This window comes from Rana temporaria, chromosome 4 (genome assembly GCF_905171775.1).
Source record: "Rana temporaria chromosome 4, aRanTem1.1, whole genome shotgun sequence".
Taxonomy (NCBI): domain Eukaryota; kingdom Metazoa; phylum Chordata; class Amphibia; order Anura; family Ranidae; genus Rana; species Rana temporaria.
The window spans coordinates 255032645-255321002 of NC_053492.1; the positions used below are offsets into that span (position 1 = coordinate 255032645).

The 288358-nt window shown below is 42.5% G+C and overlaps 1 long non-coding RNA gene across 3 annotated transcripts; it reads left to right on the forward strand.

The window, feature by feature from the left end:
- The first annotated feature begins 286904 nt into the window (after positions 1–286904).
- On the forward strand, positions 286905–287963 carry LOC120935376. Of its 3 annotated transcripts, none has more exons than XR_005748442.1 (3): positions 287309–287510; positions 287654–287793; positions 287883–287909. It is a non-coding gene; the product is annotated as an uncharacterized LOC120935376 (long non-coding RNA). The 3 variants fall into 3 exon arrangements; XR_005748440.1 differs by lacking the exon at positions 287883–287909 and adding an exon at positions 287924–287963 and having other exon boundaries at positions 287311–287510; XR_005748441.1 differs by lacking the exon at positions 287883–287909 and having other exon boundaries at positions 286905–287510; positions 287654–287668.
- Positions 287964–288358: the final 395 nt, after the last annotated feature.

The following is a 288358-nucleotide window of genomic DNA, read 5'->3' on the forward strand; positions in this document are numbered from 1 at the left end:
CTACACCATAAGGATGATCATGGCGGCTGTTCCACCTCTTGATAGTTCTTACGGGAGGCGAAAGGGGACATCCCCCCTCCCGTCGCCCTCCGGTGCTTCTTCCGACTCACAGCTACGATCAAAGCCAGGATCGTTTTTTTTATTATTTCAGGCTTCCCAGCCTAGAGGTGAGATGTGGGGTCTTATTGACCCCATGTCTCACTGTGAAGAGGACCTGTCATGCTATATTCCTATTACAAGGGATGTTTACATTCCTTATGCCCCGTACACACCATCACTTTATGTGATGAAAAAAAACGACGTTTTTAAAAACGTCACTTTAATTGACCGTGTGTGGGGGAAAACGTTGTTTTATGTCTTGTAAAAAACGACCAAAAAAAAATTGAAGCATGCTTCAATTTTATGTGTCGTTTTTCAAAACGTCGTTTTTTACTTCACAGAAATTGACCGTGTGTAGCAAAAAACGTCGTTTAAAAAGACGTTTTTACACCCGCGCATGCCCAGAAGCGAGCTTCAATGGAAAAAGTGGTGAGAACGTAACCTCGCTTTGCTAGAACATTGTGAGAAAAACGATGGTGTGTAGGCAACTTCGTCTTTGAAAATTGAAGTTTCAAAAACGTTGTTTTTTACTTCACAGAAAATGTCGTTTTTTTTCATCGCATAAAGTGATGGTGTGTATGCGGCATTAGAATAGGAATAAAAGTGATCAAAAGTGATTTTTGGGGAAAAACATGTCAAACTAAAATAAATAAAGTAAAATTAACAATAAAAAAATAAAATAAAATTTAAAGCGCCCATGTTCCCGTGTGCTCGTATACAGAAGTGAACGCACACGTAAGTCCCGCCCACATATGAAAACGGTGTTCAACCACACATGTGAGGTATCGCTGCGAACGTTAAAGCGAGAGCAATAATTTTCGTCCTAGACCTCTTCTCCAACTAAAAAGATGTAACCAGTAAAAATATTTAAAGCGTCACCTATGGGGATTTTTAAGTAGCGAAGTTTGGCGCCATTCCACAAGCGTGTGCAATTTTGAAGGGTAACATGTTGGGTATCTATTTATTCGGCGTAACTTCTTCTTTCATATTATGCAAAAACATTAGGCTAACTTTAATGGTTTTTTTTTTTAAAAGCACAAAACAGTTTTATTTCCCCAAAAAAAAAAACGCGTTTGAAAAATTGCTGTGCAAATACCGTGCAAAATAAAAAGTTGCAACGACCACCATTGTATTCTTTAGGGTCTTTGCTAAAAAAGCATATATAATTTTTTGGGGTTCTATGTAATTTTCTAGCAAATAAATGATGATTTTTACATGTAGGCGAGGAATGTCAGAATTGATCTGGGTGCTGCAGAACGCCTGAAGGTGCTCCCTGCATGTTGGGTCTCTGTATGTGGCCAGGCTGTGTAAAAGTCTCACACATGTGGTATTGCCATACTCGGGAGGAATATCAGAATGTGTTTTGGGGTGTATTTTGTGGTATGCATATGCTGTGTGTGAGAAATAACCTGGTAATATGAAAATGTTGTGAAAAAAAAAAAAAAAAAAATCTTGATATTGCAAAGAATTGTGGGAAAAAATGACAACTTCAAAAAACTCACCATGCCTATTTCTAAATACCTTTAAATGTCTTCTTTCCAAAAAGGGGTAATTTGGGGGGTATTTGTACTTTTCTGGCATGTTAGGGTCTCAAGAAATGAGAGAGGCCGTCAGTACTTCAGGTGTGATCAATTTTCAGATATTGGCACCATAGCTTGTGGACGCTATAACTTTCACAAAGACCAAATAATATCTACCAATTTGTACTTATTTTTACCAAAGATATGTAGCAGTATAAATTTTGGCCAAAATGTATGAAGAAAAATTACAAATTTGCTAAATTTTATAACAGAAAGAAAGAAAAATTCATTTTTTTTACAGAATTTTCAGTCTTTTTTCTTTTATAGCGCAAACAATTAAAAACCCAACGGTGATCAAATACCACCAAAAGAAAGCTCCATTTGTGGTAAAAAAAGGCCAAAAATGTCATTTGGTTACAGTGTTGTATGACAGTAATTGTCATTCAAAATGTGAGAGCATCGAAAGCTGAAAATTGGTCTGGTTATTAAGGGGGTTTAAGTGCCCAGTGGTCAAGTGGTTAAAGGGGTTGTAAAGCAGAAGGTTTTTTTTATCTTAATGCATTTATGCATTAAGATAAAAAGCCTTGCCATTGAATAGAAGAATAGATTACACAGCTGGAGATGACGTGGTGCACGTGAAGCACGCACGTCGGAGGGAGGAGCTGCAAGCGCCACGGATCTGACCCAGGAAAGGCTGCGAGGGATGGAGGGACCTAGACCCGGAGGTGTGCCAGCGACGGTGGATGCGTCGCAGGGAAGGTGGACACCGAGCGGCTAGTCCGTCCACCCCGTAGACCGCTCCAACTCCCTCCGCTCTCCGGGAATCTTTCATCCTCCGGCCCCCCCACGTCCCCCCCCCCCGGCAGCAGGTGAAGCATAACATGAGGGAATAGCTGGGAGGCTTCCCTCCGGGGCACGTTGCTTGTCCGCCCGCCCCCCCCCTCTTTGCGTGGAGCAATCCCGGGAAATTTCTGAATATTTCTGTACCAGGTGAAAAAAGAAGGGGGAAAATCAAATTATCTTTGGCAAGAAGATCAACGAATGAGGTAACATTAACCCTTTTTTATTGGTAAAAGATCCTATGAATGCAGTATGTGGATTTGGAGTCCTAGTCTAAGCAGCTGAGACAGGGTAAGAAAGTGGAGCTTATCCATTCATCTTTTTTTTGTACTTTAAACGTTATAAAGGTGCCTTGCAAAAACGTGGCTTTTCCTTATCTTTCCTCAATATATCTCTTCAATTTATCCACTAAGAGTTTAAACATTGATGGTCTGAAGGTCTACAATCACAGCTCTGTTCGATATGGACTTTAATATGGACACTTAGTGTATAAATATCAGATTCCCTGGAGTCACGGTACCTACCTCTAAGGTGGAAGAGAGGAGGGGAAGGGGAAAGAAGAGAAAAAAGGGAAAGAAAGGGAATATATAGGTGGATTAAGGAGAGGGGCTCTGTATTGGAAACAGCTGGCAAATATCAGAGGCATACACTAAATATATTAAAGACGCATCACTCTGTAGATTAAGATTGGCTGTTTATACAAAACAACAGATTAAGGCAAAGAAAACTTGCCTTACTCAAGAAGGATAAGCATGTATGGCCTATAGGTTTTTATGCTACACGCCCTGTAGGAATCACCACTAAGGTACAGCTGGCAAGTACCTGTCACCTAAGAGTCATTTTACTTGCCTCAGCAGAGTTAGTGGAATTGCTGGGGGCCTTGACCGGAATATTAGATACAACGTCAGAGAAGTTTTACCCCCCTACCGGGCCTGGCCCGGAGTATTGGAGGGACGTGTTATAAAGCCTTTGGGACATTTAGAAACCCAGGAGCAGAGGTAAACAACAGGGCGCAACAGCCCAATTGGTTTCGAGGCTGCCGGCCATCACAGAGGGGGAAGGGGCTGGTTTAAACGGGGGTGGTTTTGCCTTTGAGGTAGAGCGTGCGCTACCCTTCTCCCATGAGCTCACCCTAACGTATGGGGTAATGTATGGATATATACAACTCTTAAAGTGGTTCCGAAATACCCGGCACAAAACATCCTTTTTTTTTTTTTTTTTTTTTTTTTTTTTTTTTTTTTTTTTTTTTTTTTTTTCCAAACTGGGGAAGCGCATCAGACAGACCAAAAAATATAATATGAACAGGTCAACTAGGGGGGCGGCCCCGAAAATCCCTAAAGAGACTTCCTCTACAAGCACGATCAGACACTATATGACCCCGGACGGGAGTACCAAGAGCCCAGGTCAGATAAAAAAAGTAGAAAAAACGGGGACAACGAAAAAGGGGGCGGGGGAGGCGGGCACCCCAATTGCTGACATTTCAATTGTATCCGAAACCGCAGCCAGTCAAATACACGACATTAGCCGGGAGTCCCATGTTCCCACCATGGGAGAAATGGAGGCCATGTTAAAGAGGTTGGAGAATGTAATAAAAGAGGAAATCGGCACATTAAGAATGGATTTACATCATGTGTTTGAACGAGTAGAGGAAGTCGAGAAAAAGATTGAAAAGCAGGACCTTGACCTTATTGAAATAAAAAACCAACATCTGTCGCTGAAACAAAACCAGAGGTGGTTGCAATATCGAATAGAAGATCAAGAGAACCGTAACAGAAGGCAGAACTTAAGAATACGCTCTATTAGGGAGGAGAAGGGCGAAGACCTGAGAAAAATTCTCAATGACCTGCTCCTCCCCCTCCTCGATAAAGCCTCGGAGGGTCCCCTCAAAATAGAACGGGTCCATAGGGTGGGAAAGATCAGAGAGGGAGGAGGCAACTGGCATAGGGATATTATTGTTAGGTTCAGACATTTTGAACATAAAGAGGAGATTTGGCGAAAATTGCGAAATAAACCGCCGTTATCCTATGCTGGGACTGAGATTCAGATCTTCTCGGACCTGGCCGGGGAAACCCTGGCCAGAAGAAGACACCAAAAACCCTTATTGGAACAGATGCGCTTACTTAATATTAATTACCAGTGGGGTTTCCCGGCCTGCTTGATAGGCCACAAGGAAGGGGTGTCAGCAAAATTAATATTCCCAGAGGACCTGGTGGGATTTTGCCGCAAATTCGATATGCCTGTGGTGGATTTGCCCGGATGGGAGGAATAGCTTGTTGAAAGATGCTGGACCCCCAGGGTAGTCCTGGGGGATAGGCCCCGGGGGATACTATCCGGTATTGGGGGGAAGGGGTGGGGGAGGGGGGGGGATGAGCGGAGGGAGGAGGGGGGAGGGCAGATCTGTTACCCCACCCACTAAAGATCAAGTCCCCGGAATTTCGGGAGGAAAAGAGGGTGGGAGGGGCGTAGAGGAGCTCCACCTCAGCCATAAGAGCCGATGGGTAGGGGGTACCAAGGATCCCTACGGTTCAGAGGCGAGGTAGTGGCCCGGGTAGGGGGGGAGGGAGAGGGGGAGAGGAGGGTGGGGGATGGGGAAGGGAAAAGGGAACTTGGCTCCCATGGAATCTCATGGACAGTTCATTAAGAAATGATCCAGCTATAGAATAATGACTGAAGTAAAATTTCTATCGTACAATGTTAAGGGTTTGAATTCAGCCGTTAAAAGACTCAAGGTCCTCGCAGAGATCGAACAACTTAAAGCGGATGTCGTGTTTATTCAGGAATCTCACTTAACCATAGAGGCGAATATTAAGCTTTTTTCACCCGCTTATCCCATTTGGTTTTACGGGGATTCTATCTCGAAACGCGCTAGGGGCGTGGCAATTGGGTTCTCAAGGGGGTTTGGATTTACCCTAGAGGCAAGGAAGACAGACCCTGAAGGGAGATTTATTTTCCTTAGGGTAAGGATTGACAACATTGTCTATACCTTAGCAAATATCTACGCCCCAAATGTTCATCAAACCCAATATTTAGGGAAAATTCTGGGAAAGTTAAAAGACTTCGCCGAGGGCTATACGATCCTGATGGGGGACTTTAATTTTGTCCTGGACCCGAAAGAGGATAGTACGTTCCGTGGGAGGGTGACAAAAAATGGGCTTCTACAAAGAATTAAACAAAAGATTCATGACCACCAACTAGTCGATGCCTGGCGGATTTTTCATCCTAAGGAACATGACTACACGTTTTACTCCCCCCCCCACGGAACGTACTCCAGAATCGACTACATCTTGGCGGACCACAGGCTTCTGGACTCTATAACGGAAACGGACATAGGAATAATGACGGTGTCAGATCACGCTCCAATCTCTATGAAAATTAAACTGTCCATACAAAAGAGACAGAGGCCGGTGTGGCGCCTGGATGATAGCCTGATACGCGATGAAGAGGGGGCAAGCAGGGTGGAGGAGGAATTAAAACAATTCTTCCTCATCAACGATACAGAAGGGATAACCAGCGCAACCCTTTGGGAGACACACAAAGCCTACATCAGAGGAATTTTAATTGCGGAGGGCGTAAAAAAAAAAAAAGAGTTGAAAAGTAAAGCAAACACCCTGAATAAAGAGATAGAGACCTTAGAACGCGAACATAAAGCGCAGGGATCAAAAGAAACATACCTTAACCTAACAATAAAGAGAGACGCCCTCAAGGAGACCATGGAACAGGAAGCGAGAAATAAACTTAACTGTATCTCTAAAGAGAGATACGTATGGGGTAACAAACCAAGCAAGCAACTAGCTAAAATGGCTCAAAAAAAGAAAGCTAGAAACTATATCGATAAAATAAAAAGGAAAGACGGGAACATGGTTTACGCAAATAGAGAAATAGCGGATACTTTTAAAAACTACTACGAGGAACTTTATACTCTAAAAAATCCAGGGTGGCAGGCAGGGGAAAGGGAGGGGAAGACCCGAGAATTTCTAGACAGGGCAGGACTTCCTAGTTTAGAGGAGATGGAAAGTTTAAATATGGACCGCCCCATAACTGAAGAAGAAATAAAAGAAGCTCTAAATTCCACCGCGGGGGGTAAAAGCCCGGGGCCAGATGGGTTTACCCCCCAGTACTATAAGAGATTCAGCAACATTTTGATCCCAAAGATGTGCAAATACTTCAACGGGCTAGGGTCTGAATTTGAAATCAGCAGGGAAGCTACTGCGGCCACGGTTGCAATAATTTTAAAGGAAGGGAAAGATAGCTCTCTCTGTTCGGCGTACAGACCTATCTCTCTGTTAAATACAGACACTAAGCTCTTTGCCAAGATTCTGGCGGGGCGATTAAAAGGGGCTATGCACGTTTTGATTCACCCCGACCAGGTAGGATTTGTGCCCAACAGAGAGGGCAAAGACAATAGTCTCAGGGCTATCCTCCTGCTTCAGACCATAAGGCAGAATGGGCCCCCAGGTCTATTCCTGTCAGTTGATGCTGAAAAAGCTTTTGACAGGGTAGACTGGGGGCTCATGATGGAGACTCTCAATGCCATGGGAATAGGAAAAAGGATGTCTAGCTGGATTAAAACACTCTACCATCACCCTTCAGCAAAAATAAAAATCAATGGGACACTATCGGACCCCTTCGAGATGAAAAATGGGACAAGGCAGGGATGCCCCCTGTCCCCCCTTCTTTTTATTCTTTCTTTAGAGCCTCTGTTGTCTACCATTCGTAACGACCCCGACATTAATGGAGTCAGAGTAGAAGGGGAGGAACATAAATTATCGGCGTTTGCCGATGATATTTTGTTCTATCTAACCAATCCGGCCAAATCTATCCCAAAGCTCTCCAAAGTGTTGCAACAATATGGGGCCATTTCTAATTTTAAAATTAACGAAACTAAATCTGAAATTCTGAACATTAGTTTAAACAAAAAGGAGGTAGGTCGGGTCAAGGAGATCTGTGTGTTCCCCTGGACCAAAGAATTAAAGTATCTAGGAGTCAAACTGGCCAATACAATCCAGAAGATGTATAAAATAAATTATATTCCCCTACTAAATGAGATCAAGAGCGAATTAAAAAGAACGGTTAATAAACCCATTTCATGGATCGGACGCATTAATATGCTAAAGATGGTTGTAGTCCCAAAAATTCTTTATAAATTTTTATTACTCCCAATAGCACTTCCTCAGCAATTTTTGAGAATTCTTAATTCCTTGTTACTAAACTATGTTTGGAAAAATAAGAAGCATAGAATATCCCTCTCTATCCTAAAACAGGGTAAGCCATTCGGCGGTCTGGCAGTTCCGGATATTAAAAGTTACTATAAGGCGGCGGTATTAGCACGTGCGGTAGAATGGGCACGGGATAGGAAGGACAAAAGGTGGGTGCAAATTGAGAAAGCACTAACTAGTAAACATTTGAATAATATTATTTGGATTCCTGCACAACACAGAGTACTAGACCACAAAACACATGATTTAACACGGGATACTTTAAGAATGTGGGACAAGACCCTGACACAAATAGAGGGTAAATTTAATTCCCCATTAATGAACCTTAAAGAAAATCCTTATTTTGCACCAGGGGAAAATAAAATTGGAGGGAATTGGATTAAGGTAGACACGGTATATTTAGGGGATATTATTAAAGAGGGAGAGATAATGACCTATGAAGATTTGAGATCCAAAACGGATTTTTGGAACTTGGATAGGTGGCATTACTCCCAATTGCATCACTTTGTGAGGCACCTCCCCCGTCCATTACGGACGGAGGCGGAGCTAACTCCACTCGAGAAGATTTGTAAATCTAAGAATACAAAGGGCACTATCACTAAATTATATGGATTATTGGTAAAGATAGGTTCACGGAGCGAAGCACCCTTCATAGGTAAATGGGAAAGAGAATTAGGAACCACAAGAGGGACAAACAGTTATAAGAGGATTATGCATCTTACCCATTCATCCGCAATTGACGTACGAACCGCCGAAACAAACTATAAGTGTATCTCAGGGTGGTATATTACACCAGACAAAGCAAATAAATATAAAGCAGATCAGACCGCAGAGTGTTGGCGGGGCTGCTCTGAAAGAGGCACGATGGCCCACCTTTGGTGGTTATGCCCAAAAATACAAACTTACTGGGACATAATTTTGAGTCAAATTAAAGTTATTACGGGCAAAGACTTAAAGAAAGACCCCTGGGTCGTGCTCTTTCATTGTAGCCAAGAGGGGAAAAAAAAATATAAGCAGTCTTTAATTCCTCATCTCCTAAATGCCGCAAAGAAACTTATACCCAAAAAGTGGCAGGAGACGGAAAGTCCACACGTTTGGAACTGGATAGACGAAGTGGAGGAAACGTACAGGCTGGAAGAGTTAAAGGATAGGCACCTGGAGACGAGCGGCGGACATGGGGAAAAATGGGAAAAATGGCGGGAGTATAAAAAAACATGGAGTTATGCAGAAAGAGTTAGGGTATGCTACTAACAAGCCACATGTCGGCAACATGGAAATTATAACATTCCCCAGGCTAGGGTCCTTCCCTAGAGCGAGTCACATATTATTCATGATCAATGAACGTTAAAGATTGTTTTAGCTTGCGAAGGAAAACTTAGGAGATTCCGGGGAGCCAAGAGGGGGGGCGGGGGGGTGTTAATCAATATAGAGCCACAATGGTAAGCTATTGTTACAATCTATTACCATCATTATTATAGTGTTGGCCTATATTTATTAAAAAAAAAAAAAGGAAAAAAAAAAAAAAAAAAAAAAAAAAAAAAAAAAAATAAACATAAGGAGCATAGTAAATATACCACACATGATGCAAACCACAAAACGAGACGTAAGACGCATCAAACCATGAGCCGGTCTCAAGGATTTGGTAAAAGCTGAGGTGGTAAAAAAAAAAGAAAAATAATAAAAAAAAAAAAAAAAAAAAAAAAAAAAAAGATAAAAAGCCTTCTGTGTGCAGCAGCCCCCCTAACACTTACCTTAGGTCCCTCTCTGTCCTGCGATATGTCTCCGAGATTCTCCCTCCTGATTGGCTGAGACACAGCAGAGGCACCATTGGCTGTCGCTGCTGTCAATCAAAGTCAGCTAGCCAATCAGGGAAGAGAGGTGGAGGGGCCAGGTTGGGGCTCTGTGTCTGAATGGACACAGGGATCTGTGACTTGGCTTGGGTGCCCCATAGCAAGCTGCTTGCTGTGGGGGTCACTGAACAGGAGGGAGGGGCCGGGATCACAGAAGTGGAACCCAAGAAGAGGAGGACCAGGGCTGCTCTGTGCAAATCCACTGCAACAAAGCAGGTAAGTATAACATGTTTTCCATTTTTATGGGAATTTTTTTTACTTTACAATCACTTTAATAATGCAATATAATATACACCATGTTTGAGGAAAAAATACACATGTTATGTCTAGTAATACACATTTAACTGTGCTTAAAAAATACAACAAGCTTATTATAATAATATTATACCTTACACCAGTTCTGAGAGAATATTTTCATTTAAAACAAAGTTTTATAGACACTTTTAAGACTGCAGAAACACAGTACATATTAGTTATGGTGACAGCTTACAATGATATACCTGAAGTTAGGATGACAACTAAAATGAGGAAAATCAAAAGAGATAAACAAGCTGACAAAGTTAGTCTGAAAGGCTGGTGGAAATAACTTAGCCAAATCAGCTGTCTATAGCTTTGACAACAATACAACATTTAATTCCTGATATTATCCCTGTGATATGATTACTTTTTGAAAACGATGACATTGGAATTTTTTTTTTTTTAACACATTCAAAAATGTATAGGCTAAGTTGTAATGACCATTATAATGTTAGAGAGATGGAAAGTTTGAAGCTAGAAGTATAAGTGGAAATAAAATCAAGTAATTGTTAGGCATTATCTCCTCGCTGTAATCAAAAGTACATTATCTATACACAGACAATTTATCTTTCTCTTTATTTAAAACAAAATCAAGAGTTGTAGTGGTTGGTGACTCAATCCAAGTTTCTGAAGTCTCCTGGCCCGTTGTCAGGCTTTTAGTAATTACCATAAAATTGTCCATGAGATTGGAATCAATTCCCATGGCTTATTGGCTATGACTAAAGTTTTAAACAAAAACAAACACAATAGAATTGCTACTAAAACTGTCCTTTTAAAATGTCACCAATAAAAACATAATACAAATACTGTACATAATAGGAAAAGTGAACAGACAGTTTTATGGCATTTTTATTAATATTTTTGTTTTACTAGTAATGGCGGCATTTAGCGATTTTTATCGGTACTGCGACCTTATGGCGGACACTTCGGACACTTTTGACACATTTTTGGGACCATTGGCATTTTTATAGCGATCAGTGCTATAAAAATGCATTGATTGCTATAAAAATGCCACTGGCAGGGAAGGGGTTAACACTAGGGGGCGAGGAAGGGGTTAATTATGTTCCCTGTGTGTGTTCTAACTGAAGGGGGGGTGGGACTGACTAGGGGAAATGACAGATCGCTGTTCATACATTGTATGAACAGCCCCCAGTTCTCGCTCTGTAACGAGCGATCGCGGGTGCCCGGTGGTGATCGCACCCGCCGGGCACGCGCGTCGGGACCAGGGGCGCGCGCGCCTACGGGGGTGCGTGCGCACCCCTCCGGCGGTGCGTGCGCACCCCTCCGGCGGTGCGCATGCACCCCTATTGGCTGATTCGCGAGATGACATAGATCTATGTGATCTCGCGCAGGGAAGCCGACCTGCCGCCGTATAACTGCGGCGGCTGGTCGGCAAGTAGTTAACAAATCTACCCTTACCCGCAGTGAAGATGCAAAAGTGTAAGAGAACAATAGACCGATTGGACCAGATGGCTCCCGCTTAAAGCGAATGTAAATTAATTATTTTTAAAGTAAAACTATAGCAAACTTTTTTTTCATTTTGGTTAGTGCAAGGGAGGGTTATAACAGCTGTCAATTCTTGTCCCATAGCCAAACAGGAAGTGGGAGGCAAATTTCTGCAAATTAAGGGAATTCCTTGGGGACCCCCAGGTCACCAGAACTAGTGTCCCCATTGTAAGGTTCCCCCTCTATTATTTTTCTAGGGAGAAACAACCCAAAAGTTGAGTTTTTTTTTTTACTTTAATATTCAATAATACTAATAATGGTAAACAGGACAAATAGAAAGGGGGAATCACCTTACATGGGACACGGACAGCAATAAAAACTAATAAACATTATAATCCTTCTCCACTCTTTTCAAACCTTAAACAAAAGTTTTGCCTTTTGATATATTTTAACAATCAGTAAAAAATAATTTAAACAAACCCTATATGACAAAGGTAGCTGCAGAGGGACTGAAGTCTTTCTCTAAGCTAGCTCAATCTACTTTTATTCCAATGGTGACTTGGCATCCTTAGGCCTTGTACACACGACCGAACATGTCCGCTGAAACTGGTCCGTCGGACCAGTTTCCGCGGACATGTTCGGTCGTGTGTAGGGCCGACCAGACAGTTTCCTGGCCTAGCGGACAGGTTTCCAGCGGACAAAAGTTTCTTAGCATGCTAAGAAACTTGTCCGCTGGAAGCCCGTCCGTCGGACATATCCGATGGTCAGTACGACTCATCGGACATGTCCACTGGCCCGAAATCCCACGCATGCGTTGAAGTGATTCGACGCATGCGTGGAAGCATTGAACTTCCTGGTGTGCGCACGTTTGCGGCGTCATCATCACCGCCACGTCGCTGCATATTCTGTCCGCGGGGAATTTGGTCTGATGGTGTGTACACAAATGATCCCAGTGGACATGTCCGATGAAAACGGTCCGCGGACCGTTTTCATCGAACATGTCTGGTCGTGTGTACGCGGCCTTACAGTCTTCTAATATATAATGTAAACATAGGGCAAGTGCACTGGTAGAAGGAGCAGAGAAAGCTGAGCTGGTCAGGATGCTGACTTTAGTGCTTCCTCTGTGAACCGTGAAAGCTTTTTTTTAAGTCTCTTTTAGCCCAGGTTCAAATTAGTACAGAAACCACTTTTTGAAATTTGTGCAGTGCCGCAGATGCGGCGTTGCACCGATTAGAACGGTGCCATTGCCGGCAATTGCCGGAAAATGCTGCCGATTTGACATGTGATTTGACATGGGATAAAGTTGTGGAGAAGTTTAAGGCAGGGTTAAGTTATAAAAAAATATCCCAAGCTTTGAACATCTCAGGGAGCACTGTTCAAACCATCACCTGAAAATGGAAAGAGTATGGCACAACTGCAAACCTACTAATACATGGCTGTCCACCTAAACTGACATGCTGAGCAAGGAGAGCATTAATCAGAGAAGCAGCATGGTAACTCTGGAGACTCTACAGAGATCAAGAGCTTGGGTGGGAGAATCTGTCCACAGGGCAACTATTAGTCGTGCACTTCACAAATCTGGCCTTTATGGAAGAGTGGTAAGAAAAAAGCCATTGTTGAAAGAAATCCATAAGAAGTCCCATTTCAGTTTGTGAGAAGCTATGTGGAGGACACAGCAAACATATGGAAGAAGGTGCTCTGGCCAGATGAGACCAAAAAGTTACTTTTTGACCTAAAAGCAAAATGCTATGTGTGGCAGAATGCTAACAACGCACATCACCCTGAACACACCATCCCCACCGTGAAACATATTGGTGGCAGCATCATGTTGTGGGGATGCTTTTCTTCAGAAAGGACAGGGAAGCTGGTCAGAGTTGATGGGAAGATAGATTGATCCAAATATAAGATAATCTTAGAAGAAAACCTGTTAAAGCCTGCAAAAGACTTGTGATTGGGGCGGAGGTTCGGCTTCCAGCAGGAAAATTACCCTCAACATACAGCTAGATCTATAATGGAATGATTTATATCAAAGAATATTTTTGTGTTAGAATGGCCCAGTCAAAGTCCAGACCTAAATCCAATTGAGACTGTGGCAAGACTTGAAAATTGCTGTTCACAGATGCTCTTCATCCAATCTGACAGAGCTTGAGCTATTTTGCAAAGAAGAATGGGCAAACATTTCACTCTCTAGATGTGCAAAGCTGGTAGAGACATACCCAAAAAGACTTGACTTGACTCAGGGGGGCTGAATACAAATGCGCACCACAATTTTTTAGATATTTATTTGTTGTTTCTCAACTCCAGTCCTCAAGGCGCCCCAGCAGGTCATGTTTTCAGGATTTCCCTTAGCATTAGGCACTGAAACTGATCAAATCACCTATGCAAAATAATGGAAGGCCTGAAGACATGACCTGTTGGTGTATCTTGAGGACTGGAGTTGAGAAACACTGGTCTATCACAAAAAAATTGCAAAAAATTACCTTCATGTTTTTGGATGTGACATGACAAAATGTAGAACATTTCAAGGGGTATAAATACTTTTTCAAGGCGCTGATTGAGTGTGGATTGGAGCAATTCTGAGCCCATGCCATTCCCTATCTCTATCACTGTCAACTGAAACTTACTGTGATGTCAAATATATGGGAAATACATTTTTTTTGTGTAATTTCCACACAAATGGCCTCAAAAGTAGTATTTACAACTCACTACAAGATGTCTCCCGGTTTAGCCAAACTGTAATGCCACAAAGGCCTTTACCTTCAGCTTCTCCCATGCAAAGTACAGACATTGTTTGTTATGACTTCCTGTAGGATTATCCATGAAGTGAGGAGACACTCTCTGACACCACATATAAAAAGTATTAATAATCCAAACCTTTATGAACACAGTAAGAAAAATGGCTATACACAGTTTATTTTTTTCCCTAATAATTCTATATGTGTGGCTGTTAAAGTCTTAGTGATTCCATGAACAATCTTTATTTAATATAGAGATGTAGTATTTCAATAATGGCTTGAGATTATGTTTTCTGTTATGTATAAATGTAAATATCGCTTAGGGATGGTAATATTTGATGCCTACACAAGTAACAACAGCCATGTTGCATAATAAAAAAAGAAAAGGTTAGCAGAATCCTAGCTTCCCTTAGGCCCCATGCACACGAGACGCTGGTAAACGCGTGTTTAGAGGCATTTGGACAGCTTTTTCAACTGCCCCTGAACACATTCAATGTTATCCTATGTGTCCATGCACACAGTCAAGTTTTTCTAAGTTTTTCGGCAGTTGCGTTTATGCTCTTTTTTTCAGAAGCCAAAAAATGGGTTCAGATGCAAAAGTTTTCGCATTTCAGACGCAAAACGCGGTAAAACGCCGCTAAATGCAGCAAAACGCGGTACCGGCATTTTGACACGATTTAGTTTATAGGCGCTTTTAAAGGTGACCTATTTTTTAACATTAGAAATCTCAAAAATGATGGCAAATGATGAAAAACCATTAAAAAAACATAAAAAATGTAATTGCTTGCATTGCATTGTGGACAATCCACAACTTGTGGCAGGTGATGTGGCCAGGTGACGTGGCAAGTGGACAATCCACAACTTGTGGTAGGTGACATGGCCAGGTGATGTGGCAGGTGACTTGGCCAGGTCACGTGGCCAATCCACAACTTGTGGTAGGTGACATGGCCAGGTGACGTGGCCAGGTCATGTGGCAAGTGGACAATCCACAACTTGTGGCAGGTGATGTGGCCTGGTGACGTGGCAAGTGGACAATTCACAACTTGTGGCAGGTGACATGGCAAGTAACGTGGCCAGGTGATGTGGCAAGTGAACAATCCACAGCTTGTGGCAGGTGACGTGGCCAGGTGACATGGCCAGGTGATGTGGCCAGTGGACAATCCACAACTTGTAGCAGGTGACATGGCCAGGTGACATAGCAGGTGATGTGGCAAGTGGACAATCCACAGCTTGTGGCAGGTGAAGTGGTAGGTGATGTGGCCAGGTGACATGGCCTGGTGATGTGGCAAGTGGACAATCCACAACTTGTGGCAGGTGATGTGGCAAGTGATGTGCCAGGTGATGTGGCAAGTGAAAAATCCACAACTTGTGGCAGGTGATGTTCCAGGTGATGTGGCAGGTGACGTGGCCAGGTGACATGGCCAGGTGATGTGGCAAGTGGACAATCCGCAACTTGTGGCAGGTGATGTGGCAAGTGGACAATCCACAACTTGTGGCAGGTGACGTGGCCAGGTGATTTGGTGTGTGGATAATCCACAACTTGTGGCAGGTGACGTGGCCAGGTGACATGGCCAGGTGATGTGGCAAGTGGACAATCCACAACTTGTAGCAGGTGATGTGGCCAGGTGATGTGGCAAGTGGAGAATCCACAGCTTGTGGCAGGTGAAGTGGTAGGTGATGTGGCCAGGTGACATGGCCTGGTGATGTGGCAAGTGGACAATCCACAACTTGTGGCAGGTGATGTGGCAAGTGATGTGCCAGGTGATGTGGCAAGTGAACAATCCACAACTTGTGGCAGGTGATGTTACAGGTGATGTGAACAGGTGATGTGGCAGGTGACGTGGCAAGGTGACATGGCCAGCTGATGTGGCAAGTGGACAATCTGCAACTTGTGGCAAGTGACGTGGCAAGTGGACAATCCACAACTTGTGGCAGGTGACGTGGCCAGGCGATTTGGTGTGTGGATAATCCACAACTTGTGGCAGGTGACGTGGCCAGGTGACATGGCCAGGTGATGTGGCAAGTGGACAATCCACAGCTTGTGGCAGGTGTCGTGGCAGGTGACGCGACCAGTTGACGTGGCAGGTGACGTGGCCAGTGGACAATCCACAACTTGTGGCAGGTAACGTGGCCAGTTGACGTGGCAGGTGATGTGGCCAGTGGACAATCCACAACTTGTGACAGGTGATGTGGCCAGGTGATGTGGCAGGTGACGTGGCCAGGTGACGTGGCAGGTGACGTGGCAAGTGGACAATCCACAACTTGTGGCAGGTGACGTGGCCAGGTGACATGGCAGGTGACGTGGCCAGGTGATGTCGCCAGTGGACAATCCACAACTTGTGGCAGGTGTCGTGGCCAGGTGACGTGGCAGATGACGTGGCAAGTGGACAATTCACAACTTGTGGCAGGTGATGTGGCAAGTGGACAATCCGCAGCTTGTGGCAGATGATGTGCCAAGTAACACACTAAATACAAGTACACTGCTGCTCTCTCAGCTGCTACTCACTCTGGTCTCACAAAATGGCTAAAATGGTTAAATAATACTGTTTTTTGAGCTTAGGGGGGGGTCATATGATGTTTCTTAACTAAACGCTTATAAACGCAAATGCGGTAAAACGCAGCGAAATTCGCGGCAAAACAGGTGTTTTAAACGCAGGTTTTTGCGTCTGAAAACGTGTGTTTAGATGAGTTTGCATCTGCGTCTCGTGTGCATGGGGCCTTACCTTTCTCTACAACAAAAACAGCTACAGTATGAGTTAAAATGTAATGTGATTTACACCTAAAATCACAAATTAAAAGAAGTTCTCCACTAAAATGCCGTATGTAATATTTTAACAAGAAATGCATTATATTTATTAGTGACAAAGTCAAGCACGGTCTAGTTTTGAGGGTAGGATATGAGATGCTTTTACGTGATAATTTGACATTTGCTATGGAAGGTTTACTCATTTCAGTCTTCTTTCTCTTTCTGCCTATTTGAAGTAAAGTCTGTCTATAACAATGTTTCTTTATGTAATAGAACCAGCATGAGCAGCTTATTTTTAAAACCTAGTTTTTCTTTTTCAATATAATGAAACACAGCGACAACAAATGTTTTTCTACACTGGCAAACATTAAACATACCCGTGGCGTTTCATATAAAGTACCTTACAGAGATGTTCTGCTTTAGCAATTCTGAATTCTGAGTTATGTTATGTTGATCCTCACAATAATTTGAAAGATGTATTTGTGATACACCAGGGTGAAATGTTCTAGGGGCAATACAGACTTATAGTTATTGTTTAAACAGCCTCTGGGCAGCAAGGATGTGCAATCCCTCACTGACTGTGACATAAATTCACTACACTGCAGAGCTCCTATCTGAACAATATTTCTGTTGTAAATAGCAACCATGTTGCAGATAAAACCCTCTGAACTCTTCTCTTACAGCAAAATCTTATTTGACCTAGCAGAACCCATGAGCAAAACTTAGCATGAATGAGCCTTTTGTGACCTAATCAATACTTTGCAGTTTTTAAGGGTATTTGTGAACATGAAATGTAGGGAATTGCTTATTCAAGCCATGCAGTGCATTTCATTTTATACTTAACCACTTTATCTCCTGTACCTGAATATCCCAATTGTACCAGAGAAATGTTTATTTTTCAACCATGAGACTATTGTTTTGCCAATATGTTAGCCATTACTTAGGATATCAAAGTGATACATATATTGTTATATTACATTATGTTATTTTTCAATACATTTTAAAGGTAAAACTAAGTAAAAAACAAATAAACTAATATATATATATATATATACACTGTATCTATATATATATATCTATATACCGTATCTATATATATATAGATATATCTATATATATGTATATACTGTATTTCCTGAAAGACTCCATGGCAGTATATGTTTGGGTAGCCTCGCCCTTGCTCCTACCCCATAGGACCCCACTCTCATAAATGTTTTAGGCTAAGGCAAAAGCTGTGTTCCTTTTTTGTCCTCCTTACTCATTTCATATGAAGTTTCCTATCTTTTGGAATGGTGTTAGGTCACCTTTACAGATTTTCTGTAAAGGTGAGCTAACACTTTAAGGGTCATTTATACACTGAAAATCCACAAAGAAGACATGTGAAAAACACTAGTTATGTTAATATTGGCAACATTTTAAATCCCAATATAATTAAAAACAAACTATATAATGTTTTTATAGAGTTCCCATACGTTTAGGGATACAGTACAGAATACAGCACCTGTGATGTGCAGACTGCATTCTGTCTGCAGAACAGATTGCCTGATGATGTAGACGTTTGTAGGGATCCAAATAGCTTAGCAGAGCCTCTTAGACCTGATGGATAGGGAGAGGTGCTTGGCATATCTCCAAAACCATATCCACAAGAACAGAAACATCCACTTAAAATGTACATAGGAGTTAATCAAACCCCTAAATAGTGGGATGCAGAACAATCAACTACACCCTTTTATTAGAGTAAATGTTTTTTCATTTCTGTAAGATTATAATCTTATTTCAATACCAATAATATGGGGAAATCAGTGTTATTTGAACACTATTTGATATTTGATATATCCTCATCTAAGCCACAATGATGAATATAGACAGATTAAAGCTGAACTCCCGGCAAATATTAAACAAAGCACTAATTAAAGCAAGTATGCATTCATTAAACAAATCTTTATATGTACTTTAAATTCAACTAGCACAAGTACTTAAATATGATTTGTTATCAGCTTCCTATAACCCTCTGCACAGAAGAACTCAAGGAGAAGGAGGGTTTCACGTACCTTGGTTGGAGGCCAAGTTGACGAGAGGACTTCCCTTGCGGTTTAGGTCCGATCACCCCTGAATGTGGTGAAAGAGGTACAAGGCTCAAAGAAGCATGGGTGCTGGTAGCTTGATAGCAGGTAAATGCCATGGTCAAGGACATAGTCAAGGTGGGCTAGGGTCAGCGTGGTCAGGAAGCAGGCTGGGGTTGGTGCCAGGGAAGCAGGCAGAGCAAGGTCCAATAGCAAGCCAAAGTCAGCACCAGAAGATAAGGCAGAGAACAGTTAGTGGCAAGCCAAGGTCATAATCCAGAGAGCAAGGTTAGGAACGAGCCGAGTCAGTAATGGAAGATCAGTCAGCATAAGCAGGAACACAGGAACATGGATCACAGGGGGCTGAAAAACATCCAGTGATTAGCACACAACAGGATCTCCTTTAAATAGGCACCTGGGCACCAATGCTTGAGGAGCACATGCGTGCCAATGGGTGCTGGCAAATGTGCCTACATGTCAGTGCAAAATGGATATTAGCCAGAGGTTGTCTGTGTGTTGGTACATGTGCACGAGCATTAGCTGCAGTGGAATAAGAATTAGCCGCACAAACATTATGATTTTTTAAGATGCCTTGCTTCAAAGACTCGATTCTGGTCACTACATAGAATTTCAATTTGGGCATTACTTTAAGTGCACTAAAGTTTCTCTTCTCCTTCCTTTCACCTACTTTTACCAGAAAGCTAAAGTATGGTAAACCCCTATGCCTCTGTCATTTACGATTTCTGGTCTGATGGCTGGTAAAGTTGCACTGACCCCATCCCTTATGGCCTCATACATGGAGTTATAGCAACGAAGGAATTACTAGCATCCATATAAATGTTAATGAGCCCAGCCCCCAATCTCCAGGAAAAAATAAATTACCAAACACATCCAAAGGTTTACCAGAATTGCTGTTATACAAACAATGGAAATGCATGCTGTCTGCCTTCCTTCACCATCTTCCTAATATTTTCTTTTGAATAACTGTACAGATGATAGCAAGATCTGTTTAGAAAGAGGAGTTTTACAGTATATAAATTATTACTTTAGGCTGCATGCTTCTGGGAATGACACAACTAGGTATTAAGAGTTGAAGACATTGCATAACAATACATTTTTATTTTCTATTTTGCATTATTGGACATATTTGTTTTTTATATTTATTATGTATTATTTAATCTTCACTCACTAAAGTGATGGTAATACATGATTAAATTATGGCAAGATTGGGATTTAAGAAAATACATTCTCAAAGCAATAATAATTTAATTCACCTAGAATATTACAAAGTTACTGCAATAGCAATTAATTTGTCTCAACAAGATAATATGGATTGAAATGATTTCAAGTCAAGTAAAAAAGTTATGTGTAATGGATAAAATGCACATTAGTTGGGTTATTATGTTGCATTTCACATATATTGTATGATTTTGAGATATCATTTATATAAGTACTTGAAATTTCGAATGGATATTAATAAAAACATTATAATGCCCCATTTTCTGCACTTGAAAGTTGTGAATAAATGCATATTACATGCATTAGGCACTTTTTCCTAAGACTCTTTAATACCATTAAAATATTCTTACAAAAGAAATTGCATTTTTTAATATATGCTGCTACCATTTTCAAATTGGTATACTTCAGGCAAGTAGAGAAAAGCCTTTTTGAATTATTTATGAATGACCTTGTAAATAACCACCTTGACTGATTGAAAGACTATCAGCAAATGTCTAAGGCCTCGTACACACGACCGAGTTTCTCGGCAAAAACCAGCAAGAACCTTGCTGGGAGATATTTTTTGGCCGAGGAAACCGGTCGTGTGTACATTTTCGTCAAGGAAACTGTCGAGAAACTCGACGAGCCAAAAAGAAAGCATGTTCTCTATTTCCTTGACGGGAATGGAGAAAATTGGCTTGTCGAGTTTCTTGACGGCTTCACAAGGAACTCGACGAGCAAAACGATGTGTTTCGCCCGTCGAGTTTCTCGGTCGTGTGTACAAGGCTTAAGAACAGCTTAAAATAAAGAAAAAAGTATTCCAACATATAGTGCATCTTATATGTAGTCAATAAGGAAGCACATACAAGCATTTTTTTTGTCTTATTCTGTATATGTTTTGGTATTATTTTCTGCTTGTAGTATATTATGTTTTATTAGGTACAACATTGTTGTGAAGAGTTTTGAATATTACCTGTCGTTTGTATATCATAGGCACCACATCCCTTAATTGGTAGAAAAATATAAGGAAATGGGAATGGGACTTTTAAGGTGCATAAACAACACAGAAAATATCAGCAAATTGATTTTATTTATACATAATTAAATAAATAGATAGAATTTAAAATCCATCATACAGTAAAATGTGATTCAGATATGCATATATAGACAAATTTCTCATAAAATCCATCATACAGTAAATTTTGATTTCTGATATACATATAGACACATTTCTCTACATGTTTCGCCATTCGGTTTGGCTTCTTCATGAGTTTTTTTGTCAAGCACTACTGGAACAAGAAATTAACAGAAACAGAAAATACAAGCAATGAATACAAAAAAATTATATAAATGAGAAACACAATTTCACACAGAAAGAAATCAAATGACTGGGCAAAAGTTTTTACCATATTTAAAAGGCTCAGAAGGATATAACATTATAGTAATTTAATAAGATCTGAAGAATTTCATAAAAATATAATATAAAGGCAGCATAAGGAGAAACACCTCAAAGATAGAGTCATGTGGTGTACAATAGAGGGGAGGATACATTTAACAAGCGAAAATACAAAAAAATGCGCATTCTGGGAATGCTGGCAACAGGCATAGGACCGTCTGGAGAGGAAAACAATAAAAATGGAAAATGTTATATAAATCAACAGACAAGTTGGAATTGGTTTTATATAAAGATAAGCAGGTTTTGTTTTATATTTTTGTATGATATATTTGCTTTTATTACTTGCTTAAAAATTAGGATCCCCAAGGCACTACAGCTATTAGATGTGTTCCTTTTTCCCTTCATTAAACATCAATAACACCTTCTAGACTATTTTTTGCTTTAGTTCCCATCCAACAAGACAACTTTCAAGGTCTAAATGCTCTTTATTGAACAATTTTATGAAAATGTTTATAAATGTACTGTAAGTGCATAGTTTACCAACAAGAAATCACCTATATGTGAGAAGCAAATCAAGGTAATGAAAAACATGAAAAATCCCATAGGGATTGATTTACTAAAGGCAAATAGTGCAGTTGTTCAAGGTGCAGTTGCTCCAGGTCTTATTAAATGAGGGAGAACTCTGCTGACTTCCATTCTCCAATCATGTGCAAGCAAAAATGCATTTTTTTTTTATTTTCCTTGCATGTGATTGGGTGTTCTTTGTAAAGTGAATCTTTACCTTATTTACTAAAACTCTGGAGCAACTGCACTTGTAGAGTGCCATTGCACTCTCAAAAGTGCACAGTGTGTTTTTTCCTTTAGTAAATCAACCCCATAGGCATCCACAGCCACCCTAATAAGGGAACAACTTTGCCCTTGAAAGTGCAGAACAGGGTCTGTAGCAATGTATAGGCAAATACAAAATATAACAGTACTGAATCAAGTTTCTAAGATCAAAGAGTTTAAAAAGCAACTTAGGCCTCGTACACACGACCGAGTTTCTCGACAAAAACCAGCAAGAAACTTGCTGGGAGATATTTTTTTGCCGAGGAAACCGGTTGTGTGTACATTTTCGTCGAGGAAACTGTCGAGAAACTCGACAAGCCAAAAAGAGAGCAAGTTCTCTATTTCCTCGACGGGAATGTAGAAACTTGCCTTGTCGAGTTCCTCGACAGCCTAACAAGGAACTCGACGAGGAAAACGATGTGTTTCGCCCGTCGAGTTCCTCGGTCGTGTGTACGAGGCTTCAAAGAGAGTTTTTGCTCTGCCATATTGTGACTTCTACCTAAAGAATGCTCTTTTGTATGGCCAAGATGGTGTAAATACACGACATTGTTTGATTGAGAATATTAGTGAACAACAAAAAACAGCTTACGATAAAAGAAACAAAAGTTCTCCAATATATATCTTATACCTGGTCAATAAGGAAAACATATCTTTTTTACTGTTGTTTCCTAAAAAATACTCTTCCATGCTGTATGGCCAAGGTGATGTAAATAACCACATGGTTGATTAAAAGCATATCAACAAACATTGAAAAACAGCTTTAAATTAGCAAAAAAGTACCAAACATTTATTTAAAATCTAGCCAATAAGGAAGAAAATAAATTTGTACTGTTTTGTATGTTTTTGTTGTATTGTGTTTAGCTTACATGATATTATTGGTTTGAAAATACATTACCCCCCTTTGCTAGCTACACAGTTGTTACCTAAAGAATGTTCTTCTGTGCTGTATTGTCACCCCCTATAGTTCTCTACATAAAGCCAGAGATGATACTGTATGTGCGAGAAACCTGATACAGTTACTGTATACGATTTACAAGGTTGATTAATTTGTTTTGTATCATGTTTTGGGCAATTTGGGTAATGCATTTTGGCCAAATTTGGGTATTTGTATTGTAAGGTTGTTGACTGATGACTTAAATGATTTCCACTATCCAGTTTGTTAAATATTTGATAGTCCTTCTTTTGCTTTTGGGGTGCAGGCCTATGGTGTGGTTACTTGTGCATGGTTGTTCAGATATTAAAATTGACCCATTATGTAGGCTTGCCAGTTTTCAAAATGATACCTATGTATCCTATCCTGTCAAACTCATTTACAATCCAGTGCAATGGTGACTTTGAGGAGCATGCACAGTTACCTAAGGGTTAACAATTCAAATGAATAAAGTTAACAATTCACATTGATTTTGCCTTCTCTAGCATATATTCCTAATCCAGGAGAGACATCCTTGTATTTACTAAGAATACCAGACATAAGGGTATCGGATGACTGTGTAATTTAAAAACTCTCTGATAATATAAACTAGATCATTTATATTTCAAGACAAGCTCTGAGCCCTATTGGGTGAGTTATGGGGTATTTTATGTTAAATATTTTTGTTACTTTCTTTGTAAGTATCCAAGAGTGTCCAAGAGCTCACGTGTTTTACATCCATTTGTTTTCTGTTGTATGCCTAAAGCTTGTGTTTGGCAGAAAGGACTGGCTCCTAAAGCCTCTCTGTTCAAATATGTGGAATTCTTTCACATTCAGTTGCTCAGCCCTGTTGGGTTTTAGCTTGTTTATTGCATCAGTAGGCCCCATAAAAGTATACATGTTCATTTGCTGTTTACATTTAATTGCTCTATACTATATCCATCAAGCCTGTAACTGTCAGGGCTGTCTCTAAAATCTTTTTTTAAGATATAACATTCAATCAGCATCTGTGTTGAGTTGACATTTTTTTTCTTGCAGTTTTTCTTGTAATTTCATTTAAATTTGTTTACGCTGATCTTTCTTGATTATATTTACAAAGCCAGATTATTAGTGGTAGTAAACATTTCAACTGATAACTCACTTGAATCAAAATTAGATGCTGCATCTATATCCTGACTCCTGCACATCTTTGAGCAACACATTTTAACATAGTGAATGATACACTATAGTACCAAATGTATTGGGACACATGCCTTTACACACACATGAACTTTAATGGCATCCCAGTCTTAGTCTGTAGGGTTCAATATCGAGCTGACCTACCCTTTGCGGCTATAACAGCTTCAACTCTTCTGGGAAGGCTATTCACAAGGTTAAAGAGTGTGTGGGAATGTTTGAGAAATCCTCACTTCCTGTCCTTCTGTCTGTAACTACACGCAGTAATGTGAGTCTTTCTCCCCATGGCTGTCTTAATGAGAGGGCAAACCTGGGCACTGCCCAGGGGCCCCAGCTACATGTGGGACCCCTGCACTTTCCCCAAAGCAGCTGGTCCTTGAGCCCACGTTCCCCCAAAAATAGCATACTAGCTCATTATGAATTACTTACCTCGAAGCCCCTGCAGCCGTCCTAGTACACCACTTTGGCGGCCAACATCTCTCCCGGGGGTTACTTCCGGGGTTTCATGGCTCCGGCGCTGTGATTGGCCGGAGCCAGGATGATGTCACTCCCGCGCATTGGCGCGTGGGAGTCGCCGGTAACCGCACACAGACTAAAGCAATGGCACACACGTGCCATTGCTTTAGTTTGCCCCAGTGCGCATGTGCCGATGACATCAGCACATGTAGAATAAAGTGGTCTGTAAAGGTTTACAACCACTTTATAATGTGGAGCGCCAGCCAAAAGGGGAAGCTCCTTTTGTCTGCCTCCTACCTACTTGATATCTGTTTACCTGCACTGTCTTCATTGTAGGGGCCCCAGAGCATTACTTTGCCCAGGGGCCCATGATGCCATTAAGATGGCCCTGTTTCTCCCTGCTGTGGAGAAAGCCTCTTGAGGGGGGAGGGGGTGAGCAGGAGTGTCAGGACGCCTACTAACACACAGCTCCTTTCTCTATCTGCAAAGTAGAGAGCGTCCTGACCCTCCTGCTCACGCCCTCCCCCTCAAGAGGCTTTCTCCACACCAGACAGAAGAACAGGAAGTGAGGATTTCTCATAAGAAATAAGGACATTTAAAAGCAAAATCGAAGGATGAGGTAAGTGAAGGAGGACTGCACTAAGGTAAAGTAAGCTATTTAGGGAATTTATTTTTTACCTTTACAACCCTTTTAAAGAAAAATTTGTATTTCACCATGTCAGTTCAGTGCGTTGTTGTCATCACATTCCAATATATAAAGAAGAAAATAAAGGAGAAAAAAAGAAACCTCCTTGGTTGGGACATTAAATGCAACAATCCACACATAAATTGATAGATAAAATATTCATTATGAGTATATAAAATCACTTGATCATTCAAACATGAAATGATCGCTAAAAAGGCGTATCACAAACAATTTCATTTATCAAAAATAACGGCAAAAAAAAAACAAGACAAAGAAAACATGACAGGTTACATAATTTAGTATGACATAGTATAAAAAATACTCTCCGGTATTCTAATAATATCTCTGGTAGCCGACACATTTCTGGTTCAGACACCTTTGTCAGGGGTATTGATAAGAGTATGTGTAGTTATAGGTTTGTCTTACACATAGAATGTCCTAGTGTGCAACCTTAGAGGGTAAGCTACTGCCAATAGTAATGCCGACAGGTGCCCAACAATAGCACCCAATTTCCAGTGATATACTTCACAGACAGGAAGCAGTGCTGAATAGGAAGTACACTACACAGAGGACCCTTCTTTGAATGAAAGCATTCTTTCATAATGGACTGTGAGAACACTTTACATGGATAAGAAGTCATACTGAGGCTTCAGGTCGCTCTACTCATCAGTCTGGAGACATTGTTTACTACTACTCCTTCACCACTCCTGATATCCTGGGGATCACTTAGCTAATAGAAAAGTGAAATAATTACCACGACAAAATAGCTTGCTGTATGTGAAGTATATCGCTGGAAATTGGGTGCTATTGGTGGGCACCTGTTGGTATTACTATTGGCAGTAGCTTACCCTCTAAGGTTGCACACTAGAACATTCTATGTCTAAGACAAACCTATGACTACACATACTCTTATCAATACCCCTGACGGAGGTGTCTGAACCAGAAACGCGCCGGGTTCTGGAGATAGTATAAAAATACTCTCCGGTATTCTAATAATATGTCATACTAATTATGTAACCTGTCATGTTTTCTTTGTCTTGTTTTTTTGTCATTATTTATTAATTATTACTATTTTTGATACATGTAAAGCCCCGTACACACGATCGGAATTTCCGATGGAAAAAGTCAGACAGACTTTTTCCATAGGAAATTCCAACCGTGTGTATGCCCCATCGGAGAAATCCCATCGGAAATTCTGAAGGAATTCCATCAGAGTTTAAATATAGAACATGTTCTATTTTACTCCAATGGAATTCCGTTGGAATTCCGATGTGCTTTTGGCCAGGCAAAAGCCTGATTAGCAATCATTTCATATTTGAATGATCAAGTGATTTTATATACTCATAATAAATAGTTTGTCTATCTATTTTTGTGTGGATTGTTGCCTTTGAAGTCCCAACCAATGGGGGTTTCTTTTTTTCTTTTTTCACCCAAAAGTAGAGCTGAAATTAAAAAAGAAATAAATAATTGGTTTATGGATGTAGAGTTTGTGTCTCTTCTCACAAAAAAACTCCCTTCGCTTTCTTCTAGTAATCTTTTCTTTGTGTGTACATTGCCTGTGGAGCATGTGTACACTCTCAGTATTTGTAAGATGCTCAAGACCAAAGTTCTGCTCTAAAATGAACTTTAAAAATAAAAACAGCATGTTGTTACACCTTTTCTATTTCCCTGAATGACTCACAATATGATTGATTTACTGAAGGAGAAGAGGCTGTTCACCTAGAGTAGTGTGTGCTCAAATGATAAAGTTATTGCTAATGAATACATGAAGCTGTGCTCATTTTGTATACCCAATCATCTGCTAGCAAAAATACAATTTTGTAATGTCCCTAGCACATTAATTAGTACTGAAGGTGAACACAAATTCCCCTTTATTCACTAACATTTACTTTTCGGTGTTAACATACACTTTCCTAGACGGACAGTCAATGTTCCTTTAATAAATCAACACTTCTGTCTCAGTTCATGTTGCTTGAAGACATAATTGCTCTATTAAACTGCATATTCAGTTTTAAAAAGAACCAGAAGAAATTTATCCAGCCACCCCCTTAGCAAATATATCCAAAAAAACATTGCCCACATGCAATGTCATGACCCAGTGTTTGCCACAGTATTCTACTGAGATTATTAAAAATATTCAGAAAACCAGATTGTTATTCTGTTTTCTGGAAAACTGAAATAAGTTCCATGTGTTTGATTTCAGTAACTCTTTAGGGCCAGTTCACACCAGACACAGTTCTGTACAGTTTTGTCTGCAGTTTTTCTGCACTAAAAATGCATGCACAGTGTTTTCCATGTATTCCAATGGCTCTAGTTGGCTCTAGTTCACACCATGCAGTCAGTTTCCGGTGCAGAAACTGACCAGAAACTGACTGCATGGTGTGAACCAGAGCCAACTAGAGCCATTGGAATATATGGAAAACATTGTGCATGCATTTTGTGCAGAAAAAATGCACACGGAACTGCGTTTGGTGTGAACTGGCCCTTAGTGTTTTGGATACTACATTCTAGTTCTGAGGACACCTTGGTGATCAACAAAGGTAAAAAAGTAGGGGCTGCTATATACTGCCATATATTGTAGTCAAAGCCATGTTTTATTGAAATGTTCTGTAACATTACTCAATGCAAAAAAACATCAATAAGGAAAACCTGTGTGTGTTACCAACACCCCTATATATAATAGGAAAAAGAGGAATCCCCCAGGGTGGGGCTTTAGCGGTAACAGCTCATTGATTCAAAAAGCGTAATTATTAACAATAAAAGTTTATTTATATAATAAATACAAAAATATAAATATTAAAAACAAAGGGCCAAATCTTCAAAGGAGATACGCAGGCGGAACTGCTGTTCAGCCTGCGTATCCCTGTGCCTATCTTTGGAACTGATCCTCAGAAGGATTTTTCCAAAGATAGGTATAAGATCCGACATCTGTAATAGACTTACACTGTCGGATCTTAGGATGCAGTACCGCATCCGCCGCTGGGGGCATTTCGAGTCCAAATGCCGCTTTGCGTATGCAAATGAGTACTTAGGCAGATCCACAAAGCTTTTTAGCTTTGTGTTTTCTGCGTAAGTTACGTTTTGCATGCGTAAAATTAGGGAAGCTTTTACAAGGCCTAAACTGTTTAGACCTTGTAAAAACAAACCTTTTTTTTTTACCCGACGCAACTTTACTGTCCCGTCGCGATCCACAAAGCCCGGCGTAAAGTACGTTCGCGCGATGCACGTCGGGAAAAATGACGTCACACGCATGCGCCGAACTTCCGGCGCGGGAGCGCGCCTCATTTAAATAGGAGTCACAAAATATTCCAACTGCACACCTTCCAGGAAAATGGCCAATAAGTAAAAGGGTGCTGAAACGATCACCAGCTGGGAACCGGAAAGCAAATCATGTACACATATTCGCCAGCACACCAAGGATCATTGAAAAAACGTCCAAAAATTTAATGCATAATAGCGATCCAAAAAGCAACGTTTCAAGGTCACGCAGGACCTCTTCGTCAGGCAAAAGATCTTTTGCCTGACGAAGAGGTCCTGCGTGACCTCGAAACGTTGCTTTTTGGATCGCTATTATGCATTAAATTTTTGGACGTTTTTTCAATGATCCTTGGTGTGCTGGCGAATATGTGTACATCATTTAAATAGGAATCGCCCCTCGATCAGACGACCGCCTTGCGACGGAGGCACTTAGGTTACACGGCGTGTAATTTCTAGGTAAGTGCTTTGTGGATCGGGCACTTAGGTAGAAATTTAACGCCTGTGTAACTTAACTGCTGAAAGTTAAGTTAGGCAGGTTTTTTGAGAATTTGGCCCAAAGTTCATAAGTCGGTGTCTGACTAGTCCACAGGGGTTCATTCAGGCCCTACGCGTTTCAAGACCTTGTCCCTTCATTAGGGGCCAGTGTCCATGTGGGGTCACACTGTATATGACATAAATTAACATGTTTCAAAATATTGCAGGAATTGTCTTTGTACATAGCAAGAGAACACTGAAAATACATAATACATATATCACACCCGTCACCATGTGTATGAACTTATGACAAAGCCGGCAGACGTCAAAACAGTAGCACCAAGGGCAGAAGACCTCCCTCTCTTCCAAGCAGACCCGAGGTAGTCACCAGGAGCGCAAAAGGGTATATATTGCCCCTGCATAGGCAAAACAATATATGTATAAATAGACGTACTTTATATAAAAAACTAAAAAAACTCAGGAACATTAATAATGTGAATTGTCTACAATAGGATACCAAAAAGTCCCGCCAGCGTAACTATATGTGTTATATGATGAAAAATGTATTTCAATTTTTGAATTTGAATTCGCACAAGTTAATGCCCAGGCAGACGCCGGTGACACTAGCTTTTTATAGCTACATCCTTTAAAAAGGTATTTAACACCACCACTCCTTGCTTAGAAGTTGGTGGTTTATTGACTGGCTTGTCTTTCTTTTTAGGGGGGCTCTGTGAGGCTTATAACTTGATGCCTTCAGTAATTTGTATACATTTGATTCTCACACAGCTCATCCAGGTGCTCATTCCTGACACCTCTGGCCGTAATTCAGTACTACACCTTCCTTTCATAGGCATGCACCTTGATTCTTTTTAAATAGTTTATTCAAAAATGTAAAAACATTTTTCATCATATAACACATATAGTTACACTGGTGGGACTTTTTGGTATCCTATTGTAGACAATTCACATTATTAATGTTCCTGAGTTTTTTGAGTTTTTCATATAAAGTACGTCTATTTATACATCTATTGTTTTGCCTATGCAGGGGCAATATATACCCTTTTGCGCTCCTGGTGACTACCTTGGGTCTGCTTGGAAGAGAGGGAGGTCTTCTGCCCGACTGTGCGCCCCTATTTTCCTTCTTAAGGGGCCCTTGGTGCTACTGTTTTGATGTCTGCCGGCTTTGTCATAAATTCATACACATGGTGACGGATATGATATATGTATTATGTATTTTCAATGTTCTCTTGCTATGTACAAAGACAATTCCTGCAATATTTTTAAACATGTTAATTTATGTCATATACAGTGTGACCCCACATGGACACTGGCCCCTGATGAAGGGACAAGGTCTTGAAACGCGTAGGGCCTGAATGAACACCTGTGGACTAGTCAGACACCAACTTATGAACTTTGTTTTTAACATTTATATTTTTGTATTTATTGTATAAATAAACGTTTATTGTTAATAATTACGCTTTTTGAATCAATGAGCTGTTACCGCTAAAGCCCCACCCTGGGGGATTCCTCTTTTTCGTAACATTACTCAAAATATTATTTTTTTTAATCTTCTTTTTTAATTTCTTATAAATGTCTATTATTTAAAAACAATAATCAAGTATTTATATCTTATTGATAAACTATGCAGGTTAATTAAATTAAATAGTGAAAATGTAGTAACCCATAATGAAATGATAGACAAGGAACAGTGCAAAAGCTGGGGATTTATTAAAAAGTAAAAAATAATTAGGCATGCAGCCTCAATTTTTGTTTATATAGTGGCTTCCCTAACGCAAGATATTAGTGTTTGTATTTGTTATAGTGTGCTTTTTTTGTTGTTGTTAAAATGTCCTTTGTGTAGAACTGCCTTGAATTTTCCCTTCTATTTGTTTGAATTAGGCCTCGTACACACGACCGAGGAACTCGTAAATGAAACATCGTTTTCCTCGACGCGTTCCTTGTTAGGCTTGTGGAGAAACTTGACAAGCTTTCTTTGCGTACACACTGTCAAGACCAAATCTCGTTGTTCTCAAACGCGGTGACGTACAACACATACGACGACAGGGGAATTTCGATTCCAGTGGCACAACCCTTGGGGCTGCTTTTGCTAATCTCATGTTACTGCGTGTTAAGTAAAAGTTTGGTAGGAGACGATTTGCACTTTTCAGTCTGTTACAGCGTGACAAATGTGCTCCATTACAAACGCTACTTTTTCCGAAGGTGCGCTCCCGTCTCATACTTTATTCTGAGCATGCGCAGGTTTCTTAGCATACACGCGATCGTGTTTCTCATCGTAAACCAGCCCGACGAGAAACACGACGAGGAAATTGAACTTGTTCTCTTTTTTTCTCGTCGAGTTCCACAACAGTTTTCTCGATGAAAAACATACACACGGCCGTTTTCCTCGGCAAAAAAGCTCTGCCACCAAGTTTCTTAATGGATTCTGTCGAGGAAAACGGTTGTGTGTGTGTGGGGGTGGGTACTTTGGGGCAGGGCGCCCCCCTGCCCCAAAGTACCCACCCCCCATGTTGAGGGCATGCGGCCTGGTACGGTTCAGGAGGGGGGCCGCTCGCTCGCCCCCCCTTTCCTGACCTGCCGAGCTGCGTGCTCGGACAAGGGTCTGGTATGGATTTTGGGGGGACCCCCACGTCGTTTTTTTGGTGTAGGGGTTCCCGTTAAAATCCACACCAGGCCTAAGGGCCTGGTATGCTCCTGGAGGGGAATCAATGCCGTTTTTTTATTTAAAATTTGGCGTGGAGTTCCCCCTCATGATCCCTGTTCAGAACGAAACACATGTGCGAATCAGATGCGTGCCCATAGATAATGGGTCTGAATTCGCACCTGAGCCGCACCGCAATGCCTAGAAAATGCACACGTTTTTTGGGCAATGCGCAGTGCGAATGCATCACACATATGTGAACCAGCCTCATTAAAATCAATGTATTTTATAATGTTATGTGAAGTGGATGCAGTTTAAGACACAACCAATTCGCATATTTGTGAACACGGCCTCAAAGACAAAAATAAAAACACTTCAAGGATTGTTAAAAGGTATTCCCTATCCTTTTTCCCTTTCCCTCAGCAGCTATTTAAAGCTCATTGCACCCTTAAACATCACCTTGAATTTGATATGCCCATTAACTCCAATTCATTTCACTGTAATTGTATGATAATTGCCCAGATGTTTTTCAATTATACTCATCCTTATGTCTGGGCCTATGATGACGTTTCACAGGGCAACAAGCTGCCTTTATTTTAGTATATAATTAAAGTATACCATAATTAAAGTGTTTGTTAAGGCATTTATATAAGACCAGCCCTCTATTAGAGGCTGGCATAGCACACTATGTAAATCATTTTGAAAAACTAGTGTTTTAAATACCTATTTTGAGCTGTCTTCAGGCAGGTCAACTGACTCACAGCTGCTTTACAGCTCCGATGGATGGTTTCTGCGGGAGGGGCCATGATCTCCCTCTGACGTCAGCCGGGGAGATTACGTGACCGTTTGTTTCCTTCCGCAGAAGCCATTCATCGGAGCTGTAAAGCGGCCGGGAGTCCCGTGACCAGCCTAAAGACAGCTCAAAATATGTATTTAGAACACTCGTTTTTCAAAATGACTTACATAGTGTGCTATGCCAGCCTCTAATAGAGGTCCCGGGCCGGAGACAGACACAGAGGGGGAGATAACAGGCAGGAAGGAGGGGGTGAGGGGGGAGAGAGGAGATATGAGAGCAGGGCAGCGTATGACGGAGGGACGCACTCTGACCATGATGGTCAGGGCTCAGTAACCCTAATTTTGTGGCCAGTGTAAAGAGGGCAGGTTCAGGGAGGTTTTTCACAGTTTAGAGGAGGGCAGATTACACGGCACAAGCACTGTGCTGTGTAATCTGCTTTAAGGGACCAGGATCTATATTTTTTTAGTTAAGAAATGCTTTAAGCATGCAACAACATATTAGAAATTACAGTTTGAATGATGAAGCAAAATCAGCACACAGATGATGTCTTTACGGGCAAAATATTAACCAGCTGAAATAATCCTTTATGATTAAGCCCATCGGGTGATACATGTCAGAGGAGTGGTCCTGGGGCTGGAACATGTGCAAGTTTGTCAGCTGAGTAAAGAGTATGTGGAGTATTGACTCCAAGCCAGCACCTGATGTCAGTATATGAGGGAAGCGCTTGGAGGGTTGGAATGGTGCACCTTTTTTTTTACTCTACATGTAGATTAAATGCATGGAGTTTTAAAGCCACACATATATATGTTAATGAGCATATCACAGTAAACACTGCCTAGGAGGAAAATTATTCAAATCCTATCCTGTTAAAGGAGTTGTAAATAAAAAAAAATGTTTTTGCTGAAATGACTGTTTACAGGGTATAGAGACATAATAGTTAACTGATTCCTTTTAAAAACGATTAAAAATAGATACAAATCAATCATATAATGTACCTGTAGTTTCTAGTTTCGTTTTTGCATGTTGTTTCCTGCCTCTGTGCTGTACAGAGTCACAGAGCCAAAACAGGGCAGTGATGGTTTGGAAAACGAAACTGATTGGTGCTGTGGGGTTTTAGACACACAGTAATCACACCTCCTTGATTAGTGACCACAGAGAGAAAGCTCCCAGTACTTTGGTTATCAGGAAACAGACAACCAGGAAGTGTGGAGATCAGAGAAGAATTACAGCAACTTGAGAGCAAAAACTAACAATGAGGACATGAAAATAGCACTGCATTAAGGTAAAGGAAGCTATTAAGATAAAAAAAACAATTCCTTTACAAACCCTTTAATGACAATCACATGTCTGGAAATCTAGGCAAACAGCTAAATATACAGTTCCAATATATACAATACTTGCCAGACAGGACAATGTTTCTTCTATTTACTAATTTAGCACTGCTTATTGGATTATCAAACCTGTCCTGTGGTATAGCCCCTCTGTGAATTTAACAGAAGTGGTGATGCTAGAGCAGGTACAATATGCAGAGGTGGAAAGATGACACTGACTGTTATATTGTTCAACTAGGAAATACGTGTGTCACCTGTAATATATATATATATATATATATATATATATATATATATATATATATATATATATATATATATATATATATACACACACCCACAGTATCTCACAAAAATGAGTACACCCCTCAAAATTTTGTAAATATTTTATTATATCTTTTCATGTGACAACACTGAAGAAATTACACTTTGCTACAATGTAAAGTAGTGAGTGTACAGCTTGTATAACAGGGTACATTTGCTGTCCTCTTAAAATAACTCAACACACAGCCATTAATGTCTAAACTGCTGGCAACAAAAGTGAGTACACCCCTAAGTGAAAATGTCCAAATTGATCCAAAAGTGTCAATATTTTGTGTGGCCACCATTATTTTCCAGTACCGCCTTAACCCTGTTGGGCATGGAATTCACTAGAGCTTCACAGGTTGCCACTGGAGTTCTCTTCCACTCCTCCATGATGACATCACAGAGCTGGTGGATGTTAGAGACCTGGCGCTCCTCCACCTTCCATTTGAGGATGCCCCACAGATGCTCAATAGGGTTTAGGGCTGGAGACATGCTTGCCCAGTCCATCATCTTTACCCTCAGCTTCTTTAGCAAGGCAGTGGTCATCTTGGAGGTGTGTTTGGAGTCATTATCATGTTAAAATACTGCCCTGCGGCCCAGTCTCTGAAGGAAGGGGATCATGCTCTGCTTCAGTATTTCACAGTACATGTTGGCATTCATGGTTCCCTCAATGAACTGTAGCTCCCCAGTGCCAGAAGCACTCATGACACTCTCACCACCACCTTGATTGTAGGCAATACACACTTGTCTTTGTACTCCTCACTTGGTTTCTACCACACATGCTTGACGAAATCTGAACCAAATACGTTTATTTTGGTCTCATCAGACCACAGCATATGGTTCCAGTAATCCAGGTCCTTAGTCTGCATGTCTTCAGCAAACTGTTTACGGTCTTTCTTGTGCATCATCTTTAGAAGAGGCTTCCTTCTGGGACAACAGTCGTGCAGACCAATTTGATGCAGTGTGCAGCGTATGGTCTGAGCACTGACAGGTTGATCCCCCTGTTCAACCTCTCCAGCAATGCTGGAAGCACTCATACGTCTATTTCCCAAAGACAACCTCTGGATATGATGCTGAGCTTGTGCACTTAACTTCTGTTTTCGACCATGGCGAGGCCTGTTCTGAGTGGAACCTGTCCTGTTAAACCGCTGAACTTCCAGTAACCAGTATGAGAGAATGAAAGCGATAACACCAGATTTAATACACTTGCTCCTCTTTTGCACTTGAGACCTTGTAAAACTATTGAGTCGCATGACACCCAGGAGAGAAAATGGCTTATTGGGCTCAGTTTGGACATTTTCACTTAGGGGTGTACTTAATTTTTGTTGCCAGCAGTTTAGACATTGATGGTTGTGTGTAGAGTTATTTTGAAGGGACAGCAAATTTACACGGTTATACAAGCTGTACACTCACTACTTTACATTGTAGCAAAGTGTAATTTCTTCAGTGTTGTTACATGAAAATATATAATAAAATATTTACAAAAATGTGAGGGGTGTATTCACTTTTGAGAGATACTGTGTGTGTGTATTCACCCCCTTTGTTATGAAGTCCATAAAAAGGTCTGGTGCAGCCAATCACCTTTAGAAGTCACATAATTAGTGAAATGTTCACCTGTGTGAAATCTAAGTGTCACATGATCTGTCATTACATATACACACTGGGCCAGATTCTCAAAGGGCTTACGATGGCGCAATGCCATTTGCGCCGTCGTGAGTCCTAATCTGGCCCGGCGTATCTATGCGACTGATTCTTAGAATCAGTTACGCATAGATATCCATTAGATCTGACAGGCGTAAGGCTCTTACGCTGTCAGATCTTAGATGCATTTTTTTTCCCGCCGCTAGGTGTCGCCGACGTCGTTTTCCCCGTCGTCTATGCAAATGAGCTATTTACACGAGATTCCAGAACGTACGCACGGTCGACGCAGAGAATTTACGATGTTTCCGTAGCTTTTGCGACGCGTAAAGTTGCCCCTGCTATATGAGGGGCAACCAATGTTAAGTATGGCTGTCGTTCCCGCGTCGAAATTAAAAAAAGTACGTTGTTTGCGTAAGTCGTCCGTGAATGGCGCTGGACACCATTTACGTTAACGTCGAAACCAATGACGTCCTTGCGACGTCATTTAGCGCAATGCACGTCGGGAAATTTTAGGGACGGCGCACGCGCCTAATTTAAATGATCCACGCCCCCTACCTGGATCATTTGAATTAGGCAGGCTTGCGCCGGAGAATTTACGCTACGCCGCAGCAACTTTACAGGCAAGTGCTTTGTGAATTAAACACTTGCCCGTATAACTTGCGGTCGCGTAACGTAAATGAGATACATTACGCCGCCGCTGTTTTACGCCAGTCTACGAGAATATGGCCCACTTTTTTTAATGGCCCCAGTAGCTGCAACAACTAAGCAAGAGACACCACTAACCAAACACTGCAACAAAGACAAAGGAACCCTCCAAACAAGTAAGGGACAATGTTGTTGAGAAGTACAAGTCAGGGTTAGATTATAAAAAATATCCAAATCTTTAATGATCCCTAGGAGCACCATCAAATCTATCATAACCAAATGGAAAGAACATGGCACAACAGAAAACCTGCCAAGAGAAGGCCGCAACCCAAAATTCACGTAACAGGCAAGGAGGGCATTAATCAGAGAGGCAGAGACATAAGGTAACCCTGGAGGAGCTGCACAGTTCCACAGCAGAGACTGGAGTACCTGTACATAGGACGACAATAATCCGTACGCTCCATAGAGTTGGGTTTTATGGCAGAGTGGCCAGAAGAAAGCCATTACATTAATCAAAAAAACAAAATGGCATGTTTTGAAGTTTTCAAAAATGCATGTGGGAGAAGGTGCTCTGGTCTGATGCAACTAAAATGTAACTTTTTTGCCATCAAAGAAAACGCTATGTCTGGCGCAAAACCAGCACATCACATCACCCAAAGAACACCATCTCGACAATGAAACATGGTGGTGGCAGCATCATGCTGTGGGGATGTTTTTCAGCAGTCGGGACTGGAAAACTGGACAGAGTTGAGGGAAAGATGGATGGTGCTAAATACAGGGATATTCTTGAGCAAAACCTGTACCAATCTATGTTTGATTTGAGGCTAGGATGGAGGTTCACCTTCCAGCAGGACAATGTCCCCAGACACACTGCTAAAGCAACACTTGAGTGGTTTAAGGGGAAACATGTAAATGTGTTGGAATGGCCTAGTCAAAGCCCAGACTTCAATCCAATAGAAAATCTGTGGTCAGACTTAAAGATTGCTGTTCACAAGCGCAAACCATTCAACTTGAAGGAGCTGAAGCAGTTTTGCAAGGAGAAATGAGCAAAAATCCCAGTGGTAAGATGTGGCAAGCTCATAGAGACAAAAGGTGGATCTACAAAGTATTGACTTTAGGTGGTGAATAGTTATGCTCATTGACTTTTTCTGTTATTTTGTCCTATTTGTTGTGGGCATGTTCTGTAAATTAAATGATGCAAATCCTCAAACAATCCATGTTAAAGGGTTTGTAAAGGTTTGTTTTTTATTTTCGAAATAGGTTCCTTTAAGCTAGTGCATTGTTGGTTCACTACATTCCTGTGGGGAGAAGCTGTGAACATAGCGTCGCCCCACAGGGATGTAATCCCAAGGTAGGGGGTGAGCATGCTGACTAACCCCCAGCCAGAGCGGCTCGGATGATGGGGGCAATCTAAATGAGGAGAAACAGGAAGTGAGAAATCTAGACAAAGAAAAAAAAATTAGAAGGGAAATCGAAGGAAAAGGTAAGTGAACCAATAATGCACTAGCTTAACCACTTAAGACCCGGACCATTATGCAGGTTAAGGACCTTTCCCCTTTTTGCGATTCGGCACTGCGTTGCTTTAACTGACAATTGTGCGGTCGAGCGACGTGGGTCCCAAACAAAATTGGCGTCCTTTTTTTCCCACAAATATAGCTTTCTTTTAGTGGTATTTGATCACCTCCTGTGGTTTTTATTTTTTGCGCTATAAACAAAAATAGAGCGACAATTTTGAAAAAAAATGCAATATTTTTTACTTTTTGCTATAATAAATATACCCAAAAAAGATATACATTTTTTTTTCCTTTTTTTTTCCTCAGTTCAGGCCGATACGTATTCTTCTACCTATTTTTGTTAAAAAAAAACGCAATAAGGGTTTATTGATTGGTTTGCGCAAAATTTATAGCGTTTACAAAACAGGGGATAGTTTTATGGCATTTTTATTACAATTTTATTTTTTTACTACTAATGGCAGCCATCTGCCTTTTTTTTTTTGTGACTGCGACATTATGGCAGACACATCGGACACTTTTGACACATTTTTGGGACCAATGTAATTTTCACAGTGAAAAGTGCTATAAAAATGCACTGATTACTGTGAAAATGACAATGGCAGTGAAGTGGTTAACCACTAGGTGGCGCTAAGGGGTTATGTGTGCCCTAAGGGAGTGATTCTTACTGTAGGCGGGTGTGGCTGTAGGTGTGACGTCACTAATCGGCATTCCCTATATCAGGGAACAGACGATCAGTGTCACTGTCACAGTGAAGGAAGGTGTGTTCTTCAGCTCCTGTGACCGATCGCGGGACACCGGCGGCGATCGGGTCCGCGGGTCCCACGGGTGTGGTCACGGAACTTTGGACCGGGTCGCGCGTGGCCTGTGCCCAGCCGTGACATTCTGCCGACGTAAATGTGCAGGAGGAGGTCCTTAAATGGTTAAAGGAACCTATTTAGAACATAAAAAACCTTTCCAACCCCTTTAATTCCAGTTTGTGAGGCAACAAAAACATGAAAAATGCCAAGGGGGGTGAATACCTTTGCAAGGCACTGTGTGTGTATGTATGTATATAAGTAAAGCAGTCCTCACATCTAAGAACTGTTAAGAACCTGCATGTTACAATTTTGTTCTTTGGTTAAATATGTTTTGACTTGCTACAGTTTGCCAAGTTGTGTCATGGTCTTACCTCTCTGCAGGCTTCTTTCATCTGACATGTGCTGGCGGCCATATTGGTTCCTGGGCTTCTTATAACTTACCACACCCTGCGGCTCCTCCTTCCCACTGGGAGGAGCTGGATGCCTTGCATATTTATATGAGGTCTGTTGCTTCATTTCCCTGCTGGGTCCTCTTGTATACACATGCTCCTGAGATTGTGCTGCTGCTTTTGGTTACCGACCCGGCTTCCACGGACTATCCTTCTGGCTCCCGATCCCTGGCTTCGTTCGGACTACCCTTCTGGCTCCTGATCCCTGGCTTTGTTCGGTCTATCCTTCTGGCTCCTGATCCCTGGCTCCGGTGGAAGACTCTGCTGACTGTTTGATCATCTGTTTGGACTTTAACCTTGCTGTTTGGTTTTTAATAAAGCTTTCCTATTTCATTTATCTGTTGTTGTACGTCTGATTCATGCTTCCGTGACAAGTTGTCACTGTATTAAGGCATCCTCCTCAATTAATTTTATGTAGAGGATAATTTTGTGCCTTATATCCCTTATACAATTATTAATATTACTTTGTTTAACTGTCTTTTGTACACTATTTTTGAAAACACATAAACATGAGATAGGTAGGTAAATTACAATGGCAATGTAGGATAAAACAACCATCAATCGTACATTCAGATAAAGTGTTCAATCATCTGTGAACACATAAAAAAATACTATAAAGCCACAATGATAAAAAAAAACACCACGTTAACAGCCACATATAATCAAGCATAATCTGTCATAAAAAGGTATTATTATTATTATTATTATTATTAATAAATAAACGTTTATTTCCAAACATATTGAAGAGGAAATTCAATTACAGTGATTGTAAAGTCAATTTTTTTCCCATAAAAATAACAAACATGTTATACTTACCTGCCATGTGCAGTGGATTTGCACAGAGCAGCCCAGATCCTCCTCTTCTCGGGTGTCTCTTGAGAGCTCCTAGCCCCTCACTCCTGTTGAGTGCCCCACAGCAAGCTGCTTGTTATGGGAGAACCTGAGCCAAGTCACAGCTCCCCGCCCTGCCCCCCCTCTTTATCCTGATTGGCTGACTGACTTTGATTGACAGCCAATGGCACTACTGCTGTGTCTCAGCCAATCAGGAGCGAGAACTCGGATGGGCGAGGCATTCATGGACATCGCTGGACAGAGATGGGGCTCAGGAAAGTATTACTGGGTGCTGGGGAGGTTGCTGCATACAGAAGGTGTTTATCTTAATGCATAGAATGCATTAAGATAAACACCTTCTGCCTTTAAAACCCCTTTAAGATTGATACATTAAAGCCACCTACATTCAGAACTTATCAATGCGATTCCGAATAATCCAGATATTGGAGACTTCTACATGCTGCCCAAGATTCACAAGCCAGGAAATCCAGGCAGACCCATTATAACAGGTATAAATACACTTACCGAACATATCTCAGGCCTTGTGGAAAACATGTTAAAACCGTTAGTCACGAACACTACCTGCAAGACACCACTGATTTTCTGAACAAGCTTAACAATGTACAACAATTACCACCTAATACACTTCTAGTCACTATGGATGTAGAATCTCTGTACAGTAACATCCCTCACAAGGATGGGTTGGCAGCATGTCACAGATTCTTATTTCTCTCACCAAACCACAAATACACTGCTGAGGATGTTACACAGCTCATCAAATTCATTCTTACACACACTACTTCACTTTCAATAATGACATCTATCTCCAATGTATCGGTATTGCAATGGGAAGCAAAATGGCACCCCAATATGCAAACTTATTTATGGCTGACCTGGAGGACAAATTCCTGAACAGCATACAACAAAAGCCATACAGATATTATCGCTATATTGATGATATATTTATGATATGGACTGAAGGTGAAGAAAATATAAACCAATTCTTCTCATTGATCAACACTTTTCACCCATCTATCGAACTAAAAATGGATTATTCGAACACACATGTTAACTTCCTAGACACTACAGTATACATCAGGGATGACAAGCTTCACACTTCGATATACAGAAAACCGTCTGACCGATGCAGCTATATTCATAGTTCCAGTCTTCACCACCAACACACTAAACGAGCCATCATACACAGCCAGGCCATCAGATACCATCGAATTTGTTCAGACCCAGAAGACAGAGATAAACATCTCAGAACCCCGGCAGGCTCTTTCCATAAGAAAGGTTACAAAGACAAAACCATCAACAACAGCATAAACACAGCCTTGATAACCCATAGAGAAAATCTCCTCCAATACACAGAGAAAAAAACAAATAACCGAGTGCCTCTGGTCACCACATACAACCCAACACTAGAAGGGATAAAAAAGATAATCAAAGATTTACAACCCATTATAACAGAGGATGAAACTCTGAAAGGAATATTCCAACAACCCCCATTATTGGCTTTCAGACAACCACCCAACCTCAGACACAAACTAATCAGCAGGAAACTTCACTCTGCTTATGAAGTCACTAATAATGGAAGCAAACCCTGCAATAAAAAACACTGCTAACTATACAACTAGATCAATGCATCCAAAAGTGTCACACACACAAATGGGACCTTCAATATCATGGGATCATACAACTGTACCTCAAGTAATGTTGTGTACCTCATCCAATGCATGTCAGGTCACCTGTGGTCAGGTGACAAGTGCACCCTGTTGGGGTCAGGGATGCACCACAGGATAGTGAACCCTATGGCCGACTTCTGCGATTAGAGAGGAAGCGTGAACCCAAGATCGCCCAGGGCGCGGAGTCTAAGACCCAGCTTTGTGTTCACCAGAGCCTCTAGTGGTGAGGATGACCTTCACCGCAGCTGGATCCAGGTCGCGACCCCTGGGATCCCCTAGGTCACGCTCCGCAGGGAGAGAGGGGAAGCAGCAAGCAGGACAAGCGGTAGTGATGGGTAAGCCAAGGTCAGGGCAACAGGCAGACAAGGGTAACCGATGGACTGGCAAAAGTTCCGGATCACAGGCAAACAGGAGAACTCAAGAACTAAAGCTAACAACACGGTTGAACAGCAAAGCAGACTAGCAGTGCAGTGGTAAATATCCTGGGATGGCCTAGGGTGGAGCAATACAGGGAGGAAGGTGATAAAAGACAGTCAGAAGGAGGGTCAGGCCTCTAATGAACACATGGAGATCAGGTAAGCTGCCAGACTTCATTGCATAGCCATGACAATGCAAAAGGTGTGGCAAAGGATCTTATGTTGGTGAAACAGGACAGAAGTTGCAAGCGAGGATGAATTTACACAGGCATACCATCAAGGAACATAAGGAAGACAGTTTATGCACACCTGTGGGACATCATTTCTCACAACCGGACCACACTATAGAAGACCTTAATGTTTTAGTTCTTAAAGGGAATTTCAGAACTATCCAGGAAAGGAAAACGTTTGAACTAAGAATGATAATTCTTTTTGACACAAAAACGAATGGCCTAAATTTAGATATTGGTTTCCTCACCCATTACACTACAGTTTTATGACCCCCTATGTGACTAGCATTCCCCCTCAAGTCTATAGCTCTCCCTCTGTCTTATGTCACTAACTCTGCTGCTATCTTTATTACGATTGATTTGTACGTGTTTGTTTTTCTCTTTTTTTTTTCTTTCCCTCTGAGGTTTTTTTCTTTCTTGTTTTGTTTTAACATTCTGCCAAAAAAATTGTGAATCAGTACTGCTTGGACCTTGAAGAAGGGGAAACACCCCGAAAGCTTGTCCTGAAAAATTGTATGTTAGTGCAAATAAAAAAAGTATCACGGACAATACTTAATTTTCTCATACATTAAAGAGAAAATACATGCAGCATGTAAAGATGACAATTATCTGATTTACCCATTTCATTTTGCAAAAACTGCCTTTTTTCAATACCAAAAAAGCCTGCAACTGCACTCACTATGCAATGTCACTGCTGCCATTTTAATTGAGGGCATCTGAAACCAGCAACCTTTCTCTTCTTAGTACTCCAACCCCTTTTCTACCCCACATTGCTAATTCTCATGCATTGCCAGTATGGACGTTCATGCTAGGCATGCACGGTATCGCTGTGAGCGTCACATTTGCACACTAAAGGCACAGTGGTTGAAGACCACTCCCATCTCCGCCCATCTCTGCCCATCTCCATGCTCACCTGGCGCTCTTCCAGAACACCTCCACTAGCACTCATGAGAGGACAAAAAACAAAACAATGACACCTGGGATTCATGACTATGATATGCCAGGAGTTAAGGAGACTAGACCTGGTTATGTCTTTTGCCTAGATGAATGACATGGATGTAAACCGGATCTACAAGAAATAAGGGAGTTGGATGAATTACATTTTTTTAACCAACGATTTTAAAGGAGGGGGAGACAAGCCAAATAGAATAAACTATATAAACAGACTGAAGGTCTGCTTTAAATAAATATTTTAGCTTTGTTTAGCAGTAACACTCACAAGGCTTACAGTTGAGTTCAAAATTATTCAACCCCCCAATGCTGTAAAGGGTTTTAGGGAATTTAGTGTACATTTGTAATTGTATTCAGAATGAAATCCTACAAGGACTTCTTAAAGAACCATATGCAACTAAAATGACATCAATTGGTGTTGTAATACAGTAGTAAATGTTTCTTTTGTTAATTCTTCATTTACACAATTATTCAACCCCTTAAAGACTACCACTCTGAAGAACAGAGGTTCATTGAAGTGTTTTCAATCAGGTATTGAAAACACCTGTGGATGTCAGGGAGCAGCAATAAAGCCTAATAAGCACCAATCAGGCAGCTTTAAAATGACTGTGATACTCAGCTCCTTCTAGACATTTACTGGTGTGGTTACAAACATGGTGAAGTCAAGAGAATGGTCCGGGAAGACAAGAGAAGAGGTGATTACTCTTCACAGGAAGGGCAATGGCTATAAGAAGATTGCAAAGATGTTAAACATACCAAGAGACACCATAGGAAGCATCATTCTCAAATTCAAGCCAAAGGGCACTGTTGAAACGCTACCTGGTCGTGGCAGAAAGAAGATGCTGACTTCGACTGCTGAGCGCTACCTGAAGCGTAGAGTGGAGAAAAGTCCCCTTGTGACTGCTGAGGAACTGACAAAAGATTTGTCAGATGTGGGTACTGAAATTTCTGCTCAGACAATACGGCGCACACTGCGTAATGAAGGCCTCCATGCCAGAACTCCCAGGCGCACCCCCTTGCTGTCTCCAAAGAATAAGAAGAGTCGACTGCAGTATGCAAAAATCATGTGGACAAACCACAGAAGTTTTGGGATTGTGTTCTCTGGACTGATGAAACAAAATTAGAAGTGTTTGGGCCCATGGATCAACGCTATGTTTGGAGGAGGAAGAACAAGGCCTATGATGAAAAGAACACCTTGCCTACTGTGAAGCATGGCGGGGGGTCAATCATGCTTTGGGGCTGTTTTGCTTCGGCAGGTACAGGGAAGCTTCAGCGTGTGCAAGGTACCATGAATTCTCTTTAGTACCAGGAGATAGTGGATAACAATGTGATGCAGTCCTTCACAAACGATGAGGCTTGGGAGACGTTGGACCTTTCAACAGGACAATGATCCCAAGTATACCTCCAAGTCCACTAGAGCATGGTTGCAGATTAAAGGCTGAAACATTTTGGAGTGGCCATCGCAGTCACCAGACTTAAATCCGATTGAGAACCTCTGGTGGGAATTAAAGAAAGCAGTTGCAGTGCGCAAGCCTAAGAATGTGACTGAACTGGAGGCTTTTGCCCATGACAAATGGGCGAAGATACCCGTAGATCGCTGCAAGACACTTGTGTCAAGCTATGCTTCAAGTTTAAAAGCTGTTATAACTGTAAAAGGATGTTGTACTAAGTACTAAGATTGAATGTCAATTGGGGGTTGAATAAAACTGATAATGATGTGAGCACAGAAAAGACATTTGTGGTTATTTCATTATAAATGTTCATTATAAATGTTATGTTATATTTGTCTGACCTGCACGTGCCTCTTTGATTTAATTGTAAGCAGGATGACAGGATGATCAAAATCAATGTCAAACTGGGCAAAACAATCAATCAGTGGGGGTTGAATAATTTTGAATACAACTGTATATCCTGAACAAGGCATTGATGGTATATCATCATGAAACTGAGATAAATTAGGAAAGGACAAAGAATGGACTTTAAAATAAAGTAGAATTAAAATGTCTCACTGAGGGAAGAAAAAGAAAACTGTCTTCAGCAAATTGGCCTGGGCCCAGACTGAGGAGAAAAAAAGGAGAGAGAGAGAGGGAGAGAGGGAGAGAGGGAGAGGGAGAGAGAGAGAGAGAGAGAGAGAGAGAGAGAGAGAGAGAGAGAGAGAGAGGGAGGGAGAGAGAGAGAGAGAGAGAGAGAGAGAGAGACTGGTGTGTGATACCAGTGGAACAAATCCTAAAAAAAATCATTATCATTTATTTTATGTATACATAGAACTTTTAAGAAAGGAATATTGGGAGAAACATTAGTACTCTGTATTTTTCTGAAAACGAGATTGCACAATAGGCCATGCCTGTCAGTTTCTTCAAAGGGTGTCAAATCAGCAATGCTATGGTACTTGTTGAGTAATAAGGCACAGTTCTCATATGTAGAAACCTGCAGAGGGTCTTTCATGGTATACTGTATACAGTATATAGTGTTCTAGTCCATCTATCATAACCATGTTTGAATAGAACTTGGAGCTTCCAAGGATGTGAGATGGATAAATTTGGGTTTACCTGTATTCTCTCATTTACTGCATCCACTTTTCTATCAATGACATGGACAGATACCATACCTCCCAGCTTTAAAAGGGTTCAAAACAAACTCACAAGTTCAATAGCAGAAATGCTCTAAGAAGAAAAATGTTACTGCGCTGATCTAATTATCCAGAGGTATTTAATCTCTGGGAATATGGACATAAGTGAAATATCAGGGCCACAATGTACCCAATCTTAAGTGTGAATAACCTGAATACAAACAATAAAAAATATAAGAAATATATGAGACATACAAATGTGACACAGTGATTTCAAACTTAAATCATATATCTAGATCAGTGTGTCAGCATACAATCCATATGCCACAGTGCTTCTATGAGAAAAATGGCTGTTGCTGCTACTGACCAACCAAATAGTGAAAACAATACGAAAGATATTACAAAAAAATATATTATATATATATATATATATGTGTGTGTAAAAACCCAATATGCGGTACGCCAACTGCACCGTGAGTTGTCCAATAACCAATATTGGAACAAAATAAAATAAATATCAATAAAAATGAAATAATTATCAAACAACCATACAAATGTGCAATGTGCTGGCTGCACTTAAAAATAGTCCAAATGGCAGGCAATCTTGCTCTTATACAATAGGTTCCAGCAAACACAAGGTTCAATGTTGGTAATGCTGTATACAGGAAAGTGCCGCTATCTCTTCCACCCGACAAAGATGTGCCACCATCACCAATGGTTAAAATCAACACTCACCAGACCCCAGATATTATTAGGCTCCAAAGTGGTGTCTTTTCTTTGTCGGTCAGTGGGTGTTGCCTCCTTTTCCCTTTTACAAGGTGTCATCAATTCCTCAAAAACAAGGGGCTCATCATGGTGTAGTATATTAAAATATGTATTTATTTAAAAAAGGTAAAAAAATATAACACTTACAATATAAAGTGCCTCTGACCGGCACTGAGTGTCTTTGGCAGTGTCAACCGTTAAAAGCCGCTGACCAGCATTTAAGTGGCGTCCTAAGAGGTGTGCTTGCCCCGCTGTGCTCCGCATGTATTGCTACAAGGGGTCCGTGCGCGCTGGTGTGCTGCACCCTCAATGTGTGTGTCCAAACAGCCTCCAACACCCTGGAGGCTGTTTGGACACACACATTGAGGGTGCAGCACACCAGCGCGCACGGACCCCTTGTAGCAATACATGCGGAGCACAGCGGGGCAAGCACACCTCTTAGGACGCCACTTAAATGCTGGTCAGCGGCTTTTAACGGTTGACACTGCCAAAGACACTCAGTGCCGGTCAGAGGCACTTTATATTGTAAGTGTTATATTTTTTTACCTTTTTTAAATAAATACATATTTTAATATACTACACCATGATGAGCCCCTTGTTTTTGAGGAATTGATGACACCTTGTAAAAGGGAAAAGGAGGCAACACCCACTGACCGACAAAGAAAAGACACCACTTTGGAGCCTAATAATATCTGGGGTCTGGTGAGTGTTGATTTTAACCATTGGTGATGGTGGCACATCTTTGTCGGGTGGAAGAGATAGCGGCACTTTCCTGTATACAGCATTACCAACATTGAACCTTGTGTTTGCTGGAACCTATTGTATAAGAGCAAGATTGCCTGCCATTTGGACTATTTTTAAGTGCAGCCAGCACATTGCACATTTGTATGGTTGTTTGATAATTATTTCATTTTTATTGATATTTATTTTATTTTGTTCCAATATTGGTTATTGGACAACTCACGGTGCAGTTGGCGTACCGCATATTGGGTTTTTACACACACATATATATATATATATATAATATATTTTTTTGTAATATCTTTCGTATTGTTTTCACTATTTGGTTGGTCAGTAGCAGCAACAGCCATTTTTCTCATAGAAGCACTGTGGCATATGGATTGTATGCTGACACACTGATCTAGATATATGATTTAAGTTTGAAATCACTGTGTCACATTTGTATGTCTCATATATTTCTTATATTTTTTATTGTTTGTATTCAGGTTATTCACACTTAAGATTGGGTACATTGTGGCCCTGATATTTCACTTATGTCCATATTCCCAGAGATTAAATACCTCTGGATAATTAGATCAGCGCAGTAACATTTTTCTTCTTAGAGCACTATTGACCCCCACTAAGGGCACACAGTACTGCAGCAGATCACAGTTCACATTTATTTATTTATTTTCTTTTGCGCCGGTGACACTCACAACCAATAGCAGAAATGGGCTTGTAATTTTATAATATTGAAGATTTACCTTTAAGTGACAAATAGTATTCTAAAAAAATATACATACGCATCTTACATCTATTGCAGGCATGTCAAATTGAAGTCTATGCCTCGTACACATGACCGTTTTTCCCCACGGGAAAACCGGCCATGTGTATGTTCCCTAGCAGTTTTCCCAGCAGAAAAACTGTGGGGAAAAAAATTAGAACATGTTCTATTTTTTCCTGTTGCGAATCGTCGCGTTTTTTTCCTGTCGGGAAAACTGGCCGTGTGTACATGGGGAAAAGTGACCGAGCCGGTTCTCGGTTTTCCCCTCAGGTTTTCCGGTGGTCTTTTGACCGCCAAAAAACCTGATCATGTGTACAAGGCATTAGGATGAGCCACAAAGAAAGGTAATGATGTGGGCTGCATTATAGTTACATAAAAGTTGCTTTTTTGAAATATTACATTAAATATAACAAGGTAGGAGAGCCTCTGTCCACAGGGTTTGTGGAATCCTAAATGAAGTCCAAAAAATTAGAACCTAAATCTGAGCTCCATTGAAGTCTATGGGGTTGGGAGTATGCACAGCCAGGCAGCATGCATTCTCAGCTTGCATCCAGACACAGGACGTCAGTTCCAAGGCTAGTTTTAACTACTTGCCGACCAGCCGTCGTTGTTATATAGTGGCAGGTTGGCTCCCCTGCGCGTATTGCCGTAGCCATGTGAGTGACCCTGGAGCCGATTCACGTAGTTGGCGGCCGCCATGTCCGCCGGCCACCCGCGGTCACTCCTCAGAGCCAGAATAGGGATCTGTTAATGTAAATAGACAGATCTCCTTTCTGACAGTGAAGTAGAGAGAGATCTGTTGTTCCTAGTGATCAGGAACAGCGATCTCTCTTTATTCCCGCTTAGTACACTTAGTACACTCCCCCCACAGTTAAAAACACCTCCCTAGGGAACACTTAACCCCTTGATCGCCCCCTAGTAAACCCCTTCCCTGCCAGTGACATTAATACATTAATCAGTGGCTATTTTTAGCTCTGATCACTGTATAAATGTCAATGGTCCCAAAAAAGTGTGAAAAGTGTCCGATCTGTCCGCCACAATGCTAAAAATCGCTGATCACTGCCATTACCAGTGAAAACATTTTTTATAATAAAAATGCCATAAATATATCCCTATTTTGTAGACGCTTAAACAAAGCAATCAATATACACTTATTGTGATTTTTTTACCAAAAATATGTAGAAGAATTCATATTGGCCTAAACTGATGAAGACATTTGTTTTTTTTGTTTTGTTTTTTTAGATATTTATTATAGCAAAACGTCAAAAATATTGTTTTTTTTTTGTCAAAATTGTCGCTCTTTTTTGAGCATTATATATGTATATATATATATATATATATATATATATATATATATATATATATATATATATATATATATATATATGTAGCTATTTCCAGAGTGAGACATAACTATGGGTCCCATATTTATGGTTAACTCCAAAAGGGGAAGTTGAAAAGGCATTTAAAGAATAGTCTATTGATAATTTGGGGCATTGTACCGGTAATTTTTTTGCCTATATGTTGGCAAATGTGAATTGAGGCTTGATTTATTTGGTATCTATTTACACAACCTCATATTTTATTTTGTATTAAAAAAATATGGGGATTATATTGTGTCTGTGTAAATCATAATTATTTTAGCATATGTAATTTTTACTGAAAATATTGATTTAATAAAAGAGTTGTGTAAATATTACACAACATAAAATATTAGGATTATTTTTTTTTTACAGGGCCTCTGCTTTCATAAAATGTTAAATATATGCTAAGAGTTTAAGTAATTTTCCAGCAAAAAATATAGATGTTAACATGAAAACATCTCCAGTAGTGAAATGATTGAAATTTTTTTATTACATTTAATTTTAGAGACCATTTCAGATAAACTTGTTTAGACATCATAAAGTTTACCAGAATTATTTCACGTATTGTAATAGAATTTGTTTTCAAGCTGTGTAATTTTATAATATTGAAGATTTACTTTTAAGTGACAAATAGTATTCTAAAAAAATATACATGAGCATCTTACATCTATTGCAGGCATGTCAAATTGAAGTCTATGCCTCGTACACATGACCGGTTTTCCCGACGGGAAAACTGTCATGTTTTCTTTTGGTCGGGAAAACCGGCCATGTGTATGTTCCCTAGCAGTTTTCCCAGCAGAAAAACTGTGGGAAAAAAAATTAGAACATGTTCTATTTTTTCCTGTTGCGAATCGTCGCGTTTTTTTCCTGTCGGGAAAACTGGCCGTGTGTACATGGGGAAAAGTGACCGAGCCGGTTCTCGGTTTTCCCCTCGGGTTTTCCGGTGGTCTTTTGACCGCCAAAAAACCTGATCGTGTGTACAAGGCATTAGGATGAGCCACAAAGAAAGGTAATGATGTGGACTGCATTATAGTTACATAAAAGTTGCTTTTTTGAAATATTACATTTAATATAACAAGGTAGGAGAGCCTCTGTCCACAGGGTTTGTGGAATCCTAAATGAAGTCCAAAAAATTAGAACCTAAATCTGAGCTCCATTGAAGTCTATGGGGTTGGGAGTATGCACAGCCAGGCAGCATGCATTCTCAGCTTGCATCCAGACACAGGACGTCAGTTCCAAGGCTAGTTTTAACTACTTGCCGACCAGCCGTCGTTGTTATATAGTGGCAGGTTGGCTCCCCTGCGCGTATTGCCGTAGCCGTGTGAGTGACCCTGGAGCCGATGCACGTAGTTGGCGGCCGCCATGTCCGCCGGCCACCCGCGGTCACTCCTCAGAGCCAGAATAGGGATCTGTTAATGTAAATAGACAGATCTCCTTTCTGATAGTGAAGTAGAGAGAGATCTGTTGTTCCTAGTGATCAGGAACAGCGATCTCTCTTTATTCCCGCTTAGTACACTCCCCCCACAGTTAAAAACACCTCCCTAGGGAACATTTAACCCCTTGATCGCCCCCTAGTAAACCCCTTCCCTGCCAGTGACATTAATACATTAATCAGTGGCTATTTTTAGCTCTGATCACTGTATAAATGTCAACGGTCCCAAAAAAGTGTGAAAAGTGTCCGATCTGTCCGCCACAATGCTAAAAATCACTGATCACTGCCATTACCAGTGAAAACATTTTTTATAATAAAAATGCCATAAATATATCCCTATTTTGTAGACGCTTAAACAAAGCAATCAATATACACTTATTGTGATTTTTTTACCAACAATATGTAGAAGAATTCATATTGGCCTAAACTGATGAAGACATTTGTTTTTTTTGTTTTGTTTTTTTAGATATTTATTATGGCAAAAAGTCAAAAATATTGTTTTTTTGTCAAAATTGTCGCTCTTTTTTTGTTTATAGTGCAAAAAATAAAAACTGCAGAGGTGAGCATATACCACCAAAAGAAAGCTCTATTTGTGGGAAAAAAAAGGACATTGATTTTGTTTGGGTACATTGTCGCACGCATGCACAATTTTAAGTTAAAGCGACAAAGTGCCGTAACGCATAAAGTGGCCTGGTCATTATGAGAGCAAATCTTCTGGTTCCTAAGTGGTTAAGAAATGGAGCTATTCTCATACTTATTTACTACAGAAGGAATTAGGCAAAATGTCTGCTGGGCATGACGTGGGTGTATTATACTACAGTTCCTGTCAGTAATGGATGCCAATTGAAAGCAACAGTAAGATAAGTAAATATATACTTTATGGTGATCAGAACACTTGTAAAGCCTGGCAAGTCTAGCAATAGCTTAGCAAGTCATTTTCAAACTTGCAGCTCAATCACTTGCTATCTGGGTATTAAGTCTTCGTATACATTAGTGCATTTGCCTGTTTGTGTACAGTGTAAAACTGGGCAAATTTTGGCACCCAGAATGCACAGGTGGTACATACATCCTGCTGCCAGCAACTTTTCAACATTGGTTAGAGGCTGAAATACGCTTTGACTATATGTGGCTGTATGTACATTCAAGTGGTATTTGTGTACATGTACTTATGCATACAGGCACATATGCCCCAATATAGAAATTGCATTTGGGTTATACAACCCTGTATTTTAAGGGGATTGCTTAGATATGTATCCCCACAGGGTGACACTGTGGATACACAGATGAAAATGTGCCAATGTCCGATAATGTAAATGGACACTGGTTACGCTAAGAAATTGGACTTTAAACGGCACATGGATACTTTATGTAAAAATCTAGAGGTTTTTATTGTAAAAATATATAAAAACAATAGTACATTTAAGACTGTTTGTATTATTATCAGTACATGGCCCACAATAATGCTCTCATATCACTTCCAACGACTACAGTTATTTTGGTAAACTCAAATGAGTAAGGTACATATCCAAAAACAGTAACAGTTGAACAATACAAATGTGAAGTGAATAGCCTTAAAGTGGGTCCATTTGCAGAAGAATTTTCTTGCTCTACATGTTACGTGTTTCATTACGCTTCTTCAGGAGCATGATGGTATGAGGCCGTATTGAATATTATAACACGAGCCTAGGTACCGGAGCACTGGCAGTGTATCTAACATAGATAGCCAGTCAGGATTCTATAATCACAATCGTAAATAATGAGGTAAAAACAAGGCACAGTCTGCTGGTAAGCAAACTGCGGTTCATTCATATTTCACCCAGACTCTAATAGCCCGATTCACATAGATGGCACATCTTTTGGCCGGCGTAGCGCATCTCATATGCACTATGCCGACTTAACATAGAGAGGCAAGGCCAGTATTCACAAAGCACTTGCTCCGTAAGTTACCGCTGCGTAGCGTAAATGGGCCGGCGTAAGCCCGCCTAATTCAAAGTAGGCAGGTAGTGGGCGTGTTGTATTAAAATGAATCGTGACCCCATGTAAGTGAAGCGCCGAGCGAATGGCGCATGCGCGCGCATGCTTAGAATCACTTTGAATTTACTCCCTAAGATACGCCAGCTCAATGCCTACGACGTGAACGTAACCTACGCCCAGCCCCATTCACGTACAACTTATGTAAACAACGTAAAATCCGACGGCAGTTCCGACGTCCATACCCTAACATGACTTATTTGGTGATTTAACTTTACGCCGGACATACACCTTACGTAAACGGCATAGCTTACTGCGACGGGCGCAAGTACATTCATGAATCGGCGTATCTCGGTCATTTACATATTCGACGCGTAAATCAATGGAAGCACCCCTAGCGGCCAGCGGAAATATGCGCCCAAGATACGACAGCGTAGGAGACTTACGTCGGTCGGATGGAGACGAAATTCAGGCGTGTCTCCTTTGCAGAATCAAGCGCATAGATACGACGGCGCATCTGTGGACTTACGCGGCGTATCATTAGATACGTCGGCGTAAGTCTTTGTGAATCCGGGCCTAGGGGTCTGGGTGTGTTACCATCTCTGGGCACTATCTTGGACAGATTGTCCTTGCCCAGATTGCGCATTGGTTTTACCACCTTTTTGTGCATATTTTGGTGGACCGACTGAACTATACTGGAAAAAATCCCTTCTTTGCTTACCAGCCGACTGTGCCTTGTTTTTACCTCGTTATTTACGATTGTGATTATACAATCCTGACTGGCTATCTATCTTTGATACACTGCCAGTGCTCCGGGACCTAGGCTCATGTTATATTATTCAATACGGCCTCCTACCATCATGCTCCTGAAGAGGCGTAATGATACGCGTAACATGTAGAGCAAGAAAATTCTTCTGCAAATGGACCCACTTTAAGGCTATTCACTTCACATTTGTATTGTTCAACTGTTACTGTTTTTTGGATATGTACCTTACTCATTTGAGTTTACCAAAATAACTGTAGTTGTTGGAAGTGATATGAGAGCATTATTGTGGGCCATGTACTGATAATAATACAAACAGTCTTAAATGTACTATTGTTTTTATATATTTCTACAATAAAAACCTCTAGATTTTTACATAAAGTATCCATGTGCCGTTTAAAGTCCAATTTCTTAGCGTAACCAGTGTCCATATACAACCCTGTACACATATGACCCTGTACGCAAATGGCCCTGTGTGCCATCTCTGTAAAGCTGAAATATGCCTGAGTTTATTGCTGCATGGGCAAATGTGCCTGTGGGCATGAGGCCTTACTCATTTTATTGGAGAAAGTCACAGTACAATATTATCAGGTGTAATGTGAGATAGATTACTACATTTTGTACATCATTTCTGTTCTTGATGTATGCTTGTTTAAGATGCCTAAAGGAAGGAAAGAGGTGTTTTTATTTACTGTCATCAAACAACACGCTCGTTTTACAACCAACAAATAAAGCTAAAGCTATGAGAATGTAAAAACCATTGGCTCAGCATAATATTATTTTCCTAGGCTGCTTTTTAGGATGTAGTAGTAAACATTAACAGTTATATGTTCTGTACAGCACTAGACTAGATTTATGTTTAACCTACATAGAATATATGATGTACTTCTGGAAGATGATGAACTATTTAATTGCGCAATAATACAAAAAGAAAAAGAAAAAAAATTAAAAAACCCACATTAATAAGGTTCTCAAGGGAGGGTATTATTTAGAAACCTCTTCATCAAATATGATATGCTAGAGTCCCTGCCATGCAAAAATGTACTCTTTGATAAACTATTGCATAAAAAGCAACATATTTCCAATTTGTTTCTCTTGTCATATGTGCTACACTAATGAGAAGACCAATATAATTTCTACTAGATCATTCAAATGTCTTCCTCCAGCAGGGCTCCGCTTTTGGCATTGTGTACTTAGAAGAGCAGTAACAACAGAACACATGAAATGCAGCCTGAATCTAAGCCACCAAAAGGCCTTCTATTTACTGGACTACATCAATAAGCACACAGTGAATGCGAGTTTCACATCCTGCCTTGGGTACATATATAATATATACAATACATAACAATAACTACTTAGTTTACTTAAAGTGGAGCTAATATTAACATTCACAATTCACTCATTATAGTATTAGATTGGTCAAAAGTAATTAAAGCAGTATCAAACCCAAAACCTACAATGTATTATATTGCGGATTACTGATCATTAAATGCGGTGGCTGCATAAGTTTTCTTATTTTTTCCCCCTATTTTTCACCTGGTGATCTGGCTGGTAACATACCTCCTGTACTAGAGCGCCCCCACTCTGGATGAATGAGAAGAGGGGGCACCCTGGGGCTGCAGCATTGTCAGTCTGGTGGAGGGGAGTGTTAGATGTACTAGCAGATTTAGAGACATCAACACATTAAAGCCAAACTCCAGCTAACACTTCATATTCATAAGCAGGTCCAGAAAACATATTTTTTTTTTCTTTTGGGGTAAAGGTTCTACATAAATAAATAAAATCTGATCATTGTAAACACCCCTATCAGTGGTTAATGGTCTGTCTCATCCCTATAATGAAAACATCTGCAGATGAGCTTGTTTGTTTGAAAAACAGCCAAATCACTAGGTGAAAATAAAAGAAAGAAAGCCTAAAAAAGAAGACTAATGCAACCATCACATCTATTGGTAAGCTGCAATGTAATAAATGTTTGCTTGATTGACCCACGCTGTAGCCATCTTTTGGCTATAGCATGGGCGGCAAGTATTTAAAGCATATCAGAGTGGCCTATAGGGCACTGCATATGCACATTGTAATAATGAGGTTTGGATTTGCTGCATGGTGGATTGTGGCAAATCTGGGGGGGGGGGGGGGGGTGGGGTCACATTTTGCAGTTCTAGAAAAATTATGTTACAATTCACTAAACTAATTTCAAATCAATTCCTGACCTTTCACTTTTGGTCAGCAGTAAGAATGGGCAATATTGAGGGCCTTGTCCCCTCACCAGGGATTTTTTTCAGGGGGAACTTGGGGGAACTCAGTTCCACCATCTCTGGCTCAGACCCTTTGGTGCCTGCTCACCACAATCACTTGTAAACACAGAAGTCTGGTTTCTGTGTGTACAAGTCACAGCTCTGCACTCTGTGTGTAACCCCCTGAACTCTACACTCTGTATGTAATGCAATCCTGGTATTTAATGCTCCTTTAAGACCCTCCTACTGTTTGTGAAATCTGAACGGGGTCGTGGTTGAGTTCCTGCACCTATTTTCTGAGAAAAAAAGCTCTGCCCCTCACTATAAAAGGGTGGGTTCCTAGCAGCCATTTGTCAGTCTCCAACATACACTGCACACTGACAAATGGCTCCTGCCCCCTTTATTTTATCATATTTCACATAGTATCCATACTTTTTATGCATTGCTAGTTTAAAAAAAATGAGTTGGGATTTAGTTTATTTTGGAGAGGAGTTAAATTTTTTATATTTTGTGACAAGGGTGTTTTTTCTTTTGCTTTGAGGTCCACAGCATACACTTGTTACTGACAGACAATCTATTTTGAAACACCACTCAGGAACTCATCACAAACAACAAAATGCAAGTGCTTTCATTCATCATTCTTTACCTATATGTAAGTGTTGGAATACTTGTACTCAAAGGCGCTTTTCTGTTTCTTCCTAGGAACTCATCTAAGGGTGTACTAACATCCCAAATATACACAGAAGAAAATCACAAAGGAAAACCAGTACAAATAAAATGAAAATTTGTACATGGTTAAAAAAAGTCATTTTTTTTTAGAAATAAGTATAAACTATATACAGTATACAGTAAACAAGGGTTATTTGTGACATCACTTGAGGTTTATTTTTGTGCTGTCCTAACATTTTTATTGTATGTATTTGCTATGTTTTATATGAGAAAGTAGGAGAAACTGTTTTTATAAATTACAGTGGAACCTTGGTTTAAGAGTAACTTGGTTTGAAAGCGTTTTTGATTTGCGAGCAACTTTTTTTTTAAATTCTGACTCTGTTTGCGAGTGTTGACTCGCAAGACAAGCATAATTCAGGATAAATAGGCCTGCAGTACCTGATTTGGCCTGAGGTACGGGGGCGCAGGAGCCGAGAAAAGCCGAACATTGGCCTGCAGTACCTAATTTGGCCTGAGGTACGGGGGCGCAGGAAATGAGCAGAAGTGTCCTTGGGCCTTTTCGTCCATTTTCAGCACTCTCTGGCGCCCCTCCACCTTTGGCCGCATTCGGTATTGCATCCCATTGCCAAGTCAACACAGAAACAAATTATTTTTGTTTCCATTGACTTCACTTTGATATGCTAGTACTTTGGATTACAAGCATAACCCTGGAACGGATTATGCCCGTAATCCGAGATTTAACTATTTGATTTTGAGACTACTTGTCTCAAAATAATACTACATTCATTTGGATACAGTGTTGCATGCATGCCTGGGCGTAAGACAAGAGGAGAAAAGCTAGAACCAGGGAGAGAACAAGAGAGAACTAGAGGCAAGGGGAGTGGGTAAGTATAAACAGCAGCCCTTAAAGTACCAATTATTTCTAGCTAGCTAGGCTAGCATCAAAGTTGTCTGGTCCAGGTTGGTAAGATTTTTAGCAGACCAAGGTATCCAAACTCCTACAAAATGTGTGTGTCTGCAAAAAATACAAAGGGTTTATCCCACTTTCTTTGCTTGAGCTCTTCAGATGGAATCGTTTTTTTTTTTCCAGTGATGAGCAATGGATTTCCTGGCTGCCAATAAGATGAAGTCTGCCAATTTGTGCTGGAATTTGTCCAAGCAATTAAAGTTAACATGCAACAATGCATGTCAGGAGTCACTGTATGTGAAGTATGTGTGTAACAGTGTGAAGAATAATATATTTTTTTCTTTCAAAATCTGATTACAAATGAACAGGATTACTATGTATTCATGACATCTCCATCTGTGCTACAGCCTCTGAAGCAGGTATTAGAATAGGTAGGGCTAAGGGAAGCCTGGTAGGGACTAGGTATACAAATAATAGGACATTTGAATACTCCGAAGAGTCCTGGATATAAATAGAAATGCTTCTCAATGGGTTTTGTGAACCAATAGCATCATGCCACAATACACACATATGTTTCTAATCTATGCACTACAAAGTCTGTAAATATAAATATCAGCAATTCATCTAATTCATCCAAGACATATCAAACACGTTGTATTTGCATGCCTGTGTGTTGCACAGTGTCTGACCAGTGGACCATGAGGGAACCAAGGGGAAGCCACTTGAATTCATCAATAAAAGATGAACACATGGAATCACCATTCTTTTTAAATTACTTATTATTGTGCCGCCCAATGGGCATAGATTTGTTATATAATACAGTTTCTCTTAACTATTTTCTATGGATGTTATGTTTTGTTTACATGCTGCCATCTAGTGATATTTTGTGGTAATGCACAGTTTTCTGTATTTCCTTTGTCTGATCTATGACACACTTCCTCTCTGTGTAATGCTCCACCTTTCTTCCTGAGTTTGTATTTCCTGTTTCAGTATAACAGGCCTCATGTAACATGGCCACATGTATTCTGTATAAGTAAGCTACAGGCAGTATCATCTTTTGACCGCACAATACTACAACCTGTTCATCTTCTGTAACCTGTCATCTGATGTATTCTGATGTTTTGGATTAAAGCAACTTCTGTGAATAGAATCAGTATTGGTGAGTTCAAGCTATCTGATAAGGATTGTCCTCGGTGATTATATCTGCTTATACAGGCCAGGCATAGAGGTCTCACAAGGGATAAATCGCTTTACAACAATCAGTCAGAAAAATTATCAATATATCATTTTCAAATACTCACCCAGATTTCCCTACCTAAAACAATGTATAGAAAAATATCCCATTATCTGGATCAAACCCTAAGCAACAAAATGCATTCTACACCATCTTCTTACAACAGCATAAGTGATTATTTGGCACCAATGGTGCTCACAATGTGCATCTACAATGGCAAATTGGAAAGTTGAGCTTGATCATAAAATGAAAACTGTCTTTTCATTGTGCTTTTAGTAAGTACTGTATGGTAAGGTAGGTGGCCAAGTAAAGCAGTAGTTTGTGTGGAGCTGGAAAAAGAGTCGGGGATTGAGGGTTATATAGTATTTATGGCTTTAGATTTGGCTTTGTTGATTTCATGGTGTTTTAACCAGTTTGTGCCCAACCTATAGCAATCTGGGCTTTCGTTATTTTGGGAGGGCGTCATATGACATCCTCCTGAAATGAGCCTTGCATACGGTCTCGCGGCCTTGCTGCGGAAGCAATCTGTCACTGTCTGTGTCCACCGGACACAGCCAATGACTGATCAGTATACCGGCCTGTTTCTGGTACCATGTGATTGCTGTGACTAATCACAACAGATCACATGACAGTTGTAAAAAATGAATAGCTTCCTTTCATGCCACTCATTGTTACAATTGTGTTGTTAGTTGTGATTGGTCACAGTGATCACATGGTACAGACAGGGCCAATCACAGCCTATTTTTACCATGTGATTAGCTGTGTCCAATCGCATCTAATCAAAACAAAAAAAACGGAATGAATATATTTCATTCATTAAAATACTTGCTTATATCAATGAAATCCACCAAAAGAAAGCTTTATTTGTGTGAACAAAATGATAAAAATTGAGTTTGGATACAGTGTTGCATGACTGCGCAATTATCATTCAAAATTTGACAGTGTTGAAAGCTGAAATTGGCCTGGGCAGGAAGGGGGTAAAAGTACTCGGTATTGAAGTGGTTAAAGCAAGTTTGGATATTGCAGATATTGCTTTTTTATTCTTGTTTATTTTGGTACATTTTAGGATATAACATATGGATGGTTTCAAGATAGTTTCATAATATGATAACATTATTGTCCATTTGTATATAAAGCTATACAAATATGACAAATGTGTAACACATTGGGGTGTTTTTTTTTTATTATTTTAATGCAAAGAATGCATATACACATTCTTATCAATCTGACATTAAATATTTGTTTATGCAACTCAAAAGAGATGAGTGCACATTTATGTCAAAGCACTTGTCAGAATGGGGTTTATTAAAGTGGTTTTAAACGCAAATGTTTTTTTTAATGCATTCTTTGCATTAAAATAAATAAAATACCCCAATATGTGTTCTACACTTCACCATCCCTAAACACTTACCTGGCTTCTTTCACTGCTCCAGGGCTGTCTCAGCTGCAGCACTGCTCCTCTCACTTTCTGTTCTCACAGGAGACACTGAGGGCAGAGGCAGGCATAGGCTCCTGCTGCTGTCAGTCAAAACCCCGTCATGAGGGAGTGGGCGCATTGCTTGGTGGCGCAATGTGTGCCAATGGATACACACAGCCTGGCACATGTGCATGGATGCCTCCTTAGCACTAGGCTTGCTAATTAAGCACCCAGAAGAGGGAGGAGTGTACAGCACCGGTGTAGGAGGAATATAAGAGGAGATAAGGGACCTTTCTCTGCAATATTGTTGCATAGTGCAGGTACGCACAGTCTAACATCTTTGTTACTTCAACAACAACAAAAGCCTTTAGTATCACTTTACTTTCCCTATATTCATTTTAGTTTTTAAAAAGGCAATCCCAGTAGATAATATTCTGGTTCAAGTGCAATAATACCCTTAAAAATGTATTATAGTTTTTTCCAAAAACAGATAATTTTGAAGGAATTTCATAACCACATCTCCAACATTTATTGAATGCTGTTGGTTGGTTTTAAATTTTCATATTTTGCGAAATACCCGTACTTTAGGATTTTATTAATTACTGTATATTGAAAAATACAGTATATATGTATAAGTCTTAAGGCATAGGTAAAACTAATTACTAAGCAAAATGTTTTTTTTATAAATGAGGCTTATACTAAGACGAGACTAAACACTTGTGACAAATATACTGATAAGTCATAAGGTGTGTATTATGTGTTTGGATTTTCTATTCCAAAGTATTGCATGCATCTGGCAGAATATAAAATTGATATAAGTATACACAATAGCTGATGGTCTTATTTCTGTTTATCTTCAGTGCTTCTACTTGTCACTGCATCAATGTACTGTGATAAAAAGTGCTGAATATCCTTTCTTAGTTTTCGTAGTGCTGCTATAAGGACTCTTAGCTATAATTGAAATGTTCCTGTGTATGCTGTCACTTTCCTTTCCTGTAATACTTGTATGCCTATCAATCCACCTGACCTTCTCCATCTGCTCATCCTGACTGTTACACCAACTTTATTTCAACATATTTACTGTCTCAGTCAATGTATTATCTGAGAGGACTTCTGAATTGACAGTCCTTTTACCTTCAGTAATTGACTGCATGGGAGTCTTTTTAAGTCTCTAAGGAAATATTGCTGAATGTGTGCTGATCATGTGGCCAGCTTACCACATGTTATTTTTTTTGTTACTTTTCTGTCTGAATCTGAAATGCTTTCCATTACATTGTGCTGGGTAGTTGGAGCAGACATTCAGTTAAAAACCTACCAAAAAAATAATCAAATACAGACATAAGGGATGTGAGATGTTTAAAGTATCAACAGACATTTTTCAAGAAAGCCAACTATATGTACTTTTAGATAATTTACAATGCATCTCCGAATAAATCTAAAGGGTAACTCCACTCTTGTGGGAAAAATAGCATATAAAGAATAAATAATATAGCGTATACAATTGCAACACAAGTCATATTGTAATTGAATGTTATTAAAAATGACCTTTCCTTTTCAATCTGCAGCTCTGTCATTTTCTGTAAAATGCAATGCAATATAGCCACCTGGAGGTGTTCTGTAAACAGAATGTGTTCCTGCTTGTGTGATTGGCTCATTGATTTTCCTAGAAGTCTGCACTAAGTCAGATTTTTGGCCTCCCAATAGGAAATCATGTCTAAAGGAATGCAGGCCCAGCAGCTTTCCCCATTAGTGCACTGCAGGTGCTGCAGCTGGTTGATAACTATGAAACAACTTCCATTATAATTTCTTTCCCACATGGACACAGACAAACATATCGTGATTTCTTCAGAAGAACAAAAGATAGGAATTTGCAACAAAGTTTGTTAAAATCCTTGTAAAATACATAGATCACCCAGAGGGGAATGTTTTTTTTTTTCATCAAAAGTGAGTTACTCTTTAAGGATTACATTTACAGGTTAAAGGCTTAGATTACATTTAAGGATGTAAATCCTTTGTCAATCACACCGCCCACCGCAGCAAAAAACAACAACAACAAAAAAACTCTCTCTTGCCGACATGAAGGCTTGCTGCCTACTGCGGACTAAGCGGTTTGACATTCCTTATATAGGTAATGGGTGGGACCACCTGGTTATGTCACATGGTGGCATCACCCCCTTCATATGTCACGGACCAGTGCATGCTGGGTCAGTGACATCAGAAGGGGCGGTGCTTACCTATATAAGAAATGTCAAACAACGGAACCTGCAGTAGGCAGCAAGCTTTCAAGTCGGCGAGAGCATTTTTAAGTATTTTTGGGTGCAGCATAATTGACGATGGGTTTACATCGGGGGACACTGTTTTTTTTTCTTTAATAAAGAAATTGTAAAAATATGTCTGTGTATTTTTATTACTTTTTGACACTTTTTTGGTGAATGAGTAGGGGTACTATTTACCTTATACTCATTGACATGGGGGGGGGGAGCTGGGGGCCCCCTTGTTAAAGGGTGCATCCAGATTTTCATTAGCCCCCTGTCCACAGACCCCCACAACCACCTGCTACGGTTGGGGGGATAAGGCTCTTGTCCCCATCAACATGGGGACAGGGTGCTTTGGGGTGGGGGGCTCTGCATGGAGCATGCATGGGCATGGAGCTTGGCAGGTCAGGAAAGGGCGGAATGAGCAAGCGCACCCCCTCCTGAACTATGCCAGGCCACATGTTCTCTCTGTTGAGAACATGTGGCCTGGCATAGTTCAGGAGGGGGTGCGCTTGCTCATTCCGCCCTTTCCTGACCTGCCAAGCTCCATGCCCGGATAAGAGCCTGGTATAGATCTTTGGGGGACCCCCCTCCCCGCCGTTTTTTAAAAATGTTGTCATGAGGTTCCCCTCAAAATCTGTTTATGCTGATTTTTATATTCACTGGGAGCTTGACTGTAATTTTCTTTCCTGAAGAAGTGGGCAGTGACCCGTGAAACACAACTGCAAAGGAAGTCACAGCAAGCTATTCATCACCTGATTTCAATAAGGTTGATAATTCAGTTTTATACTGTGAAGTACAGATACAATCTATATGTGGAGTTGTGTTTTGTTATGTCTTGAATATTATTATTATTATACAGGATTTATATAGTGCAAACAGTTTGCGCAGCACTTTACAACTTCAGGGAAGACAGTACAATTACAATACAATACAGGAGGAATCAGAGGGCCCTGATCGTTAGAGCTTACAATCTAGAAGGGAGGGTCAAGTAAAACAAAGGGTACTAGCTGTGGGGGATGATCAGATGGACAAGATGAAAATACAGTTGTTAGGTGTGGGTAGGATAGGCTTCTCTAAAGAGAAGGGTTTTCAGGGATTGATTAAAAGCTAATAGAGTAGGAGATAAGCAGACAGATTGGGGTAAGGCGTTCCATAGGCTTGAAGAGGCACTGGAAAAGTCCTGGAGACAAGCATGGGAGAAGGGGATGGGAGATCTAGAGAGCAAGAGGTCTTGCGAAGAACGAAGAGAACAATTAGGTTGGTATTTTGAGACTAAGTCAGTGATGTAGCTAGGAGCAGAGTTGTGGATGACTTTGGAGGTAGTCGTTAGTATTACCCCTGTGTCGGATTTTGCATCATTGCACCCCATACTGCTTGTATTATCCTTTTTTTCATGTGATCACTTTTATCATTATTTTGTGTAATTTATTGTATAAACTTTTTAGTCTAATAAACCTTGATCAGTTTTCTATGACCTGCACCATTTGGAGCATTTTTTTCTTGTTTTGCTCTTATTTTTGGAGCCACACAGTTTTGGAGCCACACCTATCTGCCAGAGGACGAACCACTTTCTCTCCACTCCAGCATTTGGGACCTGCCTCATAGTAGCCATCCAGACCGTTTGGGTAACCTGCAAGACCTTGCCACATTGATCTAGGTCTTTGAGACCATAAAGCCTGTTTGACCCACTGTTACATAACAGATGAGTCCATCTCACATGGTAAGAGTACCTCACCCTTTTTTCCTGTATGAAGTAACCTTGATCTCTCCAGTCAACTGGCTATTCAGCATCCAGTGTTGTGGCCTGGAAGGAATTTTTCTACACTATGTGGACTTTCACATTATTATATTTAATTGTGTGTTTCACGTTTCATTAATATTTTTTATTGGTTGCATCCAATATTTTGTGGTTGTTCTAACTAGTTTACCACCTATGACTATTTAGCGCTGCACTATTTATCCTTTAATTTATTACATTTGTTAACAAGTATAAAAGAACAATATTACAATCTATGTAGCTAAATTCTAGCTTAAAAAATAAATAATAAATGAGAGAAAACAGTACAAAGTAAAATGCAACAAGAAATGCAAGGGAGCAATCAGGATGGCTAAATTATAGTATCAGAAACACATTTCTACAGCAATAAAATAAAAAAATCCCCACATTTTATTTGAAATATATAAATAATAAAAAGGTTATGAAACAATGGCACCATGTTGGAAAATCTGCCCAGAGAAGGTAGTGGCTTCAGGTTGCAAAGCCTTTAGCCACTCAACTCAGCCCATGCTCCAATGTAGATTAGGGCAATAGGGCAGAATCCTGCTATGGGGGCAATCTTACCAAGTGGCCAGTGGCACCAGCGTCAAATCACCCACAAAGGAGAACCCTCAAGGGGGAATGACGATGACGCCCTGGGTGTCCATGTAGTCACCTATCTCCAAACAATGAACCTCTTAAAAAATAACAAACCACTATCTAGTGGCCAAACATGGGAGATACAACCCCAGCATATAAAACACATTTATTATTGCCATATAAGCCAGATATCTAAGGATCAATTTCCTAGACAGAGGACAGAATATATTAAAGGCAGATATATCCGAAAGGCTTTGCAATTCCACGCATAAATGAGTTACAATTTTTTTTTTTACTTTAGCTACACATCATGCGCCTAAGTGTGATTTAAAAAAAAAAACGTCTTTATGTGTGTATTTAAGGCTGCTTTTCTTCTGACAGGAGAAAGGGTGTTCAGAAGAGCTGGACAAATACCCAGTGGGCATGAGACCTAAAGGATTAATCTATAAAATAATGGATTTTTGACTTGATGAAATTGTATGTACATGGGTGCCAAAAATACAAATGCAAAGTGTATATGGTGCTTTTTAGGGCATTTTTTCTCAGAGAAAAGGTGTAGGAACTAACCCCCCTCCCCTAGGCCATGCCTGTCTCTGCCCCCTACCCACTCCATAGACTGCCCATTGTCCCCACCCCCACAAACCTCCTAGCACCACCCCCCTTTGTGAACAGGTAACCAAGTATAATTTAGGGGGCTATACAAGTAATTTGTATGGAATTATTTAATAAAAAGCCATGTAGTAAAATGCACAAAACATTAGAAATATCCAGCACGTACCAAAGTAAGCTCAGAGGCACTTCCAGACGATTTCAACTGGCCCATATCCTGCAAAGAGACACCCCCATATTCCTCAAAAATGGAACTCACATATCCAGCAAAGAGAACCCCATATCCAGCAAGAGACAACCCCATACACAGCAGAGACAGGCCCATATCAAGCAAGAGACATCCCCATATCCAGCAAGAAGACAGGCCCATATCTCGCATAGAGACATGCCCATATCCAGCAAAGAGATGAGCCCATATGCAGACAAGAGGCATGTATCCAGCAAGAGACATCCCCATATCTAACAAAGAGACAGGCTCATATCCAGCTCAGTCCAGCAAAGAGTCCAGCCCAGTCAAGCAGAAATACATCGCCATCCAGCAAACAGCCTTGTCCAGCAAGCAAAGACAGTCCCATCTTCAAAGAGACAGCCCAGTCCAACAAAGAAACAGCCTAGTCCAGCAAAGAGACAGCCCAGTCCAGTAAATACAGACCAGTCCAGCAAAGGGAACCCAGTCCAGTAAAGAGGCAGCCCAGTCCAGCAAAAAGACAGTTCAGTCCAGTCAAGCAAATAGACAGCACAGTCCAGAAAAAAAAACAGTTCAGTCCAGTCGAGCATAGAGACAGCCCAGTCCAGCAAAGAGACAGAAAAGAGAACCCAGTGCATCAAAGAGACAGGCCAGTGCATCAAAGAGACAGCCCAGTCCAGCAAAGAGACAGCCCAGTCCAGCAAAGAGAGCCCAGTGCATCAAAGAGACAGCCCAGTCCAGCAAAAAGACAGTTCTCTCCAGTCCAGCAAAGAAACAACCCAGTCCAGCAAAGAGACAATTCATTCCTGTCCAGCAAAGAGATAGCCGAGACCAGCAAATAGTGCTCCCCCTTATTTATTTATCGAAAGTGTGACTTCTAGTATAGATGGTTGGCAGGCTTGCGACATATGTGTACCTGATATGGTAAAACTATAATGTAAAGGCACCAGAAAGGGCAAGAGATTGTGCAGCTTGATTATAAGTACAGTATATTATTAGACTGAAGTTCACATGGTTTGAATGACCCCTTTATAGAGGAGTGAGCTTACATTACTAACAAACTACGTAGTTTATAGGAATAAGAATGATAAAGAATGATGGCAGAAAACCTGCTTGTATGGGGTTAGAGCGTAGGCTACTTTTACTTTGCCCTTTCTCTGTATGGCAAATCTGACAGTGTGAGAACAAAAGAGTAAAACTAATGCATTCTGGGGACCTAGTTTTAAGAGGTTCAAAATAAAGGGACACTGAATTATATAAGAATTGAAACCCATGTGTTTCGGCCATATCTTACATTTCATTGGATTATAGCCTTGTTACCTTCATGGCGGACAGTAAGGATGCGCTCCGGTGTGTTCGCACAGTCCATGTGCAGAGCCCGCCAGGAAGTCGGCACCACGCTGCGCTAATCACAGGCAGGGAGACATTTCCCCATCTCTGCAGCCGAGCATCGGGAAATGTCTCCCTGCCTGTGATTAGCGCAGCGCCGCGCCGACTTCATGTAAATTTATATAGCTTAGATGAGAAGACCAAAGCATAGAGCTGCATGCCAAAGACATCAAACGGTACCGAAAATAGTTTTTCAGAAGCAATATCATGTGGTATCTGACTGAAGTCAAAGTCCTTTTTATATTGACTGGATGTAATCCAGAGTCAAGAAACCGTTGACAAGCACTAAAGCTTCTAATGATTTATTTGTTATTATGAGGCAATTGTAAACATCCACGAGCATAATAACAATTACATGTGCCTCTAGATCTCACTTAGTGAGGCTCCATCTGATCTGTAGAACAGGCAATTTACTACTCTTACAACAACTCACATTTTATGATTAGTTTCTAAATAGCCAGTCTTAGAAAATAAAAATACTGTATAATATAGTTGACAGCATTTAACAATAATTTCCAGAAACAATGGTTCACTGAGTATGTAAATCCAAACTTATTAATCCCAATACTCTTGTGGATGATTGTAAACCAAATCATTCACATTACAGCATATTTACGGAACTAGATTGTAAAATAGATTTCTTGAACTTTAATAAAAATTGACTTGAAAGTCCAAGATAATATGAATAAACGGCATGAATTGTTCAGAAGAATTTGCATTTTTTGGGCCAGCAAGACCTGCAATAAATTAATAAAACATTTGAATGCCTAATGAAACCAGGGACATTTGGCACTGACCCAATTTGATTGCTCAACGCAACTGGGAACATTCACATCATCCAGATTTAGTGTTTCAATTGCAGAGCAGTCGCAGACAATTCTCTCATATAATTTAGGTAATGGACTATCTTAGTACCCAATGATTACAAATTAAAGGTAAAACATAATTTTTTATTGATACAAAGATATATATAAGATAGACAGGGGGATGTAGTGGCGCTTGCAAATACTAAAAACCGACAATAATTTAAAACAATAAAATATTCTAAACAATGATTCCTAAAGTATGAGAGTGAGTCCGTCCTCTACTGGGGTAAAAATGTGTAACACTCGAGGTCTATGCCCAAAGAATACCATCCAACATCAATAATTAGATGTGGAAGGAACTGCGAGTGAATAAATAATGAAATCCAATGGATAAAAGTGCCTGACTGGCCGCACAGTGTACATGGGATAATAATCCTTTTTTTTAAAAATATGTGTCATAAATCCTTAAAGTGCTTGATGAAAAACAAGTGCAAAGTGCTAATAATTAAAACAATAATAGCAGTGAATGAAAGCTCCAGCTCTCCTGGAAAGTGGTTAATTACTAATTAGCAAACACATGCAGGAAAAAGCAACAACTGAAAAGAAGTCCAAAAATGCAAGTGTCCTAAAAACCTAAACGGTTCAATCATAAAACTGTTGTTTTTCTGTGCAATGAAAAAGATATAATAATATAATAATAAAATAAAAAATAAAATAAAAAAATAAAAAAATCATAAATAATAGTCCAAAAACAGATAGTACAATATCACTGCAGGATTAGTGATAGTGAATAAAACTATATCCAGTGCACAATCAAGTGATAATGAAAATATTAAAAATATTTTCATTATCACTTGATTGTGCACTGGATATAGTTTTATTCACTATCACTAATCCTGCAGTGATATTGTACTATCTGTTTTTGGACTATTATTTATGATTTTTTTATTTTTTTATTTTATATTTTATTTTTTATTTTATTATTATATTATTATATCTTTTTCATTGCACAGAAAAACAACAGTTTTATGATTGAACCGTTTAGGTTTTTAGGACACTTGCATTTTTGGACTTCTTTTCAGTTGTTGCTTTTTCCTGCATGTGTTTGCTAATTAGTAATTAACCACTTTCCAGGAGAGCTGGAGCTTTCATTCACTGCTATTATTGTTTTAATTATTAGCACTTTGCACTTGTTTTTCATCAAGCACTTTAAGGATTTATGACACATATTTTTAAAAAAAAGGATTATTATCCCATGTACACTGTGCGGCCAGTCAGGCACTTTTATCCATTGGATTTCATTATTTATTCACTCGCAGTTCCTTCCACATCTAATTATTGATGTTGGATGGTATTCTTTGGGCATAGACCTCGAGTGTTACACATTTTTACCCCAGTAGAGGACGGACTCACTCTCATACTTTAGGAATCATTGTTTAGAATATTTTATTGTTTTAAATTATTGTCGGTTTTTAGTATTTGCAAGCGCCACTACATCCCCCTGTCTATCATATGCTGTCAGTGCGTGAGCACTATTAGTTGTGGCTGCTGCTTGATTGTAACTTTTAATTTATTTGTACCACTATATATATTTTTTCCCGGGTTAGGCTGGTTTGCGCATTAGTTCCCCCCTTGTTTTATAAAGATATATATAAAAGACAGGTATTCAGATACAAATGTATTTGTGGACCGGGTATTGTGAAACAAACACATATTACACTGATGCTTGGTACCCTCCAAGACTGAAGGTGGAAGGATGGGTAATCCGATTCCTCAGTGAGAAAAATCTTCTACATGTTTCACAGATATTGTCGCTTCTTCAGGAGGAATGATATGCACAATAACACTGTTGCCTACCAGTGAAGGCTATCACTCAGGGACAACAAGGGGTACCAAGCATCTGCATAATACGTGTTTGTTTGTTTCACATTACCTAAATTATATGGGGATATATGGTAGAGCTGTCTCTGGCTGCTCTTCAATTGTTATCCTAAGGATGATGGTACCCCTATATGTTTCAATTCAAAAATCTCATTAGAGGCTATTTCTTTTTTTTTTTTTTTTTAGAGGCTATTACTTCAGCTTTAGTGCTCAGTGAAATCTGGAATAAGTATGAAGGTTGGATGTTCTGACTTCACTAGCTGTGAAAAGAGGAGCTAAAGTGGGGTTTAATTTGTGTGAATTATTCTGGACACATTGTAAATCCTGGGAAACAACTGACTCTCATCAGAGAGGGCTGGATTAGGGCTGCAACAATTAGTATGTGGACCCTCACATACTTCAGGGCATACGCTCGATCTTATTTTCAGACAAGATCTGGAAATAAACAATCTGAAAAATGAGCCATTACCATGGACTGACCACCATGTAATTCAATTTATAATTACCAAAAACGCCCCCTTAATAAAAAGGCTAAAACCGGTGACAACACACTGGACCAGATCTTTGAAGAAGCTCCAATCAGAGCTCTTCAAAACTACATTAGGGAATAAAATAAAAATAATCCAACCACACCAAACAACCACAGAAACCCTGGATGCCATCAACACAGCTCTACTACAGTCAGCCGACTTAGTAGCGCCAAAATGCAAAACCTGCATCCGAAAAAATAACTCCAGCTGGTTCAACGATCAGCTGTCCTTGCTGAAGCAAGAGCGCAGAAGAGCGGAAGCCGCCTGGAAAAGAAGCTCTTCAGAGGTTAACGATACCATCTACAAGGCAATAACAAAAAAATATCACCAAGAAATCTTCAAAGCCAAAAAAAAGCATTTTTCCAATGCTATCACCAATGCCCTAAACCGCCCTCGGGAACTCTTCAAGCTGGTCACCCAGACCATGAATCCAGTCTGCCTTGAAGCCCCCAATTCTGATACCCAAGAATTTTGCAATGAGTTATCGGATTACTTTGTTAACAAAATTGAAGAAATCCGTGAAATCATTCAGCAAAACAGTACCCCTTTTAACCCTGCCCTCAATCACTCACCCAAAACCCACATAAACTCACCACAATCAATAAAGTTCACTCTTAAACCCATCCCCATTGAGGCCACTAAAAATATCATCGGTACTCTGCGAAACAGCACAGCGCCTAATGATATCATCCCCACTAAACTGCTGAAGAAATGTGTCGATATCCTGGCACCACCTATCACGCAGCTTATAAACCAGTCCTTCAAGGAAGGCATAGTGCCCTCCCCATTGAAGCAGGGCATAATCAAACCCATCTTAAAGAAACCCACCCTCGACCCCAAAGACCCAAAACACCGTCGTCCCATAACAGGCCTAAACGTCCTCTCCAAGGTAATGGAGAAAGTTGTGGTACAACAGCTGCAACAGCATCTGGATACCCATAATTTGCTCGATCCTTTTCAATCAGGTTTCCGTCCCGGTCACGGGACGGAAACAGCACTGCTTAAAATATGGGACGATGTTCTCGAGGCTGCAGACGAAGGAGAATCTTCTCTTCTGGTACTGTTGGACCTAAGTGCAGCTTTTGACACGGTAGACCACAAACTATTACTGACTAGGCTAGCTGAAGTAGCCAGAGTCGCGGAATGTGATCTATCCTGGTTCTCCTCCTTTTTGGAAAACCGATCACAAATAGTGAAATTGGGTCCTTTCACCTCTGAAAAACGCACGGTGTCATGCGGAGTCCCCCAGGGATCCCCTCTATCGCCTGTGCTGTTCAATATTTATCTCCGCCCTCTCTTTGAAATCATCAGTAGCCGAAAGCTACTTTACCACTCTTATGCAGATGATACACAACTGTACTTTCGCATCTGCAACAAAAAGGATCATCATCTCGGTCTAGAGAAATCCCTCTCTTTGATTGAAAATTGGATGACAAAGAGTTATCTTAAACTCAACGGATCAAAAACAGAACTTCTTCTGTTTCACGCCAATCGAAAGAATCAACTCGGAACGACATGGACACCCCCGCCCATTCTGGGCCAAATCATCACCCCTAGCACCAAAGTCAAAAGTCTTGGGGTCATCTTCGACACCTACATGACAATGGACGCACAAATAGGGTCAGTAGTCAGCGGATCTCACCATCTGCTGCGCCTACTACGCAGACTTATTCCATTTATTCCCAAAGAGGACATAGCAGTCGTGGTGGGAACAATTGTTAATTCCAGACTGGACTATGCAAACGCCCTCTACCTCGAACTCCCAAAGTACCAGATCACTCGTCTGCAAGTCGTTCAAAATACGGCTGCTAGACTGGTGACTGGGAAAAAACTTTGGGAATCGATCTCACCTTCACTGAGATCCCTTCATTGGTTACCTGTAAAAGACAGAATCACTTTTAAAGCACTCTGTCTGACGCATAAGTGCATTCGGGGAAATGCCCCCCAATATCTATGCGAAAAAATAAAAGCCCACAACTCCAATCGCGTTCTGCGATCCACCGATCAAAATCTACTCCAAATACCCAAAGCCAGATACAAGTCTAAGGGGGAACGAAGATTTGCGCTCCAGGGCCCCAGACTATGGAACGCTTTACCAACCAGCATTCGGTTGGAGGAAAATCACTTGACCTTTAGGAGAAAGATCAAAACCCATCTCTTTTGAGTTCAAAGGAGAAATGGACAACAAGCGCCCAGAGGCGATTTAGTTTGCATGTGCAGCGCTATATAAGTTTTTCACTCACTCACTCACTCACTCACTCACTCACTCACTCACTCACTCACTCACTCAGAGAGTTCTAAAGCTGATTATAGGTGGGTTGTTTCTTTCTTTTTTTTTTTGATCAGGCAGTGGGTTGAACAAAAAATAAATAAATACTGGATTCCTCCAGCCACACAAACAAAGTGGATGAAGGAATCCCCCCACTGAGATATTGGATTCTGTGGCTTGATAAGAGATATGTATATACAGTATATATATATATATATATATATATATATATATATATATATATATATATATATATATATATATATATATATATATATATATATCCACTGCTCAAAAAAAATTAAAGGAACACTTTGAAAACATATCAGATCTCAATGGGCAAAAATCTCATGCTGGATATCTATACTGATATGGACTGAGTAATGTGTTAGGAATGAAAGGATGGCACATCATTTGATGGAAATGAAATTGATCCACCTACAGAGGGCTGAATTCAAAGACATCCCGAAAATCAAAGTGAAAAAATTATGCAGCAAGCTTGTCCATTTTGCTGAAATTTCATTGCAACAACTCAAAATGGTCCTCAGTAGTTTGTATGGCCCTCAAGTACTTGTATGCATGCCTGACAACATCAGGGCATGCTCCTAATAAGACAATGGATAGTGTCCTGGGGTATTTCCTTCCAGATCTGGACCAGAGCATCACTGAGCTCCTGAACAGATTGAGGTGCAACCTGGTGGCACCGGATGGACCAAAACATAATGTTCCAGAAGTGTTCTTTTGGATTTAGGTCAGGTGAGCATGCGGGCCATTCAATGGTATCAATGTCTTCATCCTCCAGGAACTGGCTGCATGCTCTCGCCACATGCAGCCGGGCATTTTCGTTCACCAGGAGGAACCCAGGACCCACTGCACCAGCGTAGGGTCTGACAATGGGTCCTAAGATTTCATCCCGATACCTAATGGCAGTCAGGGTGCCATTGTGTAGCCTGCAGAGGTCTGTGCATCCCTCGGAAGATATGCCTCCCCAGACCATCACTAACCCACAACCAAACCGGTCATGCTGAACGATGTTACAGGCAGCATAAAGTTCTCCGCGGCTTCTCCAGACCCTTTCATGTCTGCCACATATGCTCAGGGTGAACCTGCTCTCATCTGTGAAAAGCATGGGGCACCAGTGGCGGACCTGCCAATTCTGGTGTTCAATGGAAAATGCCAATCGAGCTCCAAAGTGTACGGTAGTGAGCACAGAGCACACTAGAGGACGTTGGGTCCTCAGGCCACCCCCATGAAGTCCGTTTCTGATTGATTGGTCAGAGACATTCACAACAGTGGCCTGCTGGAAGTCATTTTGTAGGGCTCTGGCAGTGCTCATCCTGTTCCTCCTTGCACAAAGGAGCAGATACCGGTCCTGCTGATGGGTTAAGGACCTTCTACAGCTCTGTCCAGCTCTCCTAGAGTAATTGCCTGTCTCCTGGAATCTCCTCCATGCTCTTGAGACTGTGCTGGGAGACACAAAAAGCCTTCTGGCAATGACAGGTATTGATGTGCCATCCTGGAGGAGTTGGACTGCCTGTGCAACCTTTATAGGGCCCAAGTATCGCCTTGTGTTACCAGTAGTGACACTGACCCTAGCCTAATCTAAAACTAGTGATAAACAGTCAGAAAAGATGAGTAGAGAAAAAAATGTCTGACACTTCCACCTGATAAACCATTCCTGTTTTGGAGGTTGTCTCATTGTTGCCCATCTAGTGCACCTGTTGTTAATTTCAATTAACAGCAAAGCAGCTGAAACTGAATAACAACACTCTGTAAACACCCCCCCGCTACTTAACTGACCAGATCAATATCCCAGAAGTTCTGATTCAAAAGTGTTCCTTTAATTTTTTGGAGCAGTGTATTTACACACACAGTTTGCCCTTAATCATTTGGGTATAAAGCTCCAAAATGTTAAAGTACATATATGGAATGTTCAGATCTTTTTCACACTTACAGATCATTTTCTGAGCCTCACATAATTACGAGCTGTGTACATATTTTGGGTCAGTGAGTGACTAAGTATTGAATTCAGAGGATAGGGCTTGCAACTTTTTCACTGAACAATAAAACTACCTTGTATATCAGGTTCCCTTTAACCTGTGACTGGGATGCTACATGAGCAAGTTCTTTCTTTACAGCAAGCACTGTTAAGTCATTGCTCAGGGAAGCTCTAAGCCCTTGGTATTTTTTTATAAGCACTGTAGGTTATACAGAAGAATTCCTATATATAAGAAAGATAATGTCAACCTTGCATAAATTACTTAATGACATACTTTTAATGTAGTGAATGGAATGCCATGCAATGTGTTAGGGTTTTTGTGTCTGTTCACATCTTGTTCTCTATTATATTTGTTCTAAAATTTGTACAGCTTTTATCACACATTAATAAAAGCAAGCTTCTTCTTTTTTTATGAGAATACACAGGCTACACTATATATTAAATTAGATCTACATTAAAATCTTGAGATGAACTCCACATGCTTAAAGTCATTTTGCTTTCTTTTTTTCTTTTCTACTTGGAAGGGTTTAGAAATTAGAATTGCAACACCATTCTTTTTATATCAACAGACGTGAAAAGCGGAATCACCAAGTGTTTACTTTTAAGATTACATTTTCTGGATTTCGGAAAATGAATCTGCGACGAAACGTACACATCTATTTGAAGATTATTGAAGTTGTGAAATAATTGCCTCCTTTTAACTGGAGAGTTAAGCCTCTTGACATTTCACATTATGAATTTGCACTTAGACTTAGTCATTTCTATCATTATTCTATTCCTATAGTTTTAGTTTAAATCCCAAAGGTATAAATGCGTCACTGTAAATTTTGTCACTCAAAGCAACAGCAAGATAACCCCTTACACAGCTGTCAGTGAATGGAATTTCAAGGAAACATTCAAGTAGCCTGCAAAAAACTGCTGACTTTGCCTTATATATTACATAGCAACATCACAAGTCGTTTTTTCACGTACATCAAAATTTTGACAGGCCTTATTGTTTTCCTGTCTTTTCCTTCCTATTATAAATATGACCAGACACAAAACGTAATATTTATTATACACAGGAAATTCAGTTTTTACCAACTGTTCACATAATCATAGTGAAAATACTTCACCAAATACCAAGCTTAAAGGGGTTGTAAAGGTTAGTTTTTTATTTTCTAAATAGGTTACTTTAAGCTAGTGCATTGTTGTTTCACTTACCTTTTCATTCGATTTCTCTTCTAAATGTTTTTTTCTTTGTTTACTTCGTCTGAATTTCTCACTTCCTGTTCCTCCTCAGTAAGGTGTTCAGTAAGCTGTTCTAAATTACTTTCCACCGCTCGGATGATGGTGGAAAGCTTACTAAGGAGAAACAGGAAGTGAGAAATTCAAGCAAAGAAAAAAACATTTAGAAGGGAAATCGAAGGAAAAGGTAAGTGAACCAACAATGCACTAGCTTAGAGGAACCAATTTAGAAAATAAAAGACAAACCTTTACAACCCCTTTAAGGCCTGCAAACCCTTCACGCTTTCAACGTGTCTAATGACTTTACATACCAATACCTAAAAAGAACCAATGCTAATAGACTACAATGGACAGCTTCTGTATAGCACTCAAGCACTAAATATTCTGTATTTACTCAACTCAAACCAAACAAAACAAAGACACCGCCAAGCCATGTCCCCTCAAAGGCCATTTATTGTACAAAATATAAAATCCCCATTATATCACTTCACTGCAACTTGAAAGCCAACCCTGTAACCATGTATGGACTATTGCATAAACTATAGTGCTTCTTTGGGTGCACAGCAATCCAATGTTCAGTACTTAGTTTTGCACCAGTTTAGGAAATTACATATACAAACTTAGGGCCAAATCCACAAAGATCGTGCCTAACGTAAATTTTTCCATTTAAGTTACACTGCCTTAAAATTTCTACCTAAGTGCCCGATCCACAAAGCACTTACCTAGAAATTTTGGGCTGTGTAACTTAAATTCCGCCATCGCAAGGTGTTCCTCTTCAAATGGGGGCGATTCCCATTTAAATGAGGCACGCTCCCGCGCCGGCCGTACTGCGCATGCTCGTGACGTCATTTTCCTGAAGTGCATAGCGCAAAATTACGTCACGCCAAGCTTTGGGGATTGCGACAGGTCAATAAAGTTGCGTCGGGAAAAAAAAAAATATGGCGGGAATTTTTTTTTTAAAAATTTTAAAAAAATCGCGTCGCTGGACAGAAAGGTCTGCTTTTACATGGTGTACTAACTTTACACCTTGTAAAAGCAGCCCTAATTTTGCTTATGCAAACTAAAACTTAAGGAGAAAAAACGAAGCTGAAAAGCTTTGTGGATCTCCGTAAGTGCTAATTTGCATACCCGAGGCGGCATTTCGACACAAAATGCCCCCAGTGGCGGATGCGGTACTGCATCCTAAGATCCGGCAGTGTAAGTCCCTTACACATGCCGGATCTTCTCCCTAACTATGGAAAACTGATTCTGTGGATCAGTTCCATAGTTAGGAACAGGGATACGACGGAGTAACAGCAGTTACGCCGTTGTATCCCTTTTGTGGATTTGGCCTCATTTACATCTAAACATTTTGTAGCGCAAAGCTCGAAGCTGCAAAACACTCAACATCCAAAATCTTATGGCATACCTTGGTGACTTTATATTTTGTATAATGATCTTTGAAAGAACATGCCCTGCAGAGTTTTTTGTTCGGTTTTTGTTGATTACATACTGAATATTGCTCAAACAATAAATATTATGTATCTGTCTGTTGTAGTCTGTTGCTTTTTGGTACTGACATTTAAATTTTATGTACAAATGTGCACTATATGTTATTGTACACTTGGAAGCTGTGTGAAAATATATTTCAGGTGGTGTTAGCCAAGTCATTGATGAGAATGAGGGTAAAGTCCATTTACACTGGCTTAAAAATCAGTTTTGTGTTTTGCCTGCAGAAGCAGCTCAGGGTTATCCTATGTGTCTATGCACATTAGGATGTTTAAAGACATAGTTTAGTTCCTTACCGAGTCATTGTAAAATTACATTGGCAGGAACCTTCCCTCCCTCTGGGTGGACGTCATATGACGTCCTGGGTTTCCCGGCCGTCTAGGGGGCGCGCACGCACCTGCCGCATCGCTCGGGACCCGGTGCGTATGTTTGGCGACCACGATGTCCGCCGGGCACCGTCGAATTGCCCACGATTGCAGCAGGACCATGGATCTGTGTGTGTAAACACACAGATCCATGTCCTATCAGAGGAGAGGAGACCGATGTGTGTTCCCAGTACAGAGGAACACAGATCGGTCTCCTCCTCTTGTGAGTCCCCTCCCCCCTACAGTTAGAATCACTCCTTAGGGAACATATTAACCCCTTGATCGCCCCCTAATGTTAACCCCTTCCCTGCCAGTCACATTTACACAATAATCAGTGCATTTTTATAGCACTAATCGCTGTATAAATGTGAATGGTCCCAAAAACGTGTCAAAAGTGTCCAATATGTCCGTCGCAATCTCACGGTCACAATAAAAATTGCAGAACGTCGCCATTACTAGTAAAAAAATTAAAATAAATAAAAATGCCATAAATCTATCCCCTATTTTGTAGACGCTATAACTTTTGCACAAACCAATCAATATATACGCTTATTGCGATTTTTTTTACCAAAAATATGTAGAATACATATCGGCCTATATAAGTTTTTTTAGAAATAGTTGATATTTATTAAATCAAAAAGTAAAAAAGGTGATCAAATACCACCAAACGAATGCTCTATTTGTGGGGGAAAAAAAACATTAAGATTTAATTTGGGTACAGTGTTGCATGACCGCGCAATTGTCATTCAAAGTGCGACTGCCAATGGAACTGACATTTTTTTAAAGCCCAGTGTGCTTTCTGCACTGTTAAGTTTCAGTCCACAGTGTTGGCACCCTGGCAATTGTGCCTTTCTCTGGTTCTTGCAGATGCTGTCTGAACTGGGACCTGTAAAAGAGCCTACACTCATCATCTCAGGCTCCGATACAGGTATGTGACCATAGTAGTAGCTTTACTAGATCAAAATACATATATAATATATAAAAAAAAATTGCAGTGAATTTCTTTCTGTGTTTCCCCTTCGTCCTGTAAGTGGAGATTGGGTGTGTTCAGAGAACTGGAGGAATAATACCTGCAATTTTGAATATATTATATCCATGGCCTGTAGAGCTTGGTGGATCCAGAGAAGTGGAGGAATTCAATTTATGTGATTAAGCCCATTACATTTATGTTCTGGTGAGTTTAAGCTGTCCAAAGGGGTGTGCTGAGGATCATGCCCTGTACACACGTTCGGTTCATCCGATTAAAACTGATTTTTTCATCAGATATCCGATGAAGCTGACTTTCATCAGTCTTGCCTACACACCATCAGTTAAAAATCCGATCGTGTCCAACGCGGTGACGTAAAACACAACGACGTGCAGAGAAAAATGAAGTTCAATGCTTCCGAGCATGCGTCGACTTGATTCTGAGAATGCGTGGATTTTTGACCGATGGATTTCCCCACAGACGATTGTTATTTTCTATCGTTTTTTTAACCATACGGAAAATTTAAAACAGGTTCTATTTTTTTTCACCGATGGGGAAAAAACTGATGGGGCCCACACACGATCGGTTCGTCCGATGAAAGCGGTCCATAGGTCCGTTTCCATCAGACAAACTAATCGTGTGTACAGGGCATAAGTCTCACTTTTCTGTTTGGTGCACCATAGATTTAGTCATTTGAAGTGGAGAACCGTGTGGTTTATTTAATTTTTTAGGTACATCAATGAGACTTTCTAATTAAACTTTCTATGGATGGTGAAATGGACACTGTGTTTATTTGATTTTATGAGTTGATTTCTGATGTCATTTATAGATTTACTCACTTGAAGTTACACTATGTTTTTTTTTTACTAAAGGCAAATCCACTTTGTACTACAAGTGCAAAGTGCACTTGAAATTGCACTGAAAGTGCACCTGGAAGTGCAGTCACTGTAGATCCGAGGGGGACGTGCAAAGAAAATAAAAAACAGCATTTTAGCTTGCACATGATTAGATGATAAAATCAGCAGAGCTTCCCCTCATTTCAGATCTACCCTTCATATTTACAGCGACAGCACTTCCAAGTGCACTTGTAGTGCAATGTTACGCCGAGTAAATTCATACCCAACATGCCACGCTTCAAAATTGTGTCCGCTTGTGGAATGCAGACAAACTTTTTTACCCTTTAAAATCTTCATAGGCGACGTTTAAAAAAATCTACAGGTTGCATGTTTTAAGTTACAGAGGAGCTAGAATTATTGCTCTCACTCTACCAATCGCGGCGATACCTCACATGTGTGGTTTGAACACCGTTTACATATGCGGGCGCTGCTCACGTATGTGTTCGCTTCTGCGCGCAAGCTCGTCGGGACGGGGTGCGTTTTCTGGCTTCTAACTTTTTTAGCTGGCTCCTAGATTCCAAGCAAATTTGTCAAACCCTGACTTGCACCAGTGCTGGTGGTAATAATGCGCTCGCTGACACCAGTGCTGGGGGTTAATAATGTGTTCGCTGACACCAGTACTGTTGTTTTTGAAGTTTGAAAGTTTGCATGCGGCCCCCCATGGCATATGAAAACTTGTCTTGTGGCCCTCAGGTAATTTGAGTTTGAGACCCCTGTTCTAAATGAATAGCCCCTCAATGTATTAAACAGACTGCCTTGTGTTACTGTTGCTGTAAAATGCACATTTCTGCAATATACAGGTCTAAAGAAGAGCTTAAAGGTCAATATATATTTTCATAAACCTTATTGATAATGACTTTCTTCTCAATGCTAGCAACCCAACCCCCCTTAACTTACTTTAGATTAGTGGGTCCATGCTGTCCTGGAGCCATATCTGACGATGCTCACTCTGAGAAGCCTCAGGCCCCATACACACGAGAGGATTTATCCGCAGATACGGTCCAGCGGACCGTATCCGTGGATAAATCCTCTCGAGGATTTCAGAAGATTTCTATGCGATGGCGTGTACACACCATCGCATTGAAATCCCCGCTGAAATCCTCTGCCGATGACGTGTCGCGCCGTCACCGCTATTATGACGCGGCGGCGGGCGCGACGCTGTCATATAAGGAATTCCACGCATGCGTCAAATCATTACGACGCGTGCGGGGAACCCCTTTAGACGGATGGATCCGGTAAGTCTGTACAGACGAGCGGATCCATCCGTTGGAATGGATTCCAGCAGATGGATTTGTTGAGCATGTCAGCAAATATCCATCTGCTGGAAATCCATCCCAGGGGAGATTTATCTGCGGATAAATATCCGTTGGCGTGTACACACCATAGGATCTATCCGCAGAAACCCATTTGATGGGATTTATCTGCGGATAGATTCTATGGTGTGTATGGGGCCTCACAGCAGGCTTAGGAGTAAACAGCTTATTTATAACTATACATTTTTATTGATTTTTTTTTTTAATTAGGCACCGCAGATACAAAGTGTGACTTAATACAAAACAGAAAATACACTTTACAAGAATAAAACAGATTCCATTTTCATAATATGGTCCCATGTTTTCCATAGGTATGCTCAACCATAATTAGCATTGAATGACATGAGATTTTATGTTTGGAAAATACACGGAGTAGGGTAGAGAAGGGAAGGGAAGGGAGGAAGGGGAAAGTAGGATAGGGAGGGTGGGGGAAGAGTGAAGAGAGGGAATCAAAAAGAGAAGGGCAAAAAAAGTCACTTTTAGGTGGGATTTAAAAAAGAAAAATGTGCACAATTGTTTCTTACTTCTATGGATCCAAACACGTTATCAAAAACAATTGGCTAGATTCATGTACCTGCGCTTCTTCTTACGGCGGCGCAGCGTATCGTATTTACGCTACGCCGCCGTAACTTACAGGAGCAAGTGCAGTATCCACAAAGCACTTGCTCCGTAAGTTGCGGCGGCGTAGCGTAAATGGGGCTGGCGTAAGTCCGCGTAATTCAAATGTGGAAGGGGGAGCGTGTTTTATGCTAATGTGTGATGACCTGACCTGATTGATGTGTTTTACGAATGGCGCATGCGCCGTCCGTGTACATATCCCAGTGTGCATTGCTCCCAAGTACACCGCAACAACGTATTGGTTTCGACGTGAACGTAAATTACGTCCAGCCCTATTCGCGAACAACTTACGCAAACAACGTAAAAAATTCTAATTTCGAAGCGGGAACGACGTCCATCCTTAACATTGGCTGCGCCTCCTAATAGCAGGAGCAACCTTACGCCAAAAAAGCCTAACGTAAACGACGTAAATAAATTGCACCGGCCGTACGTACGTTTGTGAATCGGCATATCTAGGTAATTTGCATATTCTACGTCAAAAACAACGGAAGCGCCCCTAGCGGCCAACGTAATATTGCACACAATTCTACGCCGCCGCATTCAAGTTACGTCGGCGGAGGAAGCCAATTTTTTTAGCGTATCTGCCTTTGAGAATCGGCGTAATGATATGCTGGCGCAGATTTGAAATTACGGCGGCGTATCTGGAGATACGCCACCGTAAAAGCTACCTGAATCTACCCCCAATAGCTTTAGTGGGAGATTTGTCCATTTGTGCTGTTAACACAGGCTGAATAAAAAATAATCTAGCTTCAGTCCACTTGAGATTCAATTATCCCTGGTATATTCTACCTAAAGTGGTGTGCAGACCTTTATTGCTATTTCTAAAGGGCAGAGGGAAGCCAAACAACGAACCTATGATAAAAGAAACAACAAAAAAGAAGCAGGCGCCACTAGGTGAACTGTACAGCTTTTATTCAATGTTTGAAATAAAAGTACTCACATGAAGTTATGGAATTCAGGCATGTAGTTGTTGTCCTGCGATTCGTCCGGGTCCAACCGATAGATGTGAGTATCCTTGGGTCTCTATCACAGCGCTGGTGTTGTGCTGTGTTTGTAGATGTAACCTTGCTGGGTCCATGCGCTTGGTTGTAGGGATTGTAGGTGCACAGATGTGCCGATGGAGATGGCGGAGCGCACGTTGAAGCGCACGCTTGTGGATGCTATGGTTGCGGGGGGAAAGATGACGTAATCGCCTGGGGACAGCAATGTGCGACGCGTTTCCGTGCATGTGCTGTGGTTCGATTGGGAGACGTAAACACAGCGCGCACCTTTGTCAAACAACGAACCTAGACTGCATCTCAATTACAATGTAATCCTTACAATGTGGCAGCCATTTTGTAGACATTCAACTACAAATATATTCTTTATTTATTTTACTTTCAAGGTAAGTGTTTTATTTAAAAATACAAACACCACTATGTATTACTTCTTTCTCTATATCAGGCTAAAACCAAGGGGAAACTAAACTCTCTTTTACTTTCTGTATACATTTGTCTTAATAAGTATAGAATTAAGGAGTAATCAACCAGAAAAGCAGGAAAAGCTAATTTGGTGTGAACACCCAAAACTCCTAAATAGATAGGAATAGAGCTGGGAATTATGAGATGGAGCTTGCACTGTTAAATTATCCAAGACATTCTTGGACTGAGCCCATAAGATGTACTACTGTAATTCCCATAGTATATATTTTTGGACTGCCTTTTTGAAATGCATAATAGATGGGTTTATCTATACACTATTTTTACTTAGACGTATTTTGAAAGATGTAATGCAAAAGCTTAATCAGTGATTAATAAAGACCAGATTAATTTGTTATAGTTAGCAATAAATAAATACATAACTAAAAAGTGATATCTGTCAAAAAGTGAAATCAACCACAAATTGGTTATATTATGCAGAAAAGACCATAGCTGTTGTGAAGACAGATAATATACTCAAATGGTCTCAACCTGAATAATATGTGGAGCATATCCCCCTAAGGAGCCACAGTTGTTTTTTGGTCCCCTATACAGTAGTCTGCACAGCCATGCAACACACATTTTCCAACTTGCCTCCAACGTCAGTAACCAGTCCATGGGTTTGTTTCTGTTGTTTTATTTGGGGTACACAACTTGAATAGGTTATAGGGGTATATGGGTTGCCCAACTTGACTTGAAACAAAACTTGGAGGGCAAAACTTCCTATTCCTGTAGAAAAATACACAAAGATGGATCCTGAACTTAATGCTGCCTTCGGAGTGGCCTCTGTCTCTTAATGGATCAGTAACACAGTCTCTGTAAGGAACACATGGTAATCTTTTAATTAACCTCTTCAGACCCCAGCAAGAAACTACCAGCCCACCTGGCTGCCTTGAAGAGTATCCCAGAGCAAGAGACTCCAGAACAGACATGAAGCTTTGTCCCAGGGAGAGCTGGTTGAGTAGGGCACCTAACAGCCCTCTCCCTTGTAGGCCCTGGGGGCGTAGAGGTACTCACACTGTCCTTGTCCTGCAGCTGTAGGTGAAACTGCTTTCAAGCCTTTCGCTGGGCTAGTTTAATTTTTGACTAACAGGTTTTCCCTGCCTGGTGGATTGCAGGGCAGAGGAGATTCCTCTTAAGCCTCCTTCCATCTTCCAGCCTTCATCCTGGAGACAGACCCCCTTCCACTGGGGCCCCTCCCAGGCCACCTACAGAAGCACTTCAGTACTCCATCATCAACCTGATCCCCTGCTGGCCAGACTCCTTAATATTTTTGGGCTGGCTCAGGCCTCCTGCCTGGGGTTTGGCCAGGTTCCCATAAATATTCAGATCCTGTCTCTATATCTGCATTCACTAGCTTCTAGCAGTTTCCATTAAACCACCAGAACCAGGGGGAGGCAATAGAGGACTGGTCTGCAGAGCCTTCCAGCCTGACCTGAATCTGAACTCTGGCCCATTTAACAGACTCATACAACTACCATTAGTCAAGTAAATTTTCCTACACCCATTTCAGCACTGGAGGGGTCTACATATGTAATGCAATGTAAACATATTCCAGAGAGCACCTTACACAAAGAATCTGTTCTCTCTCTCTCTCTCTCTCTCTCTCTCTCTCTCTCTCTCTCTCTCTCTCTCTCCCTCTCTCTCTCTCTCTCTCTCTGTATGATTCACTAATACAGTTTACTAAGGCAGGTTTAAATTTGGTTGGTGGCTATGGGGAAGCAACTGCACTGTATGTTGTACTGATTCTTTGTTATACAGTATCAGCTTTTTTTTTATGTGGCACAAGGATCCCATGTGTTTGGGAATACCTCTCTTGCATTATGATAAGGTAAACACCAGGGGTTTCTTAATCATGTGATTACAATTAAAAGAGAGATGATATGCCTGGTGTACTACAGCTATTTCTACACAAAAAATCTGAAGCCTTGAGCAGTTAGAGATAGATCTCATGATTTTTTTTTATTTATGACCAATGTACACATTTTTATTTTTTTTGCTTACTCAAATTACTTAATTTCAAATGAATAATTACTCAAAATAGTTTATTCTATATAACATTCCAATAAAGTTGCAGCCAATATAGTCAGGGGAGTCTAGCCACTGTATAGAATTTTTGCTGTGAAAAGTGTTTTCTTTCATGGTCATGGTTATGCTCTCCGTACTTGGACAATATGAATTGAAAATATGTCACAGTGTCTTTGATCTTAATTTGTGAAACTAACATTTGTTACTTCTTTATGCAGTTTCTTTCTATTTTCGTTGTTATGTGTTGTTAATATGTATTTAAATCAATTTCATACCTGCATTTTATTTCCAAAAATAGGCTTAGCTTAGACTTACTTTCTGTTTGAAGATTTTTGATGTGCTTGTATTATTTTAATTACCTCTGCAGTAGTTTTCTTTTATGTATTGCTGTTTTTGCTGACCTCTTCTTAGGAAAAAATGTGTATTGGATTACAGGAAAATTATAATAATTATTAAATGTATTGATGCTGTGATTTATTTACATACTTGTTAAGCATCTCCTTTATTTAAGGAAACACATGTATGCCAAATTAAAGAGAAATATACAGTATTTGAAAATGTGTTGTGGTTGGTAATGTCAGACTTAAAGGAACACTAAAGGTTCGTTTTTTATTAGATCAATTGATTGCTGTAAGCTAGAGCATATAAATATCACTTACCTTGTTTTTCCTTTTGACCTCCAAAATACAGTAATCCAGGTTTGAAAATGCCATTTCCTGTCTCTCCTCTTCTTGCTTTCCGTTTTGCATGGTGGAAAGCAGAATGTGCTCACCCCCTCCCTATGACTACAGCCCTGCGTGAAGATGCGCTCTTATCCCTCACAGGCATGGAGGCTAAGCCTAATGGGAACTGTAGTTCCCATTAGGCCGTGATGTAGCAAGAATGAATGCGCACCGCAAACCAGGAAGTCAGTGAAAATAATAATTCAGGAGTGCTGGAGGTGAATAAAACAGCTCGATTTCAACAGGTATCAAACTAGTTATAATGCAAAACATTACTTTTTACTTTATCAGCCACTGTCAGACTTTAATCTAAGAGGAAAATATTTTTGTCTTTACAACCCCTTTAAATAGTTTGGTTAAACCATTGTTTGATATTTAATATCTTATACTGGAAGAGTCTTGGCATTCTTTTTAATTATTTTCCCAAATCAATTTATCTTTTTTGTTCTGCCTCTTTAGCTTGTCAAATCTAAAGTCAAATAAGTGCATTTATTCATTTGTGTCTCATGGAACTGTCAGATTGGAGATCAGATGTGCAATACCAAACTTTTGACTGATGGGCAGACATGTGTGTGCACATGTCTATACTTAATAGTACAGAATTTCTCAAAGTGTGGAAAATGTACCACTGGTGGACCACATCTTCACTCTGATTTACACCAGGAGAAATTCAGTACAGTACAAAATTTAGGGCTATTGCCAGTGCAGCCCAAATGCATATACAAGGCAAAATGAATTGCTTCTTATGCAGTCAGTTCATACCACAGCTGTGTGCAATCAGTGTGCCAGCTATGTATTAAAAATACATAAAACACATAAAATTATTATTATTATTTACATTAATACACAGTTCTCAGTTTTTGAAACAGCACTTAGAGCTTTGGGGAGAGATAAGTAAACACTACAGATACTGTATTTGTGCCCAGGTCAGATTTCATGAAGGCGAGAGGGTAAATATTAGGGGGTGCTTTAATGTTAATGAAATTATTTCAATAAAAATAAACATTGCAAAGAAACAAGACAAATATACACAGAAAGGTATAACATTGTTAGAAAATGTAAAAAGATTGCTGGATGATTGTGACATACATCCATGCAGCTCCAACAAAACTTGCCGTGTTCTGTGTAGTATAATAATTTTGAAAAACTAAAAAAGCCACAAAGATTTCATCCAACTCTCCATTTAAAGGCATACCTCATCCCAAATGAACATGAACCAAACATTTAAGAGAATAAATGGGACTTGTAAGGTATAGAAGTAGTCTAGATCTTTGGAAAAATGTCTTAAAAAAATCGATTTAAATTAAATATAAAAAATAAACAGTTTTAAAAAGGTAACAAGCATCTATAAAAAGACCCAATATAGGGCTTGTAATAACATCTCCTATAGTTGGAAGGACATTGTTATGCTTGCAAAATAAATACACATTTACAGCATGTCATAAGTTGAAGTTTTCAATCAAAAGCTTTAAGCCTTGTGTCTGCACTCCCAGTGATTGCTGCTTATTCTATGCCTTGATTGCATCTTTACTGAGAGAAATGTGAGATCTGATGACATCTTTAGCAATGAAAAAATAACCACTATTCATGTGGCTACAAGATGTCAGCGCTTACCAGAGCTATAGTCACTATAACGCGTTGTGTACATGCACATTACCCTCTGAAGAGCAATCTGCATTCAGATTGCTTTTCAGGGGCAAATGGCAGGCAATGTGGAGGTGTTATATCTCCTCACCGTATGTTTTAACCTCTAATGCCAGCGGACTGCATTGCATATGGTTGGGTGTCAGTTGCAGGGTGCCCCATTCAGTTGAATGAGGACACCTGCAAAGGCATAGGGAATAATGTTTCATGGCTGTGAAATATGTAATCCCCCTTTGGTGACAGCCTGAGATCGGTTCGCATATCAGAATACAAATTGACAAATGGTGCAGGAATCAGATTGCATGGGTGTGAACACCCACGCGATCTGATTCCAGTGTGGACCAAAAAATGGTCCTGGTGAATGCAAATTCAGTCATACAATCCATATGACTGAATTTGCATCGCACAGACATCGCATGTGATCTGCACGGCAGTGCAGTGCGAATCACACGTGATGTCTTACATCACACAAGCGTTAACCCAGCCCCGAAAGTCCCATTTTTTCTCAATAGTCTGGGTTTATATACACTATATTACCAAAAGTTTTGGGACACATGCCTTTACATGTACATCCCAATCTTAGTCCGTAGGGTTCAATATTGAGTTGGCCCACCCTTTGCAGCTATAACAGCTTTAACTCTTCTGGGAAGGCTGTTAACAAGGATTAGGACTGTGTCTATGGAAATGTTGGACCATTCCTCCAGAAGTGCATTGGTGAGGTCAGGTACTGATGTGGACGAGAAGACCTGGCTCGCAGCCCCTGCTCTAATTCATCCCAAAGGTTCTAAGTGCACAAAGCAAGGTCTATAAAGACATGGATGAGCGAGTTTGGGGTGGTTGAATGTGACTGGCATGCACAGCGTCCTGAACTTTACTCAACCTGATAGAAAACCTTTTGGATGAATTAGAGCGCAGACTGCGAGCCAGGCCTTCTCGTCCAACATCAGTGCCTGATCTCATAAATGCACTTCTGAAAGAATGGCCATACATTCCCATAGACACACTCCTAATCCTTGTGGACAGTCTTCCCTAAAGATTTGAAGCTGTTATAGCTTGCAAAGGGTGGGTCAACTCAACATTTGAACCTTATGGACTAAGACTGGGATGTCATTAAAGTTCATGTGCATGTAAAGACAGGCATCCCAACACTTTTGGAAATATAGTGTAATTATTACCTATGATTGTAATGGCCATCTAGTAGCCATAAAGCAGCATTTGTTTTGAAATACCTCAATCAATGCATTTTTGACAATAGCAAAATTCCTATTCATGGACCTCTATATATTGTGCATAAACTTTATATAACTAAGGGAAGTTGAGATGGTTTTATTACTTGACCGGATTTTGTAATTTGAACATTACTGTTTTCTGCTTCCTCTACACTGGAATTTGTCAAATTGTTCTGGTAAAAGCATCCTTGTAGATTTGGTATTCTAAGGCTACAGTACCTATCTATTCCATATAAAGCAGTGATGTGTTTGCCTTGAACAGCTATGTTATGTTAATTCTTCACACGTCAACATCCTCATATTTCTCCCGGTAAAATATTGGAGCTTGTAGTTTTGAAGCTAAATAACTAAACTAAACCATGATCAGGCAATGACCAGCAAACATGCATAGATTAGAATAATAAAAACCACAACACCAGAATTTAAATTGTTATTATTTAATTATAACATCAAATTTCATTTTCATCAAATCAATTTTCTCAACCAAAAATACTTAGCAATAAACCATACTCAGCCCAAGACTCAAGCAGACTCAGCATTTATCATTAACATTTTTCATAAATCTTCTCTTTTTCTGATTTTCATATGAAAGGGAACCACCACATAAACTGGCCGCAATGGCGGGGTGGGGGGTGGGATAGGGAGGGGAGCTCCTTGAGCTGTATCTTCTCTGGCGACTGGCAAACACCCTGTTGAAACAGCTCCTTAAATGGCCAAAAAGGCCTTCTATAATGTTCTGCACTGTCACCTGACCCCAACTGGCCAATCCCTGCCTAATCTACTGACCTTCCAGGAACCTTCTATGTCACATGAACCTAACTGGCCAATCAAACTAAGCCCCATTAAAAAACACTATGAAGTGTTCCTAAAATGCAGATGCCGCAATCCCATGAGGTAAAGGGGGATCGCAGGCATCGGGCAATGACCAGCAAACATGCATAGATTAGAATAATAAAAACCAAAACATCGGAATTTGGAATAAAATTGGCCACGGCCTGGTTTATTTATTGGTTTAAATAAAAGTATTTAATTATAACATCAAATAGTATTTTTATCAAATCATTTTTCTCAACCAAGACTCAAGCTGACTCAGCATTTATCATTAAACATTTTCTTAAATCTCCCAACCGACAGAAGGGTTGTCAACAGCAATCCTTCTGTCAACACCCCCCCAAACCTCGGCCGACTCTATGCATGTTTGCTTATCTAATTTTAAAATATCCAAGCCTACATCTAATAAATGTATGCCATCACTCCTGCACCTTGCACTTCCCCTTTCAAGCTCATAATGACGAAACAAAATTCCTAAACTTGGAACAAGATATTTCTCCAGTGCTCTATTTACCCTCTTACATACTTTCTCAAGTGGTTTGAATACAACTCTAAACATCTTTAACACGGTACAATTTCTGAATCTAAACGTATCCTTCATACTAGAAATGAACTAAAAAGTTTTCATTTTCCCAATATCATTTTCCTCAAAGTGAACTATAAGGATATCAGGTGCAGGAAAAATGGCAACTAAATCCTCCCAAGAAAAATGGAAAGATCCCCCAATGGGGTTTTTAGGCAGCAGAGTAGAAAAGTATATAAAACAAGGTATATAAAAAATTATTTTATTGTATAAAAAAAGGCAGAGATTCATTGAACAGTTGGAATAAGAGCTCTGGTGTATAACATCTTGAACAATGTACACATACAGCACTGCAAGCAAAAAGATTATCATACAAATGAACATATATAATGTACAAGAATGCAGCAAAAACTGACGCGTTTCAACCCCATCATGGGATCTTCTTCAGAGGTTTTTTGATGCTGTAACAAAATGCATAAATAAATAAAGTTTTAATTTTCCCAATATCATTTTCCCCAAAGTGAACTATAAGGATATCAGGTGCAGGAAAAATGGCAACTTAATCTTCCCATACCATACCCCTATGTTCATGTCAATGAATGTGGAAAGAAGAAGGATCCAGGCCCAAATTCTCTGAATAAATCCGGCCGCTCTTTTCTGGGCCCACAAAATATAGGAATGACCCAAAATCCATACTGTACGATGTTTACCTGCAACATAACAATAATATTTATTAAGGACGAATACATAATTCATACTAATTCAAACTCCCTCTCCCTATTTTATTGGTTCTCTCTTCTAAACCAATCCGAGCAGCTTCTGTAGCTGCTCCGATTCGAAAAGAATGAGTTGTTATCTTTAAATGACTCAACTTTAGATGTGCCAGACATTTTTTAAATGCTACTGAAAATTGATAAACAGTCAGTGACAAATGGTCCCTGTGAATAAATAATAGATGTTAAATTTCAGGCCTTATGCAAATATAAGAATAGAAAGAATGCAAAGCTTTAACTGGGCAAATGGTCCCATCCTGGCACTCCTTTAAAATTTAACCTAGAATCCGAAACACCAAGCATCAGTTTTACTAAATTGTAAAAAAATTCTTAAGCCATCTAACATTTGGCAACAAAATATCCGATTTACTAGCCCTTGAAGTAGGTAAAATTTCTGAAATTCCAAATGCAGCAAAAAATGCCATTGAATAAAGAGAATTAAAAAGGATGGATTTATAACTAGAAGAGCAAACCCAACAGGTAGCAACACAAAGCCTTGCCAAAATATCAGGCGTAATAGGGAACCTGGTATCTTTCATCAAAGTAACATTTCTATACACCTTTAAAGCCTGTTGCACTGAGAAAAAACTGTGACACGTAGGCAGATTATAAAGGCTTAAGAAAAAGGAAACACCTAATAAAATGTTGCTGTTATGAGACCAAGAATATTTATTTTTCATTAACCACTTAAGGACCGCTGCACGACGATATACCGTATTTATCGGCGTATAACGCGCACTTTTTTACCCCTAAAATCAGGGGGAAATCGTGGGTGCGCGTTATACGCCGATATCGTTTAAAAACGGCATTGTACATACCGCATATAGTGCCTTGGGAGCTGCAATCTCAGGCGACAAGCAGGCATCAGAGACAGGGGGGTCCCTGTACAATCAGATCCAGCAGACACCCAGACCCGGCGGCAGACACCCCCCCGCCGCCCCCACACATAAGCCAGTCCAACCTCCGCAGCCCTCGTAGCGTAGCCACGGTAACGCTCTGCACTGCTCGCGAGAGCCAGACTGGCCCACGTGCAGAGAACAGCAGGAGAACGCCCGCCACCGGACCCGACAGAGCATATACAGGTACAAATCATTAAAGGCAGAATTATGCTCAGGAATGTGTGAAACTAGAAGAAATGTCTGCAACGAATAGAGCCTTCAGCCTGGGAAGCTAAATCCAGCAGCCAAGGCATTAACTGTTTGTCTCACTCCACACCATTCCAGAATGGACTGGCGCTATGTTATCAAGTACTCATCTGTACAGGTACAAATCATTTACCGTACATGAAAAGCTAACTAAAAAATAAACAAAAAGGGCTAAGGCTGTTGGTCGTAAGAGAGCGATAAATTATAATGCCAGCGAGGGGGGAAGCAATGAATGACACTGCCTGACAGGGGGGAGGGGGAGCTAAAAGAAACACACATCACACACTGGCTGACAGCCCCCCTCCTTGCAAATAGTTTGTGTCTCTTTGCCCTGCCTTGTCAGGCATCAGTGTTCACTGGTCTTAACCACTTCAGTCCCAGAAGGATTTACCCACTTCCTGAGCTACCCTTATTTTGCTTAAAAGTTCAGTATTTAAAATTTTTTTTTCCTGAAACTTCCTTCTTAAAATTAGGGTGCGCGTTATACACCGGTGCGCATTATACGCCGATAAATACGGTACATCGACAGAATGGCACGGCTGGGCACAAAGGCGTACATGCACGTTCCCTTTAACTACTTGCCGACCAGCCGCCGCAGTTATACGGCAGCAGGTTGGCTTGGCTGCACAAGATCACGTAGCTATATGTCATCTCGCGTTTCAGTCAATAGGGGCGTGCGTGCCCCGCTGGACACATGCGCGCCCCCGCTTGCCCCTGGTGCCGACACACGTGCCCGGTGGGTGCGATCACCGCCGGGCACCCGCGATCGCTCGTTACAGAGCGAGAACCGGGAGATGTGTGTGTAAACAGCTCCCGGTCCTGTCAGGGGAGAAATGACAGATCGTCTGTTCATACAATGTTATTTCCCCTAGTCAGTCCCACCCCCTCTTCAGTTAGAACACACACAGGGAACATAATTAACCCCTTCCTCGCCCCCTAGTGTTAACCCCTTCCCTGCCAGTGGCATTTTTATAGTAATCAATGCATTTTTATAGCACTGATCGCTATAAAAATGCCAATGGTCCCAAAAATGTGTCAAAAGTGTCCGAAGTGTCCGCTAAAAGGTCGCAGTACTGATACAAATCGCTGATCGCCACCATTAGTAGTAAAAAAAAAATATTAATAAAAATGCCATAAAACTATCCCCTATTTTGTAAACGCTATAACTTTTGCGCAAACCAATCAATAAACGCTTACGAAAAATATGTAGAACAATACGTATCGGCCTAAACTGAGGAAATTTTTTTTTTATATATATTTTAGGGGATATTTATTATAGCAAAAAGTAAAAAATATTCATTTTTTTTCAAAATTGTCGCTATATTTTTGTTTATAGCGCAAAAAATAAAAACAGCAGAGGTGATCAAATACCACCAAAATAAAGCTCTATTTGTGGCAAAAAAAAGGATGCCAATTTTGTCTGGGAGCCACGTCGCAGGAACGGGCAATTGTCAGTTAAGCAACGCAGTGCCGAATTGAAAAAAGGGGCCCGGTCATTGACCAGCAGTATGGTCTGGGAAGTGGTTAAGAACCCAGCCGCGGGCCGCCGGTGTCCCGCAATCGGGTCACAGGAGCTGAAGGACAGGGAGAGGTGAGTGTAAACAAATTTTCCCCATTCTTCTTTGTGGCTTGTCACTGATTGTCTGTTCCCTGTCATAGGGAACGACGATCAGTGACGTCACACGTCCAGCCACGCCTCCCTACAGTAAGAAACACACAATAGGACACACTTAACCCCTTTAGAGCCCCTTAGTGGTTAACCCCTTCACGGGAATGCAGGTCTGCACACAGGACCGAGAGAGCAGACACAGAGGCGCTCTGCTACGGGAATCCCTGCTAGAGCTATCCGCACCAGCCGCAGCCACCTCCACCTTCACCTTCACTTCCATCTCACAGAAAGTACAGCTGCCAGGAATGAGTGAACAAGCTACATCTAAAGCAGGAACTTATACTGCTATGCAGGAACTAAGCAGCGGAGATGCACAGCATATTACATCAGTGGTGAATGCCCAGGTAGGAAAAACTGTTACACATGACATGCGGGAACAGGGGGCAGAACATGATATTAGATGGCTATTTCAGCTTATACAGGCTCTGCCTACCAAGGATTATATGCAGACGCTGATGCTCAGTGTAACAGGGGCTTTAAATGGGGAGATAGATGAGCTATGCACAAAAGGGGTCAAGCTGGATGGTAGAGTGGGGAGCTGGGAGACCAGGCAAAGTACAATAGACACGCGGGTGGAGGTGCTGGAGGAAAAAGTTCACATACAAAACCGACAATTAACTATGTTACAGTTACAATCTGAGGAAACTGAGAACAGGAGTAGGAGGAATAATAGTAGGATCAAAGGGATCCCAGAAAATATGGAGGGCCAGGCATTAAGAGACTCTGTGGTTAAAATTTTAAACTGCCTATTAAAAAATCCTCCAGAAACTATGATCAAATTAGATCGAGTACACAAGGTACCTATCACAGTGAACCATAATCAGACTAGCCCAAGAGATGTACTCTGTAGGATCCATTTTTATAGGATTAAAGAGGACATTCTTAGAGCAGCATGGCAGGTGGGAACTCTGGAACATGAAGGAGTGGAAATACAAATATTTCCAGATCTATGCAGACAAACAAAAATCAGGAGGCGCATGCTAAAACCTCTCCTGGACCATATATTAGCTAATGGGGTACATAAAGATGGGGGTACCCATTGGCAGTACTTGTGAAAAAGGGGGGAGGAGCTTCAACTTGCGAGACCCAGATCAACTCCTGGACCTGTTTAAATTTCTGGGGGGACAGGCTATCGAGATTCCTAACTGGTTAGGATTACCAGCCTGGATGGACTCCACAATACAAGTATAAATATGAAACAATGAATAATGAAGATAGTAGATAAGGATTAAGGATATAATAGGCAATCAAGCATGAGTGACTGGTATACCCTAAGGACTATTTTCCATGGACATGGAGTAGTTTAAGAAGAAGGAGAAGGGGAAGAAAGAGGGGAAGAAAAGAATATATAAGTAAATAATAATATAAATAAATATATTTTTTTTGGGGGGGGGGTGATAGAGGGATTGTTTGTAAGATTTTTTATTGTATTTTGGGAGGGGGGAGGAGGGGGGATAAAGGAAAAGGGAGAAAAAAAGAAAATGGAGAATGATGATGATGGTTTAATATATATATATATATATATATATATATATATATATATATATATATATATATATATATATATATATAAAAATATAGGAAAGGGCACTTAAGCAAATATAACCTTTAAAGAATAGGGGACGGATAGGGACTGCGGGGTGGGGTGGTGAGGAGGTATAAGAGAAGAATGGGTCTGGACGCTCAGGCCTGGTACACACGATAGGATTGATCCGCGGATATGGTCCGCCGGACCGTATCCGCGGATAAATCCTCTGCGGATTTTAATCCGATGGAGTGTACACACCATCGGATTGAAATCCACGCCAAATTCCCATTGCGGTGACGTGTCGCGCCGTCGCCGCGATGATGACGCGGCGACGTGCGCGACGCTGTCATATAAGGATATCCACGCATGCGTCGAATCATTACGACGCATGCGAGGGATGGGTTCGGACGGATCGATCCGGTGAGTCTGTACAGACCACCGGATCGATCCGCTGGTGCCGATTCCAGCTAATATATTTGTAAGCATGTCTACAAATTTGTATCTGTTGGAATTCGGAAATATCCGCGCATAAATATCCGCTGGAACGTACACACCAGGGGATCTATCCGCTGAAACCGATCCGCTGAGATTTTTCAGCGGATGGATCCTCTCGTGTGTATGGGGCCTCAGAAATAAACAGAATCATGGAGGGTAGAGGGGGGGGGGGTAATGTATAAATACACAAGCATAATATATACACTTTTAGCACAGATCAAGCACAGGTGGAGTGTTTTTTTTATTTAAGGTTTATAAACTACTTTAAAAGTGGGATTATTATTTTTTTGTTCTCATTTTAATTTATTTATTTTAATTGCTGCTCTTGGCAGCTTATGCACATGCAGCACACACACCTATCCTTTACTTATGAGTGGGGAATCAACACAGGGGGAATACACCGGGGGGGGGGGGGGGTAAATACATGACATTACATTTATTTTGTTTATGCAATACATTATGGAGGTAGAGGGAGTGGTAAACAAGGGGGTCATTACTAGCTACAAGGGAAAGCTGAGTAGGGAACGAAATAATATATTAATCAGTCGCATGAAAGCGAGAGAGGAATATAACATTGGATTAATGGTAGAATATTAATTTCTTTTTGGAGAATTGTTCAGAACTGGATGTTAATGGAGGGCTCCCTCATGCCTGCAGTGCCTGTCAGGGCTCATTATAGCGTCTCTCTGTGTTTTTTTTTTTTTTTTTGCTATGTTGGTCTTGTGTATTCCTGCAAAATTTGGGAATATTGTAAGTGGAATACTGTGGATATGAATAATATAATACATAGGTATACATATGTATCTATTATAGAGGGTGGACTCTAAAGAGATGTATATTATACTATATTATATTAAAATAGGGTAAATATGGTAAATTACCCTAGATATGCCTCTCCTCCAGAGGGAGGAAAGTCGGAGGTGTTTTTTCTTTTCATTTATTCTACCACACGCAGGGTGGGCATACACACCAAGGATGGGAAGCCCTTTTGCGTCTGGGTTTTTTTTTCTCTTGGGGTCACAGGGATTTACCGGACTCTAAGATACAAGTGCTTTAATCTTTATTTTTTATTTAATTTTTTCCCTTTTCTACTTTTTTTTCTTTTTTCTCTCTTTCTTATTCTTCTTTTCTTCTCCTCTGTCTCTTTTTCTCCCCCTCACCTACCTCCTATAATTTTGGGGGTGTATGGTGGGCAGATAGGGTGGATCTCGAAGAAGTGGGGTCCAGTTATAGAACGTACAAAGAGACTGATTTTATACATTTAAAAGGTAAACAATCAAGATGACTAGGATAACTTTTACATCCTATAATGTGAAGGGATTGAACTCTCCGGAGAAACGCAACATGTTATTGGTGGAACTGTGGAGACTGAAATCTCACATTACTTTTCTCCAGGAGACACATTTAAAAAAAAAATCCCAAGACTGGCCAATTATCGATTCCCGACGGTATATCACAGTGCACCACAGACATCAAACGCAAAGGGGGTATCGATTATACTATCAAAACAGATACCGTGGAAATAAACAAAGTTAATTACAGATGAGGAAGGACGGCTCCTTATTGTAAAAGGGCTCATATACGATCAAAAAGTAACACTGGTGAATCTTTATTTACCTAATGAGGGCCAAGTGGAAACATATTTGACACTAGTACGTCAAAATAAAGAGTGGATTTTGCTGATGGGAGCAGACCTAAACATGACATTAGACCCGACTTTGGACATGTCAAAGGGCACCTCCCACTTATTATATGTGAAACTACGAAAAACAAAAAGATTACTTCAGGAACTGCAAATTAGGGATAGCTGGAGAACACTCCACGTACACGACAGGGATTACACTTTTTTTTGGCAAAACATAAAACGTACTCTAGGATAGATTATCTGTTTATATCTCAAAATGCCCTGCAGTGCATAGTCGAGACCTCCATTGGTACACACACGCTATCAGACCATGCACCAACTAACTGCACAGTAGAATGGGGAGAAACAACAGCTCGAGAATGGCAATGAAAGTTAAATGAGACTCTACTGAAAGAGATATAATGTGAGACACAGATTGCACAGGAATTGGAAACCTTTTTTGTATTAAACGAGTCGGGAGAAGTGACCCCCAACATGTTTATGGGAAACACATAAATGCTACGTCAGAGGCATTTTGATATCATTAGGGGCACGGAGAAAATGACAAATGGGTGCTAGGTTAGAGTCCCTGCTTGGGGAGATCCGTATCCTGGAAATGGCACATAAGAAAATGCAAGCAAGCCAGACTGAGGAAAAGATAACCCGTCTGCGCAAATAATTGAATATATTATTAATGGATAAAGTCAAAGCCACAATGACCCGATGCAGATGGGCTTTCTATGAGTACGATAACAAACCAAGCAGGATTCTGGCAAATGCACTCAGAGAAACGAGGACACAAAATTATATTGAACAAATTAAAACACAGGGAGATATCCTAGTCAACTCATCCCAGGCAGTCGCAAAGGCGTTCAGAGACTACTATGTAAGCCTATATCAGTTAGGGGACCAACAACGGACCCCAAGGAGACTCAGTGGAGCAGAAGCTAAGGAATACATAGAGGACTCAGGAATGCCTAGACTGCCGGATGAAGGGGCTGAAGACAAAGATGGCCCAATCACCATGAAAGATTTCACAGATGCACTTAAAACATTAAAGCTGGGGAAAGCCCCGGGCCCGGACTGGTTCACTTAACTATTACAAAACTTTTGTCGATAAACTGGCACCCAGATTCTTGGAGGCTTTCAACTCGATACGAGAAGGGCAAATGATGCCAGAGGAAACATTGATGGCGCATATAACTGTAATACCCAAGGAAGGGAAAGACCCGTCCCAATGTTCGAGTTATCGGACAATTTCTCTTCTAAATGTAGATTTAAAGATTTTAACAAAAATACTTTCAAACAGACTATTGCCATTTATTCCAGCATTAATACACCCGGATCAAGTTGGGTTCACACCTAAAAGAGAAGGAAGGGAAAACACGCAGCGGGTCATAAGTGCAATACAATGGGCACAATACCACCAAAAAAAAGCCCATTTTTTGGGCTATAAACAAAAAAAGAGCGTCAATTTTGAAAAAAAAAACACAATACTTTTTACTATAATAAATATCCAATTTTTTAAAAAATATATGTATTTTTTTCTCAGTTTAGGCCGATACATATTCTTCTACATATTTTTGGTAAATTAAAAAAATCACAATAACCTGGTTTGCACAAAAGTTATAGGGGTAGATCCACGTACATCGGCGCATATATAGACCGGCGTAGCGCATCTCATTTACGTTATGCCAGCTCAACTTAGAGAGGCAAGTGCTGTATCCTCAGAGTATTTGCGCCCAACAATGCGCCGGCGCAACGTAAATTACGAGGCGTAAGCCGGCGTAATTAAAAGTAGGAAGGAAGTGGGCGTGTTCCATTGAAATGAGCCGTGACCCCATGCAAATGAAGGGCCGGCCGGATGGCGCATGCGCAATGACGCTGACTATGTTCAGCGCCTCTCTGCGCATGCTCAGAACTCAGCCCGGCGTAATCAGTGAGATACGAACTAGGCCCGGCGTAATCAGTGAGATACGAACTAGGCCCAGTGTAATTAGTGAGATACGCCCAGGGCATAAATACGCCCGTCCAGTGCAAAAGTACATCCGTTTGTTCCCCCCCCCCTGAAGCAAGGTGCTTTTGTCCTTTTTTGTGCAGGTTTTTGTGCAGGTTATTCTGTTGGAGCCATGTCTGCTCCAGCAGCAGAAAGGAAGCGCAAGCACAATTACAACCGACAGGAGAAGGCCATCATTGTCAGGGCCATGGCCCTGAATGATCGTTATCTCCATGGGCCTGAGAGTGTCAACACCACCGCGGCCAGGAGGAGGGAGATCCTGGCACAGATCGCAGATGATGTGAATGCATTGGAGAGGGAGACCAGGACCCCCAATGAGATCTTGAAAAAGATCAATGATCTGCGGCGCGTGGTGGGAGGTAAGATGGCGAGGATGGCCACTCATGCCAGGGGCACTGGAGGGGGACCAGCCACTAGGGAGACGCTCAGTGCTGAGGAGCGGGTGGTTGCCCAGTGCCTCCACAGGCATCAAGTGGAGGGTGTTCCTGGATTTGACTCCATTGAGGAGGTCTTGAGGACAGGTAAGTGTGTTTTATCTCCTATCTGGTGTGTAGCATGTGTGGGGGTGGAAGGGAACATGTGACAAGTTTGTGGATCCTCCAACCTGTGAATGTTTTGTGTCATCCACAGATGTGCAGGAGGGTGCTGGGCCATCTGGCCAGTCCACAACCTCCCCCGGACATCAGGCTGCCTCTGACCACCTGGCAAGCCCGGAGTCCTCAGTGGAGGGGAGTGACCACACTTCTCCTAAGAAGGAGGTTGAGGAGGAGGAGGTATTGTCTGGCAATGAAGTGAGGCTCCATTTGGAGGAGTCTACCCCTGGTGCTGGCACTAGTCAGGCCTCCATCAGGGGTAGCCCCTCCCATTCCTCCCCCAACAGGGCTATCCCCCCAAGGGTCTCCCCTTCTTCTAGGCCCCAAGCCTCATCAAGACCCAGGAAGGCGACCCGGAAGAAAAGGGGGGTGGCAGACGTTCTGCCCAAAAACATTCGGAGGGACCAGGCCCGCCAGACCCACCATCTGGGTGAGGTGGTGAGGAGAATGGACCTACATGGCAGACAGCATAGCCTCCATAAAGGAAGCTGCGCAGGATGTGGCATGCAACTCCTCAGTTCTGGTCACCTGCATGGCTGATATGCAGACCACCACAGCAGGTGTGGGTGAAGATGTCCGCGCCCTCACAGAGGCTGTCAGGGCCAACACGGCAGCCATCCAGGCGTGGGTGAGGCTGCATGAGGACACCAATGTGGTCCTCACCCGCATCGCCCTGGCGTTGGAGGGCAGGCCGCCAGGTGGGCTTAGACCAGGGGATGCTTCTCCTGATGTCCCCCCCAATGAGTCTCCCCTGAGGGGCCGGGGCCGGGGCCGTGGCCGCGTCAGGCGTGGGGCACGGCAGCGCCGGTAAATTTTTTTTTGACTCAGGTTATGAGTTGTTTATGTATATTTTTCTATTTTGACTCAGGTTATGAGTATTTTTATTTTTTTGTAGCCCAGGCAGGCTACAGTGTGACTGATGTATGAATGTGGGGGTGACATTCCTGCCGGAAAAGGGGTGTCACCCTCGGTTGTGGGGGAGAAGGGATCCCCAGGACCAGGGAGAAGTGATCCCCAGGTCAGTGTGAATGGTGTATGAATGTCCAGTAACATAATTGGAGCCTTGGCGTGGCGTTGCTGCTCCCAAGTCCTGAATGGTGGACTTGGGCTAATCCAATTTGATGAGGATGTGGGGTGTGTGTGTTAGGGACCACAGTGGTGTGCATGCGTGCATTCTCCTTGTGCCATGATGAATGTGTGGGTTTAACGTGCAAAGATGCCTACTGTGAGGCATCTCCTGACTGCTCTTCCCTCAGAAGACGGGGTAGCCTTGGTCAGGGGGGGATTGTCTGGTTCGGGGGTCAGGTCATCACGTATATGTTAATCTCCAGGCCCCTTCTCACGGCAAAGTTGTGCAGCATGCAACATGCAGCGATGATCTGGCACACAAAGTTTGGGGAATACAACAGGGTACCCCCAGACTTATCCAGGCATCGGAAACGGGACTTCAAGAGGCCAAATGTGCATTCCACCACTCCACGGGTACGTGCGTGTGCATCATCCCTGGGGGGGGAACCCATGTCGGTTTTTTATTTAAAATTTGGCGTGGAGTTCTCCCTCTCAGGATTCATACCAAACGCCAGCTAGAATTGGTGGGAATCCAAGTCGGATCTCCCGTCGCTTCTATGACGCGCTCGCTGGAATGTGCTTTGTCTATTCCAGCGAGTGCTAGATGTCGGCACCCTGTCGCCGACAATCAGCGCGATGCTGTCGTGCTGGAATCACATTCTCTGCAACAGGTACTGTACAGATTGTTGTCCTGCAAGTGTGGGTGCTCAGCTCGTCCCTAACGGTGCTGCTGAAGCTGACCTGCACACGTCTGGTGCAAAGTTAAAGCTGATTTTATGAGGGGTAACTTTAGACCGGACGTACAGCTTACGCCCACAGCGCATAGCCTGCGCCGGACAAACGTACTTTTGTGGATCGCCGTATCTCCCTCATTTGCATATTTGCATAGCAAAACAATGGTGCGTCCAGCGTATTTTTGCACCCACGATGTGCCGGTGTAGAAAAATTACGTTGGTCGGAAAAACCTATTTTTCAGGCGTATCTTGTTTTGGGGATACGGTGCATAGATACGACGGCGCATATTTACACTTATGCCGCGCATCTGCCCCATATTGCCTACAAAATAGGGGACATAATGTTTTTTTTTTCTTTTACTAGGAATGGCGGCGATCTGCGTTTTTTTCGGGACTGCGACATTGTAGCGGACACATCGGACACTTTTGACACATTTTTGGGACCATTCACATTTAAACAGTGAACAGTGCTATAAATATGCATTGATTACTTCATAAATGTGACTGTCAGGAAAGGGGTTAACCACTAGGGGGTGAGGAAGTGGTTAAATGTGTATCCTGGGTGTGTTCTAACCGTAGGGGGAGGGGGGTGACTGGGGGAGGTGACCGATCTGTGTCCCTATGTACAAGGGACACAGATCGGTCTCCTCTCTCCCTGACAGGACGTGGAGCTCCACGTCCCTGCTCAGTTACTGGGCAATTGTGGGTGCCCCGCGGCCATTGCGGCTTTAAATGACAGGATGTCATATGACGTCCTGTCGGAACAATAGAGCATTTCGCCCGCCGTCATTTGACGGTGGGCGGGTGTTAAGTGGTTAAGGTCAATTATAATAAATCAGAAGCAATGGGAGTTGAAATAAATAATACATTGAAACAGCAGCTAGCTACTTTTTTCTCCCGTTTAAATGGACAGACTCCCATATAGGATATCTGGGAACGAAAATACCAAAGAGATTAAATAGAATACTGGAACTTAATTTCATCCCCCTTGTACGACAGATAAAATTGGATTTAAACCGTTGGGATAAGGAAGTATTCACATGGTTTGGCAGAATCAATATTATAAAAATGAACATAATGCCGAGACTATTATATCTTTTACAGACCCTACCCATCAGGATCCCTATAGGTTTCCTGAGGTATTTGAGATCAAAGTTCAGGAGCTTTATCGGGGCCGGGAAATCAGCCAGAATCCGGAGAGATATCTTGACCCTACCTAAGGAACAAGGAGGGGTGGGGTTTCCCGACCCAGTGGGTTACTACGAGGTGATACATCTAACAAGAGTACATCCCAAAAAAAATACATGGGTGCAGATGGAGCAGGCAATTACTGAGATACCCCAGGAGGGTCTTGCAATGGCTTATGGAGCACAAGTATACCGAAGGCAGTAAGGCAACATCCAACATTGGGGACAACGCTTAGTTCGGTAAAAAAGACATTTAAAAAAAATACAATGGCTATGCCTTGGAGTCCGTTGACCCCAGTTGTGGGTAACCCAGGATTCGAGCCGGGGGTAAAAGATAAAAAGTTTATGCACCTAAAACTACAGGGCAAAAGTAGACTAATACATTTTTCAAAAAATAATCAAGTGATGTCTAGAGAGGAGATTGACCGGGAATTTTCAGAGGAATTAGATCCATTTAGGGGAATGCAGCTTAATGCATTCCTTCGAGCAATTTCTATACAAGTGAGAGAAATATCCATTCCCTCCAAGTTTGAGAAGCTATGTCTGAAGGGGGAAGTAGTGAAACATGCGCTATCGGTGCTATATGCGATGGTGAACGAGTTGAAGGCCCCACAAGAATTGGGTTTTATACAGGCCTGGGAAACAGACTTGGGGGTCACCTTTTCGGAGACACAGAAAAACAAGATATTCAGATATACACATAAGTCCTCATTAGCAACGAGATATCAAGAAGGGGGATATAAGATTCTGAGCAGGTGGTACAGAACCCCAGCAGTGCTGCATTGCATCTATCCACAGGTATCAAACCTGTGTTGGAGATGTCAAGGCGCGAATGGTACCCTGATGCACATCTTCTGGGACTGCCTGGGAATAAAAGATTTCTGGAAGATGGTTACTGAAACCATAAAATAAATTACTAATGTGTCTTTTGGAGAAAAAACAGCTACTTTCCTTTTGTTTGACATTCCGCTTTCAACAGAAAAGTATAAAAAATCATTGATGAGACATCTACTTGTAACAGCGAAAGCATTTATTCCAGCTCTTTGGAAAAGCACAGCTTCTCCAACTAGAGCACAATGGATCACGAAAATAGCGGAGGTCCAGCAAATGGAGAGTCTTACTATGAGTTTGAGGGAGCAGGAGGATAAATATCGAGAAATTTGGGCCCCATATATCACCTTTAGGGAGCGGGAGGGGTAGGGGGAGATTTTTTTTATTTTTCTGCTCCTCTGTGTCTTTTTTTTTCTCTTTCTGTTTTACTACATAACTGAACTGTTCTAAACTAAATTCCGGGTGATAGTGCCTTGGGTACAAGGGGAGGGAGGGATCTAGGGAGGCTTGGGGGGGGGGGGGAATAACAGAGAGTTACGGCTGTCCAATGCAGATAATGATAGAATAGGATGAAGGAGATGGAAATTAAAAAGAGAGAGAATCTAGAGAATTTTTTTTTTTTTTCGTGTTATATTGGAAAATATGATTTATGACAATATAAGGTAGATGAGATAGAAATATTTATTAGGATCGTTATATAAAATGTACTGCATTGAAGGTTGTATCTCTGTACATGTGAAAGAAAGACCAAAATAAAGAATTTATTAAAAAAAAACCTATCCCCCTATTTTGTAAACGCTATACCTTTTGCGCAAACCAATCAATAAACGCTTATTGCGATTTTTTAACCAAAAATATGTAGAAGAATACATATCGACCTAAACTGAGGAAAAAAAAAATTCCTGACTGACTCCATGGCAGCCTACGTGTGGGTTAATCCCGCCTCCTCTCCAATGTGATAGGACCCCATACCCATAAAAGTTAACTCACCGTCAGTACCAGTGTTCCTTTTTTTTCCTCCTCCATGGATCAAGGAAGTAATCTTCTGAAGCAAGGAATGGAAAAGGGCACACTTTAAGCGGTGCAGCTCGGATCCCAGCCATGGGCGGGTGGAGAGCTTTCCCAGCAAACTTCGGTATTGCTGTGGCGTGTGCTGAAGACGTCCGGATCTCGGCTGGCAAGGTCTATCTATATGTATATATATATCTATATGTTCGTTTTTTTGTGTCTCATGCCTGTATGGCGGCTGGAGCGCTTCTGCGTTCCAGCGCGCCTGTTGCTTCCTGGTCACCAGCGCCAGAGCCCCCCCGCATGCGCTGTGCCCACTCTCAGAGTTAGGCTTGGTCGCGCATGCGCAGTCTGTCGGTCCCCGCGGCGGCCGCGCAGGCGCCGTGGGATCGTTTTCCACTGCGCAGGCGCGTACGTGGATGACAGGTGACGTCACCGGCGGGTGATTTAAAAACAGCTGCTCGCCTGTGTGTATTGGGTTTCCCTACAGGCGAGCAGCTGACTGAATCTCTGTGATACTTCAGGTTGCCAGGTCAGTAGCAGAGGGTTTTCCTTCTGGCTTTATTGATTTTACCTATAATATTGCTCTCTGATCATGCTTATTATTCATTATCTATTCAATAATTATTTGATACTGGTGGTCAAATTAATTAATTATTTATTTATTTCATTAAATTATTTATTTATTTATTTTAATTATTTAAAAAAAAAAAAAAGGATTTTTAAAGGGGCAGTATGTTTATATTTTTTCTGTTGTTCGGCACCATAGGTTCCTCACAGGTTTTCGGAACTAGTGTCGTCTGTTATACGCAGGTCCAGGAGTTATGGACCAGTCACTGTCTACAGGCGGCCAGCCCTCACGTACAAGGTATGTGCGGGAGAGGGATGGGGCTAGGGGTTGGAAGTCGCAATCAATGTGTGTTGTTTGACAGTTTTCCTCCCTAAATGTCTTTTCTCTAGCCCTTCCAATCCAGAGCCGAACGCCGAAGACCTTGCCAGACCGCAACGTACTTCTTCTTCTTCCAAATCAAAATCCAAGCGAAGATCTCCATCTACATCTTCCCACTGGAGGAGAAGTTCACATTCCTCCTCACGACACCGCTCCCACCGCCATGATAGCCGCTCTGATCGCAGAGCCTGCTGGGGATGTGACACTCGTGTCCCGGAGGGCAAGTCATTATGCGACCGATGCGACGCCCATGCGGTCGGGGAAAAAGAGACTGAAGGTCATCGTATCGAGTCTCTGGTGGAACGTGTGGTACAACGAACTCTAAGAGAGAATATTTCCCACACACAAAGCCAGACCAATACCATCAGGTCTGTTTCTCCGACCATCGTGGTCCATGAGGATCCAGGTCCTTCCCAGCCTCAAGCCGCTGCACCGGCCTTCCTAGGAGGTGATCTAGAAAGTGACGAGGAAGGCTTGGAGTTTGATTTTGCGCAAGTGACACCGCTCATCAAAGCAGTCAAAGAGGCTCTCTTATGGGAAGAACAATCCACTTCCCCGGCCAAGCAGAGAAAATACTTCAAACGCTTGGGGAAAGAACGCCCTACGTTCCCATTTCTTACTGAACTAAAGGGTATCTTTGAAGAGGAGTGGAGCAAGGTAGACAAGAAGTCATCCATGACCAACAAGGCTTCTAGATTATATCCCTTCAAGGTGGATGATGTTAAGCATCTGGAGAATGTTCCTTTGGTAGATGCAGCAGTAACGAGGCTGGCTAAGCATGTCACACTACTAGTGTTGAGCGGAATACGCCATATTCGATTTCGCGATATATCACGAATATATAGCCGAATATTCGTGAAATATTCGATAAAATCGAATATTCGTGATATTTTATCAAAAAAATTTTTTTGCAAAATTTCGCTAAAGCGAATGCGAAACTGATTGCGAAATTTTGCTAATGCGAATGCGAAATTGATTGTGAAATTTTGAAACATTGAATTTCACCTGCCCTTTGGAAAAAGTGTGGTTTTACGTAATGGACCCTGCAACTAACAAGGTATTAATAAAATAAATACATTATTATATAGATTTGAGGGTTTACTTTGACCAATTTGTATATTGATTAGTTTAATAAATATTGAATAACCATAGATTTGGAAAATACAAGTAAACCGTTTACGTTGACATCTCTTAAATGTCTTTATGTTAAACAGTTATTATTCTCATTAAAGAGGTGAAATGCAAATGATGATGACACGGGACAAAAGATGGAAAATTCTTTGAAGATGTGATACACTGGAAAAACGCACAGAAACACTCCACTCTCTCCTATGACAACTGTGGTAGGAGAACTCTGATTGGCTCTGATGCAAAAGAAGGGCGGAGAAAGTATTCGCGAATATTCGGAAATCGAATATTCGCGATTGCGAATATTCGGCAACATAAAAGGATCGCCTCAGCTTAGCTACTCGGCCCAGGGTCTCTAATCATACCAGCAATGCTTTTAGACGTCGATGGAGATCACTAGGATGTGATCTGTTTTAAAAATAAAATTGAAAAAATACGAATATTCGGAATAGCGAATATTGGCCGCGAAATTCGAGTTATTCGCGAATATTCGAATATGCCATATTCGTAACGAATATTCGCAATGCGAATATTCGTGAGCAACACTACACACTACCACTTGCTGACTCAGTGTCTTTCAAAGACGGTCTTAATAGGAGAATGGACCAAGACCGTAAAAGAATCTATGGCCTGGCAGGCACAGCATGCAAACCGGCACTAGCCTTAGCGGCTTTATCGAAAGCTATGGAGGCCTGGACGGAAAATGTAGACTCCTTCCTTAAGGGGGTCTCCGAAGACCTGGCCAAGAGCTCAGCAACTGCAGAGCTGAAGCTGGCAGTCGCATTTCTGGAAGAGGCATCCGTTGACTTAATCCGCCTATTGGCAAGGATTATGCTATCATCTGTTACAGCAAAACGGGCCCTCTGGCTACGCCCCTGGGTTGCTGACCCATCGTCCAAACAGAACTGGTGTAAAATTCCCTTTAAGGGGTCAACCCTGTTCGGCAACAAGTTGGACGACGCCATTTCTAAAGCTACTGGTGGTAAATCAAGTTTTCTCCCCCAGGACAGGTGCCAGACCGGGAAAAAGAAACCTCAATTTCGTAGACACAGCCCGGACCGCGCTAGGGAAGCTCGTGCTTACAGACCTGGCGGGAACTTCAGAAGGAACTGGAGTAGAGGTAGAGTTTCTTATCGCAAACCCACATCAACTACCCAGGCGTCAAGCGGACGTGATCAGGCGAAGTCTTTTTGAAATTACGCCCGCCCAAGCGGATCATGTGGGAGCTCGCCTACTCCTCTTTCGGCACGTCTGGGCGGCCTCAATCACGGACTTTTGGGTCATCAAGACTGTGACTTCAGGACAGGCATGGTCCTTTTCCAGCATTCCTCTTCCCAAGTTCATTTCCACCCTTCTTCCAGGGTCAGCGGAACAGAGACAAGTTCTCCTAAACTATGTGGATCTTCTGAAGACCCAAGGAGCAGTAGTACACGTCCCAAAGGATGAACAGTTTCTTGGGGTATACTCCCCTCTCTTCTTGGTAAAGAAGAAAAATGGTGCCTGGCGTCCAGTCATAGATCTGACATACTTGAACAAATTCATATTTGCTGGCCACAGGGGATTTTTTGCCCTGTGTACAGTCCATGGTGCATGTCTCCCGAACTGAGTCAGACCATTCTATGTTGCAGGTAGATTTGAAGTTGGGCCATAGACCGCTATTCCGGACCTGGCGAATCTGTGCTCTCTGGATTTCTACACCAGAGATATCTGAGGCAATCCCGACTGACATGGCGGTTTACTGGTCTCTCAACGGGGGTGCCTTTGGCTCTGTGTGGGATGCCTTTAAGGCGGTTGTTAGGGGGTCCTATATCTCCCGTATTCAGAACTACAGACGCACTAAGCGAGAGGCTGGGGACACTCTTCAGAGGGCTCTTGAGGAGGCTCGCACCCGTCACGTGGGTGCTCCCACCTCCGAATCCCGGGGTATGCTGACGGATGCCCACAGGGCGCTGCAGCTCCACATGATAGATCTCACTAAAAAACAGCAACTGTACCTTTCTGCTCGTATCCTTGAGCATGGGGAGAAGAATGGTAGGCTTCTGGTTTATCTTGCTCATACGGAATTTCAGGACTCCTCAATAGCCGCAATCCAACTCCCTGATGGCTCATCCACTACGGATGCATTGACCATTAACCAGGCCTTTGCGGATTTCTAAAGTAGCCTCTACAAGGGTGGGGTGATCCCGGTGGAATCTGAATTTATGTTTTTTTTTTAACTCTTAGTTTCCCTAGCTTGAGTGAATCCGAAAGAACTGTGCTAGATAGGCCTATTACACTGAAGGAGGTGGTCGAGGCCATTCGCCTCTTACCCTCAAATAAGACTCTGGGCATGGACGGTCTCCCCTCGAAGTGGTATCGGGCACATATAGAGGAATTGGCCCCTAAACTACTCAAAGTTTATCAGTAGTCTCTTGCGATGGGGAAGCTACCGGATACTATGAATGAGGCCCTTATTGTGGTTCTACCTAAACCTGTTAAGGATAGGATGCTATGTGGGTCCTACCGGCCCATATCGCTTCTGAACAATGATTCCAAAATTCTAGCAAAAATACTTGCCCTCAGGCTTCAGGCGGTCATCCTATCCCTTATACCACCCGATCAGTTGGGTTTCATGCCTGGCAGGAGTACATACGACAACATTCGTAGATTATTTTTACACATCCACAGAGCGGCACGCATGAAATGTAGTGGTTTGGTCCTCTCTTTGGACATATTAAAAGCTTTTTATACTGTTTGCTGGCCATTCCTCTGGGAAACTATGGCTCGAATGGGGATAGGCCAGGGTTTTATTAAATAGGCCCAGTTGTTGTACGCAGCTCCGAGGGCTAGGGTCCGCACGAACAAGGATATCTCTCATCCGTTTTCTCTTGGAAGGGGCACCAGGCAGGGGTGCCCTCTCTCTCCACTCCTGTTCGTACTAGCCATTGAGCCATTGGCCTTGGCGGTGCGGCAGGCTTCTGAGATTGGGGGCATCAGATCTGGTCTGTTGGAGGAGAGGATTTCTCTCTATGCAGATGATGCCCTGATCTATCTTGATCTCATACAGTTGGTCGCGGAGTTTGGTGCAGTCTCTGGGCTCCAGGTGGGCTGGGAGAAATCCCAGGCCTTTGCGATCGGCCCTCCGGTCCCACTTGATTATCTACAGGGGTCGCGCATTCTTCTGTCACAGTCCTTTAAATATTTGGGCATTCAGATACATGGTGACCTTTCTAGGTATGAAGAACTTAATATTAGCCCTATATTTCAACAAATGGTGGATAAATTCCGTACCTGGACGTCACTACCCCTTAATCTAATTGGACGTATAACTATTTTTAAAATTATTTTTTTACCCAAATTTCTTTATTGTTTTCATGCCTCCCCGATTTTCCTTACCAAAAAATGTTTTGGGAAATTAGATTCGGCTCTTTTTGGCTTCATCTGGAACGGTTGCCACCCTTGTATCAATAGATCTTCCCTTCAGGCGGCCAAGGCCGTGGGTGGCCTGGCTTGCCCGAACCTGCGGAACTATTTTCTAGCCTCCCAGCTCACCTATGTCCATGATTGGCTGCACTCTGACCCCCAGACTCCGGCCACTGCTCTCTTACTGTCTCTGTTCGACCCCCCTACTTCCTTGAGGGATGAATTACTTAGGTTTCGGAGGTCTGGGTGCTCCAGACTCTCTCCTGTCGAGGTCTGTTTTCTGGCCTGGGAGGAGAGTGGGAGGCTGCTGTCGCACGCCGCATCTGGCGTGTCGCCGCAGACTCCTCTATGGCGGAACCACAATCTCCAGGAGCTTTATGGTCACCCGGATTCGATTTGGTGGACCCGTTGCAGAATAACGCACCTCTCTCAAATCATAGTAGAGAATACACTACTACCAGTTGAGACGCTCAGGTTGAATTTTGGGCTAGAAAATAATTTTTTCTTCAATTATCTGTAATTGAGAAACGCCCCTTGGACACAGTTTGGGTCCCTGAACGTTGAGCTCTCGGAGACTTCCATTGAAGGTCTACTGTCCTTTGCCGACATTGCCAAGTTGGTAACGACCTTTTATGGCCGCCTCCAAGGGGCGGGGCCCGATACATTTCAGGACTCTCATGCCAAATGGCTAATGTTCATGCCTAAGCTTTCTGAGGATTGGGAGGAAGGTGTGCTTTCAGGATATCATTAGCACTGCTGATATGTTAGTGCAATTTAAATTTATACATCATCTTCACTATACTCCTGCTCGATTGGTTAGGATGGGTCTGGGACGAGACGCTGCCTGTTGCAGATGTGGAGTGGTGGCTGCTGACTGGTTTCATATGTTTTGGACGTGCCCGGGGCTCTCGGCATTCTGGAAGGATATATTTGTTTTTTTTGCTGACAAGTTGCATTTAGAGGTACCTCATACCCCGGAAGTTGGACTTTTGGGGGTGCTGAATAATCACATTCACCGATCTCACCCCAGGACTTTGTTAGGTATTTTGCTGTATTATGTAAGGAAAACCATACTACTTCACTGGAAGGATGTGGACCCCTCTCGATTAATGTCTTTTTTTAATATTGTTCATAGTCTCCTTCCTAAATTTAAATTGGTGTATATAAGTAGGGCATGCCCCAAGAAATTCTATAAAGTGTGGCAGCCATGGCTGGATGTTTCAAATGGCTTCTGGGGGGAGGTTCTCTCCTCCCAGCCCTCCCACTGATATGGTAATGTTGAGAAATTACAGATCCTAATGCACCGTATTTCCTTAGTTTGGTGTCTCAGGTATGCTACTGTTCTGTGGTCGCTGTCGCTGTAAGTTTGGTTGTGTGTGTGTGCGTTTGAGTGTGGTGGTGTGTTTCTGTGTATGGATGTTTGGGGGTTTTCTTTCTTTCTTTATGGTCGGACTACTGTTGGTCCTGCTGTTTATTGTTTTCGGATATAGCTGTTTTGCTGTTATGTTATAATGGCTGCCTCTGCCGCCTTTTGATTGTTTTGTAAATTTTTATGAAAAATCAAAAATAAACACCTAAAAAAAAAAAGCTCTATTTGTGGTAAAAAAAGATGCCAATTTTGTTTGGGAGCCACATCGCACGACCACGCAATTGTCAGTTAAAGCAAAAAGAGGCCAGGTCCTTTACCTGCATAATGGTCTGGGTCTTAAGCGGTTAAAGAATGAATAAATAAAAGCACCAATTTCTCTGAATTTGCAAAATCAGTAGCTTGTAATGAAGACAAAAAAGTTGACCACAATAGTCATGCAGGAGTATAATTATTCCAAGTAGAAATAGCCACAGAACTCTTAATATTCTGAAAAATAAGATCAGATTCCACAAATGTGCCCCAATTTGCTCTGCCTCTGGCATTAAAGAGCAAAAATGATCCATCTGCCTGTGAGAGAGAGAATCAGCTATTATGTTAGTCTTACCTGGTATATACTTAGGGGCAGATATACAAAGCACTTAGGCCGGCGTATCTCGAGATGCGCGGCGTAAGTGTATATATACGTCAGTGTAACTATGCGCCGTATCCTCAAAACGAGATACGCCTGAAAATAGGCTTTTTCCGACCGACGTAATTTTTCTGCGCCGGCGCATCGTGGGCGCAAATATACGCTGGACGCACCATTGTTTTGCTATTCAAATATGCAAATGAGGGAGATACAGTGATCCACGAACGTACGTGCGCCCGATGTGGGCTACGCGCTCCGTGCATAAGTCATACGTCGAAAGCACTGGCATTCCATCAACGTACAGGTGATAGCCGATGCCCAATGCCTCATATGGCACGTCCGTGCCAAACACCCAGGGGCCAGCCACGACAGCTACATATACCATCAAAGCCCCATCTCAACAGAATTTGAACAGAACGTGTATGGGGACAGCTGGCTGGTTGGTGAGTGACATGGGTATCAGGCATGAGTGTCCTACCCCATGATGCAGACATCACGAGGGGCACATGCATGACTAACATCCTCCTGCCTTTTCCCTTCCAGGTGACTCTGCATATGCACTTGGACCCCATCTCAAGACTCCATTCCGGAATCCGGAAACCCCAGGAGAGCAAAGATACAACGATGCACACACACGTACCCGTGCAGTGGTGGAACGCACCTTTGGCCTCCTGAAGTCCCGTTTCCGATGCCTGGATAAGTCCGGGGGGACCCTGTTGTATTCCCCAAACTTTGTGTGCCAGATCATCGGTGCATGTTGCATGCTGCACAACTTCGCCGTGAGAAAGGGCCTGGAGATTGACATATGTGATGACCTGACCCCCGAACCATACATTCCCCCCCCTGCCGGAGGCTACCCCGTCTTCTGAGGGAAGAGCAGTCAGGAGATGCCTCGTGGAACGCATTTTTTGCACGTTAAACACACACATTCATCATGGCACAAGGAGAATGCACGCATGCACACCACTGTGGTCCCTAGCACACACACCCCACATCCTCATCACATTGGATTAGCCCAAGTCCACCAAGCAGGACTTGGGAGCAGCAACACCACGGCAAGGCTCCAATTATGTTGCTGTCCATTCATACACCATTCACACGGACCTGGGGATCACTTCTACCCGACGACCAAGGGTGACACCCCTTTTCTGGCAGGAATGTCACCCCCACATTCAAACACCAGTCACACTGTAGCCTGCACTACTAACCGTGTGCTTGGGCTACAAAAACAAAAAAAACCTCATAACTCGTATATTCCAAAAATAAACATAAAACACTGAGTCGAACAGAAAAAAATCCAAAAAAAATTAACGGCGCTGCCGTGCCCCACGTCTTCCGTGGCCCCGGCCCCGGCTCCTCATGGGAGACTCATGGGGGGGGGATCAGGGGGAGGAGCATCCCCTGGTCTCTCCATGCCTGGCGGCCTGCCCTCCAATGCCAGGGCGATGTGGGTGAGGACCACATTGGTGTCCGCCTGCAGCCTCACCCCCGCCTGGATGGCTGTTGTGTTGTCCCTGACAGCCTCTGTCAGGGTGGCGGACTTCATGACCCAGGCCTGCTGTGGTGGCCTGCAGATCAGCCAGGCAGGTGACCACAGCTGATGAATTGCAGCCTACATCCTGCACAGCTTCCTTCATGGAGGCCATGCTTTGTGCCAGGTGGTCCATCCTCATGGCAACCTCACCCAGGTCTGGCGGGCCTGGTCCCTCCTGAGGTGTTCAGGGAGAACATCTGACACCCCCCTTGTCTTCCTGGACACCTTCCTGGGTCCTGAAGTGGCTTGGGGCCTTGGAGAAGGGGAGACCCCTGATGGAGAGCTGACTGGTGCCAGCCACAGGGGAAGACTCCTCCAAATGGAGCCTCACCTCATTCCCACTCATCACCTCCTCAACCACCTTCTGAGGAGAGGTGTGGCCACTCCCTTCCACAGAGGACTCCTGGCTTGCCAGGTGGTCTGCCTCAGACGCATGTCCGGGGGATGGTGTGGACTGGCCAGATGGCCCAGCACCCTCCTGCACATCTGTGGATGACACAAAACATTCACATGTTGGAGGATCCACACACTTGTCACATGTTCCCTTCCACCCCCACACATACTACACACCAGATAGGAAATAAAACACACTTACCTGTCCTCAAGGCATCCTCAACAGAGTCAAAGCCCTCCACTCCTTGATGCCTGTGGAGGCACTGGGCAACCACCTGCTCCTCAGCAGTGAGCGTCTCGGTAGTTGCTGGTCCCCCTCCAGTGCCCCTGGCATGAGTGCTCATCCTGGCCAGCTTACCTTTGACAAGCGCCGCAGGTCATTTATTTTTTTTAAAATGTCATTGGGGGATCTGACCTCACTCCCCAAAGCATTGACATCTGCCGCAATCTGTGCCAGGATCTCCTTCCTCCTGGCCTGGGTGGTATTGGCACTCTCTGCCCCATGAAGATAGGTATCATACTGGGCCATGGCCCTGATAATGACCGTTGTCTCCTGTGGGGAAAAATTTAGCTTTCTCTTCTTCGGAGCTGCTGGAGCAGACATGGCTCAAAAACAAACAGCTGCAAAGGAAACAGCAAAAGTACCTTGCTTCAGGGGGGGAAACAAGCGGATGTACTTTTGCACTGGACAGGCGCATTTCTGGGCGTATTTATGCCCTGGGCGTATCTCACTAATTACGCCGGGCCTAGTTCGTATCTCACTGATTACGCCAGGCCTAGTTCTGAGCATGCGCAGAGAGGCGCTGAACATAGTCAGCGTCACTGCGCATGCGCCGTCCGTTCGGCCCTTCATTTGCACGGCTCATTTCAATGGAACACGCCCACTTCCTTCCTACTTTCAATTACGTCGGCTTACGCCTAGGAATTTACGTTGCGCCGGCGCAACGTCGGGCGCAAATACTCTGAGGATACGGTACTTGCCTCTCTAAGTTGAGCCGGCGTAGCGTAAATGAGATGCGCTACGCCGGCCTATATATGCGCCGATGTACGTGGATCTGCCCCTTAGCCTTTATCCAGATGTTCCACTTCATGCAAAAAACAAAATAATGTAAATAAGAAACCACTTGAGGTGACTTGGAGGAAAGACAATTAACAGCAAATGCCACATATTTATTATCAGTGGTAACTAATAACCTCCTTTTAGCAAAAGAAGAACCCCATATTTCTATTGAAACAATATTAGGGAATAATTCTAAAAGCCCTATTTTCTTTTTCAAAAACCATTAGCAATACACCAATATGGCCAGGTAGCTGTGCACCAATGGTTTTTCAAAATTGCTCCAAAACCAACTGAGCCAGCTGCATCAGTTGCTAGGCAAAATTCGCTATCAGTAATAAATTCCTGCTGCCACAACCCTTTTCCATTAAAATGCTCTACAAAATTTAACCAAACCAGCAAAACCTTCTTTATGTCTGATATAAGTCTGATATGTACCGATGGGTTCTTTAGACCAAAAATCAACATATATAACCTCCTGGAAAAAAACTTTTTCCATTGGAAGCACTCTGGATGCAAAAGCTAATTGACCTGAGAGATTTCATTTCTTTTAAGGTCACCTTTCTCTTTCTGATAAATGATGACAACAACTGCATAAGCCTATACATTTTTTCACTAGGCAACCTAAATTCCATAGAGAAAAAAAATGTATTCCGCCAAAGGAATTACAAAATAATTGTATACTAAAATGAATGAACGTTCTGCAATTCAAGAAAATCGCTTGACCCATCTAAACCCATTAATAAAAAATCATCCAAATAATGAATAGAAAATTGGGAATTAGCTACTTTACTTACTACACATTCTATAAAGATTGAGAGAGCTTCAAAATAAAAGAAAGAAACAGAGCAGCCAATTGGCAGGCATTTATCAAAATAGAACTTATCCTCAAAAAATATACCTAAAGAATTTAAAAAAATTGGATTCAATAGAAGAGGTCTGAAGGCTGACTTAATATCCGCTTTTGCCATTAGCAAATTTTTTCCTAACATACGCAGCTGTTCAACAGCTGACTCAAAAGTTGCATAAGTCACTGATGCTAAATAAGGGTCTGTCTGATGGGCAGCGCTATCTGTTTTAGCATTGCTATTCGCCTGCTAACAGGGCGTTTATAAACCCCCCCTAGCGGCTGAATAAATGGTTAATAGCGCCCTCAAACTACCGCTGTCAAGCCATTTGCAGGCACTTCGGAAGTGGTGCCCAGTGATTCCAATGGCGTAGGTGGTGGAGAAGCAGTGTATTTACCGCTCCCACACTGCTCGAAAGATGCTGCTTACAGGACTTTTTCAAACTTCCTGAAAACGCACCGCCCCAGTGTGAAAGCACTCGGGGTCTCACACTGGGGCTGCAGGGGAGGCGTTTTTCAGGTGCTTTGCAGGTGCTATTTTTAGCCCTTTAGCGCCTGAAAAATGCATTGGTGTGAAAGGGGTCTTAAAGAATTGCCAAAAGGTAATGAAAGGTGATGGATGAGATGGAATTTGTTTGGTTCTTTTTTGAGGACTAAGCCCAACGGGGAAACCAAAAAATTTGCTAAAGGAGGAGAATAAAACAGGCATTTCATCCACCCAGCCGACACTTCCTTAAGAATTTTTTCTTACCACCCGCTGGAATTTCTTAACTGAATTTAAGTTATTAACCAGTGTACAACCGGAACCCTCAAAAATTGAAAACCTACCGTGAAACCCTCAGCTAGAAGAGAAGCCATCTGCTGGTTTGGATAAATTTGCAACCATGGAAGCATTCTTTGAAATTTCATTGGTGTTGTTCTTTTTGAAAAACTGTCTTATTGCTTGCAGCTTACGAAAACATTTAAAAATCGGGTGAACTCCGAAACAAATTACACATTTATGCCTATATTTGCATGCGTTCAACCGTTTACACTAGCTATCATTGAATGCAAAAAAGGGATGAACCTAACAACCCCCCAGTCCGGTTCGCATCAGAACATGCGAACAGGCAATAAATTAGTTCGAACATTCAAACACCGTTAAAGTCTATGGGACTCGATCATGAAAAATATAAAGTGCTAATTTTAAAGGCTTATATGCAAGTTATTGTCATAAAAAGTGTTTGGGGACCCAGATCCTGCCCCAGGGGACATGTATGAATGCAAACAAAGTTTTATAAATTGCATTTTTTTTCGGGAGCAGTGATTTTAATAATGCTTAAATTGAAACAATAAAAGTGAAATTTTCCTTTAAATTTCGTACCTAGGGGGTGTGTATAGTATGCCTGTAAAATAGCGCTTGTTTCCTATGCTTAGAACTGTCCCTGCACAAAGTGTAATTTCTGAAGGAAAAAAAGTCATTTAAAATCACTCGCGGCTATAATGAATTGTCGGCTTCTGGCAATACAGAGAAAAGGCATTGAAAGTCATTGATAAAAAAAAATGCGTGGGGGTCCCCCCAAATTCAATCACCAGGCCCTTCAGGTCTGGTATGGATATTAAGAGGAACTCCACCCCAAATCTAAAAAAAAAATGACATGGAGTTCCCCCCCAAAATCCATACCAGACCCTTTATCCGAGCACACAACCTGGCAGGCCGCAGGAAAAGAGGGGGGGACGAGAGAGCGCACCCCTCCTGAACCGTGCCAGGCCATATGCCCTCAACATAGGGAGGATGCTTTGGGGGTCTGTAACCCCTCAAAGCACCATGTTCCCATGCTGATGGGGACAAGGGCCTCATCCCCACAACCCTTGCCCGGTGGTTGTCTGGTATGCTTATCGGAATCTGGAAGACCCCTTTAAAAAAAGGGAACGCCCAGGTCCCGGCCCCCCTATGTGAATTGGTAATGGGGTACATTGTACCCCTATCATTTCACAAAGAAAGTGTAACAAATTGTTAACAAAACACTTTTAACAACACACACACAGTTGAAAGAAGTCCTTTATTAAAAATAAAAAAATAAAAATAAAAAAAAGATTCCAGTGGTGGTAATCCACTCTCGGTCTCCACTCCAACGCTGTGGGTATCATGTGATGAATGCTCTCCTCTTCGAGGTCCAGTGATGATATGATCTCCTATTCATCCAGATCCAGGATCCAGCGATGAGATGTCCACCGGAGACACCCCGGGAATGATGCGGCGGGAGCCAGTGACAGCTCTTATGTAGCTGAGGGTGGGGCCACCCATCACGTGACCCTGTCCCCCTCTGACACAAGGGGAAACCCAAGCTTTCCCAGTGATGTGCGTGTGACCCTGCCCCCTTCTGATGCAATGGGAAATCTGCTCCCGTTTTTAAAACTTTTTTTGCATTGATACATGTCCCCTGGGGCAGGACCCAGGTCCCCAAACACATTTTATGACAATAACTTGCATATAAGCCTTTAAAATTAGCACTTTAGATTTCTCCCATAGACTTTTACAGGGTGTTCCGCGGCTTTTCGAATTTGACGCAAACACCCCAAATTGTTCGGTGAACAGGCGACCAGGCAATGTTCGAGTCGAAATCGAAGCTCATCCCTAACGCAAAACACAATCCTTTTTTTAAATCCTGGAAGCATGTCCATTAGCAGTATTAGCTGGACGCACAAAAGGCTGTTTTTGTGGCAACATTTTTTTTAACCACTGTCATCCTGCAGTGAACGTTGGACCACCATTTTTTGTCGAAAAGTTCCATCATAAGCTAACCACAAGAAACCACTAAAGCTCCTATATGCTTCCAGGACTATATCAATATGCTATGCTATGCTTTCACACAATACGCTTGCATAGATGCAAAATGCTTGCAACCCGCTATAAAATGATTTTAGCACTGTCTTCCATTTGTCATCATCTGCTTTCTCATCTTTTTTCTCATATTTGTTAATAAAATCCCTTGAAGGAGAAAGTACCATGCTCAAATCTATATAATCTTCATTCCAGATTTTTTCTTTCAAAGCTGCATTTAAATGAAAACTCAGAGGTGAAATAAAACATGGCATGCATTCCTTAACACCCTTATCCTGTACATTTCTACCTGGAATGGGTTCTGAAGCCTGAGATCTAACAGCAGAGATCTGAGATACAGAACTTTAGTCTGCCAAAACAGCTGACCAAACCCCTGCTGTGCCACTATCAATCCCTCCAGAAACTCTAGCTTGTGCAACAGACAGTTCACGAATAAAGGGGTTGTAAAGGTAAACCTTTTTTTACCTTAATGTATCCTATGCATTAAGGTAATAAAACACCTGACAGCACCGCCCCCCTCCGGAGCCCCCATTTTACTTACCACACCCCTCGAAAGTTCCGAGCGCGTTCTCGTCATCCTGTTCGGTTCCCAGCCTGGCCGTTGATTGGCTAGGCTGGGCGGATTGATAGCAGCACAGCCATTGGCTGGCGCTGCTGTCAATCACAGCGGATGACGCGGCACGCCGGGGGCCAGGCCCGAGTAATACAGTCGGCGCTGTATCACGGGAGCGCGCTCACAAAAGCTTTCCACCAGGCGAGGGAGCTCGCATGAACGTGGAAAGCTTTTGCAAGGAGGAGCAGAGATAGCCGCCGAGGGACCCCAGAAGACACGGATCAGGCCACTCTGTGCAAAACGAACTGCACAGCGGAGGTAAGTATAATATGTTTGTTATTTTTAAACAAAAAAAAAAAACTTGCCTTTAGTGTCCCTTTAAGGATTGAATTTGTTTGAACTGCGTGGCTGGAAGTGACTACCTATTATATGCTGTTCATGATCCCCTGCCATAAGGGATCATGGCAATCTAGTAAGAAGCCAATTCATTGTTTGGTGGAGGATACATCACTCTTTCTTTGGACATGTTTTCGACATATTCTGGAATTTGGCACAGAGCATGGGTGTTTAGCATTTCATGTGTTAAACATTTATGAACTTTATTTTTGCTATATTATTTTATAACTTTTACATTTTAATTTTTGCTTCATTTTAAGTAGATTAATTTGAACGCATAATTTTATTTAATTTGATTTTTACTATTAATGTCATCACTAACTCACTGTTATTGAGGGGTATGAGAGTGCTCTATAGTGGCAATCAACCTCTCCTTTTTTGGTATATTAGTGATTTACATATACCATCATGCACTATTTATGTTAATTCTTTGGATATTTTTAATGTTTTGTGATCTAAAACACTTTTTCACATGTTTTAGAGGTAGCGCGATTTATATTTTTCCCATATTTTGTTTTTGTATCTATTGTTTACATGGTAATCGCAGCTCTCAGATTGAACAGGCTATGACTGTGTTGCAGCTGTTTTTCCTTTTCCAGTATTATAGCGCAGTTTCTTTCCAATTTTCTAAATTCCAATCCTGGTTCATTATCTGCTCTCACTCTTCTTTCCCGGGGGCATTCCACATTGCCTAGGTAACACTTCCACACTTGCTGATGTCATATGCATGCTCCTGCCACCTCTTCTTTCATTTGCTGATGCCCTGCCTGCGTGCTGACTTCATGTTGATGAGGCTGACCTCTCTCTCCCTCTGATGCCGATTGTAGGCAGAGTCTGGCTGAAGCTCCTCCTCTGCTGGAGGTTCCTTTTGCTCGCTCTCCGCCCCTCTTCTTCTTCCCGGATGATGCCTTCCTGTCTCTCATCCCCCAGAACTTCCTTTGCTGGAAATGCCTCCTCTTCCATAGCCTGGTATGGCTGCTGCTGTGCTCCACCATCTCCACTCAATCCTGGTGCCGACTCCGATCTTCCCACCGCAATCTCTGCGTCTTGACCTGCAGGTAAGGCAAGGCATTTTCGGATCCAATCTTCTTGTCCTGCCCCCTCTGCTTGCTCCAGAAGTTGCCTCACCAGGGTCTTCATGCCGCCAGAGAGAACTACAAAGACCTGCAGTATTATAGCTCTTTTGCCTGAGCTCCTTGTGCTGTATCTTCTCTGGTCACTGGCAAAAAAACTGTTGAATCAGCTCCTTAAATAGGCCAAAAAGGCCTTCTAGAATGTTCTGCAAGGTCATTGGACCCTAATTGGCCAATCCCTGCCTAATCTACTGACCTTCCAGAACCCTCAATGTCACATAACCCTAACCGGCCAATCAAATTCAGCCCCATTCAAAAATGTAACTAAAATGCTGATGCTGCAATCCCATGAGGTAAAGGGGGGCCTAAAAAGGCTTCCCCCTTTTCCCCCCCATTCCTTTAGGATTTTACAATATGACCTGAGGGGAATTCCCCTCTTAGCCAGTTGTAAGTGACTGAAATAGTAAGGCTAGGTTCACATCTGTGTGGTTGTGGTTAATGCGGTTGATGCGGTTTCCGGGTGAAAGGGAAGGGATGAGCAAGCGCCAACCCCCGAACTATATCAGGTCACATGCCGTCAACATGGGGGGATGACTTTTTTGTGGGGGTGAAAGGGAAGGGATGAGCAAGCGCCAAGCCCCGAACGATATCAGGTCACATGCCGTCAACATGGGGGGGTGACTTTTTTGTGGGGGCTCTGCTTCTCCCCCCAAAGCACCTTGTCCCCATGTTGATGAATGTTGAAAGAATGCTCCATAGTAGCTGTTGTGCCTTATTGTCAGCGTGGCCTAATCCAGGGGGGAGCTGGGTGGGCTAAGACCCCCATATTTTAGCTAAGCCACTCCAGGTAACCCATTGACTTTGTCCAACAAGAGAAGCTGTCTGCAGCAGCTCAAACAGACAGGAGAGGAGAGGACAGAGAGAGATTGATGTGCACCACCTCTCTCCTCCTGCTTGCAACCAGCAAATACATAGTGGTGTTATGAATGATTTCATTGCCTGAGCTATCATAGACTGAGCTCTCTGACAACTTAAGATTCAATGGCTGGGCTCATTAGGGATCAAACAGTTAATATTTGGCAATGATACTGAACAGATATTGCATGATTGAGGCATACCTTGCACTTGGTGTTTGATAACTAAAAGTAGCACACGCTTAAGTACGGCAATTGGATAAGCAGTAAGTAGAGTGTTAAATGCTTACACAGTAAAACTTGCTTTTACATTACCACATTGTTGTCTGCTTAAAGTTCAGAGGAATCATCCAAGCTTGTAGGTTCTAGGTAGCATCTCATGCATACTCCTTTAAATAGGGATATGTCCAGCTTGTCTTTGAGTTTTTCCCTTGAAGTCTGTGTAGATCCCGTAGTGTCCCCAAAGAGAGGGGGTGGGCTGAATATCCCTGGTTAGCAGTTCAGCCGGCCTGTTTAACTTGTGTGCTTCTCGTCCGAGAAGAAGCTACGCCAATGAGCTAGGCGAAACGCGTTGACGTCATCACCCGGCGCGGTCACATGACGTAGTGTGCGTGTGGGAAGGACGGACGTGGAGGATGGCGGAGATTTTTCAAGTGCTAACCACATATGTTTGAGCTGGAGCTCCTGAAGCACACGAGCTAAACAGGCCGGCTGAACTGCTAACCAGGGAGATTCAGCCCACCCCCCCTCTCTTCGGGGACACTACGGGATCTACACAGACTTCAAGGGAAAAACTCAAAGACAAGCTGGACATATCCCTATTTAAAGGATTATGCATGAGATGCTACCTAGAACCTACAAGCTTGGATGATTCCTCTGAACTTTAAGCAGACAACAATGTGGTAATGTAAAAGCAAGTTTTACTGTGAAAGCATTTAACACTCTACTTACTGCTTATCCAATTGCTGTACTTAAAGGTGTGCTACTTTTAGTTATCAAACACCAAGTGCAAGGTATGCCTCAATCATGCAATATCTGTTTAGTATCATTGCAAAATATTAACTGTTTGATCCCTAATGAGCCCAGCCATTGAATCTTAAGTTGTCTAGCAATTAGAAACTAACAACTAACAATGGACTTTCTCTATGCTATCCAACCAAACTAACACAACTAATTCACTTTGCCATGTGATTGCCTCTGAACTATTCCAAGCATCTGCTAACCAGGATTATTGCCAAATTGTGTCTGGGACATATCAAAAATATTACTACTATTATCAAAGAAATAATTTTTTGATAAATTATGGGAATTTTTTTCTCCCTTCTTCCCATTCACCTTTTTTCTTGTTCTACAAATACTGAACAAGAATACTAACCAGTGGTTCTCAGAGTAGGCTTACCATTTCCTGCTCTATCTCCCGCATCCCTCCAATCCTGTACCCTTCCCCCTTTACCCGCACGGTGTCCAGCCAGTTCACAAGTCAGCATATTTTGGCATTTGCAGAGGGGAGCACCTGGACAAGGATTTTTTTCCCAGGTGCCGTCATACTCCATACCTGCTACCATTAATTAATTTAATTTATGCTGACTGAACTACTGGCTGAACACATACCCGCTTGGACTGTGCTGTAATTTCTTGTTTGTGTGTCTTTTTTGTCAGTCCCGTTTGTCATTATGTATATGGTAATCAATTGTTACTCATGATTACCCTAGTCTGAATATAATTTATTTACAGCTGTATACTTTTTTAAATTCTACCTTTGATACTACTAATAAAATAATTTTGTTCCATGGTAACTTTCGATCATTAACTGTTGCTTAAAGTAACTTCTTTAGGTCCCCCTGTTGACCGTCTCCCTGATCCCCTTTCCTCTCATTTTTGACTATTAGCAGGGCTCAAAATTTGTGCTCGCCTCCTCGCCAATCGCGAGGAGATTTATGTACTGTGCGAGTGACGCTCAGACACACAGTAATTCAGCTAAGCTGCTGCGCCGTGCTGTCCCTTCACAGGCTAGCACAGGCTAGCAGCAGATTGGACAGCGCGCCGTCCGGGACCGCCCCTATCCTCCTCCCATAGGCTAGCTAGTATGTCCCACAACCTTTCCATGCTGCCCGGGACCGCGCCTCTTCACCGCCTTCTGTCCAATAGAACAGATCTGGAACTGCCGCCCGGATCCGCCCCTCTCCGCCTCTCACACTAGTCTCCCCATGCCACTACCAGGAGCGGACAGACGATTCGGTCATTCGGGCGGTGCCCGAGGGCCCCGGTGGTGGGAGGGCCCGGGCCGGCTCAGTCCGCCCCTGGAGGTGCCCGCAGCAGCATCAGTATCTAGCCAGTAAAAAAACTGAGTCCGACCGTACTCTGTAGCTGGGTGATGTGGCTATTGACTAAGAGGCTCGCTCGGGAGCCGTTATGAGCTGTCCCGGATGGTGGATCAGGCTTAGAGCCGTACGGGGATGTACAGTGCAGTCACTGCAGTGATTATGACAGGCGTTCCGGCCACCTCTCCCTCTGTGGAATAGAATAGATGAGGGGGCGGGGCCATAAGTCACTGCCGCGGAGCCTGAGGACTGTCTGAAGGAGCTGCTGGACTTGGAGGCAGGCAGAGCAGACATAATTGCAGCACAGTCAGACACAGTATTCGGAACGAACAGCATCTACACTGACCTCCTGCCTTGTGTGAAGAAGCAGGTCAGTCAGAGTCAGACAGTGTCATAAATAATGAAATCATTGTGGCTGCAGTAACTGTGACAGTCTAATCTGTGTGTAATGTTAAAAGAGCCATGCTGATGTTTCTTTACCTTCTTGCCCTGTGCTGTACAGTTCCCGCCCATCTCCACCCCCTTCACCTCCTGGGAACGTGTGGACTACAAGAGACTCACTGATAACCTCCGGAAATACTTCGTCACCCCCCTCCGAGGTACCGACACTGAGCATGCGCACTGCTACCCACCGCACCACACACACCTCACCTCTGTATACAAGACCCTATATACTCCTCTGTATACTATCTATATACTTCGCCACCCCCCTCCGGGGTACCGAGCATACACACTGCTACCCACCGCCAGTGGCGGCTGGTGCTCAAAATTTTTGGGGGGCGCAAACAAAAATAAATAAAAAATTGCAGCCTCCCTGTGCCCATCAAACGCAGCCACTGTGCCATCAATTGTCACCACTCTGCCATGCCATCAAACGCAGCCACTGTGCCATCAATTGTCACCACTGTGCCATGCCATCAAACGCAGCCACTGTGCCATACTGAATAAAACATTTAACAGTGTTATTTCATGAGATCATTTACAAGAATGTGTTTAAGGGGCGGGGCAAGGTAGAATTTGGGTGGGGCAAAAGGTGGCGAGTAACTCTTAAGGCCTGGCTAGTAGCTCAGGACTTGAAATTTTGAGGCCTGACATAGTGTATCCCTGAACTCATCACTATGTGCATAATGCTTCCCTAAAACTGCACTCTGTACCTCTCCCACCGGCTGCTGTGGGAGATCTATCCAGATGGAGCACGGGGAGCGGATTGGTAAATGTGTTATTTGCTAGCCCATTCCTTGTCTTAATGAATCTGTACCGATCACTGACTGTTCATTCATAACTGAGGCATAGTAAACTGTTTATGAAGGAACGGGAAGCTCTGTACAGAGCTATTCCTGTCTATTTACTCTGTACAGCTGAGGCTGCAGAGATCGGTTGTGTCCTTAATCTCCCTTCTTTGTCTCCTAGGTGAAACATCAGAGGTCTGTTTAGCCCCCAAATAATACAAAAATACAATTGTAATAAATACATAAATAAAAAATTTAATGGTCAGAAATAATAATTGAAAAAAATACTGACGTTCCACCACCATGGGGGTCCCCAGCTGGGGATCAGGGGGGCCATTTATGTTTTTTTTCACCGGGACCCTGAAGGGGTTAGTTACGCCTGTGACACTGGGCATTCACATGAGTGAATGAGATGTTTATTAGGGTATTCCGGTACACAGAAAAGGCAGCAGCTCAACCACTTGCCACCCGCCCACCGTCAAATGACGGTGGGGTGGTGCGGCTCTCGTTCTGGGTGGATGTCATATGACGGCACCCAGAACGGCTGCTCTGTGTTGTTAGGATACCACGCGACCCCGATCTCTGTAAAAAGCGTCTCTTAAACCATGTGATCGGCTGTGTCCAATCACAGCCAGTCACATGTAAACACGGAGATGCCAGTAATCGGCGCTCCTCGCCTCACACTGACACTGATTACAATAAAGTGCCCACAGTACCAGCAGTGAGTGCCCACCAGTGAGTGCCCACCAGTGCCAACAAACAGTGCCCACAAGGGCCAGCAATCAGTAACCATTAGTGATGCCAATCACTGCAGCCCATCACTGCTGCCCATCAATGTCCATCAGTACCCATCAGTTCCCATCAGTGCTTCCTATCAGTCGCTTATCTGTGCCCATCAGTGCCACCCACCAGTGCCCACCAGTACCACCCATCAGTGCTCACCAGTGCCACCTATCAGTGCTCACCAGTGCCACCTATCAGTGCTCATCGGTGCCACATATCAGTGCCCATAAGTGCGGCATATTCGTGCCTCCTCATCAGTGCCACCTAAATGGAGCCCATAAGTGTCGCCTCATCAGTGCCCATCAGTGCAGCCAATCAGCGCCCATCAGTGCCGCCTCATCCGCGCCCATCAGTGAAGGAGAAAAATTACTCATTTACAAAATTTACTGACAGAAATTAAGAAAAACTTTTTTTTTTCTAAATTTTCAGTATTTTTTTTAGGAAAAGATAAAAAACCCAGAAGTGATTAAATACCACCAAAATATCTATTTGTGTGAAGAAAATTATAAAAATGTCACATGGTTACAGTGTAGCAGTGTGTCATTCAAAGTGTGACAGCGCTGAAAGCTGAAAAATGGCCTGGGCAGGAAGGGGATGTAAGTGCCCTGTAGTAGTTAAAAGAGAGTTCCAATCCCCCAAAACACTTGTTTTTTAAAGACTGCTCTGTAATTGTCCAAACATGTACATTAACATTTGAAATATGTCATATGTGTTGCACTTTTACTTTACTAAATAGTTTTTTACTTACAGATCTCAGAAGCAGGCAGGTTCCCTTTTTAGCTGTGGGCATCTGAAGCCCTCCTGTCTTCATTTGCAGGATGTCTGTGCAGCTGGCTACCCAGTATGCACCTCCCAATCTTGCACATGCTCAGTAATGCTGCTGCTCGACTCTCCTTCTTCCTGACAGGTTGCCAATGCAAGATTTCATCAGTAGGCAATTTGCAAGGGCTCCTGGGATACATGATGTCGCTATCTCAGAAACCCTTGTGAATCGCGTAGTGACATAATCGTCTAGGCAGGGACAGCAGGAAGTACAGAAGAAATCACACTATTAAAGGTATTTTTAATTATAAAAAATAAATAAAAAAAAAGCATTGGGAAAAGGATGAGCCAAATGCATACCATAGAGATAATACAGAAAAGGGGTGAAACTCCACTTTAAGAGTGGGGTACAGCCAGGGAGACTCGGTAGGATCATGAAGGGCAAACTAGATGCAGCAACAAGGGTAAAGTCCAGAAGCAACAATGAAGGCCGCAAATAAATCCAAAACACCCAGCAGGGTCACAAGTGACAACGTCTCACATCAAAGGATAGGCCAGAGTGGCAATACAGTACAGCAAATATGGAGTACTGGGCACAAACTGGCACTACAGAACAGCAAAGACAATTTATACATCACAGGGCAGCAATCTGGGCACAACAAGAACAAACAGCAGGATCACAGACAGCAATATGGCATAGCAAAGGATAAGTCCAGATTCACTGGGACAGAGCTCTGGGCACAGCAAGGTACTGAAAGTATAGTTCAGGGTCACAGGCAGCAATTCAGACGCAGACAGGTCAAATTACAGTACATTGAATGGGAAGCAATAAGGTGCAGCAAAGGATAGAACACATAAATTCAAGGACTCATCAGACATTAAACCATCTTGAGTAGCTGACGGGGGTTGTCTCGATAGAGGGGGTGAAAGCCGGATGATCAGCAGAGTAAGGGACTGCAAAATGGAAAACAGGGTCTGGAGAAAGCTGTGGGCCCTAAGAGAGGTGGGGGTCTGCAGTGTATAGTACACCAGACAACACACAGTAAAGTTAGGAAGGGGGTGAGCAGAGTGGCACTGGGAGGAGGCTCCCAAGTCAAGATGGGCAGAGGAAAAGATCCTGGAGGCCAAGCTGCAGTTATGGGTTCCTACAGATGCAGACGGCAAGAGACTCCCACAAGAAGTAATTTCACATCTCCATGATGCAATCTTGCAGCCAGACAGCCTGATGTTTAGCATTAGGTTGACATAGTGACAGATTATGCCCATTTTCATCCTGGCAACATAAGGAACTGAGGGCAAGCCTTTTGCCTCTGGTGGGCAAGGTCATAGCTTGGGAAGAAGAGTGAGCTGTGTCTGCTGAGAATCTGTGACACTAAAATGTGTCACTGATACAGGTAGGGCAGAAGGTTGGACAGCCTAGTGTCTCACACACAGATGGTGTGTATGAGGTTCTGGGGGATGGAATGGTGGCTCTGGCTGACATGTCTCCCTACATGTAAGTGGTGTGGGGTGGTGGGAGACATACAGACGGATAGGTTGCTAATGAAAGCCAGGAACTGCATTATTGGCAGCTGGTTGTTATGGTGGAGAACTACTAAATTAGTTTACCATGTTTGCAAACTGCAAACAGGTTAGGTTTATTGAGAACTCATGCTTGACCCAAACCTCCATATTTTAAACATCTTTGTTTTCATTAAGAATATCAGGCATCAAGTGTGAATACTGAAAATTCTTACAGAGAGTTTATTTCCTCAGTTCAGTCACATTTAAAAGAAAAAAAAAAACGGATGAAATTTACATCAGTTTTTTATCAGTTTACACCAATTTATTACTAGTTTTTCATCAGTTTCCCATCAGCATGTTAATCACTTTTTACATCAGTTCTTTTGCATCCACTACTAATGCAAAAATGGATGCAAAAATGTACCGTTTATCTGTTTACATCCATTCCGTTTTTTTTACAGGACAAAAATAGGGCTTTAATCCGTTTCAAAAAAACAAATGCTGATGAATGCGGATGTAAACTGATGTAAATGGATGATCATCCTTTTACATTCGTTTTTCCATAGAGATGCATTAATGTCCATTTTCCATCTGTGAATGGATGGATGAAAAACGAACAAACGGTCCCGCACGTGTGAAAGGGGCCTAACTCTGTCAAGGTCTGTACCCTACTGGGCTAGCCACAATATTTACAATATAACATCTACATTTTTATTTATTGTATTCGTAGATACTAATCCATAAACAAGTACATTTGTTGCTTTTTACCGTATCAATAAAGCTTGTATTTGGTAGGAAAAATTCTCTTTGAAAACCTTTTCTGTTTAAATACACTCAAAGGAAACACATAGATTTGTGGACCTGTGTTCAGTTTGAACTTAAAGGGTTTGTAAAGGAAATATTTTTTTTTTATCTTAATAGCTTCCTTTACCTTAATGCAGTGCTGTTTTCATGTCCTCATTGTTCGTTTTTGCTCTCAAGTTGCTGTAATTCTTCTCTAATCTCCACACTTCCTGGTTGTCCGTTTCCTGATAACCACAGTACTGGGAGCTTTCTCTCTGTGGTCACTAATTATGGAGGTGTGATTACTGTGTGTCTAAAACCCCACAGCGCCAATCAGTTTCGTTTTCCAAACCATCACTGCCCTGTATTGGCTCTGTGGCTCTGTACATCACAGAAGCAGGAAACAACATGCAAAAACAAAACTAGAAACTGCAGGTACATTATATGATTGATTTTTATCTATTTTTAATCGTTTTTAAAAGGAATCCGTTAACTATTATGTCTCTATACCCTGTAAACAGTCATTTCAGCAAAAAAAATAATAATTCCTTTACAACTCATTTAATTGCTTTGCTTTTTACCTACAGCAAATTTAGGTAACTTTTGTGGGGTGCTTTTTTAATGCATTTACGTGTTTAAAGTAATTTTAGAGCTTCCCCCAACATAATAGGTAGTGAAGCCAACTAAAAGGTACTGACTAGGTGGCACCTGGTACCAGCCAGGGTAGCCAATTATGTGCAGAACTATCCGCCACAATGTTTTCGAGGGTGTACAGATTCGGGCACATATCTTCATATTTGGTGGTCATGTCCTAAAGCACAAACATTTTGGAAAGGTATATTTAAAATTGTAACCAAATTACTAGGGAAAACAATCCTTCCTGATCCTGCAATAGCACTACTCAACTTAAAACCAGACTCTATGTCACATACTCAATTCAAATTGCTGGTGCAACTCTTCACAGCAGCCAAACAGACACTTGAAAAATCTTGGAAATCACCTAAATTGGTCTTACATGAAGCTATAGCTAATATGAATTATACCATGACCCAAGCCAAGATGGCTGCTATTGAATTGGACATGATCCCCAAGTTTGAGAGGATGTGGCAGCCCTTGATTGCATATATTATGCCAACCTTGGACAATAGAGTACTACTGCCATGGTAGCTGAATCAGTGTGTTATATATGCCATTGTTCAACATCTCTTGGATTGGAGCGGTGGCTCTTGGCTCGACCACGCAGACCCCCTTATGGTTCCAGTACTCTTTTTTTCTCCATGTTATGTTCTTATAGTTATCGTTATTAATTTATTTTTTATTTTTTCTCTGTTATTTGCTATTTTACTATTATGATTTTGAAGCTCCCTTTGTATTGTTAATAACTCTTTGCTTCACAGAGGACAATATATATGTCAGTAGTTACTAATAACTAGGGATGAGCTTCGAGTTCGAGTCGAACTCATGTTCGACTCGAACATTGCCTGTTCGCCTGTTCGGCGAACAACGAACAATTTGGGGTGTTCGTGGCAAATTTGAAAAGCCGCGGAACACCCTGTTAAAGTCTATGGGAGAAATATAAAGTGTTAATTTTAAAGGCTAATATGCAAGTTGTTGTCCTAAAAAGTGTTTGGGGACCTGGGTCCTGCCCCAGGGGACATGTATCAATGCAAAAAAAAGTTTTAAAAACGGACGTTTTTTCAGGAGCAGTGAATTTAATAATTCTTAAAGTGAAACAATAGGAAATAAGTAATTTAAAACTGCTTGCGGCTTTAATAAATTACTGGGTCCCGCAATACAGATAAAAGTCATTGAAAAAAACGGCATGGGTTCCCCCCCAGTCCAAGTGAACTAATAAAAGTGAAATATTCCTTTAAATTTCGTACCCAGGGGGGTGTAAAGTTAGCATGGGAAATATCGCATGTTTCCCATACTAATGCCCCGTACACACCATCACTTTATGTGATGAAAAAAAACGACATTTTCTGTTAAGTAAAAAATGACCTTTTTGAAACTTCAATTTTCAAAGACGAAGTTGCCTACACACCATCGTTTTTCTCACAATGTTCTAGCAAAGCGAGGTTACGTTCACCACGTTTTTCCATTGAAGCTTGCTTCATAAGTAGCTTCTGGGCATGCGCGGGTGTAAAAACGTCTTTTTAAACAACGTTTTTTGCTACACACGGTCAATTTCTGTGAAGTAAAAAACAACGTTTTGAAAAACGACACATAAAATTGAAGCATGCTTCAATTTTTTTGGGTCGTTTTTTAGAAGACATTAAACAACGTTTTCCCCCCACACACGGTCAAGTAAAGTGACGTTTTTAAAAACGTCATTTTTTTTCTTCACATAAAGTGATGGTGTGTACGGGGCATTAGAACTGTCCCTGCAAAAAGATGTAGATGTAGATTTTAGATATTAGAATCTACATCATTATTCTAAACATTTTGAAATGACACATCTTAGGATACCAATTGCTCTTTTTTCATTTTTGACATGTGATCTTTTGCGGGATTGGCATGTGATCTCCCACATATGCCATATATATTTAAACTGTTTTCAGTTTTGTTGTCATTTTCTTTCTTTGCATTGTTGCGCCTGTCAATACATTGATGTAATAATTTGTCCTGTATTTTGGGAAGTTTTTCCCAATTTCTGTCACAAATTGTTTCAGTAGCCTTAGTGTCACAGACTTCATTTATTTACTACGCGTACTGTTCTATGCAATTTATATCTTTTAACAATTGCATTTTCTTTAACAGTCACATAAACTTTTCTAGTAAGCACTGTAATATTTTATATCTACTGACTTTGTCCCTTTGCCATAACCTTGTTCCTTATGGTCCTGAAACGTTGGTGGATGCCATGTGCTTTTTTATTTTTTATGAATATGAAAACAAGGAGATTGGGACATTGAATGAGGTTGAGGACAGGGTGGGAGTATGTAAAAGGGAAACATGTTTATTGACATGAAAATAATGTGTGATACACTCTCTGAATCAATGGGGCTGTGCATAGAAACATGACTATAATGGACATTAGAAATACATATTAATCAACTTATCAACTTGGGAACTCATGGCATATGGCTTCACATATGAAACATGGACATCAAGGATATACAATGCCATCAATAAATAATACAAAACAGTATGAAAAACAATGAACAGCTTCCCATGAGTACAAGATAGGACACACATACTTCCTTAAAGTGGCACAGTGCAATTGAAATGACATGAGGTAGAAAATTGTAGATCATGATTGCTAGTGGATTAGATATGGAATGGGTTGGCATCCTTAATTTTTCCCAACGTGTTTCGTGCTTATACACTCATCAGGGGCTGATGCTTCCAAATCTGGAGTATTAGATTGTATTTTAGTCTGCAGTAACATTAAGCATAAAATGAGGAGCATGTATGACAGTTCTAAGCTTACATACCAAGTACATGGTGTAGATGGTGGGAGTGAGTGAATGCTGAACCATAGCCAAAAAGAGGGTGTCAGTCCCAGAAATATAAAGTGTTAATTTTAAAGGCTAATATGCAAGTTGTTGTCCTAAAAAGTGTTTGGGGACCTGGGTCCTGCCCCAGGGGACATGTATCAATGCAAAAAAAAGTTTTAAAAACGGACGTTTTTTCAGGAGCAGTGAATTTAATAATTCTTAAAGTGAAACAATAGGAAATAAGTAATTTAAAACTGCTTGCGGCTTTAATAAATTACTGGGTCCCGCAATACAGATAAAAGTCATTGAAAAAAACGGCATGGGTTCCCCCCCAGTCCAAGTGAACTAATAAAAGTGAAATATTCCTTTAAATTTCGTACCCAGGGGGGTGTAAAGTTAGCATGGGAAATATCGCATGTTTCCCATACTAATGCCCCGTACACACCATCACTTTATGTGATGAAAAAAAAACGACATTTTCTGTTAAGTAAAAAATGACCTTTTTGAAACTTCAATTTTCAAAGACGAAGTTGCCTACACACCATCGTTTTTCTCACAATGTTCTAGCAAAGCGAGGTTACGTTCACCACGTTTTTCCATTGAAGCTTGCTTCATAAGTAGCTTCTGGGCATGCGCGGGTGTAAAAACGTCTTTTTAAACAACGTTTTTTGCTACACACGGTCAATTTCTGTGAAGTAAAAAACAACGTTTTGAAAAACGACACATAAAATTGAAGCATGCTTCAATTTTTTTGGGTCGTTTTTTAGAAGACATTAAACAACGTTTTCCCCCCACACACGGTCAAGTAAAGTGACGTTTTTAAAAACGTCATTTTTTTTCTTCACATAAAGTGATGGTGTGTACGGGGCATTAGAACTGTCCCTGCAAAAAGATGTAGATGTAGATTTTAGATATTAGAATCTACATCATTATTCTAAACATTTTGAAATGACACATCTTAGGATACCAATTGCTCTTTTTTCATTTTTGACATGTGATCTTTTGCGGGATTGGCATGTGATCTCCCACATATGCCATATATATTTAAACTGTTTTCAGTTTTGTTGTCATTTTCTTTCTTTGCATTGTTGCGCCTGTCAATACATTGATGTAATAATTTGTCCTGTATTTTGGGAAGTTTTTCCCAATTTCTGTCACAAATTGTTTCAGTAGCCTTAGTGTCACAGACTTCATTTATTTACTACGCGTACTGTTCTATGCAATTTATATCTTTTAACAATTGCATTTTCTTTAACAGTCACATAAACTTTTTTAGTAAGCACTGTAATATTTTATATCTACTGACTTTGTCCCTTTGCCATAACCTTGTTCCTTATGGTCCTGAAACGTTGGTGGATGCCATGTGCTTTTTTATTTTTTATGAATATGAAAACAAGGAGATTGGGACATTGAATGAGGTTGAGGACAGGGTGGGAGTATGTAAAAGGGAAACATGTTTATTGACATGAAAATAATGTGTGATACACTCTCTGAATCAATGGGGCTGTGCATAGAAACATGACTATAATGGACATTAGAAATACATATTAATCAACTTATCAACTTGGGAACTCATGGCATATGGCTTCACATATGAAACATGGACATCAAGGATATACAATGCCATCAATAAATAATACAAAACAGTATGAAAAACAATGAACAGCTTCCCATGAGTACAAGATAGGACACACATACTTCCTTAAAGTGGCACAGTGCAATTGAAATGACATGAGGTAGAAAATTGTAGATCATGATTGCTAGTGGATTAGATATGGAATGGGTTGGCATCCTTAATTTTTCCCAACGTGTTTCGTGCTTATACACTCATCAGGGGCTGATGCTTCCAAATCTGGAGTATTAGATTGTATTTTAGTCTGCAGTAACATTAAGCATAAAATGAGGAGCATGTATGACAGTTCTAAGCTTACATACCAAGTACATGGTGTAGATGGTGGGAGTGAGTGAATGCTGAACCATAGCCAAAAAGAGGGTGTCAGTCCCAGAAACTGAGGTGACTGCCCCATGTGCAACTGAAGCGCAGGGCTGAAATACCTCATAAGGGTACTCCCACTCTATCCTGAACCTCATTCAAAGTCCCAATCTCCTTGTTTCATATTTGTACTAGGGATGGAAGCGCAGACATGTGCTTCATTTAAAGTCCCACCTATGATTATGCATAGTCCCCCCAATCCTTTGTTGTACTTCAATAGGGATGGAGGTTCTTGACTTAGCTGGCAGTTCTCCCCTGCCATCTATGTGGGTAGTTTCAGTTCCCCCTTTGTGGCCATTTACCATTATTGGGGACCTGCTCCCATTCGAGACAAGCTCATCCTGTTCATGAGACTCATAGCACTGGTGCGTTTTTTCAGTCTGATGGGGTTTGTTGTTATGTTGTCACTCCCACCATCTACACCATGTACTTGGTATGTAAGCTTAGGACTGTCATACATGCTCCTCATTTTATGCTTAATGTTACTGTAGACTAAAATACAATCTAATCCTCCAGATTTGGAAGCATCAGTCCCTGATGGGGGGGGCGAGCACCACCGATCAGAGGGGAAGAGAGGAGAGCCGCCAGCTGGATGATCAGAGCAGGGAACATCACAGCTTTCATTTCAATAGCTGTGTGTTTCCCACGCCGTGCGCCGTCACATAAGCCCCTCCTCTTTTTCCGGGACTTTAATAGACAGAGCACCGTCCAATCCTAGGACAGGTGACATGTGTCAAAGTTCCCTGTACAAGAGGAGGGGCTTATGTGACGGCACGCCACAGGGGAACACACAGCTATTGAAATGAAAGCTGTGATGTTACCTGCTCTGATCATCCAGCCGACGGCTCTCTTCTCTTCCCATCCACAGGTAGGCTGCATGTGACACAGGCTGCATTATAGGACACAGACTGCATGGTGGGCACAGGCTGCATGGTGGGCATGGGTTGCATGGGACACACACAGGCTGCATGGGACACAGGCTGCATTGGACACAGGCTGCATGGTGGGCACAGGCTGCGTGGGCACGGGCTGCATGGTGGGCACGGGCTGCATGGTGGGCACGGGCTGCATGGGACACAGGCTGCAATAGGGTGCATGGTGGGCACAGGCTGCATGGGACACAGGCTGCATGGTGGGCACAGGCTGCATGGTGGGCACAGGCTGCATGGTTGGCACTGGCTACATGGGACACAGGCTGCATGGCAGACACATGCTGCATTGGACACAGGCAGCATTGGGCACAGGCTGCATGGTGGGACATGGGCTGCATGGTGGGACACGGGCTGCATGGTGGGCACAGGCTGCATGCATGGTTGGCATGGGCTGCATGGTGGGCACAGGCTGCATGCATGGTGGGCACGGGCTGCATGGTGGACACAGGCTGCATTGCTGGGCATAGGCTGCATGAGGCACAGGCTGCATGGTGGGCACAGGCTGCATAATGGGCACAGGCTGCATGGGACACAGGCTGCATGGTGGGCACAGGCTGCATGGTGGGCACGGGCTGCATGGTGGGCACAGGATGCATGGTAGAAACAGGCTGCATTGCTGGGCACAGGCTGCATTGGCGGATACAGGCTGCGTTGGCGAGCACAGGCAGGCCGAATTGATGGGCGCGGATAAAGTTGTTAATGGTTTTATAACTTAATTCTGCATAAAACAGAATTAAGTTATTCAAAACAAAACATAAAAGTAGTGTCATTTCATGAGATAATTTATGAGGGCGGGTTTAGGGATGGGATTAGGGGCGGGGCATGGTAGGGGTAGGCGGCGCAACTGGTGGCGAGTAACCCTTGAGGCCTGGCTAGTAGCTCAGGACATGAAATTTTGAGCCCTGGTATATATATATATATATATATATATATATATATTGTGCTGAGGTCAGGGCCGATCCGCCCTATATGCTCACGATGCAAGCCGCTTAGGGCCCTGAAAAGCTGCGGAGGGCCCCCCAAATGACTAGAGGCCCCACCAGGTGAGAAGTAATTTTCGGTCCCTCACCCCACTTCTCAACTCACTGGCTGCATGGGAGAAGAGTCAGCACCCCCTGCTTCTTTAATCTTCTTTAATCTTCTCTAATCTTTAATGTGACATGTCACTGTTGGCAGCGTCCCCCCCGTGCTTCTCAACTTTAATGTGACATGTCATTTTGCTTAGGGCCCCAGGGAGGTCAGGATCAGCACTGGCTGAGGTTTATACATGTCCTTGAGAATTTTGCTTGTGGCACAGCAGTTAACCATATATTTAACCATGCCCTTTAAGCTCCTCCAACTGTTAATGCAATTTAGCCACACCCACTGTTCACTGTGGCATGCTGCATTACTACTCTACTTAGGATACCCAAAGGTATTTTACAATACCACGTGTTTTACAATCTCAGCTATGCCCCTGTCTTATGCCTCGTACACACGATCGGTTAAACAGATGAGAATGGTCTGATAGACCGTTTTTATTGGTCAAAACTGATCGTGTGTGGGCGCCATCGGTTATTTAACCATTGGTTAAAAAAAAGCCAACTTGTTTTAAATTTAACCGATGGATTCCTAACCAATGGGAAAAAAAACGATCGTTAGTAGGCACAACCATCGGTTAAAAATCCATGCATGCTCAGAATCAAATCGACGCATGCTTGGAAGCATTGAACTTCGTTTTTTTCAGCACGTCGTTGTGTTTTACATCACCGCGTTCTGACACGATCGGTTTTTTAACCGATGGTGTGTAGGCGCGACGGACCATCAGTCAGCTTCATTGGTTAACCGATGAAAACGGTCCATCCTCATCGGATGGACTGATCGTGTGTACGCGGCATTAGATTTTACACACAAGTATGGTTGTAAGGCTGACTGTGTGCCGGCATTGCTTTGGATACCTTATAAACATGATAGATTTATATTTTATTAAATCTGCTGAATACTACATACACTCTGCATTTTATCTTGGGATATGTTGTAATTACAATTTGCTATACCCGATTGTGCAATAGAGGCATTCAAAACTTTATTAAATTATTATTTTGTTAGAAAGCGGGTCTTTGAAAAGTGAGCAAAAGGATATTCTTTACATGTGGGTATAATTTCTTTTTAACTGCAGACATTTTGACATTTGCTGTAAAAGCACCTGGTAAAACTGAAAGATGATTTATGATAACCTTTCTTTGAAGAACAAGTAATTAAAGATAAATCTTACCATTCTACCATCTTGATGGAGTGTTAACACCTGGGCATCACATGATGATTTCTGAGAGCATGAGAGGTATTGCCAGCACTTATTAAGCAATACTTTAACAACACTAATTATATATACAGTATATGAACTCCAGTATGCACACTTTTTTATTTCTCATGTGATTCTGAGCTATTATTTAACCACTTCAGCCCTGGACCATTTTGCTGGTCAATGACCAGGCCCCTTTTTGCGATTCGGCACTGCGTCGCTTTAACTGACAATTGTGCGGTCGTGCGACATAGCTCCCAAACAAAATTGGCGTCCTTTTTTTCCCCACAAATAGAGATTTCTTTTGGTGGTATTTTTTTTTTTTTTTTTTTTATTTATATACAGGGAAAAAAGGGGGGTCCATGGGAACCCCCGCGGCATTACAGTCATCTGCAAGATAGGTAGGGTAAAACAAGACATCAAAAGGCAGAACACAACATTAAAGACGGGGCAGTGTATACATTACATAGTAACCTTATCTTTCATAACAACGAGATCATTTATCCAACCATCTATCTAGGGACATAATTGCTTGCCTCACGGCGTCATGGTCACCCCTTCCATTTTTTCCCTTCGTCTGCGTGTGGTGCTCGACACGCACCTCCGATGTCTTACCAACTGCCAGGGTCCCATGGTCCCTTCTCCCATACTTTTCATATTTGCGTATAGAATAGGGGTAAAAAGAGAAAGATGGAAACAAAGATAGAGAGCGAGCACTCCCTGAGTTTATAGATAGAGAGAGAGAGGAGGAAAAGAGAAGTAAAGGTATACGGGGTAGGGGGTGGGGGGCTAGGTATTGTGGGGGGGGGGTCGTGAACATGGACAGCGCATCTCATTCACCGTCATCAGGGCCATCATTAATGAGCCTCCGCCTAAGGCTCCTGTGGAGAAACTGTTACAGACAAGATCAATGGAGTTCAGGTCAGGGCGTTCTCACTTCTTAGGGCAATACCTTCCTCGGAGTAGGAGAAGATATTCCAGATACGCCAGGTGTTTGTGTAGGCTTCTTGTCTATCCTGACTCGTCAGGATAAGATCCTCCATCTTATTGATCTAGTCTATTTTCCTCAACCACATGGCTATAGTCGGCGCGAGAGGCGATTTCCAGCGAACTGGAATGCAGGCCTTGGCGGCGTCTAATAGATGACGAACAATTGATTTCTTGTACACCCGCGTTGGGGCGTCAGTCGCATGGAGAAGGAAGAATGCTGGATCATTCGGGATCGTACGGTCCGAGAACTGCTGCGTGATCCGTCGCACCTCGCTCCAGAAATGTTGGAGGCGTGGGCAGGACCAAAAGACGTGCAACAGTGTGCCCTTTTCTTCCATGCAACGCCAACATCTGTCCGATGTCGCAGGGAAGATCTTGTGTAGCAGGTCTGGGGTTCTATACCACCCGGTTAAGATCTTGTAATTAGTCTCATGTACTTTGGTGCATATAGAAGACTTATGTGTATGGGACAGAATTTTTTCTCTTTTCTTTTCCGAGAACGTACATTTAAGCGCACGTTCCCAATCTGCAAAGCATGGGAGGCGGTAATCGTCTTTCGGTAAAATCACCTGTTCGTGTGCAAGGGACAGTGTGTGTGGCAGGATCCCCGTTTCAGTGCACCACTCCTCTAGAATCGTGAGAGGTTGATCCGTCGCGGGATGGGGGGGGCGTCAGGGTCCCCAAGAAGTGGCACAGCTGCTCAGCCCGAAGAAAGTCCAGGCAGTAAATTCCCCCCGGGTCCATTAACTCTGCCCTCGTTTTCCATCTACCCGCCTCACTGAAATGGGATGCTTGGTAAGCACCCTGTACCTTTAGTGCCTTAAATTTCCCGTCCCTTATCCCCGGCTCGAACAACGGGTTCCCCAGGATCGGGCGTAGTGGCGATGTCCGAGAGCTCAGGTTTGTCCTTGTCAGAAGTCTTGCACATACCGCAATGGTGTTTCCAATGAGCGGATGTCGCTTAATGTCCCCTCGCATGGCGTTGTAACACCAGGGGGCTCGTTGTAGTGGAATATCGCATTGGGCTTGCTCCAGTTTCGGCCACAACTTAACTTTCCCGTGTCGGCACCAATCAACTAGTCGGCACAGTTGCGCCGCGTGATAATAAGCCCTGACATCAGGCATCGCAATGCCCCCCAGTCGTTTAGGTAGGGATATAATATTCCTACGTATCCTGGGGTGTTTCCCCGCCCAAAGGAAAGTTTTAAAAGTCGTATACACTTGCTTAAAGTAGTCTGCCGGGATGGTTATCAGGAGGGCTTGTAGTAGATATAGAAATTTGGGTAAAATTGTCATCTTCAGTATGCTACATCTCCCAAACCACGAGTGTAGCCCTTTGGTCCATGTCGTCAGTAGTCCCTGAATGGTCTTAAGAAGTGGAGGGAAGTTCAGTTTGTAGACTTGGGACAGTTTGGATGGTATGCGAGTTCCCAGATAGGTCAGTGCTTCGGCCGTCCATTTTAGGCGGAACGTACTCTGAAGGTGGGAGAGTTGCTGTTGCGGTATACCCATGCCCATCGCCACCGACTTGCTCAAGTTAATTTTGAGGTTCGATAGTTCCCCGTACCGCTCAAATTCTGTCATCAAATTGGGCAGAGAAACCGTTGGGTCCGTTAGTGAAAATAGTAAGTCGTCCGCGTATGCCGAAATTTTATATTGCACTTTATCCACTTCCACCCCCCGAATCCCCGCATTCAGCCGAATATGGTTCAAAAAGGGCTCAAGCGACAGCGCAAATAACAGGGGCGATAGGGGACAGCCCTGTCTGGTTCCATTTGTGATGGCAAATGTCTCCGACAGGTCACCATTTACCCTCACCTTCGCCGTCGGGTTGGAATACACCGCCTCAATCCAGCACCTCATTTTCTCGCCTAGACCTACATGTTTCAGAGTAGAGAACATAAACTGCCAGTCTACTCGGTCGAATGCCTTTTCGGCATCTGTGCTCACAAATACGCAAGACGTCTTTGTGGTGTTGGCAACCTGTAGCAGGTTGAGGACTTTAATTGTGTTGTCCCTAGCCTCTCTCGTCGGGACGAATCCCACTTGGTCTAAGTGGACCAAACCCGGGAGGTGTTGTTGCAGTCGCGTGGCAATGATTTTTGTAAAAAGCTTTAGGTCGACGTTTAGCAAGGAGATCGGTCGGTAACTCGCGCACTGTCCCGGGTCTTTCCCGTCTTTAGGGATCACCGCTATGTGTGCCTGAAGTGTAGAGTCATGGAACTTTTTACCCGTGCCCAGGTTGTTAAAAAGGGAGACCATGCGTTCACCAAGAGCCGTGAAAAGGGTCCTGTAGTACGGTGCAGTGAGACCGTCTGGGCCCGGAGCTTTCCCCGCCTTGGCTGTTTTCAGCGCCAGCTGAAGCTCCGACAAGGTAATCGGATCCTCCAACAGAGTCCGCGCTTCTGTCGGCAGAGTTGGCATAAGAGAGGATGCTATGTAGTCTACTGTCCGGTTTGGGTCTTCAGGTCTGGGGGGTATGTTATACAACTTCTCATAGAAGGATCTAAACTCCTGGGATATCTGATGGGGTAGTGTCTTTTTGTGTCCTCCGGTAGAGGTAACATGTGGTATGTATGACGCTAGGGTTTGTGTGCGGAGAGCTCGGGCCAACATCTTCCCGCATTTATTCCCTGATTCATATATTCTCTGTCTGCAGACCTGCAGAGCCGCCTTAGCCTTATGGTGTAGCAGATCCGTGACCTGCCTCCGCACTACGTCAAGCTCCGAGCCCGAATTTCCCATGGGGGCTTGTTTGTGTCCTAACTCTAGTTTCTGTAGTTTCTGAAGCAGGGTCGTCAGTTGTTCCGTCCTCTGCTTTTTCAGTCTAGCCCCATGTTTAATTAGTATCCCACGAACTACCGCTTTATGCGCCTCCCAGACTATGGCAGGATCGCTTTCCTCTGTGCTATTTGTTTGAAAGTAATGTCCAATTTCTCTACCAACGTCCGTCAAAACGTCTGCATCATGCAATAGACTTTCGTTCAGTCTCCAAGGGCGCGTCTGCGCTCCGTGGGCTTCCGAAAGGGCGTACGTCAACAGAATTGGGGCGTGGTCAGACCAGGTTATTGACTCAATGGTGGTATGTTTGACTGCATGCAAATGCTTATGGGGGATTAAAAAATAGTCGATTCTCGAGTATGATTTGTGGGGCCTGGAGAAAAACGTATAGTCTCTCTCCCCTGGGTGCATGAGTCTCCATACGTCTATGAGCTGTGAGGAGTGTATTGCCGAGGAGACGCAGCGTTGTGCCTCCCTCGAAAGTGAGGACACCCCTGTGGAGGTGTCTTCTGCGGGTGTCAGTGCTATGTTCAGATCTCCTCCCACAATTAGCTGGCCAGTTCTAAAGTGTGTGAGTTTGTCTAGCGTATGTTTCAGCCATCTGTCCTGGTGGTCATTCGGGGCGTACAGGCTCGACAATGTGACCCGTTCCGTCCCGATCAACCCCCGCAGGAAAAGACGACGGCCCTCTTCATCGGTCTCGATTTCCGCGGCTGACCAGGGAACACTCTTCAGAAATTAAAATGGAGACCCCTCGAGACTTCGCCCTGGTATACGTAGAGTGGTAGACCACAGGGTAGAATCTATTCTTCAGTATGGGCACACTGTTGTCTCTAAAATGCGTTTCTTGGAGCAGGACGATGTCTGCCTTCAGACGTTTCATATCATGAAGCAGCATCCTTTGCTTCTCGGGAGTATTCAGTCCCTTTGCGTTCAACGAGACAATAGTAAGCGTGTCCATGTTCACGGGTGTCGGGGAGGGGGGGGGGAGGGGGAGGGGGGGAAGGGTTGGGTAGAAGAGAGTCAGAGAGTTTGGGTAAGCGAACCCGGTATAGTTAGAGTGAAATTAGGAGGCCTGCACTAGTGTGTGCGGCAGAGATAGAACACTAATTGAGCTAAACTTAGCTGCAACGCTCACCAGTAAGACACTGGTACACAAGCGCAGTCCTATGTGGGTGATGGGATGTACAGAGCCGGGAAGCGAGACTCCCGGTCTTCCCACCCCCCACCGGCTATTATAGACAGGTAAGAAAACAAACGGCATTACAATGCAAATGGTCTGACTACAGAAATAAGGGGCCTAAGCAATTACAGAAACATGTAATTAAACCTTCAATCAGTGCAAACAGTGCGAACAGTGCAAGAAATGTTAGCCACCATCCTACAGTCATTGTGTGCCTTTCAGCGTCACTTGGCCGGTCATCTGTGGAGGAAGAGTGACATATACAGCATGCATGCAATCATCTCCTACTCCCGGATGCATCCCCTCCTCCCTCATAAGCATTGGTAGGCATGTGAGTAAATGGCATTACAATGAGCCCTCTCCCTCCTCCCCCATCCAACATCCAACAGCAACAAGAGCACAACATCGTTCCAGCTAGTTTGTGGTACCTCTCAGGTCTCATATTGTTACTTCAGGAAAGTCACTGGCATTGGCGATTCCTGAGATAATAGTAAAAGCATAATCCTTGATCCCTCCGAGGCTTAAGCCCGTCATCTCCCGCTCTGTCCCACCCCCTCCCCGGGTAACTCCACCGGCACTCCAAAAACAACAAATATTCTGGGGGTACTTCAGAGGCTGCAATGACGTCAGGTATCTAGGCCATTTCCTATCGACCCCTCCGTACTCCTGCGAAAAGCAATGTAGGAGAAGCGGGGGGGGGGGGTGTCCCCTACCTCTGCAGGGTGGCTGGCCCGCTCCCAGGGGGATGCAGACCTCTCTCACTAATCTCTGTCAGGGATCACCCCTATCAGCCGGGTCCGAGCAGGGAACATAGAACAAAGTGTTCTGGGCCACCGGGTGGTCCCACCTGGGCACGGGAAGAGGGCGGGGGTCGCGGGATGACAGTCTAAGGGCTTCAGTCCCATTACCTCCACAGTAGGGACCCTCGGTGATCAGCCCGATAGCTGCCGTCAGGGGGCGGACAGGAGGGCCGGGACAGGACCCCCCCCAGAGGTACTACTGTTTCCAGCTGGACAGCAACATGGCAACAGAAGGTATGTGGCAGCAAGGGGACGGGAGGAGCATAGTTTAAAACAGTGTGGCCCAAGGCCTACTCACGGTGGCCTCCTCCTGATGGGGCTCTGAGCCTCCTCCTGCCTCTCTGTTGACGGGGCTGAGCCGGTACGCGGTATTGAGAGGGACCCGATCTGCCCGTCTGCCGCGGGAGCAGCTGTAGCCAATCCGGGACTGGAAACTGATCTTCTTCCAAGAAGCGGAACAGCGCCGGTAGGTCTGCTCTGGTCTGGAGTGTGAATGCTTTGCCGTCTTTCCTGAACGTTACCGCCAGGGGGTACCTCCATCGATACGTGTAGCCGTTTCTCCTCGCCAGCTCCAGGACCGGTCTCAGCATCGCCCGCCTCCTGAGGGTCGCTCCGGATAGATCAGGCAGGATTTTAATTCTGGCGTCTTCCAGGGGCACTTCACCCTGGTCCCAGGCCCTACGGAGAATGTCCTCTTTCTGCGTGTAGCGCAATAGTCTGCAGACTATGTCTCTGGGCCTGTCTGGATCCTCCGACCTGGGGCCCAGCGTTCTGTGCGCCCTGTCGACCTCCACGACTACCGACGGATCCTCCAGCACCGTCCGGAACAGGGTCTGCACTGCTTGGTCCAGTTCCTCCACACCCACCGCCTCTGGGATCCCCCGGAGCCGCAGATTGTTGTGGCGGCTCCTGTCCTCGACCTCCTCCAGGTGCAGTTGGAGCGAGATGGCCGCGTCCCGTTGTTGCCCTCCGGCTCTCTCCAGGTCCGCTACTCTGGCCTCCAGCGCTGTGAAGGAGGATTCCCCCGTAGTTACCCTGTCAGTCAAGGCAGAGACATCCGCCCTCACCTCCTGGATGTCTCTGCGGTGTGTCTCCTCCAGGCGAAGGATGAGGGCCTCAATGTCCGACCTCGTGGGGAGCGCCTGCAGGAGGGTCCAGATGTCAGGATCCATCTGGGCGCCGTCATTGCGCTGAGCGGGAGAAGCACTGCAGACCTTTTAGCTCTGAGGAAAGGGGTTCTCCCCTGAAACGTGTCAGCCCTAGCCACGGTCACGGATCGAAACAATATCGTGCTATGCCGATGGTGTTGGTTCTTTGCTGCATTGTGATTCAAGGCCTGTTTTTAACACTCCTTTTGTGAGTATTATGATTTGTTTTTATTAATTTAATAAAATCCACCAAACAGTATCACACTAGGTCGGTGCGCCCTCCGTTTCTCCATTTTTTGTTTCGCTGAGCGGGAGAGGCCATCTCCGTGGAAGGTAAGCCAGACAGTGCAGGTACCCAGCACGTATCTGTCGGGGCCGCCAATTCCGAGATCCACTCACTGTAGTCCGGGGACTCCTCGGGGTCTCCACGTGGTGAGCTGCGCGGGGCTGTCGCCTGGGCCCCGGGGGAAGTCCGGTGACTCGGCCTGAAATATTGTTGAATTTCGCCCGTAGCTGCACCCGATCGGGTCACTCTGGTACCTGCTTTCCCCTTTCGTCTTTTGGCCGATTGCATGCCGATTTTTATCAGTTTAGAGCCGGTAAAGGGTGGTCTGGGCCGGGAGCTCTCAAAAGCTGCGACTTCACACGGCCATGTCCAGGCCACGCCCCCTTTTGGTGGTATTTGATCACCTCTGCGGTTTTTATTTTTTGCACTATAAACAAAAATAGAGCGACAATTTTGAAAAAAAATGAATATTTTTTACTTTTTGTTGTAATAAATATCCCCAAAAATATATATAACATTTTTTTCCCTTAGTTTAGGCCGATACGTATTCTTCTATATATTTTTTGTAAAAAAAAATCACAATAAGCGTTTATTGATTGGTTTGCGCAAAAGTTATAGCGTCTACAAAATAGGGGATAGTTTTATGGCATTTTTATTATTATTTTTTTACTAGTAATGGCGGCGATCAGCGATTTTTATCGGTACTGCGACTTAATGGCGGACACATCGGACACTTTTGACACATTTTTGGGCCATTGGCATTTTTATAGCGATCAGACAAACATTACTGCATATCCATGACATTCATTTTTAAAGGCAACTTTAAAATACTAAGAAAAAATAATTCTTTGAACTATGAATGATAATTCTGTTTGACAGAAGAGATAACAAACTGAATGTGGTTCTTAGCTTTTTTAATCACTATCAAAAAGTTGTATGACCATACTCCCCTTCATTGACTCCAACCCCCCCCCCCCCCCCCCCCATTCCATAGCCCAGTTCATTCTATGTGTGTGTATTTGTATGTGTTTTTTTTTACCAGAGATTGTTGTTTTTTGTGCATCAATACACCACGAAAGTTAGTGCAAATAACAAAGAATTCACAGCTAGTTCTTTAAGCCTAAACTTAGTAAAAATAAATCAGCACAAAGGACATTACATACTATCAAATGATGTGTCCCTTGCACTACTGGCTCCTATACTAGTTAAAAACATCCTCCCCCACCTCCATAATCTTCTGGCATGGCAGGGGTTAATAGAGCGGTGGGATATGCCATATACACTTATCAAGAGTGCCATTTATGTCCACTCTTTCTAACCCAGCACCTTTGGTTGTACTATAACTGTGAACAATAGAGAATAGAGGATGTGGACCTTTCATTGACCTGCCCATCCTCTGTTTATAGATAGTTTTTCATTTATAAAAGCTATAGTAGTACAGCTTCTATGAATGGGGAAGGTTTGTGGTAGATGTCAACCAATGCAGGAGCCAGCAGCACAAGGGACACATTAGACTGATAGTAAGTAATGTCCCTTGTGCTAATTGTTTTTTGTTTACCAAACTTAAAGGGGTTGTAAAGGTTTGTTTTTTATTTTCTAAATAGGTTACTTTAAGCTAGTGCATTGTTGGTTCACTTATCTTTTCCTTCAATTTCCCTTGTTTTTTTTCTTTGTTTTCTTTGTCTGAATTTCTCACTTCCTGTTCCTCCTCAGTATAGTAAGCTGTTCTAAATGACTTTCCACCGCTCGGATGATGGTGGAAAGCTTACTGAGGAGAAACAGGAAGTGAGAAATTCAGACAAAGAAAAAAACCATTTAGAAGGGAAATCGAAGGAAAAGGTAAGTGAACCAACAATGCACTAACTTAAAGGAACCAATTTAGAAAATAAAAGATGAACCTTTACAACCCCTTTAACCTTGTTGTTGGAAGTGCAAGATATGGCTAGAAACCATGGGTTTTGTTATCAAGTAACTATAGACCAATAAGCCTACCTTTTGGTGCATGTAAAACAGCTAATACTCCATTAATGTAGTATTTGTTTCAGCAAAAATCGACCACCGCTAAAATATGAGGCCTACTTTTGGGCACCACATTGTAAAAAGGACATCAACGTTTTAAAGAGAAATCAAAGGCAACTAAGCGTTTAATCTTACTTACAATGAAAGATCAGAAAAATAGGTTTGGAAAAAAAACATCTTTGATGTCTTAATTAACTAATTTAAATATAACTTATGCTGGCCATACACTAGACGAAAAATCGTCCGAAAATCGCTCATGGAGACCATTCGTTCGTTTTTCAGCAAGTTAATGGGCACAAATCGTTAATCGTTTTGTGACGTTTTCGTGGAAAAAAAATGATTGGCTAGTTTGGAAAAATTTTGACAGCCGAACGACAAATCGTAAGGTTAATGCGTTATTCGTCCGAAATAAAATGAATGCTTGCTACTGCGCATGTATGAAAACACTATAACCGGAAGGTAAATATTCGTATCAAAGAACGTTCACGTCAAAAGATCATGATACACTTCACCAACTACCTGCAATCTCTTCAAATGTGATATACCTTTATGTTTAGGTAAAGAATTCACTACGTACACAAAATATGCCATTTTAAAACTTAATTTCAAAATTTATTATTTAGAAACAAAAATATAAACTAGACTGGATGTAAAAGATAACTTCCTACTCACCTTCCCCTCCCCTCCTTCCCTTGATACCACTTTATGTTAATTTTGATTTTATAATATAAGATAATGAACCATAATCCCTTGTTTACAGCATGATCCCGTTGGGGTAAACAGGGATTGCTAGTTACTTGTTTAAGCATCTGACCACTATCCAACTGGACTAAGGCCCTATATGGTTACTGTTTAGTAAAATAATAATTTGAAGCCTACCCAGGCACATTTTCAGGGTACTAGAAGAAGGGGCTCGCATTCATCCCCCTTCAGATTACCTAATCAAGGTAGGGGAGGACCCTCGCAGTCATATTCACAACCTCCCCCACCTAGAAATTCCAAACCATCTCATGGTTCAGGGAGGGGTGGTAACCGGGGTAATTTTTACCCCAATCAGGGACGCCTACCGTCAGCCTATCCTCAAGGATATCCACAATATACTAGTGGTCCACCACCCCCCCCCTTCTTCCCTCCCTCCCAGGGTTTTCCCTATTTCCAACCTCCCAATTTTGCTCAACCAACTGGTTTAAATCAATACAACCCACTTGGTACCCAGGACAAGGATTTTTCTTACCAAATTGATACACAAAATCGCTTCTACCCCCTCCGTGACAAAGAGGGACCTAGTGATTATTTTGGAAGGAATAATGTCAATTATCCCCCACAAGGGAGCTTGACTGAGGTTGTGAACATAGCTTACCCTCTAAACAGTACGGGCTCCTCTGGCCCTACCCCACAACAGTGGGGTTTTCACAGGCCCAGTCAGGGCGTGAAACGTGCAGGCGACCCAGGAGAGGAGTCAGAGGAGGGCGAAGGGTACGAGTCAAAAAGGCAAAAGTTTTAGCAGGAACAGGAATTTATAATTTGAGTACCATTGCCTTAAATCAGTCTGAAAGGCTTATCCTAGATAAAGGCCTTAAATATGCCTTACCCCGTAAATTAAATAAATTTGAGACCTACATTGATATACACAAGTTCATACGCAAAGTGCATATCAAGAGGTACATGATTTCCAATCCCATTTCCAATACCCAAAATCAAGTGGGAGGTTTTGTGCATACTGATCTATCTAATGCATCCTTATATAACCCTTCAACCACTATGGCTCCTGCCATTAGGGTATTTAGGGATGCTCTTCTTAAAGATTTAGAATCACTTCCAGTCAAATCCAGTAGAGTTGACCAGGACCTTTTGGCTGGCCTTAATTCTCTATGTGAGAACAAAGATATCGTCATTCGGCCTGCCGACAAAGGCGGCGGTATTGTTGTCCTTAACCGTTCAGATTATTTATTGGAAATGAACAGAATTTTGGAGGACCGTGATACTTATACCCCCTTGAAATCTGATCCTAAAAACAATTATTTGGAACAACTTGATCGTATTGTTAAAAATGGTTTCAGGGAAGGTATCATCACTAAAAAGGAGAGAGCCTACTTGGTTCCTCTGGCCCCTAGAACGCCAATAATATATTATCTCCCCAAGATTCATAAAAGTCAAACCTGCCCCCCGGGACGCCCCATAGTGAGTGGGATAGATTCCCTCACTTCCCGGGTGGGCAGGTACATAGACTTTTTTCTTCAGCCTTTAGTGGCAGCGATGCCATCTCTCCTTAAAGATTCAAGGCATACCATCAACATTTTGTCCAGTCTTAAACCATCTCCCAATGTTTGGCTCGTAACTGCGGACGTTACATCATTATATACTATCATTCCGCATGACCTAGGTTTATTCGCAGTAGAGTATTACCTCAGGCGCGATTCGGGTTTATTTGATGAACAAATTTGTTTTATTTTGGACTTGCTCCATTTCGCAGCCTCTCGTAATTATTTCTGGTTTCAACACCAGTTTTATCGCCAGGATAGAGGTGTGGCGATGGGGGCTAAGTTTGCCCCCAGTTTGGCCAACCTCTTCATGGCATTATGGGAGGAGGATGTCGTCTATGTTAGCCAGACACCACAGCTAAAGTTGTGGAAAAGGTACATTGACGACATCCTCCTCCTATGGGAGGGAACCTATGAGGACCTACAGGCCTTCATGGAGCTCCTAAATAAGAACTCTAGGGGTATTCATTTGGACTTTGAGGCCAGCCAATCCAGCATCAGTTTTCTGGATTTGAAGATTTCCATCATAGATAATCATTTTGTAACATCAACCCATTTTAAAAAAACGGACCGTAATTCATATATTCCAGTTGACAGTTGTCATCATAAGTCCTGGTTACAGTCCGTGCCCAAGAGTCAATATCTACGAATTAGGCGTAATTGTACCAACCAACAGGAGTTCCTCAATCAGAGTGGACTTTTGACTGAAAGATTTTTAGAAAAAGGTTACTCATTGGGCCCCCTTTTGGCTACTCTAGAGGAGGTTAAGAAAATTGATAGAGAAACCCTTCTTATCACAAAACCTCCGAAAGTAAAAAACCTATCCATGGTTCCATTTTTGACTACTTTTTCCACCCAACATCAAAATATAAAAAAATTAGTCAGAAAACATTGGCACATTTTATTAAATGATTCCATACTCGGTCCTGCTTTACCCTCTGTTCCACAAGTCATCTTCAGAGGTGTTTCAGCTTTAAGACACAGGCTGGCCCCCAATGTTATAGAACCACCTCCTCCAAGGATGACGTTTTTGGATTCCTACACGGGATTTTACCACTGCAGGAATTGTCGGGTGTGCTCCCTTAATGGGTGCACACAGAGACGTACTCATGTTTTTACTTCTACATCCACCTCAGAGGAGCATAAGATCAAACCATTCATAACTTGTTCCACTGTAGGAGTGGTTTACTTACTCCAATGCCCATGTGGGCTGCAATACATTGGCAGGACCAAAAGACCCCTTTCGGTCAGGCTCAATGAGCATATTACAAACATCTTAAATGGTTTTACCAACCATTCAGTGTCTAAACACTATTTATTGTCGCATAGCAAAGACCCTTCTAAAACAGTCTTTTTAGGCATTGACAAGTATACCCCACATTGGCGAGGGGGATCTTTGGTTAGGAGTATTTCCAGACTCGAAATGGGGTGGATACATAAGGTCAAATGTTATACCCCACATGGATTAAATGTGGAAGTAGATGTTAATGCATTCATCAATAATGCTTGATTAATATTTTAACATATTATTATATATATATATTTATTTTCAAATGTTTTTTATTATTTTTGTTTGTTGTGTGCCAACTTCAGTCAAGCCCAACACAGGCTGTATGATTGTGGGCCTCTAATGGGGCGAGCCTCATTGTCATATACATACATTCTTTTTGATGATATTTTGACAATTTTTTCTCCCTTTCTTCCCTTTTCTTATTTCCCCTCCCCCTTTCCTCCCTTCCCTTCCCTTTCCCCTCCCCCTTCCTTACTTTCCCCCTCTCTCCCTATCCTCCTTGCCATCCCTTCTTCTCCCTATTTATTAATTTTGTTTCATGGCAATACATACCCTTCATGGGGTCATTTTGGCTTTATGGAGGATGCCTTATAAGAATTAGGATATTTAATAGTAAGGCCATCTTTTAATCTTATATTTATACACCATTGCAATTATTAATTATTTTTGCAAACGACTCTTGTTAGAGTCCTAATATAACAGTCGTAATTTACTGATTTTTTTAGAGCTTATATTTTTTAGGAGCTTGTATAGGTATTCTTGAGCCTTAGTGGTTGGCTTGACTCGAGAATGCACATTATTTTAATGTTCATAATACCCTTGTCATTATTTTAAGTGCTGCTGTGGTACTGCATTGATTATTCAGCGGTGTCTATCGCAGCATTCGCCTTGCTTTAGTTTGCGGTCCTATGATTGGGTAATTCTCGTCACGTGATGGTCGGGACTGCATCCACATCGAGGCTTGGTTTTTATTATTATGTATTTAAACGCGACACGTCATTGCGTCGCCCGTTCCCCAGACGACGTCACATACTGACGAAACGTACGTCGGGAGGAGGAGACGCTCTGACGTGCTGCGTCTAGGTCCCGAAGGACGGGCGCTCGTAGAAGCCGGCCGGCTCGCAAATTTTTAACGCTGACATTATTCCTTTCTATGTAAGTGCATCTACTTTTTATTAAACCTATCTCTGCGATACTTTACTATGTGGATTTCATCTTTCTTTATGGCGACATATTCCATTATGGGTGTCTGAGAAAGCCGTGTGCTTTGGCTGGCGTGTTTGGAGATTACCTAAAGGCCCTGGCTGGGTTTGGCCACAAGCACTCTATTTAGCATATCTGGTAAGAGTCCCCCTTATTTGGTGATCCTATTTGGTGGTGGCTTTTCCTGGTGTGCTCATTATCCTGTGTTATCTGCGGTACATCACTATATGCTGTATATATATCTCTTTCATGTTTTTCGGATTCCATATCCATCTACATCATTTGAGGAATATTATTTGGATCATCAGCAGCAGTTTCCATTAAGACCCTTGCTGGGGGTATTCCAGCTGCAAGCCCTAAATGCTTGCCCTTCTGGTAAGCGCATAGCTTTTTTATCCTTTCACTGGTGGAGGAGTTCTGTTTGCTAATCACGGTTAAAACTTCACTCAACAATAACCTGAACTTTCAATATATTTTCATTGTTCATTGGACACTTATGGACACTTAAAAATTTTTCATTTATTTTTCACATTCACATATGTTTAGCGCAACTTATTCGTTTTGTTTTTTACCCAGGCACACTGTTGAACACAAAGTATGACTAAGAAACTGTTGTATTGTTATGACTCTTATTTGTGCTTTATTGAGTATCTTTGAAAAATACAATAAAAAAACATTTGAAAAGAAACAAAAATAAAGTAATCCTGTTCAATATTTATTTTCCTTATTCTTTTAGTTTTTTCGTATACAAGACATTATATACTGTAATTAAACATTAATCCAGATTTTTTTTTTTTACACAATAGACCATAATTTTTTTATTACACAGGGGAGCATAATTTTTATTACACAGGGGAGCATAATTTTGTTTATTACACAGGGGAGCATAATTTTGTTTATAACAGGGGAGCATAATTTTTTTTTACACAGGGGAGCATAATTTTGTTTATTACACAGGAGAGCATAATTTTTTTATTACACAGGGGAGCATAATTTGTTTTTTTTTACACAGGGGAGCATAATTTGGTTTATTACACAGGAGAGCATATTTTTTTTATTACACAGGAGAGCATAATTTTTATTTATTACCAAGGAGAGCATAATTATTTTGGTTTAATTTTTTTTTAAATTAGCTCTCATGCTTTTGAAAGTTCAAGTTTTTGGTATCAAAATGATCTGTAGTTTTTGACCCGCAGAATAAACATGGTTTGAGAATGTACTTGAGGTTTGTGATGTCAGTCACCCATACTGTATTTGCTGGCGTATAAGACTACCTTTTACACTTAAAAAAACTGGCCAAAAAGCAGGGGTCGTCTTATACATCGGGTCAGCTGCTCGGATGCCTGCTGGTTGTGCGGTAATACTGTATGTAGCTTTGGCTACATACAGTATATACTGCTTAGCCAATCCCGATGAGCGATGTATTCAAATGAATACAGAGCCGGCTCGGATTGGAGTAACAACTTCTGCCAATCCAAGCAGGCTTTGTATCCATTAATAGAATACATCGCTCATCGTGATTGGCTCCAGCTCCTTCAAGAATGAAGAAGAATATGGCTCCAGAAGGAAGAAATATGAAGCGTCGGAAGCCTTGGAAGGGGGGTCTTCTTATACAGTGAGTACAGGCAAAAAATCTTAAAGAAACTGTAAAATTAGGGGGTCGTCTTATACACCGGCAAATACGGTACTATAATGTATGTCAACAGATGGAAAAGTGACTGTCCTATAGTAAAAGTGACTGCCAGCCCAAATCTCAGTGACAGCTTTGCTCTAATGTTTTTCCATGCCAGGCTTGACTTTTAAATGTGCAAAGGACTCACAATCCAAAAAAAAGTGCTTGTTATCAAAAAGTAAAATAGTAGAACTTTTGTGCAAACTTCAGCAAACAATTAACTAAACCAAAAAACAAAAATAACATAGACATGGACCAAAAAGACACCTCCTAAATTTTAGTCAGTGTGTCAAGAACAACCAGGAATTGCTTCTGGACAGAGGTTAAGTGATCTTTTTTCTAATTCTGATGAGCATTTCTCCAACTCTAATGCCGCGTACACACAGTCATTTTTTGTGATGAAATAAAACGACGTTTTTAAAAACGTCATTTAAAATGATCGTGTGTGGGCTTCACATCATTTTTTGTCTTCTAAAAAACGACCAAAAAAAATTTCGAACATGCTTCAATTTTTTATGTCGTTTTTCAAAATGTAGTTTTTTGTGTCATAAAAAATGATCGTGTGTGGGCTAAAATTATGTTTTAAACCCGCGCATGCTCAGAAGCAAGTTATGAGACGGGAGCTTGAATGGAACAGAGTGCCGTCGTCCGTATTGTAGGTAACCGTGCTTTGCTAGAGCATTTTCAGAAAACGATGGTGTGTGGGCAACGTCGTTTTTTATGATGAAGTTAGAAAAATTTTTGTTTTTTTTCATGATGAAAAACGTAGTTTTATTTCATCACAAAAAACGACCGTGTGTATGCGGCATGAGGAGCACTTCAACAGATCAGATAACAATCTTTGGCCAGTGTCGGTATTTAATTCCTGTTCCACAGGCAGATAATGTGCTGTTGAAGATAGAAAAATTAAAAAAAGTCAGGGGAATGTGTTTCCAATTTAGTTCAAGTTACAGTGTATGTATACTGGCTAACCTGTGGTGCTTGTGATGCTTTTACAGGAATGCTGTGCCTGGTCTGCTTCAACATCTATAATACTTTGGCCTGGTTCTGCACCATCCTCATCAGGTCCTTTTTCAGTGACTGGAGATGTGTCATCAACCATAATAATATTCAGTTCTGTTGACACAGTGCTGTTCTTAAATGCTTATTTGGGTTTTTCTGTGTTTAAAAGAAAACAAATTAAAAAGCCCAAAATTAGTATGCATGCTAAAAATCCAAATTTCCATACATGAACACATTGCAGGCAGACTACATGGATTGCATACCTAGTTAAGAGAACAACAATGACATAACTTCTTTTTAATTACCTTTTTTGATCAATTTGTGAATTTTACACAACTGTGATTCTTCTCTATGTTTTAAGTCGGACCATCTCTTCCGCAGCTGGTCTTTTGATCTGTCCACACCATACTTCTTCCCAAGCACATGGATAACCTTCTCCATGATGTCTTCTGTTCTTCTATTAGGCCTAGGGTAGTTTTTGTGTCTCCCATCATAATCATTTTTCTCTAAAATCTTCACCATAGTTGTCATTTCTTCCAGGGACATAGGTATTGCCTTTTTTTTAACGTTTTCCAGTCTGATTCTTTTATAAAGGGTATGCTCCTTCTCTTCAGACATCGTTGTGATGGTTAAGATTGCCCTGAAAGAAGAAGGGCGGAGCATGTAAACTCCCATAATATCTCCCATACTGCAATGCGGTGCACTCTGACCCGACACACAGAACGTTGGCAAAATTATTCTGCAGAGAAGAACTCGCAAACGAACGATCACACGGACCAAAATTCGGAAAATTCTTTACATTTGAAGGTAAAGCAGACCAGTAAAATATTATATGTAGAGTTAAGCGAACCCGAACTGTAAAGTTCGGGTTCGGTACAGACTTTAGGTTTTTCCCGAACCCGGACCCGAACCCGAATAATTGGAAAAAGTTTGGGTCCGGGATCGGAGTTCGGGAAAAAAAATGCGCGGAGGTCCCAGCAAATTCAATAACCAGACCCTTTAGGTCTGGTATGGATATTAAGGGGAACCCCGCCGTCAATTAAAAAAAAAATGACATGCGGTTCCCCCTAAATATCCATAACCAGACCCTTCAGGTCTTGTATGGATATTAAGGGGAACCCCGCCGTCAATTAAAAAAAAAATGACGTGCGGTTCCCCCTAAATATCCATAACCAGACCCGTTATCCGAGCACATTAACCTGGCCGGCCGCAGAAAAGAGGGGGGGACAGAGTGCGCCCCCCCTCTCCTGAACCGCACCAGGCCACATGCCCTCAACATGGGGAGGATGTCCCCATGTTGATGGGGACAAGGGTCTCATCCCCACAACCCTTGCCCGGTGGTTGTGGGGGTATGCGGGCGGGAGGCTTATCAGAATCTGGAAGACCCCTTTAACAAAGGGGACCCCCACATCCTAACCCCCCCTGTGTGAAATGGTAATGGGGTACACTGTACCCCTACCATTTCACAAAGGAAGTGTAAAGTCTTGTAAAAAAAACACACACACACCGTAGAATAAAGTCCTTAATAAGTATAAGTATTAATAAAAAAAAAAAAAAAAAAAAACTCCAGCGGTGATAATCCACTCGTTCCCGGCTTCCTGCTTCAACGTTGTCCTGATCCAGCGACGGCTGCGGGTGATCTCCAGCGATGAGAAGATCCAGCGACGGGTGATCTCCGCTCCAGCAATGAGAAGATCCATCCGTCCGGAGCGCAGCATCGCCGACCTCCTCTCACCGCTGGACACAGCCCAGCGAATGACGCGCTGCAGCTGTGACATTACTTATACAGAGGAGGCAGGGCCACCCGTCACGTGACCCCGCACCCTCTGACGTACCCTCTGCTACGTCACTGGGGAAGCCCAGGGAGAGGGAAGACGGGGCTTACCCAGTGACGTAGCAGAGGGTACGTCAGAGGGTGCAGGGTCACGTGACGGGTGGCCCTGCCTCCCCTATATAAGTAATGTCACAGCTGCAGTGCGTCATTCGCTGGGCTGTGTCCAGCGGTGAGAGGAGGTCGGCGATGCTGCACTCTGGACGGATGGATCTTCTCATCGCTGGAGCGGAGATCACCCATTGCTGGATCTTCTCATCGCTGGAGATCACCCGCATTCATCGCTGGATCAGGACAACGTTGAAGCAGGAAGCCGGGAACGAGTGGATTATCACCGCTGGAGTTTTTTTCTATTAATAAAGGACTTTATTCTACGGTGTGTGTGTGTTTTTTTTACAAGACTTTACACTTCCTTCGTGAAATGGTAGGGGTACAGTGTATCCCATTACCATTTCACACAGGGGGGGTCAGGATGTGGGGGTCCCCTTTGTTAAAGGGGTCTTCCAGATTCTGATAAGCCTCCCGCCCGCATACCCCCACAACCACCGGGCAAGGGTTGTGGGGATGAGACCCTTGTCCCCATCAACATGGGGACATCCTCCCCAAGTTGAGGGCATGTGGCCTGGTGCGGTTCAGGAGAGGGGGGGGGCCACACTCTGTCCCCCCTCTTTTCTGCAGCCGGCCAGGTCAACGTGCTCGGATAACGGGTCTGGTTATGGATATTTAGGGGGAACCGCATGTCATTTTTTTTTAAATTGACGGCTTTTGACGGCTTTTTTTTAAAGTTCGGGTTCGGACCCGAACCCGAACATCCAGGTGTCCGCTCATTTCTAATTATATGTCATTTATAAGATTTAAGTGTAGAATGTTTATTAAACCATGATGTATCGTGTTTTATTACAGAAGCAATGGTGGACAAATTTACATCCCCACATTTCCTCCCCCAATTCATAGATATGTACAGGGAACTGTCTTGTCTGTGGAAAGTGCACTCTAAAGAGTACTCTGACAGGCAGAAGCGCAATGAAGCGTACAGTAAATTGGCTGAACTGTGCACTGTGGTGTATTCAAAAGCAGATGTGGCCTATGTGAAACAAAAAATATCAAACTTGCGGACCATTTTTAAGAAGGAATTGAATAAAATCCAAGATTCCAAGAAATCTGGTGCTGGTGCAGACCAATTTTACGTGCCACGCCTGTGGTATTTTGAGAGCTTGAGTTTCCTGACGGAACAAGAGGAACCCAGAGCCTCGGTATCTAGTCTGGACAGTAGTGTGAGTGCTACTAATTCTGGAGATGAGGAAGATGGGACAATTGAAGAAATTGATAACAATCAGGTAATTTAAGCAAAACTTATTTTATTATGCACATTGCTATAAACATAAAAAAAATCTTTATTCAATAATAATACTGAACACAATCACACCACAAATGTTTTTATGGACAAATGCTATTATCTCTACTTTTAATAGACAAAAAAAAACATATTTACTGAAAAAGCAATATATCAATCCAGCCACTGACATTATTTTTGGACATTTAGAGATTGTATTGCCAATCTACTGCACCAGGACCAAGAAAATATTGCATATAGTCCAGCCGATTCTGACGGGCTATTTTACTAGCGAGACGTGGCGGGGCACGGCCTAGGTCTGAAAGTCCTTCAGAATCGTTACGCCACTCACCAGGCATGACATCCCCAGACAGAGTATCTTCCCGGTCCATCATGGTTTGTGAGATGTAGGTGGAGCTAGTACGTCTCAGAAAATTATGTAGCACACAATAATTTGACAAACACAATTTTATCCAAATAACTATATAAAGGACAAGGATATATCAATTGCATATAGAAGACAGAAAGTTTTACCATTGGTCTATGAAGAGGTTCCTTATAGTAGAAGTGCTTATGCTGTAAAATGCTGTGTTGCAGTAATGTCAAAATGTAAGAACTGGATGATTGCTACTGAAAATATCACAATGTACAAAGTTATATTTCCCAAAGTTTTCCCACATTTCTCTTAGTAACTACAGGGATACAAATCAAACTGGGTTTTTACCAGCATGGCCATCCTTGCACAGCTATATTTCTTTGTCTGGGATGTTGTAGCAGCTCCACTGAATTCTCTACCTTCATAAAAAGGTTTCCATAGAATCTTTTCAATTGCCAAGTTTCTTCATTTAAACATATTCTCCTTTATATCATAGCCTTGCTAACATTATGTAATAAATATTGTTTAAGAATGAGCTCTCCTTGGTTCTGTACAAAAGATCTAGCCAAGGTGACATGCTTTGAAGGTTTCTACGCTATATTCAAGAGTTTTTCAGAATGTCTCAGAAAAAGAACAGACCTTTACAGAGACATTCATGATGTTATTCTAAAGAGGCATTTGTGTACCAATGCTGTCCAAGGATTCTAAACTTATTTGTTCATACAAAAATAGATGGGCATTTACAATAAGCATAATTAGGTTAAAAATTGAATATTATATGTTTAGAAAAAAAAAAACTAAAAGACATTCAATAACAAGTGAGTTCATAAATCAAATGTCTATAATGTGCCTTCAATTCTACTTGGACTGTAAAGTGCAAATCTTATTTCACAGGTGATGAAGCAAGTTTCATATACTGTTACAAGGGAAACATAGTTATTAATATTTTTGAGTGTTAAACATAGTTTCTTGTATAGTATTACTGAGAGTTAAAGTAAAATTTGGTGAAGCTAATATACCCTTTAAGAGAGTTCCATTATACGTACATTACATTTCTAGCTAGCACAGTTTTGTCACTATGCATAACCAAAATGGTATAATGTATTTAATTGTAACATGGCCATTTTGTGACATTACCTCTTTTCTTATTATATGTTACATATGGATTAATATGTGCTTACAGTAGGCTAAGAGAGCATGCCTAATGTAAGCACATATCAATTCCCATGCAACTTATAATAAGAAAAGAGGTAATGTCACAAAATGGCCATGTTACAATTAAATACATTATACCATGTAATAATAGAAACAAGGAAATTGGACATTGGGATTATAACGGTGCTCAACTAAGTATGTAAATACAATTTATTAAAAAATATAATATTTTATTCAAGTAGAAAACAATTACGCTACAAGGACACATTTGCATTAAAAAATGTCGGAGCTTATAACAGCTGGTACTGGCCAAAGTATCTTTGCTCCTGTAGTGGTAACTGGCAGCAGGTCCCTACAGGTTTTGCCAAACATTTCCTTCTTCAGGGGAGGGTGTAGTTACCAGTGTTAAAGCAATGGCTCTGGGAGAGTCCCTGCGATCGGGGCGCGCGCTGCAGCGGCCCCAAAAAGGGCAGAGCTCTGTAAACAAGGGATACGAGTACAGGGGCGCCCAGTGAATCCAAATTTTGAGAAGAAAGACAGAGGATCTTAACGCGACCAACTGGTCCTCTATAGCAGTGGTCATCAACCCTGTCCTCAGGGCCCACTAACAGGCCAGGTTTTATGTATTACCTTGGGGAGAAGCAAACTAGAATGCTGCAATCACTGAGCAGCAAATGATCTCACCTGTGATGTATTTCAGTTATCTTGCAAACCTGGCCTGTTAGTGGGCCCTGAGGACAGGGTTGGTGACCACTGCTCTATAGTATCAGGTGTATAATTAAATACACCAATAAGGGTTTAGTTTAAAAAAGAGGATCAATTGCTGGTCTCACATAAGATGCAATGTATTAGTCATTGAGTATTAAGAAACCACAAATCGAAACCTGAGGTTGAAAAAAGTGCAGCAAAGGCGCCCCTGGATTCCAATTGATCCTCATTTTTTAAACTAAAACCTTATTGGGGTATTTAATTATGCACCTGATACTATAGAGGACCCATTGGTGATGTTAAAAACCTCTGTCTTTCTTCTCAAAATGTGGATTTTCTTGGTGCCCCTGTACCCGTATCCCTTCTTTACAGAGCTCCACCTGGTCCCCTTATTCCCCCTGCAGCCACTTGAATAAGGTGCCCTTTTTGTGGCCGCTGGGCCACTGCAGCATGCGCCCTGATCGTACAGACTCTCCCAGAGCCATTGCCTTTACACTGGTAACTACACCCTCCCCTGAAAGAAGCAAATGTTTGGCAAAACATGTAGGGACCTGCTACCAGTTACCACTACAGGCGCAAGATACTTTGGCCAGTACCAGCTGTTATAAGCTGTTTTCTACTTGAATAAAATGTTATATTTTTTAATAAATTGTATTTACATACTTTGTTGGGCACCGTTATAAGCGTGCCCCTTCACCGCGTGCACAAAATCCTGTATAGGTATGTGATTTTGCTCAGCCACAGTATAAGTATGGTGGGCAGTCCGGAAGCGGTTACAGTGCAGTAAGGCACTGCAAAACTACTGTGGGAAATGTGCAATAACTGCAGTAAATGGTAAACCTACAATAATGCACTGCAATATACTGTGGTAAATGTGAAGTAACATTGTATTGTGAAGAATAGATAAAGTGTCATCTTCCAACAGTTATAGAGCAAACATCTTACTCACCAAATGAATATGATACCCATTACAGGTAGTCAAATTAGGCGTGAATATCACAAAGATGAATCCTCCAATGGGGCCCCATTGGAGGTCAACCTGATGACGTCAGACATTGCTGATGAAACGCATTGGATCGTTGGTGCGTGACACGTCACTTACACTTTCTCTTTTGGAAAGTGATCGGCATGCCTGCCTGTGTCTATGGAGTGTTTGGTGTTTACTTAACTGTAAGTGTGTACCTTTTCATGGAAAATAAATAGGTACACACTACACTATGAGGAGTTCTCTCTTCTCTCTTTGATTTATGAACCATTACTTCATTATCCACCGATTGGGGTCATTCCATTGGAGGATTCATCTTTGTGATATTCAGGCTGATTTGACTACCTGTAATGGGTGTCATATTAATTTGGTGAGTAGGATGTTTGTTCATTTATCGGTGGAAGACAGCACTTTATCTATTCTTCACAATACAAGAACCATTTCACGTCTCTTGATTGGAGACATCTAGTGGTGGTTTATGGACTTTATTATTACAATATTTATATATGGTATGTGTTCTTAGGAACACGGTATGGAAATATAATGTGTGTACAGTATTTCTTATTTCAAATGTGCAGTAATGCACTAAAATATACTGCAGGAAACCTGTCCTGACAAAAATAAATTACACTAACAATAGAATCACTATAGTACACTATAGCTCACTAACTTGCTAATAGCACTGAACAGAGCCCTGTTCTAACTCTCTCCATGCCAATATCACAATGCAAATTGCTGCTATGGGAAGAATATTTTTATAGTGTGGGGTGGGATTAGGAGCAATGAACAAGGATTGGATAGAGTCATCATCACAGTGTCCAATCATGGGTCTGAAAGTGCTATGTGCCCTGATTTGGCAAAACTTTAATTGCTTCAGCCAATCAGGTTCCAAGGCACTGTGTGTGCGGTGCAGTGCATTGTGGTAGTTCTGCGGGCCGAAGAAATGGTCTAATACCCCGATAATTTAGGTGTTGGTTGAACGGGCAAACAGCCAATGTTCGGCCTGAAGTCATGCTCAGGCCAAACTGTTCATTTAACTCTACGGCCCTGTACACACGAGGAGACATGTCCGATAAAAAACGGTCCGCGGATCGTTTTCATCGGACATGTCTCCTGGGAGCTTTTGGTCTGATGTGTGTACACACCATCAGATCAAAATCCCAGCGGACAGAGAACGCGGTGACGTAGAAGACACCAAAGTTCTCAAACACGGAAGTTCAATGCTTCCACGCATGCCTCGAATGAATTCGACGCATGCGCGGGATTTCGGTCCGCTGGTTAGACGTACTAACCAGCGGACATGTCCGACAGACAGGTTTCCAGCAGACAAGTTTCTAAGCATGCTAAGAAACTTTTGTCTGCTGGAAACCTGTCCGCTAGGTCAGGAAACCTGTCCGCTAGGCCGTACACACGACCGAACATGTCCGATGAAACTGGTCTGCGGACCAGTTTCATCGGACATGTTCGGTCGTGTGTACGGGGCCTACCTCTGAACTATTTGGACTACTCCAAATCCTAAAACTCCTCTATACTTATTTTGGTATACAAAAAGATACCCTGCTCTATTCTGAATATGAAAATTGGTGTTTATAAAATAATGAACAGAGAGGAGGGATCTCAATGTTGTACACTTGCTTGACTTCATACAGTATGCTAAATAGCTTTCTTACATAACTACCTAGTAAGTGGTCTAGGGAAAACTATTAATTGTGATCTTTGGCCCAGATGGCCTTGTCGTATATTTAGGGGCATTATAAATGTTTCTTTGACGTTAATTTAAATGTTTTTTTTTTTGGGTGGTACATAGTTCAAACAATAATGTAAAAAATAAAAAAATAAAAGTAGACGCTGTCACTTAAAAGTGCTTGCACTCCACTTGAACTGGTTTAAAATAACAAAAACATTGCTGCGCTACTGAACAAACAAATGTATAAACCAATATTATTAAAATAAGCCATATATGCAAACCACATTTTTTATATATATAAATACCGTAAAGTCCAAAAAATATATAAAAATGTATGAAAGGGAAGCAAAGTTCATCAAAATTAACAAGTGACTGATTGAAGTGGATGCAAGATTATCAATTCACCCATAGTGCAAGGATTAAAAAAAAAGTGCTTGTGCTCTCCTCCGCCAGTATCACAGGCTGCCCACCTCACATTAGACATGTGCACTTCGTAAATATTAGTTCATTTTTGTATTTTTTCGTTTTTCAGGTTATGATCAAAATGTGTTATTTCTAATAAAATCTAAACTTCTGAAGAATTTGAATTTGATGTATTCCATTCGTTTAGATGCGGTATTTGTAAATTCGAAAATTCGTAAATTCTAGAATTTGTAAGTCTGGAAATAAAAAAAAATCTAAAATGTGAAAATCCGAAAATTCTAAAATCTGAAATAGTAACTAACTAATAATAACTAACTATTAAATTATAGGTATTGGAATTTTTTTAAATTTGGCTGTTAATGAACGTAACAAATACGAATTTATCCGAAGTTACGAATTAACCCGAATTATAAATGAATAGAACTTAACAAATTAATAATGATAAATAATAATAAAGAGTTTATATTATTATTATTTATTATTATTAATGTGTTATATTCCATTCATTTAGATGCGGCATTCGTTATTTCAGATAATTTGTAACTTCAGATAAATTCGTATTCATTACATTCACTAACAGACAAATTTAAAGGGAAATCCCAATACCTATTATTTAATAGTTATTAAAAGTTATTATTATTAAATATTTATTATTTAAGATTTTCAAATTTTGGGGTTTTCAAATTTTCTGATTTTTATTCAAATTTTTTGATTTTTGAATTATCGAATGTTCAAATTTTCAATTTTTTTGATTTTCGATTTTTCGATTTGATGAATTTGCAGAAATTTTCAAATTTATGAATTAGCAATTTTTCGATATTACACATTTTTGGAAAAAATTGTTAAAGTGGTTTTCGTTAATTTTAATATTTCCAAATTAATGAATTTGTAAACTTTGGCAAAAAACGAATACGGACTGGAACGAATTGCATATGTCTACCTCACAAACGGGTCAAAATCAGCAGTGTTTCCCTTTGGGGATAATGAAGATTACTGGTGTGGTGTCGACACTCTTACTCCTTCATCTAAGACATTTGCTTCTTTGGGTTCCAGAGAACCCCAATCATCTTAACAGATAGGATAAGTATGCAAAAAAGAAGGCAAAATCTAGTGCTCTCTAGGCATGTGCACACTGAAATATTTTGTTTCGGAATTTCGTTTTCGTCCGAAAAATTCATTAATTTAGTTACTCCCGAAATTTGTTTTTCATTATTTTGTTTCGTTAAAAAATCCATTCGTCTGAAAATCCGAATTAATTAAGGTTGAATCTGTCATTGAAGGCTTATGGTGTCTGTCGAATGTTCGACGGAGCAGCTAATCTGTATGACGCCGCATATGTACATTTCCGGTCGAATGTTCCGCCTACAAGCTATAGAAGAATTCTAATGTTGTATGACACTATTAATAATTTTATTTATAATCTATTATAACTAGTTAACCAACATTCAAATTATTCTATAGCCTATGGGCCGAGCATTTGACAGGAAATGTATGATTGCAGCGTCATACAGTTTTTAACTGCTTGTCTAATCTTTGTCATTCATGTCCAATGGTCTACCCCAACACTGTCTCTATAATGTCAAATCTTTTCTCTCTATGTTGAATCTTTTCTCTCTATGTAGAATAATCTTGGACTAATAGAGTTAAGGTTAGTCTCATTCACTTCTGTTGGGATTGTGCTTATAGAGCGGAAGTGCCGGACAATGGCTGTTCCAGCAATGACACAGAAACAAGTCATGATGATTAAGGTGAGCTGACAGCACTTGGGATGGGTGCATATAATAGAATATTATTGGTTTTGACTAGTGGTGCAATGGATCACTGTTGATCTGTTATCCGAACTGGTCACCCCCTTCGGATCGGCACACTATGTGATCCGGGGATTGCCGCCGCGGCCATAGCATTAGGAAAGGCCTAGCTCTGGAGCCGTGGAAATCTTGATACACCCGGTGGCGGGTCTCATCTCTGTTTACACCCACAGAGGAGGAGGAGCCCGCGCTTGAGGGACACACACACCACTGTCTGAGTGTCTGAGGTCTGTAAGGGGGACTGGGAGTCATACTGATGAGGGGTCTGCACTGAGGGGTTACTGTCTGTACTACTGGGGGGTGTCTGCACTGAGGTTGGGTTACTGTCTTTACTACTGGGGGGTGTCTGCACTACTGGGGGGTGTCTGTACTGAGGGGGGTGTATTACTGGGGGGTCTGTAACTGAGGGGGGTCTGTACTGCTGGGGAGGGTCTGCACTGAGGTGGGGGTGTCTGTACCGATGGGGGTGTCTGCACTGAGGGGGCGTCTGTACTGAGGGAGGGGGTCTGTACTGAGGGGGGACTATAGTTGGTGGGGGGGGTGACACCATTTTTTTTGCACCGGGTGACACCAACCCTAGTGACGCCACTGCAGTGGGGAAGATGTGGATATTAGTGGGGATGTGGATATTACAGTGGGGGGGAGATGTTGATATTACATGGTGGGGATGTGGATATTACAGTGCGGGGGGAGATGTGGATATTACAGTGGGGGAGAGAGATGTGGATATTACAGTGGGGGGGGGGGGGAGATGTGGATATTACAGTAGGGGGGGAGAGATGGGGATATTACAGTGAGGGGGAGAGATGTGGATATTACAGTGGGGGGGGGAGAGATGTGGATATTACAGTGTTGGGGGGAGATGTGGATATTACAGTGGGGGGGGGGGGGGAGATGTGGATATTACAGTGGGGGAGAGATGTGGATATTTTTTGCTGATCTGACAAATGATCCAATCCGAGGAACTATCCGAACCCGTGAGTTTTTTGATCCATTGCACCCCTAGTTTTGACACTGCATATGGCTTTACATGCTATGGATGGACGAGGCTAATGATGTCACATCCTGTGATGTACTTTTACCATCAGGTTGACTCTATGTGGAGGGTATGTATGCGTGGATAGTTAGAAGTAAGACACTGCAAGGGTTAGTACTATGGGCTGTTAAGGTATATTGTAGTGTACGTATGGGGTGAGTGTCTGAGAGAGAGAACCACTTGGGGATGGGCCACCGTGTGTATCTGTGGGATGTCTGTGTGTGTGGGGTGTTAGTATTAGTGTGTGGTTTTATATAATATACGTTATACAGATTATTTATGTTTTAAATATTTCAGATCTACATATGAAACCCGCCTCATTCTGTGATTCAATGTCTGCCAGACTTGGCCAGTGGATCTGACACCACTGACCAAATATTGGGTTTTGTCATTTTCACAATAAAGAATGCAATTTAAATGCATTTTTTGCTGTGAAAATGACAATGGTCCCAAAAATGTGTCAAAATTGTCCGAAGTGTCCGCCATAATGTCGCAGTCACAAAAAAAATCGCTGATCGCCGCCATTAGTAGTAAAAAAAATAAAAAAAATAAAAATGCAATAAAACTATCCCCTATTTTGTAAACGCTATACATTTTGGGCAAATCAACCGATAAACGATTATTGCGATTTTTTTTTACCAAAAATAGGTAGAAGAATACGTATCGGCCTAAACTGAGGAAAAAAAATTATATATGTTTTTGGGGGATATTTATTATAGCAAAAAGTAAAAAATATTGAATTTTTTTCAAAATTGGCGCTCTATTTTTGTTTATAGCGCAAAAACTAAAAACCGCAGATGTGATCAAATACCACCAAAAGAAAGCTCTATTTGTGGGGAAAAAAGGACGCCAATTTTGTTTGGGAGCCACGTCGCAGGACCGCGCAATTGTCTGTTGAAGCGACGCAGTCCCGAACTGTAAAAACACCTTGGGTCTTTAGCCAGCATATTGGTCCAGGGCTTAAGTGGTTAAGGATGTGGATGTTAATTGCTGTCCCTAGAACTGGTTTCAAAACTTTAATTTTGAATTATTATTCTAAAATCATATAAACTTATGCGTATACAATTTACTTTGTATATTACTTTGTATATATACTTTGTATATGGTGACTGCAGGATAAATAGGGGCCGTGGTTAGTTGTTAAACCTTCTCCATAGACAACAAATGTCAAGTTTTTGGCCCCACCTGGGAAATTTTTCTGGATTTTATCCAGAAGACATGTACTCCGCACCTTAAAATTGAGGTTGGGCTTGATGTTCACTTCCTTAACTTGAAAAAATTGATGGAAAGTAAATCTAATCTTGGATGGCATGTACGCAGATCTTTCCCTCATTTGAGGTGCCAGACAATGCTTTTCATGACTCATGGGAAAGGCATTTGACTCAATGCTCTACTAGGATGATGGAGATGTTGAAAGATAAATATAAAAGAGATCTAGCAGACCTAGATGATCCAATGCTAGAACTCAAAAAGGAAAAGGTGGAAGAGGGCGAACACGCGGTAATGGTGGTGGGGATGGCTCACAAGGGAATAGTCACAAAAAACGTATGGTGTCACCTTAGAAATTCCTATTGGATACTGATAACAAAATGTTACCTGGGAATATCTTTGATATAAATTGGATTTTGACTCATAAAAATTTGCCAGCATTGTAAATGAAAAAATTAACTCGATATAACTTTTTTAGATTCAATTCCTAAATTTCTCTCTTTGTATTATTCTTCTGCAAAGACACTCTATATATGTCTATATTCAGAAGATATAGTAATATAAGATGCACTCCTTTATATATTACATCAATAATTACTATTGAAATGGTCAGTATCACCAGTTTTGAATATTGCCAATAGTTCCAAACTCTTTGTAATTTACAACCTTTATTGTAAAAATGTATTAATAATCTTACATTTATAAAAATAAAAATCTATTGAAAGCAGAAGGTACCACAAACCATAAAGTAATTTTGTTACTGTCCAGGCAACCAAAATATCACCCCTTTGCAGTCTCTCTAATTTAAAAGACGTCCAAATAAGGTTACAATATGTGTTTGTAAGTTCAGGCTGGTTTTACATTGCTCTGTGTTACATTGCTGCAGTGTGCATGGTAACATATGTTGTGAGTGTGCCCTAGAATTTCCCTTTGTCATCGCACTAAACTGAAGTGCATATTTGGGAACCATGCAAATAGGAAAGATTGGGATTGCTACTTGACATGAAATGTCATGCAGCAAATTTGCTGTATCAAAATAAACAAGTGTGAATATACCTGTCACGTACCTTACCAGAGGCCGAAGTGCTGAGAGGGCTTCCCTTACGACCAAGTGCAGAACGCCGCCTGGAGGTGACACAGGGGGTGTTCGGCCCAGAGGTGCAAGGGTTGCCAGCTGCGACTTGGTGAGTGATGTTGGAGATCAGATGTATGCCAGGATACGTAGTCAGGCAGGGGTACCTCAGAAGTACCAGATGAGGTAGACTGGCAGGAAGACCCAGGGGCGGAGTCAGGAGCCAAGCCGGTAGTCATGCACATGAAGCAGGAAGAGACGGGAACAGGTCAGGAGGCGAGCCAGGGTCATACACAGGAACCAGCAGACAGTAGCAGGACAAAGGATAAGCCGAGAGACAAGCCAGGGGTCATGCACGGAGAAGCCTGGTCAGGCAAGGCGGGTCGTCAACAGGAACTCAAGGAACAAGAACACAAGGTACAGGAACTCGGGATAACATCCAGGGCTGAAGATCATGCAGCAGTTGGTCACTGCTGCAGCAAGCTTTAAATAGGGCACTGACGCCAGGAGTCCTGCCCGCATTGCGTCCACAGTGTTGTTGCTCGTATGCGCGCCTCTGCGCGCACTTGCGCGTGTCTGCGAGCGTGTGCGCAATGCGCGCGTCTGAGCGTGCATGCGCATTGTGCTTGTTGGGCCGTGCAAGACAGGTCTGCCAGGTCTCAGTTCATAGTTGGTTCTCTGACAATACCCTTAATGAAGTAAATCACAGGTACAGGTTAGAAGTAATGCCGGACTTTCCAACGGGAAAAACTCAGTCCAAATTTCAGACTGAAAAATAGAGAACCTGCTCTCTATCTAAGTCCATCGGAAATTCCGACAGAAAAAGTCAGATGGGGCATATACACGGTCGGACTATCCGATAAAAAGCTCCCATCTGACTTTTTCTGCCAGAAATTCTGACCGTGTGTACACGGCATAAGTGCTTATTTGTAATCTATACCTGTGATTTACTTTACCTCAAATTAGTTGATTTCATAGATAAAGTAGACAATGTACCATGGTGTAAGACTAGCAGAAGCTAAACATTGTACACCAAGCTACATTAAATAATAGTGAACATTTGAAACCTAGTTCTGAATGTAATGTGTGCATTATCTGATCGTTGTTTGCCAGCTGCCCTGTGTGCCAAGCTGGCTGGTACCCAAAATGATACATGCAGTGCAGTTTCCTATCTACTGGATGGCACGCAACATCTATTCAACCAAATTAGGAGACATAATCCCAGTGCAGTATTTATGTTTAGAAACTTGGCTTATTCTAATATTCCAAAGCACCTTGTACTTCAGTAAAATTCCAATTTTTCATATGATTAACTATTTGCAGCTGGTATTTCTAACCAATAGTTAATAGTTTTGTATTCCCTATAGTGAAAGTCAATTACTGTACTATACAGGAGGCTTATGGTTCATCATTTTTCTTTGTAATTAATTATGACTAAATTCATCACACTCTTATCAAAGCAAATGTAATTCTGAAATGTGGGTACCAGAAATAAATTGCTGTGTATTTTAATTATTTAAGACAAGTATGCAATTATGGACCAACAATGTTTTCTATTAATCTTAAAACTGATGCATTATTCTTTTATAACTTCATTGAACACTTTGAAATGAATGTAAATTGTACAGCATAAGAACTTTTCTTTTAGTATAATAATATTCTCGTATGATATAGATGCATTTTTTTAAAGTTATAACTGTGCATGGCAAGATACTGGGTATTTATGTTAAGATAGCTGCAGGCAAAACATATTTTTTCACTTAATGATGCTTTACTCCACTCACTTTAAATCTTTCTCAAGGAGTGATTTGGAAAGGAAACCAAATTTAGAATGCAAACATAACATACTGTTTCACAATGTTTCACACTATAGCAGCAAGTGTATTTTTACCTTTGCCTTTTTAAACTTCCCATCTGTTGTTATCATCTGTTTGTATCAATGTAAATGTCCACCTTATTGTTTCTACCATACAGCATTAAAGAAAGTATTGCTTTTTTCTCTTAGGTCAAGACATTAAGAACATGTCTGAATATCATTTAGCCTCTACATACTAAACATAAGCTTGCACAGAAGGACAATAACACACTATGCTGCTTTATTGCCCGCAAAAGCACAATGGTGTAGCAATTACTTCACAAGACAATTTGTTTGATGCCACAAAAATTATTTTAAATTAGTTATGGCCATGGGAAAGAGACTTCATTTTTTTTTATGTTTTAGGAAATTCATAATCATGTGACAGCACAAAGGACTCAAAGTTAACAAAATAAAGAGACATAACACAATTTATTTTATGTTGGCTATAATGGCCACAGCGTTTATTAAGGGGTAACCCAAAATTGATCAATAATCATCAATAACAGCAATATATTTAATCTTAAAATTACATAACCATAAATCATTTATTTATTAATACTATCGCCTAGTCCATCCAGAACTGAACTGGATGACAAACCCACATTAACAAATGCCATGACAGAATATTTATATATATAAGGGAGGGAGGGTGGAAGCAGCATGGGGCTCTGTCTTCAGCTGGGTCTCCTCAGGCAGTGAACAGAGCAGCAAAGCCACTGGCTTTTATGAACTATGCCCAGCTAAATCCGGCCCGATTCAACCAATTGGAACCCGTTGCTATGCCGCTCTACAGTCTGCCATCACCCAGAGCAACCTAAAATGAGAAGAGGGGAGGGGAGGAGAGAACTGGGGAAGGGAGGCAGCCCTCTGTACTGTCCCATGGAGCTCTGCATAAGCGCTAGCGGTTCAGTCATGGGACACCCAAAGGACACAAAGATAACAATATAAAGAGACATAACACAATTTATTTCATGTTGGCTATATGGCCATGGCGTTTATTAAGGGGTAACCCAAAATTGAACAATAATCATCCATAACAGCAATATATTTAATCTAAAAATTACATAACCATAAATTATTTATTAATACTATCACCTAGTCCATCCAGAACTGAACTGACTGAAAGCCACTCAGAAACTGAGTGGCTGAAGACCCCCAAATGCTGTGGCCTGCTCAATCATGTTTTGTAAGCCTAAAACATAAATGTCTAACCCAACATCCGACAGTTGTACAAAATCAACTCTGTACAGACCAGGTAGGAAAAGGGTCTATGTGGCAGTAAGAAAGACCACCTTGAGAAATTACTAAATTGCTGATAGTATTATCTATGCATTTTCTAATACTATCTAAATAATGAAGGTTACTTGAATCTGAACAAAGGAGTTGTGGTACCATTCCCGAAAATACTATGACTGCAAAAGGAAATAACAACTTAAAGGAAGATAAATCCCTCTTCATCTCGCAAATCAGGTAAAAGGCAAAATGTAGATTTTATGTTGGCTTTTGCCATTAAAGATGATTTGTCAAATTGCTTTAACAGACACAAAGCTTTGTTAAAGGAAGCATACTATACAGATGACTGCCATGACCTATTTTTTGGGCAGTAGGGGGAGCTGGGCGACTGCCATTCTCCATGTCTTCAAAGGGAACAAGCTGAGCATGCTCCATATCAGCAGAAGCATACAGGACTGCCTCTTCTTCCAGACACCTCCTCAGCCACTCCGCCCCTCCGCAGGCTTTGAGAATAGGATGGCGCAGAAGCTCTTCCATGGCACAGGTAATGCTGCCTAAAGCAGCACAGGGCTCCATCTTCAGTGGGGTCTCCTCAGGCAGTGAACAGAGCAGGAAAGTCACTGGCTTTTATAACCTATGCCTGGCTCAATCCCGCCCAATACAACCAATCGGGACCCGTTCCTATGTCGCATTACATTCTGCTATCACCCGGAGCAACCTAAAAAGAGAAGAGGGGAGGAGAGAATTGGGGATGGAATGCAGCCCTCTGTACCATGATAAAAAATAAAATCAAATGACTTCCGGACCACCCGCCGTCGTTTTACATCGCTACTTTGAAGAGGAATACTGTCCTTATGGCAGTAGCTAGCTGCCATAACCCCGTTATCCTTTTCAAGAGCGGGTGATCCGCTTTCAGACAAAAGATCACTTTTATTGGCGGCGGGAGAGGGCACCCCTCCTGCCTCTCTCGGGTACCCTCCGCCACTTACCAGAGCTGTCGGTAGCGGAGGAAGTGATCGGATCCATTCACGTCAGTGGCGAGTGAGGGGAAGATGGCCCCCACCTATCTCTATACCATTGCAGGGTGGATCAACATCAAAACATCACTTCCACCCAATGCTCTTAAAGAGACATTTTATTTTATTTATTTTTTAAATAACATAAAAAATATGTTTTATTGCATTTTAGTGTAAATATGAGATCTGAGGTATTTTTGTTTACATCCCTTGTAATAGGAATAAAAGTGACACTTATTTTAAAAGAACAGTTTAAAAAATAAAAATAAAAGGTAAAATAAATAAGAAAAAAAAATTAAAACGCGCCCATCCGGCCGAGCTCGCATGCAGAAGCGAACACATATGTGAACAGTGCCTGCATATGAAAACGGTATTCAAACCACACATGTGAGGTATTGCCGCAATCGTTAGAGTGAGAGTAATAGCACTAGCCCTAGACCTCATCTGAAACTCAAAACATGCAACCTGTAGAATTTTTTAAACGTCACCTATGGAGATTTTTATAGTTAAATGTTTGTCAACATTCCATGAGCGGGTGCAATTTTAAAGTGTGACATGTTGGGTATCAATTTATTCGGTGTAACATTATCTTTCACAATATAAAAAAAATTGGGCTAACTTTACTGTTGTCCTATTTTTTTATTAAAGTGTATTTTTTCCCAAAAAAGTGCGCTTGTGCGCGAATACAGTGTGAAAGAAAGTATTGTAACTTGTAAACACCAAATCTCGGAGAGAGGCTCGGCCCTTAAGTGGTTAAAGAAACTGAGTTATTTTAAAGGGTAAATCTGCATAAAAATATAATGGCCTGGATTCAAGAAGCAATTGCGCCTGTGTAACCATTAGTTACACAGCGCAACCGGCGTAACGAATGCTCCTGATTCAGGAACCTCGTTACGCCGACTGCAGCCTAAGATATGCGCGGCATAAGGCTCTTATGCCCGCATATCTTAGGCTGCATTCTTGCGATGGCCGCTAGGTGGCGTTCCCGTTGTGCTCAGCGTATAGTATGCAAATTGCATACTAACGCCGATTCACAACGTTGCGCGAGCCCTGCTTACGCAATTTACGTCGTTTACGTACGGCGGTTTTCGCGTAAGGCTGCCCCTGCTATTAGCAGGGGCAGCCAATGTTACGTATACCCGTCGTTCCCGCGTCGCGAAATTTGAAATTTACGTAGTTTGCGTAAGTGCTGGATGCCATTCACGTTCACTTTGAAGCAAATGACGTCCTTGCGACGTCATTTGCCGCAATGCACGCCGGGAAAGTTTCCCGACGGAGCATGCGCTCTACGCTCAGCGCGGGAACGCGCCTAATTTAAATGATTCCCGCCCCCTACGGGATCATTTAAATTGCGCGCGCTTACGCCGGGCATTTTGCTGGCACGCCCACGCAATTTACGGAGCTACTGCTCCGTGAATCAAGGGCAGCGCAGTAAATTTGCCCTGCGCCTCCGCAAAAAAAGCGCAAATCTACTTGAATCCAGCCCATTATTTTTAAGGTGAGTGCAGTTGGGTTGAAGCAAACATATTTTTGCTGTACATTTTAGGACTCTAGAGGGTGACATGTTGGAATCTCAGCTTCCAGCTCTATCCATCTGCCATGACTTATATTGGGAAGGCTCATTCTTACTGCTGTACTTTTTATTCATTTTCCTTAGCATTCACAGAATACAACAGGAGGATTGAGACCTCATGTTATTTTGAAAAAATGTAGATAGAATGGTCAGAGTTAGAACCTCTGTAAGGTTCCTTAATGATTTCCCTAACCCTATTGTGGAGATTGTTACTGGAATAAAGAATGACAAAATCCACTTTTTTTGCAGTGTAAAAAAAGGATAGAACCTTTGTCAGCTTTTTCTAGCTTTCTATGTTCTCTCTTCAGTTTCCTCCTAACTTCATGTTCCGTTGACAGCATTGTTAACATTTTTCCCAATAGGGTCAAAGACAACAATAAAAAACCTTCAAATGCTTCAGCTATTTACAAAACCATATTGTTTAATAACATTTTTATAGACTCATTACCCATTTCTCATTGCTGACGTCTGAGCAATTAGGTGTGCTTTTCTGGATTCTATACTTCAACCATTTTTATTTCCTTTACTAAGTAATTAAACATAGACAAGGTTCTACTTTCCTCATGCTATTTAAAACTAAAACTGTAGTTTTTGCTTTAACATTTTAAGTCTAAGACAGAGCAAACAGCTCATTGTCACAGTCTACTTTTCAAATTATGAAACAATAAAGTTACAATTTATTAACCACTTAAGGACCGCCTCCTGCACATTTACGTTGGCAGAATGGCATGGCTGGGCACATGCACGTACAGGTACGTCCTGTGCTAGTACCCAGCCGTGGGTCGCAGGCGCGCGCCCGCGACCCGGTCCGAAGCTCCGGGACCGCGGGACCCGTGGACCCGATCGCCGTTGGAGTCCCGTGATCGGTCCCCGGAGCTGAAGAACGGGGAGAGCTGTATGTAAACACAGCTTCCCCGTTCTTCACTGTGGCGGCGGCATCGATCGTGTGATCCCTTTTATAGGGATTCACAATCGATGACATCACACCTACAGCCACACCCCCTACAGTTGTAAACACACATGAGGTCACACATAACCCCTTCAGCGCCCCCTTGTGGTTAACTCCCAAACTGCAACTGTAATTTTCACAGTAAACAATGCATTTTAAATGCATTTTTTGCTGTGAAAATGACAATGGTCCCAAAAATGTGTCAAAATTGTCCGAAGTGTCTTCCATAATGTCGCAGTCACGAAAAAAATCGCTAATAGCTGCCATTAGTAGTAAAAAAAATATTTTTTTATAAAAATGCAATAAAACTATCCCCTATTTTGTAAACGCTATAAATTTTGCGCAAACCAACCGATAAACGCTTATTGCGATTTTTTTCACCAAAAATAGGTAGAAAAATACGTATCGGCCTAAACTGAGGAAATTTTTTTTTTTATATATTTTTTGGGGATATTTATTATAGCAAAAAGTAAAAGATATTGATTTTTTTTCAAAATTGTCGCTCTATTTTTGTTTATAGAGCAAAAAATAAAAACCGCAGAGGTGATCAAATACCACCAAAAGAAAGCTCTATTTGTGGGAAAAAAAGAATGCCAATTTTGTTTGGGAGCCACGTCGCACGACCGCGCAATTGTCTGTTAAAGCGACGCAGTGCCGAATCGCAAAACCTGGCCGGGTCCTTTAGCTACATTTTGGTCCGGGTCTTAAGTGGTTAAGAAGATAAATATGTATACAGTAAAACCTTGGATTGCGAGCATAATTCATTCCAGAAACATGATTGTACTTGTACTTGTATATCAAAGCATTTTTTTACAGGGTATAAAAGAGAAGAGAGGCACCTCTAAGGCCCCATACACACGGGAGGATTTATACGGTCTCCAGGGGAGATATATCCGCGGAAACAGATCCGCTGGAGTGTACACACCATAGGATCTATCCGCTGAAACCCATTTGCTGGGATTTATCTGCGGATGGATTCTATAGTGTGTACGGGGCCTTAGTGTAGCAATAAGTTGCTAAATGTTGTACCTTCATTAAATGTAACCATATTACTACACTTAGATGCTCCTCTTTTCTCTTTTATACTCAGTTGTGACATGACACTACTCTTATATCAAGACATCACTTGTATATCAAGGAAAAATGTATTAAAACATTTTGCTCATCTTTCAAAACGCTCTCAAACCAAGGTTTTACTGTGTATGTGTGTGTATATATATATATATATATATATATATATATATGTATATATATATATATATATATATATATACAGTATATTACTGTGCAAAAGCTTTAGGCAGGTGTAAAGAAATGCTGTAAAGTAAACATATTTGGTGTGACTACCCTTTGGTTTCAATCCAGAACCAATTCTTCTAGTTACACTTGCACATAATTAAACATTTCGGAGAACTAGCCACAGATCTTTTGTGGATGTAGGCTGCTTCTCACCATTCCGTGTCTTTGTGAAATCCCAGGCAGACTTAAAGATGTTTAGATCAGGGCTCTGTGGGAGCCAATCTATCATTTCTGGGACTCTTTGTCTTTCTTTATGCTAAAGATAGTTCTCTCCTGCAGCTTTTCCTTGTTCAGAGGTGCAGATTGCCTGACCCCCCCCCCCCCCCCCCCCCCGGACAGCTAATCGGGAATGGCAGAAGGGTGGAGCCAGAGGTTGACAGCCAAAGGAGTCCTGGACCCTCCCTCTGCCAGGTGAGACATCCAGAGGGGCGATCCCACATAGATGTAACCTCATCAGTGACAGGTAAGCTGTTTGTGGGTGTACAGGTGAGGTGTGCTGGGACTTGTAGTTCACCTCCTCAGCTGTCTGCCTGATATGCCACAAGGGGCACTCCACTCACTCAGCATCTGGTAACAGGCAACATGGCAGGTGGCTTGGCAAGTGACATTCCACATCTGGTGACAGGTGACGTTCCACATCTGGTGACAGGCAATATGGCAGGTGGCAATCCACATCTTGTGGCAGGCAGTGTGGCAGGTGTGATGTGGCAAGTGACTATCCACATCTGGTGACAGGCAGCGTGGCAAGTGACTATCCACATCTGGTGACAGGCAGCATGGCAAGTGACTATCCACATGCGGTGACATGCAGCGTGGCAAGTGACTATCCACATCTGGTAGCAGGTGACAGTGACAAGTGACACGCTCAGGGCTCCCACTGATTCTATATTATGGTTAACTATTTAATATTTTACTACAATGTAATAATAGAAATAATGCGCTTCAATCACCCTGACACCATATTAAGCATGGTGCGGTGATGAGTGAAGCGCTAACACCAGCCACGCAGCCGATCCCCGGTGCCAAAAAGGTTGGGGACCACTGCCTTAGGGGACATGTATCAATGCAAAAAAATGGTTTTAAAACTAGAACTTTTTCAGGAGCAGTGATTTTAATAATGCTTAAAGTGAAACAATAAAAGATCAATATTCCTTTAAATATTATGCCTGGGGGTCCTCTTAGTCTGCCTGTAAAGTGATGCATCTGTGTGGTGTGTAGAACAGTGCCTCAGCAATAATGACATGTCTAAAGCAAAAAATGTCATTCAATATAGATGAAAAAATCTATGGAAAAAAACGCTAACATTTAAAATAAAAATGGTGTGGGGTCCCCCTAAAATCCGTACTAGACCCTTATCTGAGCATTCAGCCTGGAGGTCAGGATGGGGGATGAGCGAGCACTCCCCCGAGCCATACCAGGCCAAAGGCCTTCAACATGGGGTGGATGCTTTGGGGCAGGGGATTGGGGACAAGGGCCTCTTCTCGGCAACCCTGGCCGGTGGTTGTCGAGGTCTACGGGTGGGGGGCTTATCGGAATCTGGAAGCCCCTTTACTTTCTTTTAGCTTTGACAGCTCTTATATAGGCAAGGGCAGAGCCACCCGCTGATGTAACCGGAGGACCCAAGCCCCCTCTGACATCACATGACATCACATGAAGGGGCAGAGTCATTCAGTTACATCACCGGGTGGCCCTGCACTTGCCTATATAACAGCTGTTAAAGCCAAAAGACAGCAGTTGCTGGGAGGCCTCCAACAGAGATGGAGCTTTTTACATTTTTTCAATTTTTTGGGTCCATCATTCGGTGTGATTGATGATGGATGGACATCGCAGAACACTTTTTGAATAAAAGAATTGTCAAAAAATGTCTGTTGTGGTTTTTACTTTTGACGCTTTTTTTTGTAAATGTAAACGATACCCATTCATATAGGGGGAGGGGCGGCATCTGGGGGGCCCCTTGTCAAAGAGGGCTTCCAGATTTATCATAAGCCCCCCTCGCAGACCCAACAAACACCGGACAGGGTTGTCGGGAAGAGGCCCTTGTCCCCATCAACATGGCGGGCACTTAAATGGTCACTAAAGGAATTTTTTTTAGCTAAATAGCTTTCTTTACCTTACTGCAGTCCTGGTTTCATGTCCTCATTGTTTGTTTTTGCTTTGAAGTAGCTGTAATCCTTCTCTGATCTCCACACTTTCTGCTTGTCTGGCTCCTTATGAAAAAACTCATGCTAGCTTTTCACTGTGGTCCATGATCAAGAATGTGTGATTACTGTGTGTCTAAAACTCCTCAGAACCAATCAGATTCATTTTAAAAACAAACACTGCCCTGTGTTTGTTTGTTTTTGTTCTGTGTGTCTCTGTACTTCACAGAAACATGAAACTAGTTTAAAAATGAAACTAAACTGCAGGCACATTATATGATTGATTTTTATCTATTTTTAATAATTTTTAAAAGGAATCAGTTAACTATTATGTCTCTATACCCTGTCATTTTAGCAAAAACATTTTTTTATTTTACTGCTCCTTTAATTAACCACTTAAAGTCCCGCGTATTGTAAATGTACGTCCTCTTTTTAAATATGGATATCTCAGTAACGGCAGCAGCCGCTGCCACAACTGAGGTATCCGTTAGAAAAAAAATATATATAATGTTTGGGGGTTTTAAGTAATTTTCTAGCAGAAAAAACTGTTTTAGTCTTGTAAACACCGAATCTGAAAAACACCTAAGGTCTTTAAGTGGTTAAAAGCACCCTCCCCATGTTGAGGGGAAATCAGACTGGTATGGTTCAGGAGGGGGGGGGGCTCGCTCCCCTCCCTTTCCTGGCCTGCCAGGCTGCATGCTTGGACAAGGGTCTGGTATGGGTTTAGGGGGGACCGCACATCATTGTCAGGTGTGAACTTAGCCCCTGAGCCATGATTGGCCAAAGACACCCTGCCTTTATTCAATCATGGCTCTCACAGCACATCATGGTTCAATAATGACTCTGTGCATTGTGATTGGCCAAAGCCTGTATTGGTCAGGTGCATGCTTTGACCAATCAGCAGCTATCGATGCACTGCGATCTCTGGGTTATGGCTAATATATTAAGCTATAATCCCAGTAAACCATTTGCAGACAGTAAGATATATTTACATGAAATAGCAATAGTCCTGCGAGCCACCACTCCTATAGGCTTAAATGTAATCAATATAAATAAAGCTGCTAGCGTGAAACACCTCTCATAAATTTGTGCCAAATTAAAAGAATAAACAAAACGCAGCACTGAGAAACTTAGTAGTGAACACACCACTACAAAAAACTGGTGAGTGTCCATACAAAATGATAAAAATACCATAAAATTAAATGTACAGTGCAAATCGCATAATCATGCGACACAGTGCAAATCGCATAATCGTGCAACACAGTGCAAAATCATGCATAAATATAACAAAATGGTGATAAACAATAAATCCTAAAGAATGAATATATATATTGACACACAAGTCCTTGTATAAATACTCCAAAGTGCTTTAGTGCATGTGATATTCAAATAGCAGCATTCCTGGAATGATAGGTATTACAGTTCATAAAACCACACAGCCCAGTGAGTGATCCAAAAAGCAGTATCAGAGTGCTGTCACACAGGTGCTTCCCCAAGGTAATGGCCGCTCACCTCAGAGCATGCGACCTTGCAGCCTAGCTTGGTCTATGCATGCTTATGAACCACACCTGGGTTCTATTGGGCAATCCTGGGATCCAGGTCTCCTTAGTATATGTTCCAGATCATAGAAGATAAAAAAAAACTTGCATGGTGCAAGTAACGTTTTTAAAGGTTTATTAAATAAAGAAATCCCCTCCTGGGGTACTCGCACAGCGTGAGTGCGGAAGTGCACCACTCTAAAACAGGCCCGTAATTATGTACAGAGATCAGGATATGGTAAAGTCCTCCTTAGCCTCACACAGACTCTCCCGCCATCCTGTCCCCTCCCCACTTACTGGACACTCACCAGTTTTTTGTAGTGGTGTGTTCACTACTAAGTTTCTCAGCTCTGCATTTTGTTTATTCAAGGTATATATACATTAAGGCCAAGATTCTCAAAGAAGTTACACTGGCGTATCTCGAGATGCGTGGCGCAAGTGTAAATATGCACCGTTGTATCTATGCGCCGTACCCACAGAACCAGATACGCCTGAAAATAGGCTTCTTCCGATCAGCGTAACTTTTCTACGACGGCGTAGCGTAGGCGCATATTTACGCCGGGAGCATCTTGTGCTCCCATTGATTTCCTATTCAAATATGCAAATGAGGGAGATGCGCCGATTCCCGAACGTACGACCGCCCGACGCAGGCTACGCGCGGTGCGCATAAGCTGTACGTCCGGCCTAAACTTGCCCCTCATAAAGCAGAGGCAACTTTGCACCAGACGTGTGGAGGAGGGCACGGGAGAGGATATACCGCATGCGCATAAACATCTTTGGCATGGGGGATTCTGAGGTGTATCGCATATTCAGATTCAACACTGATGCCATCCAGGAAATAGCCACAGCCCTGCATGATGACATCACCAGCCAGACACACCGATCACATGCAGTGCAGCCACTGGTCAAGGTACTGGCAACACTGCATTTCCTCGCCAGTGGATCTTTTCAGCGTACAAGTGGAGTTGTGGCTGGGATGTCACAAACCAGCATGAGCAGATGTGTGCACCAGGTTGTCCCCGCAATCCTCAGACGCATGTCCCACCACATCATCAGACCCACCCAGGAGCATCTGCGGAATAAGGCAACGGGCGGATTTTGTCAGAATTGCAGGATTCCCACACACTGTGGGGGCCATTGATTGCATACATGTGGCACTACAGCCCCCCCGTGAGACAGAGCACATATACCGCAATCGGAAGCACTGACATTCCATCAACGTACAGGTGATAGTCGATGCCCAAGGCCTCATATGGCACGTCCGTGCCAAACACCCAGGATCCAGCCACGACAGCTACATATACCATCAAAGCACCATCCCAACAGAATTTGAACAGAACGTGTATGGGGACAGCTGGCTGGTTGGTGAGTGACATGGGTGTCAGGCATGACTGTCTGACCCCATGATGGGGACATCACGAGGGGCACATGCACGACTAACATCCTCCTGTCTTTTCCCTTCCAGGTGACTCTGCATATGCACTTGGACACCATCTCATGACTCCATCCAGAATCCCCAAACCCCAGGAGAGGAAAACTACAATGCTGCACACATACGTACCCGTGGAGTGGTGGAAAGCACATTTGGCATCCTAAAGTCCCGTTTCCGATGCCTGGATAAGTCCGGGGGGACCCTGTTGTATTCCCCAAACTTCGTGTGCCAGATCATCAGGGCATGTTGCATTCTGCACAACTTTGCCGAGAGAAAGGGCCTGGAGATTGACCTACGTGATGACCTGACCCCCGAACCAGACAATCCCCCTCTAACCGAGGATACCCCGTCTGCTGAGGGAGCAGCAGTCAGGAGATGCCTCGTGGAACGTATCTTTACACGTTAAACACACACATTCATCATGGCACAAGGAGAATGCACGCATGCACACCACTGTGATCCCTAGCTCACACACACACCACATCCTCATCACTTTGGATTAGCCCAAGTACACCGCACGGGACTTGGGAGCAGCAACGCCATGCCAAGGCTCCAATTATGTTGCTGAACATTCATACCACATTCACACGGCCGAAGGTGACACCCCTTTGCCGGCAGGAGTGTCACCCCCCCCCCCACATTCACACACCAGTCACACTAATCTCCACGCCTCACCGTGTGCATTATTAACAAAATAAAATAAAACACTCTTCATCAGAGCAACAAAATAAAATAAAACACTCTTCATCAGAGCAACAAAATAAAATAAAACACTCTTCATCAGAGCAACAAAATAAAATAAAACACTCTTCATCAGAGCAACAAAATAATAAATAAACCAAACTAGTTGCCCTGACTGCTGCCACACCCACGGCTCCGCAACTGCCTGGTTGACGGTGGGGGGGGGACATCAGGTGGAGGAGCATCCACCATGGCTGGAGGCCTGCCCTCTAATGCCACGGCAATACGCCTCAGAAGGCTGTTTGTCTCGGTCTGCACCTGAACAATGGCAGCAGCTGTGTGGCCCTGGACGGTCTCATTCAGGGTCCGCACCTCTGCCGCAAGGGTAGCTGTGGTGGTCTGGAGATCCCCAAGCAGGATATGATAGCTGTTGTATTGGCTGCCACGTCCTGCAGACCATCTGTGATGTGTCCCCTGTCGCCCAGGCTGTCGGCCACTTTCTGCATGTCCTGGGCCATCTCACCCATACGGCAGGTCTGCGTGTCCTGGGCAGTGGTCAGGGTCACTGGCAGGAATTAGGGGGAGGGACTTGAGGGAGTGGGTGGGTTGGGGATGGAGCCAGAGGGACTCGAGGGAGTGGGTGTGTTGGTGATGGAGCCAGAGGGACTCGAGGATTGGAGGCTTGACCAGCTGTGATGGACGACTCCTCCAGGTATAGGGACACCTCCTCCCCCAAATGCTCAGCATCCTCCTGAATCACCTCCGCACTTCAGGTTTAGCCACCACTCCCCTCCACCAATGCCTCTTGGGTTCCCAGGGGGTCAGGGGCAGAATCATCAGGGGATGGTGTGGGGCGGGCAGGGGCACCAGATGGCCCAGCTCCCTCCTGGACATCTGCGGATGACACAAAACATTCACATGTTGGTGGACCCACACACTTGTCACATATTCCCTTCCCCCCTCACATGCTACACACCAGATAGTAGAAAAAACACACTTATCTGTCCTCAAGGGCGGCTCAACTGAGTCGTAGCCAGGCATTCCCTCCACCTGCTCCCTGGTAAGGCAGCGGGCAACAACCTCCTCCTCAGGTGTCAGACGGACCCTAGAGGGTGGTCCACCACCAGTGCCCCTGGCATGACTCGCCAAAAGGGTCATCTTTTCCTTCACCCTCCGGCAAAGATCGTTGATCTTCTTAGCAATATGTTTGGGCCTCCTCGCCTCATTGCCCACGGCATTGACCTGGTCCATGATCCTCTGAAGGATCTCGTCCCTTCTGCCCCTGCTCGTGTTCTTGCTACGGGTCCCATGGAGGCGATCATAGTACCTCTCCATGGCAGCAAGAATTATGCCTTTCTCCCCTGGAGAGAATTTTTTTTTCGGGTCCCAGAACGCTGGGCAGACATGTCTACAATCAGAGTGCAAAAGTATAGCCACCAATCCACCAAACCAAAACAAACAGGTGTACTTTTGCACTCAACGGGCGCATGTCTGGGCGTATTTATGCCCTGGGCGTAAACAGTGGGCCAGCGTAACTCAGGAATAACGCCAGGCGTAGTAGTGAGCATGTGCAGAGGGGTGCGGGACATGCGATCATGTGACGGTGCATGCGCCGTTCGTTCGGCCCTTCATTTGCATGGGGTCACGGTTCATTTAAATGGATCATGCCCACTTCCTTCCTACTTTGAACTACTCCATCTTACGCCGACGAATTTACGATGCGCCGGCGCAAAAATTAACGCTTCTGATTAGAGAATACGGAGCTTGCCTCTCTAAGTTACGTTGGCGTAACGCATCTGAGATGTGCTACGCCGGCATAAAGATGCGCCGATCTACGAGAATCTGGGCCATTGTGTTTGGCAAGTGCCTAGAGTCTCATCTCTCCATTAATCTGCTCTTTCCCACTATCAATATATCTTCGTTAGCACATGGGATCTGCAGCACTACCGATTGGCTCCTTGTATTGTTTCTTCTTCTTTCTGTCTGTGCTCTGCTATACAGGGGATTGTAAGGGGCTTTTACCAGGTCAAATTCAGGTACACTGCTTGTGTTAATAGAATAATGATGCATTAGTACAAAATGATCTGTATTAATTTGTGTATTTAATACCTGTCTGTCATTCAGTTTTAATTGACCTGACAAATACTGTATATTCCAATAATATGCTACAAGAAGATGCTTTTGTTAAAGCATTTTTGGAAGCTTAGAGCAAAAAAGAAGTTTCCCATAGAAACCCACTCAGTTACATCCTCTCAAATGTAATTTTTATAAAGTATAAATTGACAGGATTACTGATGCATCAGAATTCCAGCTGACTCTTACAATATTGTGGTTTCATTCATTATTACAGTTTGTCATTTACTGGTGTAACCTTTAGCTGGGAATCTTGTATATCCTGCTAATTCCCAGCTTTTAGCATTCAGCATTAAAGATACCACCATGTGTTTGTTTATCAGCTAGTCTTCAAGTCATTTTTAATCACTTCCACTGAAAACACTGGCACAGATATTCTGTTTCTCCTCCTTTGAGCCTGCCGGCTGTCAATACACTTTTGACATGTGTATATATTTTCCTATTCTATACTGAATGCTGTATCGTTTCAAAGAGATATCTCATTAAAGTTTCATCATATGAGAAGAGTTTGAATCCCCATGTGATGTGTGATTGAAACAAGGAGGCAAAATGAGAACACCATTCTTACAATTTTCAAGGCTATTTGTAAATAGCATCTAATTAAAGTAACTCAGCTCATAGTGCTATCTATAGGGCGATCAGCCCCTGGTAAATTTTCAAAGGAAATTAAAAATTTGTATCTATTATTGCTTCGAGCTTTATAGATAGACTAATTCAGCACGAAAACATTAAGACTATGACAAACATGAATTATCGTAACAGAATTATATGATTTTTAATTGTCACAAATTGGATCTAAAGCGAAAAACAGAATGTGTTTGGCTCATAAACATCTTGTAAGATTTATTTTAATAATCTTTATTACACTGATGCTTTCGTCAGGTGTTTTCCTCTACAATACACATGGGCCATTGTTTTAAACAAATATATTCTTTGTTATATGTCACATAATGTTCTCACTGTGCCATACGGTCTTTTTTACAATCATGAGACACATAAATAGTTTTTTATAGGTAATTAATTCTTTATGGTATGTGTGATGACAAATAAAATTACTTTCTTCTCTCTTATGCCGCGTACACACAATCGGAATTTCCAACAATAAAACTGTGTATTTTTTTCCAACAAAATTTTGGCTCAAGCGCAGAACGCGGTCAAGAACACGGTCACGTACAATACTACAACGAGCCGAGAAAAATTAAGTTCAATGATTCTGAGCATGCGTCAAACTGATTCCGACCATGCGTAGGATTTTTGTGCGTCGGAATTGCATACAGATGATCAGAATTTTTGTTGTCGGAAAAATTGAAAACCAGCTCTCAAACATTTGTTGTCGAAAATTCTGACAGCAAATGTCCGATGGAGCCTACACACGGTCAGAATATTTGACTAAAAGCTCACATCGAACATTTGTTGTCGGAAATTCCAATCGTGTGTACGCGGCATTAGTGTTTAAAGTCAAAGGATATTACATTGAAAATGTATAAACTGTGGTGTTAAACATTGTAATGTTCTAAAGACATAGAACATCTGGGCTGAATAATTGTCATGTTACATCACATTCCTTAAATGGTAACATAATAAACAATAATGAATGTTAAAACTTTTAAGGTGCATGCCTCAATAATTTCCCAGTTTCATCTAAATAATGTAAAAGACTGTTTAGCATTTTTGATTATCTATACAAAATATTAAAAACAATAAAGTGGTTATAAACCTCAGGCATGACAAATGAACAAAGAATATCCTTCTATAGTGTGTACTTGTCTCAATCCAAAGAACTAAAGCCTAGTACACACAATGAGATTATCAGATGAATGATCGTCCATTTATTTTGCATGCTAGTCTCCATATCAAAAACAAATAGGTTAGGGGTGTGGTGCAGCATGAGAGTGGAGTTCTGACATCCAGGGACATTCAGTGGCACACAGCATACATCCAGGGGACTTTTCAAATACCCCACCTCGGCGACTTACCCTGCAGCAACCATGTTGAGGAAGCACAAGGAAAAAAGGAAACCAAAGAAGCTGACTGCATTCTTCACTCAGCAGCTGCATGGAGGTAGGCTAGATGGTGTCGGCTCATCCTCTACCCCTGCACATAACATCCATCCCCAGCCCTCAAAGTCTACTCCTAACAGCAGAAATAGTGGCTCCCCTAAAATCCCACAATCCTACCCTACTACATCACAATCTGTCAGTCCTGCCAAGGCAAAATTAAGGATGGATGGCTCTGGAAGCAGCCCAGCAGCTAGCCCTGTCACTGATTCTGGAGAGGACACAAGGGAATTGCCTGACTCTATTGAAAAATTTCCTACCATGAATCAGTCTGTAATGGGCACTGCACTAAAAGACATGCTGTTATCTTTGCGGAGCTTACTCCAGACTGATATGATGTCTTGTATGCAAGAATTCAATAAAGAAATTCAAATGGTGGAATCTAGAATAGATCCCATTAAAACTAAAATGGGGGATTTCGCATCCACTATTAATGACCTTGTAGATACCCATGAAGGGAAAAAGGATGAAATGGAATGGCTTAGAGCAAAAAGGGCAGACATGGAGGACATATCCAGAAGGAATAATATGAAAATTAAATCTTTCCAATAAATGATCTGTGTGTATAGGCTGTCAATCTGTTTAAAGAGATCCTACCTGAACTCACTGAGCTGGCTGTTACCATAGAGAATTCATTGCTTACGAACATATCTCCCTGATAAGATACCAAGAGATGCGATACTGCGCCTGCATTTTTACCATGCCAAAGACAAACTAATAGCAGCAATGCGTGATAAAGAGCACATTCCTTCACAGTATCAGAATCTCCAGCTCTTAGGAACCACAGAATTGGCTACAAATGGGGTTACCCAACAAAACTTGAGGCTTCCACATACACAATGAATTCACTGGAAAAATACCTATTCCTACTAAGGGAGTGGAAGATAATCCCGGAACCTGACAACCACCTCATCTCCCCTAGGAGTGTCCCACCAGTAGAACCTGAATGGAAGATGGTTATTGCTAAAAATTCCAAGAAACACACCTGAACCTGGAAAATAGATAAAGTATGAAAATTCTCGTACAACAAAATAACAATTTGGAAGTGATGTATTGTACTTGTATTGTATTTTGGGATAAAACCGGTACTGGTTAAATGAAAATTGTATGTTCTGGTATCGTAAGGAATTTTTTTTTGTTTGTACTTGTAGCGCCTGTGTTTGGGCAGGCAGGCCTCGATCGCAGCCTCGGGAAGCCTGCGCGGGGCCCACTTTGGCAATGGCACGCCATACGGAGAACACATTGGTAGCTTGTGCAGAACTTCGGGAGGGTTTTTGATCAGTTAGAAAGGATAAGGTCTTGCCGGTTTCTTCACAGCACCAGGAAAAAAGAAAGAAAAAACGGAGAAGATGCCATTTTCTACACCTCCCTTTTTGCTGCTGATTGTTCTAAAGTGAACAGTGGGCTGCCTTTGTAGTACCAGCGCACTGACCACTAGGGGCAGTGTTCTGCAGTTTTTTTCCCTACTACCGCAGAAAGATTTAAATGTATATAGTTGTTTTTCCTTAGGCCTTGCAACTTAGGAAAATTCTCAGCACTTACTGATATCTCTTTGGGAGGAAGGGAAATTTTGTCCTCTGGCGAGAGGGTGCAGTTTCGACTCCAACCTTAGTGATCTTGAATGTATAAAGAAATATATGGGTATGTGTCTTTGTGTGTGTGTTCTTCTATTTTGTTTTGCAGGTTGTTGACCTTCTATCAACGCTGTCGGAGAATGGGGCAGAATAGATAGTTAGGATTGTGTGATTGTCATGGTGTGTTACTGTGTATATTTATACAGAATAATGTTTTATATCTCAAAGTTTTATATCTTTTCTCTCTTTACTGTTTTGCAGATTCAGGTCAGGCATTCAGGCTTGAATGCCTTTGTTTGGACACTGGGGACAGTGTCTGTTTAAGTGGGGAGAGTGTGTAGCGCCTGTGTACATTTAGTACAGGTGCTATTCTAAATTTAAGGGGGATGAGAGAGTTAGTTAGCTCTCATCCAAGTGATTTGTACAAATTAGGCCTCTATTTCAGCTGGGCTGTACTGTCGGTTCATTCTGTGTTCCTGAGGTGCTTTTCCCCCCCGGGGTGGCAGGTGGCAGCAGTGGAGTCCCATCTGAGGTGCCTCTTGCCAGCAGCCAATCAGGAGGGGTTTTCCCTCGCGGAGCATGTTGGGAGAGGATACTTCTGGAGCAGACGCCATTGGGCGGGGGTCTTTTTGTTCCGGGTGTGGCACCCACCTTCAGGGTGACCACACATCACGGCCCCCGGCGATGCGGCCTACCAAGCCAGGGTGCGCGTGCCACGTGGTGTTACTGGTTCCGGGACCATGTTGGCCCGGAACATCTGAAGCTGTGGCGGGGGCCCCAGTGGTTCGACTGGGTCCCCAATTCTGAGGAGATCCCAAGCGAGATAGCTGTTCGGTGGGGAGTCCGTCTGAGGAGCGCCAATGAGAGGCTGGTGGTCCAACAGGGCCTAGACAATCCACCAGGGATCGAGGTATCCGGACACTGAGGGGTGGAAGTTAGCCACCTATCAGTTGGTAACCTAATTGAAACTACCTAGGCAAGAAGAAGTTTACTGAGGAGAACAGTCTCCATATCCTACGTTCTGAGGCCAGGTCTGTGGCAGAGACCTGTCCCTCTCAAAAGTGCCGAGTGATACCCTGGCTGCCAGGTCAGTGTGAGAGGCCTGTCCAGGTACACTATACCCACTCCGGCTGGAGTGGCGACGAAAGTGCAGTGTCGTTGGAGGCAGGACAGCTTCTGTTCTGTTAGGCCTGAATCTGTTAATCCTTCTCCTCACCCATCTTTGATCTATCTACCTCAAGTTTTACTGTTTGCCATGTTGAGCAGAAATAAAAGCACAAGAAAGACACCTGCTGTTTGGACATTCCATCATTGCTGCTCTCATCATCATCATCTACCCCTAGACGCTCACAGAGGTAACACGCCATCCCTATTCTATCCAGCGGCTCCTTCGGGGGTGAGCTCTACATACCTTTGAAAATTTTCAGACGAAAGCTGTGTACTAACGTTCAGATTATCATATGATCACTTCGAAAGCAATATTTTTTGTATGATATGCTGATTGTGTGTACACAGCTTAGGTCTCATTTCTCTCTGTGGCCTCATTCCCCTGCTTTATGTATGAGTCACTTCTGACAACAAGAGGTAAAAGAGGTAAAAGAGATAATGAGGGAGGGGGCAAGGGTCACTTCACTAGGTGTATGTGAAGGTTCACAACCAGTTTAAGCAGACATAAAACTTATGCCACATATGTAACATTACAGGTTATCCCTTTCATGCCTAAGCCTATTTATGACATTTGGTGTATACAAGTTAAAATCCGTAATTTTTGCTAGAAAATTCTTAGAACCCCCAAACATTATATATTTTTTTTAGCAGAGAATCTAGAGAATAAAATGGCGATTGTTGCAATATTTTATGTCACACGGTATTTGTGCGGCAGTGTTTTAATCGCAACTTTTTGGGAAAAATAAATTTCATGAATTTAAAAAAAATGAAAAAGTAAAGTTTGCCCAATTTTTTTGCATAATGTGAAAGATGATGTTGCGCCAAGTAAATAGATACCAAGCATGTCACGCTTTATAATTGCACACACTCGTGGAATGGCGACAAACTATGGTACCTAAAAATCTCCATAGGTGACGCTTTAAACTTTTTCTACGGTTACCAGGTTAGAGTTACAGAGGAGGTCTAGTGCTAGCATTATTGCTCTCGCTCTGACGATCGCGGCGATACCTCACATGTGTGATTTGAAAAACTGTGTTTTTCTTTTTTTTTTTACATTTTGATCACTTTTATTGCTGTCACAAGGAATGTAAACAACCCTTGTGACATTAACAGGTGGTGACAGGTACTCTTTATGGAGGGATCCCTCCTTTGCACTTCAAAGTATTCAGATCGCCGAAAACTGTGATTCTAAATACTGTGTACTTTTTTAAATCCGGCGCCATTGGCAGCCGAGAAACCCGGAAGTGACGTCATGACGTTGCTTCCGTGTTTACATTGCGGAGACTGAATTAAAGCCTTTTACGGCTTAGTTTCAGTCTGCGCCTGGACACTGGAGGCACCGGATCGAGGATCGGGTCTCCCGGTGGGACGGGAGGCCCTGTCAGAGCGGCGAGAGGCGGCGGGAGGTCCCCTCCCGCTCCTCCAGCATAACAACCGAGCAGCTTTTAGCCGCATCGGTTGTTATGTCTGGATAGCCAATCGCCGGCTCTAAACAATGGTACTGGGATGATGCCTGCAGCTGCAGGCATCATCCCAGTATAACCCCCGAAAGCTGAGGACGCATATATATGTAAGCTCGGCGTGAAAGGGTTAAACATTAAAGATATAAACTATGCTTATGTATACCAACTTTTACATACTACATATATTTCAAGGCTTTTTTTATATGGTTCAGCCATCTTGTATTTAAATATTTTTGATTGAGAGTGGACCATTTAAACTGTCACATACCTTGTGGCAGGAAAAATTCTAAAAACGCAAGAAAACACAAAACCACAAAAAACTTGCATATATCTGCTTATACACTTATAAAATAGTGCTCATATAAAGCATATGTGCCCCTATGCCAGATACAAAGGATCACTGCCTCAAAAACAAACAAGTATTATAATAGAAATATATATATGAAAAAAATGAAAAAATATAGTGGGAAAAAAAAATATATGTGACAGTTAGATGAGAGGATTTCTAAATTGGTCCTCTGCTCATTAAAGTCCCAATATACTAATCAGATGCTTATATGAATGCTTCTCCCGTGAGGTGTTATAACACAACGAAATGTCACCACTTCAGTGATATTCCCGTCACTGCTAGAAATGGCCACTCACCTGATCTCATTCAATAAATGCCTTCGGTTCATTCCCAGGATAACCACTCCTCTTACACGTATTTTTACCAACTGCCAGATGCCTTGGATGTACTAGTGGGGTCTCTTTCCCTTCTACAATGGCTCATAAAAAAGAGGAGTGCCCCTTAGGACGCAATATACTTTGCTGATACCTACGGAACCACGCGCTGATCGCGAGATAGGCGCAAGGAGAACTCGAGAGGAATGGCTTTTACCTTTCAACTGTTTTGCATACACGGCTGGAGAAGCTTGGTGCTGGCATACAGGCACAACCAAATGTGAGTGCAATACTTATCTGTTTTTAAGCAACCAACTTTTTTTTTACGAAATACACCATGAGAGAACCTCCACCCCAGTCTCAAATCTTTTACGGACTCTAACAGGTTTTCTTTTAAGATTGCCCTGTATTTTGCTCCATCCATTTTCTAGTTTTGAGGTCAAGGGGGACCCTATGCAAAAATAGCTCTGTGCTGTGGCCATTTCTACTGAACGCATTACTGGGAGTGACGTCATCATTGCTTGGCTATTCAAGCGGCCACAGCCTGCAAACCCGGAAGGAAGACCTGGTGAAGATGGAAGCCTGTGCAGCAGTGACAGCACACCGCTGGTGGGCTTTGTTTCAAGGAATGTTTTTCATAATGTGCTAGTATATGTGATGCATACTAGTACATTTTGCCTTTACCTTGCAGGGAAAGTTTTTTTGTGGTTATTCAAATGTACTACTGGTTTAAGCAGTTACAGCAACAGATTTGTTTCTTTTGGTGTAAAGGTTTTACATAAATAAATAAAAAATAACCATTGTAAGCACTATTGTCAATGTTAAAAGTTTTGTCCTAATGGTTTTGATGAAAATAAAAGAGAGAAAACGAACACTGCTATCACATCTATATAGATTGCCTGTTCCATTTCTTGTGAAATCCTGACAGGGCCCTCCTTTAAATCTATTATGTTCAAGATGCCTAACTGCAGAAATCTTTAAACTTTCCTCAGAGAAACCAGGTGACTGTAATAAGTACAGTTTTTAAATATAAAATTAATTACAATTATGCATTTTACTACCCTCCATGGGCATACGCTTTAGTACGTCCCATGTGAAGACAGCCATAGTAATAACTTAGCAGGACATTGTAAGCTATGTTGTGCTAAAGGAACACTAAAGGCAAGATTTTTTTTTTTTAAATAACAAACATGTCATACTTACCTCCACTCTGCAGATCGTTTTGCACGGAGTGGCCCCGATCCATGTCTTCTGGGGTCCCTCGGCGGCTGTCTCTGCTCCTCCTCGCAAAAGCTTTCCACCTTCATGCGAGCTCCCTCGCATGGTGGAAAGCTTTTGCGAGCGTGCTCCCGTGATACATCGGCAGCCATAGCCGCCGACTGTATCACTCGGCCCCGCCCCCCGGCGCACCACGTCATCCGCTGTGATTGACAGCAGCGCCAGCCAATGGCTGCGCTGCTATTAATCCATCCAACCTAGCCAATCAACGGCCAGGCTGGAAACCGAACAGGGTGACGGGAACGCGCCCGGGACTTTCGAGGGGTGAGGTAAGTAAAACAGGGGTTCGGGGGGGGGGGGGGCGGTGCTGTCAGATGTTTTTTTACCTTAATGCATTAAGGTAAAAAAACTTTAACCTTTACAACCCCTTTAATGTGTGCAAAAAAGGATTTTAATGTTTTTTTTTTTGTGAAAATAGCAATTTGATAAACATTTGTGCAACTATTGTGCTGCCTAAAAGCCAGTAGCATTGTGTCCCCCCGGTTCTATGCTTTCAGAAAATGTATGGCTTAGGGGGTATTTTGTATACTCTGATAGATGTAAAAATAAAACTTCCAGAATATTTAGAGAAAGTTGGTTATTTACAATTTTGTGTACCTTCCACATTTATCATTTTGCAAAAAGGGGCAATTTAAAATGTATACATATTTGTTGTTTATTAACTCAATAGGAGGTAGTAGTTTAGCAGGAGTTATGTAAAATGTGCTGTGTTTGTATCTGCAAACATTTATTTTTAGTTATTTGATAAACATTTATGCAAATATCCTGGGGTCTTAAAAATCAGAAGCACCTTCTTTTTACTCCACTGATCTTGTGCTTTCAGAAAATATATGGTTTGGGGGTCTTTTACAAACTCGCAAAGCTGTAAGGGAAAAAGAAAAAAGCAATGGAACATTTGCAAAAATGGTCTGGCCACATGAGTTTATGAGAGAAAGGGTTAGACTAGAAAAGATGATGCTGAATGTCAGGAATATTTATATTTACTTGATGCATCTCTACGAATTCATTAATCATTAATGTTGCTCAAAGAATTTAGGGCAAATGTCTATCAAATTGAATATTGTTAATACATTCCAAAGTGTGAGAGATACCTTTGTCTAACTAATATTATTACCACACAAAATTTGCCTTTAGTTCTTTAATGATAATCAACAAGAAATTACTTATTTTATGTTACATTGTTCAACACTTATTAAAAGAGTTGATAGTGTTGCTTCACTTGTTGCTTTGTTCAATGGCACTCTCACAGCAAAAATGCACACCGTTCCCTTGGGTACAATTTAGTCTTACTAAATTGGATTTGGAAAGCTCCTCATACAACATATAACTTGGACTGGAAAAAAGTGGGAAGCAGCCAGCAGAAGAGAGAGAGAGAGAGAGAGAGAAATATTTTCATTATTTTCCTTCAAATGTTGATGTAAAAATATCCTACTGAAAAGATAGGATAAATTTATTATGCACAAAGAAAAAAGGCAACACATTTTAACATGATTTTGTATTTGCATGTGTTTTATTACGTAATAACTGAAAACTAAACAGCTTCTACTGCCTCAAATTAAAGAGTAAGATATATTACATACGTACAGAACATAACAGATTTTAAAGCCTTTTTGATTTTTTTTCCCCTTGGGGACTGAATGGGCTCACTTGAGGACACTGACATCCCAGCTATTAAAAAGGTGTTAAGGATTAGAAAATAACTATCTTTCAATGGATTCTATATAATGTGAGTAAACAGAATGTGAATTGCAACTTAAAGTGTGAACCAAGTCAAATAAATTTCTACTCTAAATGCTAAGTACCAGGACTTAAGGGATGAAATGACAGTACTGGGAATGTATGGAGGTGCAGAAAAATGTGTGCTTCATTTTGTACACAACAGTCTGGTGCTTATTTAGAAAATGGATCAATCAACAGAAACATGGATGGCTTCATTGCCCAAATGACTAGGGCCAGCAATAAGTCCTGTCAGTATTTACAACAACGTATCTCTTTCTTTATGTCCAACACCCTAAGCTTTGCAATGCACCAGCAAAATGTTTGTTTTTTCCCAATACCTGCAGAAAATAGAAGTTAGTTAAAGCCATTGTCTGCTTAAAAAATGAATGAAATGACTTATGACCTTTTTTGCATTCAACATTTTACTTTAAGTCTTCTGCACAAACTGCTTTTACAGATTTTTGTTAAGCTCCTTGGTGTGGTGTCGAACCCCTGTGAACAAAAACATTGAACCGTGAAATCAAAGCACACGAAAAAAGAGCACAGAGAGTACAGAATGGCCAAACACAAGGCTCCTGACAGAGGCGGTCCACCCAGGCCGAAACCAGGTGGACCCTACTCCTTAGGGACCTAGTACAGATGAAACACCAGTGATTGTGTCCCATCACTGGGACCTCCTTACAGATGTAGAGCATTATAGGTTGCAGTTTGTCTATATATCATTTTTAAGTTGATATTTTATTAAAAGAAAATGTACACTTGGAAAGGTAATGGTTTGCTTTGTAAATAAACTGAAAATATTAAAATCATTGATTTTTCTTAACCACTTAATCCTGATGAAGCTCAGTTACAAAACAGGTATCTTAGTCCATGAAAAAACATACAGATGGAAAACGAAACTGTAAAAAGAGGCATAAAGAAGAGGGAGAAGTCTAGCAATGGAACTGTAGCGTGTAGCGGGAAGTTTAAACTCCCATCCCCGCACCATAGCAAATGCTGAGACAACCGTGTCTGCTCCGACTGCCTGACTGGCTTATCTCCCCCCCCACCTCCCTACAGCTTCGTACCTTTACAGTTTCATAGCCCGTTTAAATGGTACCGCTGGTGCCGATGGTCCCGCTGATTTTGTAGATTGTGAAACCGCGGACCTACAAGGTTTACTGATCTTCGAGGGGGTCTCTCTTATTGGATGCTGGCGGTCTTGTGGGGGACAAGCTACCGGACACTTGCGGTAGCCGCAGAAGCAGAGGACAGAGGTCAGAGGGGCCGGGACGGAGATTTCCTCCCCTGTAGATGACAGGAGGAGGGAGGAAAGTGTGAGTGTGAGCGGGATAGAGGAAGTGGCAGCCTCTCACCGCAGCCTGCTGTCCGCAGAGTATATAGCGCCCACAGCAGCCGTAGCGACCTCCGAGTGCCATTCACCTGCCATAGTGCCATCCATCCACCTACTATATTCTATTGCATCCACCTTCCGACCCGTGCTGTAGCAGTTGTTGCATCTGAATGCTGAGCTGTCCCCATCTCCAGCTGTATCCATCCATCCATCTCAGACTGTAGTTTCGTGGCGGCTGTTGTAGTCGTCAAACACTTTGAATGCTGAGTCGTCCTGGTCTTGCATCTTGCCCTGTATGGGACTCTCTATAGACTGACTCCCTATAGACAGATCGGCTAGGGAGAAATTGAGGTCCTGGGGAGAGCCCCCCCTGCATATTCCCTGCTTCCTCTTCGCTGTTGCAAGGACTGTTCTTCTTTGTTTTTTTTCACTCTTCTCTGTCTCCTGGGGCATAAGCTTCTGAACAAGCTGAGCGATTTGGAGGTAGTGAGTACAGAAGAAACTGCTGCTTTTTGTCATAATTGCTGGGTAAAATATAAAAACAGTCTGTGTAATTACTCTGCTATAATTATATGGGAGTGAAGAGGCATTAAAAACATAGAGAAATACCCATAAGAAGTCCTGGAGGGATAATGATACCTGAGTAATCTGGATGGACCACTGTACACTGAACACTAAACTTTAATGAATGTTAATGAACTTTAATGATACAGAGCCAGCTGAGGTAGCAGAGGGGGGAATGTGACTTAGCTGTGGAATCACCCCAAAAAATCCAAGGAAACAGCAAAGAAGGTGTATACCTGAAAAGACCCTAAACACACACACCCTTAATTACAAAATTACAAAAAAAATAAAAAAATACTCACCACCCCACTACCCCATTGGAGAACACATAAGAGATATGAAAAATATCAAGGAGATGATGAGGGGCAGGTCGGGAAGAGGAGGAGCAACCCCAAAGTCACCCCGTTTAAGTCTCCCAACGAATACAAGTCCAGGTCCAATGAATAAATATGTAACTCAAACCAGTCAGGTGGAGAGCAAGGAGATAAAAAAAGGCTCAGAATTAGAGTACAGAGACGGATACAGTATTAGAATCTAGAATTGAAAAATACCCGGAAGGAGGTCATGAACAGAGGAGAGCAGAAGAATCCCTAAATTTAGAACCACCTCCAACTAAAACGGAGATGCAAGTAATGTTAGCAGCTTTGGAAAAATCGCTAAAAACCGATATGACAATAATAGTAGAGGAAGTGGAAAAAGCAAAGTATCTTAACCACTTAAGGACCGCCTCCTGCACATTTACGTAGCCAGAATAGCACGGCTGGGCACATGCACGTACGGGTACGTCCTGTGCTAGTACCCAGCCGTAGGTCGCGGGTCTGACCCGGTCCGAAGCTCAGTGACCATGACCGCGGGACCCACAGACCCGATCGCCGCTGGAGTCCCGCGATCGGTCCCCGGAGCTAAAGAACGGGGAGAGCTGTATGTAAACACAGCTTTCCCGTTCTTCACTGTGGCGGCAGCATCGATCGTGTAATCCCTTTTAAAGGGATTCACAATCGATGATGTCACACCTACAGCCACACCCCCCTACAGTTGTAAACACACATGAGGTCACACAAAACCCCTTCAGCGCCCCCTTGTGGTTAACTCCCAAACTGCAACTGCCATTTTCACAGTAAACAATGCATTTTAAATGCAGTTTTTGCAGTGAAAATGACAATGGTCCCAAAAATGTGTCAATTGTCCGAAGTGTCCGCCATAATGTCGCAGTCATGAAAAAAATCGCTAATCACCGCCATTAGTAGTAAAAAAATTTAAATATTTTGTAAACGCTATAAATTTTGCGCAAACCAACCGATAAACCCTTATTGCGATTTTTTTTTACCAAAAATAGGTAGAAGAATACGTATCGGCCTAAACTGAGGAAAAAAAACGTTTTTTTATATATTTTTTGGGGATATTTATTATAGCAAAAAGTAAAACATTTAGAATTTTTTTCAAAATTGTTGCTCTATTTTTGTTTATAGCGCAAAAAATAAAAACCGCAGAGGTGATCAAATACCACCAAAAGAAAGCTCTATTTGTGGGAAAAAAAGGATGCCAATTTTTTTGGGGAGCCACGTCGCACGACCGTGCAATTGTCTGTTAAAGCGACGCAGTGCCGAATCGCAAAACCTGGCCGGGTCCTTTAGCTGCATTTTGGTCCGGGTCTTAAGTGGTTAATCTAGTAAAGATAAAAAAATTAGAAGGCGAAATTAAAAATATAAAAAGAGACCATCGGGAATAGGCATATAAAATAGAAGATCAAGAGAACAGGGACAGAAAAAAAAACCTAAGAATCCGTGGGATACCTGAGGCACTCCAAAATGAAGATCTAATAGAATTAGCAAAGAGTATATTTAATCCAGTAATGGATAGAGAAATTACAAATCCAATTAAAATTGAGAGGATACACAGATTAAGAAGGCCACGAGAAATACCACAGGAAAAACCAAGAGACATTATAGTGCGATTTGAAAGTTGGGAGGAAAAGAGCCAAATTTGGAGGAAGTTAAGAGAAAAGTTGCCAATAAAATTTGAAGAAAATAATATACAAATCTTTCAAGACCTCTCTCAGGAAACCTTAAAAAGGAGAAGAACATTAAAACCGCTTTTAGGGATTTTGCAGGAACATTGAGTACAGTATACCTGGGGTTTTCCTGCATGTCTGATTGGCAGGAAAAATGGGATTTCGGCTAGACTGCGATTTGTTGAAGAAACTACAGAATTTTGTGAAAAATTGGAGATCCCAATTCTAGGGAATGGCCTGGATAGGAGGCTTATGCCCTGTACACACGATCGGTCCATCCGATGAAAACAGTCTGATCGACCGTTTTCATTGGTTAACCGATGAAGCTGACTGATGGTCAGTCGTGCCTACACACCATCGGTTAAAAAAACGATCATGTCAGAATGTGGTCACGTAAACCACGTACGACGGCACTATAAAGGGGAAGTTCAAATCCAATGGCGCCACCCTTGGGGCTGCTTTTGCTGTTTCTGTGTTACCTCATGTTAGTAAAAGTTTGGTTAGAGCCGATTCGCGCTTTTCAGTCTCCGTGCTTTGCAGAACGTTTTCTCGGGTTCAGTTTGTGCTTGTGGGTTCCTATCTGTCTTTCAGTGCTTGCAGTCAGGTCGTATCTGTTTTGCAGTGCGTTCCTGTCCGCTCGTTTTCTGTTTTTCAGGTTGTTCTTTACAGGCCTTGCTGTACTTGGTTGCTTTCTGTTTTAAGTGCGTTCTGACCAGCCGACCGGTTTGAAGCCATGTTGGAAGCGCGTTCTCATTCTTGAGTTCGAGCTGCGTAAGGGCTGTCTTCTGCAGTTCATATTCTTTCTAGATCTCTGGCTGTGAAGAGGGCGAGGAAGAGTTCATGGGCCAAGAATTGGTTGTGCCAGCATGACCAATTCTCTCATATACCTCTGCTTAGGGAAATCCAGGAGAATAACCCTGATGTTTTTTGGAACATTCCCCGTATGATGAACCCCGTTTTCCACCGTCTTTTGGATATTCTGTCCCCCTATATAACGAGGCAGGACACTGTGATGCGCCAAGCCATCACGGCCGAGCAGAGGTTCATTGCCACGTTGAGGTACCTGACGACTGGGAGAAGCCTTCACGACCTCAAGTTCTCCACAGGCATCTCCCCCCAGGCGCTTTGGATCATCTTCCCAGAGACGTGTTATGTCATCATACAAGTGATGCAGAAGGACTATATTAAGGTAAGTTTTCTTCTTTCACATCACAATCTATGTCTTTAATGTATGCTAATGTTTTGTATTTCTTGCATCATTCCCTAATTACCATGATTGCAATATTCTGTGAATGTCCCCTTTGTCCCCATGCATGTTGTAAGCTTTGAATGCTCCTTTTTTGGCCTACATGCATATTTCCCTTCACTAACCTCTCCAACATGCTATCCTAGGCCCAAACACACCTAGCCTAGTCTTTTTCAAACTTGTTTTTTGTCTGCTCCATTGTAGTTCTGCCCCCCCCCCCCTTAAAATGTGTCCCAATGTCTTGTTTTTCATTCCATTTTGGCAGAGTGCTAGAGGGATTTTTTTTCTGGGCCCAAACTCAGCTAGAACCCACTCTTAAAATGTTTAATGGCTCATCAGAGGGGTGAGGAGTCTGATAAGTGGGCCTATTTTTTTTTAAAATACTCACTCCAACAATAAATGTTATACTGATGTTGGACAAGGATGTATTTTGTATTGTGATTGCAATGTTTATGTGGCAAAGTACAAATTTTTTTTTTTGGTTTAACTCCACAGTTTCCTTTCACGCCACAGGAATGGCAGACTGTGGCTTCCCAATTGGCCCAGCGGTGGGACTTCCCAAACTGCGGAGGGGCAATAGATGGGAAACACGTCTGCATAGTCCTGCCACCCCGTTCGGGGTCATACTATTTTAACTACAAAGGTTTTCATAGTATTGTGTTGATGGCGGGTGTGTTTGCACAGTATACGTTTTTGTATGTGGACGTGGGGAAGAATGGCCGGATGTCCCACGGCGGAGTATTCGCGCAGATGGAGTTTGCCCAATGTCTCAAGACTAGTGGCCTGGCACTGCCACGGGATGAAGACAATGTGGAGGGACTCCCTTTCCTATTGGTCGAAGCTTTCGGCCTTGGACCACACCTCATGAGGCCGTTTCCCCAGAGGACCCTCACCCTGGAGAGGAGGGTTTTTAATTTCCGGCTGGCCAGGGCCTGAAGGGTTGTCGAGAATGCCTTCGGGATAATGTCCAGCTGGTTCCACATGTTCCTGACAGCCATACACATGGCGGAATACAAACTAAACACTGTCATTTTTTCCTGCTGCATTCTTCATCATTTTTAGTGCAGGCATTCTGAGACCTACCTTTCTAACATTGGGCCTGAGGCCAGACAATCATCAGAGAACCTTACTGGCCTGGACACTGGCCATACTGGCTTTGGCCCCCCTTAACCCTGTTGAGGGCTACAGCTCCTACCTTGATGACCAGCTGCAAAATATGGAGGAGCGACATCGGGGCCTGGCAGAGGATCTTTTTTTATCTGTGATTCAGAGGGGAAGAAGGGGCCTGCTGACTGAGACCACACAACTCAGTGACCCGGTCCAGTCTCCTCCTCCTCCTCCTGCTGCCACATTCTCACCACCTGCAAGGGGCCATGGAGGGAGCCGTGGAGGGAAGGCTGCAAGGAAGACCAGAAAGTGATTCCCTGGCTTCAAGCTGATCTGCCAGAAAACCGAGGTTGTTGTAGTACCACAGCTTGGGGTCATGTATGACATCTGCTGCTGCTTCTGATTTCTGGAATTTGGGGACCACATTAGAGGGACTCCTCGTGTTATTGATTTTGTTGTTTATCATGGTGGAATGTGCCTTTGGGGTCCAAAGTCTGCATATATTTGGCTGATTGCTCAATTGTTGCCCTTCATGTTTAATTTTTTGGTCCAGAATAAATGGAGATTTAATTTAAGTAAAATACTTGTCTATTGTGTTTTTCTGGTGAATAGCCATAAAACATTTCATAAATACAATGTGTAATTAACAAAGGACACAACCTCCTTGAGGGGGGGAAACAAAAAAAATACATTTTGGTGATAACTTGATAAAAACAAAAACCTGAAATTGCAAAAAAAAAAATAGAGATGTGCAGTACAACAATTTAGTCTGGAGATCTGGCTTTTTTTAAAAAAAAAAAAGGATTATTCATGAGATCACAAGCAAACAATAAAAGAAGTCGGTATGGGAGAACTCTCTTTATTCTAGCACTAGAACGAAGAAAAAAATGTGCTGCAATAAAAAAGGCACTAATTTTAAAAATGTAGAATGTGCCATCTCCATAACGAACGCTAGTTTTACCAGAACGAGCGCTCCCGTCCCCTAATTTAGTCTGAGCATGTGTGGACTTATAACCGATGGACGTGCCTACAAACGATATTTTTTTTTTCTATCGGTTAGGTATCCATTGGTTAAATTTACAACAAGATTGCTTTTTTTTTTAACCTATGGATAAATAACCGATGGGGCCTACACACCATCGGTTTGGTCCGATGAAAACGGTCCATCAGATCGTTCTCATCGGTTTGACCGATCGTGTATACACGGCATAAGAGTAGAAGAAACTACAGCAGAAGGATAGATTAAGTAATACAAAATAGGATTAAGGACCCTATAAGTAGAAAGGGGAACTGAAGAAGGAACGAAGAACCTGTGTTTTTTTTTCTTCAGATCTTCCAATGGACTGGGATGAGGCGGAGGGGGGGCGAGTTGGAGGGGGGAGTGGGTAAGGGTTTTTTAAGATGAAGGATGGAAAGTGCGGGGGAGCAAGATTCTTATTCCCGGCAGCTTGGGAACCGTCTCTCAATAAGTAGGGGAGGCGTAACCATAAGTGCCATACAGAATTCCACCTCAGGCCAGGGTGAGCAGGGGAGACACCAGTGCCCCTATGGAAAGGACCATCGCTGCTCTAGACCGAGAGGTCGGGAGGGGGGAGAAGGGGGGTAGGCAGGGGGGTTGGAAAGATCTGTATATAGACCAAGAGGTCCAGGGGAGGAGGGGGGAGGTGGGAGAGGGGGAGGGAGGGTGGTGGGAAAGATCGGTATATTTTCGCAGATTGGCATAATCCAGGGTATTAAAATAGCTGTCGGTTTAAAAAATCAGGAGATCCTTATAAAGCAAAACAGGAATCTGTTAGTTGATATAAATAAGCAAAAAAACCAACCTAGATGACCTAGATGACCAAGGTTAAGTTTATGACATAAAACGTAAGAGGATTGAACGCCCCCAAAAAAAGACACATGGTGCTGAGGGAGTTGGAAAGGTACAGTGCTAAGATAATTTTTCTACAGGAAACGCATCTTTCCCTTGATCTAAATATAAGATTGTACTCACGAGCCATCCCAGTATGGTATTATGGGGATTCCCCAAATAAAAGGGCGAAAGGAGTTGCTATTGGTATAGGGAAAAATATTCGTTTCAGTTTAGAAGATAGAAAAGTGTACCCAGAAGGCCGTTTCTTGTTTCTGAAAGGGACTCTACAGGGAATTAGGTATACATTAGCCAATATATATTGCCCAAATAAAGATCCCCAGAAATATTTAAAGGGGATCTTAGAAGCCTTAGTGGACTTTAAACAGGGACACTTGATTGTAGCAGGTGACTTTAATTTTTCTATGGATCATGGTCTCGACGAGAGGAGCTAAAGAATTAAAACTGATTAAAAAAAATGTACACGCATCAGTTGGTAGACATAAGGCGAATAACCCACCCAAGAAAAAGGAATTATACATTCCACTCGTCGGTGCACGACACGTATACGAGACTGGACTATATTTTGGTTGACCATGCAATTTTGGAGTATGTGGGAGAAACTGTAATAGAAACAACAACAATCTCAGACCATGCCCCTGTAACAGTGAAAATTTGATTTCAAGATAGGGATAAAATGAAAGGGACATGGAAGCTTAATGAAGATGATGAAGATGTTGGCAAGAAATTAATAGTGGAAACAGAACAATTTTTTTATATCAATGATACTCCAGACGTCACAAGGGCTACAATCTGGGAAGCGCACAAGGTGTATATGAGAGGAAAATTAATATCAATAGGAGCGGGAAAAAAAAAGGAAAGGGAAATAACACGGAAACAGGTAATAAGGGAACTACACGATTTGGAACAGTTACATAAAACTCACTTAGATAGGGGAATATATCAGAGTTTGGTGATAAAGAGAAATCAACTAAGGGAATTAATGGAGGCAGAAACTAGACAAGTATTTAAAAATGTGGTTAGAGAAAGATATAGGTGGGGAAATAAGTCCGGAAAGTACCTAGCAAAAATTGCAAGGGAAAAGAAAAACGTAAACTATATAGAAAAGATAAAAAATTAAAAAGGTGAAATGAAATACAACACAACGGAAATTGCAAAAATCTTCAAGGAATATTATAGTGCATTATATTCAATTAGAAATAAAGAAACAAGGCAGGTGGAAAAGAATAGGAAACTTAAAATACAACAATACTTACTAGAAGTAAACCTTCCAAAGATAACAGTAGACAACATAGAGTCCCTAGAGAGGCCAATAACACAAAAAGAAGTAAACAATGCACTAAAAAATATACCGGGCGGGCAAAAGTCCAGGACCGGATGGCTTTACAACAAAATATTATAAAAGATTTTAGGAGCAATTAGTACCAGCATTATGCACTTATTTGAATAAAATAGGAGACAAGAATCACTCTTAGCAGATATTACAATCATACCAAAAGTAGGGAAAGATAAATCCATTTGCTCTAGCTATCGGCCTATTGTTTTATTAAACGCTGATGTAAAACTGTACGCAAAAATATTGGCGGCAAGATTAAAAAGCTTGATGCCTGAATTAATCAATGTAGATCAAGTAGGTTTCAACCCAGGTAGGGAGGGTAGGGATAATAGTATAAGAACAATGCTACTCATGCGTAGGGATCAAAAGAAAAAAACCCTAGTCTTGCTCATGTCAATTGATGCTGAGAAAGCATTTGACAGAGTAGACTGGGGGTTTATGATGGATACGTTACGAAGTATAGGGTTGGGTCCAAGATTCATGAGATGGATCGACAATTTATTCAAACATCCCACGGCAAGGGTTAAAGTGAATGGAAGTATGTCGTCCGCTTTTGAAATGTTCAATGGAACAAGACAAGGGTGTCCACTTTCACCTATATGTAATTGCATTAGAACCACTGTTGGAATTTTTTTTGGAAAAATGCGGATATAGGAGGAGTAAGAATTGGAGAAGAAGAACATAGGGTTGCTCCCCTCGCGGCCGACATACTTCTATACATAACTAAGCCAAGGGTATCATTACCTAATGAAATAAAAGAATTGAAGGATTATGGTGAGCTTACAAACTTTAAGATAAACCCCACAAAAACAACAATATTAAACTTAGGAATAGAAAGGAAAGAGGAAATAGCATTACAACAGGAATTCCCATTCTCCTGGGAGCAAGAAGCACTAACATATCTGAGAATTAAACTAACTCCTACTATAGGAAAAATATATTCAGCCAATTATGTTTCATTATTAAATGAAGTAAAATAAGACTTTAAAAACCTATCGAGGAGACCTATATCGTGGGTGGGAAGAATACATTTATTAAAAATGGTGATCCTTAGATATGTGCATTCCCGTTCGTACGAATGTTATTTTCGTACGAAAATGTTCATTTTCGTACCCGCAGAATAATGTGTACATACGAAAAAATTTAAGCACCAAAATGCGAAAACTACGGGATTACGGATGAGTCGCATAACGAACAACCGCAAATACGAACGAACGATCCGACGAAAATACGACAAAACGAAAACGGCAAAAGAACGAATATGAGATCTATAACAAAAGACTTGCATTCTTTATTTTGTTTGAATCCTTGTTCTGTTCGTATTTTGATTTTCAGTCGTATGTTCATATGACATCTATAACAAAAGATTTGTATTCTGTATTCTGAATTCCTTTTTTCTGTTCGTAATTTGGTTTCAAAATACAGAATGCAAATCTTTTGTTATAAGATGTCATTTTCGTTTTTTTGAATGGACAGTGAGTGTAGTTAGTTAGTGAAGCAGCTTCTCTTTTGTGCTGAGTAGTATAGTAAAGCCAAATAAACTTTTCTGTGGATTTTCGTCTGAAGGGAGAGATCAGTTGGCCAGACTTTTGAACCTGGAACCCAAAAATGGTTTTCTGATGGAGTTTAAAAACGAACGAACGTTCGGTAAAACGATCGTTTTTATGTTTGTTGTTAAAAAAGTCTGACCAAGTGTATGGGGCTTAACAATAGTTAATATGGATGAGCCGCGTGTTGAAAGTGCCGCGAATCCCGCGATATATTTACGAAAGTACAAAATGACGAAAATTCACGAAAATTGTCTAAAAGTAACGAACATGAATTAAACAGAATAACGAACCATCCCGCATGTACGAAAATAAAACGGTAACCAAAATACGAAACGATCGGAATGCGAAAAAATCGCGTCGTACGAAAAACGATCGGGAACGAACAGGAAAACGGGCGTCTTACGAAAAACAAACGGGAACGAACCTACGGAACGATACGAAACAGAACAAAAAAAAACGAAAACAATTTCTGTGCACATGTCTAGTGATCCTACCAAAAATTGTTATACAAATTCCAAATGCTCCCGATAGAGATACCTCAATTTTTTTTTTAAACTATGAAAACAATCATTTTGAAATATATCTGGCAGAATAAAAAAAACAAGAGTAAGTGGCGGACTCCTTTCTAGGAAAAAAAAGAAAGGAGGTTTGGCAGTGCTGGATATTAAAAGATACTATACAGCAGTAATAATTGCAAGATTAGTGGAATGGGCAAACACAAACAAAAATAAGAGATGGGTGAAAATGTAAAAGATGATGCACAAGACACAGTTAGGGAAAAATATTTGGATACCACCTAAAAATAGAACACTTAATTCTGACATGCACAAGCTAACTAAAATAGTTTTTAAAGTATGGGATAGACTATATCGACGGGAAAAGTGGGAGTACAATTCCCCACTAATTCCATTGTCGGGAACAAGTTTTTTCACCCCAGGTAATGGGACACGGGTGGGAAGATAAATTGGACAGGCACAACTGAAAGATATAATGACACAAGGGAAAATCAGGACAAGATTAGATGTAATAACAATGCACGGGTGGCAGCAGGTAAGCGAGTGGGAGTACCTGCAACTTGAGCACAATCACTCAACCAATTAGAGAGGAGAAAACTTGAATCCAATTGAAAAACTTTGCAATGTTAAAATGCCTATGAAACATTGAATCTCTCAAATGTATGAAATATTAACACATTTAGAAGGAAGTGGCACCTGACCCCGGAAGGAATCAATAAAATCCAGCCAAGTAGATTTCCCCAATGTTGGAGGGACTGCAAACAAACGGGAACAACAATACATATTTGGTGGGAGTGCCCAAAAATAAAAGAGTACTGGTATAGTATTTTAGGGTACATTGAAGTGATAACCAGGGAAAAGATCCCTCAAAATCCCTGGAATGTGTTATTTCATGGGAACAATAAAACTAAGAAACAATACCAAGAACCTTTGGTCCCTCCCCTGCTCAATGCTGCAAAGGCCCTGATCCCAAAAAAATGGCTGCAACTGGAGAAACCATCTATAAAGGAATGGATACAGAGGGTAGATTATATATTTGAGATGGAGTACCTTTGCAGCAGAGACCAGGGAACGGAGGAAAGACATCAATGAATTTGGAAGAAATGGCATAAGTTTAATCTAACAGAGAACTACACAGCAGCCATGATAGCAACGGAAGTGACCAAAATAAGTTTTAATGGCGAAAATACCGGTTCTTAAGGGGGGTGGTGGTAAATAGGATATTTTGTTAGAATCTTGTTTTTATGTATTTTGTATTGTATGGGAAAACATCTCTAAAATAAAGTAATAAAAAAAAAAGAGGCATAAAGAAATCAGTTTTGATTATAAATATATTTGCTCTTTCTGTAAACGACATGAGTGAGTGAGTGAGTGAGTGATAAACTTGTAAAGCGCAACACATGCGAACTGAATCGCCTCTGGGCACTGTATCCATTTCATGGGTAAGGAACCCCTTGACCTCAGAAGAGATGGGTTTTAATATTTCTCCTGAAGGCCAAGTGGTCCGACTCCAGTCACATGGTGGTTGGTAGTGCATTCCACAGGCGAGGTCCCTGGACTGCAAATCTTCGATCTTCTTTGGACTTGTATCTGGCTTTGGGTATCTGGAGTAGGTTTTGATTCGTGGATCGCAGAATGCGATTTGGGTTATGGGCTTTTATTTTTTCGCATAGATATTGGGGGGCATTGCCTTGAATGCACTTATGTATTAGGCAGAGTGCCTTGAAAGTGATTCTGTCTTTTACTGGCAACCAATGAAGGGATCTCAGTGAAGGTGAGATTGATTCCCATGTTTTTGTTCCGGTCACTAGTCGAGCGGCCGTATTTTGAATGACTTGCAGACAAGTGATTTGGTATTTGGGGAGTCCTAGATAGAGGGCATTTGTGTAGTCGAGTCTGGAATTGATGATTGTTCCCACCACGACTGCAATGTCCTCTTTCGGGATAAAGGGTGTGAGTCTGCGTAGTAGGCGCAGCAGATGGTGGGATCCGCTGACTACTGACCCTATTTGTGCATCCATTGTCATGTAGGTATCGAAAATGACTCAGAGACTTTTGACTGTGGTGCTAGGGGTGATAGTTTTACCCAGAATGGCTGGGGGAGTCCATGTTGACATGGGGTGATTTTTCCGGTTAGCGTGAAACAGGAGAAGTTCTGTTTTCGAACCGTTGAGTTTAAGATAACTGTTTGTCATCCAGTTATCTATTAGAGTAAGGCATTTCTCTAGTCCAAGAGAATGATCCTTTTTGTTGCAGATGCGGAAATACAGTTGTGTGTCGTCTGCATAGGAGTGGTAAAGTAACTTCTGGCTACTGCTGATTTCAAAGAGAGGGCGAAGATAGATATTAAACAATATGGGCGACAAGGGAGATCCCTGCGGGACTCCGCATGATACCGTACGTTTTTCATAAGTGAAAGACCCCAGTTTTACTATTTGTGATCGGTTTTCCAAGAAGGAGGAGAACCAGGATAAAACACCTTCAGCGACTCCGGCTACTTCAGCTAGCCTAGCCAGTAGTAGTCCGTGGTCTACAGTGTCAAAAGCCGCGCTTAGGTCCAGCAGTATCAGGAGACAAGATTCTCCTTCGTCTGCGGCCTCTAGAGCGTCATCCCATATTTTGAGCAGCGCCCTTTCTGTTCCGTGACCCAGACGGAAGCCTGATTGAAATGGGTCGAGTAATTTATGGGTGTCTAAATGCAGTTGCAGCTGTTGTACAACTACTTTCTCCATTACCTTGGAGAAAACATTTAGACCTGTTATGGGCCTCCGGTTGTTTGGGTCTTTGGGGTCAAGGGTAGGTTTTTTTAGAATTGGTTTTATTGTACCTTGTTTCAGCAAGGTGGGCACCAAGCCCTCCTTGAATGATTGGTTTATGAGCTGCGTGATAGATGGTGCCAGTATATCGGCACTTTCTTTCAGCAGTTTAGTGGGGATGATATCATGAGATAGTTATAATTGTAAGGCAATCTGTTTATGTTAAAGGTAGTTTTAAAATATAAAATGTAACCAATCCTGGTATTTTCCTATGTTGCACATGACTTTTTTTAAATGCTGTGAGAATATGCTTCTATGAACAGCTTCACCAGATTTGGTGTACTCCAATTTAAGTAAATCTCCCCAAATGTGTATCAGTACCAAATACAACATGTGTCTGTACTAATATAACAAAGAAACGAATGGCGACGGCTCAGTAAAACATTAATCTGAGTGGCAGCTATCCTTTGCTTTACCAAAATGATTTTACATTTCTAGTGTTTTAACTTATTCATGAGGCCATCAGGCTGGTCATAGTGACTTCAGCCTGGATTCACACATGAGCGGTGCTGGAAACCGCATGTGATTCAAACAGGAATCACACCGCAAATGTGATTTTTTGCAGTGAAATTTGAGCCAATTAATTTTGTATGGGCTCAAATCACACTGCTAAGGTATTGGTACTCAGCATCAGCGAGAACTTGACTGAAAGTATCGGTACTCATACTCGCCAGTAAAAATCGGTTTTTGGTGCAACTCTAGTTTCTATGCAGAACTGCACCAGATTTTGCACTCTCCAGTTTTAGTAAATCAAACTCTAATGTTTTCACTTTCTTTCTTAATATTTATTTTTTGATTCTTTTTTTAGAAGATAAAATATATTATCTCAAAGAAGTAATTTGCAAGAGGCTTTTTACACGAACAGACAACCGTTTTCCTCTGACAACAGCATAAGCTTGGTGCACTCATGCATCTTTGACAGAATGCTCCTATAATATATTACATTAGATCATCTGTCTCTATATAAAAAAAAAGAAAATTATATACCAATTTCACAGAACAATATGCTGTATTTCTATGATCATGTATTGTATAGTAAAACAGGTGTTTGATAAACACACTCTCATTTTCATTATAATATTACCATTTTAAACATTTCTTGGATCATTGCTCTTGTTTTAAACGTTAATGGCAGAATTGTTTCTAGTAAATGGAGCAGTCAATATTAAGCCTGCACTAATACAGCCATTAGCGAATCTGTTAACGGTTTTTGGTACAGTATGAAAAGCACACACAATCATGATAGAGAATAACTGTTTCCAAGTTTAAATTGTCAGGCAGCTTCAGATGAGTAGGTAGAGGAAACAATTTGTAATTTTATTCCATGTACTGTTGGCTAATTATAACAACCATTACAATATGATCTGTCTAGGTATTGTCTGGGCAGTATGTGAAAGCAGAATCAAATAATAGCGTCCATATTGGCAGATACTGTATGTACTACTTTGCATGCATTTGGAGACATTTCGTAAAGGTGTTTTCTGGAGTACAATAAGTGCATTTTCATGTTTATTTTATAATGCTTTGCAAATATGTGATAAAAGAATAAGGTTTTCATTCATACATTTTATACATTAAAGAAAAAAACAGAGACAATTCCAAGCTCAACTCACCAACCATATTAACTTGTCTAACAGTCTGTGTTAAAAACAGGGGTTGGTACTGGTGTAAATTTGGTCAGGGGACACGCTGGGCACCTTTGCTGCCATTGTGATATGTGCTGGGTGTCCAATGTGCCTCCTGTACCTTTAAGAAGGACTGGGCTACCTCCTGGCCCACCTGCTCCTTATCTATCCATTAGAATGCATGTGCTTCCACTGTGCAGACACTCATAAATTCAGTAGTGTTAGGACTGAAAGCTACACAGGGTGCCATGGAGAGGTCATGTAGCTTACGCATGCATTTGCAAATGCGTACTAACTAAACCCCTGTTTTTAATGCAGACTGTTAGACAGGTAAATTCTGTTGGTTGGTGAGTTGAGCTTGGAATTTTCTATGGTTTTGTATTTCAGGCGTTTGCCCTTCCATGTGCTCCTTGCTGCGAATGCCAGTTATAAGTGGGGGCAGGGGCCATTTCTTTGTTACTGGTGTACATTGATGATACAAGCCTAAACTTCACAGAACTGGTTAACCAATGTTTTTAATACTCTAGTATTAAGAATTAACCTGCTAAGTGTTTATTCATTTTCATAGATTACTTAATTACATTAGCTTATATTACATATTCTTTCCTAATGAAGCTGGTTTACACCCATTCATGTATGTAGAATACTTATCTTATTTATTCAGTGTGTCTCAGATACATTGGGTCTAGATTTATTTGCATATTGGTTAATAATAAAAAAAAGTATAGATATGCCCATGTACATAGTACACTGACCTTACAATGAGTTTACAACCTGGCATATCCAGTAATGTTTTGTGAACAGCGATTATGATATTAACCCAATGTAATGCATAACAGTCTTTATTTCACTGTAGATTTATGTGTAAAATAACATTTCTTAACTGCTTTTTGTTAACTGCACATCGTTTTTGCTCTGTTTACTGCCCAATTATAACAAAATGTTGTTTTTTTGTTAGCATAATGATGTGTAACTTAAATACATCTATTGGGGCAGATCCACATACATCTGCGTGGGCGCAGCGTATGTGAGATATGCTACGCCGCTGTAACTTACTTTTCTTTTCTTTGAATCCTGAAAGAATTTGCGCCGTAAGTTACGGCGGCGTAGTGTATCTCTCGCGGCGTAAGGGCGCGGAATTAAAATTGGGCGGGTAGGGGGCGTGTTTCATTTAAATGAATCGCATCCCCGCGCCGAACGAACTGCGCATGCCCCGTCCGTCAAAACTCCCAGGGTGCATTGCTCCAAATGACGTCGCAAGGACGTCATTGTTTTCGACGTGAACGCAAATGGCGTCCAGCCCCATTCACGGACGCCGCCAGATAGCAGCTTTAACTAAAAAGCCGAAAGGAAACAACGTAAAAAAATGCGACGGCCGCTCGTACGTTCGTGGATCGTCGGAAATAGCTAATTTGCATACTCGACGCGGATTACGAAGGGAACGCCACCTAGCGGACGTCGAAAAATTGCATCTAAGAACCGAAGGCGTACGAAGACGTACGCCTGTCGGATCTAACCCAGATGCCGTCGTATCTTGTTTTGAGGATTCAAAACAAAGATACGACGTGGGAATTTTTAAATGACGCCGGCGTATCAATAGATGCGCCGGCGTACTTTCTTTGTGGATCTACCCCATTGTCTTGAACCATAAAATGAAATTCTACTAAATAGTGGGCATTTTCAAAAGCAAACATCCAAAATCTGTATTTGTATTTCTTTTAGATGTATTTGGTATTCCAGTGTGTACCTTTGCTGTTGTGCAGGGGCTTCCTCTAAGAAGGATTGGTCACTGCAGCTCTTTCTCCGTGTGCATGGTGACTGGTCTTCTGTGTGTCCTCCCTTTTGGTTTCTGCAGGTGGCTTATAGTGGATGGACCTGCTGTGATCCTCCCATAGCTCTGCAGTATGTACTGGTACAATTTGTGCCTGGAGTTCAGCTTTTGTTGTGTTTAATATTTGAGAATTAGTGCAAAGTCCAGCCTTCTGACGTTTCTCCTTCATGTCAGTGTGTGTCTGCAATAGGAATCTAATAGATGTGAGTAGAGTGCATTAACATATATACGATAAGAAAACCATCATTTGCTGAAATATTATAATGCATTCAGATACTTGCCCTCATGTACTTTTTTATGCCACTAGATCAGGGCTCAAAATTGCAAGTCCTGAGCTACTAGCCAGGCCTCAAGAGTTACTCGCCACCAGTTGCCCCACCTAATTCATACACTGCCCTGCGCCTAATTGCACCCGTAAACACGCCCTCGTAGATTGTCTCATGGAATGACAATGTTTTATGCAGAATCAAGTTACAAAATTAAATATTACCAACAACAACTTTAACAAAATGGGACCGGGCACTGGGGGCAGACCAGAGGGACAGGGCACTGGGGCAGACCAAAGGGACAGGGCACTGGGGGCAGACCAGAGGGACAGGGCACTGGGGGCAGACCAGAGGGACAGGGCACTAGAACTGGGTCTCTTCCCCGTTTTCTTGATGTCTCCTCTGCAACTCCCATCCATCCTCTCTCTCTCCCGTTCATCTCATCATCAGGAGCCTGTGTGTGCAGCTCCACGCTTGCTTGTCCCTACTTCCCCCTTTTATTCAGGCTGGCAGAGAGGAGAGGAGCTGCAGCACAGTGGGAGGGAGTACAATCCAGCGCTGAGATCCACACAACTGCACAGCCATTGACACCATAGCACAGCGCACACTGACAGCGCACAGCACACATTGAGACCAGTCTGTTCACAGTGCTCAGGCTAAACTGTTGGACACTTACATAGAGCACAAGGAGAAGAAAGCTGCACAAACTAGAAGGCTGCCGCTCTCATGTCAGGGCAACTTTCAGTGAGCGCTGCACCGGAGTGGTAATTTTTGCAATCCTCCACCTCACTCATTACTTTCTGCTCTCCAGCTACATTGGTCGGGGCCCGGGGGAGGGGGGCAGGCTCAGAGAGGTCATACTGTTAGGTCCCATGGCTTAATGAGAATTTTAAGGAGAGCACCTGTGTACTGCTCTGCCTGTGCGCGGCTCACCAGACTACTTTTCCCGAGCATGCACCTTTCCTCTTCGGCCGCCAATCTCATCTGGACTCTAAGTGTAGGCACAGATTGGAGGGAGATTGGTCATGCAGCCCTGTCATCACTCGCCCCCAGCTTAAATCCACTCGCCAAATGCTAGTAGGCAAGTGGAAATTTTGAGGGGTGCACTAGATGTCTTCAGTCTGATGGACAGCATCCTTTCATCCACGTTCTCTAAGCCTGGGTCATCTTAAACCTTCCATAGCCTTATACTAGACTGTGAAAGGAGAAACAGCACAGTGGATGAGTTCCGTTCTCTATCATTCTTTTGTTTCCTTCTATCAGCATGCTTCTTGTTAGCACAGAAAATGATTAGATTCGTGTGCTTGACCTTAATTTCACACTGCAGCCATGTTGTATAGAAACTGCAAGAAGCCTGTACCGGGTCAAATCCAGAAACCTTTAGTGCTTGCATTTACAAAAATACATGTACAAATTAACACAATACATTTAATGATGTGTTATTGATTACAGAGCTGTGTTAATTTGTGTATTTTATATCTGTTTAGAGTACATCTTTAATGTAATCTAATGGCTTACTTTACCACCTGAATAATACTTTTTATCAAAGGTAGTTAATTATTTCTTGCAAAGTAAATAAGATGTCTTGAAATGGTATTCTGTGGGACTTATTCATCAAGCAGTGATTTAGACACTAATGAATAAGCTTCATTGAATAAGTTAGCAAGTTGTCTTATTTATCTCATGTGAGATAAATAAGTCACTTTGATGAATATAACTGTTGGTGTTAAGCAGAGGAACTGGATTTGATGTTGAGCTGAAGTATGAAATTAATGAATGCTGGCAAGGAGAACTTCTGATTAGTAATACTGAATTTGTCAAAAACTAAATGGCAAAAAGGAGCCGACAATCATTATTAAGAAAATTTGTTAGGATAAAGAATTTCCCTATAAATGTACTTTTCTGAAGGTAAACAAGCCTATCAATTTAAGGATGACTAATGCAGTGACCATTGCAATAATTTCTATAAAGTTGTGTTGACAGAGCTTAAGTGCTCTGGCTGCCTACTAATAAACTCACTGAAAAGCATACTTCAGATCTGAACCTCATTGCAATAATAAGTATATTGCCTAAACCTAACAAATAAACAGAACTTAATTAGTTTCAAATTAAAGTTATTTAATCTTTTGCTTTTATTTTTACCTTTGAAATTCAATTGGCACAACAATTCAGATGACAGCAAGCTGACAACGGTTATTTTCCCTATTTTGGTAAAGTAGTCATGATTTCTGGACAATACACAGGCAGGAATAGAGTTTTTGAAGGATTGAAGATTTGATCTAGTGTGAAAACTTTATCAATGGCAGCAAGTCAATCCAGACACCATTACCAATAGGTAAAAGGAAGACATGTCTTACCATATATAAATGAAGTTGATAGTGATGAGCAAATTGGTTCAACTGAATTGGGATTCAAAGTAAACTGGGCAAATCAATGAAAACCAGGTGTCTGATGGGTAGACTTGCACATTTCACAAAGTGTGAATCAGTAAGCTGTGTTCTTTTAACCACTTAAGACCCGGACCAAAATGCAGGTAAAGGACCAGGCCCCTTTTTGCGATTCGGCACTGCGTCTAATTAACTGACAATTGTGCGATCGTACGACGTGGCTCCCAAACAAAATTGGCGTCCTTTTTTTCCCACAAATAGAGCTTTCTTTTGGTGGTATTTGATTACCTCTGCGGTTTTTATTTTTTGCGCTATAAACAAAAATAGAGCGACAATTTTGAAAAAATGCAACATTTTTTGCTTTTTGCTATAATAAATATCCCCCAAAAATATATAAAAAAAACAATTTTTTCCCCTCAGTTTAGGCGATACGTATTCTTCTACCTATTTTTGGAAAAAAAATCGCAATAAGCGTTTATCGATTGGTTTGCGCAAAATTTATAGCGTTTACAAAATAGGGGATATTTTTATTGCATTTTTATTTTTATTTTTTTACTACTAATGGCAGCGATCGGCGATTTTTTTTTCGTGACTGCGACATTATGGAAGACACATCGGACAATTTTGACACATTTTTGGGACCATTGTCATTTTCACAGCAAAAAATGCATTAAAAATGCATTGTTTACTGTGAAAATGACAATTGCAGTTTGTGAGTTAACCACAAGGGGGCGCTGAAGGGGTTAAGTGTGACCTCATCTGTGTTTCTAACTGTAGGGGGGGTGTGGCTGTACGTCTGACATCATTGATTGTGTGTTCCTATATTAGGGAACACACGATCGATGACGGCGCCACAGTAAAGAACGGGGAAGCTGTGTTTACACACAGCTCTCCCCGTTCTTCAGCTCCGGGGACCCTACTAATTACTATTACTAATTACTATTACTATCAACTCTATCAACTAGCAAGGAAAGTTCAAATCTTTTGTGAAAAATAAGGCTTCATTTCCACTGGCGTTTTTACAGCCACTGTTGTTAGGGTTTTTTACAGCTTAAAAACGCCTGTCCATGTTTATTTTGTAAAAAAAAAAAAAAAAAAAAAATAATTTTTTTTTTGTGAGCTGCAGCTTTAAAAATGCCGCGGTCGTGTTTTTGAGCGTTTTTGCGCGTTTTTGAGCGTTTTTGCGCGTTTTTGAGCGTTTTTTAACGTCTGGCGTTTTTACAGCTCTACTCTGGAGCTTCAGAACGCCCTGGTCCCGCGTTTTTTTTACAGCTCAAAAACGTCTATGCCACTTGCAGCTCAAAAACGCCTATGTGGGAATGAAGCCATAGAATAACATGGACAGGCGTTTTTAAGCTGTAAAAAACGCTCAGAAACGTGGCTGTAAAAACGCCAGTGGAAATGAGGCCTAATAGTTTATGTCAAGGTAAATTGTTAAGAGATTGTTTCCATTCTGTAAGTGAAGAGAGTACATCAATCTTTCAATACTTGGAGAGTCGTTCCTGGCCATAAAAGACAATTTAGTACTTAGTCTGCACAATTTCTTGTGAATATCTGAGTAGGCAGATTTTTCTGTCTTGTGTGTTAGGTGAACCTATAAAGTTGCATAGAAAGTAAGGGCCAGATTCACATAGAACTGCGGCGGCGTAACGTATCGTAGATACGTTACACCGCCGCAAGTTTTCAACGTAAGTGCCTGATTCACAAAGCACTTGCAATGAAAACTATGCCAGCAGCCTTCGGCGCAAGGCGGGCCAATTCAAATGGGCGTGTGCCATTTAAATTAGGCGCGCTCCCGTGCCGGACCTACTGCGCATGCTCCGTTTCCTAACTCCCGCGTGCTTTGCGCGCCGTGACATCATTTTTTCGAACGGCGACGTGCGTAGCGTACTTCCGTATTTCCGGACGTGTTACGCAAACGATGTTAAATTTTAAATTTCGACACGGGAACGACGGGCCATACTTTAGACAGCAATACGATTGCTGACTAAAGTTAGGGCACCCAAAACGACGACTAAATTTGCGACAGGAAACTAGACTAGCGGCGACGTATCGAACGCGAAAATCCGTTGGGGACCCGCCGTAACTGCTAATTTGCATACCCGACGCTGGTTTACGACGCAAACTCCACCCAGCGGCGGCTGCGGTATTGCATCCTAAGATCCGACAGTGTAAAACAATTACACAATTACAGTCGCATAGATAGAAACAGAGATACGACAGCGTATCAGGAGAAACACCGTCGTATCTCTTTGGTGAATCTGGCCCTAATAGCCTGCTTTCCATATCCTACAATTTAGGGACAGCTACTTCATATACTGTTTGAATGGAAAAGAAAAAGGCAAACTGTACTTGGAATCATTGTAACTCCTATTTTGTTGTAACAAGCTATAATGTGGAATAAAAACTTGTGTGATTCTTTTTGGAATGTAAAAGATTACTTTTTGGGACCTCAAATCTCTGCACAAATTTTTCCTCAATGCGGCCAGAATCCATTTCTCAAGATGTCTTCTTAGTATATACAAAGTTAGAGGTTAAAGCAGTATAGCATATGGTAGATAGATTAGCTGTTCAGGTAGGAAACGTTGGCATTGTACTAGTGGAGAATATTTGAATTCCACTTGGGTTCTGGGCATGCAAAATGTTTTGTAAATAAAAATACATTACCAGATAAAAATCTGGAAGTCATATTGGACCGAATTGGCAATAACTACAGAGACTCCTCCATACAAAGGATGGATATACCCAAACAAACCTGCACCTCTTTGAACACACCACTTTCCAATGTGCCGTCAGTGAAGTAGGAGTAAATTACAAGCCCCTTGACTTTAGCAATTATCCATTGAATTATAAAATTGATGTATGCAGTTAAGCTATAGCGAATAATACAAGTTTAAAAATTAGGTAAACATTTCCTTTCAATTTAATTTGGCATGAAGCAATCCCTCAACCTCTTACCATGTACTGCACAGGCCCCAACTAGTGCAGGAATGCATCTCACAAAAAGTTGAACCAAGAAATCTGCCCCCTGTATCCAGGGATTTGTGTGGCCTGGGAATGGAAAAACCTTCCTCTCATCAACATACCGTATATACTAATATCCTTTAGGCCCCTTTCACATTGAGGAGTTTTTTAGGCGGTACAGCGCTAAAAATAGCGCTGCTATCCCGCCTGAAAAACTCCTTCACTGCAGACTCAATGTGAAAGCCTGAGGGCTTTCACACTGAGGCGATGCGCTGGCGGGAGAGAAAAAAATCTCCTGTCAGCAGCATCTTTGGAGCGGTGAGAGGAGCGGCATGTATACCGCTCCTTCACCGCTCCTTCCCATTGAAAACAATGGGAAACCGCGGCAATATCGGCCGCAATGCGCCTCTTTAGAGGCGCATTGCGGGCGGTATTAACCCTTTATCGGCCGCTAGCGGGGGTTAATACCGCACCGCTATCGGCCGATTCCCGCGGCAATCCCGGCGGTATAGCCCCGCTATTATTAGCGGCGTTATACCGCCACCGCGGCTCCCGCCCCAGTCTGAAAGGGGCCTTATTCATGGTTCAAATAAGAACAAGAATGCAGATATTATGTACATTTCTCATGAATTTTTTGCAGGATAATGATTGTATCCTAGATAGATAGATAGATAGATAGATAGATAGATAGATAGATAGATAGATAGATAGATAGATAGATAGATAGATAGATAGATAGATAGCATATGTAATTGCTGTTCGTTTTTGGAATATCAGGTAATGGAAATTTAGCTCTAGTGACTTGTGCAATGTAAGCATTAGCAATGCACTCCGGGCTCAGGGCCAGCATAGACAATGCATTGAAGGGGGAATATCTTCACAAATAACATATTCCAAAGTAAATTAAATGTAAACTATTGACCTTTTTTTGCAAAGTACATATTAACCACTTCCCGACCTCCTCATGTACATTTACGTCGGCAGAATGGCACGGACAGGCACAATCACGTACCTGTACGTCCTCTGCTAGACGTGGGTGGGGGGTCTGATCGGGACCCCCCCCGGTAAATGCGGAGGTCGGGTCCGCTCGGGGAGCGATCCGGGACGACGGCGCGGCTATTTGTTTATAGCCGCTCCGTCGCGATCGCTCCCCGGAGCTGAAGAACGGGGAGAGACGTGTGTAAACACGGCTTCCCCGTGCTTCACTGTGTCGGCGCATCGATCGCGTCATTCCCTTTATAGGGAAGACACGATCGATGACGTCATTCCTACAGCCACACCCCCCTACACTAGTAAACACACACAAAGTAAACCCTAACTCCTACAGCGCTCCCTGTGGTTAACTCCCAAACTGCAACTGTAATTTTCACAATAAAGAATGCAATTTAAATGCATTTTTTGCTGTGAAAATGACAATTGTCCCAAAAATGTGTCAAAATTGTCCGAAGTGTCCGCCATAATGTCGCAGTCACGAAAAAAATCGCTGATCTCCGCCATTAGTAGTAAAAAAAATAAAAATGCCAAAAAACTATCCCCTATTTTGTAAACGCTATAAATTTTCCGCAAACCAACCGATAAACGATTATTGCGATTTTTTTTACCAAAAATAGGTAGAAGAATATGTATCGGCCTAAACTGAGGAAAAAAAAAAATGTATATATGTTTTTGGGGGATATTTATTACAGCAAAAAAGTAAAAAATATTGCATTTTTTTCAAAATTGTCGCTCTATTTTTGTTTATAACGCAAAAAATAAAAACCGCAGAGGTGATCAAATACCACCAAAAGAAAGCTATATTTGTGGGGAAAAAAGGACGCCAATTTTGTTTGGGAGCCACGTCGCACGACCGCGCAATTGTCTGTTAAAGCGACGCAGTCCCGAACTGTAAAAACCCCTTGGGTCTTTAGGCAGCAATATGGTCCGGGGCTTAAGTGGTTAACTATAAAACACTCCAGTGTTCAGCAGGTATACCTGTGCCAATGACAGATCTTATATTGAACATATAGTTCCATATAGGAAGAATAAGAGTACAGACCTCAAACATTTTATGTGACCAAACAAAGCTTGTACAAAGTCAGTCAGTATGTAAGTATACAGGTAGCTTAGTCATGAGGTTGATAGTTTTTTTAACCATCTCAGACAGATTCCTTAGACATCTGTAAAATGTGAGTGCGTACGGTTTCTTAACTCTTTAGGTGTACATATCTGAAAAATATATAAAGGCAAAACTTTTTTCGTTTTGGATAGAGTAACAAACAATTATAATTTCTTTTAGGAGGTATTTGCATCCCTACTAGGGAGATTCGCACACTTTATTTGCCACTAAGGTAAAAAAAATAAGTTGTCCCCAGAACAGAAATTAAGGGGAGATCTAATGTATCCACATGACAGGAAGTAAAGGGAAATATTCCAAATAGGGCACAGACTGCAAACAATCATGTGGTTTTTACCAATACCTGCTTTACTCAAAATGAAAAAATTGGTATGCGTTAAGAATACTTTTATTTCTCAGATGCACTTGTTAACTGCAAAAAAATGTGTTTTTTGTATGGCTATAGAACAATCAGGGTACACTAAAATATTGCCATTTAATAAGGAAGATTACCTTTTTTTACTAAATAGCCTTAAATTGGTTTTGACATGACAGATATGTGTAAGTGACACTGCCATTTAACCACTTAAGACCCGGACCATTACGCAGGTAAAAGGACCTGGCCAGTTTTTGCGATTCGGCACTGCATCCTTTTAACTACTTGAGCCCCGGCCATAGTCAAAAGACGGCCTCTCGGTGGCTCTTTAAATCCAGGAGGACGTCATATGACGTCCTCGGGTCCTCCGGCCACTGGGGGGGTGCATGCGCGCTGGCGGCGGCGCGCGTACCCGGCGTGTCCCCGAGATGCCGATGCGCGTGCCTGGTGGCCGCGATGTTCGCTTGGTACCCGCGATCGGCAATGACAGAGCCAGGGACGGGGAGCTCTGTGTGTAAACACAGAGCTCCACGTCCTGTCAGGGAGAGGAGACAGATGTTGTGTCCCTTGTACATAGAGACACAGCATCGGTCACCTCCCCCAGTCAGTCCCCTTCCCCCCACAGTTAGAACACACCCAGGATACACATTTAACCCCTTCCTCGCCCCCTAGTGTTAACCCCTTCCCTGCCAGTCACATTTATACAGTAATCAATGCATTTTTATAGCACTGATCGCTGTATAAATGTGAATGGTCCACAAAAATGTGTCAAAAGTGTTCGATGTGTCTGCCACAATATCGCAGTCCTGACAAAATTCGCAGATCGACGTATTACTAGTAAAAAAAAAAAAAAAAAAAAATGACAGAATTCTATCCCCTATTTTGTAGTCACTATAACTTTTGCGCAAACCAATCACTATACGCTTATTGCGATTTTTTTTCTTCCAAAAATATGTAGAATACGTATCGGCCTAAACTGAGAAAAAAATCGTTTTTTTTTTTTTAAATTATATATTTATTATAGCAAAAAGTAAAAAATAATTTAAATGATCCACGCCCCCTACGGGATCACTTAAATTACGCGCCCTTACGCCGGGCAGTTTTCCGGAGCGCACACGCAATTTATGGAGGCGCAGCGGCAAAACGGTGCGCTGCGCCTCCGTAAAAAAAGGGGCAAAGCTACCTGAATCTGATTCAGAAGACTATATGAACTGCGTTTAAAAAAGGACTTTCATTTACTGTCACTTTGTAATGATTAAAATTTAGCACTTTGCACTTTAAATATGTTGGGCCAGATCCACGTACATCGGTGCATATATAGGCCGGCGTAGCGCATCTCATTTCCGCTATGCCGGATCAAATCAGAGAGGCAAGCACCGTATCCTCAGAGCATTTTCTTCCAACGATGCGCCGGCGCAACGTAAATTCATAGACGTAAGCCGGCGTAATTCTAAGTAGGAAGGAAGTGGGCGTGTTCCATTTAAATGAACCGTGACCCCATGCAAATGAAGGGCCGGACGAACGGTGCATGCACCGTGACGCTGACTATGTCCCGCGCCCCTCTGCGCATGCTCAGAACTAGGCCCGGCGTAACACCTGAGATACGCCCAGGGCATAAATACGCCCAGACATGCGCCCGTCGAGCGCAAAAGTACATCCGCTTGTTTCCACCCTGAAGCAAGGTACTTTTTGCTCTGTGGTTTTGAGCCATGTCTTCTCCAGCTTCTGGGAAGAAGAGGAGGAAGCTAAACTTTTCTGACCAGGAGAAGGATGTGATTATCTGGGCCATGTCCCGGTATGATGTGTACCTCCATGGTGCAGAGAGTGGCAACACCACTAAGGCCAGGAAGGCGGAGATCAATGCCCTGGGACAGGTCCTCCAACGATATCCTTAAAAAGATCAATGACCTGCGTCGCCTGGTCCGAGGTAAGCTGGCCAACATGAGGGCTCATGCCAGTGGCACTGGAGGGGGACCAGCCACTCCTCTCACGCTCACTCCTGATGAGCAGGTGGTTGCCCAGTGTCTCCACAGGCATCAAGTGGAGGGAGTGGAGGGCTTTGACTCCATTGAGGATGCCTTGAGGACAGGTACATTTGTTTTATCTCCTATCTGGTGTGTAGCATGTGTGGGGGTGGAAGGGAACATGTGACAAGTGTGTGGCTCCACCAACATGTGAATGTTTTGTGTCATCCACAGATGTGCAGGAGGGAGCTAGGCCATCTGATGCCGGTGACCATTCCACACCATCCCCCGAACATCAGTCTGAGTCTGACCCCCTGGGAAGCCGTGAGTCATCGGTGGAGGGGAGTGGCCACACCTCTCCTCAGGAGGGGGTTGAGGAGGAGATGGTGACCAGTGACAATGTCATTTCCCTCTACTTGGAGGAGTCTCCCCCTTTGGCCGGGACCAGTCAGACCTCCACCTCCATCAGGGGTAGCCCCTCAGGGTCCTCCCCCAACATTTCTACCCCCTCAAGGGTCTCCCCTTCTCGACGGCCCCAAGCCTCTCCTGGCCCCAGGAAGGCTAGCAGGAAGACTAGGGGGTGTCTGAGTTCCTCCCGGAAGATCTCAACAGGGAATAGGCCCGCCAGACCGGCCATCTGGGTGAGGTTGCTGTCCAGATGCGGCGAGTGGCAGACAGCATGGCCTCCTCTGTGGACATTAATGAGAGTGTCCAGAATGTGAACGCCAACTGTGCTGCTGTGGTCACCTGCCTGGGGGATCTGCAGGCCACCACAGCAGGCCTCGTAGAAGAGGAGGTCCACACCCTGGCAGAGGCCATCCGGGAAAACACTGCTGCCATCCAGGCGGAGGGGAGGCAGTCAAGGCTGCTGCAGGCCGAGACCAATGCGGTCCTCACCCGCATCGCCCTGGCATTGGAGGGCAGGCAGCCAGCCATGGAGAGATCAGGGGATGCTCCTCCTCCTCCTGATTCCCCCCCATGAGGAGCCGGGGCCGTGCCGTGGCACCAGGCGTGGGCCACGACAGCGCAGATGAGTGCTGTTTTTTTGGGGAGAATTTATCCCCACGGCCGTGTGAATGTGGTATGAATGGACAGCGACATAATTGGAGCCTTGGCGTGGCATTGCTGCTCCCAAGTCCTGCATGGTGGACTTGGGCTAATTCAATGTGATGTGGATGTGGTGTGTGTGAGCTAGGGACCACAGTGGTGTGCATGCGTGCATTCTCCTTGTGCCATGATGAATGTGTGTGTTTTATTTTTGTTTTTTTAAAGTGTATTTTGTGCGTGTACTCGAGAGAGGAGCCGGACTGCAGGAGTAGGGAGTAGGCAGGCCTCCCCCAGAGGCAATTTGCCACCTTTCTCCATGCCCCGGGTGGCAATGGTGGGTGTGTGAGTGGTTCCTCCCACACAGCCCGCCCTACCTGCTCCGCTTTGAAGCCCAACGGGGCAGAGGGACTCCCTACAAGGGAGTGAGAGGATCTAGCCCGCTCAACCAGCCCCGTTAGTCCTTCGCCTCTCTTTTTAGAGACCGCGTGGTCAAAGTGCATGCATGTTAACCCAATTTCTGTGCGTGTAAGTGTGGTGGTTTTTGTGGGAGGGGGGTGGGCGTACTAAGCGCAGGCTTACCTCGCATAGCACACCCACCGGGAGCTGGGCTGAGACCACCAAACTCAATTCACATGTAGCCGAGACCGGGATCCGAACCCCTAGCTGCAGAGGTGAATGGCTTGTCAGCGCAGTGCCAATCGCGTTGAGCCACCGCAGCTCCCCATGAATGTGTGTGTTTAACGTGCAAAGATGCATTCCACGAGGCCTCTCCTGACTGCAGTTCCCTCAGCAGACGGGGTAGCCTCGGGCAGGGGGGGACTGTGTGGCTCGGGGGTCAGGTCCTCACGTATGTAAATCTCCAGGCCCTTTCTCACAGCAAAGTTGTGTAGCATGCAACATGCACCGATGATCTGGCACACAAAGTTTGGGGAATACAACAGGGTCCCCCCGGACTTATCCAGGCTAGTGTTGAGCAGAATATGCCATATTCGATTTCGCGATATATCTCGAATATATATTCGAATATTCGAGATATATTCGCTAAATTCGAATATTCGTGATATTTTATCGAAATTAATTGATTGCGATTTTTCGCTATTGCGAATGCGAAAATAATTGCGATTTTTTTATAACTGCGGTAGGAGCGCTCTGATTGGCTCAGAATATTCGTGATATTTTATCGAAATATCGCAACATGCGAATGCGATATTTATTGCGCAATTTCGAGATATGCTGGAGGAGCGCTCTGATTGGCTCAGAATATTCGTGATATTTTATCGAAATATCGCAACATGCGAATGTGATATTTATTGCGCAATTTCGAGATATGCTGGAGGAGCGCTCTGATTGGCTCAGAATATTCGTGATATTTTATCGAAATATCGCAACATGCGAATGCGATATTTATTGCGCAATTTCGAGATATGCTGGAGGAGCGCTCTGATTGGCTCAGAATATTCCTGATATTTTATCGAAATATCGCAACATGCGAATGCGATATTTATTGCGCAATTTCGAGAAATGCTGGAGGAGCGCTCTGATTGGCTCACTCTGAAATCGAATATTCGAGATATTTTAACGCAATTTCACAAAATGCGAATGCGAAATTGATTGCAGATATTTCGAAAACTGCTGTAGCAGCACTCTGAAATCGAATATGTATGATATTTTAACCAAAAACCATATTGCGATTGCGATTTTTCGATCGCGCATGCGCAATTGCGCGAACAACACGCGACCATTTCCTGGAGCCTTGCCAGTTTCCAACTTATGATCGCAACGCAATCGCAGAGCAAGATGGTTGGAAGTAATTTCACTGTATCTGAGGAAAAGTTGCTGATTTGTGTAAGTATTTTGACCACTGTTATTTCATTATCTTCAACTGCATTTTAGTCTAGTTTAAAAGTTAGTATATATGATCAGATATTAGTATTTCACAAAAAATGTGTCTCCTGCTTTTACAAAACTACAAGTCCCAGCATGCCTGGACAGCTGCAGACACCCTGGTTGGCAAATGTGTATTTAGGCACTTTTCCTTGTTATTTAGCATAATGAATTTAACATTTTTTTGGACATAGGACGTATGCGAACGTCCTGACTTCAGTGTCCTCAAGGCCCAAGGACGTTCGAATACATATTGCCCTTTAGATGTTGCAGAACTACAACTTCCAGCATGCCTGGGAATGCTGGCACTTCTAGTATTGTAAGTTCTGCAGGCCCCCATTTTTCAGGCCTTTATGCACGGGTCTCTAAACTGTGGCACCCTAGATGCAGCAAAAGTAAAAATCTTAGCATGCACTGACAGACCGTGGCTGATGGGAGTAGTAGTTTTGCAACAGCTGGAGGTGGACTGGTCTTGAAACCCAGAGTTAGGTAACAAACCCGTAGTGTTTTGCAACCATTCTGCCTCCAGCTGGTTTTTTTCTGTTGAAAAGCCTGTGTCGTGCAAAACACAACCCAAAAACTCCACCCGGTGCAAGGAAAAATTTGCACACACCTAAAGAGTGACATCACAAAAAACTGCGACGGTTGCATACGTCAGTGGTCCTCCGAAAAGGTCCCGTCTCTGACCCCCCGGGGCGTTAGGCTCCTGACAGGAAAAAGAGTTAGCAACGCATATCTCCCCTATACGTGTATCCTGTGTTGTTAATAATATATTCATAATTATGCAAATGATAATGGCTGCTATATTTATGTAAAAAAGGTGGCGACCGAAATGGCAGGATATAAAATCTGTCATGTTACCCCTGTCATTGATTAATAAGGCGAGAATGCTTCCAATTGTTGAATAGCATACATTTACGTCATATATCCATAAGGCTGTCAACAAAAGTATTACAATATACTTTGTTCTTCATCTTGCAGAAGTTCCTGGAAACAGGATACGATGAGCTGCGGAGGCAGCAAGAAAAACAGGGAGTTATAAGCTCCCTGATTGAGGAACTAGGTGAAGAACACACTCGCATGGCGATCCTCAAAAAGTGGTCCGACCTGAAGAGGCGCCAGATGAACCGGGTCAGGCGTATCCGGAATAAATATCATCCTGGTAAGTTATTGGTCACAGTTATGTTTTTTTTCCCCTAAAGTGTATTTTGTGCGTGTACTCGAGAGAGGAGCCGGACTGCAGGAGTTGGGAGTAGGCAGGCCTCCCCCAGAGGTAATCTGCCACCTTTCTCCATGCCCCGGGTGGCAATGGCGGGTGTGAGGGGGTCCTCCCACACAGACCGTCCTACCTGCTCCGCTTCGAAGCCCAACGGGGCAGAGGGACTCCCTATAAGGGAGTGAGAGGATTTGCCCGCTCAACCAGCCCCGTTAGTCCTTCGCCTCTCTTTTTAGAGACCGCATGGTCAGAGTGCGTGCATGTTAACCCAATTGCGAGTGCGTGTGTAAGTGTGGTGGTTTTTGTGGGAGGGAGGTGGGCATACTAAGCGCAGGCTTACCTCGCATAGCACACCCACCGGGGGCCGAGCTGAGACCACCAAACTCAATTCACATGTAGCCGAGAGCGGGATCCGAACCCCTAGCTGCAGAGGTGAATGGCTTGTCAGCGCAGTGGCAATCGCGTTGAGCCAGCCCGGGTCCCTTGGGGACAGTTATGTAAGGTCATATGTAATTAATGTAAGGTCAGATGTTGTTAACCAAGACGCCATGTTGTTTTAACATATATCACCACCAGCCAAGGTATTCATAGTACTGTTGGAAAAAAACATGGGACAGCAGACAGGAACACAGAAGTTATGTGGGAACATACTTTTCCCATTGCTTTGCATGGGACTTTAAACAAAAAGCCCGACCCTCACCAATGGGGTTAGTTAAGGGATAAATTAACGATCCTATACTTTAAGTGGACGTATAGATAACATGTGACCAAGTGTTATCGAAATATCTACAGCTGTTATGAAATAACATGTATTTCCCATAGAGTTGAATGGGACTTTAAAGAAAAACCCTGACCAAGGCAAATGGGGGTGGGTAAGGGTTAAACCACCAATCCTATATTTGTGGCTGACATATAAGTAACCTGTGTGCCAAGTTTCATGTAAATATCTTTAGCCGTTTGGACGTGATGGTGGAACATACATACATACATGCACACACACGTTGAGTTTTATATATATAGATTCCCACTAAATTCCTGTGTTAGGCGTGGGGTTGTTATAGTAACCCCGTGTACTCCATCAAGTCCTTTTTTTTAACATGAGATCGTCTGAACAAAACAAAGGAGACAAAAACAGCTCATTTTACCATGGTGGCAGCCCAGCTCACGCTCAGTCCCCTGTAGTGCCCACAAGACCCTTTAATATAACATTGTCCCATTGGTTAACTGTCTATATAAATTAATTTGTATTCATATACAATACAGTAGAGTACACAGAATTTGCATACGTCATTAGAAAACATTTTTATAATATATGAACATTGTGTTATTATAGGAGCTCCGCTACCAACTGTGCGCCCCAAGCGCACAAGGCGACAGGCCGCAGAGGAGGAGCAGGAGGAGGATGTGGAAGAGGAGGAGAGGGATGAGGAGGAGCAGCCAGGGCCATCCACATCACCACCCCCAGCTCCTGTGGAGGAGCAAGAGGAGGAGCTGCACCCCCCCCCCCCGAAACTTCTGGTGGAGTAGTGGGTGACGAGGAAGAGGAGCAGGATGAGACGGTTAATTTTACCATCAATCAGGAGGGTAAATATGTGCACAGAGATTAATAAAATTTCAACAATAAAATGTAGCTCTAAAAATGGACAGCATTTAAAGCAGGGCTGTGGAGTCGGTAGATAAATTTTTCGACTCCGACTCCTCAGTTTTATGTACTTCAGACTCCGACTCCCCGACTCCCCGACTCCGACTCCTCTGTATTAATATGCAAATGTATTTTATAGATTCCTTGAGGGAAAGAAACGCAAACTACCACAGGACTACTGGCTGGGAAGCCAACAGTCTACTGTATTGCACAGTTTAAGCAAAAGACAAACACAATGAAAACAATCAAGTGACTGGATAGTAGCAGCAGGCTTAAACATCAGGAACATGATCTTTAACAGTTCAAAAATACAGACCACATTATTTGGCTGTTTTAGAACAAAAACAAAGCTTATCTATAATGAACCAAAAAAAAAATATGAAAAACCTAGAAATGGTTTATATTAATCTTGAAATGTAGTTCTAGGCTTAGCAAATGCAAATAAATGCAATGTAGAGTTCTAAGGAAGAGAATTGCCTCTGCCAGATCCTCTTTCATAGAGTCTCTTAAGTCAGACTTTATTATTTTTATGGCTGAAAATAATCTTTCGTAACGGTCTTTGAAATCCAAATGTTTTTTTCTTATATCCTAACAGTTCTAAAAAAGCTCAAGGGGAAACAAGCTGCCATGAAAAACCTGACGCAGAGAGTAATGGCAAATGAGCAGCAGATACTTTTTTTGATGCACCAAAATCAACAACTGGTGCAACAACTGGCGAAAAACATGGATGAGGTGACAGAGCTTCAGAAGTTAATGTCTTAATTTTTATTTTATTTTTTTTTAATAAAAAATGTTATATTTTGCAAAGGTTTCATTTCTTATTGAAATTGTTAGTTTTTTAAACACATCTAACTTCACATCTAACACATCAACATCAACATCAACATCAACACATCTAGCTTAATAATAACCGAAAACATTTTATACTATTACAAGCTGAATACCCGGCGTTGCCCGGTCTTCCTATCTTAACCTTTTGGGGAGGAAAATCATAGTAATATAAATATACCCATCTTTTATATAAGGGTGTTGGTAAGGGTTAATTTAACTGTTATATATTTTTATTTGGCATATAAGTAATATGTATAGCGGGTATTATTGAAATATCTCCAGGCGTACAGAAGTTATGTGGGAACATACATTTTCCATTGATTTGCATGGGACTTTAAAGGAAAACCCCGACCCTCACAAATGGGGGTAGTTAAGGGATAAATTAACTATCAGTGGTATCAGTGAACAGCAGTGGTAATAGGAGTATATAGAGTGGGAATTAACTTTTTACATAGGTGTCTTGACTGAGCAGCAGCAGCAGTAGTAGTAGTAGTAGATACAGAGTCATATCACATGGGCAGGAGGTGCCATGATGAACAGCAGTAGGAATAAGAGTATATAGAGTGTGAAATAACTGCTGACATAGGTGTATTGACTGGGCGGCAGCAGCAGCAGAAGCAGCAGTAGTAGTATTAACAGTAGTAGTTGATACAGAGTCATATCACATGGGCAGGAGTTGCCATGATGTACAGCAGTCTTAATAAGAGTATATAGAGTGTGAAATAACTGCTGACATAGGTGTATTGACTGGGCGGCAGCAGCAGCAGAAGCAGCAGTAGTAGTATTAACAGTAGTAGTTGATACAGAGTCATATCACATGGGCAGGAGTTGCCATGATGTACAGCAGTCTTAATAAGAGTATATAGAGTGTGAAATAACTGCTGACATAGGTGTATTGACTGGGCGGCAGCAGCAGCAGAAGCAGCAGTAGTAGTATTAACAGTAGTAGTTGATACAGAGTCATATCACATGGGCAGGAGTTGCCATGATGTACAGCAGTCTTAATAAGAGTATATAGAGTGTGAAATAACTGCTGACATAGGTGTATTGACTGGGCGGCAGCAGCAGCAGAAGCAGCAGTAGTAGTATTAACAGTAGTAGTTGATACAGAGTCATATCACATGGGCAGGAGTTGCCATGATGTACAGCAGTCTTAATAAGAGTATATAGAGTGTGAAATAACTGCTGACATAGGTGTATTGACTGGGCGGCAGCAGCAGCAGAAGCAGCAGTAGTAGTATTAACAGTAGTAGTTGATACAGAGTCATATCACATGGGCAGGAGTTGCCATGATGTACAGCAGTCTTAATAAGAGTATATAGAGTGTGAAATAACTGCTGACATAGGTGTATTGACTGGGCGGCAGCAGCAGCAGAAGCAGCAGTAGTAGTATTAACAGTAGTAGTTGATACAGAGTCATATCACATGGGCAGGAGTTGCCATGATGTACAGCAGTCTTAATAAGAGTATATAGAGTGTGAAATAACTGCTGACATAGGTGTATTGACTGGGCGGCAGCAGCAGCAGAAGCAGCAGTAGTAGTATTAACAGTAGTAGTTGATACAGAGTCATATCACATGGGCAGGAGTTGCCATGATGTACAGCAGTCTTAATAAGAGTATATAGAGTGTGAAATAACTGCTGACATAGGTGTATTGACTGGGCGGCAGCAGCAGCAGAAGCAGCAGTAGTAGTATTAACAGTAGTAGTTGATACAGAGTCATATCACATGGGCAGGAGTTGCCATGATGTACAGCAGTCTTAATAAGAGTATATAGAGTGTGAAATAACTGCTGACATAGGTGTATTGACTGGGCGGCAGCAGCAGCAGAAGCAGTAGTAGTAGTATTAACAGTAGTAGTTGATACAGAGTCATATCACATGGGCAGGAGTTGCCATGATGTACAGCAGTCTTAATAAGAGTATATAGAGTGTGAAATAACTGCTGACATAGGTGTATTGACTGGGCGGCAGCAGCAGCAGAAGCAGCAGTAGTAGTATTAACAGTTGTAGTTGATACAGAGTCATATCACATGGGCAGGAGTTGCCATGATGTACAGCAGTCTTAATAAGAGTATATAGAGTGTGAAATAACTGCTGACATAGGTGTATTGACTGGGCGGCAGCAGCAGCAGAAGCAGCAGTAGTAGTATTAACAGTAGTAGTTGATACAGAGTCATATCACATGGGCAGGAGGTGCCATGATGAACAGCAGTAGGAATAGGAGTATATAGAGTGTCAAATAACTGCTGACATAGGTGTATTGACTGGGCGGCAGCAGCAGAAGCAGCAGTAGTAGTATTAACAGTAGTAGTTGACACAGAGTCATATCACTTGGGCAGGAGGTGCCATGATGAACAGCAGTATTAATAAGAGTATATAGGGTGTGAAATAACTGCTGACATAGGTGTCTTGACTGGGCAGCAGAAGCAGCAGTAGTAGTATTAACAGTAGTAGTTGACACAGAGTCATATCACTTGGGCAGGAGGTGCCATGATGAACAGCAGTATTAATAAGAGTATATAGGGTGTGAAATAACTGCTGACATAGGTGTCTTGACTGGGCAGCAGAAGCAGCAGTAGTAGTATTAACAGTAGTAGTTGATACAGAGTCATATCACATGGGCAGGAGGTGCCATGATGAACAGCAGTAGGAATAGGAGTATATAGAGTGTCAAATAACTGCTGACATAGGTGTATTGACTGGGCGGCAGCAGCAGAAGCAGCAGTAGTAGTATTAACAGTAGTAGTTGACACAGAGTCATATCACTTGGGCAGGAGGTGCCATGATGAACAGCAGTATTAATAAGAGTATATAGGGTGTGAAATAACTGCTGACATAGGTGTCTTGACTGGGCAGCAGAAGCAGCAGTAGTAGTATTAACAGTAGTAGTTGATACAGAGTCATATCACATGGGCAGGAGGTGCCATGATGAACAGCAGTAGGAATAGGAGTATATAGAGTGTCAAATAACTGCTGACATAGGTGTATTGACTGGGCGGCAGCAGCAGAAGCAGCAGTAGTAGTATTAACAGTAGTAGTTGACACAGAGTCATATCACTTGGGCAGGAGGTGCCATGATGAACAGCAGTATTAATAAGAGTATATAGGGTGTGAAATAACTGCTGACATAGGTGTCTTGACTGATCCAGAGGAGTCATGGGAGAAAATCATGTGGTCAGATGAGACCATAATATAACTTTTTGATCATAATTTCACTAACCGTGTTCGGAGGATGAATAATGATGAGTACCATGCCAAGAACGCCATCCCTAATGTGAAGCATGGGGGTGGTAGCATCATGCTTTGGTGGTGTTTTTCTGCACATGGGACAGGGTGACTGCACTGTATTAAGGAGAGGATGACCGTGGCCATGTATTGCGAGATTTTGGGCAACAACCTCCTTCCCTGAGCTTTGAAGATGGGTCGAGGCTGGGTCTTCCAACATGACAATGACCCAAAGCACACAGCCAGGATAACCAAGGATTGGCTCTGTAAGGAGCATATCAAGGTTCTGGCGTGGCCTAGCCAGTCTCCAGACCTAAACCCAATAGAGAATCTTTGGAGGGAGCTCAAACTCCGTGTTTCTCAGCGAGAGCCCAGAAACATGACTGATGTAGAGAAGATATGTGTGGAGGAGTGGGCCAAAATCCCTCCTCCAGTGTGTGCAAAGCTGGTGTAAAACTACAAGAAAGGTTTGACCGCTGTAATTGCAAAGAAAGCCTACTGTACCAAATATTAACATTGATTTTCTCTGATGTTAAAATAGTTATATTCAGCACTGTAAATACATCAGGTCCGGGGCTTCATCAGGGAATGCATGACAAGGGACCCTTCAGCGCCCTGAACCGACGACGGGTGCCAGAAAGTCACCGCCGATCCAGGACTCATTCATCTTTATGAATGTGAGTCTGTCCACGGAGTCTGTGGACAGACGGGTCCTCTTGTCCGTGACCACCCCACCTGCCGCGCTGAATGTCCACTCAGATAGTACGCTGGAGGGGGGGCAAGACAATAACTCCAGCGCATACTGAGCGAGCTCGCGGCAGGTGTCCAATCTGGCAACCCAGTACTCCATGGGGTCGTCGGTGCTCATACTGTCAGAAGCACCGACGGACGCCATGTAGTCTGCCACCATGTGGGCCAGCCGCTGGTGGTGACTGCTGCTGCTGCTGGTGCTGGTACTGGGTCGCTCGGTTTGGAAGAACATCCTCATCTCTTCCATTAGGTCCCCTGCTCGGCTGCTGCTGGGTGCAGCCACCTGCTGGGTGAGATGAGGGGGGACAACTGGAGGCCGGGGAGTTGCCTGCTCCAACCGTCTGACAATGCCTGCCTGCAGTTCCTCCATCCGGTGCTGCCTCCGGCTGGCTGGGATGAACTGCTCCAGTTTCCCCTTGCACCTGGGATCCAAAAGGGTGGCCATCCAGAAATCATCCCTCGTCTTGATGGTCTTAACCCGGGGGTCCCTCCTGAGGCATCTCAGCATGTGGGCAGCCATGGGGAAGAGCACAGCCCGCTGTGACTCCTCAATGCTGGCCAGGTGAATGAGGTGCGACTCTTCATCCCTGAGGCGCTGCTGGTCAAACTCAGAGATGCCCAACCCCCGGACTATCGGTGCCCCCAACACCGGCTCTCCCTCCTGACCAGGCCCTGACTCCGGGACGACACCAGCAACCACCTCCTCCTCCTCTTCATCATCATCCTCCTCCTCCTCCTCCTCGTCCTGGCCCTGGTCTCGGTGGAGCATTGCTGACTCCTCCTGCTCCACCAAGGCACTCTCCCCAGCTTCGAGCAGGCGATCTAGTGTCCTCTCCAGCATGAACACTATTGGCAGCACGCTATTGAGGCCGATTTGCTCACTGCTGACCATCTTGGTCGCCTGCTCGAAGGAGGACAACACTTGGCAGACCTGGTTTATCTGCCCCCACTCCGCACAGGCGATGAAAGGGAGTTGTGGTGAAGCCCTCTCAGTGCCTAGTTCCATCAGGTACTCCCTCACCGCCCTTTGCTGCTCCCACAACCTCTTCAGCATGTGGAGGGTGGAGTTCCACCGCGTCACACTGTCCACAATCAGCCTGTGAAGGGGCAGATTGTACTTCCGCTGCAACTTGGACAGGGACGCGGTAGCGGTTGGGGAGCGCCTGAAGTGGCTGGCAATCCTACGCGCCTTTGCCACAATGTCACTCAACCCTGGATAAGTGCGCAGGAACTTCTGCACCACCAGGTTGAGGACATGTGCCAGACAGGGCACGTGGGTCAGACTGCCAGCACTAAGGGCGGCGAGTAGGTTGCTGCCGTTATCGCAGACAACCATACCTGCCTGGAGCCTTCGGGGTGTCAGCCACTTCTGGACCTGAGCCTGAAGTGCTTTCAGCACTTCTTCTCCAGTGTGTCTCCGGTCCCCTAAACTAACAAGCTGGAGCACGGCCTGACAGCGCACGTGCCCCACACTTGAGTAGCTACGGGGGCGCTTGCTGGGAGGCTCAGCAGCTGCGGAGACAGTGGCTTGAGGGAGACCAGCAGTTCTCCCCTGGACACCCCGGGGCGGCACCACAAGATCGGTTGCCGCCGATCCCTCACCGACGCCTCGGAGGGAAACCCAATGGGCCGTGAAGCTGATGTAGCGCCCCTGCCCATGCCTGCTGGTCCAGCCATCCATTGTCAGATGAACCCTGTCGCTGACAGCGTGATCCAGCGACAGGGTTACATTCTGCACAATGTGCTGGTGTAGGGCAGGGACACCAGTCCTGGCAAAGAAATGGCGGCTGGGGACACGCCATTGGGGTTGGGCCTGCTCCAACATCTGCCTGAAGGGGTTGCTGTCAACTATGTTGAAGGGCAGCAGATGTTGGGCAATAACCCTGGCCAGGAGCCCATTGAGGGAACGCACACGTCGGTCTCCAGGGGGGAAGGGAGTGGTGCGGTCAAAGGCGTCTGAAATCGACGCCTGGCGCCGGACGGCAGTGCGGGACACAGACGCGGAGGGTGCTGTGGAAGTAGAGGTCTGGCTGCCGGTACCAGTACCTCTACTAGAGGGAGCGGGGGGGCATGACCTGCTGGAAAGAGATGAAGATGTGGCAGGGGCTGCTGTACCCTGCTCACTTGTGGTGGTGGCGCTGCTACCACCACCACGCTTCATCTCGTCATACACCGCCCAGTGGTTTATCCTCAGGTGCTGGTTCAGGGCTGTGGTACCCACCCGAGCCAAACACTTCCCTCTCTTCACCCTCACTTTACAAATCCGGCAGATGGCCACGGTAGGGTTGTCTGCCACCAGGGTAAAGTAATTCCAGACAGGTGACTTCAGCACCGCCCTCCTGTCAGATGGGGTGACGCTTACTTGCACCTGCTGGGACTCGGTGCGCACAGGTGGAGCTGCCTGCTGCTGCTGCTGCTGCTGCTGCTGCTCCTCCTCCTGACACCTCCTGCTGCCATCACCAGTGGAGACCCTGACGATGGTCTCCCTGGTGGTGACCTGGCGCACCGTTTCACCAGGGTGCCTACCTTCCCCGTCGTCACTGACGTAGTGAGCCGACGCGTCAGATGGCAACCATGATGGGTCACCCTCTTCGCCCCCAGAGATGTCAGACCAAGGGCTGAAATGTGTTGGTCTGAGGGAACCAACTGACATGGAGCCTCTAGCCTGGCTCCGCTGTCCCCTCACCCACGCCTGGGTCTGACTAGGTGCTGCTGTTTCCTGCACCAAAACAGCAGCACCAGTTTGAAGGGATGTCTCTGGGATACTGCCAGCAGGTATCCCATCCTCCTCATCCATCCCTTCAAAAAGGTCCTGACCATCAGGACAGAGCTGGAGGTCTGCCTGATGCATGGCCTCCCCCAAGATATCCCTATCACTGTCGCTGTCGAACAGTAAGATGCTGGACTCTTGGGGGCTGGGGGGGGTACTACAGGCACCGGAGTAATGGTGGTACTACTGTGAGTCGGGACCGACGACTCAGTGGCACTGCTGTGCCCCATGTAGTCCACCACTACTTCAGCCTGAGATGGCAATATCGGGCGGCTGCCCGATGGGAAGAACTCCCGGATCAGGCGTACTCCCCTTGCACCCGATCCTCTAACACTAGTAGGGGCACGAGAGGTACCCCGTGCTGGCAGCGATCCAGCACTGGGAGTAACTCCCCTACCCCTGCTGCCACGGCCACGGATGCCGCTCATTTTCTAGATTGTGAGCTCTAACGAGCAGGGCCCTCTGATCATTCCTGTATTAAATTGTATTGTAACTATAATGTCTTCCCTGATGTTGTAAAGCGCTGCGTAAACTGTTGGCGCTATATAAATCCTGTATAATAATAATAATAATAATTATTGCTGATATGTGTGTGGGGGGGGTAAACTTTATTGGGGGGGGGGGGGGAAATGTGAACAAAATGTGTTTTTGTGTATTTTTTACAAGACAGGCACGCAGACAAAGACGTACACAGACAGCTACTAAACTATAAGAAAAGTAGCACACCAAAGACAAGGACTACAAAATTAAAGAAAAAAAAAAAGCACTAAACAAACACTAACTTTTTTTTTTTTTTTTTTTTTTTTTTTTTAAACACAAACCACAGACACTAAACACACACTAAGCTAAGCTAGATGAAATAAATGTACACTAACAGTGTGTACACTTACTACACAAAATTTAACTAAACTGAACACAAAACTTAGCTTTTAGAAAAGCTCTTTAGGAAAAACTAAACAAAATGTGAACTGAGATGCCTAGCAAATATCACTGAACAGCGAACCTGCAAGATCTAACAGTAACACAAGATGAACAAAACTTAGCTTTTAGAAAAGCTCTTTTATAAAGCTCAGCAAAATGTGTACTGAAATCTCTAGCAAATATCACTGAACAGCGAGGATTGCAGGATCAAACAGTAACACAAATGAACAAAACAGCACAAAACAGCACAAAACGTAGCTTTGAAAAAAGCTCTTGGGTCTATTGCTTTGAAAAAAGCAGTTGATATACTGGAAAAGATCCACTGGAATCACTAAATAGCAATGCTGGTGATGATCTAAATCAATCAGGAACAAAGACACAGGAACACAGAAACAGCCTCCACACTCTATAGCCAGCTTCTGAATCTGCAATGAAATGGTGCTGGGAGTGAGCTTATATAATGTCCATGCAGGCAGGTTCCTATTGGTTGCTAACCTCTGACGAGTGTGGAAGGAGAACTCTGATTGGCTCTGATGCAAAAGGGCGGAGCAAATAATCGCGCAATATTCCTATTGCCGAATATTCGCATTGCGATTATTCGGCAATATAAAATGATCGCTTCAGCTACTCGGCCCAAGGTCTCTAATCATACCAGCAATGCTTTTAGACGTCTATGGAGATCACTAGGATGTGATCTGTTTTAAAAATGAAACTGTAAAAATCGGTCTGATGCGGAAGATCGGGGCGAGGAAAGTAATCGCGCGATATTGCGTTTGCCGAATAATCGCATTGCGATCTTTCTGGAAAATTCAATGAACGCTTCAGCTACTCGGCCCAGGGTCTCTAATGATACCAGCAATGCTTTTAGACGTCGATGGAGATATCTAGGATGTGATCTGTTTTAAAAAAAAAATTGTAAAAAATCGAATATTCGGAATTGCGAATATTCACCGCGAATTTCGAAATATAGCGCGATTTCTCGAATATGCTATATTCGAGTCGAATATTCGCAATGCGAATATTCGTGAGCAACACTAATCCAGGCATCGGAAACGGGACTTCAGGATGCCAAATGTGCGTTCCACCACTGCACGGGTACGTATGTGTGCATCATTGTATATTTGCTCTCCTCTGGTTTGGGGATTCCGGAATGGAGTCATGAGATGAGGCCCAAGTGCATAGGCAGAGTCACCTGGAAGGGAAAAGACAGGAGGATGTTAGTCGTGCATGTGCCCCTCGTGATGTCTGCATCATGGGGTCGGACAGTCATGCCTGACTCCCATGTCACTCACCAACCAGCCAGCTGTTCCCGCACACGTTCTGTTCTAATTCTGTTGGGATGTTGCTTTGACGGTATATGTAGCTGTCGTGGCTGGCCCCTGGGTGTTTGGCATGGACGTGCCATATGAGGCATTGGGCATCGGCTATCACCTGTACGTTAATGGAATGCCAATGCTTACGATTGCGTTACACGTGCTCTGTGTCATGGGGGGGCCATAGTGCCACATGTGTGCAATCAATGGCCCCCACGGTGCATGGGAATCCTGCAATTCTGAAGAAATCCCCCATTGCCTTCAGCCGCAGATGCTCCTGGGTGGGTCTGATGATGTGGTGGGACATGCGTCTGAGGATTGCGGGGACAACCTGGTGCACACATCTGCTCATGGAGGATTGTGCCATCCCAGACACAACTCCACTTGTACGCTGGAACGAGCCACTGGCAAGGAAATGGAGTGTTGCCAGTACCTTGATCAGTGGCTCCACTGCTTGTGAGCGATCTGTCTTGCTGGTGATGTCATCTTGCAGGGTTGTGGCTATTTCCAGGATGGAATCAGGGCTGAATCTGAAGATGCGATACACCTCCGATTCCCCCATGCCAAAGACGTTTAGACGCGGTCGGTATATCCTCTCCCGTGCCCTCCTCCTACGCGCCTGTGAAGCCAGTAGTATAGCTATGACCATGGATGCCCCTGGCATGTTGGCATACAGATTGTTGTCCTGCAAGTGTGGATGGTCAGCTCGTCCGTAACGGTGCTGCTGCAGCTGCTCTCCGGCTGACCTGTGCATGTCTGCTGCTGACTTACCCCTGCTTTATGAGGGGTAACTTTAGGCCTGACGTACAACTTACACGCGGTGCGCGTAGCCCGCACGTACGTTCGTGGATCGCCGTACCTCCCTCATTTGCATATTTGAATAGGAAATCAATGGGAGCGCCAGATGCGTTTGGCGTAAATATGCGCCTACGATACGCCGGTGTAGGAAAGTTACGTCGGTCGGAAGAAGCCTATTTTCAGGCGTATCTAGTTCTGTGGATACGGCGCATAGTTATGCCGGCGTATATATACACTTACGCCACGCATCTCGAGATACGCCGGCGTAAGTGCTTTGTGGATCCCGGCCGTTGTATTTTGTCCCACAGTTTGATGAAATTAGTATTTTTATATATTTATTTTGCTTTACAACTCAAATTTTGCACTATATGGTATCTGGTTATACCATTTTATTAGAGTTTGTTTCTTAGTGCCACCTTATGCACATTTAATAAAGGGAACACTTCATTAGTTAGTGAAACTGCCATAGCTGCTGTATTCACAATATTTTTCTTGTATTGTCTTGTGCAGAAGTTAATGCAGTGTCCTCAAGCAGGCTTCGAATCGTTTAAAAAAAAAAATACAAAGAAAAACAACTATACTGTATTATTTTGTTGCTGTTTGGTAAGAAAAAACATGTACTTTTTTGTGTTTTACAATGTTCTGTAAAAAGTATTGTCTGTGCAAATTGAAGCCTTGTATTCAAAAGTCAAACTGCATGCTATGCAAAATACAGTATTTTTTTCCATTGTGTGCTGAAAAAAACAATACAAAGCTTATTTCCCTAGTACCAACAAAGGGAAATCAATTATAATATCCTGTACTTGCATATGTGTTGTGAAAATGAAAGCCCTGATTATTATAACAAATTTCTAGGCCACATAGTATCACATGTTTTTTCTCTGCTGTGTTCCAGACAAATTAAAACATTACAGTTTTTTAGTTTGCCTTTACACCAGTAGGCTCATTAATTCCAGCCAGATTCCTGACATTTTTGATTGGATGGTTTATTCTTCTTTACAGTCACAGCCGGATACATCTTAGAATCTCAGACTCTGACTACAAGCCAGGTTATGGCCCCTCCTTTTAGCATGCTTCATGTCAGTAAAATGTCATCTTCATCTCAGTCATCATTATGGCATTGTCTTGCAACTAGTCTAGTAGGAAAAAGCAGCACCTTTGATGATATAATGAGGAGATTTCCATCAGGTTATGGGCCCAGCTACAGCTAAAGTACTAAATACTGTTTCAGATATGGATACAGCTCAGAGTTACAAGAAAATAGTTTGTGAAAAGTAAAAAGGCCAGAAAGCATATATGATGGCTGGGTAATAACATTGTTTTATCAAAGTCACTAAGCTGACAAACCAGAACCACCAGAACATGATTTTGATAAGAGAGGGTAAATTGAAGATCCCATACCTAAACCTACCTACATATGAGTGGACAAAAAAAGATCAAAAGTACTACTGTTTATCCTTGAGCACAGATGAATATTGAATTGTGCACATTTGCAAGTGTGAAACTGCAAAATAAATGTAGGAGGGGCTATAGAAAGTACACAAGAGAGATAATATTAGCAATAAACTGTAATTAGTTTGTAAGCTATACTAATAATAGTTAAATGCCTGAAAACTATAGAAGAAGAAAACAAATGCATATGACAGCACTACTTCTCAGTGGTTTTCTATATTCCAGGGTGCACCATGTATTTTACATAATGATGTTAGGGCACTTGTATGTTGGTTGTACAGTGAGATGAGTTAGCATCTATCCCAACAATGGGATGCTGTGGAGCCAGAAATTATGAGAGTCATTGCTATGCTCATCTTGATAGACCATTTGACAACCTGGTCTTACATGTCGGTGGAAATTATTTAGGTGTCCAATCTATGCAGGAGCCTCTTAGGGACATTACATTTCATGTACTTTGTATCCTTACTTTTGTTCCCCAAACAATTATTATCTGGACAGATATTGGTGCTCAGGTCATCTGCCACTTGGCTTGCACTGTGTAAAGATTAGGGCTCACATTAGGTCAATAGGAAAATGGAGAAATGGGTATCCAGGATGGTATACAAAGAGCCCTGAGAGTTTGGAGTGACGTACGTCTATTATGCTTGAGGTGCTGTTGTGGTTTTGGGGCTCATTGGTAGGCATTAATTTGGGTAAAATTTGATGGGGTATATTGTGACGGTATGCAAAGTGAGGTTATCGATAATCAGTATATTTCACCTCGCATTCGTACTATTATAAGAGACTGAACCAGAATCCGGTTTGGGTTTTTTCAGCCTCTGTGTCAGACTTGGTTCCGGCCAAGGTGTTCTGGTCCAATTGAGTTCACACTCAGGTGGACTTTAAATGACCAGGAAGAGAACACAGTAGGGCTCTGGCCTAAGACTCAGAAGGTAATCTGAGGGAGAGGAGCTCTGTTTGTTTGGATTGAAAAGGAAGGTTTGCTTTACCTCATGTTTTGTGGGTGACGGGGACCAGCCCCACACTGTATAGAGGGCAGTTTACTGTTTAGTTTAGCGCCAGACGGCAAGGATTTGATTTACTGTTTTTGTTTATTTTTTATGACTTTGCAAATCACTTGTAAATAAAGCTGGCAACCCATGTCAGGTTTCTGTGATGTAAAAAAATTATACAAAGATAAATAATTTCTGAACTTTTTCTACCTTTAATGTGACCTATAAACTGTTCAACTCAGTTGTAGCACTTAGTGACTTAGTCATAGCACCCCATAGTGGTGTGAAACATGTCAGTTTTTTATTGATCCTGTGCCTCTGATGTCATTGTACTAGAAGAATTTTTAAACCGTCTTCAATAATGGTGTCAACAGAGTGTGGCCGTCTTTTCTTCGATTCATTACTACAAGCAGAGCCAGAACCTCTTTATATTAGCAGGTGGGCTGCATTATGAGATGTCTGCCTAGAGCGGTGTTCTTTTATTGTTTGTATTTGGACTTTTAAAAAACAAACTGAAATCTTTTAGGTGGAGGGACATAAAAATAAGAAAATAAAAAATATGGTTGCATAAGTGTGCACACCCTTATTTAATACTTTGTTGAAGCACCTTTTGATTTTATTACAGCACTCAGTATTTTTGGGTATTCTTTTTAAGTCTATCAGCATGGCACATCTTCACTTGGCAATATTTGTCCACTCTTCTTTGCAAAACACTCCAAATCTGTCAGATCACGAGGGCATCTTGTGTGCATAGGCTTGGATTTTGCCAGGCTTGGATGTTTTTCTTCATAAAAAAGCTTCCGTTTTGCCACTCTACCCCATAGCCCAGACATATGAAGAATACGGGAGATTGTGGTAATATGTACCACACAGCCAGTACTTGCCAGATATTTCTGCAGCTCTTTTAACCACTTTTTGCAATTCGGCACTGCATCGCTTTAACTGACAATTGCGCAGTCGTGCGACATGGCTCATGAACAAAATTGGCGTCCTTTTTTCCCCAAAAATAGAGGGGTTTTTTTGGTGGTATTTGATCACCTCTGCGGTTTTTATTTTTTGCGCTATAAACAAAAATAGAGCGACAATTTTGAAAAAAATGCAATATTTTTTAATTTTTGCTATAATAAATATCCCCCAAAAATATATAATTTTTTTATTTTTTCTTCAGTTTAGGCCGATACGTATTCTACCTATTTTTGGTACAAAAAATCGCAATAAGCGTTTATCGATTGGTTTGCGCAAAATTTATAGCGTTTACAAAATAGGGGATAGTTTTATTGCATTTTTATTAATTCTTTTTTTTTTTACTACTAACGGTGGCGATCAGCGATTTTTTTTGTGACTGCGACATTATGGCGGACACTTCGGACAATTTTGGGACCATTGTCATTTTCACAGCAAAAAATGCATTAAAAATGCATTGTTTACTGTGAAAATGACAATTGCAGTTTGGGAGTTAACCACAAGGGGGCGCTGAAGGGGTTAAGTGTGACCTCATTTGTGTTTCTAACTGTAGGGGGGTGTGGCTGTAGATGTGACATCATGTTTCCCTATAAAAGGGAACACACAATCGATGACGGTGCCACAGTGAAGAACGGGGAAGCTGTGTTTACACACAGCTCTCCCCGTTCTTCAGCTCCAGGGACCGATCGCGGGACTCCAGCGGCGATCGGGTCTGCGCGTCCCGTGGTCACGGAGCTTCGGAGCTTGCAGAGGCTGAATGGGTGGGGGGTCAGCCTGTTAGTGTTCAGACCATAAGCCGCACACTGCATTACATTGGTCTGCATGACTGTCATCCCAGAAGGAAGCCTCTTCCAAAGATGATGCGCAAGAAAGCCCGCAAACAGTTTTATGAAGACAAGCAGACTAAGGACATGGATTACTGGAACAGTGTCCTGTGGTCTGACAAGACCAAGATAAACTTATTTGGCTCAGATGGTGTCAAGCGTGTGTGGCGGCAACCAGGTGAGGAGTACAAAGACAAGTGTATCTTATGAAGGAGTGCTGCCAGCTACAGTTCATTGAGGGAACCATGAATGCCAAAATGTACTGTGACATACTGAAGCAGAGCATTATCCCCTCCCTTTGGAGACTGGGCTGCAGGGCAGTATTCCAACAAAATAACGACCCCAAACACACCTCCAAGATGACCACTGTTGGACTGGCCAAGCATGTCTCCAGATCTAAACCCTATTGAGCATCTGTGGGGCATCCTCAAATGGAAGGTGGAGGAGCTCAAGGTCTCTAACATCCACCAGCTCTGTGATGTCGTCATGGAGAAGCGGAAGAGGACTCCAGTGGCAACCTGTGTAGCTCTGGTAAACTCCATGCCCAAGAGGGTTAAGGCAGTGCTGGAAAATAATGGTGGCCACACAAAATATTGACACTTTGGGCCCAATTTAGACATTTTCATTTAGGGGTGTACTCACTTTTGTTGCCAGCGGTTTAGACATTATTGGCTGTGTGTTGCGTTATTTTGAGAGGACAGCAAATGTACACTATTATACAAGCTGTACACTCAGTACTATACATTGTAGCAAAGTGTCATTTCTTCAGTGTCACATGAAAAGATATAATAAAATATTTTCAAAATTGACAATAGAGATGTGTTTTAGGCTTTTTGTCAGGGGGTACATCACACCGCAGAGGGCGTGAAGGTTTGGAGAAGACATGCCCCCAACATGCACATCTGTGGTGGGAATGCATTAAGATACAGCCTTATTGGGAGGGCATAATTAAGTCCATTTTTCAAATTACAGAAGAACACACACAAACAAAACCATGGAGCTGTTTTATTCCATGGGATGGAGAAAACGGTAGCCCAATATAGGAATATTCTAGTGCCATATTTATTGAATGTGGCTAAAAGCCTGATACTGCGATATTGCTGAACACCCGAAACCCAGAGTATGCGCAAATGGGTTGTAAAGATTGATTTAGTGAGATCTATCGAAGAAACAATGGATACAAGGGAGGATTCCCTAGAGGAATATCACACTATCTGGGCAAAGTGGTTGAAATTAAAAAAATTGATGGGATACATAGAGATGTTGGAGGTCTGAGATTGCTGATAGATTGGATAAAGACGCCGGACTATCAGGGACTATCGGGAGTGGACAAGCCCTTGAAATTGATATGAAAGATGAGGCTGATCCTTTGGGCGGTGGAGGTCCAGGGGGGGATATGGGTAGTTTTTCTTTCCCTCTTTAGGTTATTGGGGTGGGAGGGTATGGGGTTTGGGAAGGTCATTAAGAAATGTTTTTGGGATGGATTTAATTGTATATAATGTATATTGATAAACAACAATAAAAATATAAAGTATAAAGGAAAAAAAAGAAAACGTGAAAAACCTGTCACTGATCTCGCAGTTCTAGACGTTATGAAATCACTTAAGGAGGATCTGCCCCTCCCCGGATGGCTTTTCAGTTTGTTATTATCCGTGATTTTGCATTAATTCGTGCTGCCTATGGGCTGGCTTCTGCAGTTCATAGTTACTCAAGGACTTTGGCCAGGACCAGAGGGAGGAGGAGTTCCTGGGCCAAGAATTGGTTGCGCCAGTGTGACCAATTTTCTCATATGCCTCTGCTTAGGGAAATCCAGGAGAATAATCCTGATGACTTCAGGAACTTTCTCCGTATGACAGGGCCCCGTTTTCCACCGTCTATTGGATCTTTTGTCCTCCTATATCACAAGGCAGGACACTGTGATGCGCCTTGCCATCACGGCCGAGCAGAGGCTTATTGCCATGTTGCGGTACCTGGCAACTGGGAGGAGCCTGCAGGACCTCAAGTTCTCAACAGGCATCTCTCCCCAGGCGCTTGGGATCATCATACCGGAGACGTGTTCTGCTATCATTCAAGTCATGCAGGAGGAGTATATTAACCTCTTGCCGACCGCGCTATAGCAAAAATACTGCTACAGCGCGGTCGAGTTACTGTGACAGGACGTCCCTGGGACGTCCTCGTGCACTTCCGCGTTTGCGCGTCCCCTGGGGCGCGCTCGCGGAAGTGTCCATGCTCGCCGGGTCTAGAAGACCCGGCGCATCACGGATCACGGTAAATTGCCGCGAATCGCGGCTGTTTACCACGTGATCGCTCCGTCAAATGACGGAGCGATCACTTGTAAACAAACCGGCGTCATTTGATGACGCCGGTTCCTCCCTCTCCTCTCTGTACCGTTCGGTACAGTGCGAGAGGAGAGGAGGGGGGGGGGGGAGCGCGGGGTGTCAGCAGCTGCTGTGGGCTGGATCTGTGACAACTGCAGTCACAGATCCAGCCATCCCTCCCTGTGCAATACTCTGCAGTACCATCAATACTCTGCAATACCCCATACTCTGCCATCCCTCCCTGCGCAATACTCTGCAGTACCATCAATACTCTGCCATCCCTCCCTGCGCAATACTCTGCCATACACCATACTCTGCCATCCCTCCCTGCGCAATACTCTGCCATACCCCATACTCTGCCATCCCTCCCTGCGCAATACTCTGCCATACCCCATACTCTGCCATCCCTCCCTGCGCAATACTCTGCCATACCCCATACTCTGCCATCCCTCCCTGCGCAATACTCTGCCATACCCCATACTCTGCCATCCCTCCCTGCGCAATACTCTGCCATACCCCATACTCTGCCATCCCTCCCTGCGCAATACTCTGCCATACCCCATACTCTGCCATCCCTCCCTGCGCAATACTCTGCCATACCCCATACTCTGCCATCCCTCCCTGCGCAATACTCTGCCATCCCTCCCTGCGCAATACTCTGCCATACCCCATACTCTGCCATACCCCGTTACTCTGCCATACCCCGTTACTCTGCCATACCCCGTTACTCTGCCATACCCCGTTACTCTGCAATACCCCGTTACTCTGCAATACCCCGATACTCTGCAATACCCCGTTACTCTGCAATACCCCGATACTCTGCAATACCCCGATACTCTGCAATACCCCGATACTCTGCAATACCCCGATACTCTGCAATACCCCATACTCTGCAATACCCCATACTCTGCAATACCCCATACTCTGCAATACCCCGATACTCTGCAATACCCCAATACCCTGCGCAATACTCTGCAATACCCCAATACCCTGCGCGATACTCTGCAATACCCCAATACTCTGCAATACCCCCAATACCCAAATACTCCGCAATACCCCCAATACTCTGCAATACCCAAATACTCCGCAATACCCCAATACTCCGCAATACCCCAATACTCCGCAATACCCCAATACTCCGCATATATAATGTTTTGGGGTTCTATGTAATTTTCTAGCAAATAAATTGTGATTTTTCCATGTAGGAGAGAAATGTCAGAATTGGCCTGGGTGCTCCAGAACGCCTGATGGCGCTCCCTGCATGTTGGGCCTCTGTATGTGGCCACGCTGTGTAAAAGTTGCACACATGGGGTATCGCCATACTCGGGAGGAATAGCAGAATGTGTTTTGGGGTGTCATTCGTGGTATGCATATGCTGTGTGTGAGAAATAACCTGAGAATATGACAGAAACAAGTTATTTTTTTTTTTTTTTACAGAATTTTCGGTCGTTTTTCTTTTATAGCGCAAAAAATAAAAAACCCAGAGGTGATCTAATACCACCAAAAGAAAGCTCTATTTGTGTGAAAAAAAAGGACAAAAATTTCAAATGGGTACAATGTTGTATGACGGAGTAATTGTCATTCAAATTGTGAGAGCACCGAAAGCTGAAAATTGGTCTGGTCAGGAAGGGGGTTTAAGTGCCCAGTGGTCAAGAGGTTAAGGTAAGCTTCCTCCTTTAAACTTCACAATCGTGTTTTTTTCCATGTATGCTAATTTTTTGTTTTTTTTTGCAGATTTACCTACTTCCCATGATTGTATTTTGCTTTGAATATTCCCTTTTGTCCCCATGCCTGTTTGAAGCTTTGCAAGCTTTTTTATTGTCCTACATGCATCTTTCCCTTCACTAAACCTGTCCAGCATGCTATCCTAGGGCTATCCTAGTCTTTTTTCAACCTTATTTTTTTCTGCTCCATTGTAGTTTTGCCCCCCTACCCCCCCTTATATTTTGTTTTGTGTTTTTGTGATTTAGTAACTTTTTTTAGGCATAGTGCTACCTGTTTTTGATTTTTAGGGCCCACAATCAGCTAGCACCCCCCCCTAAAATTGTTTAATGCCCCATAAGAGGGGTGAGGAGTCTGAAGTGGGCCTATATTTTTGGCCATGTAATACTCACTCCAATGCTACAAATAAATGTTATAATAATGATGTGGCACAAGGATGTTTTTGGAATTGTGATTGCAATGTTTTTTTATTAAATTTCTAATTGGAATGTTTTGTTTGTCCCCACAGTTGCCCTCCACGCCACAGGAATGGCAGACTGTGGCTTCCCAATTTGCCCAGCTGTGTAATTTTCCGAACTGCGGAGGGGCAATCGATGGGAAACACGTCTGCATAGTGCCGCCACCCCGTTCGGGGTCGTTCTATTTTAACTACAAAGGTTTCCATAGTATCGGGTTGATGGCGGTGGTGTCGGCACATTACGAGTTTCTGTATGTGGACGTGGGGAAGAACGGCCAGCTGTCAGATGGGGGAGTGTTCGCGCAGACGGAGTTTGCCAAGCATCTACAAACTGATGGTCTGGAACTGCCACAGGATGAAGACAATTTGGAGGGACTTCCGTTTGTTTTTCTCGCGGATGAAGCTTTCGGGCTTGGACCTCACCTCATGCGGCCTTTTCCCCAGAGGACCCTCACCCCAGAGAGGAGGGTTTTAAATTTTCGGCTGGTCAGAGCTCGGAGGGTAGTCGAGAATGCCTTTGGGATACTCGCCAGCCGGTTCCGCCTGTTCCTGACAGCGCTACACCTGGCGGAATATACATTGAACACTGTTGTTTATGCCTGTTGCATTTTGCACAATTTTTTTACGCAGGCACTCCCAGTAGTACCTACCCAACATTGGTGCTGAGGCAGGACTACCCTCTGATACCTTTGCTGGCATGGACACTGGTCGCGCTGGCTTGGCCCCCCAATCTGCTCGTGAGGCATGCGACAAATATGTTGAGTACTTCATGGATCAGGGGGGCCATTGCTATGCCTGAAAATATTTATTTCTAATTCTGCCCCCAAAAGAAAGAAATATTAATTACCTAATAAATAATTTGACCATTGGAATTTATACAGTTGTTTGTTATTCTTACTTTGGTTTCATTTCTCTGTCTCCCTGGTTCTCCTTCTAGTGCACTTCTAGTGCCAAATGTAGTTCTCAGTTATCTTAAATTAACACAATTGCACAGTAGTCACACATGTTCATACTGGTATAGAGCATAGAAAGAAGAAGCCACTCCATTTTTATCTTTATTGTGGGTTTTTAATTCTTTGTTCAACCTCCCTAATTTTTTAAACTTCTGGTTACAAAATAGACAAGTCTTTTAGGTAGATTCAGAAAGAGTTAGGCCAGCTTATCTACAGATATGCGGCATAGGTGTAAATATGCGCCGGCGCGCTTTTGTTCCGTACCCACAGAACAAGATACGCCTGAAAATAGGCTTCCTCCGACCGACGCAACTTTTCTACGCCGGCCTAACTTATTTACATATTTAGGCGCAATGCATCTTCCGCTCGCATTGATTTCCTATTTAAATATGCAAATTACGGAGATACGCCGATTCGCGAATGTAAATGCGCCCGACGCAGGCTAAGCCCGGTGCGCGCAAGTGTTACGTCAGGCCTAAAGTTATTCCATCAAAAAGGTGGAATAACTTTGCACCAGACGGACACAGGTCAGCTGGAGAGCAGCTACAGCACCGTTAGATGAGCTGAGCAAGCTGAGCACCCACACTTGCAGGACAACACATCTGTGTGCCAACATGCCAGGGGCAGGCGTGCTCTTAGCACTACTAATGGGTCCACGGACTCGTAGGAGGGCACGGGAGCGGATAAACCGCACGTGCATGAACATCTTTGACATGGGTGAATCAGAGGTGTATCGCATCTTCAGATTCAGCACTGATGCCATCCAGGATTTAGCCACAATCCTGCATGATGACATCACCAGCAAGACACATCGCACACATGCAGTGCAGCCACTGGTCAAGGTATTAGTAACACTGCATTTCCTTGCCAGTGGCTCCCTTCAGCGTACAAGTGGAGTCTTGTCTGGGATGTCACAAACCACCATGAGCAGATGTGTGCACCAGGTTGTCCCCGCAATCCTCATATGCATGTCCCACCACATCATCAGACCCACCCAGCAGCATCTGCAGCAGAAGGCAATGGAGGATTTCTACAGAATTGACAGATTCCCACGCACTGTGAGGGCCATTGATTGCACACATGTGGCACTACGGCCCCCCCGTGAGACAGAGCACATATACCACAATCGGAAGCATTGGCATTCCATCAACGTACAGGTGATAGCCGATGCCCAATGTCTGATATGGCACGTCCGTGCCAAACACCCAGGGTCCAGCCATGACAGCTTCATATTCCGTCAAAGCGACATCCCAACAGATTTTGACCAGAACATATATGGGGACACCTGGCTGTTTGGTGAGTGACATGGGTGTCAGGCATGACTGTCACCCCCATGATGCAGACATCACGAGGGGCACATGCATGACTAACATCCTCCTGTCTTTTCCCTTCCAGGTGACTCTGCATATGCACTTGGACCCCATCTCATGACTCCATACCGGACTCCCCAAACCCCAGGAGAGAGAAGATACAATGAAGCACATGCACATACCTGTGGAGTGGTGGAACGCACATTTGGACTCCTGAAGTCCCGTTTCCGATGCCTGGATAAGTCCGGGGGGACCCTGTTGTATTCCCCAAACTTTGTGTGCCAGATCATCAGGGCATGTTGCATGCTGCACAACTTCGCCGTGAGAAAGGGCCTGCATATTGACATACGTGATGACCTGACCCCCGAGCCACACAATCCCCCCATAACCGAGGCTACCCCATCTGCTGTGGGAGCAGAAATCAGAAGACGCCTCACAGAAGACATCTTTTCACGTTAAACACACACATTAATCATGGCACAAGTAGAATGCACGCATGCACACCACTGTGGTCCCTAGCACACACCCCACATCCTCATCGAATTGGATTAGACCAAAGTACACCGCACAGGACTTTGGAGCAGCAACGCCACGCCAAGGCTCCAATTATGTCGCTGTACATTCATACACCTTTCACACGGCAGAGGGTGACACCCCTTTGCCAGCAGGAGTGACACCCCCCCCATTCACACACCAGTCACACTGTAGCAGCACTCCTCACCAGGGCAGGACTTAGGGTGGTGGGGGCCCCCTGAGCTTGAGTGTTGAAGGGGCCCCCTGGACCCGAGAATTGGGGGGGGGTCGAAGATGTTGAGCGGGGGGTCATAGTTGTTGAGCAGGGGGGCACATTAAAGTTGTTGAGCGCGGGGTGAATTGAAGTTGTTGAGAGGGGAGGCGCATTAAATTTGTTGAGCAGGGGGGTGCCTCTCACCTGTGCACGGAATGTGTCGGCTCTCTTCCCTTAAGCAGACATCCACACACCGCTCCGGTTTCTGGGGGGGTTTTGCAGTTGTTGAGCGGGGGGAGTGCCTCTCACCTGTGCCGACAGCCGGGGCCACAGACTGTCATTAGCCCGGCTGTTGGCTTTTTTCCTTTCAGCAGCCACAGTCCTCCACACACCGCTCCCGTTCCTCCTGCTTCCGTGCTGCCTCCTCTTGTAGTGCGGGAAAATTAACCCTTTCGCGGGACTGCGGGAAGAAGCTGTCTGTGCGGGAAAGTCCCGCAGAATCCGTGCGTGTTGGGAGGTATGCGCAGGGCCGCCATCAGGAATTTTGGGGCCCCTTACTAGGGTTGCCACCTTTCCAGGAATCATCCGGACAGTTCGGGTTTGGGATCTTGTGTCCGGGTTTCAGTCTGCCTGAAACCCGGACACATTATTTAGACTGGGCTGTGGCTCCCCAAGTAACTGAGGTAGTCACACAAAAATCTGTTGCCATTCGGGAGATGCGGGCCGCTGTCTGGGGGCAGGTTTGGCATCACTGAGGGGGAGCCATGATGTCAGCAAGAGCAGTTTGGCCACACCCACTGTTTGCCGCGGCGCGCTGCATTACCACTTTTCTTGGGGCACCCAGGTCTTTTATAATTCTATTGTGTATACTATGAAAAAAAATGTGCCCTGTGCCGCTAAAGTGTTCGGGTTTGGCTTGAAGAAAAGGTGGCAACTCTACCCCTTACACAGCTTAAGGCATGGGACCCCTGGAGCAGAGATCCGGGGGGGGGGTTCTGCCGTCTGAAATTGAGAAGCGGGGGGGGGCTGCCGCAAATTGAGAAGCGGGGGGGGCCTTTACAAAAAAAAGAAGAAATAAAGAAATGTATATATACAGTACAGACCAAAAGTTTGGACACACCTTCTCATTCAAAGAGTTCCAACCCCGTGTCTTTGTGTGACGCAGAAGAGGTGAACAGATGGACTCTACATGCCTGGTTCCCACCGTGAATCATGGAGGAGGAGGTGTGATGGTGTTGGGGTGCTTTGCTGGTGACACTGTTGGGGATTTTTTCAAAATTGAAGGCATACTGAACCAGCATGGCTACCACAGCATCTTGCAGCGGCATGCTATTCCATCCGGTTTGCGTTTAGTTGGACCATCATTTATTTTTCAACAGGACAATGACCCCAAACACACCTCCAGGCTGTGTAAGAGCTATTTGACCAAGAAGAGAGTGATGGGGTGCTGCGCCAGGTGACTACCTCTTGAAGCTCGTCAAGAGAATGCCAAGAGTGTGCCAAGCAGTAATCAAAGCAAAAGGTGGTTACTTTGAAGAACCTAGAATATAAAATATATTTTCAGTTGTTTCACACGTTTTTGTTATGTATAATTCCACATGTGTTCATTCATAGTTTTGATGCCTTCAGTGTGAATCTACAATTTTCATAGTCATGAAAATAAAGAAAACTCTTTGAATGAGAAGGTGTGTCCAAACTTTTGGTCTGTACTGTATATATAAAAAAAATGGGGTAGCCATCTGGGGCCCTGGGTACCTCTGGGCCCTTTAATAAAAAGAAAAAATAAACCTCTGGGCCCTTTAATAAAAAAAAATAAACATTTATAAAAAATATATAAAAAAAGAGAGGTTGCCATCTGGGGCCCTGGGGCATCTGGGCCCCTCTGGGCTTTTTAATAAAAAATAAAAAAATATAAAGAAAAATAAAAAAATAAACATTTATAAAAATAAATAAAAAAGGGGGGTTGCCACATGGGGCCCTGGGGACCTCTGTAAAAAAAAAGGGGCATCTGGGCCCCTCTGGGCTTTTTAATAAAAAATAAAAAAATATAAAGAAAAATAAAAAAATAAACATTTATAAAAAAAAATAAAAAAAGGGGGGTTGCCGTCTGGGGCCCGGGGGACCTTCGGACCCCTAAAAAAAAAGGGGGGGGGTTGACATCCAGGGGTCCTGGAGACCTCTGGGCCATTTAATAATAATAATAATAATAAAATATATATATATAAAAAATATATACAAATTTTTTTTTTTTAAAATAAAAAATAAATTAAAAAAGGGAGGTTGCCGTCTGGGGCCCGGGGGACCTTCGGACCCCTAAAAAAAAAGGGGGGTTGCCATCCAGGGGCCCTGGAGACCTCTGGACCCTTTAATAATAATAATAATAATAATAATAATAATAATAATAATATATATATTATATATATATATATATATATATATATATATATATATATATATATATATATAAAAACATTTTTTTTTTTAAATAAAAAAATAAATAAAAAAAGGGGGATTGCCATCCAGGGCCCGGGGAACCTTCGGACCCCCTAAAAAAAAAAGGGGGGGTTGCCATCCAGGGGCCCTGGAGACCTCTGGGCCCTTTAATAATAATAATAATAATAATAATAATAATAATAATAATATATATATATATATATATATATATATATATATATATATATATATATATATATATATATATATATATATATATATATATATATTTATATATATATAAAAAAAACATTTTTTTTAAATAAAAAAATAAATAAAAAAGGGGGGGTTCCGGTCCGGGGCCCGGGGGGCCTCCGGACCACTAAATTTTTTTTTTTTTTTTAAAGGGGGCCCCCTATTGGGCGGGGCCCATGGGCTTGAGCCCAGTCAAGCCCAATGGTAAGTCCAGCCCTGTCCCCAGTGTTGGAACACCTGTAGCCCAACAGGAGTGAACACGGTACAGGGCATCTACATTCCCCATCTTAACACCTGGCCTGTGTTTTACAGTGAAGGAGTAATCTTGTAGAGCCAAAAACCACCGGTTCACCCATCTATTAGTCTCCTTCTTTTGGGCCATCAATTTCAGGGGAGCATGGTCAGTTATGAACTCAAACTGGCGCCCCAACAAGTAGTACCCGAGAGCGTCCACAGCCCACTTTATGGCTAAACATTCCTTTTCAATGACTGCATATTTTTTTTCATGGTCATTAAGCTTTCTGCCTAGGTACACCACAGGGTGTTCTTCCCCATTGTGTACCTGTGATAGTACTGCCCCGATACCAACATCAGATGCATATGTCTGAACCAAAATTTTTTTTGAGAAAACGGTGGAGTACAATACTGGCTGTGCACAAAGAGCCTTCTTCAGGACTTGGAAAGATTCCTCTGCTACGGAGGACCATTTTACCATTACAGAGTCTTTCCCTTTCGTAAGGTCTGTCAGTGGGGCAGCTATAGTTGCAAAATTTGGGATAAATATTCTATAATACCCCGCAATCCCAAGAAAGGCCCTGACCTGCTTCTTGTTTGCAGGACGTGGCAACTCCTGGATGGCTTCTATTTTATTCACCTGGGGCTTTATGACACCACGGCCAATAGTGTAGCCCAAATACTTGGCTTCCTCTAGACCAATGGCACATTTTTTGGGATTTGCCGTAAACCCTTCTTTGAAGAGGGAATCAAGGACAACCTGAACACGGGGCAAGTGAGACTCCCAGTCAGTGCTATGTACCACTATGTCATCTAGATAGGCTGCTGCATACTGTTGGTGAGGTCTTAGGCCTAGTACACACGAGAGGATCGATCCGCGGAAACGGTCCGGAGGTCCGTTTCCGCGGATAAATCCTCTGGCGGATTTTGATCTCATGGTTGTACTAACCATGAGATCAAAATCCCAGCGGAATTCCCTCCGTGGTGATGTGTCGCGCCGTCGCCGCGATGATGACGCGGCGACGTGCGCGACGCTGTAATGTAAGGACTTCCACGCATGCGTCGAATCATTACGACGCATGCGAGGGATGGATTCGGACGGATTGATCCGCTGAGTCTGTACAGACCATCGGATCAATCCGCTGGACTGGATTCCAGCGGATCGATTTCTTAGCATGTTAAGAAATTTTGATCTGCTGGAAATCCATCGCGGGGAAAAATATCCGCGGAAAAATATCCACTGGATCGTACACACCAGGGGATCTATCCGCTGAAACCGGTCCGCAGATAAATTCCAGCGGATAGATCCTCTCGTGTGTACGGGGGGCCTTAGGGTCCTGTCCATGGCCCTCTGAAATGTCGCAGGGGCATTTTGCAACCCAAAAGGCATTTTCTTATATTGAAAGGAACCCTCTGGGGTCACAAATGCAGTCTTCTCTTTGGCGCTACCAGTAAGGGGTATTTGCCAATAACCTTTTGTCAAGTCCAAAGTGGTCAGATAGCGAGCCTTGCCAAGTCGGTCTATAAGTTTGTCTACTCTGGGCATTGGGTACGTGTCAAACTTTGTCACTGTATTAAGCTTCCTGAAGTCATTACAGAACCTCCAAGTGCCATCCGGTTTTGGGACTAACACGATGGGGCTAGACCAGTCAATATTGGATTCCTCAATGACCTCTAGCTCCAACATTCTTTTAACTTCATCACTGATGTCTTTTCCCCTCGCTTCAGGAATTTGGTACGGTTTGAGCTTGACACGGACCCCAGGTTCAGTAACAATATCATGCTGAACTGCTGAAGTCGAGCCAGGCAACTTTGAAAATTTCTCTCTATTCCTTATCAGGAACTCTCTAGCTTACTGTTTTTGGGAATATGACAGGGTGTCTGGAATCATGACCTCAGGGATCAGAGGGGATTCAGTACCCTTAGGTGGTACCGGGAGGGACCTCACAGTTAATGCCTGTCTATCCTTCCAGGGCTTTAACAGGTTTATGTGGTAAATCTGTTCGGGTTTCCTGGTTGATACACCTTGTATTGACCTCCCCAACTCTTTCAATTACTTCAAAGGGACCCTGCCACTTAGCCAGGAACTTGCTTTCAACAGTGGGAACTAACACAAGAACCCTGTCACCAGGTGAGAAAACACAGAGTTAGGCCCCCCTGTTGTATATTCTCTGTTGGGCTGCTTGGGCCTGTAGTAAATGTTCTTTCACCACCGGCGTGACTGCTGAAATCCTGTACTGCATTTGAGCGATATGCTCAATGACACTTTTGTGGGGTGTCTGCTCCCCCTCCCAAGTTTCCTTGGCTATGTCTGAGAGTCCCCGAGGGTGTCTCCCATAAAGAAACTCAAATGTAGAGTACCCTGTAGAGGACTGGGGAACCTCCCTAAAAGCAAACATCAAGTATGGTATCAGGAAGTTCCAGTTTTTCCCATCTTTGTCAACAACCTTTTTTAACATGCTCTTTAACGTCTTTTTGAAACGTTCCACCAAGCCATCCGTTTGAGGATGATACACCGAGGTTCACAACGGCGTCACCTTAAATAACTTGCACGGTTCCCTAGTTATTTGTGACATAAACGGGGTGCCCTGGTCTGTAAGGATTTCTTTAGGCATGCCAACCCAACTGAACACCATGAACAGCTCTTTGGCAATGTTTTTAGCAGATGCAGTGCGTAAGGGAACTGCCCTGGGGTAACGGGTAGCATAATCCATGATTACAAGGATATGCTGATGACCTTGGGCAGACTTGGGGAGTGGACCCACAAGGTCCAGGGCGATCCTTTCAAAGGGTACCTCAATAATGGATAAACAGAGAGAAGATCGCGCTAATATAGCCTAATTGGTGCTGTGTGCTGAAAACAGCTAACCAAAAAACAAATAATAATGACTATAAGTGAATATACTGATCAGTAATTATATCGAAAATATAATACATTAATGCAAAAATATACATGTAAAAAAACAGTCGCAAATGAATCGTGATCCAATATAGAGTCCACCATAAAGGAAAGAAAGTTCATAATAAATAGAAAAGGTCAACAAAACATCCCAGGAAAAAGGTGATGAGAAAGGCACTTCAACCAAGTTCACAACACTGCCTCTTACCGAATTTAAATGATCTCTAAATTATAGGAGATCAGAAACAGCATAAACGATGATATCCTGGAAAGGATTATCCAGCTTGGGATGATCAGAAAGGTGGATGGTCTCAATCGGTATGCCAACACGGGATATATATGAAAAGGAAGAAGAGACTCACATAATGAAAAATCCTCAAGTTTAATAAGTTGTAAAAAGGAATTGCACTTACATCAGGTCAGTGAATATAAAGCATCCAGTAAAATAAGCCGGCCAGCTCTCAAACAAACAGCCTGTATCTTCCGGGTCAGATCACAATGCGCGGTGACGTCGCCTCCCTACGTTTCGTCTCAAAGGGGACGTGGTCACGGGACGAAACGAAACGTAGGGAGGCGACGTTCTGACGTCACCGCGCATTGTGATCTGACCCGGAAGATACGGGCTATTAACCGATGAAGCTGACTGATGGTCCGTCGCACCCACACACCATCAGTTAAATTACAGATCGTGTCAGAATGTGGTGACGTAAAAAAAAACAACGATGTGCTGAAAAAAATGAAGTTCAATGCTTCCAAGCATGCGTCGACTTGATTCTAAGCATGCATGGATTTTTAACCAATGGTTTTGCCTACTAACGATCGGTTTTGACCTATCGGTTAGGAATCCATCGGTTAAATTTAAAGCAAGTTGGCTTTTTTTTAACTAATGGTTAAATAACCTATGGGGCCCACACACTATCTGTTCATCAGACCGTTGTCCTCTGGTTAACCTATCGTGTGTACGAGGCCTAATGCTTGAGTGTGAATGGATTTCATTTGAAGATTTGAAATATTTTCATCCCAGATCATTTGAGGTTATTTGTTTTATGGTATTAGATTATTTTTTCTGGTATGCACAACACTCATTCATATTTATTATTTTATCACAGTACGGTGTTTGCAGCAACCACCCTTGGATAGTATATTTACTTTGAGTCTCCTATTATACACTGTGGATTTGTTCTATACAGTGGCAGCGCAGAGGTATTATTTCTTATTTACCTCTGGTACCCCCCCCTACTTGCTAGAACCTTTGAGTACTTTCCAGAAGAAGGTAGGTTAAGGGGACCTCCTGGAATATTGAGGAGGGCGCCAGCCAATCCCCAGCAAATGGGCTGGCAAGGGGTAGTGCCCTCTTAATTACTCAGAGTCAGGCCAACAGGGGCAGTATGGAGTTTGGGTGGTAGCTGGAGATGAAGTGCTGAGGAGGTTGTCGGAGGCCCTTGAGTGTAGGGGTAGCTGCCTAGTCTTGGGGGGGGGGGGTGACCTCAGGCCTGGGGCTTGGGTGCTGGAGCTATCCTCTCAAAACACATGAAATAGTCCTGTCCAGAGGCAAGAGAGCACAGCAGGAGCCAGCTAGCACATTCAGGAGATCTCCAGGAGGGCTAGTAAAAAGGGGCAGTTGCAGCCAGGTAGGCTGGTAGTGCCTAAAGAGATGGTACTGGGATCAGTAGCCACAGGAATGTAACTGGACACTGGACTTTTTCTACACACCAAAGGGGCCCACGGTCCTTGCTTGTAAAGGGCTTTTGCTTGATGTGACTGAGTACCTTGCCCAATTTACCAGTGTTCCAGCTGGGTTTGATTTGTTATTGCAAGAAAGGGATGTGCCGGAGGAAGAGGAGTGTATACAGAGAGTGTATATAGTTAAAGTGTCCCTGAAGATGTTTGTTTCAGTCAAGTGGGCATCCCATAATCATCATATCCCCATCCAAGTTTATTAACCCCTAATAAAAAATACAAAAACAAAGCTGCTGGACTGTATCCTGTCTTAAGCGAGCTTATGGAAATTTGGTGTGTCTGTCTGTACAGGGTGGGGGATCCCTAATCATAAGAGGCTCTTACGGGGCATGCGCTACATTGATTTAAAGGCTACATATGAAGTTTTATGATTAATGGTGATAAATTATATGTATTGACTATTTAATTGATCTGCATGTTTGCACATTGTGGTGTTTTCACATTATTTAAAGATACAGTGCAACAATATGTGTTATCAGTTTGTTATCAAATTTGTATTTATACAGTAGGTGAAAGCGATATTGTGTCAATCTCGCTCCCTTTCTCGGTGAGCTTAACCACCTACGAGCCCCATCGCGGGAGCCAGCGCCGAGCTGGCTTGCCGCGATGGAGACAGAGCCGTCATAGAAGCGATGGGAGATCCGACTTGGATTCCCGCCAATTCTACACGTGTGCGGCGTTTGTTATGAATCCTGAGGGGGAAGTCCCCGCCGGATTTTAAATAAAAATCCGGCATGGGTTCCCCCCTCAGGAGCATACCGGGCCCTTAGGTCTGTTATGGGTTGTAAGGAGAGCCCCCCTACGCCGAAAAAAACGGCGTAGGGGATCCCCCTACAATCCATACCAGACCCGTATCCAAAGCACGCTACCCGGCCGGCCAGGAAAGGAGTGGGGACGAGCGAGCGCCCCCCCCCTCCTGAGCCGTACCAGGCTGCATGCCCTCAACATGGGGGGGTTGGGTGCTCTGGGGCAGGGGGGCGCACTGCGGCCCCCCCACCTCAGAGCACCCTGTCCCCATGTTGATGAGGACAGGGCCCCTTCCCGACAACGAAGACATCAAAGAAGAAGCTCCCCCTGGTAAAAGAGCTAATAAAGAAGACAGGGGGAGCCTCCGGAGCAGAAAAATAAATTTTAAAAACCCTTGTGTGGTGTGTTTATTAACTTTGACATTTTTCCTACAGGTGAATGGTTAGGGGTACGATGTACCCCATATCCATTCACTTAGGGTGGGGGGCCGGTATCTGGGGGCAGTGCGCCCCCCTGCCCCAGAGCACCCAACCCCCCCATGTTGAGGGCATGCAGCCTGGTACGGCTCAGGAGGGGGGGGGCGCTCGCTCGTCCCCACTCCTTTCCTGGCCGGCCGGGTAGCGTGCTTTGGATACGGGTCTGGTATGGATTGTAGGGGGACCCCCTACGCCGTTTTTTTCTGTGTAGGGGGGCTCTCCTTACAACCCATAACAGACCTAAGGGCCCGGTATGCTCCTGAGGGGGGAACCCATGCCGGATTTTTAGTTAAAATCCGGCGGGGACTTCCCCCTCAGGATTCATAACAAACGCCGCACACGTGTAGAATTGGCGGGAATCCAAGTCGGATCTCCCGTCGCTTCTATGACGCGCTTGCTGGGATGTGCTGTCACTATTCCAGTGAGTGCGAGATCTCGGCACCATGTCGCCGAGAATCAGCGCGATGCTGTCGTGCTAAAAACACAATATCACAAACACCTACTGTATATGTTATTGAGTGCTGCTGTATTAATTATTTAATTAATTATACTTTTTTTAATTTAGTATTTGCACCAAGCAAAAACCAACAGTTTTTCTTAAACGTTTTTCACATCTGCATAAAACTTTTGCACAGTAGTGTAGGTCTGTGACTAAAAGGGTTTGATTTTGTCCTGTACCTGTATGTGTGTATTTCTGAAATGTGGGCACAGAAGGATACTGGTCTGGGGCGGGGGAGGGCTATGGGGATTACCTGCTGCTAGATGATTTGTATATGTGCAAAAGTGTAGGATGAGTATATATTTAGTATAAGGGATAGTTGCTGATGTCATTGAAAGAAATATGGACATAGAAATATTTGGTCAAAGTCATTGACCAAATATGGCCATGGAAACTGACCAAATTCTGCCCACCCTTTTTGTTTACATTTCAGCTGTCAGCAGGAAAGGCTGGGCTGACAGCTGAATGGTCAGGGAGGATGAATCAGGGATGTTATGACAATGATGTTCATGACTCCCTAACAACTAGGTACATTATTTTTTTATTTTTAGCGTGGCTCTGTTTAACTATTTACTTTGCATATGTGTGTATCTCACTTTTGAGATGCTGCTATATTGTTTGATTTATTATTTTTTTAACATGGTAGTTCTTACCTATTTATTGCCCTGCGGAAGCTGCCATATTTAATATCAGTAAAATATGATTTTCCTGCACAGCTGAAGGTTCAATACTGTGCAGCAAATGGCTGAACACCCCTAAAGTTTAGCCAAACCCTGAACTGTAAAAATTTAGACCAAAGGTTTTGTTTAGGTTTGTCTGAATTCAAGGTCTATGCCTTGTGGGAAACTTTTGGAAATTTCTGAGGGCAAATGGCTTTAGAATATTCAAAGTTTTTTTATTGAGAACAGTGCAATAAGTGTTCAGGGAGAAAGTAAAATCTCTTCAAACTGATTCTTGGATTTTAAGAGCTGCTTCAAGGATATTTGCTTAATTGTGCATTATTCAAAGGAGAGTCTAAGGCCGCGTACACGCGATCGTTCCAAACCGATGAGAATGGTCCGACGGGCCATTTGCATCGGTTCACCGCTGAAGTGGCCTGATGGTCTGATGTGCATACACACCATCGTTCCAAAAACCGATCGGGTCAGAACACGGTGACGTCAAACACACAACGTGCTGAATAAAACAAAGTTCAATGCTTCCATCATGCGTCGACTTGATTCTGAGCATGCGCGGGTTTTGAACCGATGCTTTCTGTACTAACCATCGGTTTGGACCGATCGGGCAGTGAGCAATCGGTTTGATTTTAAAGCATGTTTTAAAATTTTGGACCGAAGGACAACAGACCGATGGGCTATACACACGGTCGGTTTGGACCGATGAAACTGAACCTCGGTCCATTCTCATCGGTTTTGTCCGACCGTGTGTACGCGGCCTAAGAGTTGGAGTGTGGTATGGATCTCCTAATGCTCTCCTAGCAGTTTTGGTTCAGGAATCTCCAGGGCTAAGCAAAGGGGTAGAGATCCTTCAGGAATCTATTTCATGCAATCAAGCATGTTGGGACAAATTCGTCCTTCCCAAGGTGTCAGAGAGAGGATTAAAGTCTGTCCAGGGTCCAAGGGTTGTGTTTTAATGATAAAAAGTATAGCTTTTTTGAAAACATACCTTGTGGCTGTATTTCGTGAAATGCCAGGGAATCACTCCTGTAGATTCCAGGGGAAGTGATATACTGGGGTTATTTTGATAAAGCAGTAGAGCATGTTTGCTTGTAAACTGCATTTTAACTCTGAGGCCTTGTACTCACGACCGGATCTGTCCTCTGAAAACTGTCTGACGGACAGTTTCCGGCGAACAAGGCTGATTTTTGTTTTGTTCCGCTGGCTTGTACACACCAGCGGACCAAATTCCCGTCGTACCGGAACGCGTGCACGTAAACCACGTACGACGTCACTATAAAGGGGAAGACCAAAGTTAATCGTGCCGCCCTCTGTTCCTCTTTTGCTAGTTACGGGTTTGCTCGTGTTAGTGAAGGTTTGGTTAGAGCTGATTCGCGCTTTTCGGTCTCCACACTTTGACAGCTTGTATTCACGGGTTCAGTGCGTGTGCTTGCGGGATCGTAGTTGTCATTCGGCTATAGGCTAGCAGGTTGTTTCTGCTTTTGCAGTTGCATCCTGTGCGCTCGTATCTGTTTGTCACGCGTTTGTCGCAGGTAGTGCTGGATTTGCGAGTGCTTTCTGTTGGAGTGTGTTCTTGACTGACCAGCCGGCCGGTTTGAAGCCATAACGGAGCAGCAGCGTCAATTTTCGCGAGTTGGTGCTGTTTATGGGATGGCTGCTGGATATGTTCATCATTCCAGTACTTTGGCCAGAAACAGGGGGCGGAGGCGTTTCTGGACCAAGAATTTGTTGCGCCAGCGTGACCAGTTCTCACATATGCCTCTGCTTAGGGAACTCCAGGAGAATAATCCTAGTGACTTTAGGAATTTTCTCCGCATGACGGACCCCGTATTCAACCGTCTGCTGGATCTTCTGTCCCCCTATATCACGAGGCAGGACACTGTGATGCGCCAAGCCATCACAGCCGAGCAGAGGCTTATTGCCACGTTGCGGTACCTGGCGACTGGGAGGAGCCTGCAGGACCTCAAGTTCTCGACAGGCATCTCTCCGCAGGCGCTTGGGGTCATCATACCGGACACGTGTGCTGCCATCATCAAAGTTCTGCAGGAGGAGTATATTAAGGTAAGTTTCCTCATTATAACCTCACAATCTGGCTGTAATAATGGGGGCAACTAACCTTTTTTTTAAATTCCCAGATATGCTGTGTGTTTAACTAACGTTACCTTTTCTCCCTATGCATGTTGATATAAGCTTTCCATGTTTTATTCTTGGCCTACCTGCATATTTGTCCCTTACCCAATATTAACCTGTCCAGCATGCTATCCTAGGGACAAACCCACCTTGCCAATTTTTAAAACAGGACTTTTTGGATTTTGTGTCCCCCCCCCCCCTTAAAACTTTTTTAGTCCCCATCAGAGGGCTGTGGAGTCTCTTAATTAAGTGGCCCTATATATTTCATTACCCAAATTCTCCCTGCACATTTTCGCAATGCAATTTTAAGACTGTGAAGTAGCACAAGGATGCTTGTAGGATTATGTTTTCAATGTTTATGTGCCAAAGTACTAAATCTCTTTATTTGTTTGTCCAGACAGCTACCCTCCACACCACAGGAATGGCAGTCTGTGGCTTCCCAATTTGCCCAGCGGTGGGATTTTCCGAACTGCGGTGGAGCAATAGATGGGAAACACGTCCGCATAGTGCCCCCACCCCACTCGGGGTCCTACTATTATAACTACAAGGGTTATCATAGTATTGTGTTGATGGCGGTGGTGTCGGCACAGTATGAGTTTCTATATGTGGACGTGGGGAAGAACGGCCGGATGTCTGATGGGGGAGTGTTCACACGGACTGATTTCTATGATCGTCTCCAAGCTGGTGGTCTGGCATTGCCACCAGATGAAGATAATGTGGAAGGACTTCCATTTGTGTTCCTAGCGGACGAGGCTTTCGGGCTTGGTCCTCACCTCATGCGGCCTTTTCCCCAGAGGACCCTCACCTCAGAGAGGAGTGTGTTTAATTTTCGGTTGGCCAGGGCTCGGACGGTATTTATTTTATTTATTTTATATTTTTTTCTGGTTTAATTTATTTATTTATTTATTTTTTTGGAAATACGATAATATTTGTTTTTGATTTTGGTGTCAAATTTCGACTTCACTAAATTTAGGATTTTTAGAGATATATAATTTTATATATATATATATATATATATATATATATATATATATATATTTTTTTGTTTGGTGTTTATTCTTTGATTGTTTATGGTCTAAACTTTATAGTATCCAAAAATTAACAAAATGGACAAACAAAAGAACTTAAACCTTATAAAAATATAAGAATTCACAACAGCAGTCAGTCATGGTGTGCTTTCACACTGGAACACGCCAAAATTTGAAGATGCACACATTCAGTGAAAACTCGCCAAATGTCATTGGTTCAACAGACAAATGGCCACATGTGCTATCTGACATCATGGGTGATCAATGTCTGTGTTTTGTGGGAGCAAACCCTTCCTCTCAACTACTTGAGGATGGAGGAGGGGGTTGGACCCACAAAGCACAGACACTAGATATTCTGTGATGGCAGATAGCACATGTTGGCACACTGTGTGTGCATCTTCAAATTTTGGCGTATTCATTATTAAAAAAGTAAAAATGGTTGTGTGGGCGGGGGATGGGCGGGGGGTGTTTCAGTCTTTGACACGGCCCATCATGTCAATAATATTTTTAAAATTTGATTCGATGACCATCATTCTTTGCCGCATATTGTCAATTTCCGTGCTGCACTCCAAAAGGGCATTTGTTACATTCTGTTCAATGACAACCATCCGTTCACGCATATTGTGCATTTCAGTGCTGCACTCCATTACCTGCTGAATAATTATAGCAGCACTTGCACGCGAAAATATTGCCACACCATCTTCCTCCCCTAAAAACCAAAAAAAATGGGCAATCAAAAATAAAATATTTGATGAGGCCTATCTACATATGTTTTTCCAAATCAAGCTGGGGTGACACTGACCTGATGGTCTTCTCCTTTCCACCTCCACAACTTCGCCATCTTCGATCACTCCTCCTTCTTCAACCACCTCCCCATCATCTTCCACGACTCCTCCTTCTTCAACCACCTCCCCATCATCTTCCACGACTCCTCCTTCTTCAACCACTTCCCCATCATCATCAACTCCTCCTTCATCCATCAATCCACCTTCATTCAAATCGCCAAATTCTTCTTCCGCCACTTGCCCTTCATCTGCTATAAATTCTAAGTCCAAAATTACTTCTTCCTCCTCTCTTCCTTCCTCCTTTCTTACTTCCTCCTCTCCTTCCACATCCTCCTCTCCTTCCACATCCTCTTCTCCTTCCACATCCTCTTCTCCTTCCACATCCTCTTCTCCTTCCACATCCTCTTCTCCTTCCACATCCTCCTCTCCTTCCACATCCTCCTCTCCTTCCACATCCTCCTCTCCTTCCACATCCTCTTCTCCTTCCACATCCTCTTTTCCTTCCATATCCTCTTCTCCTTCCACATCCTCTTCTCCTTCCACATCCTCCTCCTCCTCCACATGGCGAGATGGAAGATTTTGGCCTTGTCTGGCCCTCTCTGCCTCCTCCAAATGCTGGTGACTTCTTTCCCCTAAATAACACAAAACAAAAGGTATACTCATCAGCACACAGATATTGGAGAGCAGAAATCGCACACATTGCTTAGAAGAGGCTTTCATTTATTTAGTTTTTTTTTTCACCAAACCTACATTTTTGACAGACTTGTATGGCAAGCTCTGATCCTGCCCCTTTTTAGCAAAGTGACACACATGGATGTCCCCCCTAAACTGTATTTCTGGGAGACCCTACCAAAAACCTAAATTTATTTGGGGAGACACAGGTGCTCTGCATTGCAGATGGGAAAACATCTGCTTTATTAGCACTGTTTTTAGAATGAATCCTGTTTGCCTTTCACATTCTCTTAATTAGATTTTTAGAAACTAGCTTTTACACAATGTTTACAAACAAAGTTTTTGGCCAGTGAGCCATGTCCAGGTGTGTTGTTCCTGGAATAACCGAGCCTTTCTGAGAAACGAGGTGATGTTACGCGGTTTACTAAGAACACTATTTGTAAATAGGTAGGTATTTATGTTAGAAAAAATAAATGACAACATGTCTTCAAAAGTACAAGCAGGCCAAGGAGGCAGATGGTGAAATATGCATGGCAACACATTCTTGCAGACAATCCCCCCCCCCAACCCCAAAAAGATTTACTTACTTTTACGCAGAATTTTAAGGATCTTCTTCATCTGATGTGGCTCCCTCAATTTTAAGTCGGACCAGCGTTTCCTCAGCTGTTCCTTGGACCTGGTGATCCCAAACATCCTCTGCATTCTCCTCGCCACCTTGTCCATAATGTGTGCCTTTCGGCGGTTAGGGGTCTTGTATGGTCCTAATTCACCATCATAGTCCTTTCTCCGCATGATGGAAACTAACTCCACCATTTCCTCGAACCGCATATTAGTGGCTTTGTATCTTCTTTGCCTGGATCGGGACGTCCCTGCCTCTGTCCCTTCACTTGCGGCCTGAGAGCATCGTGCCCGCTCGTGTGACATCGCCATCTTTCCTTTCCCACAGAGATTCTGGGCGGGGAAAAGAGGAAATGTTCCGCCATGGGCGGAGACGAGGGCGGCGTTTCATACATACGCGGAGTGTAGAGAATGCAAACAACGTGTTTACGTAGGTTACGCGGAGAATATTCGAGCGCATCCAGAACATACACAGTTAACGCCATATTTCCGAAACACATTGATTAGGGGCATGGCAAAGCTGACGAGGGCGGCGTTTCATACATACGCGGAGTGTTTAAAAGGCGCACGCCGTGATTACGCAGCTTACGCGGTAATTAGGCGAGCGTGAGAAACGAGGAGCGAGAGACAGGAAGGTAAGGAAATTCAAAATGGGATCAGCAGAGGCCTAGAAAATGGAGAGCCATGGGATGGGGGTTTGGTCTGTTGGTTGCACCCTTTTTAAGCTATTCTGTCTCTTGAGTACCACAATGTTATTTTGGTCTCCAAATGCTTTTGGACACCTCACAAAATAGAGATGTGAACAATGCTGTACCTCATTTCAAAGTTTTTTAATGGTGTATTCAGATCAGGCAAAGTATTGTTCAGTGTTGGTTGTACAGAGGTCATTAGGAAGTGTCTTTTATGTCATCCATTCTCAGGGGCAGGAGATCTACACATGAAAGAGTGCCTAGATGAATGCTCTCATTTGTAAGCATTGTTTAGGTTTCTATATTAAAATTAGTTACTGCAATGTTAACAATGGGTCTGCATGTAGCAAATCAATGTTTGGTACAACCAATGCGGCCGAGCTGCCAATCATTTTTACAACAAGAGAGACTGTGTTTGTAATTAGATATAGGTCATAAATTTGGAGACACATATTATATCAAGGTCAACGCTGATCCTTTTTAATATCTATTTTTCTTTGGTTTATGTTTTGCTAATCTAGACTCCAAAAAACAATTAGAAAATAAGGCCGGGAAATGGACCTCCTCCAAACTAAGGAAGCAATAGAGGCCTTACTTCAAAAATTTGAGGACACGCCCATCCTGTGGGATTCCAAAAACTCTTTATATTGCAATAAAGATGTACGAGCGGCAGCACTAGAGGAGCTAGCAAACTATATGCAAACATGGGTGCCAGGATGCACTGCCAACATGGTGAAGGATAAACTTGCCAACCTGAGAAGCACATATAGAAGAGCATACAAAGCTAATAAAATCTGGAGCAGCAGCAACACAAGCAAAGGAACCCAAATTGTGGTATTACAAACAGATGGCTTTTTTGCGGAACGAAATGGAGGGCAGGAAATCGATGTCTAGTCTTGCTTCCAATCTTCCCTCCACGCTACATTCCAGCGGACCTTCCCAAGATGACCACAGCCCTGCAGAGTCGGAAGAAGAGGGCCTGGCTGACAGAGATGCAGATCTGCCACCCTTCGATGAGGAGGTATAGTAGTTTCCTCTATATTTCTTGCGTAAATAATTATTGGTGGAATAATTAGTTGATATTGTAAAAGAAAAGCCAAGCTGGGAAAAAGCAAAAAAAAAGGTGGCCAGACAAATAGGTGTCAGGGATGACAACTGCAGGGGTCAGAAGGAGAGTCTATTCAAGTAATAATGAACCGAAAATAATAAACGAAAAACAGGAAAATGAGTGTGGTTTGATTTGGCGAAATAGTAAAAAATGTCCCTTTTTTTGACACAGGAAGAAGAGATCAGCCAGGAGGTGGCAGATCCTCACATGTCTGTCAGCCAGGAGGAGCCCGGGGTCAGTGGCAGCCATGAGGAGGCCGGGCCCAGTGGCCTGCAGCAGGTCCCCCCGCCAAGGACAACCACCACCAGCCAGTCTTCTCCCCCCCAGGTGAGGCCATCAGGCCGAAGGAGGCAGTTGAGGCCTGTGGAGGAGGCAAGCCTCCGCATGATCCAGGAGGCAAGCGCCATCATGAGGGCCCCCCTCAACCCCACAGAGGCCTTCAGTGCCTCCTTGGCACATGATTTAAATGAAGGGGAGGAGGAGCAGAGAAGACTGGCAAAGGCCCTGATGAACCAGGTCCTTTGGTGGATGCAGAAGGGCCTGCTGACCCCAGACACTGGGCTATGTGACCCGGCCTGGCTTGCTGAACACCATCCTCCTGCTGCCACATCGACCCCACCTGCAAGAGCCCGTCTAAGATCCGCTGGAAGGCAGCCTGGAGGGAAGGCTGGAAAGAGGAGGAAACGGTGATTCCCTGCCTTCCATTTCCTTCCACACAAAGGACATCTTGTTTGGACTACCACAGTTTGGGTTCCTTTGGTTCTGTGCTGCTGCTTCAGATTTTTTGGTTTGCCTCCTGAGGCTTGGTAGTTTATCCTTCACCATGTTGGAAATGCAAGTTTGCATATAGTTTGCTATCTGTTCTAGTGCTGCCGTTCTTTTTTTGTTTGGATGACATTTGCCAAAATAAATGGCTTTTTGCTATCATTTGAAAACCTGTCTATTGTTTGTTATACTGTGGGGATTATTAGGCAGCAAACCTTAAAAAAATATACAATGGGTCATTTACAAAGGACACAAACTCCTTGGGGGGGGGGGGGACATTTGGTGTGCCAACATGGTTCAATATTCTCAAATTAAACCAAAAAAAATAAAATAATGCCCTATAAAAAAAAATAGAACATGTAAGAACAAAATGAAGAAAATGGTGACATAACTAGAAACACACACAAAAAAAAGAAGATGAACATTCCTTTACAAAATTTAATTTAAAAAATATGGAGGACCACCAACAAAAACACACGTCTGGCCTAGAAAACATTTTTAAAAGATTACATCACAAGCAAGAAATGTGACATTTCAGTATGGGACAACTCAATTGAAATTGCATCAGCAAGAGAACGGGGTTATTCTAGCAAGAGAAGAATTAATAAAACGAGGCAATAAACTGTGGTTTAGTGCGCCGTTTTAAGACATTGTTCTCTTGCTAGAATAAAAGCTTGCAAATGACGAATGTGCCATATCCCAAACAAACGCGAGTTTTACCTGAACGAGCGCTCCCGTCTCCTCATTTTGACTGAGCATGCGCGGGGTTTTTGTACGCTGCTTTTGTGTACAGACGACCGAACATGTCCGAGCGGACACGATTCCAGCGGACTGTTTTAAAGCAAGACCAGGAAACAGTTGTTCGTTGGGAAACGGTCTGGCCGACGAATGTTTGCTGGAATCCTGTCCGTTACTGCCTACACACGATCTAACATGTCCGCTGAAACTGGTCCGCGGACCAGTTTCAGCAGACATGTTTGGTCGTGAGTACGGGCCCTGAAAGGTGATTTTTTACCTATTTTAGTGAATGGGGTGAAACAAAATGAAAATTCTGTGACAATAGTTTAAACACTTTGCTTATCATATCAGACTTCCATCTCTATTGCTTTTGCTGCTTATGCTGTTCTGGATAATTCTGTGCACAAGTTAAAAAAAGGCTGCATTGCCTTATCTGCTCTCACTAGCTGCTCATGGTGCTACCCCTATGCAGCTGCTCCAAAGATGCAGTCATCCTACATTAGACTTTCCTCTGACAGCCAGAGGGCACTGAAGGATAATGGAACATGAAGTTATATTTTAAATGCAGAACAACTGGATTGATGACCACAGAACTTTTCATCTGACTTATTTTGAAGAATTTCAACAGTGCTTTGGAAGGTAATTACCAAAAGTGTAAGGTATAAGATTTTGTGTAAAGAAATTTAATATCTTTGTAATATATGCAGTGGGTTGTAATGCATCATCCTAAGCCCCCAGTAGCACTATGTACATCAGGCATCAAGCATATGCACTTTTTTTGCGCATTGCCACACTTGCACGTAATGCAGTCCATTAATTTCAATGGTCTGCCCCACATGTAATAAATGTGGCAAAAAGTTCATACACCTTTTAGAGCTTCACAAATTAACTGTGCGTTTTACCATGCGCTTTTGCTTTCAACATCTGGTGTGCTATTAACGATAAATTATACTGCAAATGCAAATGCAATTGCACCACCCCCTGCCTCCTGAAAGCTAAGAAATATGGCCTACTCTGTGTACGTTAGAGGGCTCAAGAGAAAGCTTTAGATAAAGAGGCAAAGCTTATGTGGAAGGATTTGCTTAATTATTGTTTATCACCTGAGTCTAGTCACTTTAGTGGGCTTATATAAAGGTTTATTATCTCTTTAAGTAGAACCCTAACATGCTTTAGGTGATTCATACATGCATATGGAAAGTTGAAACAATTAAAATATTAAGTGGTCAGGTTAAAATTTATATATGGACCTTTATTTTCTTCTTTTTCTGCTTTAGTTTTAAAAAGGGATGCTTTCCTCATGCAAGGCAAAGTAAAAGGGTCACTTAACGATTTCCTCCCCAGCAACATATATTATATTACATTTTTTTTCACTTCCTTGCCCCTCTGTTCAGTTGCTGGGAGGGAATTGAAATACCTGACACTTCTGAGTGTGGGTGAATTTGTGGCTCACTCCTTCTTTCCAATGTGACAGCAATGGTGCTTCGTGGTTGGCTCAGCAATGTCAGAGGAAAGTGGTGAAGGATTCCATAGCTTTGTATGAGTTCCAAGTTTGGAGCTTGCACAGGGTTATTTTTCCCCAGTTCTGGCAGATGAATGAAGGAAGCAGTGTGGGATTGAGAAAGGCAAGTAGAAGCTGCTGGGGAAGGAGAAGCTAAACAAACCTATTTCCATTCTCCACATGGACAAAAGAAAGGCTCAACTTTTAAAGGGACAGTTGACCCTAATAGAAAAACGACCTTCTTATAATACTAGCCCCCTGCAACCACACTAAGGTCGGTTGGTGTTCTGGGTAACCTTGCGGTTTGCTGGATCTGGCTTTGCTTCCTGTGTTGACCCGGGTTAGGTACAGCATCTATCTCAGTTCTTTCATAATGGTTATTTTCCACATACTAGTATCCATATTTGTTAATTTAGTCTTTGAGAGTACAGCCTTGTTTTGAAACATTCAATTTTTCATATTCTATGAACTAATTATTTGTATGTATCTTTTAATAGATTGTACAAAATACATTGATTGATTCATACCCCTGAGGTAGGCAATGTTTTGCCGAAACATGTCAGGACTTTGTAACAACCCATGTCAATTCTAGTTAATGTTTTTAACACTATTTTTGTACTTTCAATAAAATGTTTATAATTATCTACCGATTTGATTACATTTTGTGTGACTTGTTTAAGGCACCGCTATAATCCCTCCCATTTTTTTCTACAATCCTATAACATAACCCATAGGGATGAGGTGCCAGATGCAACAGAGGACACATCAATCACTCTCATTCACATTACCTTCTTATATCTGTGTTACAGGGTTTAAGAGGGTGACATGCATGAAATCCTATTTTAAACTTATACTGGCCTAAAAATGTCGATTTTTAAATGTGGTAGTAACATACAATACATTATTTTGTTATTTTTGTGGACAGATTTAACTTCATGGTATAGCGGCAGCAGCAGCGATTTTTGAACTTATTTTCTTTTTTGACAATGACACATTTCCTGGGGTCTTGACATACCCAGGTACTCTCTTCTTTAAGACTGAGTACTGTCTGATAACTACAGTACTAAAATATATAGGAGTGCGTTCCAAAGCCTTACATAAAGCATGTGCCTTCTATACCTATTGAGTTGTTGTCTTTTGACAGGACTTTGAGTGAGAGATGTTCCAGAATAAAGACTAGCAGCAGTTCACCACTAGTCCAAAAGTACTAAGAAGGATGTGCAAAAGTACAGTTTCTCAAGGCATGAAACCTCTGTTTGCCATAACAGTGATCGAGGTAAATAAGAAGGGAGTAAATGTGCTAGCAAGGGCTCAAACAAGCTGTTGACCAAAGCCAAATAAAAATACCAGTGAAATGTGGGGAAAAAAGCTGACTGGAAAATACATAGATGCCAAAGAGTGTTTATAGTAAATCATAGGCAGCAGAAAGAGGCTGTGCAGAGAGAAAGCAAGATATCAAGTAGCGAAGAAAAGGAGGAAATGATCAAACACTGACACAAAGCTCAAAGCTTTGCAGAGGTTAAGACTGTTCACATATACCACGGATTACAACTGTCCATCATGTCTCCCTCATAAGTGCTGTGAATCCTTATTCAGTGCAGAACTGTTACATTTCAGAAATAAAAAGTGATACTCTGGCTAGTCATAGACAAGATCTTTGTTACAATACAGCTTCTTAAAAACACAATCTTTTCTGGCGATCATTCATGGCTAAGCACTGAACAAGAATCCCCCGTACAGGCCTTATCCCAGGAAAACTGAACAAAATTGATTTTTACACTCTAAGTTAATTTGGCCAGGGTTGCAGTGTCTATAGGCATATAGACAATCTGACTGTTATTGCCTAGATTAGGCTGTGATCAGCCTGTGTACTGTCTGTATTCAGAGGACTCTCAATAAGTGATTAAGGAATATTGATAGTTTTACTAAACACAACATTACTGCAACTTTAAGCTACCATGACGGAGAGACAGGGAGGGGCTCACGTTCATTGTTTCTGACTTTAAAGAACTCTTTTATAAGCCATACATTTTTACTCTGCAAACTTGTTTTTTTTTAATGAAGAGACTTAGCAGCTTTAAATGAATGAACTTATTTGTTGAATTCTGAATGCTATATGTCATTTTATTAGTTTACAGTACAGATTGTTCTGAAAGTGACATCAGACAGAGTGGAAAGTTTTAGCTACACACTTCACAAAGACGAATAATGAAAGAATACCAACACAAATGTAAGGCCCTGTACACACGAGAGGATCGATCCGCTAAAATTTATCCGCGGACCGGTTTCAGCGGATAGATCCGCTGGTGTGTACGATCCAGCGGATATTTATCCGCGGATATTTTTCCCTCGCATGCGTCGTAATGATTCAACGCATGCGTGGAAGTCCTTATATTACAGCGTCGCGCACGTCGCCGCGTCATCATCGCGGCGACGGCGCGACACGTCACCGCGGAGGGAATTCCGCAGGGATTTTGATCTCATGGTTAGTACAACCATGAGATCAAAATCCGCCAGAGGATTTATCCGCGGAAACGGACCTCCGGACCGTTTCCGCGGATCGATCCTCTCGTGTGTACTAGGCCTAAGACTACCAAGGGGGGGGGGGTGTGATTTGGTAGAAAGAAAAGTCAACGTGTTGCAAGAGAAACATGGAGTCCTTCTGAAAATGCCTGTTGCTTGACTGTTATGTTTATACTGTTGCAAAGGCAGCCATTGAATTTTCCCATGGCCTGGGTTATTTTACGGCAAAAGAAGCAAAGGCTTTGCTGATGTTAGCACCAACAATATTGCATGTCACCTGACCCACAATGTCATGTGAACTACCTTTTAAGAAAAGGTATGCCTAATGTAATCAATACTTTAGAGTTCCCTTAGGTTCAAAATGTGTATTCCTCTTCCTCTTGTGTGGATTCTTACTGTTAAAAACCCTTAAAAAAACATAAAAAAACAGACATGTGGTGCAGATAATTTTTTTTACAGTTATATGTGTCACTCCTTTGGCCATTCAGTTGGGCTGGTCGTTAATCCATTTTTAACAGTATGCCATTTTTGTTTTTGCATTTTAAAGAAATGCTACCTATAAGGCCCCGTACACACGACCGAACATATCCGCTGGAACTGGTCCGACGGTGTGTACGGCCAGATCGGACAGTTTCCAGCGGACAAATGTTTCTAGCATGCTAAAAAACATGTCCGCTGGAAGCCTGTCCGTCGGACATGTTCGGTCGTCTGTACAGACTCACCGGACATGTCCAATTGGCCGAAAGCCCTCGCATGCGTCGAAGTGATTCGACGCATGCGTGGAAGCATTGACCTTCCAGGGCCGCGCACGTCGCCACGTCATCGTTGCGGCGACGGCGCGGCCACTTTACCGCGTATCGTGTCCGTGCGGTAGATAAAGCCTGCCCGCATAATGCGCTGCACATATTCTAGTTCCGGCTGCCCTCTGCTTGTACCATCCCCGGCGGAGTGATTTATGTGTACAGGGCTCCCTCAGTAAGTGCTGTCTGTGGGAGTGAGAGAGGCATGTGACTGTCTGGCTGAGAGGATGCAGGAAACTTAATCGAGCAGCGGTGCACAGCTACAGGCAAGGAAGGGAACACAGTCACACCAGCTACCATGGAAAGAAGGTACAGCCCCCTGACTCCCCAATGTGTTCATGATTATCGTCATTAGGATGATCACAGCACTTTAGATCCTCTATTGCTCTTCTACAGTGTCACATGGCTATTGGGTCTGAGTGTTTACAGACTGTCACACAATAGAGCCATAACAAAGTCAGCACTCAATAGCCATGTGGCACTGTGGCAGAGCAATAGAGGATCTAAAGTTCTGTGATCATCATAATGACGATAATCATGAGCATGAGATGCTACTTTACACTTGCTACTTGTTTGGATGGAAGGGGGGGGGGGTGCAGTAAAAACATGCAGCTGAGCTGCATTTTTTAACCAACCACCCCTCCTTAAAGAAGCTTTCACAAAAACCTTGCAATTAGATCTGCCTGCCATTTTTTCATGTGGATATGTATGAAAGCTCTATATAGGATGGAATCCAGATGTACATAGATTTGAAAAAAATAAAAACAATAAATGCTGCTATCTCTCTGTATTGTGGGTTTATGATGCTTTTCTTTGTGGACATAAAAGCTAATTTTTTTCTGATGCTGGGAGTGTGGTCATTCTTCCTTCCACATTGCCTGTTATGAGTGGACACAAGTACAAATTTCCATTTGGCCACCCATAGAGACATCACAAGTCCTCCCCTGTCGACTGTGCATTGTGTGCAGATGCAAACTGAACAGACCTGGAAATCAGAACAGACCTGGAAATCAGAACAGACCTGGAAATCAGAACAGACCTGGAAATCAGAACAGACCTGGAAATCAGAACAGACCTGGAAATTAGAACAGACCTGGAAATCAGAACAGACCTGGAAATCAGAACACATCTGTCCCATTTAGCTCCAATTCTGCAGAGAATCCAATCACTGATCCCTGGCTGAGTGGAGCAGCACTGTGTGAAAGAGCCCTCATGCTGAAAAGGTAGTGGTGGGGAAAGTACATAGGCTGCAACCACAATGCTTTTTGCAAAGCAACTACTGTAACCAGCCACCATGTTTCCTGCTGAGCATTTTACTTTTCAACTACTGTCAGGGTTTTTAAGTGGTTAACACAGGTTGTGAGGAGGTGATACAATGCCTGTTCACCACCAGCCAAATTCTGTCAGAAGAGCAATTCGCATGCAGATCACTCTTCGGAGAGCAATGCTAGTGTGAATTAGCTCATACAGATTTAAATAATTATTGGAGTGCATGCCTCAGCTGATTTAAAGGCATAATAGATGTGCTGGCTTAAGGAAAATTGAATCCTTAAAGTCAGCTGCAGCACTCTCATTCATTAGAAGGAATGTGTTTAGCCTGGACAAAGATACCGTAAATATCACTTAAAATATCACTCTTTTGAGGCGGGGTTGGGGGGGCCCCATCAGGTAGGCTGTACGGGGCCCCATGATTTCTAACAGCGGCCCTGGGTATGATAACATATATTTTTTAACTACTTGTGCACCAGCTTGTATTACCCCATTATTACCAGGTCCATTTTTCTAATTTATGTCCTGTGATGGTTTGACTGACACTTATTTGATCATGCAGTTTTTGAAATAGTTATAGTTTAGTTTTTGTGCCCTTTAACCACCTTAATACTGGACACTTTCACCCCCTTCCTGCCCAGATGATTTCTAAGTTTTAGGTGCTTTCACATTTTGAATGACAAATACTCAGTCATGTAACAAATGTATCAAAATGAAATTGTTATCATTTTTTTTAAGACAAATAGAGCTTTTATTTGGTGGTATTTTATCACCACAGTTTTTTCCTATATTTGCTATATAAATAAAAAAACAGGTACATCCTCCCGGAAACATTAGGGCACCCATCCAGCTGTATATACATTGGACAGATGGGAAGTGGTTAATAACCACTGAGTTTTTTTTGTTTTTACTATAAAAAAAGAAAGAAACAACATTTCATTGAAAACATAGTTTCCCATACTTTCAGTTATAAACCAAAGAAATATAAAATCCAAGCAGTACAAAAATCCCCACAATGAAAAGTAGATACCTCAGGATGATCTCATGCTTTGCCCCAGTTATTTGCAAATGAAGAAACATTCTGATATTGATGAAGTGAACATGCATGAGCGCTGACCATTTTGCCTCACATTCTTTAAACTATTAAAATGTGATCTAAGTGTGTTCGTTCAAGCACTAACACACTGTCCAACAAGAATTATCTTGCCTTTGTGTATATATATATAAAAAATATCTATCTATCTTTTGTGGACCCCCAAGAAATCCCCGAGCGCCGCTCGGCACTAAGGATGAGCCGTATTTATATACCGGATTTATCGGCATATAACATCCACCTTCACTTTAAGAGGGAAGTTTCAGGAAAAAAATGTACATTTTAAATAAAGAACTGTGAAAGCAACATAAGGGTCATTGCCCATCTGCAGCCTTACAAGTGCCATGGATGCAGCCTTACCATTCCCATGAATGCATCCTCACCATTCCCATGAATGCAGCCTCACCATTGCCACAAATGCAGCCTCACCATTGACATTAATGCAGCCTCACCATTGACATGAATGCAGCCTCAAATGCAGCCTCACCATTGACATGACATGAATGCAGCCTTAATATTGCATGAATGCAGCCTTAATATTGCATGAATGCAGCCTCATCATTGCATGAATACAGCCTCACCATTACCATGAATGCAGCCTCACCATTGCTATGAATGCAGCCTCACCATTGCCATGAATGCAGCCGTACAATTGCATGAATGCAGCCTCACTATTGTTATGAATGCAGCCTCACCATTGCATGAATGCAGTCTCACCATTGACATGAATGCAGCCTTACCATTGCATGAATGAAGCCTCACCATTGACATTAATGCAGCCTCACCATTGCATGAATGCAGCCTTACCATTGCATAAATACAGCCTTACCATCGTCATCAGTGCAGCCTGATCGATGCCCATCTACAGCCTTTTTAATACTATGTCCTGCCTCCTATGATAGACAGAACAGTTGTCCAATAGCAGCAAGTGAGACGTGACTTCCTATTACTGAGGCCACCATGTGAACAGGAAATAGGAAAGTAAATTATCATTGTATGTATTCTGTCGGCACTCGTCCCGCTCTCTTATTCACCCAAAGACTGCTACTGAAATCGGACTACAGCTCTGTGTCAAATCAGAACCAGGCTTCTGCAAGATGGTGCCAGGAATCCTTAGCAGAGGACATATTCCTTCTTTGCTGGATTCCCCATAGAGCCAATGGCAAAGCCTGGGTCATTTGATTGCTTTATGGACAATTTTACAAAAAGAACAATTTCAAGGAATGGCTTTATACCATTAACCTACATCAATATCCTTTTACAGGCACATTACCTGATTGTATATATTTTTTGAGCATTTTTGTGTTCAAGCCTAAATTATTGAATTTTTCAGGAACAAAACAGAGTGTACAAATACACAAAAGGTACAGTGGTATCATACAGGGTAACCAAAAACATATATAAAAAGGAAAAAAATGCCATATAGATGTACAGTGCCTTGAAAAAGTATTTATACCGCTTGACATTTTCCACATTTTGTCATGTTACAACCAAAAATGTAAATGTATTTTATTGGGATTGTATGTAATAGACCAACACAAAGTGGCACATAATTGTGAAGTGGAAGGAAAAAGATAAATGGTTTTCAATTTTTTTTACAAATAAATATGTGAAAAGTGGGGCGTGCATTTTTATTCAGCCCCCTTTACTCTGATACCCTAACTAAAATCTAGTGTAACCAATTGCCATACCTGTTTGCATACTTGTACCACTATTGCAATTGTTTTTATATACCTTGACTTTTTCATAATAAAAATCGTTTGTAAACAAGAAGTCACCTAATTAGTAAATAGAGTCCACTTGTGTTTAATTTAATCTCAGTATAAATACAACTGTTCTGTGAAACCCTCAGAGGATTGTTTGAGAACCTTAGTGAACAAACAACATCATGAAGGCCAATGAACACAACAGACAGGTCAGGGATAACTATGTGGAGAAATTTAAAACAGGGTTAGGTTAAAAAACATCCCAAGCTTTGAACATCTCATGGAGCACTGTTCAATCCATCATCCAAAATTGGAAAGAGTATGGCACAACTGAAAACCTACCAAGACATGGCCATCCACCTAAACTGACAGACCGGCATGGATAGCATTAATCATAGAAGCAGCCAAGAGGCCCATGGTAACTCTGGAGGAGCTGCAAAGATCCACAGCTCAGGTTTGAGAATCTTTCAACAGGACAACTATTAGTTGTGCACTTCACAAATCTGGCCTTTATATAAGAATGGCAAGAAGAAAGGCATTGTTGAAAGAAAGCCATAAGAAGTCCCGTTTACAGTTTGAAAAAAGTCATGTGGGGGACACAGCAAACATGTGGCAGAAAGGACTTCTGGTCAGATGAGATAAAAATTTTACTTTTTGACCAAAAAACAAAACTGTGTGGCGGAAAACTAACACTGCACATCACCCCAAACACACCTTTTCTTTAGTAGGGACCAGGAAGTTGGTTAGAGTTGATGGGAAGATGGATGGAGTCAAATACTGGGCAATCTTAGAAGAAAACCTGTTAGAGTCTGCAAAAGACTTGAGATTGGGGTTCACCTTCCAGCAGGACAATGACCCTAAACATACATCCAAAGCTACAATGGGATGGTTATATCAAAGCATATTCATGTGTTAGAATAGCCCAGAGAAATTCCAGACCTAAATCCAATGAAGAATCTGTGGCAAGACTTTGAAATTGCTGTTCACAGACACTCTCCTTCCAATCTGACAAATCTTGAGCTATTTTGCAAAAAAGAATAGGCAAAAAAATCACTCTCTAGATGTGTAAAGCTGGGTGAGACATGCCCAAAAAGACTTGCAGCTGTAATTGCAGTGAAAAGTGATTTTGAGTATTGGCTGAATACAAACGCATGCCACACTTTCAATATTTATTTGTAAAAAAAAAAAAAACACAGCAATCAATAAATACTTTTTTAAGGCACTGTATATATAACACAAGTGCATGAGATACTCTGACCCCTCTATACAAAAAAAAAGATGTAGGACCAAAGATATTATGGATAGATGTACCCAGATCTAAAGATCTAAAGATTACAGAGGCTGTTGAAGGGTATAGATCAACACTAGGGGAACATCTCAACAGGGGTACCAACAGAATAGGGGTACAAAAGTGCAGTTGTAGGTATAAACTATAAGTTGGGTGTTGTGCACCGTAGGAAGGAAGGGGGGGGCTGAAAGAGAGGAGAAGGAAAAAAATTGAGGAATGGAAATAAGAGGAGAAAGAAGTACAGATGTAGCCAGAAGTGGGCAATGAGATAAAAGATCCCATACACTGTACGCACACTGAGGCCAGGACTTCCCCCTGTCCTGCAGGGAGGTTTTAAGCATTTTTTATATAAACCGCTATACCACATTTATCTATCCATTCTAAATTGTAGTTGAACACACATTTTGTAATGTGTATTCAAACTATTTTTCACGTTTGGATAGAGTGAGAAAGTGCTAAAACCCCTGTCAGGTCGCGTACACACGGTCGATCCATCCCATGAGAATGGTCCGACGGACTGTTTTCATCGGTTCACCGCTGAAGCAGACTGATGGTCTGATGTGCGTACACACCATTGTTCCAAAAAACGATCGGGCCAGAACGAGGTGACGTAAAACACACAACGTGCTGAAAAAAACAAAGTTCAATGCTTCCAAGCATGCGTCAAATTGATTCTGAGCATGCGCGGATTTTGAACCGATGCTTTTGTGTACTAACCATCGGTTTGGACCTATCGGTCAGTGGTCCATCGGTTCGATTTTAAAGCAAGTTCTCTAATTTTTGTCCGAAGCACAAAAGACCGATGAGGCGTACACACGGACGCTTTGGACCGATGAAACTGAACTTCGGTTCGTTTTCATCGGTGTGGACCGATAGTGTGTATGCGGCCTCAAACATATTTCTTTTATTTTATGAGGTAGGTTGCCCAGTCTTTCCTCGGTCCTCCTTGGGAGTGGGACTGGCATGTGATAACACACATACTCGGACCATAATAAATGGAAGCAACCTACCAGCCTGTCTTTAGTGCATGAGAGGACACTAGTGTACCCGGGTTGAAAGATTACTTCAGATAGTGTTCTGGCTTAGATTCAAACCGAGGACCCTATTGCTGCAAGACATATGTGCTAACTACTAACTAACTGTGCTGATATCTGTATCCCATTGGGGAGATCCACCCTCTCTATTTATCCTGGTGACCAATGTCTTTAATAAATACAGTGATTGGAAATCCCAAATTTTAGAGTTGTCATAGGATGGGGACAACTGCAAACAGAAGGAACCTGTTTCAGTGACACGGGCCTAAGAGGGCATTTTCCCTCATTTTGGATTTCCTTTTACTTTCTGTTGTGCATAATAAAACACTGATAGTTAACAATTACATGTTCTACCCAAGACTAAAAAATATGTCCTTTAAAGCGGAGTTCCAGCCTGTATAATTTTTTTTTAAAGTCAGCAGCTACAAAAATACTGTAGCTGCAAACTTTTAATATAAGGACAGTTATCTGTCCAGGATTCCCACGATGTTGGCACTCCAAGCCGATCCTTCCATCGACTTCGGGTGCAGGCACCAGCATTACTATTAAGGGAAACTGGCAGTGAAGCCTTCCTATTGCACTACTGCCTTTCTATTCGCACTACGCTTTCTGAATGGTCCCGCTGTCTTCTGGGACACACACAGGTCCCAGAAGGCAGTGGGGGAAAGGAGGAGGGCCCGATGCAATCGTGAAAATGACGTACCTCGTTGCAGTGAATCCAGCTGAAAATTAACACAAAAGGTACCAAAAGGACTAAAGAAAAAAAATCAAAAAAAGAGGGGGGTGTGGGGAGATCTATTTTTACAACCTTGTTGCATTTTAGCCTGGAACTCTGCTTTAAGTAAATTTCATGCTACTGCGTGGGATATATAGATATTTTTGCCCAGAAAAAATGTAATGTTATTGCTACCAGCTAAGAATATTTCTATCTCTGAATATATTTTCCTCTACATCTCCTTTTATCCCATAACCATAAATTAATAATACCAAGGGTTCAATAGTGCATTTCTGTTTGTCAGTTGACACCTGGATTTATTTGAATATTGGTTATCCTAAGTCAACAGTAGTTATACAGTCCAAGGATGTTTGTGAGCTGCAGACTATAAGAAGGTAAATAGGATTTGAATACAACATTTAAATTTTAAATGTGTTAGGCTGTTGGGTTGTGTTTAACATGACTGCATAATGCAAGTATTTCTAAATTTGATTTATTTGCATAATAAGTATGAAAGTATACAGCATTTTAACAACACAACAAAGTCTTGTTATGAGCCTTGATACATAACATAATATGGAATCATCATCACCTAACACATCTTCCAGGTGTCTGAATGTCATAGAGGCTAATACATCTAAAATTCATGATTCATGGACCATGAACTTTCTTTAGCATCGTTCATGTTTGACAGGTTATTACAGTGACGTGTATTTAGCAATGCATTTATGTATCAGAAGGATTTATTTCGCTGGCAGAAATACAATGCAACATAACAGTTGGTACAATGAGTATTCTGTCAAGGCTGGCACTTAAGTCATGTATTCAATCAGTGCAGTGGAAGAAAACAGACTTTCGCCCTTGTAAACAACTGAGTGATAATGAAAATTCCTACTTTTTAAGTTTAAGATGTTCGCTGACATTGCATTCTTCTCTGAAAGGGATATGTTATATAGGCAATCAGTCATAGCTTGATGATAGAGATATATAATTTGTACCAGTGCCTATATTTTTAGAACAATGGACTCCGCCTAAATACTCTGTATGCATACATAACCTAAATACTGACCGATACATTCTTAGAAATCATATTTTATGTTATATGTTTATATTATATTTGAACTCCAGGTATAATAAAAATGTTACGCAAGTTAGGCATATTATTCAGTTATTACTGTACACTGCATGGTCGGCAACTTACACATACTGGAATTCTATGTGAGATCTGTGAGCTGACGTAGCACTGCACACACCCTTTCCAAATAAAATATGAGACCTTCACCTTTACCTCACTTTATACTATTGAAGACTGAAGTAGTCACAGAATTGTTTTCTACTTTTGCCACGCTGTGGCCCTAAGCTATACTTGTGGGCCTGATTTGAAATGTTTGATAGAAATTTGAAGATTTATAGGGTATCTTTATGCCTAACAGAATTTTTCTTCTGCTTTAGTCGATCTTCTCTTGAGGACTGCAATGGGGAAGTGATAAAGGAATAGTGGAGGATTTTAGCAAGAGAAGCACCTAGCAGTGAGCAGATGCAGCACTGTTGAGAAAAACACATATGCATGTAGTATTTTCAATTTTAAATTATGAAAACATTTAATCAGCACAGGAAATAGCCTTTTGACATGTGTTTCACACTGAATAATGGCACATGCACTTTCACTGTCCAAAATATTATGCACATTTTTTTTTCATTAATACACCCTTCAGTGTCTTTGACGAAAAAAGTTATAGTAAATCTTAAGTTCTATTTTAAAGAATACGTTTTGTGGACAAGTATCAGTAGTCACAGGCACCTCACCCCAATAATAAGAAAAAATGAGAAGGGGGGGGGAAAAGGGGGTAACCAAAAGGACCCCGTGGCTTTTGAACGGTGCAAATAGATAATCAGACAAAATTTGATTATAAAATTAGAAAATATAATTTATTACACAAATAATTAATATGCCATAAATACGATAAATTTGAAATACATCTCGATTAAATACGTGATATCAAGACGAAGCATTGTTTAAGTCAGCTCTACATGTTTCACTCCGACGAGTTTCTTCAGGAGCTTTCAGACATACAATGCTAAATATCAAAAGAAAAAACAACAAGACATATAATTAAATGACTGTTGAAAACAATCATTTATATATCAATACATTTTGGTAAATAATGTCAAAAAAGGGAAAAGAAAAATATTGATCATGAATACATCAGTTATTGTAGATAATGCAATGCAAAATGTATTGATATATAAATGATTGTTTTCAACAGTCATTTAATTATATGTCTTGTTGTTTTTTCTTTTGATATTTAGCATTGTATGTCTGAAAGCTCCTGAAGAAACTCGTCGGAGTGAAACATGTAGAGCTGACTTAAACAATGCTTCGTCTTGATATCACGTATTTAATCGAGATGTATTTCAAATTTATCGTATTTATGGCATATTAATTATTTGTGTAATAAATTATATTTTATAATTTTATAATCAAATTTTGTCTGATTATCTATTTGCACCGTTCAAAAGCCCCGGGGTCCTTTTGGTTACCCCCTTTTTCCCCCCCCCCCTTCTCATTTTTTCTTATTATTGGGGTGAGGTGCCTGTGACTACTGATACTTGTCCACAAAACGTATTCTTTCTGATTCTTGGGTGTTTATTCATCTATCACCATTGGTGGACATTTATCAAAGTCTCTATATATATAATCAAAGTATTTTTTTTCTTTTGATATTGATTGGACGACGTCCATGCATGTGCTAAGTATACATTTAATGATTTATGTATGGTTTCAAAAATCTTTTTGGTTTTTTTCACTTTCTCATTCTTTCTTTCTTTTATTTTCTGTTTTGTAATTATGGCTAATTATTGTGGGGAAGCTTTTAGTGGGTTAATGACTGATATTCATAGGTCACAAAACAAAATCAGTGGGGGGTTATCAATGGACCATTTTTTTGTCAGATTACAAAGGATGCTGGAGAGAAAATCCAGACTCTTTTGGAATAAGTGGTACTTTATGAAATATATGGATGACAAAATTACCCCATGGGGTTTAAGGATTCAAATTTTTCCAACAATCTCCAATGTAGACCAAGAGTTTAAAACTGAATGGGAGACAAATCTTCAAATTTGTTCCTTTAAAATGATGACACTTCTATGTCAGAGATACACTTTGGATTTGGACTCCCTGGATAGGGAAATAGAGAAACTGTATAGTGAGAACAAAAGCATCACAGATGATGAGATTTTCTCTGAAAGAGAAGTCACGCTAAAAGGTAACTTGGAAACTTATGTTTCAGTACTTTTAAAAAATAAAGAACAAAAATTTACTAGAGACAAGTTGTCCTATGACAACTCTCAAGCATATAACTGGGGCTCAGCCTCCAAGTACCGTAAACGGAAGGGGGATAAACCCAAATCCAAACGTCCTGATATTCCGAGTGATATTACTGGCTCTGACTCCTCTTTATCTTCCACTATTTCTATTTCGACAACAGATCAAATACCGAATGTGAAAACTCACGGCTTTTTCCAACCAAAATCAAACAGAGGAAACATGAGAGGTAACTCCTCGAGATCATCAACAAGGACCACGGTCAACACGCGAGCACAAGCTGCGAAAGCATCTTCAGCAAACGCATTGACTTTATTGGAACCAGCGAGTGGTATGGTCAATAATATGTTCAGTGCATTAAAAACTCCTACGGTAGGCACCTCTCAAAGCAACTCCACAGAGTTGGATTTTCGTCCTGCACGGGCTCTCACCCAGCCAGTGACGGACGACAAAAAATGACTTCTAAATCATCAGATATTGTTCAAACCACCTTGGGGGGTTTCCAAATAGTAAATTTATCCTCAACCCATCTATCCACTGAACAAATTGATGTTTTAAACCTAGGTCTGACATTTTGTCCTGTACAGAATACGGATACCTTTGATTTAATTAAGGATATACATTTATTTTCTCGTAGATTAATGTTAAAAGTACTCTTTGACAAACCCAAACCGTCAGTTGCATCAACCAATTTTGAAAACCCCATCTGGGAAGAAATGACTCTAAAAGATATCAAAGCTCTTGAGGAGCTTACAGAACTTTGGGAGGAGGGAGGCATCGATGAGACCGACCAAATGGAGGCGGTTCTCCTTGATGCATCCACCCTCCCTGCTTCTCTACCCGATGCCTTGGTAACAACACATGTCCCAACTTCCAAACCTAGGGACTACAAACCAAAGTCCAAAATGTTCCCTACATTGCAAGGAAACCCCAGTATATGGGCTTTCACAAATCAGGTAACAAAGGAAATCAGTAGAACAAACTGGTCCCATATGCCCCACTCGAATTTATCGGAGACACAAAAATCTGCTCTCAGCTCCTTACAGACCAATGACACAATTGTCATAAAGCCTTCTGACAAAGGCGGCAATATTGTCATTCAAGATAAATCAAGCTATAAATTGATGGTATATAAAATCTTAAACAACAAAGAATGGTATAAAAAAGTAAGTGAGACACATCTTAGAAATACCATATTGCGATACCAAAACCTAATCAATTCAGCTTATCATCAGGGCCTCATTGTGAAATCTACATGGGAATTTTTGAATGTGATGCATCCTAGGACACCGACGCTGTATGCGTTGCCCAAAATTCACAAAAATTCGACTAATCCACCGGGCAGACCGATTGTTTCGGGTAACGGATCCCTAACTGAAAAAGCCAGTCAACTCATCGACGAGTATCTTCGTCCTTGGGTTGAAAATCTGGCTTCGCATTTACAGGATACTACCGATCTTCTGAAAACATTGGATGGGATTAATATCCCCAAGGATTCGTGGCTGGTAGCCTTGGACGTGGAGGCCCTCTACAACTCCATCCCCCATTCATTGGGGTTGAGGGTTGTAGAGGGCTTCATTTTGGAAAATTCTGAAGCCTCCCCGGCATACAATAAATTCATTTTGGATTTGTTGGACTTTATCCTATCCAATAATATTTTTATTTTTGATGGCTCCCACTACCTCCAAGTACAAGGCGTAGCTATGGGGACTAAGTGCGCCCCTTCCTACGCGAACTTGTACTTGGGGGGGTGGGAGCAAAATTTGCTACGCACGGATGATGTGCATTCATTTTTTGAGCACATCCCCCTGTGGCGTCGTTTTATAGACGATGTTTTTTTCATTTGGACGGGCCCCAAGGTTGATCTTTTATCATTCTTGAAAAGTTTGGAGAGCAATGAATATAATCTTAAGTTTACCTCTGAGATGAGACAACTGTCTATAACGTTTTTAGACATTCAGATTTCAATAGACAATGTAGGAATGATTGAGACATCCTTATTCCGTAAACCATCGGCAGGCAATGCACTTTTGCATGCCTCTAGCTCACATCCGAGATCTCTTATCTCTAATATTCCTTATGGACAATATTTGCGACTACGTCGCAATTGTAGTACTGAATCTAACTTTGAGCATGAGGCAAAGTTATTGCAAACCAGATTCCAAGAGAGAGGATATAGCAAAAAGGGCCTTAAAAAGGCATACCTCAGGGCAAAGCAAAACAAAAGAAGTTCCTTGCTCCATGACCAAAAAACTTCCAAACCCGATCCGGGCATACGATTGATCACACGCTTTTTTGGCCACCACCAGAAGGTGCGTTCCATCCTTCAGAAATATTGGTGTCTTTTACTCAGCGATGAAGCTGTGTCTAGACATTTACAGGACTATCCACAGATTACCTTTAGGAAATCTAGATCGCTGCGGGACCGGCTGGTCCGCAGCCATTTTTCCTTAGGTAACACACGCCTGTGTGGACCCAGGGGCTCTAGACCATGCCACAAATGCCCATTTTGTTGCTACATTCACGCTTCCACCACCGTGAATCTTCCAAATGGACAAATATTGAAACCAACTTTCTCCGTAACATGCCAATCTATTGGCATAGTATATTTGATGCAATGCGAATGTGGGGCTTTTTACGTGGGAAAAACCAAGCGTCCATTTTTTCATAGGATCAGGGACCATGTTACCTTGATTGCTAAGAAAAAGATGGAAACCCCGATAAGCCGCCACTCAGGCATTCATCACCAATTTAACAGTCATAAAATGAAATTCTCTGCCTTGGAATACATCACCCCCGGTGAGAGAGGGGGCGACTATGATAAAATACTGCTCCAAAGGGAGGTAAAGTGGATTTACTCCTTGTCCGCTTTGATTGCTCCAGGGTTAAATGAAGCTTTGAGCTTCAAGCCTTTCTTATAGGGCTGTCTTTCATTTTCACTTCTATTATATCATTATTGTTAAAATTCATAATTCATATATCACATATATATATATATGTTTCTGATTTCATAGCAATATTTATCAACATCATTGTATATTGATACTCATATGTATCTTCTATAAAATTTCATTTTCTTTTTATTTTTATTTTTCATCTACTTATTAATTACAATTAATTCCTTTTTCTTCATTTTATTTTTATTTTTATTTTTATTTTATTTTATTTTCATTTTATTTATTTTGTTTTTTGTTTTTTGTTTTTCTTCTTTTTCTTTTTATTGAAATCCAAAAATCACTTAGGATTTTTCCAGATGCAATAATCACTGTATGTTTATCATACTGTAACTTCTTATGCAATTATGTATGGATTGTCTCTCCAAATAAAACTTTGTGTTTAATGATTGTTGGATCTGCTTGCTCATGGATCTCATAAAACAGAGTGCTATTTACAAATATTAATTAAGAACACTATATGTCAAAACACCTTGCTTTTTCTACTTTCAAGTAGTAACAATATATCATACTGTTTTATTATTTATATTTATATTTATTTTCATTGTATTACTTCTATTCATAATGACGGCACACCAAGGAATGTTTTTCCCTTATGCCTCTGGGCGCAGGATGGATTCAGGAGAGCCATACGGACACGTAGGGAGCTGCAGGGGTTAAGAGGGTTTATCACTCCCCTTTCATTATTGTTTCCCCTCAGGTCCCTTTCTTTTAGACCATTTACGCCAGCACATCCATTCCCAGCTTGAGTTTTGTGTGTTTTTTCAGCGCTGCTGCGCTATCTATTCCATTTGCCTTCCAGCTATCTTGTACTGGAAACCTTTCCAGCCTCCAAAATGGCGCCGATCGTTTTTGGACCGCCCACAGAGACCTTTTCCTTGATCTCATGTGTGCTGTCATTACTTTTGGCTACATTGGGATCAGCTGAGCTTGTCAGCTGGGTGGATTATTTTCCTTCTGCTGACGCCCAGGTCATGTGTCTGCACTGCGGCGCTTTGATTGGTCAATCATCGCCGTGGTGGCAGATTTAAAGCCCAAGCGCTGTGTTAGGCGCTCCAGCTGAGACCAGACCTAATTAATGCAAGGAAAGGCTGCTGTATGCACAGCTATCTAGGTGGCTCTGCCTTTTCATCTTTGGACTTTGTCCTAATCAGGTATTTACCTTACAAGCTTTTTGGCTTTGTGCTTACACACTGTGAGCATTAGGGATTTGTTTGTTCTGTGCATTTTTTGGCACTGAACTATCCCTATTTACTTATAATATACTTTTTTATTTCTCCCCCTTTTTTCTTAACAGAGCGGATGCCGCTTTTTGATCAGGTTATTTGAGGGGCTGTGAGAGTGTCTTCCTTCCCCTTTATCCTCTTTCAATCCATATCTATGGCAAACATTAGACTGTTTCTACTGACAACAGGCATTTTTGCTTACTATTGACAGGTATATATATTACATATATTGTTCATTATAACAAGTTTTTGGAGTGTATATTCTCTTTACCCACTGTTGCATAATACAACTGAGAGTAGTTTGCATATGTGTTTCCACATGTGCTTTCCTGATTTTTCAGATTAATTCTATTAATGGCTTAAAATCCTGCTGTGGTTCTCCTGAACTATTCTGTTTTCCCTGAGGACTCTGGTTCCTTCCTGTATGGTCTGCTGTCTTTTGCTGTTTTACCTTTTTGGTAAGTAAATATTATTGTTTTTACTTTTGGCCCCTGTTTATATGTAGTTGAGATCCTTGAGCATGCATTATCTACAATAACTGATGTATTCATGATCAATATTTTTCTTTTCCCTTTTTTGACATTATTTACCAAAATGTATTGATATATAAATGATTGTTTTCAACAGTCATTTAATTATATGTCTTGTTGTTTTTTCTTTTGATATTTAGCATTGTATGTCTGAAAGCTCCTGAAGAAACTCGTCGGAGTGAAACATGTAGAGCTGACTTAAACAATGCTTCGTCTTGATATCACGTATTTAATCGGGATGTATTT